General features: G+C 45.8%; 1 protein-coding gene across 7 annotated transcripts; it reads right to left on the reverse strand.

Annotated features, from left to right (window-relative positions):
- Nucleotides 1-66,815: 66,815 nt before the first annotated feature.
- Nucleotides 66,816-177,388, reverse strand: B4GALNT4 (beta-1,4-N-acetyl-galactosaminyltransferase 4). 7 transcript variants are annotated; one of them, XM_073554334.1, is made up of 22 exons: nt 176,981-177,388; nt 176,596-176,755; nt 174,849-175,091; nt 155,169-155,272; nt 154,991-155,083; nt 151,338-151,433; nt 151,165-151,255; nt 149,924-150,024; nt 144,863-144,930; nt 129,588-129,666; nt 128,688-128,754; nt 128,471-128,635; nt 127,547-127,656; nt 127,360-127,460; nt 127,099-127,175; nt 94,340-95,438; nt 93,923-94,212; nt 90,388-90,541; nt 85,903-85,975; nt 85,663-85,816; nt 80,085-80,211; nt 66,816-68,118 (listed from the first exon to the last, which is right to left on the reverse strand). In XM_073554334.1, the coding sequence occupies exons 3-22, from the start codon at nt 174,997-174,999 to the stop codon at nt 68,001-68,003; spliced, it is 3,318 nt and encodes a 1,105-aa protein (XP_073410435.1). In that variant the 5' UTR covers nt 175,000-175,091; nt 176,596-176,755; nt 176,981-177,388; the 3' UTR covers nt 66,816-68,000. The 7 variants fall into 7 exon arrangements, with proteins under 7 accessions (XP_073410435.1, XP_073410434.1, XP_073410437.1 ...); XM_073554333.1 differs by lacking the exon at nt 176,596-176,755; XM_073554336.1 differs by lacking the exon at nt 174,849-175,091 and having other exon boundaries at nt 176,981-177,387.
- Between the last annotated feature and the right edge of the window lie 110,970 nt (nt 177,389-288,358).

Consider the following 288,358-nt stretch of genomic DNA (forward strand, 5'->3'; position numbering starts at 1 on the left):
AGGGAAAGAAAAAGTGAAAATGAAAAAAAACAGAAAATCACCAAGAGGTGAAGGGATTAAGTTCAAGATAGAGAGTGTTAGGCATCAGGTTTCTGCGTCTGCTCTGCAGGAATCCAGAGCCTCACATTCTGCAGTCTCCTGCTGTCTATCTACTGCAGAGAAGATTACTTTGCAGCAGACCGCTCCAGAGACTAAGTACCTCTGTGCTCATACTGGGCATGCTCATGAGACAATCTCCATTTGGAGATCTGGAGTCATGTGCCCAGGTCCTGTTCCAGATCTCATTGGTTCATCTCGGAGATCTGGAAGGTCCCGCACGGCTATAAAAAGCGCGCTTGACCGTTCGGCCATGCGCTAGTATAGACTATACTTGCTATGTGTGAATGGTGACAGATGTATGATTCTGGTGACTGACTTATTAAGAAACCCCTTCCCTCTGATATTACGCATGTGGATAGGGAATTAGTGCAGCAGTCAGCGCCAGTCAATGGCAAGCCTTAGGCCACTGTGCACACCGCACCTCTGCGCTAGCGTCCGACATTGCACCTGCTTTGTAGCTGTGTCGTCCTGCGGCAGTGTCCTATGCTGCGCTGCAGTTGCAGCCCTTCTTGGCGCTCGCAGTAGCGACACCGCACGCACAGTAGGTCTAGACGGATGCAGCTCCTCTGTCTTAGGTCCTGCTCCTGTGACCTGATACCGTGTGTGCATTTTACCTGAGGCCTGTGATACTAACAGGCTCAGCGTTTTTGTATGTTTATGTTGCGGCGCCTCTGTGTGTGAACACAGCCCGCTTTGCGCACTTCGGGTGAAGTCTAACCCGTGCGCAATATACCGCCATATTGCTTGTCTGTCATTACCTAGCAGCGGTGTAACACCTCGGTGGACCCCGAGCGGCGAACGCACTTTATTATTTATTTTTATTTAGTGCGTTCCACTGTTCCTAACAGAAACTGCATCAATTGTATCTATGATTGCAATGCTTCTACACATTCCTGAGTAATTTTGTACAGAAGTCTGACACTGTCACCATTGGACTATTATTAATAGACTATTTTATACTGTGTTGTAGCTTTCTATCTACCAGACAACCAATTTCAATCCAGAACTGTGGAGGGTAAGACATATTAGACAGAGTAGAATTTTTCATGCCCTACTTCTGAATGTGGAGATAGTGTAGACTGTAGAGTATAACTCCAGCGTTGGTGTCACGCCACCTGTAACGCTGCTCTCACCTGGGGGCGAATTTGCACCTCTCGTACTTAGTTCCATGGCTGCATAATGTTGCTAGTGTGCATATGCGCTCTTCTCGGCTCTAGCTGCAGTCTTGTCCTCTCTATGGTCCTGCAGGACCTGACCTGGAAGTCCCTGTGTGCCTGCCCTATATCAGGCTACCTCTTCCTATGGGAGGTGCCTGATTATTGCTGTGCTTCCTGGCTTGGTCTGCTTGGTCCTTGCCTGGCTGTGCACTGTATTCGGGTCCTCTGCCTTGTGCTCTGTTCCTGAACTCTGTCTTGTGCCCTGTTCCCATACTCTGCCTTGCCATGCTTCCCATCACATGCTCCATGCGTACGCTCTGCTCAGTGTTCTATCATGCTTCATTGCACACGCTCTGCCTCTGCTCTGTGCTCTGTCATACTCCTTTGCACACACTCTGCTCTGTGCCCTGTCATGCTTCTTAGCACATCTTCTGCCTAACCGTGCACTCAGGCGTGCTCTCTGCGCATGCTCTAACTCTGTACTCAGGCATGCTCCTTTGCACGCGCCCTGCTTTACTCCGCACCCGGGTGTGCTTGTCTGTGCATGCCATACATGCTCTCGTGTACCCGCCTTGCACTATCCTGTATCTAGCGCACTCTCGTGTACACGCCTTATATTGTCCTGTACTTTCCGTGCCTCCGTACACTCGCCCTGTATTGTCCTATACCCTGCATGCCCCTGTGTCCACGCTTTACACACTCTTGTACTCTGCACATTCCCTGTTGCTAGACACACTCACTCGTGTCTCCTGTGAGCCGGCCACCTAATTCCAGCAGTCGCGGTACCTCACCCCCTTGGGCTTGCCCCTGACACTCCCTGTATAGGGGGTGGACCTCACTAGGTCAGCTCACCCTAGGTGGGTTGGTGCCACGACCCACAGGGTTCACTGCAGGTGTCGTTACAGCTGGGCTATATGGTTGCTTGTTACAGTTATTCAATGGAGCATGGGTGCCAAATGTAAGGTTTGTCCATTTACTACTGACATTTCTGTAGTGATCAGGCAGACCTAGCTAAGAATCAAAAGCTGAAAATGAATCTAAATCTTCATATGGTGCCTTTGATTTTAAACTTGGAAGCATAAAGGAAACGTGTGAATGTGGTTTTCTTAAAAAAAAATAAAATAACACAAATTGTTGTATAATTTCTCTCAGTATCTAAAATTATCACCAATTTTACCCTACATCCGTACTTAAATTATTACTAACTAGTTGTAAGGTCACAATGTCTAAAGGTGTTAATCCAGAAAAAAAGTAAACTAACACAGACAGACTGAAATAAATGTGCAGGAGCAGCTGCTGTAGGTGCAATGCAAAAGAGGCAACAAAATTCTGCCAGCGCAAGTACGCAAGTGGCCATATTTATTACACAGCTCCTAGAAACGTGAGGTTCTTAGCGCACATTTTGATCAAATTGTGTGAGCCCATCTGCCAACGACAAGGTGACCTCTTCAGATGGGACCCTACACTAACCGGTATTAATAAAGCCCCTATGTCTAAAGCTGTTGATCCAGAAGAAGGCAAAGAACCCTGGACACATTCAGCCAATTTGTGACTCAGGGAAAAAATTTCTTCTTGACCCCGGGAAAAGGCGATCAGTCCTAGAACCCTGGATCAAACCCTACTACTAATACTATGGTTATTATTATCCTTACACTTTTATTATTATTATTATTATTATTATTATTATTTCTATTTAAGTAATCTAAGTGGTCTAGTCTAATATTAAAATTAAAATCATTACTATATTTTTATTTAAATACCTATTTAATAACTACTATAATTATTTTATGCTTTTGGGCCTTTTTCTTCCTTATAAATATTTTTTTTGCTATTACTGTTAAAAGATTATTGTAACTTTTCTACTATAAATATTACTACTATACTATATACATGCTATTGATCCAGAAGAAGGCAAAAACCCTTGGACACTTTCAGCCAATCTCTGTCTGAAGGGAAAAATTCCTTCTTGACCCCGGGAAAGGGCGATCAGTCCTAGAACCCCGGATCAAGCCGCCTAATTCTAATAAAATGTGTATATATAGTGTTATATTAATAGAAGAGTTGTCAATACTAACTGACAACCTTGTTATGACAACTACTTCTCTCTGTCCTATTTATACTACTGTAACTAATTGTTTATATTGTTATTAATTATTATTAGTGCTTCGGCCCTACCAATAATAAGGTCCCTATGTTACTTACTGCTAGATCAAACCTGCTGTTATAACTAATAATATTAGTATTTTTGCATTTTTACTCCTACTATTTTGTACTATAATTACTACTTTTTATGTTACTACTATGATAGCTAATATTACGGTTTTGACTACTAATACTAATATACAGAAAAAACACAAAAATTGAGCTTGGTTTGAGTTGGTACACATGCAGCATATAAATGCATGTTCACATGGCCAAAAAGCATACAAAACCTACAAAAGACAAAATGAAAAAAACCCTGCTATATAGGTTACTAGTATTAGACAGTGTAGGACCGCCTCGACCACAGAGTCACCTTGTCGACGGTGGGACGGCTTTTATGCTATGCTTGATCAAATACAGTATTACTAAGAACTCTGTATGATTTAAATGCACTTTTGCATTTTACTTATTTAATTATAGCAGGGTTTTTTTCATTTTGTCTTTTGTAGGTTTAATACTAATATACTCCTGCTGTAATATTATTATGCCGCTCTTATTACTATTCTATTTTTATACTTGCCTCCAAGTATTTGCCTTATATAATGTTATCGGCTGAGAGGTCCCAGCAGGATTGTCCAGATGATGTTCTCCTTTCCTCTCAAATACTGGTTGATATAGTGGCACTGCGTGGTCCTGCTGCTTCTTCTGACCTCTGTCATGGCTTGTGTCGTGCTGCTTCTTCTGGCCTCTGCCCTGGCCTCTCTTCTGGCCTCTGTTGTGACCTTTGTCCTGCTGCTTCTTCTCGCCTCTCTTGTGGCCTCTCTTCTGGCATCGATCTTAATTTTGATGTTGACCTCTTTTTTTCTTCTTCCTTTCTTCTTCTTGGGGTCTCTCCTCTTCATCCAGGTCCATACACAGTTCTTTAGCCCGTATTGGCCTTGCTTCTTGTTCAGTGATCTGGGTCTTCATGGATGGTGCAGGCTGCTCTTCATATTCATGCCTTGGTGTATATTTCTTCTGGGCTTCTGGGCTGGTCGGCATGAGGCGCTAAGAAGACAGCAGATGAAGTTACTCATGTAATAAGACCTTCCTATCCATCCCTGTAAAACAGCGGTATAATTGTCTTCTCACTAACCTCCATCTTGTAGAGGGATGACGGCAGAAGCTTCGTGCAGAAGGCCAGCCTTCTGAGCGTCTCCTCCGGTGTGATATTAATTGAAGCGAAAATTACCAAAGATAAGGGTCAGCCATAACCGTACAAAGAGGATGTGACAGAGCGGCACTACTGATCGCCATATTGCTAACCATCCGGCTAAGTACTAGGAGCGGACATCTCAGTTAGAGTTGAGCGACTTTTGGTTTTTTAGGGTCGAGTTTCGTTTCGTGAAACCCGACTTTTCCAAAAGTCGGGTCGAGCAAGATCGTCCGATTATAAGGAAAAGTCGGGGTCGTCCCGAAACACGAAACCCAATGTAAGTCAATGGGGAATAAAAGTCGGCAGTGAGAGGACAGGAAACACACCTACAGTGCTCATTTAAATGCTAAAAGCATCAATTCTTCTTACTTAAGCTTGTCAACCTTAATTAACTTCATAATACAAGTTACGCACTGAAAAATGGGGGTTATTTGGCTAAAGTTGTGGGGGGGGTAGGGCTGGCTCCAGGTTTTCATGTGCCCTGGGCGAAAGAGCGCCCCTTTAACACATACGACAACTCATCATGCTCCGATACGGCAGAGAAATAGCGGTATAGTACAATGAAAAATACTTCACTTTTTACATCTCATGACGAGGCCCATCTATTTCTCCATACAGAATCACTGGTCCCATATAATGTTTGAAACAGTATATGATGAGCTCCACATAATGCTACAGTATATGTTGGTCCCCATGGATGAAGCTCCACTGTCTTATGGGCCCAAATAATGCTCCAAACATAATGGGCCCCATTTCTAATGCTCTAGTGTATAATGGGCCCTGTAAATGCTGCTCCAGTGTCTGATGTCCACCTTTGGAATGTTCCAGTGTATGGTTGGCCCCATCTATCATTCTCCAGAGTATAGTGCTCCCCAAAAATTGCTGTCCCAACATTGAAAACAATCAAATAAGTCTCCTCGCTAGGGAATCCCTGTACTAGTCTGGACTCCTCGTCGTCCCCATCTTCCATCTCACTGCACAGTATTTCAACCTTGCAAGTGCTGTGATCCTGAGCAAGCAGGGGGGGCCCACTCGTTGGCGACGGCACTGGCACAGGGCCCCTGATAGTACGGTGGTGTGTCTGATGGTGGGTCGGCCGAACCTGCACTTTCATCTACAGCTTCCTCTTTGTCACCGTGTAAGATGGAACTGTATATGGGAAGGGTAACCTGAGTTTCATCAGGGTCAGAATCAGGCCGTGTAACGTGCGAAGGGAATGTAGTGGTCTGGGTCAATGTACCAGCAGATTCATCGAGCAGTGGCTGGGCATCAGTGCACTTGTGTCGCCCCCAGGAGTACGGTCGCCACAGTGGCATTACCTTCCTCCTAGGGAGTGTGATGTCATGCTTGGGAGCAACGAAGGATCTCTCTAGCAGGTTAACTGATTGGGCGGCGTTATTCCCACGAGTCATGACCCTCCAAACAGCGTTCATGAAGGCAAAGTGTTTGTTTTACGTGGGCAGTATGGTTGCAAAGCTGAACCTTAAAGGAATGTCCAGAAGGGCACCACCAGGAGTGGAGCCTACAGTTAAATTCGACTCCACCTGGGAAACCTCAACCATGCCAGCTACAGAACAGATGCACACATTGCAAGCTTAATTCCGTTAACGAACGAGACTCCGTCATGCCCCGCGGTCCGAGTCCGGCTTACTAGAGGGACACGTGAGGCTCTGGCACATGAGATTGGCCAATAACTGGTGTGTCATGTCCTTACATGTCCGTGGCTGCATGTGCGCTACACTGAAAAGGCCAGCGTTTGTCGCTTACAGGTGCAGATAACCCGCTGAACAACGTTAGTGATGGGGATCACTGATTACAATTATTACCCGCGAACGATGATTTCCCAGTAAGTGCAGGTCAACCGCAGTTCCGGAATTAGGCCTAACCGTCATTCCTGAAAAAATGAAAAACTTACGTGTGCAAACCACAGGTGCTGTAGCTTGCTTAACAGCTCGCCAGCCGTTCTCACGCCCAGTATGGATTACACGTGATTGCACAAAGGTGAGAAAGGGTACCGTATCCCCGGATAACATGTATGGATAGCGTACACATTCAAAATATATGTCTATACATCAGGAGGCAGGCTCAGACGGTGTTAGGCCCAGTATGGCTTGAACGTGATTGCACAAAGGTGAGAAAGGGTACCGTATCCCCGGATAACATGTATGGATAGCGTACACATTCAAAATATATGTCTATACATCAGGAGGCAGGCTCAGACAGTGTTAGGCCCAGTATAGCTTGCACGTGATTGCACAAAGGTGAGAAAGGGTACCGTATCCCCGGATAACATGTATGGATAGCGTACACATTCAAAATATATGTCTATACATCAGGAGGCAGGCTCAGACGGTGTTAGGCCCAGTATGGCTTGCACGTGATTGCACAAAGGTGAGAAAGGGTACCGTATCCCCGGATAACATGTATGGATAGCGTACACATTCAAAATATATGTCTATACATCAGGAGGCAGGCTCAGACAGTGTTAGGCCCAGTATAGCTTGCACGTGATTGCACAAAGGTGAGAAAGGGTACCGTATCCCCAGATAACATGTATGGATAGCGTACACATTCAAAATATATGTCTACACATCAGGAGGCAGGCTCAGACGGTGTTAGGCCCAGTATGGCTTGCACGTGATTGCACAAAGGTGAGAAAGGGTACCGTATCCCCGGATAACATGTATGGATAGCGTACACATTCAAAATATATGTCTATACATCAGGAGGCAGGCTCAGACGGTGTCAGGCACAGTATGGATTTGACGGCCCAGACTACACAGCGGAGGAGCAGGGAGAGGTAAAGATTGCAAATGCTGGGGCCCTGCCCAAGCAAGGGGGGCCCACTCATGGGCGTCGGTACTGGCACTGGGCCCCTCATAGTACGGCGGTGTGTCTGACGGCGGGTGTGCACCACCACCGTCAGAGACACTTGATTGCACTATGAGGGACCCTGTGTCAGTGCCCGCGCCCAAGAGTCGGCCTACCCACCTGTCCAGGGCAACGGCACTCGCACGGTGTCGTGCGCTAGGTGGTGACCCCGGCCATGGGGGGGGAGGCAGCACAGTTAGGGAATTTTAGAAAGTGGCATATGTTGATGTTGGACATTCAGCTGATGCAAAAGGCGAAATAGGTCAAGTCCCAGGAAGAGGTGGACCAAAGCAAGCCATTTTTCTGTCACCCTATGTGTCATCAGGGGAAGGTGGGACAAAATTCTTGGAAACCCATGCATGGTTCATTTTAATGAAGGTTAGATCATCCACATTTTGGGTTGACAGATGGGTCCTTTTTTCTGTCAGGATTGATCCAGCTGCACTGAAGATTCTTTCCGATAGCACACTTGCAGCTGGGCAAGCGAGCTCCTGTAAGGCATATTGTGTCAATTCAGGCCAGGTGTCCAGTTTAGCGGCCCAATAGTCAAAGGGGAATGACCTGTGTGGGAGAACATCGATATGGGAGGAAAAGTAGTTTGTAACCATAGTTGACAACTGCTGTCTCCTGTCACTTTCCATCCATGCAGTATTACCAGTTGTGTGAGCGGTACTTGAAAAATCAGTCCACAACATTGTCATGACTTATGGATATGGGACGGACCCCCACTCCATGTTAAAACCACCATAACTACAGTAAACCTAGGCACTAGAATAAATACACAACACATTATTTTTGGTTGTCAAAATGGCCACAGCTTTATTTAAATCACAGGATTAACACAATCACAGTAGGAGTCAGGTGAAGTGCTAGTACATTGGGATTGACAAGTACTGTGATATCCCAGCTGTCTGACATACAGAACCAGGCCAGACAGCCATAAAGGGGCGGCACACACTGGCTTGCCATTCAAGCAGAGCCAGTAAACTTTCAGGGCACCAATGACCCCATTATCCTCACTCCTGTGCTTAACCACTGTGGCCGCCCCTGATTGACGTTACCATTACAACGTCCTTGAGGCTGGCCACCAAAGCCGAGCCTGTTCACCACCATGAGGTTTTACATCCTCTATTAGTTAAAATGAGTCCACCTTAACTTGCCTGCAACTTCCACCTGACTCCTAAACCGCAAAGCTGTGACGGGTTATAAATTCACATTTGACACCTTTTTTTTTTTTTTTCTTTTTGTTATTTTTTTTTTTTTTTTTAATAAATCACTTTAGTAAACTTATAAGCTAGAAGTCCCTGCAAAAGCATTATGGGGACTAGCTTGGCAAACCTCCGACTCACAAAGAGTCATCCTACAGCACTCAGGAGAGGAAAAACCCCCTGTGGAGGAAACCTCTAGGGAACCATGGCTGAAGGATGGCCCTTCCCTTGAGCTTAGAAGGTTAATGCTGTTAACTCTTTATAGCCATGATAAAATTGAGCCAGGAACAAGATATACATGGTAATTTCAAAAATACAATAAAGCATTCATCATACAAGCAATAATCAAAACGTTTTAGGACAATGACTGTAAACAGGACGGGTGGGCGGGTAATGCTTCCTCCTGTTCATCCTGTCCAAGAAAGAGGGAAGAGACACAGATTTCCTGCTCTATATAAGCCCCACCCTCCTCACAGTAACTCACCAGGCACAGACATACTGTGCTTCTTACTCTGAAAGCAACATCACTCTAGCTTAAAATCTACACTATACCAAAAAGCTGCAGGAGTAAAGGTCCACCCATCCCCAAGTCATGTCCTCCTCCGCCTATGGCTCCAGTGGTTTCTTGAAACCCCTGTCTCCAATGCCACTTCTGTTGTGTGCACCATGAACACCTCTGCCAAGCTGCCCCCGGCCCGTATGGCTCGTGTGAGAACCATCACCGCTGCTGTGTGCTGGGAATGCCTCAAGCAACCGATTTACCAGAGTTGCTTGTTTATTAGCCAATATTAGGTCAAGGTTCTCCTGTGGCATGATGTTTTGTAATTTGCCTTTATAGCGTGGATCCAGGATGCTGGCCAACCAGTAGTCGTCATCGTTCATCATTTTGGCAATGCGGGGGTCCCTTTTTAGGATCTGCAAGGCATAATCTGACATGTGGGCCAATGTTCCCGGTGTCAATGATGCACTGCGAGTGCTGGGTGGAGGAGCACTTTCTGGCAAATCCACATCCCTCCAGTCACGCACAAACCCTGTACCAGACCTTGCCACGCCAACATTTTCACTTGCCCCACGAGATGCATCCTCCTCCCCTAAGTATCAATACAAAAAGGGTGGGGGAACAAGAGGCGCAATAGTGCCCTATCACTAGTGACACTACGATGTGAGTGGTGTAATGCAGTTCCACTCACCTATTCCAGTTGTGTGACCCACAACTGGCTTGAAGACATAACACAGTATCAGCTGCTGCAGGACCTCCACCGACCACTCCAAAGTGGAAAAACTGCTAGAGAATATGGGAAGCAAGATGTGCCACAGTCCGCGCTGCTGAATCCACAAAATCACCTGGGATGCAAGATGTAGTAACAAAGTACTTCTTTATTCCTTCCTACGCGTTTCGGCGCCCTTCCTGGCACCTTCCTCAGGATAACCCTGAGGAAGGTGCCAGGAAGGGCGCCGAAACGCGTAGGAAGGAATAAAGTACTTTGTTACTACATCTTGCATCCCAGGTGATTTTGTGGATTCAGCAGCGCGGACTGTGGCACATCTTGCTTCCCATATTCTCCTCCCCTAAGTAGTCATCCCCATCATCATCCTCCTCCTCCTCTTCTTCCTCCACCTCGTCCAGGAGAGGTCCCTGAGCAGACAATGGCTGAATGTCATCAAGGATTCCCTCCTCCTCTTCCTCCTCATCAACATTGGCTGCAGACGCCTGCTCCTTAAGGTGCGTCAAAGTTTGCACGAGCAGACACATAAGTGGGATGCTCATGCTTAGGATGGCGTCGTCTGCGCTTACCAGCCGTGTGCATACCTCAAAACACTGAAGGACTTTACAGAGGTCTTTCAGCTTCGACCACTGCACACCTGTCAACTCCATGTCTGCTCTCAAAGTGCCTGGCCGTGTATCCTCCCACAAATGCATTATGGCCTGCCTCTGCTCGCACAGCTGCTCCACCATGTGCAGGGTGGAGTTCCACCTTGTTGCAATGTCGATAATGAGGCGGTGGTTGGGAAGGTGGAGCAATCGCTGCAGCTTCTGCATACGAACGGAGTGTACAGGCGACCGGCGGATGTGCGCGCATAGTCTTCGCACCTTCTGGAGCAGGGCTGTTAACTCCGGATAATTTTTGAGGAAGCACTGCACCACCAGGTTCAAGGTGTGAGCCAAGCAAGGTATGTGGCTGAGTTTTGAAAGGGCTATGGCTGCCACAAAATTACGGCCGTTATCAATAACTACCTTGCCTGCCTCAAGATGTACACTGCCCAGCCATGACTCAGTTTGTCGCTTCAAGTACTCGGCCAGCACCTCGGCGGTGTGTCTGTCGCCCAAACACATCATCTGCAACACAGCCTGCTGACGCTTTCCACTAGCTGCTCGATAGGGGGACACCTCGTGTGCAACAGTGGCAGCTGCAGATGGAGTGCTCGTACGACTGCGCTCTGTGGACGAGCTTTCGCTTCTGGAGGAGGAGGAGGGTGGAACGCCTACAGCCAACTGTTTCCTATACCGTGGGCTAGGCAGCACTGTCCCATCACCGCTGTCCCCTGTGGACCCTGCGTCCACCACATTAACCCAGTGCGCAGTGATGGACACGTAACGGCCCTGGCCATGCCGACTGGACCATGCATCAGTTGTGAGGTGCACCTTTCCACTCACTGACTGCTTGAGTGCATGGACAATGCGGTCTTTTACATGATGGTGGAGGGCTGGGATGGCTTTGCGAGAGAAGAAGTGGCGACTGGGTAGGTCATAGCGTGGTACTGCATAGGCCATGAGTTCGCGGAAAGCTGCACTTTCCACCAACCGATAGGGCATCATCTCAAACGAGATTAGTTTGGCAATGTGGGCGTTCAAACCCAGTGTATGCGGATGAGAGACTGAGTACTTTCTTGACCTACTCATAGTGTCTGGGAGGGTGAGCTGGACTTGAGAGCTGCATATGGTGGAAGTAGCGGTGGACAGGGCGGACTGAGAGAGGGTTGATGATGGTGATGGAGTTGGTGTTCTTTCTGATGGCCTAGATTCAGTATTTCGTTAATATAACAGTGGGATTCCCTGACTGCTGTGGCCTTGCAATGACACCTCAACATTTGCTGCTGTGCTAACCGGTGGGCTTACAGTGGGGGAAACAATGTAGCGTTGCTGACTACCTTCTTTGTGATCAGTTGCACATGCGGCACTTGAGGTTTGGTGTTGTGTCCACGCTTGCAAGTGCATGCTGGTTAAATGTCTAAGCATGCAACTGTTATTCAAATTTTTCAGATTTTTCCCTCGGCTAAAGGTCTTTGCACACTTCTTACAGATAACCTTGGCCTGATCATGAGGATTTTGTTCAAAAAAGTGCCACACTGCACTCTTCCTACTTTGGCAGACATTTTGCGGCCTAGCACGCTGTGATCTTTTGACCCTCTGGACAAGCTGTCCAGCAACTCTTTTGATTTTTGGAACCTGTCTTTGGAGTGCTCCGGGCCTGCCAGATAACAGCTGTTGCGATGTCGATGTCTGCTGTGGATGCTCCTCATCTGAGCTATTGGAAGCAGCACCCTCTTCCCCCAATGGATGCCAATCTGGGTCAACAACTGGGTCATCCATCACCTCCTCTTCAATGTCATGTGCACCTTCCTCTGTGTCACCGTGTATGGTGGTATAGTGTGCGGGAAGGGGCACCTGAGTCTCATCAGGGTCAGAATCTGGCTCTGTACACTGCGAGGACAATGTAGTGCTCTGAGTGAATGTACCAGCAGAATCATCTATCAGCGGCTGTGCATCAGTGCACTCCATGTCAGATTCATCTTGGCCTGGGTAATTCACCATTTCACTTGATAATCCAGGCATGGTATGTGAAAACAGCTCCATGGAGTAATCAGTAGTATGGCCTGCGTCATCCTTCAATCTTGGTTGGGGTGAAGGACACAAGGAAAGGTGTGGTTCATGAACATGAGCCTCCAATGACGACTCAGTGCTTTTATTTTTTACAACTTCAGAAGAGGAGGCGATAGAGCTGGAGGCTGAGTCAGCAATGTAAGACAAAACTTTTTCCTGAAGCTCTGGCTTTAAAAGCGGTTTGCCAACTCCTAGAAAACTAAGCCTTCGAGGCCTTGTGGAGCCAGACGATGACGCAGGCTCAACACCTCCTGCATTCGGTCCTATTTTGCTTTTGCCACTACCATCAGATCCACCACCAACACCATCATTACCAGCTGCCAACCCCCGCCCAATTCCACGGCCTCTTCCACCAGCCTTCCTCATTTTTGGTAGAAATGTAGACAAAATCCAACTAACTATATAGTAATGTAAAACAAGGTACAAGGTGTCTATAGGACAGGGGAGATTTTGAATTTCTGCAGACACTTGTGGACACTGGACACTTTTGGATTGTGTGAGGCCCACTGAATATCAGAGCGCTATGTCACTGGCTCGATGGCACAGGTGTGAAAAAAGTGACTACAGGATAAGGGAGATTTTGAATTTCTGCACACACTAGTGGACACTGGACACTTTTGGATTGTGTGAGGCCCACTGAATATCAGAGCGCTATGTCACAGGCTCGATGGCACAGGTGTGAAAAAAGTCACTACAGGATAAGGAAGATTTTGAATTTCTGCACACACTAGTGGACACTGGACACTTTTGGATTGTGTGAGGCCCACTGAATATCAGAGCGCTATGTCACTGGCTCGATGGCACAGGTGTGAAAAAAGTCACTACAGGATAAGGAAGATTTTGAATTTCTGCACACACTAGTGGACACTGGACACTTTTGGATTGTGTGAGGCCCACTGAATATCAGAGCGCTATGTCACAGGCTCGATGGCACAGGTGTGAAAAAAGTGACTACAGGATAAGGGAGATTTTGAATTTCTGCACACACTAGTGGACACTGGACACTTTTGGATTGTGTGAGGCCCACTGAATATCAGAGCGCTATGTCACAGGCTCGATGGCACAGGTGTGAAAAAAGTGACTACAGGATAAGGGAGATTTTGAATTTCTGCACACACTAGTGGACACTGGACACTTTTGGATTGTGTGAGGCCCACTGAATATCAGAGCGCTATGTCACAGGCTCGATGGCACAGGTGTGAAAAAAGTGACTACAGGATAAGGGAGATTTTGAATTTCTGCACACACTAGTGGACCCTGGACACTTTTGGATTGTGTGAGCCCCACTGAATATCAGAGCGCTATGTCACAGGCTCGATGGCACAGGTGTGAAAAAAGTGACTACAGGATAAGGGAGATTTTGAATTTCTGCACACACTAGTGGACACTGGACACTTTTGGATTGTGTGAGGCCCACTGAATATCAGAGCGCTATGTCACAGGCTCGATGGCACAGGTGTGAAAAAAGTGACTACAGGATAAGGGAGATTTTGAATTTCTGCACACACTAGTGGACACTGGACACTTTTGGATTGTGTGAGGCCCACTGAATATCAGAGCGCTATGTCACAGGCTCGATGGCACAGGTGTGAAAAAAGTGACTACAGGATAAGGGAGATTTTGAATTTCTGCACACACTAGTGGACACTGGACACTTTTGGATTGTGTGAGGCCCACTGAATATCAGAGCGCTATGTCACAGGCTCGATGGCACAGGTGTGAAAAAAGTCACTACAGGATAAGGGAGATTTTGAATTTCTGCACACACTAGTGGACACTGGACACTTTTGGATTGTGTGAGGCCCACTGAATATCAGAGCTCTATGTCACAGGCTCGATGGCACAGGTGTGAAAAAAGTGACTACAGGATAAGGGAGATTTTGAATTTCTGCACACACTAGTGGACACTGGACACTTTTGGATTGTGTGAGGCCCACTGAATATCAGAGCGCTATGTCACAGGCTCGATGGCACAGGTGTGAAAAAAGTCACTACAGGATAAGGGAGATTTTGAATTTCTGCACACACTAGTGGACACTGGACACTTTTGGATTGTGTGAGGCCCACTGAATATCAGAGCGCTATGTCACAGGCTCGATGGCACAGGTGTGAAAAAAGTGACTACAGGATAAGGGAGATTTTGAATTTCTGCACACACTAGTGGACACTGGACACTTTTGGATTGTGTGAGGCCCACTGAATATCAGAGCGCTATGTCACAGGCTCGATGGCACAGGTGTGAAAAAAGTGACTACAGGATAAGGGAGATTTTGAATTTCTGCACACACTAGTGGACACTGGACACTTTTGGATTGTGTGAGGACCACTGAATATCAGAGCGCTATGTCACAGGCTCGATGGCACAGGTGTGAAAAAAGTGACTACAGGATAAGGGAGATTTTGAATTTCTGCACACACTAGTGGACACTGGACACTTTTGGATTGTGTGAGCCCCACTGAATATCAGAGCGCTATGTCACAGGCTCGATGGCACAGGTGTGAAAAAAGTGACTACAGGATAAGGGAGATTTTGAATTTCTGCACACACTAGTGGACACTGGACACTTTTGGATTGTGTGAGGCCCACTGAATATCAGAGCGCTATGTCACAGGCTCGATGGCACAGGTGTGAAAAAAGTCACTACAGGATAAGGGAGATTTTGAATTTCTGCACACACTAGTGGACACTGGACACTTTTGGATTGTGTGAGGCCCACTGAATATCAGAGCGCTATGTCACAGGCTCGATGGCACAGGTGTGAAAAAAGTGACTACAGGATAAGGGAGATTTTGAATTTCTGCACACACTAGTGGACACTGGACACTTTTGGATTGTGTGAGGCCCACTGAATATCAGAGCGCTATGTCACAGGCTCGATGGCACAGGTGTGAAAAAAGTGACTACAGGATAAGGGAGATTTTGAATTTCTGCACACACTAGTGGACACTGGACACTTTTGGATTGTGTGAGGCCCACTGAATATCAGAGCGCTATGTCACAGGCAGAAATTGGCTAGTGTATCACAAACTACAAGGTGTATGTAGAATTGGGCAGAATAGGAATCTCCCTAGAGTGTAGGTCTGTAAGAACGGAACAAGTCCTCCACTTATCCTTCCACAGTGACACACAGATAGCTTAACTGTGGCTGTGATAACAGCCGTTACACGGTACTGTGTGAGGAGCGTACACCGCTGTATGGTGTGAAAAAATGCACGCTCAGTACCTCAGCAGGACAAAAAAAAAATTGGGATTGCTTTTAAAAAAGCAGTTTGCAGAGCAGTGGGTAAACAGCAATGCAGCTGTCAGGAAGCCTTAGAAGGCAGCCTAACAACCAACACCGCTGATCCACCACAATATAGCCTCCCCTTGCACTGCACACACAGTGACTGGTGTGTTGTACAGGCAAAATCGCTAGCAGCAGAAGCAGTTGTTTTTTCTTCTTCCCTGCCTAACGCTCTCCCTACAGAATCAGCAACCTCTCCCTATGCTAAGATCGGCAGAATTAAGATGGCGGTCGGCGTGCACGCCCTTTTATAACCCCTGTGACGCCCACCAAAGCAAGCCAATCACTTGCATGCCCTTCTGAAAGATGGTGGTGACCCCTGCCTATGTCATCATGTTGCCCACAGTGTCCGTGGATCCTGATTGGCTGAAAAAGAGCGCAAAACAAACTTTTGAAACGCGACTTTGGCGCGTAAGTCGCCGACCTCGTGGCCGACCTTATCCTAGGGTCGGGTTTCGTTTCATGAAACCCGACTTTGCCAAAAGTCGGCGACTTTTGAAATTTTTCGACCCGTTTCGCTCAACTCTAGTCTCAGTGAGAAGAAGCTAGAAAAATGAGTTTTGTGTATGGAAGATGCAGTCATTCTGTAGCCTTCATGGCCAGTGACAGGATTCCCCTTTCTACCTAGGAAGCTCAAATTCTGCTCAGACTGGCGCTGTCAACCTCTGTTGGGGAGCAGTTTAGCTTTATGGTATTTTTTACAGCAAATATCTGCAGTTCTCTATTTACCCCCAAAATTACTGGACACCTGACACATCCCAAAGATAAAGAAACATGGATCCATTGGGAGCCGTCTGACCACAGGACAGAGAATGGTCATCTAACAGTGTGAGGAATCTCACCTGATCCAACGCAGGCTGAAGGTCCAGTCCACATGGCCTCCGCTGTGATTTTCACTCATGTTGAAATCTATCAAAATCCTATAAAATAGCAGAACAGTCAGAATAGGTTTTGAGCAAGCACTTGGGCAGATGCCATTGCCCGGGGTGTCCTGTTACTGGAAACGTTGGGAAATACTGTCTGTGTGTTTAGGAGGCATTGTCGGGGCAAAGGCAACATTGGGCAATGTGCAGGATATGACGTTATATATCCAATATCTGCCCTCCCCCATTATTATGTGCTGTATATGGAGCACTTTATTTCATGGAGGAATATTCGGAATAATAGACTTCGGGCCGTTCTCCGCTCTGCAGGCGCCGTTCCCTATGGAGGAGGACGGAGCTGATGTTAAATATTGGACCCATCCAGATGGAAGATGTGACACGTGGGGACAGCGGAGTATCAGCCACCGGCTCCTCATCATGTACATGTCTCTATGTGAAGTATTGGGGTAAATAAGAACAATTAGTAACAGAACATCTCGGATTATTCTGTATGAATATGTGATGAGATAAATCAGCCGTCACTTATATTATATTACAGGTTTATACCTGAAATGTCACTGTGGCCGCAGGTGTCCGTCTTCACTCTCCGCTGAGATAGAACAGACTGAGAATAACTGACGTTTGTGTTTTTTTTCAAATTCAAATCCAGCAATCCTATTGGTTGTTTAATGTCATGGTGAAAGAAGTCACTGATAATTTAAAGGGACATGACGGTATTATTGCACTATAGTGAATTTTACTATATGTACCTCCCCTTTGTTACCATTTAAGTACATAGAGATGTGTTGTAATTCCCTGCACAGATGATAGGAGTATCACTATGCCGGTAAAAGATATGAAGGACCATCTGTTCTAAGGATTGGTGCGGATCCCAGGTATTGGGTTCTAGCAATATATCACAATTTGCCAAAAACCCTGTAATTGATTCTACTTCATTGTATTTTGTGTGGTCATGATATCTCATTATCTAGTTGGATTGCTCAAGGGAGTTTTTATTGTGTAATTTACATTAAGAATACTAGTGTCGTCACCTAGGAGAGGCATGTTCAATAAATATTAGGTATCGTGTCCCAGCAAAAAAAAAAATGTCCACCTATCTCACCTCTTAAAGAGGCTGCTGTATTCTCTTGTTTGCACTTGCATTATTCTGTTCAGAGGTACTGAACAGTTTTTTGTTTTTCTTTTGTAGTATACTATCAGAGGTGGCGATGGCCTCCATCATTACTCACAACATCCGGACCCTTCCCAACCTGTTGCACTAATTCCGACCCTTCCTGGTACCGTCTGTCAGAGCTGGAAGTAACAGCCCTGCTGTCATGCTCTCTTCCTTTGCAACTGCAGGTGTGCCTCCCTAATCGTTGCAGATGTTCGCAGCTTGACCATTGTCAGCAGTCTCTTGGGCCTAGGGCAGAAAGTGCTGAGTCTTGATGAGTGATGTCTGGTCTTTGGGCCTGGACTGGCGTGGGGCACAGATCCTGGCCTTGACCGGCGTAGCCTGAACTCTGGGTTTTCTTGGCCGTAGTCTGGACCCCGTCAAACGGTGGCCGGCGCATTAGCGATGTGGAATTCCCGCTCAGGCCTGCCTCATTGGCCTCGGTGCCACCTATGGGCTGCGTCTGCTTTGCCCTCCTTCCTGGCACCAAATCTCTCTGCTTTTGGAGCACAAGCATTTCATATTCAGGAACTCTGGGTTACCCGTCACCTGCTCAGGTCCAGCACCATAAGTTGCTCCCCCTGCAAACCTTACAGTGCAAATTAGATCCATCTCATTTTGCTTGACTAGCAGATGACAGTCTTTCTCCACTATTGTGATCTTCTGCAAGGACTCTTCAGGGATATCTCTGCTTCCCCTTACAGTTGCTTCCCAGAAGCTTCGGAGCTGGCGGACTTGCCATAGTTCTTTCAGCAGCTTCACTTCTTGCGTCTTTTCCTATGTGCTATGAAGTATAGAGAGCAGGCGGTTTGCTAGTGGAAGCCATCCAAAAATTGAGTGTTTCACACCTTTTCGGAACCTTGAAGCGGTTGGTCGTTGTGACATAAGACGGAACATGCGCACAGCAAAGTCATTTTGACAATACCATGCATTTTGTTAATTTCATGAACTGATCCACGACTGCAGACAGGTAGATTTGTTTTTTCTGAAACATACTGGTGTTTCAGAGAAAATATAGACAGAAGATCAGGCTGGTGACCAAAGCCAGAGATGGGACTAATCCGGCACTGCACCTGGCCAGTTTTTCCAGAAACAGTGCAGATAATTGAGAGGTCTCATAGGAACAGCAAAGGGAGATGTTGGCCGTGGGCAGCACTGGGACTAGCCTCATCACTCCTTATGGTCCTCGGCTGGCTCGCCTAAATATATTTTCTATGAGAGGCTGGAGCCAGCTCTGATGCATGCTGTCCACCATCTGGGCAACATGTCTCAAGTGACAGCTTCCCTTTAAGCTTTGATTTTATGTCCTTTAATGTCTATGTAAAAAACCCTCCCTTCCCCATAATTATATCAAATTAATGAACGTACAGGCCTCAGTCATCAGTGTTGTGTGAAGGCTGTATATATCTATAAACCACATTACTCCTGGAACACATTGACTCAGATAATGCAATATTCATCAGGAATATCAATAATTCAAGGGACTGAACATCAGGGTGAAGTTGTATTTTATATCAGAGGATATAGTGTCATTGTTCTCATGCCCACTGGCTTGGAGCAGGCCATGGAAAGATAAAATGTGCACTCAGCGGAGGGAAGCTTATGTCAAAATGTTTTATTTCATTCTATCTTTTACACTGTGTCCACGATGGTACAATCATATTTTTGCAGGCTGATTGCTTCTATAGCATGCAGGGCCGGCGTTAGGGGCAGGCAAACCAGGCAGCTGCCTAGGGTCCCGGCTCCCCCAGGGGCCCCCAGCTAGTGGCACATCACGCAGCCGCTATGGGGCCCATCAGGCAGGGGGGTCCGCCTACCGCAAGCGCCAATTCACCCCGCCGCCGCATTGAACTATACCGGCGTCATAAACGCCGGTACAGTTCAAAGCAATGATAGAGAGAGCGTCAGCTGACATTCCCTCTCCCATTATTCCCCTCTGCCACACAGCGGGTGTGCGATGATGTCATTGCGCATTCACTATGTACCAGGCAGTGCAGGCTGAGCCAGGAGCCGGGAGCAGCATGGGCACGAGGAGAGGTGAGGAGTGTTTTTTTTCTTTTTTAATGTAACAGTGAGTACTGGACTGTGGGGCCATGCTGGGGGGGAGGGGGGTGTTATATGCTATGTGGTGCTGTGCTATATACCATGTAGGCTGTACTATAAACCATGTGGGGATGTGCTATATACCATGTGGTGCTATGCTACATACCATGGGGCTGTGGCATATGCCATGTGGGGCTGTGCTATATACCATGAGCTGCTGTGTGCTGATTCATCTAAGGTTATGATTGTATGCTTATATAATTATGTTATGTTACCTTTGTTTGTATTCAATTTTGCATTTGGTCTGCTGCCACCTGCTGTCCTTTTCTGTATAGTAGACGGCAGCTAATTAATTCTAGTACATGCCTCCCACTTCCAGGTCAGGTGACTCCTTCCATTCCTGCCGGTGGCCATTACTAGTTTCTTTTTCACCCGGGAGAGACACGCTTACCTGGCTGTGGAAGGCATCAGTTTTTTTACCACACACAATTTGCTAAATTTGCCGAATCATCTTGCTGCACTCCTTGCTGCACACATCTTGCTGTACCACCTGGGTTGTTACACCTGCATTTCTGGAGAAGTACTGCATTACCAATCATACGCTGTATGTCCAGATTTCCAATAAACAAGTCTGGACTTCACAATATCTGGTGTGTATCATCTGTCCGGACGCATGAACAGCAAAACAGCAACAATGGTCCTGTCTGCTCTGCATCGAGGAAACAGAAGGCAGGAATCTCTCCCAGCCCACTCAACTACACCTCCATTCGCCTCATGTGGGGACAGAACACTGCTGTGCTATATACCATGTGGTGATGTGCTATATTCCATGTAAGGATGTGCTATTTACCATGTAGTGCTGTGCTATATACTATGTGGCTGTGTTATATACCATGGGGGGGTACATTATACATTATATTCTATGGGGGAGGCTGTGTTATATAATATGGGGGGGCTACATTATATTCTATGGGGAGGTGGGCTGTATTATATTCTATTCGGGGCTACATTATATTCTATAGTGGGTTGTATTATATTTATTAAATTCTATGGGGTGATTGCATCATACTCTATGAGGGGGCTACATTATACTAAATGAGGAAGCTACATTGTATTCTATGGGGAGGCTAGAATATATTGCATGGGGGCTCGATTATTCTTTATGAGGGGGCTACATTATATTCTATTGAGGCTGCATTATACTATATGAAGAAGGCTACATTGTATTCTGTGGAGGGGCTACATTATACTATATAAGGGGATGCATTTTCTTCTATGGGGGGCTGCATTATACTCTATGAGGGGGCTGCCATATATTCTATGGAGGGGCTACATTATACTCTGAGGGGGGCTGCATTATATTCTATGGGGGGGTTAAATTATATTGTATGGCGGGGATGCATTATACTCTGGGGTGGTTGTATTATACTCTGTGGGGTGGCTACATTATGCTCTATGGGGTGGCTGCATTATACTGTATCAAGGACTATGGGGAATACATTATACTATATGAAGAACTATGGGGTGCATTATACTATGGGAAATGAATTGTACTACATGGATGAGTGGCGGTGTATTATACTATATGGAGCACTATGAGGAGTGTATAATATTATATGGAGGACTGAGTACTGTATTATTCTATATGGAGGACTAAGTGTATTTTAATATATGGACGGCTATGAGGAGTGTATTATACTATCTGGAGGACTATGGGGAGTGAATTATACTATATGGAGGAGTATGGGGAGTGTATTATACTATATGGAGGACTATGGGGTACATTATATTATATGGAGGACTATGGGGTGTAAACTGTAGATGTGTTACTGATCACATGACACTGTAAGGTGATCTGTTAGTGATCCATTAGTGATTGTTCTGTCCCCATCATTCTTTCTCAGACGGTGGAAAGAGGCCGGGAAACAAGTGATGAACGACTTCAATATTGTCGATCACACTCATTTAGCGGCCTGAACTCAGCGCATGTAACTACAACCAAAATGCTTCTGTGTGATGTGCAATATGTCAGCATTTGGGGCCCCATTTTAAACTATGCCTAGGGCCCCACTTTGCCTAAAACTGTCCCTGTATACAGGACAGGAGGAGTGGTACTGTGCAGTGTAAATATACAGGACAGGAGGAGTGTTACTGTGCAGTGTATGTATATATATATATATATATATACTAGCTGAAGAGCCCAGCGCTGCCCGGGCATAGTAACTAACTGTGGTTAGTTATAGCAAATTATAATTATCCTCCATCCCATAGTCCCATGCCCATATACCCATCATACATATCCACGATCCCATAGGCCCGTGCCCATATACCCATCTTACATATCCTCCATCCCATAGTCCCATGCCCATATACCCATCATACATATTCCCCATCCCATAGTCGAGTGCCCATATACCCATCATACATACCTTCCATCCCATAGTCCAGTGCCCATATACCCATCACACATCCTCCATCCCATAGTCAACCATTATGACATCATAATGAGCGGCGGGACTTGCAACCTATGATGACATCAGCGTCGCCATGGCAATCATTATGACATCATAATGAGGGGCGGGGCTTGATACACACACTTTTTCCCCATTATGTAGATAGGGGCAAAATTGTTTGGTGAATTGGAACGCGCGAGGTTAAAATTTCGCCTCACAACATAGCCTAGGACACTCTCGGGGTCCAGACGTGTGACCAGCGTCGGACTGGAACACCTTGGGCCCACCAGAGAAAATCATTCTTGGGGCCCACTATGTAGCTGCATAGAGTTAAATACCAGACCACCAATTGTGCGGTAAAACACGCTAATATCCGGGTATAATATAAGGTTGTACATGTCTTAATTATGTAGCAGGAGTTGGGGTAGCCCCCTCATAGAATATAAAGCAGCCCCCTCATAGAATATAATGTAGACCCCTCATAGAATATAATGCAGCCATCTCATAGAATATAATACTGCCCCCCTCATAGGGTATAATGCACCCCCTCATAGGGTATAATGCACCCCCTCATAGGGTATAATACTGCCCCCCTCATAGGGTATAATACTGCCCCCCTCATAGGGTATAATACTGCCCCCCTAATAGGGAATAATGCACCCCCTCATAGGGTATAATACTGCCCCCCTCATAGGGTATAATACTGCCCCCCTCATAGGGAATAATGCACCCCCTCATAGGGTATAATACTGCCCCCCTCACAGGGTATAATACTGCCCCCCTCATAGGGAATAATGCACCCCGTCATAGGGTATAATGCTGCCTCCTCATAGGGTATAATGCTGCCTCCTCATAGGGTATAATGCTGCCTCCTCATAGGGTATAATGCTGCCCCCTCATAGGGTATAATACTGCCCCCCTCATAGGGAATAATGCACCCCTTCATAGGGTATAATGCTATATAGATATATAGATATAGAGTTAGATAGATATAGATAGAAAGATAGATGTAGAAATAGATAGATATAGAGATAGATAGTAGATAATGGATAGAAAGTAGATAATGGATAGATATAGATAGAAAGATTCATAGAGATAGATAGAGATAGATATAAAGATAGATATAGAAAGAAAGATAGATAGATAGATAGATAGATAGATAGATAGATATAGAGATAGATAGAAAATAGATAATGGATAGATAGATATAGAGATAGATAGCTATAGATAGAAAGATATAGAGATAGATAGATATATAGATAGAGATAGATAATAGAGATAGATAATAGATAGAGATATACAGATATAATAATAATAATAATAATAATAATAATAATATAGACATATATAGATAGATATAGAGATAAATATATATAGATAGATGGCTTTAAATAAAAATAGATATAGAGATATATATAGCGATAGATAGATATAGAGATAATAGATATAGAGATAGATAGATATAGAGACAGATAGATATAGAAAGATAGATATAGAGATAGATATAGAGATAATAGCTAGATATAGAGATATGTATAGAGATAGATAGATATAGAGTTAGAAAGATAGATAGATATAGAAAGAGATATAGAGATAGATAGAGATAGCTAGATAGATAGATGGATAGATAGATATAGATAATAGAGATAATAGATAGATATAATAGATAGATCTAGAGATAGATATAGAGATAGATGGATAGATCAATAGATAGATAGATAAAGAGAGAGATAGAGATAGATAGATAATGAGATATAGAGATAGATATAGAGATATAGTGTTAGATAGAAAGATAGATATAGAGATAGATATGGATATAGAGATAACAGATAGATATAGAGATAGATAGATAGATAGATAGATAGATAGATATAGAGATAGATAGATATAGAGATAATATATAGATAGATATAGAGATAATATATAGATAGCTATAGAGAGAGAGATATAGAGATAGATATAGAGATAGATAGGTAGATAGATATAGAGATAATAGATAGATATAGAGATAGATAGATATAGATATAAAGATAGATAGAGATAGAGAGAGCGGTAGATAGAGAGATAGATATAGAGAGAGATAGATACAGAGATCGATAAATAGAGAGATAGATATATATATATATATAGATAATAGATAGAGATAGATAGATAAAGATAGATAATAAATATAGAGATAACAGATAGATATAGAGATAGAGTAAGATAGAAAGATATAGAGAGAGGGAGATATAGATAATAGAGATAGCTAGATATAGACATAATAGATAGATATAGATATAGATAGATATAGAGATAGATAGAAAGATAGAGATAGAGATAGAGCGATAGATAGATAGAGATAGATAATAGATAGAGATAATTAGATAGAGAAAGATAGATATAGAGATAGAAAGATAGATATACAGAGAGATAGATATAGAGATAGAGATAAATAGATAGATATAGAAAGAGATATAGAGAGAAATAGATATAGATATAGAGATAATAGATATATATAGAGATAGATAGATATAGATATAGAGAGAGATAGATACAGAGAAAAGATATAGAGATAAATAGATAGAGAAAGATAGATAGATATATAGATATAGAGATAGAAAGATAGATATAGAGATAGAGCGATAGATAGATATACAGAGAGATAGATATAGAGATAGATAGAGATATATAGATAGATAGCTATAGAGAGAGATATAGAGATAGATATAGAGAGAAATAGATATAGAGATAGATAGAGATAGATATATAGATATAGATATAAAGATAGATATAGAGATAGATATAGAGATAGAGCGATAGATAGCGAGAGATATAGATATAGAGATAGATAGATACAGAGAAAAGATATAGAGATAGATAACGGATAGATAAATAGATAGATAGGTATAGAGATAGATAGATATAGATATTAGATAGAGATATATATAGATAAAGATAGATAGATATAGATGGTAGCTAGATAGATAATAAATATAGAGATAATAGATATAGAGATAGATAGAGTAAGATAGATATAGAGATAGATAGATAGATAGATGTAGAGTTAGAAAGATAGAGCGATAGATATAGATATAGAAATAGATAGATATAGATAATAGATAGAGATAGATATAGATAGATATAGATAATAGATAGAGATAGAAAGATAGATAGATATGAGAGATAGAGAGAGAGATATATATAGAGAGAGAGATATATAGAGATATAGAGATAGATAGAGAGAGAGACAGATAGAGAGAGCGAGAGAGATATAAAAAAAAAACAAAACACAATACTCACCTCTCCTCCTCGCTCCCACGCTGATCCCGGCTTCAGTGTCAGGAGCTGCCCCCTCTGCCAGACACACAGCGGGTGCGCGATGTAGTGACGTCATCGCGCACTGGCTGTGAGCCAGGAGCAGAGAGGACTGAGGGCGGCGCCGGCCCTGATGCAGAGCGGCTTACTGGGCTGGGGGCGGGGCCTCTGGGGGTGTGGAGACCTGAAATGATATTCACTGCTCCGCAGTGAATATTCATTTCTCTTTAGCAGCGGGGACAGGGGCTCCTGCCTCCTGACACCCGCTGCTGCTCCGCTGGCAGGGGCCCCCATAGCAGCTGCATGGTGTGCGACACACCACTGGCTGGGGGCCCCTGGAGCAGCGGGGGCCCTAGGCAACTGCTGGCCCTGTATGCCAGCAGGTGCCAGGGCCCACCGGAGAATCCACGGTTCTCTGGTGGGCCAGTCCGATGCTGCGTGTGACTGTGCCAAATTTTGCAGCTGCGACGGTGCGGATGCCAATTCCGAACATACACACATACATACATACACACACTTGAGCTTTATATATTAGATATACACACAGGACAGGAGGAGCGGTACTGTGCAATGTATATATACAGGAGTAGTAGTACTGTGCAGTGTATACATACAGTACAGGAGAAGTGGTACTGTGCAGTGTATATATATACAGGACAGGAGGAGCGGTACAGTGCAGTGTATATATACAGGATAGGAGAAGTGGCACTGGGTCGCCCTCCCAGGGTTGTGGGGTACTCGGTACCGGGCCGGTGTCAGCGGGATGTGTCACAGCAGCAGTGACCCGGTCCGTGGCCTGGGCGCCCAAGCAATGGGGGAATGTAATGGAGTTTTAAATGAATAGTTTGTGACACCACCTGTGGTGTTCGGCAAGGGTGGTGTTGAGCCGACGCTGCATGCAGAACCACTGGGACCGATGGTGTGGTGCAGCAAAGATGGTGTAGCTCCCCACAGGTGGAGCTGTAGTCCCAGGGCAGTGTAGGTGTGTGGTTAGAGGAGAAGCGCAGAATGATGTGGATGCTGGTACCCAGATGTAGCGGTGCTGAAGATGTTAGCGCACAAATGAATGGAGGACACCAGGGCTTGCAGTTTCAAAGCTTTACTCACAGTCTGTGGTACACACTGGTGCCTGCCTCCGTGCCATGTCCTCTGGGGCAGAGACTCAATCAACCTCCCAGGCAAGTCAGGGTTCTCCTCTCCAACACTCCGCCAACATGTATCCTTCTGAACGACTCCTCTATAGCGCCTTGTGGTGTGAAGCACCCCAGTACTTAGTTACCTGGGAATGACTCTGACTAGATGTTCCCTAGAGCACTCCTTGTACGGCAGACAGCTGTAGCCTACTTCGGGGACTCCCTTCTCCTAAGTCCCGGCTCTCTATACAATTGCTGTTGTGCCCCAATTCTGGGATGGGAGTAGTGCATTTACAGCCAACTACTCCACCGGTGTCTGCTGCAGAACCATAAGTGTCCATACAACCTCGGGGACCGGGCCCCGGCCTTGCGCTGAGAGCCTATAGGCAGGGTTCCTCTTCCAACCCACGTCTCCTCTCTGTTCTCTACTCCTTCGTTCCGTACTTGACTCTCCTTCTTATGGAAACTTTCTCTCCTTTCCCATGCCAGCTGGCTCAGGTCACTGAGGCAGCTGCAGCACTCCTTCCTCCATCCCTTCTTCCAGGGATCCTCACTCCTCCCGGAGTGTCCTACTACTCCGCCGACCTTCTATCTGACTCTAGACAGACTCCCGTCAGACTGACCTGTAATTCTAAACCTTCCCAATATTTTATAGGAATCTCGACTCCACTCACCTCCCAACACATCCAGTGTTCCAAGCAGGGAACGAGGTGCTCTGCTACTCTCTAAGCACTGAGCCACAATGTGGTTGTGCAGAACTACCCTGTTGTGTGGGGTGCGAGTGTTGGAGCATGGAAAGGAGTTCCCAACTTACCCAGACAGCGGGGCACCACACCTTAGGAGAAGGTGCAGTACCTCTTTGGCGACTGAGCCTCAGGGGCGCCACAGTACTGTGGACATATATATATATATATTCAAATTCAAAGAAGCTTTATTGGCAGGACTAAATACACATTAGTTTTGCCAAAGCAAGTGTACAAAAGGGAATAGGGATAGGGACTGTAGGGATGTTGCGTAGGGGCTGTAGGAAAGGTGGATGGGGGCAGATCCAGGATGGGGCTATAGAAGTCCATGGCATAGGGAAGGTGGATGGGGGGATGGGGCAGATCCAGAGTGGGGCTATAGAAGTCCATGGCATGGGGAAGGTGAATGGGGGGCATGGGGCAGATCCAGGATGGGGACTATAGAAGTCCATGGCATAGGGATATACAGTGGGGCAAAAAAGTATTTAGTCAGTCAGCAATAGTGCAAGTTCCACCACTTAAAAAGATGAGAGGCGTCTGTAATTTACATCATAGGTAGACCTCAACTATGGGAGACAAACTGAGAAAAAAAAATCCAGAAAATCACATTGTCTGTTTTTTTTTCATTTTATTTGCATATTATGGTGGAAAATAAGTATTTGGTCAGAAACAAAATTTCATCTCAATACTTTGTGATATATCCTTTGTTGGCAATGACAGAGGTCAAACGTTTTCTGTAAGTCTTCACAAGGTTGCCACACACTGTTGTTGGTATGTTGGCCCATTCCTCCATGCAGATCTCCTCTAGAGCAGTGATGTTTTTGGCTTTTCGCTTGGCAACACGGACTTTCAACTCCCTCCAAAGGTTTTCTATAGGGTTGAGATCTGGAGACTGGCTAGGCCACTCCAGGACCTTGAAATGCTTCTTACGAAGCCACTCCTTCATTGCCCTGGCGGTGTGCTTTGGATCATTGTCATGTTGAAAGACCCAGCCACGTTTCATCATCAATGCCCTTGCTGATGGAAGGAGGTTTGCACTCAAAATCTCACGATACATGGCCCCATTCATTCTTTCATGTACCCGGATCAGTCGTCCTGGCCCCTTTGCAGAGAAACAGCCCCAAAGCATGATGTTTCCACCACCATGCTTTACAGTAGGTATGGTGTTTGATGGATGCAACTCAGTATTCTTTTTCCTCCAAACACGACAAGTTGTGTTTCTACCAAACAGTTCCAGTTTGGTTTCATCAGACCATAGGACATTCTCCCGAAACTCCTCTGGATCATCCAAATGCTCTCTAGCAAACTTCAGACGGGCCCGGGAATTTACAGGCTTAAGCAGTGGGACACGTCTGGCACTGCAGGATCTGAGTCCATGGTGGCGTAGTGTGTTACTTATGGTAGGCCTTGTTACATTGGTCCCAGCTCTCTGCAGTTCATTCACTAGGTCCCCCCGCGTGGTTCTGGGATTTTTGCTCACCGTTCTTGTGATCATTCTGACCCCACGGGGTGGGATTTTGCGTGGAGCACCAGATCGAGGGAGATTATCAGTGGTCTTGTATGTCTTCCATTTTCTAATTATTGCTCCCACAGTTGATTTCTTCACTCCAAGCTGGTTGGCTATTGCAGATTCAGTCTTCCCAGCCTGGTGCAGGGCTACAATTTTGTTTCTGGTGTCCTTTGACAGCTCTTTGGTCTTCAACATAGTGGAGTTTGGAGTCAGACTGTTTGAGGGTGTGCACAGGTGTCTTTTTATACTGATAACAAGTTTAAACAGGTGCCATTACTACAGGTAATGAGTGGAGGAAAGAGGAGACTCTTAAAGAAGAAGTTACAGGTCTGTGAGAGCCATAAATCTTGATTGCTTGTTTCTGACCAAATACTTATTTTCCACCATAATATGCAAATAAAATGAAAAAAAAAACAGACAATGTGATTTTCTGGATTTTTTTTTCTCAGTTTGTCTCCCATAGTTGAGGTCTACCTATGATGTAAATTACAGACGCCTCTCATCTTTTTAAGTGGTGGAACTTGCACTATTGCTGACTGACTAAATACTTTTTTGCCCCACTGTATGTTTTCTCTTCCTCCTTCATGGTGATGAAATCCAGGAAGAGATGTGAGAGTCTCCTGAAGTGAGTGTCCCTCACTGCTGAGTATTTGGGGCAGTGTAGCAGGAAGTGGGTCTCATCCTCCAGGGCCTCCTGGTCACAGTGTTGGCACAGTCTTTCCTCCCTGGGCTTGTAGCTCTGCCTGTGTCGGCCGGATTTGATGGCCAGACTGTGGGCACTGAGTCTATACTGGCTCAGGATCTTGCGGTCTCTGGGGTCCGGGAGTTTCTCCGTGTATGGGGCCAGTCTGTAGTCTCTCTGTAGACTCCGGTACATGGTCAGTTTCTGTGAGCTGATGATGTCGTTCTTCCAGTCACTTACGTACCTCTCCTGGCCTTCGTCTACCATCTTCCTGATTCCGGCTTTTGTAAGATTGCTGTGATTGGTGTTCTGGTCAGGTTGGGTTTGGGTGGGCTGTTCCGAGGATCCTGGTTTTTCTGTTTCACCTACATGTGTCAGGGCTTTATGGTGATGGGAGCTTGGATTGCTCCTACGTAGGTGAGCCCGGAATGACAGTGCCCTCTTTAGAACCATTAGGTGTAGAGGGAATCTGCCTAGCTCGGCCCGACAAGCACTGTTGGAGGTGCTCCGATGGACTTGGAGAAGGTGCTTGCAGAATTCCAGGTGGAATATTTCTGTTGGGCTGGAATCCCACCTTGACCAGTCTGGGTAGGTGTGAGGACCCCAGACTTCGCTGCCATACAGGAGGATTGGGGTGATGATAGAGTCGAAGATTTTTAACCAGACACTCACTGGTGGCTTCAGATGGTAGTTTCCTTCGGATGGCATAGAAGGTTTTGCATGCTTTGTCTTTCAGGGTCTCTATGGATATATATATATATATATATATATATATATATACATACACACACATATGCAGGACAGGAGGAGTGGTACTGTGCAGTGTATATATACAGGACAGGAGGCGTGGTACTGTGCAGTGTATATATACAGGACAGGAGAAGAGGTACTGTGCAGTGTATATATACAGGACAGGAGGAGTGGTACTGTGTAGTGTATATACTGTATAAAGGACAGGAGAAGTGGCACTGTGCAGTGTATATATACAGGACAGGAGGAGTGGTACTGTGCAGCATATATCTACAGGACAGGAGGAGTGGTACTGTGCCGTGTATATATACAGGACAGGAGGAGTGGTACAGTGCAGTGTATATATATATATATACAGGACAGGAGAAGTGGTACCGTGCAGTGTATATATACAGCACAGGAGGAGTGGTACTGTGAAGTGTATATATACACAGGACAGGAGGAGCGGTACTGTGCAGTGTATATATACAGGACAGGAGAAGTAACATAGTAACATAGTGTGGTGTGGTAACCACTGTGTCCGCTAGGGGGCGCTGTGTGGATGTCCCAGGAGAAAGGATGAATGGCAGAATACTGAATGGCCGTTATGTATCTCAAAGTGGGTGGCTTTGAGATGGAGACTTATGTGTTGATCAGCAGTGATACTGCTTTAATGTGTCAGGGAGAAGTCTCCAGGTAACTAGGGAGATGGGCGGGCCAGTTACCTACAAACCCACCCAGGGGGTGTGTTTAAAGAACACTGTTGTGAAGAGTGCGAGTGGTTGAAGGACCTGTGATCAGGTCATAGTCATGTGACCCGGTGGGCGTGGCTACAGACCATATAAGGTAACCAGAGTAGGTCACATGAGGGAGAGCGCATGGATCTGATTGAGCCATGTGGAAGGTCCCGGCAGGCCTAGGTGGAAGAAGGTGTGCTACCTTCCTGAAGACCACGTGCTGAGGCTGCTGACCTGGGGAGGCCTATGTATATTGGCTGTATGTGAGGAGGGATAAGCCTCCTGTGTTTTGCTGAAGCTCCAGGACTGAGCCTGAATTAATGGACATTTATGCTTGCTTTCCCCTGACCTAAAGGCTATTCCTTGTGTTATGTGTGCTTTATGGGTTACGAAGCAATAAACCCTGTGAACTTTTAAAAGGAACATGCCTCCTGGTTGTCTCCCATCACACCTAAGCGAGTAGAATCCCTACAATTGGTGACAGACTGCGGGCAGCGGTTCCAAGAAGCACATGTTGCCGTACTGGCGGCTCTGAGCCAGGAGAGCAGATGGTCTGGAAAATCGTGAGTAATACTGACCAAGGTCAGAGAAAGTGACTGTGTTGATATTTGTGGGATACTTCTGAGGAGAAGAGGCGTCCAGGAACCTGCGCGGCCAGCAGGTAACGGTCGTGAAAACCGTGTTGTACTGATCGGGGTCAGTGAGAAAGAGACTGGTGATTGCTATAGGGTGCCTCTGTGGAGAAGAGGTATCCGAGGACCTGTGGGGCCAACACAGGTAACAGACAGGAGTTTGTGTTGTACTGACCGGGGTCAGTGACAAAGACTGTGTACCTAGAGGGTTCAGTGAGCAAGGTCCTGGAGGGTCAGTGTTGGGAAGTTCTGGGAGAAGAATCTGATCCCTGGAGCACGTGGTATGACCTTGGACTTGGTGAGGCATGAGTGTTGGGCAGTCTCAGGTGGAGACGGATGTCCTGAATAGCACCTGCTGAGCCCGTGGACCTGGTGAGGCCGGTGTGTTGGGAAACCCTGGGAAGAGGGTCAGCTCCCTGAATAGCACCCGGTGCGCCCTGTGTGTTGGATGGTCTCAGGCGGAGACGGTACGTCCTGAATAGCACACAGACAGGACACGTGAGTTTTTGTGGTGTTTTTTTTTTCTCAAGTCAGCCTGCGGTGGCTCAGTGGGAGTCAAGAAGGTGACAAGTGGCTTCCTGTAACTCGGCGGGGTTACGAAGGGGACAAGAGGCTTCCAGTAACTCGGCGGTGTTACGAAGGGGACAAGCGACTTCCTGTAACTCGGCGGGGTTACGAAGAGGACACCAGCTGCTGTGTGTGAACAGCAACCGGTGGTGCCGGTGATTTGTGACAGCAGGAGCTGTGGCAGAGCCAGAAGGAACTGGTGTGGTGTCGTGATTAAAGGGCCAGTACCAGCCCAAAAAGACATAAACTGTACTGTGTGAACTGTGGCATAAGAAGTTGTGCAGAACGGTCATGGGGAAATCCTGAAAGGCGGCGGTGGCCCAAATCAGGGTGGTAACCCAAAAAGGGGTGGAGTCCCAAAAGGGGGCGGTGACCCAAATTGGGGTGGTAGCCCAAAAGGGGGTGGAGTCCCAAAAGGGGCGGTGACCCAAATTGGGGTGGTAACCCAAAAAGGGATGGAGTCCCAGGAGGGGGCGGCGACCCACATTGGGGTGGTTCAGGAAATGGCAGCACTGGTTGCCTCAGTGGGTATGTCTGGGGAACCTCAGTGTGTGTGTATGAGTTTTGAGGAGTGCGGCATGTATTTTCCTAATTACTAGTGTTGAGCATTCCAATACTGCAAATATCGTGTATCGGCTGATATTCGCGGTATCGGAATTCCGATACTGAGTTCCGATACTTTTTGCATATCGAATACCGGAATCGGAAGCTCCCATAATGCTAGGAGCAAGTTTGATTTGATTCAGCCAATGAGAAATCCTAAGAAGTGTGGGCACATCCTGTTAGGCATGTAGGCATGTTAACTAATGGCATGGCCATTAGTTAGCATGACCACCCAGCTGCTCCTCCCCCAGACACACGCTGAACAGTGATCTATGGAAAGTGAAACTAGTGAGGGAGGAGGAAACGACCAGTTCTCATTTCAATGCAGAACCCCCCCCCCCCCGGACGTTTATCTTAGAAGCAAGAGATGATATCTTGGAAACCGTGCAGACTAGCCACAGAAGGTAAATTACATATTGTCAGCATTCTACAGCCTAGATATGCACTGAGATTATGTGAAAAGCCCTGATAACCTGTTCTGTTATGTATTTCCGCCAAGTTGGATCGCCTGCCAGGGCTGGTGGGGTACTCGGTACCGGGCCCGTTGGTTTCAATGGGAGATGTCACGGTAGCTGTGACCCGGTCCGTGGCCCTGGGCGTCCATTGTAAAAGGGAAATGTTGAACGTGTGGATGATGATTAAAGTTTATGAGTGAATGATTCGTGATGCCACCTGTGGTGTTTGGCAATGAAGATGTTAAGCCGACGCTGCAGACAGATCCTCTGGGACAGATGGTGTGGTGCAGCAATGATGTTGTGGCCCTCCACAGGTAGGGCTGTAGTCCCAGGGCAGTGTAGATGGAGAGGTAGTGAAGAGACGTAGATGGTGAAGTGCCAGGCACAGAGATGTAGCAGTGCTGAGTGTGTTGGCGCAGGAATAACTGGAGGACACCTAGGCATGTAGTTCCAAAGCTTTACTCACAGTCTGTTGTGCATACAGGTGCCCGCATCCATGCCGTGTCCTCCGGGTCAGGGGTTCAGTCAACCTCCAAGCTAGATGAAGCACTCCGTTCCAACACTCCGCCAACATGTGCCTTTTCTGAACGTCTCCCTCTATTGCTACACAACCCCTTTAACATAGTCAATATCTTTGTCAACGTCAGCGTCTTAAAAAAAAAATTAATTCCTGCTATTCCATTTGATTGGGCTAAACCTCTATGCCTTTAATGTCTCCTCCACCTCCCCCAATACATTCTACATTATTATTAGTTGTTTTCCTTCATGTAGAATTAACCTACAAGGAAAGAAAGGGTTTATTTTAATTCCGATATTTCTGTCCCATTGACTTGCATTGGTTTCGGTATCGGAATCGGCGATATCCGATACTTTTTGGGTATCGGTCCGATCCGATATTTCCCGATATCGGAAGGTATCGCTCAACACTACTGATAACGATGGGCCACAGGTGTGTACCGTGATGCTACTTTTTGGGTATCGGTCCGATCCGATATTTCCCGATATCGGAAGGTATCGCTCAACACTACTGATAACGATGGGCCACAGGTGTGTACCGTGATGCTACACCGGGAAGGAGTCCCTGGTAGGCTGGACTCAAAGAGTCAGGTGACTCTGACAGGAACTCCTCTCGTTTTATCTCTGACTGAGAAAAATGTCAGGGTTCGCTGCGACCATGGGGTCATTGTGAATTATACGGTGGTCAGAGTTATGATTGAGATGACAAAGAGGAAGTGTCAAGGTGGTAGTATGCCACCAAACTTAGTGCATACTTTGAGAGGGGCCGAGACTTTGTCGTGTTTGATGACGTATGGTCGGACGATGAAGACGTTTCGACTGTGGGGCCAGCGGACACTGAGACGGTGACGCCTCCTAAAGTGGACAGGTCAGAAGTAGATCCGACCGGAAGAAAAGGTACATCTGCCCAACTTACGGACCTGACGTCTCGTGACAAGACAGATGGTGGGCTGGGAGATGAGGTGACTGGAGTGGACACACGGTCAGAGGGTAACTGGAGGGTTGACTCGGATGATCGGCATGACTCAGACTCTAGGGGTGACTGGCTGTGAGAGAGAAAGGGAGCACAGACTAGATGACCTAGAGAAAGAAGTCTTCGAGCTCAAAGGTCACCTGGCATCGTGGCAAGGTCTGAATAAGTCCCTCAGAGAAGAGGTAGGAGTACTAACAGAAACTGTAAGAGGTCTTCTGCGGGAGAAGAAGGGGGACGAAGACTTACAGCGGCCAAGCCTGAATGAGGAACAGTGTGAAGACAAAAAGAAACTGAAAAGTATGGAAGCAGAGGTGATTCGATTGCAGACTGAGCTTGCTGCTGCAGAGTGTGCTAAAAGACAAGCACAGCAGGAAAGAGATGAACTGGCTGATGAGATTGCCAACAACAGTGGTAAAGATGCTCTGGCTTTGGAAGATAAGAGGCGGTTAGAGTCTCGCATTGTTCAGCTTGAAGAAGAAGTGGAGGAAGAACACGGCAACGTTGAATTAGCCAATGACAGGCTGAGAAAGGCCACACTTCAGGTTGACCAGATGAATGGTGATCTGAAGACAGAGCGTAGTAATGCTCAGAAGAATGAGAATGCCCGTCAGCAATTAGTTCGCCAGAATAAGGAGTTAGAAGCAAAGGACTGGAGGAACAGCTTGATGCGGAAATTAAAGTGCGACAATCTGCAAGCAAACAAGTACGTCGTACGGAGAAAAACTGAAGGTTGTACTGAGGCAAATGGATGATGAAAAGCGTAGTTCTGAGCAATACAAAGACCTGGCAGAGGGAAATGATGTGCGTCTGAAACAGCTGAAACGCCAGGTGGAAGAAGCAGAGAAAGAGGCTCAACGTGCCAATACGTTGCACCGTAGATTACAGTGTGAACTGGAGGTTGCTACGGAGACAGCAGATGCAAAGAACTGTGAGGTTAATGCACTGAAAAGCAAACTTAGATGTGGTGGGGTACCATTTCTTACAAGACGCTTAGATAGAGAAAGGATGGTGACTAACCAGTGTCTGACGACGCAGACAGACCATGACTGGAGGGTCAAAGCCAGTGACCGATATTCTGACCGCTGGAGGCGGGGGAGGTCTAACGTAGGAACGAGGCCGTATGACAGATGGAGACGTTCTCTCGACCTGTGGGGCAAGGTGTAGTGAGTGCCCGATCGCGAGACCCTGGCAGTGGCGTAGCGTGTGGGGGGCGGGGGGGCGGCCCGCCCCATGCAGCACATGTGTGGGGGCGGCGCAGCAGCAGCAATTCCACCCTGTGGGAGAAGCGCGGAGGCAGTGAGGCACAGTGCAGTGCAGCAGCGGGCAGGGAGCAATCACAGTAGCTCCGCTGCCTGCAAGCGGGAATAGCAGGAGCGGAGCTGCAAGGACCTGTCCTGCTTCCTGCCCGCCGCCCGCGCTTCCTGTTTTACACAGAGGAGCGCCGCTGAATGACGTCATTATTCAGCGGCGGCTGCTGTGTGAGCGAGGACGTGTGAGCGATGCTGCGGACAGGTGAGAGGAGAGAGGTGGTGTCTGTGTGTATGTATGTCCGTGTGTGTATGTATATGTATGTGTGTATGTCTTTGTGTGTATCTGTGTGTGTGTGTGTAGGTTAGCCTGGCCCTGGAGGAGATGGGGACATGAGAAGACCATGATGGGGAGAGAAGGCCATAATGCCTGGGGTGATGGGAGAAGGCCATGATGGGGGTGATGCAGAGAAGGCAATGATGGGAGTGATGGAGCAGGCAATGATGGGGATGATGGAGCAGACAATGATGGGAGTGATGGAGCAGGCAATGATGGGAGTGATGGGGAGAAGGCAGTGATGGGGTGATGGAGAAGGCAATGATGGGGAGAAGACAATGATGGGATGATGGAGCAAGCAATGATGGGAGTGATGGGGAGAAGGCAGTGATGGGGTAAAGGAGAAGGCAATGATGGGAGTGATGAAGTGATGGAGCAGGCAATGATGGGGGTGATGGAGCAGACAATGATGGGAGTGATGGGGTGATGGAGCAGGCAATGATGGGAGTCATGGGGAGAAGGCAGTGATGGGGTGATGGAGAAGGCAATGATGGGAGTGATGGGGAGAAGGCAGTGATGGGGTGAAGGAGAAGGCAATGATGGGAGTGATGGAGTGATGGAGCAGACAATGATGGGGGTGATGGAGCAGGCAATGATGGGAGTCATGGGGAGAAGGCAGTGATGGGGTAATGGAGCAGGCAATGATGGGAGTGATGGGGAGAAAGCAGTGATGGGGTGAAGGAGAAGGCAATGATGGGACTGATGGAGCAGGCAATGATGGGGGTGATGGAGCAGAAAGTGATGGGAGTGATGGGGTGATGGAGCAGGCAATGATGGGAGTGATGGGGTGATGGAGAAGGCAATGATGGGAGTGATGGGGAGAAGACAATGATGGGGTGATGGAGCAGGCAATGATGGGAGTGATGGGGAGAAGGCAGTGATGGGGTGAAGGAGAAGGCAATGATGGGAGTGATGGAGCAGGCAATGATGGGGGTGATGGAGCAGACAATGATGGGGTGATGGAGCAGGCAACGATGGGAGTGATGGGGAGAAGGCAGTGATGGGGTGAAGGAGAAGGCAATGATGGGGAGAAGGCAAGGGTGGGGGTGATGGGGAGAAGGCAATGATGGGGGTGATGGAGAGGGCAATGATGGGGTGGTGGGGGGAAAATAAATGATGGTGGGGGAGAATGCAGTGATGGTGGTGGTGGAAAGGGCAATAAATGGGGGTGGTGGAGGAGAAAGCAAAGAAAGTGGTGGGGGAGAAGAAAATGATGGAGGTGGTGAAGAGGGCAATGATGGGGTGGGGGAGAGGACAATAATGGGATGCGAGGGTAGGAGTACAATGAGGGGTGTGGGGGATTGGGATGGGAGGAAGGGGGACTTATAATGGCCTTAGGAACAGGGGGAGGTGGAGGAAGACATTATCGTTTATTATGTCTAACACAGTCCCTTAGTATGTAGTGTACTCACTATGTCTAACACAGTCCCTTAGTCTCTTCCCACAATCGCATACAAGATTTCTCTCGCGCATCTCCCCTACTCTGGAACTCTCTACCACAACATATCAGACTCTCACCTACCATCGAAACCTTCAAAAAGAGCCTGAAGACCCACCTCTTCCGACAAGCCTATAACCTGCAGTAACCACCGATCGACCAAACCGCTGCACGACCAGCTCTACCCTCGCCTACTGTATTATCACCCATCCCTTGAAGATTGTGAGCCCTCGCGGGCAGGGTCCTCTCTCCTCCTGTACCAGTTATGACTTGTATTGTTTAAGACTATTGTACTTGTTTTTATGTATACCCCCCTCACATGTAAAGCGCCATGGAATAAATGGCGCTATAACAATAAATAATAATAATAATAATAATAATAATAGTATATAGTGTACTCACTAATTCTGTATAACACCATCCTTAGTTACATAGTTTCCTCTTTTATTATGTATAACACCATCCCTTATTACGTACCATCATCTCTAGTTATATATGATGCCGTCCCTTATTATATAGCTTCCTCTGCTGTTATGTACAGTGCTGTCTCTTACATAGTGTATTCTTGTTAATTTTGTTATTTACAGCGCCCTCTTTTATAACATAGTCCCCTCTCTTTTTAGATATAAAATGACTGCTGATCGAGGAGCCGGTGACCAAACTACCAGTCCATCAGCTCCTCCATTAGAAAGGAAGATTTCTCATGCTCCATCAGCCTAACAAGACAGGACGGTATGTAATAAAAAACAGGGCTCTATATAATCCAATATGTAAGGTCTGTCACATTATTAAAAATTATTATTAAAAAAGCCATTAGGTCTTCATCCAGCATCATCAAGCTAATACATACATATATAGAGAGAACTGCAAGAAGATGAAAGTCTAGATAGAAATAATAACAGCACAGTTAGTAGCATACTAAAAACTAGATCTTTGAGTGTAGTGTGGGCTCTTCGGATGCTTCCGGATTATCAACAACCAAAGGGGCGGCAAATTTTTCGACCGCCCCGGGCGCCACAAACAGTAGCTACGCTACTGGACCCTGGTGTAATGTTGTGTGTTCAACCCCACAAGTTGGAACAGAGGGGGGAGGTATGTGGTGTAGTAACCACTGTGTCCGCTAGGGGGCGCTGTGTGGATGTCCCAGGAGAAAGGATGAATGGCAGAATTCTGAATGGCCCTTATGTATCTCAAAGTGGGTGGCTTTAAGATGGAGACTTATGTGTTGATCAGCAGTGATACTGCTGAGGTGCTGCTTTAATGTGTCAGGGAGAAGTCTCCAGGTAACTAGGGAGATGGGCGGGCCAGTTACCTACAAACCCACCCAGGGGGTGTGCTTGAAGACACTGTTGTGAAGAGTGTGAGTGGTTGAAGGACCTGTGATGAGGTCATAGTCATGTGACCCGGTGGGCGTGGCTACGGACCATATAAGGTAACCAGAGTAGGTCACATGAGGGAGAGCGCATGGATCTGATTGAGCCATGTGGAAGGTCCCGGCAGGCCTAGGTGGAAGGTGTGCTACCTTCCTGAAGACCACGTGCTGAGGCTGCTGACCCGGGGAGGCCTATGTATATTGGCTGTATGTGAGGAGGGATAAGCCTCCTGTGCTTTGATGAGGCTCCAGGACTGAGCTTGAAATAATGCACATTTATGCTGCTTTCGCCTGACCTAAAGGCTTTTCCTTGTGTTATGTGTGCTTTATGGGTTATGAAGCAATAAACCCCGTGAAATTTTAAAAGGAACGTGCCTCCTGGTTGTCTCCCGTCGCACCTAAGCGAGTAGAATCCCTACAATAGTAACATAGTTATTAAGGTTGAAGGAAGACTTTAAGTCCATCTAGTTCAACCCATATCCTGTCCTAACATGTGGATCCAGAGGAAGGCAAAAAAAAACCCATGTGGCAAACAGTAAGCTTCACATTGGGGAAAAATATTCCTTCCCAACTCCACATACGGCAATCAGACTAGCTCTCTGGATCAACGCAATATTAAGGAAACTAGTGTATATACCCTGTAATATTATACTTTTCAAGAAAGGCATCCAGTCCCTTCTTAAATTTTAGTAGGGAATCACTCATTACAACATCATATGGCAGAGAGTTCCACAGTCTCACTGCTCTTACAGTAAATAATCCGCGTCTGTGAGTATGCTTAAACCTTCTTTCCCCCAGACGTAGAGGATGCCCCCTTGTCCCCATCACAGGTCTAAGAGTAAAAAGATCATTAGAAAGGTCTTGGTATTGTCCCCGCATATATTTATACATTGTAATAAGATCACCCCTAAGCAGGGCCGGCGTCAGCACCCGGCGCACCCGGGCAAGTGCCGGGGCCCTGGCGAGATGGGAGGGCCCACTCACGCTGTCTGGGATACCCGCCGGCCGCCGCCACGCCCCCCATGTACTGACCCCATCCTGCGCCCTCCGCGAGGGACCCACGCAGTGACGCAGCCCCTTACAGCCAGCAATGATCATCGCTTCCTTCGGCTGTAATCTTGTGTGCGGTGCCAGCACAGGACCTGTGATGAGGTCACAGGAGGGGAGGAGTCGGGTCACATGATCAGGGTGGCTGCAGGACTCTGCTGTGCTGGTCGCTTTTCATTATGGTGCTGGTCTGGATGGATGAGGTAACGTTTATGTTGTGTGGGACAGTGGGGTCAGGGAGGGGTTTAACAAGGTGGATGTAGCAGAGCCGTGTGTGTACTTGTGTGGGGTCAGGGAGGGGTTTAACAAGGTGGATGTAGCAGAGCCGTGTGTATACTTGTGTGGGGTCAGGAGGGGTTTTACAAGGTGGATGTAGCAGAGCCGTGTGTGTACTTGTGTGGGGTCAGGAGGGGTTTTACAAGGTGGATGTAGCAGAGCCGTGTGTGTACTTGTGTGGGGTCAGGGAGGGGTTTAACAAGGTGGATGTAGCAGAGCCGTGTGTGTACTTGTGTGGGGTCAGGGAGGGGTTTTACAAGGTGGATGTAGCAGAGCCGTGTGTGTACTTGTGTGGGGTCAGGAGGGGTTTACAAGGTGGATGTAGCAGAGCCGTGTGTGTACTTGTGTGGGGTCAGGAGGGGTTTACAAGGTGTATGTAGCAGAGCCGTGTGTGTACTTGTGTGGGGTCAGGAGGGGTTTTACAAGGTGGATGTAGCAGAGCCGTGTGTGTACTTGTGTGGGGTCAGGGGGGGGTTTTACAAGGTGGATGTAGCAGAGCCGTGTGTGTACTTGTGTGGGGTCAGGAGGGGTTTACAAGGTGGATGTAGCAGAGCCGTGTGTGTACTTGTGTGGGGTCAGGAGGGGTTTACAAGGTGTATGTAGCAGAGACGTGTGTGTACTTGTGTGGGGTCAGGGAGGGGTTTAACAAGGTGGATGTAGCAGAGCCGTGTGTGTACTTGTGTGGGGTCAGGAGGGGGTTTTACAAGGTGGATGTAGCAGAGCCGTGTGTGTACTTGTGTGGGGTCAGGAGGGGTTTAACAAGGTGGATGTAGCAGAGCCGTGTGTGTACTTGTGTGGGGTCAGGGAGGGGTTTAACAAGGTGGATGTAAGCCGTGTGTGTTCTTGGGTGGGGTCAGGAGGGGTTTACAAGTTGTATGGAGCAGAGCCGTGTGTGTACGAGGTGTACGGAGCTGAGCCGTGTGTGTACGAGGTGTATGGAGCTGAGCCGTGTGTGTACGAGATGTACGGAACGGAGCCCTGTGTGTACGGAGCTGAGCCGTGAGTTTATGGAGCGGAGCAGAGCCGGGGGTGTACGGAGTGAAGATGCGTGTGTACAAGGTGTACGGAGCGGAGCCGTGTGTGTACGAGGTGTATGGTGGGGAGCATTTATACCTCCCGAGTCCCAACTGTCCCGGATCCAGCGAGACAGTCCCGATTTTGAGAGAGAGACTGCCCCATCCGGGAGCTTACTTTTCCCGCGGACACAGGAGTACACAGCGGAGCCCCAAGGAGCAATTTAAAACTTGCACGTAACGTTCTACCGGAAGTGACGTGCTGGAAGCTGACCAGAAATTAGGTCATTTCAGTAGGAGATTGTGACGGAACCATGGAGGCACTTCAGGGAATGCTTCAGATCCATCACCGTGTCCTCCTCTGACAGCGAGATCGCCTTGGAATCGGGGATGTCGGCCATGTGAGCGGATCATGATATGTCCTGCACCAGGAGGCTCAGGTGGGCATTACAATGGGAGCTGGGCTGCTATAGTATCTTTATAGAATTTTTCTTTCTCTGTTTCTTTCTCTCTCTGTTCTTTCTCTCTAATCTTTTTTTCTCTCTCTCTGTTCTTTCGCTCTCTGTTCTCTTTCTTTCTTTCTGTCTCTGTTCTTTCTCTCTGTCTGTTCTCTCTTTCCTCTCTTTCTTTCTCTCTCTCTGTTCTTTCTTTCCCCTCTTCCTCTCTGTTCTTTCCCCTCCTTTTTATCTCTCTCCCTGTTCTTTTTTTCTGTCAACTCTTTTTCTCTCTCCGTTCTTTCTTTCCCCTTTTTTCTCTCCCTCTCTGTTCTTTATTCCCCTCTTTCTTTCTTTCTCTCTCTCTTTCTTTCTTTCTTTCCACTCTTTCTTTCTCTTTGTTCTTTTTCTTTCTTTCTTCTTTCTCTCTGTTCTTTCTTTCCCCTCTTTCTTTCTCTCTCTGTTCTTTTCTTTCTCTCTCTGTTCTTCCTTTCTTTCTCTCTGTTCTTTATTTTCTTTCTTTCTGTCTTTCTTTCTCTGTTCGTTCTTTCTTTCTTTCTCTCTCTGTATCTTTCTCTGTTCTTCCTTCCATTCTTTCTCTTTCTTTCTCTGTTCTTTCTTTCTCTCTCTTCTTTCTTTCATGCGTACACTACTAATCAGTAGCCTCCATCACATGAACGTGTTTTGCCACAGAGTGAGTGTCCGTGTGATCCACACAGAGAGAAGTCCGTTTTTGGCCGTCACCACGGATGTCACACGGCATGAGTCGTGGTATGTGTTAAGGGGGGGCCAACTGAGACTTTTTCGCCCGGGGCCCTCAAAAACCTGGAGCCGGCCCTGCCCCTAAGCCTTCGATTTTCCAAACTAAATAACCCCAAGTGTAATAACCTATCTTGGTATTGCAGACCCCCCAGTTCCCCAATAACCTTGGTCGCTCTTCTCTGCACCCGCTCCAGTTCAGCTATGTCTTTCTTATACACCGGAGACCAGAACTGTACACAGTATTCTAAGTGTGGTCGCACTAGTGACTTATATAGAGGTAAAATTATGTTCTCCTCCTGAGCATCTATGCCTCTTTTAATGCATCCCATTATTTTATTTGCCTTTGCAGCAGCTGACTGACACTGGCCACTAAATGTGAGTTTGTCGTCCACCCATACACCCAGGTCTTTTTCAGTGACAGTTTTGCCCAGTGTTTTACAATTAAGCACATAATTATACATCTTGTTCGTTCTACCCAAGTGCATGACCTTACATTAATCCCCATTAAAGGTCATTTGCCATTTATCAGCCCAAGCTTCTAGTTTACATAAATCCTCCTGTAATATAAAATTGTCCTCCTCTGTATTGATTACCCTGCAGAGATTAGTGTCATCTGCAAATATTGAAATTCTACTCTCTATGCCCCCTACAAGGTCATTAATAAATATGTTAAAAAGAAGCGGGCCCAAAACTGACCCCTGTGGTACCCCACTGCTAACCGTGACCCAGTCTGAGTGTGCTCCATTAATAACCACCCTTTGTTTCCTATCCCTGAGCTGTACAGGTACTGCGCAGTGTATATATTATTATTATTATTATTATTTATTGTTATAGCGCCATTTATTCCATGGCGCTTTACATGTGAGGGGGGTATACATAAAAACAAGTACAATAATCTTAAACAATACAAGTCATAACTGGTACAGGAGGAGAGAGGACCCTGCCCGCGAGGGCTCACAATCTTCAAGGGATGGGTGATAATACAGTAGGCGAGGGTAGAGCTGGTCGTGCAGCGGTTTGGTCGATCGGTGGTTACATATATACAGGAGGAGTGGTACTGTGCAGTGTATATATATATATATATATATATATAGACACACATACAGGACAGGAGGAGTGGTACTGTGGAGAGCATATATATATATATATATATATATATATATATATATATATATATATATATATACACATACACACACACAGGACAGGAGGAGTGGTACCGTGCAGTATATATACAGGATAGGAGGAGCGGTACTGCGCAGTGTATATATACAGGATAGGAGGAGCGGTACTGTGCAGTGTATATATACAGGATAGGAGGAGTTGTACTGTGTAGTATATATACAGGACAGGAGAAGTGGTACTGTGCAGTATATATACAGGATAGGAGGAGTGGTACTGTGCAGTGTATATATACAGGACAGGAGGAGTGGTGCCGTGCATTGTATATATACAGGACAGGAGGAGTGGTACCGTGCAGTGTATATATACAGGACAGGAGGAGTGGTGCTGTGTAGTATATACAGTTGTGGCCAAAAGTATTGACACCCCTGCAATTCTGTCAGATAATACGAAGTTTCTTCCTGACAATGATTGCAAACACAAATTCTTTGGTATTATTATCTTCATTTAATTTGTCTTAAATGAAAAAACACAAAAGAGAATGAAGCAAAAAGCAAAACATTGATCATTTCACACAAAACTCCAAAAATGGGCCGGACAAAAGTATTGGCACCCTCAGCCTAATACTTGGTCGCACAACCTTTAGCCAAAATAACTGCGACCAACCGCTTCCGGTAACCATCAATGAGTTTCTTACAATGTTCTCCTGGAATTTTAGACCATTCTTCTTTGGCAAACTACTCCAGGTCCCTGATATTTGAAGGGTGCCTTCTCCAAACTGCCATTTTTAGATCTCTCCACAGGTGTTCTATGGGATTCAGGTCTGGACTCTTTGCTGGCCACCTTAGAAGTCTCCAGTGCTTTCTCTCAAACCATTTTCTAGTGCTTTTTGAAGTGTATTTTTGGTCATTGTCAGGGTCATCAGGGAACCTCCGCCATGTTTGACTGTAGGGACCGTGTACTTTTCTTTGAATGCCTCTTTTTTCTCCTGTAAACTCTATGTTGATGCTTTTGCCCTAAAAGCTCTACTTTTGTCTCATATGACCAGAGAACATTCTTCCAAAATGTTTTAGGCTTTTTAAGGTAAGTTTTGGCAAACTCCAGCCTGGCTTTTTTATGTCTCGGGGTAAGAAGTGGGGTCTTCCTGGGTCTCCTACCATACTCATTCAGATGCCGACGGATAGTACGGATTGACACCGTTGTACCCTCGGACTGCAGGGCAGCTTAAACTTGTTTGGATGTTAGTGGAGGTTCTTTATCCAACATCCAACATCTGCACAATCTTGCGTTGAAATCTCTTGTCAATTTTTCTTTTCCGGCCACATCTAGAGAGGTTAGCCACAGTGCCATGGGCTTTACACTTCTTGATGACACTGCGCACGGTAGACACAGGAACATTCAGGTCTTTGGAGATGGACTTGTAGCCTTGAGATTGCTCATGCTTACTCACAATTTGGTTTCTCAAGTCCTCAGACAGTTCTTTGGTCTTCTTTCTTTTCTCCATGCTCAATGTGGTACACACAAGGACACAGGACAGAGGTTGAGTCAACTGTAATCCATGTCAACTGGCTGCAAGTGTGATTTAGTTATTGCCAACACCTGTTAGGTGCCACAGGTAAGTTACAGGTGCTGTTAATTAAACAAATTAGAGAAGCATCACATGATTTTTCGAACAGTGCCAATACTTTTGTCCACCCTCTTTGTTATGTTTGGTGTGGAATTATATCCAATTTGGCTTTAGGACAATTCTTTTTGTGTGTTTTCATTTAAGACAAATTAAATGAAGATAATAATACCAAAGAATTTGTGTTTGCAATCATTTTCAGGAAGAAACTGAGTATTATCTGACAGAATTGCAGGGGTGTCAATACTTTTGGCCATGACTGTATACAGGACAGGAGGAGTGATGCCGTGCAGTGTATATATACAGGACAGGAGGAGTGGTACCGTGCAGTGTATATATACAGGACAGGAGTGGTACCGTGCAGTGTATATATACAGGACAGGAGGAGCGGTACCGTGCAGTGTATATATACAGGACAGGAGGAGTGGTACCGTGCAGTGTATATATACAGGACAGGAGGAGTGGTACTGTGCAGTGTATATATACAGGACAGGAGGTGTGGTACTGTGCAGTGTGTATATACAGGACAGGAGGAGTGGTACTGTACAGTGTATATATACAGGACAGGAGGAGTGGTGCCGTGCAGTGTATATATACAGGAGGAGTGGTACTGTGCAGTGTATATATACAGGACAGGAGGAGTGGTACTGTGCAGTGTATATATACAGGACAGGAGGAGTGGTGCCGTGCAGTGTATATATACAGGAGGAGTGGTACTGTGCAGTGTATATATACAGGACAGGAGGAGTGGTACTGTGCAGTGTATATATACAGGACAGGAGGAGTGGTACTGTGCAGTGTATATATACAGGACAGGAGGAGTGGTACTGTGTAGTGTATATATATAGGACAGGAGGAGTGGTACTGTGCAGTGTATATATACAGGACAGGAGGAGTGGTACTGTGCAGTGTATATATACAGGACAGGAGTAGTGGTACTGTGCAGTGTATATATACAGGACAGGAGGAGTGGTGCAGTGCAGTGTATACATACAGGAGGAGTGGTACTGTGCAGTGTATATATACAGGACAGGAGGAGTGGTATTGTGCAGTGTATATATACAGGACAGGAGGAGTGGTACTGTGCAGTGTATACTGTATATACAGGACAGGAGGAGTGGTGCCGTGCAGTGTATATACAGGAGGAGTGGTACCGTGCAATGTATATATACAGGACAGGAGGAGTGGTACTGTGCAGTGTGTATATACAGGACAGGAGGAGTGGTACTGTGCAATGTATATATACAGGACAGGAGGAGTGGTGCCGTGCAGTGTATATACAGGAGGAGTGGTACCGTGCAATGTATATATACAGGACAGGAGGAGTGGTACCGTGCAGTGTATATATACAGGAGGAGTGGTACTGTGTAGTGTATATATACAGGACAGGAGGAGTGGTACTGTGCAGTGTATATATACAGGATAGGAGGAGTGGTACTGTGCAGTGTATATATACAGGACAGGAGGAGTGGTACTGTGCAGTGTATACATACTGGAGAAGTGGTACTGTGCAGTGTATATATACGGGACAGGAGGAGTGGTGCCATGCAGTGTGTATATACAGGAGGAGTGGTACTGTGCAGTGTATATATACAGGACAGGAGGAGTGGTGCTGTGCAGTGTATATATACAGGACAGGAGGAGCGGTACTGTGCAGTGTATATATACAGGACAGGAGGAGTGGTACTGTGCAGTGTATATATACAGGACAGGAGGAGTGGTGCCGTGCAGTGTATATATACAGGACAGGAGGAGTGGTACTGTGCAGTGTATATATACAGGACAGGAGTGGTACTGTGTAGTGTATATATACAGGACAGGAGGAGTGGTACTGTGTAGTGTATATATATAGGACAGGAGGAGTGGTACTGTGCAGTGTATATATACAGGACAGGAGTGGTACTGTGCAGTGTGTATATACAGGACAGGAGGAGTGGTACTGTGCAGTGTATATATACAGGATAGGAGGAGTGGTACTGTGCAGTGTATATATACAGGACAGGAGGAGTGGTACTGTGCAGTGTATATATACAGGACAGGAGGAGTGGTACCGTGCAGTGTATATATACAGGAGGAGTGGTACTGTGAAGTGTATATATACAGGACAGGAGGAGTGGTACCGTGCAGTGTATATATACAGGATAGGAGGAGTGGTACTGTGCAGTGTATATATACAGGACAGGAGGAGTGGTACTGTGCAGTGTATATATACAGGACAGGAGGAGTGGTACCGTGCAGTGTATATATACAGGAGTAGTGGTACTGTGCAGTGTATATATACAGGACAGGAGTGGTACTGTGCAGTGAATATATACAGGACAGGAGGAGTGGTGCAGTGCAGTGTATACATACAGGAGGAGTGGTACTGTGCAGTGTATATATACAGGACAGGAGGAGTGGTACTGTGCAGTGTATATATACAGGACAGGAGGAGTGGTGCCGTGCAGTGTATATACAGGAGGAGTGGTACCGTGCAATCTATATATACAGGACAGGAGGAGTGGTACCGTGCAGTGTATATATACAGGAGGAGTGGTACTGTGCAATGTATATATACAGGACAGGAGGAGTGGTGCCGTGCAGTGTATATACAGGAGGAGTGGTACCGTGCAATGTATATATACAGGACAGGAGGAGTGGTACCGTGCAGTGTATATATACAGGACAGGAGGAGTGGTACTGTGCAGTGTATACATACTGGAGAAGTGGTACTGGGCAGTGTATATATACGGGACAGGAGGAGTGGTGCCATGCAGTGTATATATACAGGAGGAGTGGTACTGTGCAGTGTATATATACAGGACAGGAGGAGTGGTACTGTGCAGTGTATATATACAGGACAGGAGGAGCGGTACTGTGCAGTGTATATATACAGGACAGGAGGAGCGGTACTGTGCAGTGTATATATACAGGACAGGAGAAGTGGTACCGTGCAGTGTATATATACAGGAGGAGTGGTACTGTGCAGTGTGTATATACAGGACAGGAGGAGTGGTACCGTGCAGTGTATATATACAGGACAGGAGGAGTGGTACTGTGTAGTGTATACATACTGGAGAAGTGGTACTGTGCAGTGTATATATACGGGACAGGAGGAGTGGTATTGTGCAGTGTATATATACAGGACAGGAGGAGTGGTACTGTGCAGTGTATATATACAGGACAGGAGGATTGGTGCCGTGTAGTGTATATACAGGAGGAGTGGTACTGTGTAGTGTATATATACAGGACAGGAGGAGTGGTACAGTGCAGTGTATATATACAGGACAGGAGGAGTGGTACAGTGCAGTGTATATATACAGGACAGGAGGAGTGGTACTGTGCAGTGTATATATACAGGATAGGAGGAGTGGTACTGTGCAGTGTATACATACTGGAGAAGTGGTACTGTGCAGTGTATATATACGGGACAGGAGGAGTGGTACCATGCAGTGTATATATACAGGACAGGAGGAGTGGTACCGTGCAGTGTATATATACAGGACAGGAGGAGTGGTACTGTGCAGTGTATATATACAGGATAGGAGGAGTGGTACTGTGCAGTGTATATATATACAGGACTGGAGGAGTGGTACAGTGCAGTGGATATATACAGGACAGGAGGAGTGGTACCGTGCAGTGTATATATACAGGACAGGAGGAGTGGTACTGTGCAGTGTATATATACAGGACAGGAGGAGTGGTACTGTGCAGTGTATATATACAGGACAGGAGGAGTGGTACTGTGCAGTGTATATATACAGGACAGGAGGAGTGGTGCCGTGTAGTGTATATACAGGAGGAGTGGTACCGTGCAATGTATATATACAGGACAGGAGGAGTGGTACCGTGCAGTGTATATATACAGGAGGAGTGGTACTGTGTAGTGTATATATACAGGACAGGAGGAGTGGTACAGTGCAGTGTATATATACAGGACAGGAGGAGTGGTACTGTGCAGTGTATATATACAGGATAGGAGGAGTGGTACTGTGCAGTGTATACATACTGGAGAAGTGGTACTGTGCAGCGTATATATACGGGACAGGAGGAGTGGTACCATGCAGTGTATATATACAGGACAGGAGGAGTGGTACTGTGCAGTGTATATATACAGGACAGGAGGAGTGGTACCGTGCAGTGTATATATACAGGACAGGAGGAGTGGTACTGTGCAGTGTATATATACAGGATAGGAGGAGTGGTACTGTGCAGTGTATATACACAGGACAGGAGGAGTGGTACTGTGCAGTGTATATATACAGGACAGGAGGAGTGGTACTGTGCAGTGTATATATACAGGATAGGAGTGGTACTGTGCAGTGTATATACACAGGACAGGAGGAGTGGTACTGTGCAGTGGATATATACAGGACAGGAGGAGTGGTACCGTGCAGTGTATATATACAGGACAGGAGGAGTGGTACCGTGCAGTGTATATATACAGGACAGGAGGAGTGGTACTGTGCAGTGTATATATACAGGATAGGAGGAGTGGTACTGTGCAGTGTATACATACTGGAGAAGTGGTACTGTGCAGCGTATATATACGGGACAGGAGGAGTGGTACTGTGCAGTGTATATATACAGGACAGGAGGAGTGGTACTGTGCAGTGTATATATACAGGACAGGAGGAGTGGTACCGTGCAGTGTATATATACAGGACAGGAGGAGTGGTACTGTGCAGTGTATATATACAGGATAGGAGGAGTGGTACTGTGCAGTGTATATACACAGGACAGGAGGAGTGGTACTGTGCAGTGTATATATACAGGACAGGAGGAGTGGTACTGTGCAGTGTATATATACAGGACAGGAGGAGTGGTACTGTGCAGTGTATATATACAGGACAGGATAGGAGTGGTACTGTGCAGTGTATATACACAGGACAGGAGGAGTGGTACTGTGCAGTGGATATATACAGGACAGGAGGAGTGGTACCGTGCAGTGTATATATACAGGACAGGAGGAGTGGTACTGTGCAGTGTATATATACAGGACAGGAGGAGTGGTACTGTGCAGTGTATATATACAGGACAGGAGGAGTGGTACTGTGCAGTGTATACATACAGGACAGGAGGAGTGGTACCGTGCAGTGTATATATACAAGACAGGAGGAGTGGTACCGTGCAGTGTATATATACAGGACAGGAGGAGAGGTACTGTGCAGTGTATATATACAGGACAGGAGGAGTGGTACTGTGCAGTGTATATATACGGGACAGGAGGAGTGGTACTGTGCAGTGTCTACATACAGGAGAAGTGGCACTGTGCAGTGTATATATACAGGAGGAGTGGTACAGTGCAGTGTATATATACAGGATAGGAGGAGTGGTACTGTGCAGTGTATATATACAGGAGAAGTGGTACTCTGCAGTGTATATATAGGACAGGAGGAGTGGTACTGTGCAGTGTATATATACAGGAGAAGTGGTACTCTGCAGTGTATATATAGGACAGGAGGAGTGGTACTGTGCAGTGTATACATACAGGAGAAGTGGCACTGTGCAGTGTATATATACAGGATAGGAGGAGTGGTACTGTGCAGTGTATACATACAGGAGAAGTGGTACTCTGCAGTGTATATATAGGACAGGAGGAGTGGTACTGTGCAGTGTATACATACAGGAGAAGTGGCACTGTGCAGTATATACAGGATAGGAGGAGTGGTACTGTGTAGTATATATACAGGACAGGAGAAGTGGTACTGTGCAGTGTATATATATAGGACAGGAGGAGTGGTACTGTGCAGTGTATATATACAGGACAGGAGTAGTGGTACCGTGCAGTGTATATATACAGGACAGGAGGAGTGGTGCCGTGCAGTGTATATATACAGGACAGGAGGAGTGGTACTGTGCAGTGTATATATACAGGACAGGAGGAGTGGTACTGTGCAGTGTATATATACAGGAGGAGTGGTACTGTGCAGTGTATATATACAGGACAGGAGGAGTGGTACTGTGCAGTGTATACATACAGGAGGAGTGGTACTGTGCAGTGTATATTCAGTCATATGTAAAAGTTTGGGCACCCCTATTAATGTTAACCTTTTTTCTTTATAACAATTTTGGTTTTTGCAACAGCTATTTCAGTTTCATATATCTAATAACTGATGGACTCAGTTATATTTCTGGATTCAAATGAGGTTTATTGTACTAACAGAAAATGTGCAATCTGCATTTCAAAAAAATTTGACCGTGCAAAAGTATGGGCACCCTTATCATTTTCTTGATTTGAACACGCCTAACTACTTTTTACTGACTTCCTGAAGCACTAAATTGGTTTTGTAACCTCATTGAGCTTTGAACTTCATAGCCAGGTGTATCAAATCATGAGAAAAGGTATTTAAAGTGGCCACTTGCAAGTAGTTCTCCTATTTGATTCTCCTATGAAGAGTGGCATCATGGGCTCCTCAAAACAACTCTCAAATGATCTGAAAACTAAGATTATTCAACAAAGCTTTTCAGGGGAAGGATACAAAAAGTTGTGTCAGAGATTTAACCAGTCAGTTTCCACTGTGAGGAACATAGTTAGGAAATGGAAGAACACAGGTACAGTTCTTGTTAAGCCCAGAAGTGGCAGGCCAAGAAAAATATCAGAAAGGCAGAGAAGAAGAATGGTGAGAACAGTCAAGGACAATCCACAGACCACCTCCAAAGACCTGCAGCATCATCTTGCTGCAGATGGTGTCACTGTGCATCGGTCAACAATACAGCGCATGCATAACGCCTTTTTGTATGACCAAACAACTCAATCTTTGTTTCATCAGTCCACAGGACCTTCTTCCAGGCTTGTCCAAATGTGCTTTTGCATACCTCAGGCGACTCTGTTTGTGGCGTGCTTGCAGAAATGGCTTCTTTCTCATCACTCTCCCATACAGCTTCTTCTTGTGCAAAGTGCGCTGTATTGTTGACCAATGCACAGTGACACCATCTGCAGCAAGATGATGCTGCAGGTCTTTGGAGGTGGTCTGTGGATTGTCCTTGACTGTTCTCACCATTCTTCTTCTCTGCCTTTCTGATATTTTTCTTGGCCTGCCACTTCTGGGCTTAACAAGAACTGTACCTGTGTTCTTCCATTTCCTTACTATGTTCCTCACAGTGGAAACTGACTGGTTAAATCTCTGAGCCAACTTTTTGTATCCTTCCCCTGAAAAGCTATGTTGAATAATCTTGGTTTTCAGATCATTTGAGAGTTGTTTTGAGGAGCCCATGATGCCACTCTTCATAGGAGAATCAAATAGGAGAACTACTTGCAAGTGGCCACCTTAAATACCTTTTGTCATGATTTGATACACCTGGCTATGAAGTTCAAAGCTCAATGAGGTTACAAAACCAATTTAGTGCTTCAGGAAGTCAGTAAAAAGTAGTTAGGAGTGTTCAAATCAAGAAAATGATAAGGGTGCCCATAATTTTGCACCGGTCAAATTTTGTTTAAATGCAGATTGCACATTTTCTGTTAGTACAATAAACCTCATTTGAATCCAGAAATATAACTGAGTCCATCAGTTATTAGATATATGAAACTGAAATACCTGTTGCAAAAACCAAAATTGTTATAAAGAAAAAAGGTTAACATTAATAGGGGTGCCCAAACTTTAGCATATGACTGTATACAGGACAGGAGGAGTGGTACTGTGCAGTGAAAGGCTTTAAAAAAGTGACAAAGAATTCATAATGTCTTACACATCTGTCTGAAAACAGATTCTCATGATGTTTCCTCCTAATTTTGGTCTGAATGCAAACTAGCAAACTCATCGATATTTATATTCTTCCTGGCTTCAATAGGGTTAAGTACACTACAGGTATCGTATATGGACAAAAGTATTGAGATCACGTCTTATTAAATTCAGGTTTTTCTTCTAATCTGTCCCCTCGCTGTGCCATCTGCCTTTACTAACTTTTGTGACAAAATGCCTCATTGGAAAGATCTCACCGATACCAGAGTAATCCTGTACTACGACAATCGGTGTAAGCAGTCAGTTCATGTCGCTTCCATGAGCATCTGTGAGAGGTATTATTGAAAAGTGTAAGAGTTTAGGAATCACAGGAACTCAGTAGTGGAGACCACACAGAGTGCATTGCCGACTCCACAACTACCGAGCCCTCCTCTGGTATTAACATCAGCACAAAAACTTCCCAGGATCTTCATGACATGGGTTGCAATGACTGAGCAGCGGCATTCAAGCATTACATCACCAAGCACAATGCCAAGTATTGGATGGAGTGGTGTAAAGCCAGCACCACTGGACTCTGTAGCAGTGGAAACGTGTTCTGAGCACTCTATTCTATCTGGCGTCTCATTGAGTCTGGGTTTGGCAAATGCCCGGAGAACGTTCCCTGCCTACTGTATTCTGCCACTAGAGGAATGATAATGCTATAGGGATTTATGTGCAAGGATTGGCCTAGACACCTCCAGTGAAGGGAAATCTTAATGGTACAGCATACAAGTCATTTTGAAAAATTGTTTTCTTCCAATTATGCTGGCACAGTTTGGGGAAGGTCCTTTTCTGCTTTTCATGACTGTGTCCAGAGCACAAAGGGAGGTCCACAAAAAAACATGGTTGAGGAGTTTGATGTGGAAGAACATGGCCGGCCGCACAGTGCCCAGTCCTCATCCCCATCCCACATCTTTTGGATAACTAGAATGGAGATTACAACCCAGGCCCTCTCCTCCATCATCAGAGTCTGATGATGCTCTTTTGGATGAATGTACAAAAATTCCCAGATACAACCAAAATCTTGCAGTAAGTCTTTCGAAAAGGGTGGAAGAGGTTATTTCTGCAAAAGGTGAACCTATTCCATATTAATGTCTATGTATTTAGAATCTGTGATAATTAAAGCTATTGTAGGTAAAGCTTTTGGTCGCAGGGATACTACAACAAAGAGGGGCCAGAAGACCAGTGTGTTATTTTTCACGCACTCTTGCACAGGTTAGAAGTACTTCACCATGGTAATAAACAGTGCAGGTTTTTTCTTTAACCCCTTCATGACCCAGCCTATTTTGACCTTAATGACCTGGCCATTTTTTGCAATTCTGACCAGTGGCCTAGCGATTCTGAGATTGTTTTTTCGTGACATATTGGGCTTAATGTTAGTGGTAAATTTAGTTCGATAGTTTTTTCGTTTATTTGTGAAAAACATGGAAATTTAGTGAAAATTTTGAAAATTTCACAATTTTCAAAATTTGAATTTTTATTCTGTTAAACCAGAGAGTTATTTGACACAAAATAGTTAATAAATGACATTTCCCACATGTCTACTTTACATCAGCACAATTTTGGAAGCAAATTTTTTTTTTTGTTAGGAAGTTATAAGGGTTAAAATTTGACCAGCGATTTCTCACTTTTACAACAAAATTTACAAAATCATTTTTTTTTAGGGACCACCTCACATTTTAAGTCATTTTGAGGGGTCTATATGGCAGAAAATACCCAAAAGTGACACAATTATAAAAACTGCACCCCTCAAGCTACTCAAAACCACATTCAAGTTTATTAACCCTTCAGGTGCCTCACAGGAACTAAAGCAACATGGAAGAAAAAAATGGACATTTTAATTTTTCCAACAAAAATTTTGTTTTATCATCAATATTTTCATTTTCACATGGGCAACAGTATAAAATGGATCCTAAAATTTATTGAGGAATTTCTCCTGAGTACACCGATACCTCATATGTGGTCATAAACCACTGTTTGGGCGCACGGCAGGGCTCAGAAGGGAAGGAGCGCCATTTGACTGGAAAATTAGCTCCAATCCTCAGCGTACACCATGTCGCGTTTTGAGAGCCCCTGTGTGCCTAAACATTGGAGCACCCCCACAAATGACCCCATTTTGGAAACTAGACCCCCCAAGGAACTTATCTAGATGCATAGTGAGCACTCTGAACCCCCAGGTGCTTCACAAATTGAGCTGTAAATATGAAAAAGTACTTTTTTTTTTTTCACAAAAATTTTCTTTTAGCATCAATTTTTTCATTTTCTCATGGGCAACAGGATAAAATGGATCCTAAAATTTGTTGGGAAATTTCTCCTGAGTACACCGACACCTAATATGTAGTCATAAACCACTGTTTGGGCTCACAGGAGGGCTCAGAAGGGAAGGAGCGCCATTTGACTTTTTGAATGGAAAATATGCTGGAATATTTAGTGGTTGCCATGTCGCGTTTGGAGAGTCTCTGTGTACTGAAACATTGGAGTACCCCCACAAGTGACCCCATTTTGGAAACTAGACCCCCCCCCCCAAGGAACTTATCTAGATGCATTATGAGCACTCCGAACCCCCAGGTGCTTCTCAAATTGAGCCGTAAATATGAAAAAGTACTTTTTTTTCACAAAAATTTTCTTTTAGCCTCAATTTTTTCATTTTCACATGGGCAACGGGATATAATGGATCCTAAAGTTTGTTGGAAAATTTCTCCTGAGTACACCGATACCTCATATGTGGGGGGGAACCACTGTTTGGGCGCACGGCAGGGCTCAGAAGGGAAGGAGCGCTATTTGATTTTTTGAATGGAAAATTAGCTCCAATCGTTAGCGGACACCAAGTTGTTTATGGAAAGTATGTAGTGTATGTCAGGTTGGTGTGTGGTGTAGTATACACCACCCACACACACGACAACAACATGATGTACACTATATTACACCACACCAACCTGACGTACACTACGCCACACACACCAACCTGACACTACGTCAGGTTGGTGTGTGTGGTGTAGTGTACGTCAGGTTGGTGTGTGGTGTAGTGTCCGCCAGGTTGGTGTGTGTGTTGTAGTGTACAGCACACATACTCACCAACCTGACGTACACTAGGCCACACACACCAACCTGATGTACACTACACCACACACACCAACCTGACACACTACATCAGGTTGGTGTGTGTGGTGTAGTGTACGTCAGGTTGGCGTGTGGTGTAGTGTACGTCAGGTTGGTGTGTGTGGTGTAGTGTACGTCAGGTTGGCGTGTGGTGTAGTGTACGTCAGGTTGGTGTGTGTGGTGTAGTGTACGTCAGGTTGGTGTGTGTGGTGTAGTGTATGTCAGGTTGGTGTGTGTGGTGTTGTGTATGTCAGCCTAGTGTGGGTGAGTTCTGTTGTGGAATGTCTGGATGTGTTTAGTCCATGGACGTGTGATGAATTCTGAAGTATTCAAACACAGTCTAGGTTTGTCAGGACACGTTTCACATTGGAAACGAGTCGCTTTTCTTGTCCCCCTTTTATAGCACACCCGGCACCTTTTTCTTGTTATCCCCTCACTGGGAAAATGTTGCCCTGGTACCATACGGGAAACTTGAGTTCCAGGGGTGCTGGGGCACGCTCCGTCCTCCTCTCCAAAAATCATGGCCTTTATCACCATCTCCTGGATCTCAAGGAAGGAGTGATCTTGGCCTGCACATCGTGATACCACACATGCATTATACAGTGCCATTTGTACGAGGTGCACAGCCAGTCTTTTGTACCACACCTTCGCCTTCCGCATGGCACTATGGGGCTGGAGGACTTGATCAGAAAGATCAACTCCCCCCATGTGATGGTTGTACGCCAGGACACAGTACGGTTTGCAGACCGCTGCTGGGGTACCTCGAACGGTGGTGGCCGTGGTGCCGGGACCATGGATTGTGGTCAAGACAAAGACGTCTCTTTTGTCTTTGAACTTGACCACAAGCATGTTGCCACTACATTGGGCTCAGCTCTCACCCTTTCGGAGAGGCTGCTCAATTAGCGGCAAAGGGAGACCCCTCTGGTTTCTGCGCACGGTACCGCAAGCGATGGTAGCTCTGGCATAGAGGGATTGAAATAGTGTGATGCTTGTATAAAAGTTATCAACGTACAGATGGTAACCTTTATCAAGCATTGGGTGGACTAAATCCCACACTATTTTCCCACTCCCCCCCCAAAGCAAGTGGACATTCTGGGGGCTGGATCCTACTGCCCTTTCCTTGGTAAACTCTAAAGCTGAGAGTGTACCCTGAGGAACTCTCACACAGCTTGTAGAGTTTTATCCCGTACCTCGCCCTTTTGCTGGGCAGGTACTGACGGAGCTGAAGCCTCCCTTTGAAGTGGATGAGGGATTCATCCACACAAATTTCACTTTCAGGAATGTACACTTCAGCAAACTTGTTGCTGAAGTGTTCGATGAGCGGCCGAATTTTGAACAGTCTATCAAAATTCGGGTCATCGCAGGGAAGGCTTTCAGTGTTGTCCCTGAAATGGAGAAATTTATGAATCGCCTCAAAACGTTTACGAAACATAACCATGCCAAATACTGGAGTTTGATATAAAATATCGGTACTCCAGTATTGGCGAATTTCTGGTTTCTTCACAATCCCCATGTGAAGGACCAGTCCCCAATATTTAATCATTTCTACAGAGTCCACGGGACTCCAAGTAGAGAATGAAGAAATTGGGTGTTCGGCCAAAAATTGCTGGGCATACAAGCTTGTTTGCTCCACCATGAGACTGACGATTGACTCAGAGAAAAAGACTTTGAAAAAGTATATTTCCCTGAAGTTGGCAGTCTCAAACTGGATTCCTGATTGGGGAACGAAATCAGGAATCCGTGGAGCAAAATTTTCAGGGACGGGGGTCCAGGAGGGAGCACTAGTGCTAGGTTGGGCGTGACTAGCACTAGGTTGAGGGAAACTCACACTTGACTGTGGGACTTCCTCCAAGGTACCCGACTCTTCCTCTAAGGCCTCCGACTCTTCCTCCCTGGGCTCTGGATGACTTCTCCTGCGACATCTTGGTGGAGGCAAGTCTATGTGATGGGATCCTCCTCACTATCAGTTTTGGAGGCAATAATTTCATATGCCTCCTCAACTGAGTAGACCCTTTGTGACTGGGATGACTGGGATGAGAGGGACATTGTGTGTGTGTGGTGTGTGCGTGTGTAAAAAAGCTTTATTATAGTGTGCGTGGGCGTCTGTATGTGCGAGTGTTTGGTGAAAAACTTTCTACTGCAGGACGGGGCTGTCAGGTGCGGGTTGTCAGGCGTGGGCTGTCAGGCGCTGGCGAGGGCAGTCAGGAGCGGGCGAGGGCAGTCAGGCGCGGGCGGGGGCTGTCAGGCGTGGGCGGGGGCTGTCAGACGCGAGCAGGGCAGGAAGTGGCTGAGGAGATGCAGCAGCAGATGGAGCCGGCAGTAGCAGCAGGTGATCAGGGGGTGATTGGGGTGATCACCAGGGGAGGATGGGGCTATCAGTCGCGGGGGGGCAGAAGGGGAGTAGAGGACCAGCTACAGATGAAGCCGGCAGCAGCAGGTGATCAGGGGGTGATCAGGGGGGCACGGAGTGATTGGGGTGATCACTGGGGGGGTGATCACCAGGGGAGGATGGGGCTATGAGTTGCGGGGGCGGGCAGAAGTGGAGCCGAGGACCAGATACAGAAGGAGCCGGCAGAAGCAGGTAATCAGGGGGTGATCAGAGGGGCACAGGGTGATTGGGGTGATCACTTGGGGGGTGATCACCAGGGGAGGATGGGGCTATCAGTCGCGGGGGGGGGGGGCAGAAGGGGAGCCGAGGACCAGCTACAGTTGGAGCCGGCAGCAGCAGGTGATCAGGGGGGCACGGGGTGATTGGGGTGATCACTGGCGGGTTGAGCACCAGGGGAGGATGGAGCTGTCAGGCGCTGGGGGGGCAGGAGGGGAACAGAAGAAGAGCTGTTTATGGAGCCAACAGCAGCAGTAGGTGATCAGGGGTGATCAGGGAGTGATCAGGGGGGCACGGGGTGATTGGGGTGATCACTGGGGGGGTGATCACCAGAGGATGGGGCTGTCAGGTGCGGGGGGGCAGGAGGGTAGCAGAGGACCAGCTGTAGATGAAGCCGGCAGCGGTGATCAGGGGGTGATTGGAGTGATCACCAGGGGAGGATGGGGCTGTCAGGTGCGGTTGGGGGCAGGAGGAGAGCAGAGGACCAGCAGAAAATGTAGATGGCAGCAGCAGGTGATTGGGGGGGCAGGGGGTGATTAGGGGATGATCACAAGGGGAGGAGAGAAAATGGAGCTGTCAGGCGCAGGGGGGGCAGGAGGGAGGGGAGCAAATGGAGCCTGCAGGAGGTGAGCAAATGCAGCAGGTGATTAGGGGGGGCAGGGGGTGATCACCCGTTCAGGTGGTGATCAGGGGGAGGGAGCAGAGGTCAGGGGGAGTGGAGGACAGGAGGGGGGAGTACCTGTCCTCAGCACACAGCAGCGGTGGTGCTAGCAGCGGCGGCGGTGGCAGTAGCGGCAGCAATCGCGGGCTCTGTGGGGCAGGTCAGCGGTCAGGCACCTCGCTCCTCGGCTTCCACAGATGGGATGAAGCTGAGGAGCGAGGCAGACATTGTTTTTCTCCGCCCTTCCACATCTGATTGGAGGGCTGGCATCACATGGACGCTAGCTCCAATCAGATCTGAGGGGGGTGACAAAAAGGTCACCAGGAGTGATCGTAGACCCGGGGGGGGGCTAAGCCACCCCCCGGGGGTCAAGTATAGGTCCCCCTGTACCTGCGTACCGGGTTACCTTTCATTCACCCCGGTCACCCGGCCCGCAGGAGGGCGATCATTCTGTGACACAGGGTATGCGTCACAGGTCGGATTGGCACCGACTTTCATGACGCATACGCTGTGTCACAGGTCAGGAAGGGGTTAACAGTGCAAGGGTAAAACTGTTCAGTTGAAGCTCCTGGAGCTTTCCTACTTCGATTGTCTCAACTGTTCAGTGTTGGCCATTCCCTTCTGCTATATAAACTCGCCTATGGCACTTAGGACTTGCCAGTGTTAGTTCTTACCGCCTGGTCTGGAGGTGTAGTTCGTGGATGGAGTTGTTTTGGAGATTGTTGCTTGCCGTTTTGTCTGTGTGCATTCTCACCCTCTATTTGGTTTCTTCTTCCTTTAACTCCCGTGTCCCACACTGTTGTTTGGCGTGTGTATTTTGTATGGTTGGTATTTTTATTTATCCCTGTCTGTCTTCCCTTATTTGTCTGGTTATTGTGTTACTATACACTTCAGCTTCCCACTACCATGTGTGGGTGAGGGGACAGATCATGGAAAATATATAAGAAATGACGTGGAAGTGCAATAAGGACTACGCTTGCTTCTGGTACAGTAAAGGGTTCTTTATTCAGCCAACGCGTTTCCTGAGCCTGCTGGCTCACTTCATCAGGGCAGGGGAAAATATATAAGGACATAGCAAAGGCACAAGAGCCCAGCATCTTCACCATCAGAAATAATCAGGGGGACGGAGATAGACCAGGCCACCCCTAGTTCCAGGGACCTGTAAGAGCTCAAAGTTCCAACACCTTTGTGACATTAACACTCGTCTGTACCGTTTTGATCTGGTGGCTGCTCTGGCAGGGCAACTGCAGCAACTCAGCCTGGAGATGGCAGACTTACGCACCGTTGCATTGCAGCACCCAAACACCTCAGGTTTAGTGTTTGCGGTTCTTGAGTAACCCTTTGTGGTGCCCAAGATCGCTCTACCAGTTATGTTTTCAAAGAGGCCCGCAAACTCTATTTTAAATTACATCTTCACTTCTCAGGTTCTGAGGAGCAACGGGTGAGGATCAAAATTTCTCTCCTCCAGTGTGACCCCCACCGCGTCTCTCTAGTCGAATCTACCCTACGTCAGCTTCGGCAGGGAGACCGGCCAGTGAAGGAATATTGTTCTGGAATTCTGTAGGTGGTCCACAGATACTAAGTGAAATGACCCGGCGCTCGGTAGCCTGTTTTATCAGGGGCTTTCTGTGAGGGTAAAGAATACTTTTGCTCTCTATGAGACCCGGGTTCCCTAGAAGCGGTCATGTCTCTTGCAATTTGTGTGGTTGGTAGTTTTCACCTGAGACACTTCAATTTTTGGGTGCCCCGGGGTAAAGGGAACCCAGCCTGGTATGCATTGCCCCTTCATCCCCATCCTGGTATGCATGGCCCCTTCATCCCCCATCCTGGTATGCATGGCCCCTTCATGAAGCAGCCTCAGGTTCCGCATGTTTAAGAACCGTGGTCTAGATCAATACCCGCAATCACCATTGACTGCATCCTTGAGCCAGGGTATTTTACTCAGGTCATTTGAGAGACACATCTGCAGGTAAGAGCCATGCACTTGGAATTAATCGATTGCTATGTGCGAGAGGGCTTGCCCTCTCCTGTGGTCCTTGGACTACCTTCGCTTACGCTGCACAATCCCATTGTGGACTGGCAGACGTGTGAAGTGGTAAGGTTGTATGTAAAAATATAGGTGACAAGAGAGACTCAATTAGTCCAATTACCCCTTCTGAGCCCTCTCTTTTGCAGTCCCTGGAGGGCCTAGAATGTCTTCCACTCACACTTGACACCCTATTATAGCTTCTTCCTACCCAATATAAGCATTATCACCAATCCAATAATATCCCACTTAAAATATGGGACACCTTAAAATATTCCTCTGCCCTCATCTCTCCTTTTCTTCATTTAGCATCTTAATGGGGAAACATTGACTTCCTCCCAGGTATGGAATCCCTTCCCGCATTTCGTACATGGATTGTAGCAGGCATCACTATACTTCATCATTTATTTACTGTAATGTAGACAGAATTATCCCCTTTTCTATTCTTCAGGATAAATTTCACATCCCCTTTAAAAAAAAAAGAAATATTCCGATACATGCAGCTCAAAAATTTCATCACCACTTGCAGAAGAACCCAACTCCTCCATACACCATTTGAACCAAGATACTACTCAAACTCCCATCCAGCTGCACCATCTAACTCCTCTACACCCCACCACTCAGACGCTACCTCACCTAAGCCTCCAGCTGGGAATCCAATATTGGAACCACCTCGCCTGACGCAGACTTGTCTGAAATTTGGACTTCAACTACATGTGGCCTATTTAATACCCTAATGTTGGAAACAAACTACAATGTAATGAGGTGATGGTACTTGACCCCAGCCAGAGTAGCAATAGCTCTCCCTAACTACTCCGCTCAATGTTTCAGAGGTTGCCGTTCTGAGGGTGATATGCATCACATTTGGTGAATTTGACACAAAGCAGTAAACTCTGGATTAGAATACAATTTATCATTTTTTCAGTCACTGGCCATAACTTAAAGTAACTTAAAGAAAAATTCCTGGAAGGTTTTGTTAAAATAAATGCATTCCCAACAGCTGAACACTCCCATGCTCTTATTTCCTTCATTTTCCTTGCCACTAAACAGACTATTGCTTCCATCTGGAGAAAACCAGGTCTAGATCTCATGGAAGTGAAAAAATGATCTCCTGGTATATGATCAACAAGAAACTCTGCTATATTATTCGACAAAGTAGATAAATTTGATAAAATCTGGTCACCCTGGCCAGAATGCAGCAGTCACACACCCTTCAATATACTACCCCGACGCTTGCAAGCAGCTATAGCATCTAATTCTCCACAATCAACCTTCCCCCTTAGCAAAACATCTCTACCTATTGGGCACAGACCCACTCTACCTCAACTCCATCTTTTTGTGTCTCCTCAACATAAAAAGATCCTGTAGGTGTAATATATATGTCATAACACTCTCGTCCATGTAGTGTATGTCTATGTACATGTTAAGCAATAGATCCACATTTTCTTGGAGCCACTTGATGTTAGGTCCTCCTCACCAGGTCAGTGACAATGGCTCCTGGGTATGGGACACATTCTCCAAATTGGCATTGTTGTGATCTTAGACTCTGATGCCTATGAACAGGAGCCAATTATCAATAGGCTGTACAGAAGACAGAAGTGGCAGTTTCCTAATGAATGATGGAAGAACAATAAGAATGCAGAATGGAAAGGTGTCCGCCTATGGGAAGGGGTTGTAGGTGGAACCACGTTGCCTCCCAATCTTTGCAGTCTAAAGGCCGCATCACACATAAAGATGCACCAGCGATCCTGACGATACGACCTTGCCAGGGTCGCTGGTGCATCGCTACATGATCGCTGGTGAGCTGCCAAACAGGCAGCTTCACCAGCGATCAGCACCAGCGAGGACGCTGGTATCTAAGGTAAATATCGGGTTACTAAGTGACGCACGTCACTTAGTTACCCGATGTGTACCTTAGAAACCTGCGTGCTAGCGCCGGGAGCTGCAAGCACCCAGGTTTCTAAGGTACACATCGGGTAACTAAGTGACGCGCGCCGCTTAGTAACCTGATATTTACCTTAGAGACCAGCTCCCAGCACCTGCTTAGAGCGCTGGGAGCCTCGCTGATCGTTGGCTCCCGCTGCCACACGCAGCGATGCGTGCTGGCCAGCAGGAGACCAGCAATCAAAAAATGGCCCAAGCCGATCGAGCACGATCAGCGATACCCGGCGGGGGGGCCGGTCGCTGATCCCCATCACACACAGCGATCTCGCTAGCGAGATCGCTGTGTGTGACGCGGCCTTTAGTCAGCGGCTGATGAAGGAAGAGACGCCTTCTGAGATAATCTGTAGCGGTTTTGCCTTGGACACCTGAGGGCGGAGGAGATATGTGGAAAAGCAAGAAAACTAACCAAAAAAACACAACATCAAAGGAAAGATTATGGTTCACCAGGTTTATGATTGCCACATCCAAATGGGAGACACATTTTCACTTTTTTTTTTTTTTAAACAGTTCCACCTTCTGCTACTCAAAATGTTGGTTACCACAACACTAAAAAAAATTACACTCTTTTGTCTCAACCATTTGCTTGAATGTGACCCTGTGAATGGCTCTCCCATGATATCACTGAACTAGGCTAAAGCTACGTGCACAGTCAGTATTTGGTCAGTATTTGACCTCAGTATTTCTAAGACAAAACCAGGAATGGGTGATAAATACAGAAGTGGTGACGGGTTTATATTATACTTTCCCTCTGATTGTTCCTCATCTGGTTTTGGGTTATAAATACGGATGTAAAATACAGATCAAATAATGAACGTGGCCTAAAAGTCAGAAAAGGAAATGTCATCAGCACCTGAGACTTAATCCGTTGACCAAAACAGGACCGCAATGTTTTATAAAGTGTCTTTCCTTACCCAAACTCAACAGCCACGAAGCCATATTTAAGGTTGAAGTGTTCAGGTCAGTAAACTAGCAGCCGGTCCAGACACCGCGGTCCATACTAGTACCGGAAATGTCGGCTACGAGAAAATGGCCTTTGATGAAGCGCTTAGTAGCAGTATGATTGAGCAGGGATTTCCTATGACTTGACTGCAGGGCACTGATTTCCATGGCACCAGGGAGCCTGACAACATTGCAACTGAGCGTTTACCTGACGGTGTCACACGGACAGACAATAATGGTTAGGAACATTAAGCTACTTTTCTTTTATCGCTGGAGTGGTGCTTTTAATCAAAGTTTCCTGCCGCTAGTCTTATACTTATCTGCTGTCACCTTCATCTTCTATTGCTGCCGCTCCTATCGGCCTCTAGCAGATTGTAACCTACCGGATCTCTCCAGTGTTTCTTGGGTGAGCCAGAAGTCACAACTCGTTCTGGCTATCATAGACTTACATAGAGTGCTTATGACCATTACTTTTAATTTCCAGTCAGACATTGCAGTCACAAGTTGGCACCGTAAGACCAGAGTGGTGCTGAAAAAAGACGATGACAGCAGTGGGTAAGTGTAAGGCTATGATCAGGGACCTCAAGTTAGAAGCATCACTACAGTGCTGAAAAATAAAACAAAGACGCTGGAGTGGTGCTTTAAGTCCTCCAGTTAGACAACAAAAATGAAATTAAAGCAAACCTATCAGCAGGATTCTAACTACAAACTCTATCAGGTTGGTGTTGTTATACTAATTAAAGTGATACCTTGGGTGAAGAAATCCGACTTGTTGTTGTTGTGTAATCAGTGTTAGAAGTTTTCAGTTAGGCTGTGTGCCCACGTAGCGATTTTTAAGCGTTTTTGCAGCGATTTTCGGCGCGAAAACGCAGAGAAAACGTTTAAAAATCGTGTACAGAACGCCCCCCCATGCATTCCTATGGCATTCCGCACATGCTGTGCTAATGCTGCGCTTTTTTCCGCGGCGGAATCGCATTGCGGAAAAAATCGCAGCATGCTCATTCTTTTGTGCGGAATCGCAAAGAATTGCCGCGATTTTTTTTAGCATTTTAACATTCTTTTACTATTGATGCCGCATAGGCGGCCTCAATAGTAAAAACCTGGTCACACTTGTCAAACACTATGTTTGACGAGTCTGACCAACCTGTCAATCACTTTTCAAGCGATGCTTCAAATTGCTTTGAAAGTGCTTGAATATCGCACACGAAAATCGCGGCAAAATCGCGATGATAATCGCGGTAAAATCGTGCGGAAAAAACCGCGCGATTTCTGGGAAGGAGTCTGGTTTTTGGTGTGCGTTTTAACACGCACCGTGGGCACATAGCCTTAATGAGATGCCCGTGCTTTGGGGTGGGACTGTAGGCAGAGTCTTATCTTCCTGCTCTAGGCCAGAGAAACCAAGGAAAGACCTACCCACAGGTCGCCCCAAAGCACAAACAGTCTGTCTCTCTCTCTCTATGACAAGGAACATGTTTGTGCTTTGGGGTGGCCTGCCTTAGAGCAGGAAGATAAGACTCTGCCTAGAGTCCCGCCCCAGAGCACGGGCATCTCATTAGCTGCAACCTTCTAACACTGATTACACAAGAACCACAAGACAGATTTCTTCACCCCAGGTATCATTTTATTCAGTTTAACACTGACAACCTGACAGTGTAGTTTACTTAGGAAAATCCTGCTGACAAGTTCGCTTAAAGTTCATTTAAATTTATAATAGCCCTCCTCAGTTATAAAAAACTGAATCAAATGCAACAACACAATTTATTTTATTTTTGCTACTCCTGAGTATTCCTTTTTTGTTTTTATTTCTCCATATGGTTCCAGAGAATTAAAAAAAAAAAAAAAAAATCCCACGGAATTCTCAGGGAAGCAATAGGATTAAAATAGAAGCAAAACTTTCCACCTCTTTAAACCACATTGCACATGGAGTGAATTTTTTAAAAATGTAACAATGTAATATACAGTACATTCAACTGCAGCTAAAGGTGTGTACACCAATTTGGACATCAAAACAGTGTCTCAACCAAAACTGGAAATACAGTCACCAGAATCTCTCCGAAGTACAGCCTACGGGCCTCGTAATTTGAGCACAGAAGGTTTTTTTCTTTCTTTTTTTAAATTAAAACAAAAAACAAACAAAACTACCATTTCTGCGTTTTCACCGTCCCGTCTTCTTTAAACTCGCTGCCAGCTGACGTGAATAAAATCAACAGGAGACCACAATAAAAGCCAAAATGAAAATGGTTTTATTTTAGTTTTAAAAAGAAAAAAAAAAATATTAAAACTTCTAAAAACCTCTTGCTACATTTTTCTTTTAATTTCACAGAAATCATTGTAAATGCTGAGCATGGCCGGATATCTGCAGAAGATGACAACAGCAGGTTTACTGGTACTTTGTGCCTAGAGCATTTTTTTTTTTTTACCTAGCGGATATTCTATTACCACTAGGACCCCTGCGCCAGGCATTGCTTTTTAAGGAACTACTGGGCAGATTTCCAAATTCTGGTGAAACATTATAGAATACATGAATATGCCTTTCAGATTTTGCATTGAGCCTCGTAATAAATAATGCTAAGTGCAATCCGAGAGCTGCGTTAAACTCTGACCGGAGATACTGAATCATCAGCCAAATTCATCATTCCTAGAGGTCAAAATGACATATCTTCTTTACAGGAAATATATATATCTTTGTACCGTGGTAGCCAGTAGATAGAAGAATATTCTTATATCTTCTGTAAGAACTAAAGGCTTAAAGGAAGGACGAGATTCTAAAATAACAATGTAGCACCAAAGACATACAATGGCTCGTAAAATTGGACTTTTAAAAGGTATAGCGAATATTTTTCACTTTGTGTGCATTGAAATCCAAATTTTCTAAATCATGTTGTGGTCGATGGTCCCTTGAAAACAACTCGAGCGCAATCTAGTGGTCAGTTGGGGAAGTGCAGCAAGTATTCCTGCCACTGACATTTAATTCAAGTACACTTGGCGGTGCACTAACCAAACCGTTTTTCTGTTCGTACCTGTGTTTGATGCAACAAGAATCCTACAGGAACACTAACTTTTGGCAGCAGATCACAGACTGCTTTTTTTTTCCTATGAATCAGTTACTTTGCCCAAGAGAAAACCATGTTCCTACAAGTGGCTCAGCTCGCGCACCCAAGATTACACTGCTGCAGCGGAGGTCTAATCAGATCCATTATTTTCCGAAATCTTCTGCAGAGTATCGCAGCCTCCTCAGAACACAACCAGAGTAGCCTGCAGGGGGTGAAAGGTGCAAGGACGTACTCTGCAGGATACTCTGGCAGTACCATGTGTATGGGACAGAAGTGCCAACCTCTCTGTGCCAACCAAGGGAGGGAGGTGTCCATGGCTGACTATGCTCAGACAGTCCGGCTCAGCGCCACTTCAGTCCTTGGTAGCATTTTCTTGGCTTTGAGTGTTCCACATGCCCCTCTTGGAGTGATAGTAGTGGAAGAAGTTCCTCAGGCGAAGCCTCTCGACCTCCAATCCATTCTGCAGCACCCTGGAAGAATTTCTAGATATGTAGTTAATCGTTACAAAAAAGGTCAGAATAATCACAGGACCTAATAATCTTACTATCAGAACCCACATGATCATTTTCAATCTTCAAGTGAATCAAGTACTCAATTTCCCAGCAGCTCCCCCACTGGTGAAAGTAAGCATTACAGAAGTCCTGAAATGCCTGAGGAAAGAGACATGGTGAATCAGAAGAACTACAATAGTTTCTAATTGGAAGTATTTGCTAATATTACTACACCTACTAGATATTGGAGATGAGAATACCCCTTTAATCAAATAAAAACGTCATAAAAAGCAAAAAAGAGACTGGAAAGAAGAAAAAAAAAAAGCTCCCACAGCATCACTGCTCCTTAAAAATGTAAATCTGCCAATGCCTCCTACTGAATTCACAATTTAATACATTGTAATAAGCAGTGCTTTTCACGAGTGATAAAATAAATCAATTGCAAAGTTTCTCCCATTCATGACAGTGTTAATCATGGACAGCACAAGGATATACACCGAGGCCATCCGTGTGTGAGCCAAAATTTTCACAGCCCCATTGACTTGTATGGATAATTTTGATCCTTGGCTCATATGAAAATCAGACCTATCGCCGTGATTTTCTGCAGATTGCTTGGTTTGGAAAAACACAGACATGTGAACAGCTCCACAGAATAGAACGGTACCTGTTCCATCCATGAAACCACAGAACATGTACATGACTCGTGAATGTCTGGATGAGGCCTAAGAAGGCATCCATGTCATTGTCATTTACATGTAATGGATGGACTGCGCGGCAATGTGGGCTACAACAACAGACTTAAGGAAATAGCTTCATATCAAATATCCATAGGTTCTCGTTTATTACATCCTATTTTATACATCAAGAATTTAAAATACACTTGAACAAAACTAGTTTCCTATGTTAATAATTGCAATGTATCCATAAAAATTGATGCTATATGGTTGATATGCTCGGGATCCTTTTTATTTGTGCACCAGGCTTGTATAGGTGAATATCATCCAAAATAAGTAATTGAATAGTGGTTAGACAGCAGGTGGCGCACGTGGTTTATGGAGCGACTGTGCCACGGGGCCGGGCTTGCCTAGCTGCCATATGTGAACGGACCTACGGGCCGGCACATGTCTTCTACTGCAACAATGTAATATATAGTTTCCCTGAATCTTCCAGAGAAGTTTGGCTAAAAGAGGTCCTAAGCTGTCAAAATAAGCATGCGTCCACTCACGGCCTTGTAATGTTTTCATTTCCTGTTCTGTCCAGGTCTCACCGTATCCCAGAATTCCAAGCGGAGGAAGTTCGCTGACCGCCATATTGGGACACCCAAGTGATGGGTGACTCCATATGGAAACTGCTGCTGGTACCAACCTATTGCGCGTTACCACCAGCGGAACACCATCACACCACACACACACTATAAGCACCACACTCACGCAGCCTCTTGCGCGGTACCACCAGCGTAACACCATCGCACTGCGGCTGCGCAAATTCCGTGCAGACGCAGTGAATCATTCGGCTGATCCCGGCAGCAGATGCGCAACATGTCTATAGGCAGAGGAAGCCGGTCACATTAAAGGGGTTTTCCCACGAACGAAAGTACATTTTAAAAATTGTCTGTGTCTGACTGTGTACAGAGCATACCACATCTCCTGGGCAGGGGAGGAAGCAAAAGACAATACTGACATTACAGCAGGGGATCACAGAGGATTCATTCTGTGAGGTAAAATATTTCCCTGACTGTTTTTAAACAATATTTTACCTCACAAAACGTATCCTCTGCGATCTCCTGCTGTAATGTCAGTATTGTCTTTTGCTTCCTCTCCTGTCCAGGAGCTGTGGTATGTTCTGTACATGGTCAGACACAGCAGTGAGGGACAGAGCACAGGGGGAGACAGCTCAAACGGGACAGCACATGAGGGGAGAACACAGCACAGGAGAGGGACAGCAGACAAGGGGGATGGCACAAGGGGTAGACAGGTCAAAGAAGAGAGCACAGACGGGAGAAGTCAGCACATGGGAAAAGAGAGAGTGGATAGATGGGTGAGCGCACATGGGGGGAGAGATACTCAACACTGCAAAGCCTGCCCCCATCGTGACATTACTGCCCTGCATCGGGCCTCCATCTAGTAAGAAATAAAATGTATAATGAGTAAAATATCCACTCACGGTCTTGTTCCTAGTGAAATTAGAGGGGCTGCTGGGGATTAAACTGAGAGGTAACCAATATTGTGCGTCTGGCACAAGTATAGGAATCTGACATGGATAGATCTTTTTTCATCATTTGTATAGAAGTATAGCCAAATGCAGAAGCAAACCAAGGCATGGAAGTTGTTCACATGAAAGGAATGACAGAGGTGTAAGGACACATTGTGCTTAACAGGAATTACTTGTGACAAGGAAGCCTAGGCAGCCAAAATAAGCTTTTATATGTGCCCAAAATAAATATTGCATTGTGCAGACATTGGGCCCAGACTCCTCATCACCAACCAAGAATAAAAATGCAATGCTCCAGGACAGCCAGGAATACCAGATGATGTCAAGGATATTGGAAGAAGGGATCAGAGCTACCATGCACAATGGAGAAGATCTCAGACTCCCTGGCCATGGTTGTAGTAGACATTAGCATTATATCCATAGAATAGGTGTCAAGTTCTAGACCGGTGGTGGTCCAATTGCTAGGGTCCCTAATTGGGCATTTATCCCCATTAGAATGGAGCAGCAGTGCAAATGCTTGACCACCTTTCAATTCATTACCTATGGGGCTACCGGAGCACTGTACTTCTAGAGGCTGTCCCGTAGGGAATAAGAGGAGTGGCGGTCCCCATACTTGGTCCATTCTGATGGGGATAAAAGTGTCCCGTTCTGGTGATCGGTGAGGGTTGGACCCCCACTGATTTGTAAGTTATCTTCTGTGGATATGGACAGGTCATAACTTCTACTTGCTGGATTACCAGTATAAAGAGGACCTGGCCTAAAACTACTGGCGTAAAAACAGGATTTTTGGGTTGCTTACCGTAAAATCTGTTTCTCGAGCCTTCATTGGGGGACACAGAAACCATGGGTGTACGCTGCTGCCACTAGGAGGCTGACACTATGTATAGAAAAAGGTTAGCTCCTCCTCCGCAGTATACATCCCACCGACCGACACTAATTTCTTCAGTTAGTGAGAAAGCAGTAGGAGAAGTAACAAAACATAATGAAGACAGAACAGACAACTCAACTGTAATCAACATATAACATAAGAACAGGCGTTGCAGAATATGGGAGGGTGCTGTGTCCCCCAATGAAGGCTCCGAGAAACAGATTTTACGGTAAGCAACCCAAAAATCCTGTTTTCTCTATCGCTTCATTGGGGGACACAGAATCCACGGGACGTCCCAAAGCAGTCCCTGGGGAGGAAAAAGCAAACTTCCATTAGGTCTGAGGAATCACCACTGCCGCATGCAGGATCCTTCTGCCTAGGCTGGCGTCCGCCGAAGCGTAGATGTGGACGTTGTAAAATTTGGCAAACGTGTGGATCGAAGACCAGGTTGCCGCTTTGCAGAGCTGCTGTGCAGAAGCTCTGTGGTGCACCGCCCAGGAGGCACCCACTGCCCGGGTAGAGTGAGCTCTAATTCCAGGAGGGGGCACTCGATGCTTGGCCCAGTAGGCCTCCAAAATTGCCGATGTGATCCAGCGAGCAATGGTAGCCTTAGAGGCCGGCTGACTTTTCCGCGCACCATCTGGAATGACGAAAAGAGAGTCTGTCTTCCGCAAGGGAGACGTCCTAGCCAGGTAAACCTTCATCGCCCTGACCAGGTCTAGCTTGTTCAAGGAGCGCTCCAGAGGGTGGATTGGACCCGGACAAAAGGACGGGAGAACAATGTCCTCATTTAGGTGGAAAGTGGACACCACTTTAAGAAGGAAGGAACGCAGAGGCCGCAGGACCACCTTGTCCTGATGGAGCACTAAGAAAAGGGTGCAACAAGAAAGGGCTGCCAATTCCGACACGCGCCGGATGGAGGTGATGGCCACCAGAAAGACTACTTTCGAAGAGAGAAGGGACAGGGAGACTCCCCTGAGAGGTTCAAAGGGAGACCGTTGAAGAGCCTCCAGAACCAGATTGAGGTCCCATGGATCCACGGGAGCGTGGTACGGAGGTGCGATATGAGCCACTCCCTGAAGAAAGGTTTTGACCTGCGGACGGGAGGCCAGCGTCTTCTGAAAAAGAATGGAAAGCGCCGAAACTTGACCCTTCAAAGAGCTGAGGGCAAGGCCCATATCTAGGCCTGCCTGGAGGAACGCCAAGATAAAAGGGAGAGAAAAGAACATAGGCGAAACGTCATTGTTCTCGCACCAAGTGAAATAGGCCTTCCACGTACGATAATAAATTCTGGAAGACGATGGTTTTCTAGCCCGAATCATGGTGTGAATAACCCGATCTGAAAAACCTGACCGCTTCAAAACCGCGGTTTCAACAGCCACGCCGCTAAATTGAGCGGCAGAGAATTGGGGTGGCAGATTGGACCTTGAGACAGCAGATCTGCTCTGTCTGGAAGCTTCCAGGGGCGTCCGCGAGAAGGCTGATGATGTCCGCGAACCAAGCTCTTCTGGGCCAATCCAGAGCGATGAGGATGACTGGTACCTCTTCCGCCTTGACCTTCTTCAACAGCTTGGGGAGAAGAGGAAGGGGGGGGAACAGATAGGGGACCTTGAACTGCGACCAGGGAATGGTCAGAGCATCAGCGCCCACTGCGAGAGGTTCTCGGGCCCTGAATACGAACTGTGGGACCTTCCTGTTCAGTCGAGACGCCAGTAGGTCCACGTCCGGAGTCCCTCAACGATGGCAAAACTGATAAAAGACGTCCGGATGCAAGGACCACTCTCGCACCGCGAGACCCTCGCGGCTGAGAAAATCGGCGGCCCAGTTGTCCACGCCAGGAATGTGCACTGCGGATATTGCTGTGCCAGATACCTCTGCCCAGTGGAGAATTCTGGAGACTTCTGCTAGAGCCGAGGAGCTCCGTGTCCCCCCTTGGTGGTTGACATATTCCACCGCTGTGGCATTGTCTGTCTGAATCCGGACCAGCAGACCCCTGAGAAGCCTTTCCCAGAGAATGAGAGACAGATAAATCGCCCGTGTCTCGAGGACATTGATCGGTAGCGTTGTCTCTTGAGACGACCACCGACCCTTAACCGTCTGATTGCGAAACACAGCTCCCCAGCCGAGAAGGCTGGTGTCCGTTGTCACAATCTGCCAGTGAATCGGAAGGAATGACCAGCCCAGGGAAATGAGAGGTGACGTCAGCCACCAATTGAGGGACTGTTTGACCCAGGACGAGAGGCAAATTGGATGATCCAGGGAGAGAACGGACCTGTTCCAATGAGACAGAATGGCCTGTTGAAGCGGTCTCGTGTGAAATTGAGCAAAGAGGATCGCTTCTGTCGTCGCCACCATCTTTCCCAAGACTTTCATGGCTGACCGGAAAGATGGAAGCTTCGGGCTCTGCAGCGATCGAACATCTCGTCGCAGCGAGATCAACTTCTCTTCCGGGAGAAAGACCCTCGATCAACGGGTGTCGAAAAATAAGCCTAGAAATACAAGGCGTTGAGTCGGAACGAGGCAGGACTTCTTGTTTACGAGCCACCCGAAACTGGACAGGGAGTCGAGAATGATGGTAAGGCTTTGGAGAGTCTGGTGAAAAGACGGAGCCTTGATTAGAGTGTCGTCAAGGTACGGGAAGAGTACGAGACCTTTGATCCTCAACAGGGCCGTCAACGCAGCCATGATCTTTGCAAACACTCTGGGCGCGGTGGCGAGACCGAATGGCAGAGCGACAAACTGGTAGTGGTCCTGATGAATAGCGAAGCGCAGGAATTTCTGATGCCCGGGAAAGATGGGGACATGCAGATAGGCATCTTGAATGTCTATTGAGCACATGAATTCCTGCGCCTCCATGGAAGCGATTACTGAGTGAAGGGACTCCATTCTGAAATGTCGCAAGCGGACCCTCTTGGTCAGAAGTTTGAGGTCCAGAATGGGTCGAACCGCGCTGCCTTTTTTCGGCACTACAAACAGGTTTGAGTAAAACCCTGTGAAACGCTCTGTTTCGGGAACGGGCACAATCACGCCGCAACTGAGAAGGGAGTCGATGGATGCAAAGAAGCCCGGAACTAAGGCGGGGTCTTTTGGAGGACGGGATTCAAAGGAGCGATCCCGGGGCCGAGAAACGAACTCTATGTTGTATCCTGAGGATACAACTTCCCTGACCCAAGTGTCTTCCACCGAGGCAAGCCAGACGTCTCTGAAGAAAAGGAGTCGGCCGCCCAGTTGGAAAGGTGCCTCGGGACTTTGTAGATAGTCATGCCGAGGTGGACCTTCCAGTCCTGGACCTGGAGGATTTGCCCTGGGAGGAGTGAGATCGCCAGGCTGGAGTGGGTCTAAAGGAGACCTTCTTCCTATCCTGGCGTGCTTGCGGCCTTTGTTGGTTGGAAAAAGGATCCGCCGCCGCAACGCGGCGGAAAGACCGAAAGGGCCAAAACTGATGCCTTGGAGGAGGTCTACGAGGCTTGGACCGAGGGAGAAGAGAGCTTGTGCCCCCAGTGGCGTCCTTGATAATCTGGTCCAGTTGGGATCCGAAGAGACGCGCACTCTGAAAGGGCAGGTTGGTAAGGGACTTTTTTGAAGACAAATCCGCCTGCCAAGCCTTGAGCCAAATTGTACGCCGGATTGCAACCAAGTTGCTGGACGCTTGAGTAGAGCAAGAGGCGGCATCTAAGGAGGCGGAGACCAAATTTTCCCCTGCATGGGAGATCTGGTTGGCTAGCTCGGCCAGTCGCTCTGGTTGGGCTCCATCAAGAATGCCTTGGCGGAGATCCTCCGCCCAAGTAGCTATGGCCTTTGCAACCCAAGTGGAGGCAAAGGCTGGGCTGAGCACCGTCGCTTCGAATGATGACTTTGCTAAGGATTCTATGATCCTGTTGTTAGAATCCTTCAAAGCTGCCACACCTGAAATCGGAAGGACTGTGCTGTTAGATAGTCTGGACACAGGAGCGTCTACAGAGGGAGAAGCCGACCAGTTGTCGGTGAGCTCTTGAGAGAATGGATACAGCACGCCGAGGCGCTTCTCTCTTTGAAAGCGCCTGGTCGGATTTACCCTTTCCCTGGTGAGGAGCTTGGCAAACTCAGAATGAGGAGCGAAAACTCTGGAAGGTGTTTCTGCCCATCTGAACGAAACCTCCTGATCTGAGGGTTTCGCAGGGCAGTCTGAGATCTCGAAAGGATGGTTAATCGCTGCAATGAGGTTCTGTACCGTAACCTTCATGTCCGCGGTATGGTCCGAATCCAGCTCTAAAATCTCCTCGGATGGTGCGTCCGAGAATGATTCGCCTGACTCAGGTGAGGAGGTGCGGGAAGGAGACTGCTGGGAAGGACTATGTGGTGAGATGGAGCGAGGGGAGGATTCCGGCCGGAGATCCTGCCTGGGTCTTTTGCGGTTCATGCTGGCTGGTTCAGATGGAACCTCTTGTGACCTGCTGGGTCCTGCAGAGGTGTCCAGGGGCAACTAATCAAGAACGGCCACTAGGGACTGAGACACCTTAGTGAGATCCGCCTCTGATTGAGATAGGGAAGAAGCCCAGTCAGGAATGGGAGATTCGCTCTCACGTGGAGCAATAGGGGGCTCCTGGGCGGCGGGCTGAATGGAGTTGCTGCAGTCGATGCAGAGGGGAGTGGACTGACCTGAGGGAAGTTTGCGTTTGCAAGAAGAGCATGCAAAGAACTTGACTAAGGCTGGAGTCACACATAGCGACTCACCAGCGATCCTGACGATATCAATGTGTCAGGATCACTGGTAAGTTGCTATGTGATCGCTGGTGAGCTGTCAAACTGACAGTTTCACCAGCGATCAGCACAGTGACGCCGAGCGCGGTGTCGCTGTGCACGTAACCAGCTCGCTGATGCAGGAAGCTGGTAACTAACGTACACATCGGGTATCCAAGGGACGTGCGTCCCTAGATATCCGATGTGTACGTTAGTTACCAGCTCCCTGCATCAGCGCGCTGGTTACTAACGTACACATCGGGTATCTAAGGGACGCACGTCCCTTGGATACCCGATGTGTACATTAGTTACAAGCAGATCGCTGGTCTCCCGCCTGTTACATTCAGCGATGCTTGTTGGCCAGCGTGAGACCAGCGACCAAAAAAAGTCCTGGCCTTTCCTGTAGCGATCAGCGATACCGGCCGGGGGCGCCGGCCGCTGATCGCTGTCACACACAGTGATCTCGCTGGTGAGATCGCTGTTGTGTCATAAAACTTGTGACTCAGCAGCGAGCTCGCCAGCGAGATCGCTATGTGTGACGGGGCCTTAAGGTGCAAGTGGAAGCCGGAGGACGAGCACGATCAGGCTTAGCGTTAGACATAGTGAGGGAAGTCACTGAAGCAGTGCCGGAAGGTTGGGGGACAGGAGGCAGAGGAGGGTGTCAGTCTGCAGTTGCAGAGCTACTCACGGTCCGGTGTCCTGTGGATGCTTCCAGCGAGCGCTGCTGCACAGCTCGTCCGTATGCAGTGGCCACAGAAGAGGCGACGGAGTCTGGCTGACAGGCTGGGGAAAATGGCGGCCGCCTGAGGGGAGCCCGGTAGGAAAAAGCATGCGCTTCCTTGAGGCGACAGGGAGGAGGGTGGGACTAACTGCAGCCAGGATGGCACCGCCCGCTGCTGATAGGCAGGCTAGGGGGCTGAGCGCCGCCTCTGGATCACCAACGCGGAGGGAGAGGGCGGGCGTAGAACAAGCGGGAGAGAAGCTCGCCTAAGGGAAAAGGAGGGGGCGTGGCTGCAACGCCGGACAAGGCCCCAATTGAAGCCGGGGCCTGGATTAGATGCGGCGGGGAGAGCGGGGCGCCGCGGAGGCGACGCTGCACAGCCGCGCGATCGCTCCGCTATGGATCTATGCCCGCCGCCCGGCTGCTGAGCTGAACCAGGATCTGTGCCCGCCGCCCGGCTGCTGGTGCTGAAATAAGATAAGTGCACCCGGGGGGGGGGGGGGGGGGGGGTTGGGGGGCAGAGCCGTGATACCTGGGGAAATGCCACTCAGGGCGCCCGCTCCACAAGGTACCCGAGCCTGCAGCATGGCTGCCCAAATTAAAAGAGCTAGGTGCAGCCGGGGAGTCATGGGAGGGAGGGCAGGAAGAGGAAGGGCTTGGCACTCCGGGGTCCCATACTTACCCTCTGTTAGCCTGGGTGGTCTGGAACCGGAACTCCGGGAGTGGACCCTCTGGACCGTGGTACCGAGGGGCCCTGGGCGAGCTGCCAGGTGGGACCGACCCCTATACAGGGACCGTTAGGAGCAGGCCCAGGGGTTCGAGTACCACGGTAGCCAGTACCGAGAGGGGCTGCTCAGGATGGACCGGAGTAGGACTGTGGGCCTGAAGTATAGAATGACAGAGCTAGAAACAGGAGGCAGGATTGGAGTGAGACAGTAGACAGGAACGAGGAGGGATGACAGGAGTAGGAACACAGGAGAAAGGATTGGAGGAGGACGGAAGGACAGAAGCTGGAAGGAACTGGAACACCGGAGGCAGGACTGGAGTAGGACGGCAGGACTGGAGTAGGACGGCAGGACTGGAGCAGGATGGAACAGGGACACTGGAGGCAGGACTGGAGCAGGATGGAACAGGAACCCCGGAGGCAGGACTGGAGCAGGATGAAACAGGAATACCGGAGGCAGGACTGGAGTTGGATGGCAGGAACACCGGAGACAGGACTGCGGAAGAGAGCAAGGAACCCGGGTAGAAGGACTCAGAGGCTGCTGCGGAGAGCAGGCGAGAACGGAACTGCAGGAGCCGAGAGCACACGATGCAGCGAGGCCAGTGTGCTAGGAAACACAACAATCAGGCACCTCCCTCAGGGAGAAGAGGCCTGATATGCTCCTGTCTGGTCTGCCATTGGTTAGGGAGGTGCTTCCGGGTCAGGGCATAGCCGGAGCACAAGAAGCCGGAGGGAGGCGCGGCCGCTGGTGCATGCGCATAGCATGCAGGGATGGCATCGGCCGCGAGCCCGTCACAGGTGAGCGCCGCGACCGTCGGAAGGAGAGGCTGCGGTGAGGGAGCGGAGGCCAGGTGAGTATGACGGAGCAGTGTAACACCCTTTACCTGAGGCTCTTCTCATGATCCTGTTTTTTTCCATAGAAGGATGTACGTGTCTCTTCCAGACCGACAGGCTCTGGTGGGCGAGTGGGAGGGAGACGGGGGCGAGGACCAGCTGGATCGCCTGACACGCATCCGTGCTCAGGGCTCTTGGTCCTGCCGTGGAGAGCTATGAGGATACGGGGTGGCAGTACACGCCCTACTCACAGTCTCTTTGTGGAACTACAGATGTGACTATTCACTCTGTATCCCTCCGGAACCTGAAAAGAAAACGACGCACACTGAGGTAGATATGGGTCTAATGAAAGACCCGTGTCCACCTCCTACTGACACTAAGCTAAACTGAAGAAATTATTGCCGGTCGGTGGGGTGTATACTGCGGAGGAGGAGCTAACCTTCTTGTATACATAGTGTCAGCCTCCTAGTGGCAGCAGCATACACCCATGGTTTCTGCATCCCCCAATGAAGCGATAGAGAAATACAACTTATTTTTTAACAGAGATCATGGCCTTATGCCAGAAACTTTCCCCAGTCACACAGCGTCAATTTCAGTAGGACGCCTATCAAATAAAGTGTTTTAATGGCTTGTAATCCGACCATACACGAGAGAACTGTTGCCCAAACTTTCGGCTTGCATGAGCATTTATGCATTTCCAAAGTGGAGAAAGCAGTTTGACCCCTCTGGCAGCAACTTATTTCCCATGAAAACAAAAGGATCGGCCGCAGAAATTCCAACAACCCGATCCTTCTTTCACTCGACATCATCAGAACAGTCCCCCAATTTCAAAACCTAGTCACCGGGCTCGGCCTTTAGGCTCCCTATTCATAGTCTGTGCCCCAGGGCAAAAGAATGGTATGGGATTACTAAAACTTGGCATCAGGATCCTATCCCCATCACTGGCAGTTAAAAGTGGTTGTCTTCCTTTGGGAACTTTTTATGTTTTATTCAGATACATGTATTTGGGGATAAAAATAATTTTTTAAAATTCGGTTTCATTACAAATTTTGCACTATTCTGGTTTCACCAGCTTGTTGTTTCCCTGCACAATGAACTTTACCGTGGTCTGTGGGCGGCTGAGAAGAGCTCGGGAAAAGACAGATGTAAAAGTTACAAGCTCTCCCATTGGACTGTTCGAAAGCATTCATATTGCAACACAGAGGCTATGGAAAGCAAATTGTGCAAACTTTTCAAAGGGAAGCTATCATGTAGTTTTTCGCTATTAAACGGGCCCCAGTGTGTTGTCAGTGATGCAATGTGCATCACAAACAGGCTGTTTTCCAGAAAAAAACGGTGCAGTATTCATTCCAAAAATCAGTTTATATAGTTATATTCTACCTTGCCTTTCAGTCATAAGGGTGGGCTTCCGTTGGTTTCAGTCACAGTCTTGTTATTTTATCCATGCCCTTTCATTGATCTGCAGGTACTGGCCTGATGTCACAGGAATCTTTGCTGTAATCCCACGCAGTGATGAGCAGCTCCACGGGCATGCGCACTGAATCTGGGTGTACGTTCCCAGCTTCATTTACTGTGTGTGCATGCTCCAGAGCAGCGGCAGTATCTGAGCGGTGCAGAAAGTCAATGCGGCTGGGAGACAGCGCTCGTAACCATATCCGCACCACACACGATTGTGACGACATGAAGCTAGCGACTCACAGCACATTCAGTAAATGAAGCTGGGGACGTACACCCAGATTCAGTGCGCATGTGTTTCCACGTGCAGTCACAATGTAATAACAATCATGAGTAGATGAATTTGGGGTGTAGAGTTTTCGGGAGATTTTAAAATGAGGACTTTCACACAGAATAAACTGAATGACCATTACCTGTCCAGCAGCTCCCAGTCCTCTCCGCCCCAGCGATCCTTAAATTCCTCGGTATTCATTCCACCGATGCGATCAAAATCCGACTTGTAAATGCCAAATAGCCCAAAGCCATTAACTTCCCAATAGCCTAGATGGGGAAAGCAGAATGGTTTCAAAAACTGGAACATTATAAACAGCTGGATGCAGAACAGGAGAAAGGTCGTCAGAGATGTTCATCTATTATTTAGCCCCAGGAAATATGGCCGTCCATGACCGCGCTACTGGTACTGCCGCTCAGGCCTGTTCGATGTATGTGATAAGCTGCAGTACGAGATTATCCAGACAATTTGGCAGCTCTATTAGTTTAGCTATCTGGTGGGGATCCTGAGGACTCAGCACACCACAACAATGATATGTTGATGTTTATCTAGGGATGAGCGAACCTGAACAGTGAAGTTCGGGGTTCCTACCAGACACCTAGTGTCCAGTGCTGATCTCCGAACATAGAGAATACAGAGAGAAGAGGGAGACAGAAAGAAAGAAGAGAGAGATTTTGTGGGGTTACCATGCTACCTTTGGCAGCCCTCTAGCCCTTACTATGGCCATCTTACAGAATCAAAGCTGAGGTCCCCACTGACTTCAGGTTTAAGTGCGGGTAGAGTTCTGGTACCCGAACTGAACTTTAGGCTGTGTGCACACGTTGCGGATCCGCAGCGGGTTTTCCACGCAGAATTGCTGCAGATCCGCAAGTGTGAGACTAAACAATGTTATTCAATGAGAAAAAAAAATTGCTGTGCACATGCTGAGGAAAATTCCGCACAGAATCCGCAGCGGTTTATTTTCCGCAGCATGCCAATTTTTTGTGCGGATTCCGCAGCGTTTTTAGACCCATTTCATTATAGAAATCCACAGGGGTAAAAACACATGCCAATCCGCACAAAATCTGCATAAAAAATGCACGGATTTTGACCTGCGGATTCTGCCAACAGATGAAGAATCCACTCAGGAAATTCTTGAGCCCAATCTGCAAGGTGTGCACATACCCTTAGTATAAAATTTGGTCGAACCCGACCATCCACGGGTCCGATCATCCCTAATCACCAGTCCTGACCTCTGTAAATGAAAACCACAAGAGAAAAGAAAAGCTGAGCTTTTCCTTGAAACTATTCATTATGGCTTTTTCCAAAATCTCTTATAAATTATTTCAGTTCTCTAATCGAGACCTTCCCCAAATGCGTTCTGAGCAGATACAATGTCATCAATCACAATGAATATCCAGTGGTTCAGTTCTGACTGAAAGATGGCGGGCGGTCCATGATACTGGATCGTCTTATTTGCAACGTATTTATTAATTGGGTTGAGGGGAGCAAATAACAGAAATAATGTAAAACACAATTCTTACCTAATAATTTTGCCACCACTCCTCAACAGTCTGAGGAAGACCCCGAATACCCCGTGACTGCTGCAGCTAATCAAAAGACAGCCATGGAGCGCCGAGTGGTCAGGAAAATAATGTCTCATTGTTATAGGATATTGCCCCCAAGGCCCAATTTCTGAGTAAGTCGGAAACCGTGAAAGGAACCAGCTCACCGGTAAACACTAGCAGGTTCTCGGAGCTCCGTGCGGACCAACGTAGGTAATATGGAAAAAGAAATTTCGCTACAGCTGCATAAAATCTTCTTTTATTGGAAATACATAAAATGACAAATCGTTCAGCTCTCCATATAGCCACAACCAGACCAAGATGAAACAAAAGGCTACGCGTTTCGACCTACATGGTCTTTATCAAAGCCATACCCAGTCTCTGGTCCGACTCAGCTATACACTGTGTTCCAAATTGTAATGCAAAAAATATTTCCTCATATTTTCTCTAAATTACCTATATGAATTGCAGTCATTGTTATTTTCCAGTCATCTCATATTCTAGCATAATTGCAATGTTTTTGAACAAACTGCCTATGAAAACAGTATATTTTTTAAAATAATAAACACTCAAAATGCATGTTCCAAATTATTATTTGTCAGTTTTTGGATGGTTTGTGCTTCAATTGTTTTGCATGTGGACAGAATACCCTCCCAGATCTGTTGCTTAGATGTGAACTGCCTCCCGCCATCATAGACACTCCTTGTGATGATGCTCCAGAGGTTCTCAATGGGGTTGAGGTCAGGGGAAGATGGTGGCCACACCATAAGTTTGTCCTCTTTTATGCCCATAGCAGCCAGAGATGCAGTTGTGTTATTTGCAGCATGAGACGGTGCATTATCATGCATGAAAATGATCTGGCTGTGGAAAGCACGGTTCTTCCTATTGAACCATGGCAGGAAATGCTGTTTTAGAAACTCCACATAGATTATGGAGGTCATCTTTACCCCTTCAGGGATCCTAAAGGGGCCAACAATCTCTCTCCCCATGATTCCAGCCCAAAACATTACTCCACCTCCTCCTTGTTGGCGCCTTAGCCGTGTTTTCATGGGGTGTCCATCAACCAGCCATCCTCCACTCCATCCATCTGGACCATCGAGCGTTGCACGGCACTCATCGGTGAACAAAACAGTTTGGAAGTCAGTCTTCATGTATCGTTTGGCCCACTGGAGCCGTTTCTGCTTGTGTGCAGTGGATAGAGGTGGTCGACAGGATGGCTTACGCACAGCGGCAAACCTCTGAAGGACCCTGTATCTTGTTGTTCGGGGGACGTTGGAGGCACCAGCAGCTTCAAAAACTTGTCTGCTGCTATGACAAGGCATTTTTGCAGCTGCTCTTTTAACCTGACGCAATTGCCTGTTGGAAAGAGTCCTCAATTTTTCCTTATCAGCACGCACACGTGTGTGCTGGGAATCAGCTACATACTTCTTGATTGTGCGATGATCACGATGAAGTGTCTTGGCAATGTTGATTGTAGTCATGCCTTGACCTAAATACTCCACAATTTGTTGCTCCTCAGCAGCCGACACATCCTTTTTCTTTCCCATTTTGGCAAAAAATGTAGGCTACTTAATAATGTGGAACAGCCTTCTTAAGTAGTCTTGCCTTTATTTGGACACACCTGCCAAACTAATTTGCACAGGTATCTACAATTGCTTTCAGTGATATAAAGAGCCCTGACACACATCACCATCAATGAGTTTAAATGACAAACAAAAAAATTCTAACCTTATCACTCCTAAACTCTTTTTGCATAATAATTTGGAACACAGTGTATATAAGAGACTGGCCAATGAAAAACATGCAACTGATCACATGATACCTAATTAAGGTCGTGCGCATGAATAATATCACATATAACAATACATTAAAACCATTAATAGTAGTGCAACATTGGATCGTGTCTTTTATTCAGACCAATTGGGTGTCTCGTGTTCAAATGATATATCCAAAATGCCTCTTGGGTGAGGAGTCGCTGTCTCATATCTCCCCCCCGAGATGACATGCTGACCCGTTCAGTGCCATTGTCAAAGAAGGTCTCAGTCTGGGAATACTAACATCCAGTCAGGCTGAATTCTTAGAAGTAAAAAATCCCGTTCTCCCAATTATCTACGGAGTGCCTAAAATACACAAATCTGATGGTATCCCTCCAATGTGTCCGATAGTTTCGGGCATTGGGTCTACCAATGAACATCTATGCCAATGGGTAGATTCGCTTCTTCAACCCTTGGTTCAACGCACTCCGGGATATATTAAGGATTCAAAACAAATTTTGGGATTTTTTTCCAAAAAAAATCTGGTCTTCCAACAATACATGGCTCACATGTGATGTAATTTCATTGTACACCTGTATTTTTCATGACGTGGCTATTAGGGCACTGCGGTTTCATCTCCAGAAATTCAGCAATTTTTCTCATAAATTGCATGATTATATCATACAGGTGGTTGCATTTCTAATGACACACAATTTTTTTGTGTTTGATGGTCAATTTTTTTTGCAATTAAAGGGTGTGGCAATGGGTGCTAAATTTTCACCTTCCCTTGCCAACCTTGTAATGTGTTTTTGGGAGTCGCAATTCATATATTCAGTCTCCAATCCGTTCCTCGAGTGGTTAATCTGGTATGGCAGATATATCGATGACACCCTAATTATTTGAGGCGGACATATGTCTGCCATACCGGATTTTGTCAAATATCTTAATTCCAATCAATACAATATCCAATTTAACTATAAATGATTCGAAAAAAATTTTCTTTTTGGACTTGGATTTGATGGGTATTGATGGTAATATCATTCAAACAAAAACGCATCATAGTGGGAACACTATCCTACATGCAACTAGCAGTCATGACAGACAAACAATTAAATCCATCCTAGTTGGTGAATATACTCGCATTAAACGAGATTGTAGCTCAAATGATGCCTTAAAGAATGAATTTGAATATGTCACCAACAAATTGAAAAATAGAAGGTATCCAAATTGGACACTTAAAAGAGCTCAGCAAATAGTACACACCAAAAATCGGGAGGAATTAATCATGCCATTTACAAGGGAAAGAAAGAATCAAGATATAGCAAATAAACCCTATATCTGTTTCCAATACAGTCCGCAATTTTCGGGCATCAAAAAAATCATATATAAATATTTACCCATTTTATAGGAAGATGAGAAATTGGCACATATTTTAACATTTGGTGTAAATGTAGTGTCCCGCAGAGCCCCCTCCTTGGGTAACAAATTATCACCCAGCATGTTTTCATCCAGTAGAAATACCAAAGATAATTGGCTAAAAAATAAGGGCTTTTATAAATGCGGTGCTACCTGTTGTAAAATGTGCAAGCATGCACAGATATCCAAGGAATATTATAACAGTGACAATACTCTTAAATTTAAAATTAATAACTACATTAATTGTAACTCGAAAATTATAGTGTACAAAATCAACTGTGACGCTTGCAATTTGTCCTATGTCGGGTGCACAACCAGACAACTAAAAATAAGAATATATGATGTCACAAACACTAATAATTTTGGAAGAAATATATCAGCAGCGTCAAATCATTTTATAGAATGTCACGCCAGAAGTACGTCCATTTTAAAATACAAGGGATAGAACGGGTCAGCATGTCATCTCGGGGGGGAGATATGAGACGACGACTCCTCACCCCAGAGGCATTTTGGATATATCATTTGAACACGAGAGACCCAATTGGTCTGAATAAAAGACACGATCTAATGTTGCACTACTATTAATGGTTTTAATAATGTATTGTTATATGTGATATTATTCATGAGCAGGACCTTAATTAGGTATCATGTGATCAGTTGCATGTTTTTCATTGGCCAGTCTCTTATATATAGCTGAGTCGGACCAGAGACTGGGTATGGCTTTGATAAAGACCATGTAGGTCGAAACGCGTAGCTTTTTGTTTCATCTTGGTCTGGTTGTGGCTATATGGAGAGCTGAACTATTTGTCATTTTATGTATTTCCAATAAAAGAAGATTTTATGCAGCTGGAGCGAAATTTCTTTTTCCATAAGTCGGAAACCCCCTTTAAGGCTAATTTATAAGACAAAAGGGAGCCTGCCAATATGAAAATATATGTGGACACAAAAACTAAACATCAAAAGATTGTGAGTAGTGGACAGTGTCCGGTCCTGTTCTCCGTCTTACCTCGGGGCTGCCGCGGCGAGCTTCCACAGCTCAGTCTCATTACAATAGGGGCAAAAGCCAAGCGTCCCTCCACACAATGCTTCCTCACACTGTCCAGTACTGAAAGAGGGAAGTGTATGTGCAGGTCACACAGGAACACAATGCTATGATTGTCCTGCAGAAACACACCGGTGAGCTGATGAATAGCGCCATCTGCATACAAAAAATCATAAAGAGCTCCGAGCTGTAATCATTTCTAACCTGTATGGTATCGACTCCCGCCTGTAGTCCCGCTGACCGCTCAAAATTTCCGCTTCTCTTCAGATACTGATAACTAAGAAAAAATGAAATGACAGCAGATTACATATCCTACTGACATATTACTTTCCATCTATCATCTATATCTGTGGATAAGATTGTTTTTTAGTTAGAAAACTGGCTTGAAATCACAGAGAATTACAGTATATGAAAGCTGATGTTAAAAACACATTGCATACGGAGGATAGGCGAGAAAAGAACGGATGACAGTCGCCTGATACTCGCCAATTTTTCAGCCGCCTTATATATGCAGATGTGAGCGTACCCTTAGGAGCAATTCACTGAGGTCACCATAAAACATGAGTCTTACAAGTGATTTCTGGGCACAAAAACCGTGTACAAACTTTTTAAGTTTTGGCCCTCAAACCACTGGTTTGAGGGCCAAACGGACACTCCCAGCTTTCTGCCTATGCACAGTGTACACAGTAAGCTGCCAATCGGTAGTGTGGGCGGGGTTATACAGAGCTCAGAATTCAGAGAACTACTAGGTCTACAGCAGAGAAAACGGATTTCGTCAAAACGTCAGCAAGCAGATCAGTAAGTGATCCATTGTTGGAATCGGGGTCTCTACCTCTTCATTATGCTGCTTTCAGATGGGGGAGCAAAAAGATTTTGACAGATTCACCTTTAGGCCCGACACGCAAAATGCCAGACTTGATGATTTTGGGCCTAAGGGCAATGGTGATCAACATTATTTCAACTAACTTTATTCATAGAAAACGACTCATCTTAAAAACAAGAGATACATGTATGGAAAGTGGTGCGCAAGCAAATTGGTGATCAGATATTAGCCTCCACATTATTAAAAATGCATAAAACCAAGTGAAACTAATTTGATTGCTATTGATTGCAAAACTTCTTAAAAATGATTTCTACAGCAGCTGCTAAGCTTTGCCAAGTATACTTTTAGCACTTTCAAGCAGTGCTACGGTTAACTCATTAATGGCCAGGCCATATGGATATGATTTATATAAAAATAAAACTTAAAAAAACTGCCTTCTCACCCCCACTAGGGTGGTCTTTATTGTCCTTTCTCATTCTCGGGTCCTTTACCAGAGGCCTGGGAGTTTGAGGGTTCTGCGCAGCCTTGCGCTTTTCTGGACAGAGAGCTCAGATGTTGCTCCTGGGATCCGTTGTAGCCATTCTTCCAACTTAGGGGTCACTGCTCCAAGTGCTCCTATCACCACTGGAATCACTGTTGCCTTCACCTTCCACAGTTCTCCTTCGAGTCCCTGGTATTTCTCCAGCTTCTCATATTCCTTCTTTCAGATGTCATTTGGCACTGCCACATCTATTATCATTGCCGTCTTCTGATCCTTATCTACTATCACAATGTTTGGTTGGTTAGCCAACACCTGCTTATCCGTCTTGAAGTCCCACAGGATTTTAGCCCTAAAACTGTAGGAGAGATCAGCGTACATAGGGTCTTATCCGAGAAACGGTTAGTTTAGCACTCAGATTAAACTCACCTGTTCAATTTGTTAAAGACGCATATAATATAGAAATCCAGCCGCAGCGAATACACGTGTCAGCAAGCGACCTTCAGACTTCAGAGGGAGTTAGTGGACAAATTCTGCGCTGCCGACAGATTGGAGACGCATATTCCGGTATGGTACAGTAAGGTGGTGGTTTATTTCAACAGGTTTCGAAGTATATAACTTGCCTGTGGTTTTTCCTGAAGAAGTTATATACTTTGAAACGCATTGAAATAAACCACCACCTTACTGTACCATACTGGAATATGCGTCTCCATTCTGTCGGCAGCGCGGATTTTGTCTACTAACTCCCTCTACAGTCTTAGCCCTTTCATTCTCCACCACTTTCTCTGGGGTATCCCACTTGGACTTAGGGGACTTAGCCCCTATGCTGTGCAGACGTTCCTGTATACAATTCCCGTTACTTGGTTGTGGCGTTCAGTATACGCTGTTCCTGCTTGCATTTTGCATCCTGCCATTATGTGTTGGACTGTTTCTGAGGTTTCTTTGCATAGTCTGCACCTTGGGTCTTGTCTTGTGTGGTAGATTCCTGCTTCTATGGATCTGGTACTTAGTGTTTGCTCTTGTGCCGCTATGATTAGTGCCTCTGTGTTGTCTCGGAGTCCAGTTTTCTCCAGCCATTGGTAGGATTTTTTCATGTCAGCCACCTCCATTATCTGTCAATGGTACAACCCATGCAGCGGCTTGTCTTGCCATGGTGCTTAATGTTCCTATTCTTCCTTCCAAATCTCTTGTTGTTGCCCCAGCGTCTCCTATGACATGTATATGCTCTAAGCTCCAGTGTCTCCTATGTGATGTATATGCACTAGTCACAGTGTCTGCGTTATGCTCCTGAATTCGAACCCTTGAGCCTGTTATTTGTGTTCGGCTTCCCTGTCCGCTGAGACACAGCAGACATACCTTTTTCCAGGTGTTTAGGTTCTGCTATTCTGGCTGCATTTTGCTTAGAAAAACACAGGTGTTTTCATTTGTTTGCTCTATCACCTTTAGGGTGCAGCTTTATTTTCTGCCCCCTGCTGACATTTCCTACTGGTGATATTCTCATTTGGATGTTCAGCCATACTGCTGTAGTTTAAAACCAGTCAGTGTATTTCCAGCTAGGGTTTCTCTCTTTGAGGTTTCTGTTCTTTGCTTTGTAACTGGCTTCTGTTTCTTTTTAGGAAGTAGGTGGTATATTTTCTAACAATAGGTACTTTATGAGTTATCTTGTGGTTTACTCACTCTGGGTTTTTTCCTTTATCAGCACAGTTTCCCTTTTGTAAGTAATTCACACTCTGCTCTGCCCTCCAATTCTAAAGGAGAAACGTGATGCGCTCCACGGCCTTTTAGGCAGCATAGGTCCGAGTTGTCATCCTCTACTCTGTGGTTAGAGTGATCTGTACTCACGTAGGAACCACTAGGGACGGCAGGGTCAGGATCTCTAGTCTGTACAGGAATCGGCAGTGTCAGCTGCAGTAGTTAGATTTACCTATTATGCCGAGTGATCTGCTACACTAGCATAACAGTCTGCTATGTGATATTTATGCTCCAGCCCCAGTGTACCCTATGTGAAGTATATACAACAGTCCCAGTTCTCAATGTGAAATGAATTTCCCACTGTGAGGAGACATGCAGTGTAATATACACCTGTGTTCGGAACAACTTATTGCTGCAAGTTCTTTGCAAAACTTATCGCCAAGAGTCGACTCCAGACCGACGCAAATCTGTTAAATTGGTTACGAGTAGCAATATCACCTATACAATCTAACATCACAGTCGCACCAAAGAAAAGCCGCTCCAACGGTTACATTAGGGGTCAGCTAATTAACTGCGTAACCGAATTTAGCAAGGTCACTTTCAAGTTGATGATTTTGTACGGTCCGCGAATGATAGTATAAATATCAAAATGGCCCTTGCAGAAGAAAAAGCTTCTATGCTCCTACTTTAGACCCAATGGCTTTTGATGAGGATGTTTCGACTGCTGAGACCCCCAGCGATTCCAAAGTTGGGGCTTCAGAACCTCACGCATGGGACTTTAATGCCCCATATCGCTGATGGTCTGACCCCCCCTGCGAACAGCGAGGTATTCCCAATCCAATGGATTGGGGACAACTTTTTTAAATTCATTTTTGGAACAACCCTTTATGGGCAATAAGAATATTGTAATGATCATAACCTTACAATTCCCGTCAGCACATGTACTACATCTCTACTCCACTTTGCGGGCTCATCTGTGGACAGTAACTGCACAAATGCGCATATCCGTGGATAACTCAAAAAAGACCACAAAGCAGAACCATCAAGAACGTCATTAATTCTAGATGCCTGACATACAGTATACTACACAATACAAGCACGGGTGTACGAAGGAATGAGAGTCAATGCATATGGAAATGGAAAAACAGTCACATTCTTAAGGCCCTGTTATACGCAAAGATATTGTGAACAATATCATTGCAACCTCACCAGTTTGGTGACGTTGCAACGATGTCGAAACGACATCGTTGTGTGTGACACGTAGCAATGATCAGTTGGCTGATCGTTAATCGTTGCCTAATGGTCTGGGCCATAAATCTATCGTGGTCTCCCGCTGGGCAGCACACATCGCTGCGTGTGACAGCGAGATACCAACAATCAGCGAGCTCCCCGCGCCATACAGCAGACGCTGGGAGCTGGTATCCAGGGTAAACAGCGGGCAACTAAGCGCCACGCCGCATTTAGTTACCCGCTGTTTACATTGGATACCAGCTTGCTCGCTGGTCCTGATCGCTGGTGAGTCTGCCTATGTGACAGCTCACCAGCGATCAGCTAACTATGTCCCAGCGATCCCATCCATGTCGGATCGTTGGTGGGATCACTGGGATATTGAAGCGTGTAACGGGGCCTTTACTCTCAGAACTGGGGGTGCACTTTAATAATTCACAACATTGTCTATAAGTTGCATAGTAAATACCTTGGCAGTTTAGCACGACGCAAAGCTTGTTCTACATCCATGTCCTCGCTGTCGTAATCCACTAGAATGAGATTGAACTGGTCATCACGAGTCCGGAAATACACAAACTCCAGATCGTTGATCAGCTGTTGGACCCAACGGGCCTGGTTCTTAACTGCAAGATAGGAAAGCAGGACACAAAGAGGAAGAAATGGGGTCATAAATAGATAGTGAGGTGAACAAAGTGATGGACTTCACAACTACATTGTCAGACCAATTTGTATTTAGTGAATTCACCTGGATCTTAAGGGGGCTTTACACATTGCGATATCGCTAGCAATATCGCTAAAGCATCACCGATTTTGTGACGCAGAGCGATATTGCTAGTGATATCGCTATATGTGATACTTACCTCCGACCGGCTCCCCCGCTGTCTGTCGCTGATCGCGCGAGATCGTGGAAGTCCATTTCTCGTTGGGCGCTTCCTGCTGGAGTGGACGCGGGTGGAGGACGTCATCATCGCCGCGTTTGAAACGTAAGTAACGACCGCTGCTGCGTCGCTACATCGCTGGTGAGATCTGCCTGTGTGACAGCTCACTAGCGACCATTTAGAGATGCACCAGCGATCCTGACTGGGTCGTATCGTGGTCGGGATCACTGGTGCATCGCTAAATGTAAAGGGGCCCTTAGGCTGTGTGCACACGCTGCGGATCTTGCTGCGGTTCCGCAGCGGTTTTGGCCGCTGCGGACTCGCAGCAGTTTCTGCTGCCGTGTACAGTACCATGATTCCCTATGGGAATCAAAAACCGCAGTGCAGACGGTGCGGAATTTTCCGCGGTTTTCAATCCGCAGAAAGAATTGACATGTCAATTCTTTCTGCGGATTCTCCTGCGGTTTGCCATCTCCTCCATTGAGGAGATGAAAAACCGCAGGGCAAAACTGCAGAGCAATCCGCAGGTAAAACCGCAGGTATTTTGACCTGCGGTTTCACCTGCGGATTTTACAAAATCCGCGCGGATGAATCCGCACATATTCCGCAGCGTGTGCACACAGCCTTAGAGTCTGTTCAGACACAGGAGATGAAGTACGGGTTGAACCACAACAAGAAAAAAAACGCACATGCAGGATTAATCCTTGCATACACATAAGACTAACGTTGGCCTATCTCGCCTATGCTTTTGGTGACAGTGTAATATGTATGGGGGCCCGTAACAGATGATGTTGGGGGGAGATAAGGATCCAGGATGACCAGTTTTGAACTGTCAATCCTTTTTATTCTTGGAGAGATAAGCTGCCCCCCAAGGAGTTTGGCAGCGGCTCTCTCATAGAAAACACAGGATCATTTGGCAGAGCGACCATTCCTGTGTATGGGAGAGACGGACGAACAATCAGGTGAATCATGGTTCAGTCAACAGCCATCTAATGTGTATTTGCATAGCAGTATTTGATAAGGAGTGTATCATTTTCTCTTCCCATTATCTAATCAGGGTCTAATTGCTCTGTGGTGATAAGATGTATAGTAAAACCCATAATGAGGCAGAATGTATTTTTTGGATATATGCCAAGACCCAAAAACTCTTCCTCTCCCGGCACCTGGCAATCACATGATCACTGAGTCTGGAGAATGAAGCGCTGTCAGAAGTTTCTACACTGTATACACAGCACTTGTTTAGCTCCATGTATACATCAATCATAAAGGCAGAGATGGTTTATCATCATCTCTGCCTTCTCTATGGGGAGTCTATCTGCATCTAACAACTAGCTCCCGCAGCTCCATGATCTTATGCAACTGCGCACTCTGCAATGACATTTTAAAACATCACTGCAGAGTAAACTGTGGACCGCCCAAATGTTTAAAGTCTATTGGTGGTCCATAAGCAATTAAGTTGGGCATACATAATACATACCTGTCAACAGCTCCCAACCAGCCTATAAACATGCACGCTCGACCAAGCTTACTTGATTTTCTGTTAATAGGAGAAAGAAATAAGCTGCTTGCAGACATCTGCAAGAGCGCTCATCTCTCAGAGGAACAAGGAATCAGGCAAATTCAAATCCAGCAGGTCTGATCCTTTTTTCCCCAGTAACTGGCAAATATGCCCAAATGTATATGCATCTATAGGGTCCGCCTGCATAAGGCATAATTTTCATTTTTTATACTGCACATTTCTGGTCATTGGAGGGCGTTAGAGATGTCATCAGGTTTCCCGTTATTAGGCAGCTGCCAGCATTAAATAAGCCACTTTTAAATAGGATCCTAACGATCCGTTCATCCATGCATACCACTAAAAAAATGATCCTTAATCACTGCTCACCTGCAAGGTAATTGGAGCTGTGTGTTCCAATGGATGTGTACAGATCAACCTCGGAGCCTGCCGTGAGCTCACTAACCCTGGGCTCATTAATAAAAGGCAGAGGGGCTCGGATTAGCGAGATTACGTCAGGTGTCGAGGTTGGTCCATACACGCCCATCAGACTATATGCTGCCGAGTACCAAGCAGGAGAGTAGTAAGTGAAGATCATTTTTAGGGGTATGATGTAATGCTTCACAGCTTTCAGAGAGAGAGAGCGAGAAAGAAAGAAAGAAAGAAAGAAAGAAAGAAAGAAAGAAAGAAAGAAAGAAAGACAGACTGGAAAACGCTGCTGCGGATCTGCAAAAAGAATGGACATGCTGCGGAAAAACAAAAAAAAAACGCTGCAAATCTGTGCTGATTTTTCCGCAACAAGTGCACAGCAATTCTTAATTTACCATAGGCTAACACTGACTGTGCACTACACTGCGGATGCAAATCCGCAAGTCAAAAACTGCTGCGGATCCGCATCAAAATCTGCAACGTGCGCACATAGCCTTAGTCGTTTTGATATTGCTGTGCACAATGTTCATTTTTCTTGACTTTTTTTAGGTTCTGGGTGGAATCAGCCTCAAAATGATGTTGTGTGCTAACCCCTGCTCCCTAAGTCGGAGAGACGTTTATTAAAAGTTCAGTCAATGTGAGACATTATTGTCAACTATAAAAAAAAAAAATCCCTTTTAGGCAATTCAGAAAAATGTTTATTGTAAAAACAGATTATGCACATGGAAACTCCTAGCAAATAAACGTGGGATTTTCCATTTGGAAAGCTGCACCATCCTGCTGTAAAATAGATGATGCGAGACACATTGCTACAACAAAGGATACAGCAAACTCTGCGCGCTGCCTCCCTACTGACCCATTTTATTATCCAAAAGAGACCCACTGCTTAGAAACACAGAAAATAAACAGCAGAAAATGAGATATCTGGCTGTGATCTGAAGTCCCGGCATTCTCCACAATGCTTCCACACATTCAGGCAGCTCCGCTGACTGACTTCATTACCGCACAAAGCAATATTATGCCAAAAAATGATGCAACAACTGAACCAATGTGGTTGTAGCTACTTCTGCAAAATGCAACATGACTTTTTTTTTTATCAGCTTATGATAATTTGTAAAATATACATAAAAAGATAAGTTTGCCAAAAAAAATTGCACAAAAGAAGCATGCCGATAATGCATTCAAGGGCAATGAGAACTCACCAGGTACAACGAAGTGCACCGTGGCGCGAGGATTCCAGCTAAGACTGACAGGTCGGCACAAGATTGGTTTAGTATAAATGGAAGGACTGGGGGAAACTTCAGGTGGTTCTGCAGGAGGACTCTCATCACTGTCACCGCCGGCACCACGGTGCACCAAAAGATACACGTACTCGGCCAGTCTCACTTTTTTACGTCCTCGTTCTTCCAGCTCTAGTTCCATGAGGTATCGGTTGCCCCTCGCAGAGTCGCGGCGCTTCTCCACATTGATTATACGGAGTAGAGTGTAAATGCTAGAAAACAATTGGAAAATCAACATTTTAGAAAAAAAAAATAGGTACATGGGTGAAAGTTAGAAGAGAGCATACAAACAATATATACATGTTTTTGTACATTGGAAGCGATTAACAATTGTCTCACCCTCCATTCTTCTCATTCAGTTTTTCCATGTACTGAGCCACCAAATCCACAGTTTCCGCTTCAGAAAGCTGCAGGTTGCCGCTCACATTGCAGCGAAGATCATTCCAGTCTGACCTTAACATTTCAAAGTCTACGTTTCCTACGCTAAATGTACGTTGCCAGTTAATGGCATCCTCTGGCCAGGTTTGCCGAGGCTCTGCATCCTCATAGCTGTAGTCCTGTAATTCTTCTGCTGGGGCTTCTGAAGATAAGCTGAGCGAGGGAGGGTCACCAGGAAGACTAGGTGAGGTAGGGAGGGATATTCCAGGGACTTCAGTTTGACCGTCCCAACTGAAAAGTCCAAGTTCTGAGGTATCAGGTGGAGTCCAGGGTTTAGATAGTTTTGCCCCATGTGACAGTTTTGGAGGTGTAGGGAGATGACGGTGCTCATGAACTCGAGAGGTTCTCCGTGGTTTAGGTTTCGGTAACAACATCCCAGGGAAGACTGGACCTCGAGACTTTTTAACGCCAGAGAGAAGTCGTGTTACATAGACTTTATCCGATTCTTGTTTATTTGAGTTCTGTTTTACATTCTCTACTTTTGTGGTGACCTCCGTTTTGCTTTCATCACTAGGTCTTACTTCTACATTGTCCTGCTTTTCGGTCTCTTTTTCTAATTTCCCATGTTTATTTCTCATCATGGAGTTCTCACCCTGCCTCCAAGTTTCTAACCCTCCTCTGACTCTTGATTTACTGTCTGAATTCTTTCCCTTTGTCCTATGAGCAATATGATTTCGTTCTCTAGTTCTTAAAGATTTCCCACCAGTGGGTTCCTCACCAATTCCTTGTCCACCAAGCAATGGCATTAAGCGTTTCCTACTTCCTCTGCGAGCAGAAGGTGGGCTTTCCCTAGGTGCCCATAAGAGGGATCTGAGAGAAGACCTCGTGCTATAATTTATTACAGGCATAGATTCCAATGAATCATTATAGTGGATGTTGGTCTGCTGAGGAACCACTGGGGCAGGTGACATGGCAGCAGTCATCATCTCTTCTGGAATATTTTTCTTCAATGTGCCAGGAAGCAGCGAGTCATCCTCATCTTCATCGTCATCCATGAAATCTAAGCGGAAAAGAATAGTTATAAAATTATGCAAGATTTAATGAGTGTCGATTGACATAAAAAAACATGAAAAAATATTAGTAATTGGTTTAAGATAGGTAAAACCTTCTCAAGACACAGATTTACACCAATTTTCTTCACGAGTTTTCCCCTATGCATGTTCTATCAGCAATTTTCAGTTGTCTCTGGGCTAGTGGGTGGATGGAGATTAGCTGCTATGATGTTCCTTCAGCATCCAGGATTCCTGTCTCTATGGAGCACAAGCTCATGAGCAGCAGCAGAATTGAGGACCTTATACAGCAGTACTGAACAGTACAACGGTGAATCCAGCTGTGGGGTAAGATAAAATACTAGAAAGAAGTAGCACCATCTGTGTGTCTCTGCTTCTCTCCCTCACGCCTCTCTCCACAGACTTCTTCAGCAAGATGGATTTTAGCAGTTTTTCAGAGTTAAGGGGGTTTTCTCAAAATCTGTCTTCGCTAGCGCACTGGCTTCCTGTGTACCAGGCGGTGATGCACTACTAAAGATTGACCGTTTGAGCTAGAAGGATAGCTGAGCTGCTGGCCCAAACGGAACGTATTTTCAATTCTATCTCTGTAGCATCGGAAGGATGTAGGGACACTCAACTCGGTTGGATCCAATGACCTAGCCAGCTTCAACGCAGTGTTCGCAAGCTCTATAGTAAAGTGCTTGCCAGCAGTGTACTCACTGCCTAGGACACAGGCCACCACTGAGACGGCAGAGGTGGATGCTAACCTAGGAAACAAACCGTACACTACAGTTCCTCTGTTCTTTAGAACAGAAAATATTTTTAATAATCAAATGCAAGCAATTTGCAATTTTAACCATTTATCATGCTGAAACAATCACGTTAATGAGGAATTCAGCAGGTCGGCAGGCAGGAGTGCCAGAGGGAGAATTAGAAAGAAGCGGATTTCACTTATAAAATATAATTCATTTAAAATATTTGAAAACATTTAGCATGCCTGATCTAAGGGTCATTTTACACAGCCAGATAATGAGCCCATAAAGAGCAATGATAGCTAACACATCATTGCTAAACAGTGCTTGTTATACTTTGATTTACATGCAGCAATTCTCTATATTTGCAGACTATAGGGGGAGAAAAGACCATTAGTTAGGATCAGTCATCCTTGTACTATGAAGTGATGTGCTGCTGTCTATCATTACTCTTAAGTCCAGCAAAAAAGATATGCGATGTGCTGTCAGTCTGACAGCAGTTTTTGCAACTCTTATTTCTCTTTCGTCTCATTGGGGGACACAGGAACCGTGGGTGTGTGCTGCTGTCACTAGGAGGTTGACACTATGCATGAAAAAAGTTAACTCCGCCTCCACAGAATTCACCCCTCCGACCGGGTGTAGGACAATCAGCGTTATGGCCCTGGGCTCCAGCAGGAGCCCAGCATGGCAGACGCCAGATTCCGGCTCCTGGCAGGCCCCGCCCCCCGGCTTCCTCTTCCTGTACCAGCGCCATCTTGGTGCTCCAGGAGGCCAGAGCAGGGACCCGCCCATCACTTCCGGGCAGGGATTTCATAAGGCTTCTAGGCAGCGGCAGGGCTGTTCACCTCGCTCTCTCTCATCAGCCTTCGGGCGGCAGCTGCGGTGGGGACACAGGTCGTGGGTATGTGAGTACAGCACTACAGGTTGCTCCCTCGCTCCACTCTCTGCCCCCGACGGTCGGCACCAGGTAAAACCTGTCAGTATGCCCAAGGGAGAGCAGTCCCGCGCTCCTCCTCATCCGCATCAGTGACCTTGGTCAAATATTTTGTATGTACCAAATGCAAAGTCAGGCTTCCTTCAGGTCAGTCCTCGCAACTCTGCTCAGATTGCAGCAGACCTACAGTGTCACCTAAGCTAGAGAGCAGGTGCAGCCCCCCCCGCTTTGCCTGTCATAGCTCCCACATTACCCCTGGAGCAGGAGGAAGCTACCTTGCCTACCGCCCAGGGGCCATCCATCGCCATGGGAGACGGCGACTGTCCGGGATGGGCCTCTTCCTTATCTAAGTCCGTGGCCGACCTTACCAAGGTATCACAGACCTTGGTAACGGTGCTTGACAGATTGCCACTTCAGACTCCAGTGGACACAGGAGCACCAAAGGAGCATCCTTTTGGGCGCTCTAGAGGCCGTAAAAGGTTTAGACAGGACCAGCAACCCAGGTCTCCTTCTCACTCCATCTCACTGCCGGAATTCCTCTGGCCGTCTACCTCCTTCCGGTCCTCATCCCCGGAATCAGGCGAGGCATTATCAGAGACACACTCAGAGGAGGGTTCTGAGTACGGGCCAGAACAGTCCCAGGTCAAGGATATGGTTCAGGGCCTCATTGCCGCAGTCAATGAGACTTTTTACATTGTGGACACCACATCAAAACCTAATGATCAGGTTTTTTCATTTAAGCGTCATAAGTCCCCCTCTAGGGTCTTCGCCAGGGTGTTGGCCAGGGAAAGGGAAAACCCAACCATGCAGTTTCAGAGAGGGAATCGTTTTGGGATTCTATATCCCTTCCCTCCAGATCTCACCGCCAACTGGACCGCCTCCCCTTCGGTGGACCCACCAGTATCCAGACTCGCTACTAATACAGTCCTCCCACTCGCCAGTGTGGCAGCCCTAAAAGATCCCAATGATATGAGGATAGAATCCCTGGCAAAATCCGCCTTTGAGGCAGCAGCTGCTACATTGTGTCCAGCCTTCGCCTCAGCCTGGGTAGCCAAGTCTGTTACAGAATGGGCCAAACAGCTTAGACAGGGCATATTGGCCGGGGCACCACCAGCGGAACTGACGGAGTTCGCAGATCAAATCTCTCATGCCGGGAGGTATATGGTATCAGCAGCCCTGGATGCTGCGTCTTGCACAGCTCAAGCTTCCAGTAACATGGTAGCCGTCCGGCGGACGGTCTGGCTAAAGGCTTGGCAGGCTGATTTGTCCTCAAAGAAATCACTGACCAATCTGCCGTTTCAGGGCACCCGGCTCTTTGGGTCAATGTTAGATCAAATCATTAAGGATGCAATGGGGGGTACAAGCTCCCTTCTCCCTCAGGCCAAACCTCGTCGATATGTTTTCAAACGTAGGGCTCAACCCTTTCGCCGTACCCCAGCGACAGGCACTTATGCTCAGGGCCCGCAGAGGTCGCAAGCACCGAGAGATAGGAGGAAGGTATCATTTCGGGCTACCCCGTCATGGCATTCCCGCAGTTCCAACAGCAGAGCTACCAGGTCAGGGCCAGGCAGAGCCACTTCAGCCTGACGCCAGCAGGGAGTCCAACTCCCTTCCCAGTACCTCTCCCAGACTAGGAGGACGCCTTCTCCTCTTCAGAGATGTCTGGCAGAATTCAGTAGAGGATATCTGGGTAAAGGAGGCAGTATCAACAGGATGCAAGATAGACTTCAATGCGCTTCCGCAAGATCGCTTCTTTCTATCGCATCCACCAAAAGAAGCTGCTATGGCTCTAGGTTTTTTTTGCGGCAATCGACTCTCTTCTCAACACAGGAGTAATCGTCCCCATTCCCGAGCAGGAACGTTTTACCGGCTTTTACTCAAACCTGTTTGTGATACCAAAAAAGGATGGCTCAGTTCGTACCATAATAGACCTCAAAAGGCTAAACAGATGGGTCCGCTTACGCCATTTCAGGATGGAATCGATTTGGTCGGTAATTACGTCTATGGAGGATCAGGAATTCCTATGTTCCATAGATATCCGGGACGCCTACCTACACGTCCCCATTTTTCAGGGACATCAGAGGTTTCTGCGTTTTGCTGTCCAAAAGCAGCATTTCCAGTTTGTGGCCCTGCCCTTTGGGCTGGCAACAGCCCCCAGAGTTTTTACAAAGATTATGGCAGCGATGGTAGCTATATTAACGGTCAGAGGAATAATATTGGTACCATATCTCGACGATATCCTCGTCAAGGCGCCCTCCTTTGCTCAGGCTCAGGCAAATCTAGAGGTAGTTTTAAAACACGCTGTCCCGGTTTGGTTGGATCATAAACAGGGAGAAATCCCACCTAACGCCAACACAACGCCTAGAATTCTTAGGAATGGTAATCGACACTCGCTGCTCAAGGGTCTTTCTCCCAGAAAGAAAGTGGATTACCCTCCAGCAGGGAATTCGCTCTCTGTTGAAATTCTGGCTTCTATCCTTTCGCGCTGCCATGAGAGTCCTGGGAAGAATGGTGGCAGCTTCAGAGGCAATACCTTTTGCCCTGTTCCGTTCCAGGATACTGCAGAGGAGCATCCTCCTTCAGTGGGACAGGTCCATCTCTTCTCTGGATCGCCCCTTCCTCCCTTCCATTTAGACCAGGGAGTCCCTCAAGTGGTGGCTGACTTCCCCCTTGTTCATCTGGGATGGCCTTTTCCCCCTGTCCACTGGCAGGTAGTAACTAAAGATGCCAGTCTCCTGGGTTGGGATGCGGTATTCCGCCACCTGACTGTCCAGGGACGATAGTCGAGGCAAGAATCCTCACTATCAATCAACATTCTAGAACTGAGGGCGGTCTTTCTAGCACTTCTACATTGGGAGAGATACCTCAAACATCAGCCAGTCCGGATTCAAATGGACAACGCCACAGTGGTGGCATGCATCAATCACCAAGGGGGAACCAGAAGTCCCCGGGCACTGGCTGAGGTATCCAGAATCTTCAACTGGGCAGAAACCGCAATTCCGGCAATTTCGGCAGTTTACATTCCCGGCACAGACAACACGGCCGCCGACTTCCTCAGTCGGGAGGGGCTCGCGGCAGGGGAATGGTCCTTACACCAGGAAGTGTTCTGTCAAATATGCCAGCTATGGGGGACTCCAGATGTGGACCTCCTCGCATCGCGACAGAACAGAAGGGTCCAACAGTTTGTCTCAAGATACCGCGATCCTCTAGCAATAGGGGTCGACGCGCTGGTCATTCCCTGGACACAGTGCAGACTCCCTTACCTGTTCCCTCCCCTTCCTCTCCTGCCCAGACTGCTAAAGAAGATCAAGGCGGAAGGGGTGCCGGTCATATTGATCACCCCGTTCTGGCCCAGGAGGGCCTGGTTCGCAGAAATTATCAATCTTCTCACAGGCACCCCCTGGAGACTCCCCGACAGACCAGATCTCCTGGCTCAAGGGCCGTTTTACCACCCAAATTCAAGGTTGCTCAATTTGACGGCATGGCCGTTGAAACCACAATGCTGAGAGCAGCGGGTTTTTCGGACCGAGTCATTAATACAATGATCCAGGCTAGGAAGCCTTCCTCTTCCAGGGTCTATTATCGAGCCTGGAAGGCATATTTTGGCTGGTGTGAGACTTATCACGTCACACCTATGTCCTGTTCCCCGCCATCTGTCCTAGCTTTTCTCCAGGCAGGGTTAGATGGCAGTCTGGCCCTAAGTTCCTTGAAAGGCAAGGTATCTGCTCTCTCTATTCTTTTTCAAAAAAATTTGGCCTCCCGCTTAAAGGTTAAGACCTTTCTGCAAGGAGTGGCACATGCGGCCCCTCCTTACAGATCCCCTGTGGCTCCATGGGATCTTAACTTGGTCTTGGAAGCCTTGACAGGTTCACCCTTTGAACCCCTACAGGAAGCTCCCATGTCTTTGTTGTCCTGGATGGTGGTATTTCTCGTAGCCATCACCTCTATTAGGCGGGTTTCAGAATTAGGCTGGTTTCACACTTGCGTTTTTTTGCGCTGTATTTTAGCGCTAAAAAACGCATGCGTTTTTTTCCCCTATATTTTGCATGGGATGCGCTTATGTGCGCATACACATGCGTTTGTATGCGTTTTTTCCGCGCATGCGTTTTTTGTGGTGTGCGCTCGGGCGCACAAAATGCATCCTGTTGCATTTTTTGGGCGTCTGACTTGCCTCAAAAAACCGCATGCGCGCGCAATGCGTTTTTTTACAGCAAGACACCCATTATAAGTCTATGGGTGCGCATATGTGCGCATTGCCATGCTCATGTATGCGTTTTTTTGCGCATGCGTTTTTTTGTTGACCATTAGTTAGACAATGGAATTTAGGGGTTTGGGTTAGAGTTAGGGTTAGTTAAGGGGGGTTAGGGTTTGGGTTAGTATGGTTTGGTTAAGGGTTAGTATGGTTTGGTTAGGGTTAGTATGGTTTGGTTAAGGGTTAGGGTTAGTATGGTTTGGTTAAGGGTTAGGGTCAGGGTATGGTTTGGTTAAGGGTTAGGGTTAGGAAAGTCATGGTTTGGGTTAGTGTGAGGGGCCAACTAATGTTGGAAAAAACGCAAACGCGGTAAAAACGCACTAAAGACGCATACAAACGCATAAAAACGCTGCGTTTTTTTCATGCATGCTCATAAAAATGCTTGAAAAAAACGCAGCATTTGTATGCGTTTTTTCCATGCGTTTTTTTGCGGGAAAACCACGCTGCAAAAAAAAGCAAGTGTGAAAGTAGCCTTAGCGGCATTGTCCTGTCGCCCTCCATTCCTAATTATGCACCAGGACAAGGTTGTTTTGCGGCCTCCTCCTAACTTTCTTCCCAAGGTGGTATCGGTCTTCCACCTGAACGAGGATATAATCCTTCCGTCATTTTGTCCCGCTCCAACCCATCCTCTGGAGCGTTCTTTGAATAAGCTAGATCTGGTCAGGGCGATAAGGATCTATCCGGCCAGGACCGCTCCCTTCAGGAAAGTGGACTCGCCCTTTGTTATCCCCAATGGGGTGAGAAGAGGCCTGCCGGCCTCTAATGCAACAATTGCCCGCTGGATCAGAATGGCAATTCTGGAAGCCTACCGGGTAAAGGACAGGGTGTCCCCTGCTGGGGTCAAAGTACATTCAACCCGGGCGGTGGGCGCCTCCTGGGCGGTACACTACAGGGCATCAGCCATGCAGTTGTGCAAGGCTGCCACATGGTCGTCCGTGCATACCTTTTCGAGGTTCTATAAGGTCCATACCTATGCTTCAGCGGACGCCAGCCTAGGCAGAAGAATCTTGCAGGCGGCAGTGGTGAGTTCTCCGACCTGAAGGAAGTTTGTCTTTTCCCACCCCAGGGACTGCTTTTGGACATCCCACGGTTCCTGTGTCCTCCAATGAGACGAAAGAAAAAAACAGGATTTTGGTTGCTTACCGTAAAATCTGTTTGTCAGACTCTTCATTGGGGGACACAGCGCCCTCCCATGATTTTATTACGTGTAATGAATATATGATGACTTACATGATAATGTCTCCTACTGCTTTTTCACTTACTGACTGTCCTACAGCCGGTCAGAGGGGTGTATACTGCGGAGGCGGAGTTAACATTTTTTTCATGCATAGTGTCAACCTCCTAGTGGCAGCAGCACACACCCACGGTTCCTGTGTCCCCCAATGAAGACTCTGAGAAACAGATTTTACGGTTAGCAACCAAAATCCTGTTATACCTTTCACCTCAACAACTCTATACTGACTTGTGACCACATCAAAGTTTAGCTTAACTTTGATGTGGTCATAAGTTAGACCAGAGGACCTCTCTGAGGATTCTCCTTTATAGGGCACAAAGCTCTATTTCTCTTCTACACAGCTCCAATTCCTCTATGTATACAGTCATGGCAGAAAGTGTTAGCAATTTTGGTTCTCAAGTCCTCAGACAGTTCTCTTCTCCTCTTTCTGTTTTCTGATTAAGCCAACATCTGCCCTTTTTATCTGGTTTCAGGTGTGATTATCATATTGCCCACACCTGTTACTTGCCACAGGTGAGTTTGAATGAGCATCACATGCTTGAAACAAAGTTGTTTATACACAATTTTGGAAACGTGTCCATTTTTGAGGTTTTGAGTGAAATTATATCCAATTAGCTTTCTCTCTGTTTTTTTTGTGTTGTTCCAATACACACAAAAGGAAATTAACGCGTATAATTACAATAATCTTGTAATCGAGCAAGCAAGTCATTTCAGACGAAACAGACTCAAAAATGTAACCACACGTCATGAAAAATACTAACAAATTTCAAATACAATTGTGTTCTGAAAAATTAAAAACACACAATATGTTGTAAATTATTCCCGATCTGCACCCTATCTAATTTGGAAAGTATGTTAAACCGTGAAAGATCTGCATTGCAAAAACGATTTTTCGCCATCTGGAATAAAAACGAAAAAATAAATAAATAGTGGCCTACATTAAGGCTGTGTGCCCACGTTGCGTTATTTAAGCGTTTCCGCAGCGCTTTTAGACGCGCGTTTCTGCCGCGGAAACGCTTAAGAAAAGCATCCAATGTAATCATAACTGAATCCTCACATGTTGTGCTAATGATGCGTTTTTTTCCGCAGCGGAAAAGCTTAGCAGAAAAAAATGCAGCATGTTCATTAATTTTGCGGAAACGTGTGTGTTTCCGCATACATACAATTGTATTGCAAAAACGCATAGGAAAACGCATGCTAAAACGCTTAACAAAAGGGCTTCATAAAACGCATGCGTTTTCCCGGGAAGAGGGTGTGCGTTTCCGCTCAGGAATATTCTGCGTCAGAAACGCCACGTGGGCACATAGCCTTAATCAAAAAGTTTATGCCAATTTTCAAAATTGTTGTAAGCAATGTCCATAAAAGACGCAGTTTTTGCAAAAACTGTAAATTGCGCAAAATGATTCATTTTTGCATCATGCTCACTAACCGTTGAAAAAAAAAATTGAACGTGGACAGGCGGCATGGCTAACTTTTCTTTAGTTTTATAAAGTGGTGTGGCAGGAACTGGTGAAAATTTGGGCACAAATCCTCTGAAGGTGTAAAGTCCATTTTCTAACTTTAAAAACGTGACAAAATCTACTCCTTATTAACTTTGGCGCAATTTACTCCAAAGGTCTTTTTTTTCTCCATCTAGATAAATCTGCCCCATTATGTCTAACAGTGGTGGTGAACCGATGCATTAGTGGGGCCCTTTTACCTGCATCAGAGGGCCACACTTCAACGATAGCAAACATATCTACGTGCGTACAGCTGTTCTTCTAGTCAATGTTTTCTCCAGTTTTTTCTTTGGCCAAAAAACAAGTCTGATTCCAACGGAGGGGAAAAAGAAAACTACTGCAAAAGCAATCTTCTGTGATCTGTTCTTGTCTTAAGCTAAACATATACCGAGTTAACACAAACTGTAGATGCAGAGCTATAAACAAGCCCGTATATAGACACACAATCTTCGAGGTCGGAAAGAGGACATGTGGCCACCAGAAACGGACAGAGCTTTTTGGGTACAGAAGCAGGTACATCAAAATCTCCATCATCCTGATGTACCAGATCATCAGAAGGGTGACCTGGAAGAAGTTTGTTTAGTAAATGTACACAGGGTCGGACTGGGGTGTGTAAGGCCCACCAAGGGAATGAATTTTAGAGGCCCACCTACAGTAATGTACAACTCAACATTTAGGCTTTGAGACCGCAGAATTACACCATGGGTTCTTTTGCCGTATATCCCACGCCAAATCTGCATCATTTCAGCATCCTAATTCTACTAAAAGCTGCACCGTTGTTCATATGCTGCAGATCTTTCCGCACTACGGTTCATTTAATCCTTTAGGGCCGCAGGCCTGTTTTCACCTTAATGCCCAAGCCATTTTTTTGCAAATCTGACCTGCGTTACTTTGAAGTTAAAAAGTGACCCCATTTTGGAATCTACACCCCCAAGGATTGACGTAGGGGGTATAGTGATCACTTTGTCCCAACAAGCGTTCCATGGTAGATGCTACACAGCCCAGCCAATCGAAGCGTTCGGATCTGCAGGGGGGGGCTAAAATTCGCCCGGACCAGCCAGGCAGCGTTGCTGCCTGCCGGTCTTAGCGGCAAAAGCCTCCCGGTACCCGTGCGATTAGCTGCGGGGACCGACGGAACCCCTCGCCGTACATTAGTGGACATTTTAATTTAGAGACTTGGAGAAAAGATGTCTGAACACAAGGATGTCAGCGCCATCACTGCACATACAAGAACCAAACAGAAGAATCCAGAAGAGGGATCATTAATGGCAATGGCAGGCCTGGCATAGCATACAGTACACCACATATCCCTACATACAGTATTATGGGCACCGCATAGTCCTTCATACAGAATTATGGGCACCGCATAGTCCTCCATACAGAATTATGGGGCACCACGTATCTCTCCAAACAAAATTATGGGCACCACATAGTCCTCCATACAGAATTATGGGACACCATGTAGTCCTCCATACAGAATTATGGGCACCACATAGGCCTCCATACAGAATTATGGGACACCACGTATCTCTCCATACAAAATTATGGGCACCACATAGTCCTCCATACAGATTTATGAGACACCATGTAGTCCTCCATACAGAATTATGGGAACCACATAGGCCTCCATACAGAAATATGGACACCACATAGTCCTCCATACAGTATTATGGGCACCACATAGTCCTCCATACAGAATTATGGGCACCACAAAGTCCTCCATACAGAATTATGGGCACCACATAGTCCTCCATACAGTATTATGGGCACCGCATAGTCCTTCATACAGTATTATGGGCACCGCATAGTCCTCCATACAGTATTACGGGCACTGCATAGTCCTCCATACAGTATTACGGGCACCGCATAGTCTTCCATACAGTATTATAGGCACCACATAGGCCTCCATACAGAATTATAACATTTCATTACTGATCCTGAGCTACCTGCTGTATTACTTTCCAGAGCTGTAGTTCACATCCGTCTCTCCCTTGTGGGATGATAGAATGTACAGCTGCAGGAGCAGCGCTCCGCGTGACATAGGAGTATTACAGCTCCAGGCTGTGTAACCTGTGCATTCACCCTCCCACCCCCTGTAATTACTCAGCGCTCCCTCCTGTGCTCCTCCGGTTGGTGCACAGCTTGTAGGAATGATTGTATAATCCTGGGACCTTATAAGATGAGAATTTCACAACCCGACTAGTGCTCAGAAAACGCCCAGCGGAGATTCAGGCAGCGAAACATTCATGCAGGATTATCCAGCCAACCAGACATGGATTTGCAGTCAGTTCACCAGCCTCATCAGGTCCGCTAATGCAGGCAGATTGGAATGTGAATTCTGCTGATAGATTTCCTTGAAGTTTTACTGACACTGACGGCCATTTCTTGTGTACAGAGCAAAACATATTGTGGCCTGTACAAAACTCAGGTGCATGCAGAGCGTAGCGGCACAGAGAAGAGAGCGTTGGCACAGGCAGAGGAAGAGAAGAGCGGCGGCACAGGCAGAGGAAGGGTATGTGCACATGTTGCAGATTTGGCTGCGAATCTGCAGCAGTTTTCCATGCGGTGTACAGTACCATGTTATCCCATGGAAAACCAAATCCGCTGTGCACATGCTGCGGAAAATTCTACGCAGATTTGCTGCGGTTTATTTTCTGCAGCATGTCACTTCTTTGTACGGAATCCGCAGCGTTTTTACACCCATTCCATTATAGGAATACGCAGGTGTAAAAACGCAGGCGAAATCCGCACAAAATCTGCACTAAATCTGCAGGTAAAGCACAGGTCATTTTACCTGCGGATTCAGCCAAATCCGCAGCGCAATCCACAACGTGTGCACATACCCAAAGAGAAGAGAGCGGCGGCAGGGAAAGGGCAGAGCGCAGCTGAGGGGACAGGGCAGAGCGCAGTGACAGGGCAGAGCGCAGCTGAGGGGACAGGGCAGAGCGCAGTGACAGGGCAGAGCGCAGCTGAGGGGACAGGGCAGAGCGCAGTGACAGGGCAGATCGCAGCTGAGGGGACAGGGCAGATCGCAGCTGAGGGGACAGGGCAGAGCGCAGTGACAGGGCAGAGCGCAGCTGAGGGGACAGGGCAGAGCGCAGCTGAGGGGACAGGGCAGAGCGCAGCTGAGGGGACAGGGCAGATCGCAGCTGAGGGGACAGGGCAGATCGCAGCGACAGGGCAGAGCGCGGGGACAGGGCAGAGCGCGGGGACAGGGCAGAGCGCGGGGACAGGGCAGAGCGCGGGGACAGGGCAGAGCGCGGGGACAGGGCAGAGCGCAGCTGAGGGTACAGGGCAGAGCGCGGGGACAGGGCAGAGCGCAGCTGAGGGTACAGGGCAGAGCGCGGGGACAGGGCAGAGCGCAGCTGAGGGGACAGGGCAGAGCGCGGGGACAGGGCAGAGCGCGGGGACAGGGCAGAGCGCGGGGACAGGGCAGAGCGCGGGGACAGGGCAGAGCGCGGGGACAGGGCAGAGCGCGGGGACAGGGCAGAGCGCAGCTGAGGGTACAGGGCAGAGCGCAGCTGAGGGTACAGGGCAGAGCGCAGCTGAGGGTACAGGGCAGAGCGCAGGGACAGGGCAGAGTGCAGGGAAAGGGCAGAGCGCAGGGAAAGGGCAGAGCAGAGCGCAGCTGAGGGGACAGGGCAGAGCGCAGGGACAGGGCAGAGTGCAGCTGAGGGGACAGGGAAGAGCGCAGCTGAGGGGACAGGGCATTGCGCGGGGACAGGGCAGAGCGCGGGGACAGGGCAGAGCGCGGGGACAGGGCAGAGCGCAGCTGAGGGTACAGGGCAGAGCGCAGGGACAGGGCAGAGCGCAGGGAAAGGGCAGAGCGCAGGGAAAGGGCAGAGCGCAGGGAAAGGACAGGGCAGAGCACAGGAACAGGACAGGGCAGAGCACAGGGACAGGACTAGGTGACGCCATATTATGTAGGATATGTAAATTGAAACAGGCGGGGATTAGTTATAAAAGGAGGGTGAAGCTAGGGTAAGAGGGCATGGATCCATATTGAATATTTGCCCATGGCAGCATAAATTGTGCACAGCTTTCTCAGCTTTAGGTATTCTGAAAATGCGTATGTCTAATAAATGAGATGTGATGTGACAATAGGCGCTTATGTGGTGTACATGAGTTTGTTATTCTGCAGCGTGTAAGTTGCAGGCACTGACAGAAAAGATTGGCGGTGCTCTCGTCTGTCCAGACCTTCCATATATCTGTACTGTTTTTGGAACAGACAAATGGGGTACCGTAAGTGATCATCAGTCATGCAAATGGAAACAGAGGGGACAGAGGCACTCACCACCTCTTCTAGCAGGTCTCTTGCAGCCCCAGGCCGGTGCTTATTCCATCTTCAATCTCACCGCTGTTCTACTTCCTGCTTTCAGCGTCCACGTGGTTCAGCTGAGTCGCTCATTACATATGCGCATATGTAATCAGCCGCTCATTACTTATGCGCATAGGTAACGAGCGGCCGCTGAATACAGGAAGATAGAACATCGCTGAGATTGAAGATGGAATAAGCACAAGGGGCTGCAAGAGACATGCTAGGAGAGGAGACTGTGATTCACAGGTGGGCCGCGAGCGGGCTTGTTCAGTGACATTCATGGTCGGGCGGGGCCCACCGAGGGATCCAACGGTACCTCGGTGGGCCAGTCCGACCCTGCATGTACATATACAGTGGGGGAAAAAAGTATTTAGTCAGTCAGCAATAGTGCAAGTTCCACCACTTAAAAAGATGAGAGGCGTCTGTAATTTACATCATAGGTAGACCTCAACTATGGGAGACAAACTGAGAAAAAAAAATCCAGAAAATCACATTGTCTGTTTTTGTTTCATTTTATTTGCATATTATGGTGGAAAATAAGTATTTGGTCAGAAACAAAATTTCATCTCAATACTTTGTGATATATCCTTTGTAGGCAATGACAGAGGTCAAACGTTTTCTGTAAGTCTTCACAAGGTTGCCACACACTGTTGTTGGTATGTTGGCCCAGTCCTCCATGCAGATCTCCTCTAGAGCAGTGATGTTTTTGGCTTTTCGCTTGGCAACACGGACTTTCAACTCCCTCCAAAGGTTTTCTATAGGGTTGAGATCTGGAGACTGGCTAGGCCACTCTAGGACCTTGAAATGCTTCTTACGAAGCCACTCCTTCGTTGCCCTGGCGGTGTGCTTTGGATCATTGTCATGTTGAAAGACCCAGCCACGTTTCATCATCAATGCCCTTGCTGATGGAAGGAGGTTTGCACTCAAAATCTCACGATACATGGCCCCATTCATTCTTTCATGTACCCGGATCAGTCGTCCTGGCCCCTTTGCAGAGAAACAGCCCCAAAGCATGATGTTTCCACCACCATGCTTTACAGTAGGTATGGTGTTTGATGGATGCAACTCAGTATTCTTTTTCCTCCAAACACGACAAGTTGTGTTTCTACCAAACAGTTCCAGTTTGGTTTCATCAGACCATAGGACATTCTCCCAAAACTCCTCTGGATCATCCAAATGCTCTCTAGCAAACTTCAGACGGGCCCGGACATGTACAGGCTTAAGCAGTGGGACACGTCTGGCACTGCAGGATCTGAGTCCATGGTGGCGTAGTGTGTTACTTATGGTAGGCCTTGTTACATTGGTCCCAGCTCTCTGCAGTTCATTCACTAGGTCCCCCCGCGTGGTTCTGGGATTTTTGCTCACCGTTCTTGTGATCATTCTGACCCCACGGGGTGGGATTTTGCGTGGAGCACCAGATCGAGGGAGATTATCAGTGGTCTTGTATGTCTTCCATTTTCTAATTATTGCTCCCACAGTTGATTTCTTCACTCCAAGCTGGTTGTCTATTGCAGATTCAGTCTTCCCAGCCTGGTGCAGGGCTACAATTTTGTTTCTGGTGTCCTTTGACAGCTCTTTGGTCTTCACCATAGTGGAGTTTGGAGTCAGACTGTTTGAGGGTGTGCACAGGTGTCTTTTTATACTGATAACAAGTTTAAACAGGTGCCATTACTACAGGTAATGAGTGGAGGAAAGAGGAGACTCTTAAAGAAGAAGTTACAGGTCTGTATGAGCCAGAAATCTTGATTGCTTGTTTCTGACCAAATACTTATTTTCCACCATAATATGCAAATAAAATGAAACAAAAACAGACAATGTGATTTTCTGGATTTTTTTTTCTCAGTTTGTCTCCCATAGTTGAGGTCTACCTATGATGTAAATTACAGACGCCTGTCATCTTTTTAAGTGGTGGAACTTGCACTATTGCTGACTGACTAAATACTTTTTTTCCCCACTGTAAGTCCAATATGTGCAGTGTGTACAGGAGAAAAAGGGCTGAAGAGCAAGACAACCCAGAAACTGGTCGAAAAGATCACGGTCCTATAAATGTTCCGTCTCATGTCACTTAACTGTATAGTGTGAAAGCCGCCGATGATGATGAAGGCGTCAAACAATTGTTGGCATTTTTCTGAAGTGGTTTTACCTTGGAAAACTCGGTGGCTGTGCCAGCATCAAAATGATGCCGTATGCACCTACGCTTAAAGGAATTCTCTGCGTTATATATCCGATCCTACTTGGAGAGATTTCATAAAAATTAACATTTTTGGTACTCACCATCAAACCTGTTTCTTTGTAGTCTTCATTGGGGGACACAGAAAACCAAGGGATAGTCTGCTGCCACCTGGGAGGTTGACACTTACATTCTACATGAAAATTAGATTCTCGCCAGCAGACTAATACGTCGCCTGCTAGCCTCAGGATCCAACAGTTTAGTAAGAATGCAGAAAGAGAAGCAAAAAAAAAAAAAAAAAATAGAAGATTTTGGAAAAATAATTAAATTACACCCAGAGAGAGGAAAACAACGTAAATGGATGTCCTCCCAACTAAGGGTAGGTGCTGTGCACCCCAATGAAGACTACTGAGAAACAGACTTTACGGTGAGTACCAAAAATCTTAATTTCTTGTCCACTCCATTGGGAGACACAGTGAACCATGGGATAACCTAAGGCTGTCCCTGAGGGTGGGAGAATAAATAATATGCTGTTACTACCAAATTATCCACTCTTGTTCAAGTCGAAGTCTGATCAGTCGCCTACAAAATCTTCCTGCCAAGACTTGCATCCAAAGCCAAAGTGTGGACCCTGTGAAACTTGCAGAACGTATGTACCGATGACCAAGTAGTTGCTTTAGAGTTGCAAGACCAACGGTGGCGAACCACCCAAGAAGCCCCCAACACCCATGTAGAGTGCACTTTAACCATAAAAGGAGGCGCCCTGGCCTACACATTATAGCCCTGAATGATGGCCGCTCTAATCCAGTAAGCAATAGTTGCCTTAGAGGTGGCCAGGCCCCTGCAAGGGACATCTGGGCAGGCAAACAAGGAATCAGACCTTCTAAATGGGGCAGTGGCTGATAACACCGTACAGCTCTGACATGTATAGCATGAAAAGGAGCAGGGTAAAAGGAATGCAAGACAATGTCCCCGTTAAGATGAAAAGCCAAAACCATCTTGGGGAAGAAGGATGGAACAGGTCTACATACTACCTTATGCTGGTGCAGAATAAGGTAAGGAGCTCGACAAGAAAGAGCGGCAAGTCCGATACTCTCCTAAGAGAGGTATTCAATATAAAGAAAGCTACCTTATAACCAAAATGAAGGACAGAAATCTCTTTGAGGGGCTCAAAATGTGGAGACTAAAGAGCCTCCAAGACTAGATTAAGGTCCCAGAGATCAAGAGGGGCAGATAGGGTGGTCTAGCACGCTACCACCTGAAGAAAGGTCTTGACCTGAGGTCTAGAGGCCACAACTCTCTGAAATAAAACAGCCAAGGCGAACACCTATCCCTGGAGAGAACTAAGTGCCACACCTGACTCTAACCCAGACAGAAAGAAGAGAAGAGAAGTACCAGCAGAGAAAAGGACAATGTAGAAATTCTAGAAGACTCGCACCAGCAAAAGTAGGTCTTTCAAGAGCAATGACAGATACACAGAGAGTAGGGCTTTTGTGCCCCGATCATGGTTTGGATGATTGATTCTAACAAACCCACTGCCCTCAGAAAGGAGACTTTAACAGCCATGCCATTAAATTAAAATGGAAATTCTGGTTGAAAAACGGACTGAGACAAAAGACCTGGACGGTGAGGAAGAGTCCAAGGGACATCGGCCAAAAAATTGATTACGTCTGCGTATCAAGCAATCAGAGGCCAGTCTAGGGCAATGAAGATAACTGGAATCCCCTTTGCCTCGATTTTCTTGAGAAGTCTGGGCAGCAGCAGTAAGGAGGAAATAGGTAAGGAAGGGAGAATTGGGACCAGGGAATTGCCAATAAGTTGGCTGCCTGAGGATCCTGAGACGAATCTTGGTACCTTGTTGTCTGGATGCCAACTGATTTACATCTGATGTGACCCATCGACAAAAAATCTGCTCGAACACCTCTGGGTGAAGAGCCCATTGTCCTGCTTCTACCTGCTGGCGGCTCAAGAAGTCTGCCGCTCAGTTGTCCACTTCGCATATATGAACCATCAAGATTAGAGAAACCTTGTCCTCTGACTATTGCACCATCACCACCACCTCGGACATGGAGGCTAGACTGTGTGTGTGTGTCGCTCCTTAACAGTTGATACTGGACACTGACGTGGCATTGTCTGAATGGATCCCGATGTGTAATCCTAGAACCAAGTGTTGACAATGTAGAAGAGCCAGACGGACGATTCTGAGCTCCAGTACATTGATTGGAAGGAGTGTCTCCTAACTGTTCCAGGATCCCAAAACACAACAAGTGGCAGAAGATTGCCTTCCCCGCCTGCCAATGGATGGGGTGGAAGACGTGACCCAGGATAAATAGGGGCAACGTCAACCACCACCTGAAAGACTAGCAACAGCAAAGTGTAAAGAGGACTGGACGTGTTAGAGATTGTATTGACCTGTCCCAACAGTGTGTTCTGTAGGTTCTTGAATTAAATTTGCCTCGAACATTCCCAACAGCTTCCTCAAGACTCTCGTCCAAAACAGGAGAGAATGTCTCCAGCTGCTTCAGAATTTGAACAGATGATTGCTACGCTAGCCTCTTCTCCACTGGAAGGAAGATTGACGCTAGAACTGTGTTGAACATCATCCCTAGAAAACACAGTTGTGTGTTGAAATTATCGCTCGCTTACCCTGTTGACAATCCATCCGAATTGTTCCAGGGAATCTAGAACAATCTGCAAACTCTCCAAATTCTGGGAAAAGGAAGGAGTCTTGACTGGAATTTTGTTCAAATAGGGGATTACCACCACCCCGTAGGGGAGTAAAGCCATAACTGGCGCTAGAACCTTTGTAATCACACTAGGTGCGGTTGCCAACCCAAAAGGAAAAGCCAAGAACTGAACATGATCCTGGTTGATGGAAAAGCGAAGAAATCGCTGATGAGCAGGAAGCACAGATATATAAAGATAGGCGTTCTATGTCTATCGAGGACAGAAACTCCCCGGCCCATCAGAATGCCTGACTGGAGCAACTCAATCCTGAAATGATGCAGCTGCACCCATTTGCTCAGCGCAGGAATGCTATGGTTTGATTGAAACTGGCTCTTATACTTGGGGGACGAGATCAGATTAAACAATCTCGCGGAAGATCGACAAACTATCCTGTAGCCAGAAGAGACAACCTCTCTGACCCATAAATCGCTGGCTTCCCCCAGCCATGTCTCCCTGAAGAGGAAGAATCCCAGAGCACGGGCGGCCCGTCTGATGTTAACTCCTCTACTGCCTCTGGAACCGGAGGGCTCACCACCCTAACCGCGGGAACGCTCAGTGGAGGCACATTTAAAAGGATGATCTCCTCAACGTCTGGGAGACTTTGGGTCTGCCCTGAAGGCTGGAATCCACCAGTGCTAGAAAATGAGAAAGAGCACAGAACTTCAAACCCCAAATCAAAGAGCACCTTTCTAGCTGTCCCCACCAACCCATACTACCAAAGAGACAGGGAGCGAAGGAGGGGAAAAAGAGTGAGGAAGGGGTGGAGGAGTCACACAGAGTTGCAACAGGGCTATGCTCACTTGTCCTAAGTCCAGTCTTCTGCTCCATGCAACACGTGCACTACATGGGTTGGGCAGGGCTGGTTGGCCTATGGCCCACCGACCTAGTACCTAACGCCCAAGACAGGTCCGAGGCCAACTTTGCCGCCAACACACTACACAAAGTTGACGCAAAACCAGAGAACAGGAGCTTTGTGAGGTAAAGCCAAAAATACTTCCCCTCGATAAAGCTACCTGAGAGTAGCGAAAACACGCATCGGGGTGTCCAGGGCAGGCGCTGCTGTGCCATCGATGTGAGTATTCACTGGTTCTCTTCTCCTCCCTCTTCCATGATTGAGTTGGTCATTACGGTTTTGTGTGACCATGGGTGTGATACGTGGTATAAAGTAAGGCCATATGGTTGGCCGAGTTCCATTTTACCGTGATGGGACTCTTTATTTGCAAGGAATGAGGTGTAGCCCTTCTCACCATGGGAGGATTACTATTTGGGGAGAGATTTTTTGGCTTTACCTTACAGTTTGGCGCTATATATTGCGGATTTTTGGTGTCGATTTTTATGCATTGTCTATTTTTGTAATGCCGTTTTATCTTTGTATACATCAATAAAGACTGTGTATGTTTTTATTGAAAACTGTTGTTCTCTGGTTTTCCATCATTCTTGAGTGGAGTGGTTAAGTGCACCTACAGGGTGTGTGTACACCCGATGCAACAGGGGCGTAACTAGAACTGATTGGGCCCCATAGCAAACTTTTAAATGGGGCCCCCTTAAAGACACACACCCTCAAAACCACACCCCCTTCAAGACACACCCCTTTACTGTTAATGCATACTAGAGTCACATTAAGTAACAGAATTAGAAATAATGTAACACAATTATTCCTAATCCTGTAACTCAGTCAATACAATCAAATTAGTTAAGCATTGATAATTTTATATTTTAAGTTGCTGACCAAGCACCACATGGTATATAGCCCAGCCACACATGGTATACAGCACCCAGCACAACATGATATATATAGCGCCCAGCAACACCTGGTATATAGCACCCAGCACCACCTGGTATATAGCACCCAGCACCACATGGTATATAGCACCCAGCACCACCTGGTATATATAGCGCCCAGCACCACATGGTATATATAGCGCCCAGCACCACATGGTATATATAGCGCCCAGCACCACATGGTATATATAGCGCCCAGCACCACATGGTATATATAGCGCCCAGCACCACATGGTATATATAGCGCCCAGCACCACATGGTATATATAGCGCCCAGCACCACATGGTATATATAGCGCCCAGCACCACATGGTATATATAGCGCCCAGCACCACATGGTATATATAGCGCCCAGCACCACATGGTATATATAGCGCCCAGCACCACATGGTATATATAGCGCCCAGCACCACATGGTATATATAGCGCCCAGCACCACATGGTATATATAGCGCCCAGCACCACATGGTATATATAGCGCCCAGCACCACATGGTATATACAGCGCCCAGCACAACATGATATATATAGCGCCCAGCACCACATGGTATATATAGCGCCCAGCACCACCTGGTATATATAGCGCCCAGCACCACATGGTATATATAGCGCCCAGCACCACATGGTATATATAGCGCCCAGCACCACATGGTATATATAGCGCCCAGCACCACATGGTATATATAGCGCCCAGCACCACATGGTATATATAGCGCCCAGCACCACATGGCATATATAGCGCCCAGCACCACATGGTATATATAGCGCCCAGCACCACATGGTATATATAGCGCCCAGCACCACATGGTATATATAGCGCCCAGCACCACATGGTATATATAGCGCCCAGCACCACATGGTATATATAGCGCCCAGCACCACATGGTATATATAGCGCCCAGCACCACATGGTATATATAGCGCCCAGCACCACATGGTATATATAGCGCCCAGCACCACATGGTATATATAGCGCCCAGCACCACATGGTATATAGCACCCAGCACCACATGGTATATAGCGCCCAGCACCACATGGTGTATATTTACCCGGTAGCAGCCTTTCTCCGTTATACTCAGTCACCTCTCTCTCTGTCTCTTGCAGCCCCTGGCCGGTGCTTGTTCCATCTTCTCATCTCAGCAGTGTTCTTCCTGCTTTCAGCGTCCACGTGGTGCCGCTCATTACATATGCGCATAGGTAATGAGCGGACTCTGAAAGCAGGAAGAACACCGGAGATCTGAAGATGGAATAAGCACCGGCTGGTGGCTGCAAGTGCAAGAGACATGCATTGCTAGGGGAGGAGTTGTAGTTAATTTCACTACCCGGGTAGCGCCGATTGGAGACGGGGCCCCGGGCCCCTATATGGGCCGGGCCCCAAAGCAACCGCTTCGGCTGCTACCCCGATAGTTACGCCACTGCGGTGCAACTAATTAGGAGTCTGGTTTTTGAGATATACAAAGTTGAAGCAGCCTGAAGCTAGCAGGCGAGGTATAGTCTGCAGGGGAGGAGACAACTTTCATTTAGGATACCGTTACACTTTGCGATGCACCAGCGATCCCGACAACGATATGGATCGCTGGTGCATCGCTAAGAGGTCGCTAGTGAGCTGCCACACAGGCAGATCTCACCAGCGACATAGCAGGGGTCGGGGGTCGCTACTTACCTGTCAGACGAGGCGATCCTAACGTCCTCCCGCCCGCGTCCACGCGTCGCTCATCGGCGCCACAGGAAGCGCAGCAGGATGTGGCTGACGAGGAATGGTCCAGGGAGTTCTCGCGCGACCAACGATGAGCTGAGCAGCGGGGGAGCGGGTCGGAGGTAAGTATCACATGCAGCGATATCGCTGCAACGTCACAAAATCGGTGACTTTACAGTGATATCGCAGTGTGTAACGGGGGCTTTAGAATGTAATAATACTGTCAGCCTCCAGGTGGCAGCAGACTATCCCATGGGTCTCTGCGTGCCCCAATGAAGACTACCAAGAAATAAACTTCTTATATTCTGGGACCCCCATGATCATTTATCTGCAGGAAAACCAAGCATTAAGTGCTCAATTTCCTTGCAGCGCCACCAAAGGAGACATTGAGCAGAGATATGTGAGTAACGAAGGGTAGGACTGGTTCTCTAGAGAGCAAGAGATGTTCTTGGTAACCATTCTCTACTCTGGCAAGAGAAAGATTCTCGGCAGGAGACCCACAGCCTATGTTAGCCCTATATAATCTCAATAGGGTACATGTTAATGGCTTGACCTACTTCAGAAAACTTATTTTAAGTCCTTCTTTCATCAGACGGGTGCACTTTAAAGAGGACCTCTCTCGTGCGATTAATATGTAATTTTACCTGGTGTAAAAGCCGCCGTTTTCCTGGATCAGGTGTTTCTCCCATGATTTTCCATTCCTGAGATATAGAGCCCTCTTCCATGTCTGCAAATTTAGTCTTATTACCAGAGCTCCCAGAGCTGCAGCTACTGTTCTGCTTTTACCTAATGTATTATACTCCTGTTACAGCCAGAGCTGCAGTCACTGTTCTGCTCTTACCTAATGTATTGTACTCCAGTTACACCCAGATCTGCAGTCACTGTTCTGCTGTTATCTAATGTATTGTACTCCAGTTACTCCCAGAGCTGCAGTTACTGTTTTGCTTTTACCTAATGTATTATACTCCTGTTACAGCCAGAGCTGCAGTCACTGTTCTGCTCTTACCTAATGTATTGTACTCCAGTTACACCCAGATCTGCAGTCACTGTTCTGCTGTTATCTAATGTATTGTACTCCAGTTACTCCCAGAGCTGCAGTCACAAGTCAGATCTTACCAAATGTATTGTACTCAAGTTACACCCAGAGCTGCAGTCACCGTTCTGCTCTTACCTAATGTACTATACTCCTGTTACAGCCAGAGCTGCAGTCATTGTTCAGATCTTACCTAATGTATTGTACTCCAGTTACACCGAGAGCTGCAGTCACTTTTCTGCTGTTACCTAATGTACTCCTGTTACACCCAGAGCTGCAGTCACTGTTCTGCTGTTACCTAATGTAGTGTACTCCAGTTACACCCAGATCTGCAGTCACTGTTACCTAATGTATTGTACTCCAGTTACACCCAGATCTGCAGTCACTGTTCTGTTACCTAATGTATTGTACTCCAGTTACACCCAGATCTGCAGTCACTGTTCTGCTGTTACCTAATGTATTGTACTCCAGTTACACCCAGATCTGCAGTCACTGATCTGCTGTTACCTAATGTATTGTACTCCAGTTACACCCAGAGCTGCTGTCACTGCTCTGCTGTTATCTAATGTATTGTACTCCAGTTACTCCCAGAGTTGCAGTCACCGTTCTGCTCTTACCTAATGTACTATACTCCTGTTACAGCCAGAGCTGCAGTCACTGTTCAGATCTTACCTAATGTATTGTACTCCAGTTACACCGAGAGCTGCAGTCACTGTTCTGCTGTTACCTAATGTACTCTGTTATGAATGAGTCACCGAAGGAGGAAAATAGCTTAGTTACTCACCGATAACGGTGTTTCTTGGAACCCATGACAGCACCACGGAGAGAGAGGGGATCCGCCCTTCAGGGACAGGAACCTACAGAAAAAGGGCGGTACCTCTCCTCCGCCTTCAGTTGGTTACAGAGCATCAGAGGGTCTCCAGGTTAGTTAGACAACAGAAATACATACACAATATTATAATCCTGCTTACTTATCAAAGCACCGTGCCTAAACGGACACACTCTACTAACAATAAAACGTGCTCACCATACTTGTGAAGGGGAGGGGAATAAGCGGGTGCTGTCATGGGTTCCGAGAAACACCGTTATCGGTGAGTAACTAAGCTATACTCTCTCACCCATGACAGCACCACGGAGAGAATTTCAGAGATTGGTAGCTTAGGGAGGGACCACCGCCTGAAGGACCCTTCTCCCGAAGGTCAGGTCAGATGTAGAGGCTAGATCTAATCTATAGTGCCTAAAAAAGGTCGAAAGTGATGACCAGGTGGCCGCCTTACAGATTTGTTCTATTGATACCTCAGATCTTTCAGCCCATGAGGTCGCCATTGCCCTTGTGGAATGAGCTCTCAGCCCTTCTGGGATGGTATTCCCGCTGGATGAATATGCCAGGGCAATCGCATCCCTTATCCACCTTGCCAGGGTACTCTTGAATGCTTTGAGCCCCTTCCGAGGACCCTGGAAACATACAAAGAGAGAGCCTTCCTTCCTATACTTTTTGGTGGCCTCTAAGTACTGTACTAGGCACCTTTTAACATCTAAAGTGTGGAACTTTTCTTCCCCCTTATTTTTTGGATTTGGGCAGAAGGAAGGAAGGACTACCTCCTGGGACCTGTGAAAATGTGATGACACTTTAGGTAAATAGGCTGGGTCAGGTTTTAAGATGACTCTATCCTCTAGAATTTTTGTGAAAGGAGGCCCCGCTGACAAGGCTTGAATATCGCTCACTCTTCGGGCTGATGTTAGTGCCACCAGAAGCACCGTTTTAAGAGATAGGATTTTTAGGGGTGCCGAGTGAATTGGTTCAAACGGAGGGCCTGTCAGTGTTGAAAGTACAAGATTCAGGTCCCATGATGGTAATCTTTGACTGGCTATTGACCTCGATCTGGTTGCGGCTTTAATAAACCGTACTACCCAGGGGTCACCTGCCACATCATGGTTATAGAGGGCGCCTAATGCCGCTATTTGTACTTTTAGTGTGTTGACCGCCAGACCCTGTTCTAGGCCCTCTTGTAGAAATTCTAGGATCTTATCAATCTGAACCCCGTCCTGAACCTTTGCCCTAGAGGTGGATAGAAATTTTTTCCATATTCTGCCATAAGCTCTCATTGTAACCGGTTTCCTACTCTTTTGTAGTGTAGTTATCAGGTTTTCTGAAAAACCCCTGTCCCTCATCAGTGCCCTTTCAAATTCCATGCTGTTAAATGGAGGTTCGGTGCCTGAGGATGTAGCACTGGGCCCTGCGATAGCAGGTCCGGGAGATCCGGTAGGACCCATGGGTCGGTTACTGAGAGCATTCTTAGCCAGGAAAACCAGATTCTTTTGGGCTAGAAGGGGGCTATCAGTATCATTCTTGCCCTGTCCTGCCTGACTTTCTTTAGGACTGCTGGAATGAGCATGATTGGGGGAAAGGCATATGTTAGATTCTGTGTCCATGGGAGCATAAATGCGTCCAGAGTTAGAGGATTCCCCCTGGGATCTAGGGGGCAGAAGGCGTCTACTTTTTTGTTTTTGAAGTCGGCGAACAGATCCACGTCTGGGGTCCCCCACATTTTTACAATCTGCCGAAAAATGGACTGCTTTAGTACCCATTCCCCCTGTCGTAATTGGGTGCGGCTCAGAAAGTCTGCCCTTTGATTCTCTGTACCGCGGATGTGTAGGGCTGTCAGAGATAACAGGTTTGCCTCCGCTAGTTTGAGGATTTTGGCGGATGTGTCCATTAGGGCTCGGGACCTGGTTCTCCCCTGGTGATTTATATAGGCCACTGTGACCCGATTGTCCGAAAGGATACGGACATGGTGGTTCTGGAGTAGGGGTAGGAAGTGTGTTAGGGCATAGCCTACTGCTAGAAGCTCCTTTTGATTTGAGGAGGCTCTTAGTTCTTGATTTCCCCATATGCTCTGAGTCACCTCATTGTTCATGTGCGCTCCCCATCCTGTGGGACTGGCATCTGTTGTCACTATGTGTGTTATCTTTGGTGCCCAGGGGATCCCTTTGGACAGGTTCTCCTGGTTTCCCCACCAAGCTAGGGAATGAATAGTGCTTGAATTTAGGGTAATGCGACCCTCTAGGTGTCCCCCTACTACTGCCTGGTTGGCCAATACGTCCCACTGGAGATTTCTTGTGTGTAACTGAGCCCATTGAACTGCTGGTAGGCAGGCAGATAGTGAACCCAACAGTGACATGGCCTTCCTTAGTGTCATGGAGGGATTTTGGATTGCTCTTGCTGTAATTTGAGCGATCTTCTCCTTTTTGTGGTTTGGGAGGCGACACTCCTGAATGCTTGAGTCTAGTGTTAGGCCCAAGAATTCTTGTACCCTGCTGGGCTCCAATCTTGATTTTTTTAGATTTAGAAGCCAGCCCAGGTCTTGTAGAGTGTTCATCACCCTGTCTCTCTGTTCCCTGCATTTTTGAGCCGAGCTGCCCGCTATTAGGAAATTGTCTAGATACGGGATTATTATTATATCTTGTTCCCTTATATGAGCCATCATTTCCGCTACTATTTTGGTGAATACTCGCGGGGCTATCGATATTCCGAACAGCAGGGCTCTGTACTGAAATTCTTTCACCTTGCCTTTTATTGAGACGGCTAACCTCAGATACTTCCTGGAGTCTTTGTGGATAGGGACGTGATAATAAGCGTCGCTGAGGTCCAACACCGTCATGTAGCAGTTTGGGAACAGGACTTTGGTGGTAGATTTGATCGACTCCATTTTGAAGCTCTGGTTCTTGACATATTTGTTTAGCTTCCTCAGATTTATAATTGTACGAAAGGTGCCGTCTGGTTTGGTCACTAGAAAAAGAGGGGAGTAGAACCCTCTGCCCATATCCTGCAGGGGGACCTCCTGGAGGACTCCTTTTTTTACTAGGCCTAGAACCTCGCTTTCTAGCGCTTCCTGTTCTCGCATGCTGGATCTCAGCGGCGTTGTTACATATTTTTGAGGCGGGAGAGAGAAAAAGTTTATCCTTAGGCCTTCCTGGATTAGGTTTATTATCCATGGGTTTGTTGAAATTCTCCTCCAGGCTGGAAGGAAAAAGGATAACCTTCCCCCCACCCTTGGCGTACTGTCACTTGGAGGGCTTTTTGTCCCGGGGAGAGTTATTAAAGAAGACGACTCTATCTCTTCTTTTATCATCCCACTTTTGTTCCCTTGGTGGTCTTCTCTGAAAAAACCTCCTATTCCGAAAGGGTCTTTTAAATGCCGCTGGCCCTAAATTTGGGAATCCTTTTTTCTTGTCCCCTGCTTTCTGGAGGATGTCATCTAACGCAGTGGTCCCCAACCTTTTTTGCACCAGGGACCGGTTTCAAGCAAGACCATTCTTCCATGGCCCGGCAGGGCAGGGATGGAGGTGTGGCAGGGGCGGGGCTTTGGTCATAAGGGGCGGGGCTATGGACACGGTTGTAGTGTAGCAGTGCATACTTATAATTAAATAACATTTATAATGTGACTCAACTCACCATAGGTTTTGAATAAGTGCTCCATCACCCCCTTCTCCCCATCATTGCCTTCACCCCATCACTCCCTTCTCCCCATCATTGCCTTCACCCCATCACTCCCTTCTCCCCATCATTGCCTTCACCCCATCACTGCTGTCTCCCCATCATTGCCTTCACCCCATCACTGCTGTCTCCCCATCATTGCCTTCACCCCATCACTGCTGTCTCCCCATCATTGCCTTCACCCCATTACTCCCTTCTCCCCATCATTGCCTTCACCCCATCACTGCTGTCTCCCCATCATTGCCTTCACCCCATCACTCCCTTCTCCCCATCATTGCCTTCACCCCATCACTGCTGTCTCCCCATCATTGCCTTCACCCCATCACTGCTGTCTCCCCATCATTGCCTTCACCCCATCACTCCCTTCTCCCCATCATTGCCTTCACCCCATCACTGCTGTCTCCCCATCATTGCCTTCACCCCATCACTCCCCTCTCCCCATCACTGCTGTCTCCCCATCATTGCCTTCACCCCATCACTCCCTTCTCCCCATCATTGCCTTCACCCCATCACTCCCTTCTCCCCATCACTGCTGTCTCCCCATCATTGCCTTCACCCCATCATTGCCTTCACCCCATCACTCCCTTCTCCCCATCATTGCCTTCACCCCATCACTGCTGTCTCCCCATCATTGCCTTCACCCCATCACTCCCTTCTCCCCATCATTGCCTTCACCCCATCACTCCCTTCTCCCCATCATTGCCTTCACCCCATCACTCTCCTCTCCCCATCATTGCCTTCACCCCATCACTCCCTTCTCCCCATCATTGCCTTCACCCCATCACTCCCCTCTCCCCATCATTGCCTTCACCCCATCACTGCCGTCTCTCCATCACTCCCCTCATGGCCTTCTCCTCATGTCCCCATCTCCTCCAGGGCCAGGCTACACAAACACAGACCAACACACACACACACACACACACACACACACATTATACATACACACACACACCACCTCTCTCCTCTCACCTGCCCGCCGCCCGCGCTTCCTCGCTCTGACACAGCAGCGGCGCGCTCCTCTCTGTGTCAGTCAGACAGGAAGCGCGGGCAGGAAGCTGGACGGGTCCTTGCAGCTCCGCTCCTGCTATTCCCTCTTGCAGGCAGCGGAGCTTCTTGGATCGCTCCCTGGCCGCCGCTAAGAACTGCTGCGCGCCGCCCCAGCCCCCACTACGCCACTGACCGCCCCTGGCTCCCCTTGTGTCCGCGCACCGGCAAGGGCACTGCAGCGGCCTGGTGCTGGGCCGCGGACCGGCGGTTGGGGACCCCTGATCTAACGTTTCCCCAAAAAGGAATTTTCCTTCACAGGGGATGGAGCATAATTTCATTTTGGTCTGAAGGTCCCCTGGCCAACTTTTAAGCCATAGTGTACTTCGGGCCGCGTTTGAAAGTGCTGCTGTTTTGGACGATAGTCTGACTGAATCGGCCGATGAGTCTGCTAGGAATGCAGCCGCTCCCCTTATTACTGGGATAGAATCTAAAATTTTATCTCTAGGTGTCCCTTCCCTCAGCTGTTTCTCAAGTTGGTCCACCCATACCATTAGGGCTCTTGAGGTACATGTCGCCGCTATCGCTGGCCTGAGGTTACCGCCTGCAGACTCCCAAGCCCCCTTTAGAAAGGTATCCGCCTTCTTATCTAGGGGGTCCCTGAGGGTGCCCATGTCCTCAAAGGGAAGGGCGAATTTCTTTGAGGCTTTAGCAACTGCTACATCGAGTTTCGGGGCTCTATCCCAAGACGTGGATGCCTCCTCCTCAAAGGGATATTTCCTTTTAAGGGAAGGGACCGTAGTATTTTTCCTATCTGGCTTATCCCATTCCCTTTTGATTAGACCCTTGACGATTTCGTTTAGCGGAAATACTCTCCGTTTTTTCTGGCCTAGCCCCCCGAACATTATGTCCTGGACTGTAGACCTTACAGCTTTCACCAGTTTGTCTACCTCTTCTAGGGGAATACAATGGCGTCCTCCTGTTTCTTCGTCTGAGGATGAGGAGCCGGATTCTGAGGATTTAGACGAGATTTCTCCCGATGTGGAAGAGTCTGACTGGGAGGTTTCTACCGTGTCTTTTTTCCTCGTTTTATCCTTATGTTTAAGGGATTCGAGGGCACTCTGGACCTCTGATTTAATTGCGGCCCTTAGGTCAGATGCGAAATCCGGAGTCTCCTGACAAACAATTTCTTTTGTACAGGACTCGCATAGTTTTTTCTCCCATGATACCGGTAGGGGTTTAGAGCAAGTGGGACATTCCCTGTTCTTCTTTTTAGCCTTCCTCTTTCCCTAATAAGGGAGAGGGATTGCATTACAAGGGTGACATTCACGAAGATCACTTACCCCAAAAAAAGGCGCGCGGCTGCAGGTAGCGGTTCGGGAGACGGAGTCAGGTCCTGTATAGGCTGATCTCCTGGTGGCGTTTTGCTCCTCGCTGCTGACGTGCTACGCCGCGTGGAGTGACTGCTGGAACGGCACTCTGTGTTTCGTTCCTTTTGTCGGTGGTGGTGTTGGTGGTGCTGCTGCTGCTGTTTCAGCTGCTGCCTCTGCTCCTGTTGCTGGTCGCTATCCTCCATTATTAGGATCGCTTCCAGCCAGGAGTTTCTGCGCCTCACCTTTTTTAAACTTGGCGCCGCGTGACGTCACCGCTCCCCCTGCACGCGCTGGTCGGGAAGCGCGCTCCTGCGCATGCGCCCGGTTCCGGGACCCGGAAGTCGTTGGTCTACTTCCGGGGTAGCGGCCATCTTGGTACTCTCCGTACCATGGCGCTGCCCACGCTCCACCGGGTCCCGCTGAGCCCCAATCTCCTTTCCGGAGCGGCGACTCCGGCGTCTCTTCCCCCCCGCTCACTCGGCAGCCCGCATCGGCCCCGGCGGTGGCGGCTTCGGGCACCGCACCTGCCGCGACAGGGGCCTCCCCGCTGCCGATAGCCGGACAGGCCGGCCCCGGACTCCTGGATGCACAGGTACCATCCTGTGGGTCCCTCCGTCAGGGACAGGAACCCAACTGAAGGCGGAGAAGAGGTACCGCCCTTTTTCTGTAGGTTCCTGTCCCTGAAGGGCGGATCCCCTCTCTCTCCGTGGTGCTGTCATGGGTGAGAGAGAAAACAAAAATACAAGCTATGTCCAGAAAACCGGAGAGGTTGGTAGCTATCGAATTGCAGACCCCTTATCCTATCCACAACAACTAACAGTAGCCGTGGGGGGTTACTACGATGCCCTAGACCCCTCGATCACAGCCGGAGAACTAAATAGGCCTAAAGAAAGAAAGGGGAAATCTAAACTGCCCCAGAGCAGACCCAAAAGCAATAGGCAGCCCCCAACATATAATGACGGTGAAGCAAGATGAAAACACTAACACAGATAGAAAGATAGGTTGAGCAAACGATGGGGCCCAAGCTAACTAAAAAGGACAGGATAGAAAAGCTGCTGTCTGCAATCCGCAAAAAACCCTACCAAAAATGTCCCAACCGTCTGATAGGAAAAACAGGCCCTGATGTCGCTAGGACTTCAAAATGACTATATCAGCACTCAGGTAAATTCTGAAGACAGAGCAAAGAGACAAACTGATCAGAGACAAAAATGGAACTCAGCACACCCCCGACTGAGGATGGCTGAACTCCAAAAAACAAGGTAAACAAAAACAAAACTAATAAGTTCAATAGCAGAGCAAAAACTTATCTTTGGGAAGTAGGAATCAGACTGGTCTCCAAGAATCCAGCAGAGAAATCACCAGCGACTCAGAAGGGCGTCGGCTGCCTTATATCCAGTCAGAATTTACTGTTACCCAGTCATCATCTACCAGATTAGGTGTTTGGTAATCAGCCTCACTACCTTCCTTCACCAGAAGAGGGAGTTCATCAGACATCGAAGGTGAAGGGGAAAATGAACTCACAACAGTACTCCTGTTACACCCAGATCTGCAGTCACAGTTCTGCTGTTACCTAATGTAGTGTACTCCAGTTACACCCAGATCTGCAGTCACTGTTCTGCTGTTACCTAATGTATTATACACCAGTTACTCCCAGAGCTGCAGTCACCGCTGTGCTCTTACCTAATGTACTATACTCCTGTTACAAGCCAGAGCTGCAGTCACTGTTCAGATCTTACCTAATGTATTGTACTCCAGTTACACCGAGAGCTGCAGTCACTTTTCTGCTGTTACCTAATGTATTGTACTCCAGTTACACCCAGATCTGCAGTCACTGATCTGCTGTTACCTAATGTATTGTACTCCAGTTACACCCAGATCTGCAGTCACTGATCTGCTGTTACCTAATGTATTGCACTCCAGTTACACCCAGATCTGCAGTCACTGATCTGCTGTTACCTAATGTATTGTACTCCAGTTACACCCAGAGCTGCTGTCACTGTTCTGCTGTTATCTAATGTATTGTACTCCAGTTACACCGAGAGCTGCAGTCACTGTTCTGCTGTTACCTAATGTATTGTAGTCCAGAATATGTACAGGACTGTGCCTGTGTAATGAGCGACGCAGCAGTGATGCCTTTAACGGCTGTAATGTGCCTGTACTATAAGCGATGCGGCTGTGTTGCCACGACGACTAAGCAACTGTTGCTGATTGGTTGCGGCCTAACTGCCGAGACCAATCAGCAAGGCGGGATTTCCATTACAGACAGACAGACAGAATTAGACAATTATATAGTAGATAACCTTAGTGTCAAAATCTGACGCTGTTCAGCTATAAATGACTTTCACCAGTGGCACGAAAGAGACCAAGACACATGAGTCATCCATTTCCCTTACTAGAACAGTAAGACTGTCTGTACGTACGCTGGCGATTGAAGAAGAGGAACGGCATTTGGGGGGAATCGTCGTCATCCATCTTCATGTACTTATAGAATCCGAACCTGACGGGAGAAAACACAACAGCGTGAAAGGGTGGGCAGTTTGCCTGACAAAAGTCAGCGTGAATTTTAAGGAAGCGCGACTGTGGCTTTGAGACAGCAATCATTTCAAGGAAAAAGCAGGAGAGAATGCATGTACGACATCACAGCCAAGAGATGGGCCTGGTACATGCCACGGAGGACTCACTTCTCCAAGTACACTGGGGATTCCCGGTAGAAGCATTTGTTTTCTGTTTCCATATGGGTAAGACGTGTAAAATCATTAGGGTAGACGAAGGTCAGGTAGACCTAAAAAAAAAAGGCACGGAAGTAATGAAATGTGACGAGAGGTGGAGGAGCGCGCGTCGAGGTATATACATCCAGTATCCACTTACAAACTGCAGGCCTTGGTAACGGGCAATCGGAAAGTCCTTCACCACATAAGTAGGATTGTATGCACAGGGAACCAGCACATTCTCCACTTTGGATTGTTCAATCATAGGGGCTGTAGAGAGATGACAAGGGTTATGTCAGACACCGAAGTCTGCTACACTCTTAAGGTTGTGCGCACAACAGCTGAGTGAGAGCGCTCAGGAAACTGCTTCAAAAAGCGCGCAAAAGAACGAACATATGCATTTTTAACGAAAAACCATGTACTGTTCACATGTTCAGACTGAGCATCTTGACAGCTTCAGGTTTCTAAAAAAGCCAAGCGGATTAAAAAAAAAGTGACTTTTCCATTCTGCAAGTGCTTTCTGCTCTGAGTGTTACAATAAAAGTCAATGGGAAGACCCTATACATTTTTTGGAGCATTCAGTCATTTTATCTATTTTTTTAAGCAAAAACAAAGCTACTGGACTCTTCATGAAGTAAAAAAAAAAAATGCATGGAAAACCGCAGTAGACTGAAATATCCTATAAAATGCTGAAAAAAAACAACACTAGCAGTGAAAAAGGTAAAGCGCTCAAGAATTAAATAAAAAACAAACGAATAACAAAAAAAAAAAAATTAGCATTTTCTTAAGGGTCCCTCCTCTTAAAATGCTTGGCAGCTTTGTCCACCTGAACAAAAATGTTGCATGAATATGCGATATAACAAAATCTTTTCAGGAAACACTTTTTTTCAAATCTGCCATACAGTTCCAAAGATACAGGCCTCATTTAGTGCTAGTTTTCATGGTCTTTACAAAGGAGGCGTGGCTCAAAGGATCCTCTGGGGCGTGTCTTTAGGCTGCTCTGCATTATTACTGTGAAACACGCCCCAATCCACCATTACCTAACTACATTTCTCACTAGACTGGCATATCATGCAATACTTACTCTTATAAAAGGTGTCTCGAGGATCTTGTCTCAAGATATCAACCGTGGGTTCCTCTCTGGTTAAGCGATGGTCGATCACACTGGACATTGTTTGTGGGATGTGGGAGATCTCATTCATTTTATAGGAGGTCTCATCTGGAAGAGAAGAGTATGTGGAGGAACATCCTAAACCGATGATCAACTGTGTGACAGCAGATCGTACGCGCCATTGTCTTACCTGTATATAAAGACAAATACTGAGAATCCACGATTTCAAACTTCATCCCTGGGAGAGAAAGGCGCCACTAAAATACAGATACAGAACAGAGTAAGACTCCTGGTGGCGTTTCCTGTGTCTCTCCATTCCTGAGATATGACCCCTTTCCACTTCTATATAAATCTAGTTTTATTAGCCAAGTGGGCATGGTCTTAAAATAATACCTCAGGGGAAGAGTTTGAGAACCATACCCACTTGGCTAAAAAGACTAAGTAATGTGCAAGGAAAAAGAGACCATAACTCAGGAACGGAGAGGGGCAGGAACAAAATAAAACACCCGATTCAGGAGCACAGCGGCATTTAAATTAGGTTAAAAAAAACTCATATCTATGGTGAGTGACAGGTCCTCAAAGTGGTAGCAACAAGAAGCTATCACCTATCTGACCACTAAGACTCCCACCGATTGCCTGAAAGTTTGACCGGAGCACTAGTGTACATACTTGACGGCTTCTCCATTCATACAGGACACAAAATTAATAAGTTATCACCCGTCCTGTGGATTGACACTAACTCCGTAATGCCAGAATATCCCTTTAAATGTCTTTCCATCCATACCTTTTTTTAATCTCATGGCTTGCTCTAAGTAATAAGATTACTAATCCTCACCCTCCGCAGCTCTCGGTCTTCGTTAACTGGCTGCAGCAGTGGCATAATGACCACAATTCACATTAACGCTGCAGCCAACCAACAAGGGCGAGTATAGTGGATTTAATTATTTTTTTTTACCTACAGAAAACCAATGTTTAAATACTTTATTCCTGGAAAAAAAACTTTAGTTGTAGAACCAGAAGCTGCCTAATTATACTGAAGCCTCAAATATGGAGGGGAACGCAAAACCTTGGGGTAGAGAATGACACTCACAGCCACTTCCACATGGTCAGAGCCTCGATCGTCCTGTTTGTGAAGAAGTTCAAAGTAATATCTCCGAGAAGTCATCAATCTAGTAAAAGAAAGCATCCACGAGAGAGTGAGAGTAGATAATGTTACTACAGGAAGAGTAAATAATTAATACCGTCATAAAGCATGCAGAATATTTAATAAGCTGGCAATTCTTGGAGCGAAGATCAGCGGCAGCCCAGAGCTCTGCTGCTTGGCTACGATGGAGGGCGGCAGCCTAGAGCTCTGCCCCTTGGGTACGATGGAGGGCGGCAGCCTAGAGCTCTGCCCCTTGGGTACGATGGAGGGCTGCAGCACAGAGCTCTGCCGCTTGACTACGATGGAGGGCGGCAGCACAGAGCTCTGCCGCTTGGCTACGATGGAGAGCGGCAGCCAAGAGCTCTGCCGCTTGGCTACGATGGAGAGCGGCAGCCAAGAGCTCTGCCGCTTGGCTACGATGGAGAGCGGCAGCCAAGAGCTCTGCCGCTTGGCTACGATGGAGAGCGGCAGCCAAGAGCTCTGCCGTTTGGCTACGATGGAGCGCAGCAGTCCAGGCCATTTCCCTCACAGAGCATTGCCTACACTGGATACAGAAGGCTCAGCTGAGGACAGAACTAGCTACGGTATATACCAGTGTGCAGCTGGCGAAAACTAACAATGTCCTTAGTCACAGTCAGAAAACAAACATCTTGAAAAATGTGAGGAATTAAAGGGGTTTTCCACTTTTAAAGAAGTGAACTCAATACGATTCCAGTAATGTGAAAGACAAACAGTACTCACCCTCCGGGTCCTTGCAACAGCAGTGAAGTCACGTTAACATTGCACAGTGATAGGATGCAACGTTGATGTGCACAGTTGACATGATATCACCTTCGCAGTCAAAACACAAAGGCCTGAGATGGAGGGCGAATACTATTTGGCTTTGTTATTTTACATTAGAGAAATAATTTAGGATCCACTTTTCTGTAAGTGGAGAACCCTTTTGAGTATATTAGTAAGTTGCATCATAGAAATGATTAACCACAGGAAGTGATAAGAGGGAGGTTGTGGGTGTATGAAGCAGGCTCAGCTCCTGAGCCCGCTCTATTCAGGGCAGGTGCTGGCTGTAAAATACAGCTGACACCTGCCTCTGACAATAGAGATAAGAGATACAGAAGCTCCAATCATTATGACAGGATGCCAAGGGGGTTGATATGGCAGTCGAGGGCTTGTGAAAATACCCCAAACCCCACGACGCTGCAATTTTGGTGCTGCTATGAAGCCCAACCACAGGCTGGACATCACAGATCATTATTTGCTCTATATTATAGTATAAAGTAGAAGTGAGTTCAAGCCCTCTAGGGAGAACAAAATGAAAAGTAAAACAAAAAAATAAAAAATGACAAAGATATTAAAAACAATATAAACAATAACCCTTAAAAGAAAAACTCCCGTAACACCAGAAATAAGTTCATGAACTAGAAGTTACCTACACCAACTTACCAGACATTCAAGTAACTCATTTATGACGTGAGAACTTTGTTTTTTTTAACCCTCTCAAGCATCTTTTTTGTTCCCACGGGCACAGACATCTCTGAGCGCACACGTACATATCCAGGATGTATTGGTAATGGCAAGTCAGATAAATCTATATTATGATGTAATTACCGAAACACATAAAAATGTGGAAGAATGGAGGGAGTGAAGTCAATAAATTCTCGTTATTATAAAACTTACTGAGCTGTCGAGATGTGAATTAACCCTTTAACCTCTTCAGGAAAGTAGCGAAAGTCGTTCTCTTATAAAACCGATCCACCGCCACCATAAACACCCATCTGACGGTGGAATGGAGTGGGAGACATGAGGGTGGGATTGGAATTTACGTGAGACAACGATAGTTATTCGCAGATATTCCTACATAGAGCGCTTCTGGAACTTCGTATGAAACTGTACCTAAAACGGTTGGGAGACTGCCAGTGCATGGCCAATGCCACTGGGGACACAAGGACCCATGTAACTGCACGCTCACAGGTGGGCAACCTCCACTGGTAGTGAATATTTATTCCAAAAACCTTAGCACACACCAACTATCCCTGTTACGAAAAAGAAACCAATGGAGCCATAGGCGGAGGAGGACATGACTTGGGGAGGGGTGGACCTTTACTCCTGCAGCTTTTTTGGTATAGTGGTGTAGATTTTAAGCACGAGGGATGTTGCTTTCAGAGTAAGAAGCCCAGTATGTCTGTGCCTGGGGGTTACTGTAAGGAGGGTGAGGCTTATATAGAGCAGGAAATCTGTGTCTCTCCCTCTTTCTTACACAGGATGAACAGGAGGAAGCATGTCTGCAGTTTCAGGGAGTATAATACTGGGGTTATCACCTCACATTACAGTTGATAGGAGCACATTCACCTCAGACATCATGTACTAGTGTAGTATCAGCACCTACATTATGTATGGGACCAAGATTACCTCAGAAATTCATGTAGCTGCCATGTCCCTCATGTGCATGCTACATTTTCCTCACAGACTGTGAGACAACTGTGTGACCTCCCTGCAGACATGTTTGATATACTACTCTGCATTCACCTCAGACATTGTGTAGTGTGTACAGTATCAGCTCCTACATCATATCTGGGATCAAGATTACCTCAGAAATTCATGTAGCCGCCATGTCCCTCATGTGCATGCTACATTTTCCTCACAGACTGTGAGACAACTGTGTGACCTCCCTGCAGACATGTTTGATATGCTACTCTGCATTCACCTCAGACATTGTGCAGTGTGTACAGTATCAGTTCCTACATCATATCTGGGATCAAGATTACCTCAGAAATTCATGTAGCTGCCATGTTCCCTCACTTATTGCAGAGGCAGCTTTTGTGTGACCACCCTGCAGACATTTCTGATATACCACATTACTGCTGTATTATACAGAGTCTTCATGAGTTCTGGGTTTATGTATGATCGGACAGAGCAGGGACACATACAGTGTCTGCCATTACTATGGTGGAGCTGGGCAGTCACATGTAGACACTGGTGAGAGGAGCAGTCGGGGGATGGTATATGTATGATGATGAGAGGCTGCACTTCATGCTAGTGCACTGTATACTGACCCTGCTGTGTGCGGATTATCCCCTCTTCCCAGTTATGGAGTCTGATGATCTGTATGTGACCTCATCTCTGTTACATTCTGTGAGGCTGGGTGTGCAGATCCAGTGTAACCAGGTTACTCACTATATGTGGTGTATATGTATAAAGCCTCTATTCCTGTGCTGTATACTTAACCTGTACCACAGGTCTGTACACATGCTATCACTCCTCACTCTGCTATATACGGATCATGCTGGGTATAGACATCCTGTTTCTCCAGGTTATTTTCCTGGCTGTACATATAATCTGGACATGACTTCCAGCTTAGTGCTTGATTTCTGTAGCTATTGCTGCCTTTAGTCCTCTTATGTTGCATGCTGTCCTGCCAGATATATCCATCCTGTTTCTGTATATTGTCTCCCTCGTATGTTGCATGATCAGAGTATACCCACCGGGAGCTTATTTTATATTACCTAAGATGGTGGATAGCACAGGCCTGAATGGATTATGTTTTATCATGTGTAAAATAAATAGTCGGGGAGTAACTCGGCACATTTGAGTGGGCACTAATAACTCAGCACATGGCGGGCAGTGAGTGGGCACTAATAACTCAGCACATGGCGGGCAGTGAGTGGGCACTCCTAGTGTGATGCTGCACATTGCTCTGGAAAACACATCATGGGCCCAGTTTTCAGCCCTGTCGCTCGTCTATTGTAATTGTATGTAGTAGAGTGACTGGGATACAGAACTTGCAGTTTTCTGCTCACACACCTATGGCTGCAGGCAGCTTATTATTATATTAGACCTATATATTATATTTCTTACCATTTATGCGCAGCTGGTGATTAGAGTCTGTCTGTAACTGCTGTAGAGGAGTAGGCGGCTTCTCATTTATTGTTACAGCATATAACACAGCATTGCCCATCTCTATTTCTGGACCTTACGATGGGATATTTTCCATTATTAACCTGTTGTATACCTTGGTTGTAAACCTGCATGGTTTTCACCCTCACTTATCCCACATCTTGAGCGGTTGGAGGGGTCCTTGAAGTTGGTTAAATATGGTCTTGGGGATCCATTGGGATATGGTTTCCTCCTTTTGGAATTCAATATGATTCTGGATCTGGTGAAAGGTGGAGGGGAGTCCCGGCAAGGGTTTGTAGGATCCCCAGGAAATTCAAGTGAACATCGGAACCCTTGTGGTTATGGTGCTCCCGAGCTGGTGGGGTAACGGCTGGGAGTAATTGTTGGTACATTTTATGTTCACATTATTTATGCTTTGATGTTTTATTGTATGTTTGTTTTAATAAAGGCATGAATATTAAAAAAAAAAAAAAAAAAAAAAAAAGAGATCGGTGTATACCCACCAAGTGCTCATTTTATATTACTTAAGATGGCGGATAGCACAGGCTTGAGTGGATTACCTGGAGCCTGGTGGTTGCAGGGGTTCTTGAAGTTGGTTAGAAATTGGCCTGGGGGATCCATTGGGATATGGATTCCTCTTTTTGGAAGTTAATATGGTTTTGGACCTGGCGTAAGGTGGAGAGAAGATTCGGCAAGGGTTTGTCGGATCCCCAGGAAATTCAAGTGAACATTGGAACCCTTGTGGCTATGGCGCTCCCGAGCTAGTGGGGTAACGACTGGGAGTAATTGTTGGTACATTTTATGTTTGGTAATCACCAGATTTGGGAGCTTCAAGGACTCCCCCCAGCGTGTTAATGTTATTTATGCTTTGATGCTTATTTTATGTTTATTTTAATAAGAACATGAATTAAAAATTAAACAAAAAACAAACCAAAAAAAAAACAGTTATTTACTTTCCTTTTAGTGGGTCCTTGAAGTTATTTATAAATTGGTCAGTAGGGGTAACCATACCAAGTATGGACCTCTGGTTTGGGGGGGTGTTCATCACAGTATGACCCCCCTGGGTTTGGAAGGGTAACCATTTCAGGTATGGCACTCTGGTTTTGAAGGGTAATCATCTCAGGTATGGCCCCCTGGTGTGGAGGGGGTAACCATCTCGGGTATGGCCCCTGGTATGGAGGGGTGACCATCACGGTATGGCCCCCTGGTCTCCAGAAGCATTTATATTTTATAGGAACCTGTTAGGGTTCCTATAAAAGGCAGTAAGCCTACTCCCGATGCCCTTGAGCCAGTGGTAGCGGCTAAGGGTAAAGTAATCAAGTGCATTAACACGAAGGGCAATATGCCTATTCCCTAATGCCTTTGACCTAGTTGGAGAGGTCAACAGTAAATGTTATCAAGTGCATGAAAAACAATTAACAATGGCGTGGCAGGGTTATTAATAATGCCTTTGAAGACTTTTTCTGCTTTAGGTTTATTTAAATTACTACTTCCAGATATTCTGAACGTTATTTTATGGTCGGTTATAATGTTGATGTTATATTGGGTATAGTTTTTAATTATTCCCTATTTATAATATCTTTCTATTGATATGTACATCACTTTTCGGGTAGTCATAGTAAGTGGGTTTAAGAAATTTTACTGCACAGCTACTGTAAATAATGGTGATTTCTAGAACTAAAATCTGTGAATTATTAAGCCCCCGTTGCACAATGCGATATCGCTAGCAATATCGCTGTAAAGTCACCGATTTTGTGACGTTGTAGCGATATTGCTAGCGATATCGCTGCATGTGATACTTACCTCCGACCGGCTCCCCCGCTGGTTATCGCTGATCGCGCGTGAAGCTGCTGGATCATTTCTCGTCGGTCACTTCCTGCGGCGCTTCCTGCTGTGACAATGAGCGACGCGTGGACGCGGGCGGGAGGACGCAGGATCGCCGCGTCTGACTGGTAAGTAGCGATCCCCGTCCCCAGCGATGTCGCTAGTGTGATCTGCCTGTTTGGCAGCTCACTAGCGACCACCTAGCGATGCACCAGCGATCCTGACCGCGTCATATCGCTGGTCGGGATCGCTGGTGAGTCGCTAGGTGTAACGGTACCTTTAGAGCTGGCTACAATACATGCGGTATAATAGTTTTTTGAGGCATGACAGATGTCATTAGACAGGTATTCAGATTGTAGCTACGACCTTATGGTTTACTTTCCACATTCCCCATTATGGGATCCTCATTGCAGGATGTTTAGCGACTGTTATTTTGCTGTAGTTACCGTATTATCGATCATAACTTGGTAGCCTGGCATTGATAAAATTAATCTGTCGGAGCTCTGGAATTTTTTTTTTTTTTTTTACTTGTATGCACAGTCTTTCCATAGCACATAGAAATGGTTGATGGGGGTCGAGTTTATTTAAGTTGTCAAATGGCCTCTCTGGTGGCGGTTTAGGAGTCAGGTGTAAGTTGCAGACAAGTTAAGGTGGACTCATTTTAACTAATAGAGGATGTAAAACCTCATGGTGGTGAACAGGCTCAGCTTTGGTGGCCAGCCTCAAGGACGTTGTAATGGTAACGTCAATCAGGGGCGGGCACAGTGGTTAAGCACAGGAGTGAGGATAATAGGGTCATTGGTGCCCTGAAAGTTTACGGGCTCTGCTTGAATGGCAAGCCAGTGCGTGCCGCCCCTTTATGGCTGTCTGTCCTGGTTCTGTATGTCAGACAGCTGGGGATATCACAGTACTTGTGAATCCCAATGTACTAGAACTTCACCTGACTCCTACTGTGATTGTTTTAATCCTGTGATTTAAATAAAGCTGTGGTCATTTTGACATCAAAATAATGTGCTGTGTATTTATTCTAGTGCCTAGGTTTACTGTAGTTATGGTGGTTTTAAGATGGAGTGGGGGTCCGTCCCATATCCATAAGTCAGGACTATTATTTTGTCCTTCCTACAAATACAATCTCTTTGATCTTTGCATGGACCTTCAGAGGTTCTACCGCAACTTACGACTTAGTACACACTTTTCCAACCGAGAAATAATGGCAAGACCCACTCTAGCCCAAGATGCCTCCCTACTAGACTTCAAACAACCCAACTTACGCTCGCCCAGCCCTTACATGTCTCCTAAAAGATAATCTGCCGGTAGAAACCTTTATCTCATTGGTGGAGAAGAACATTTCCACCATAAGTAGAGAGATCAATCAGGCCCTACTAAACTACACATCCAATCTATTGTTAGAGGAAAGAGCAGCTGTAGACGAACTGGCCAATGACAAAACATTGATAATCAAACCGACGGATAAAGGAGGTGCCGTAGTTATGGACCGATTTGATTACCTCATGGAAATAAATTCACAACTCAGTGATTCACAAGCATATAGAATAGTCCCTCCTAACCCGGCACCCTCAATCGCAGCAAAGATCAAGACAGTAGTGGATCACCATATACAACAGGGTACTGTTGACAAAAAAATGAAAGAATACCTCATCAAGACAGACCCCATTACACCTATGTTCTAGGTCCTCCCAAAAATCCATAAAAGATTAAACACACCTCCAGGCCGACCCGTAGTCTCCTCCACAGAATCTATCCTATCTCCGTTGGTCATAGTACTAGAACAGATCATAACACCCCTAGTCAAAAAGACAAAATATTTTTTGTTGTATACCAAAGATTTCTTACACCTCAATAAGTATCTGGGCCCTCTACCCCCCTCCTCCATTCTTGTCACATGGGATGTCAATCAGCTATACACCTCAATTACTCACAAAAGAGGCCTTGAGGCTACGTACAGATTACTCATGGAAGCTAATGTAGACATCAAAATTAGAGATTTGTGTTCCAACCTTCTAGAATTAGTTTTGAAAGAAAAAAAAAAAAAAAACACCTTTTTCCTATTCCAAGATACATACCATGGGATCGAATATAGCACCCCCTTATGCAGCTGCCTATATATCATCATTTGAAGAAGATCATGTATACACACATCCCCTTTTTTATTTACAACACTCAACTGTTTGGAGAAGATATATTGATGACATATTTTGCATTTGGGATGGCCCACTGGAAACTTTACATGAGTTATATACCCATATTAACAGCATCAGGCCTGAACTCAAATTCACTCTACTGTACAGTATGGATAGAATTAGCTTCCTAGACACTCTAGTAAAGAGATCAGTGGAGAGGGTCCCTTTATCGTCCTTGCACACTAAAGAGACAGACCGCAATAGCATTCTGCACGTCTCCAGTTCCCACCCCCTATCCACTAAGAAGTCTATCTCCAAATCACAATTTGAAAGGATAGATAGGATAGTCTCAGAAGAAACCAAATGATACATGTATTTTAAACAAGTTTGGCTGTTTTTTTTTTTATTCAGATTTCCTTTAAAATAAATTAAAAAAAAGCCTGCAATTGTCACACTGGCCACTGGGGATTTTTCTTCGATTCATACTTCCTGTTCTTTCAGGAAAAGTTTTCAGCAGGCTCGTTATCCTCAGAGGCAGGATTCCAATGACTGATAACATCGTTATACTCAGCTGACTGCACAGGATCCACCAATCACAGGTGATATATTACAGCTGACCTTGCTCCCTCCCTTCACAATGGGCTTTGCATACACTCATTACAATTTAGATGCTTCAAAATAAAATAGAGGATCATAGTCTGTTCATTGTGGTTAATGTGCATGAGGATTTACAGAAACAACAGGAAGTTAGTCTAAAAATGCTCCAGTGGCCAATGTGGAAACTACAAAACTTCTATTATTTTTATTTTTCATACAGATCATATTCAGAAGAAAAAAAATTCAAAAACATTTAAAAAAAAAAAAATACATTTAAACAAAATTACCTGATTTAAAACAACAGGTCATTTACTGATTTCCATCTAAGGCCCTCACACACATTACAATTAAGTCTGAAGAACCTGCCAAGGATCAGCACACTGGAATTCTTTATTGTAAGCGAGATGACCCGCCCCAGAGGAGCCTGGAAGCCACTCTCAGGGATCACAGGGGTGCTCAGCCGAGCAGAGATTCATGTGTATGGAGGAGTCGAAGAAGAAGCACTCGGCTAAACAATCTTCCAGATGACAGCTACCGAATGTGCATAGGGACCTTAACACGATATTTACCCAAAAACTATAGGTATTTTCAGATTATATCAATTTCTCCATATTCATGCACCAAATGATATGCTTACTGCCAGATAAAAACCCTCAGGAGGGAAATATAGATTAGTCAGGTCTGTTGTGACCCTCATGTTATCCCCAAGACATCACATAGGCAGATGAATCAGTCATCCATTTCACTTTATAACTAGTCTTTGCAAATAACAATATTTTGTCTTCAAGGACAACCCAGCAGCCACCTTGGTAAGCCGGTTTTGGGTAGTGCTCCCATTTCCAATAAAATTCTGGGACATTTTTTCTTAGAACTCTGCATAGTGTTGTCCCTCTGTTTTCCTTCCAGGAAATGACTATATAAATAGACAATTGGGCGTTACCATTTCCTTGTCAATGGGATGTGACTTTACACCATCAACTCTGATTGGACTGTGCAGAAACATACTTCATCGGATACAGAAACGTTAACACCAAGATGGCAATTTAGTTATATATTTCCAAGAGGAGTAAGAAAGGAACGACACAAAGCAGAGTACAAACAAAAGATGCAGCAGAACTGTTATTTCATGTGGGATACAAGCAGGTATTGAAACTGAATTTCTTTTCAACCCTGATAACTGCAGCAAGCAAGAAATTTACTCTTAAAGGGGTTGTGCACTACTGAATGACCCCTACTTAATTGCTTAAAGGGGGTGTCCACTACTAGGAAAACCTCTTCTCATCCTAAATGTTTGCCGGCGGAAGTAAGAGCTGTGGTTGGTGCTCACTCCGTCTTGATTACTTTTACGCCCGAAGGCGGGACCGCGACATCAGCCCAAAGGGCGGCGAACCCAGGCCAAAGGGCGGTGATCACGACGTCAGCCCAAAGGCCGGGACCGTGACGGCAGCCCAAAGGCCGGGACCGTGATGGCAGCCAAAGGCCGGGACCGTGATGGCAGCGCTGATTAGCCGCAGGGCTCGCATGACATAACCTCACATGAGCTCCGGGAGGGAGAGTGTCAACATCGCTGGAACGATGCTGGCACAGGAGGTGAGCATAGGAGTTGGGGCCATCATCAGAAATGAGAACGGTTGTCCTACTAGTAGTAGTGGACAACCCCTTTAAGTGTCCCACAAAAAATAAAGAAATAAATACTTATTTTCATGGCCAGCACCGTAATTTCCGGCAGTTAAGTGACACTGTTTGTGGAAGTTGACTGGCTCCAGAAGTCACAGGACAAAAAATTATCATGTGACCTACAGGAACCAATCTGGCGCCGATTCGGGAGGCAAGTACCGTATGTGATTTTTTTTATTTTATGAGGGGCGCATAAAGAAGTTATTCCTTTTCAGAACCTTTTCCCTATATGCACAGCACGTTGTAAAAAAAAAAAAGTAATATCTGTTCTCTATTTACTCTTCCTGCGTCTGGTGCGGAGTCTCCACCACTGCTACCGGTCTCTGTTGTTTGGCTGCAGAGGTGAAGTCGCATCAGTTATCTCTGATGATCTAGACGGCATGATCTGCTGGGCTCACTGATAGACTCAAGTGATGTCGATGTGTGGTCACCTCTGCAGCCAAACAACCGACACCAGGGCAGTGGTGGAGACTCAGCAGGAAAAAAAATTTTTGGAAAGGACACAACTCATTTATGTAACCAAGAAGGGCTTGACCAGAGGAGGACATCCTTCCTTACATCTCATGTCAGAGCCTTCAAAACGATCCGTAAGGTCTGAAGCCATTCACTGCACAATCTTCACTCTTCTGTGCGTCTCAGTCTGGTCGTGACGTTACCAAGTTTTACAATGGAATTTGCAATATAAGGACTTCAATAAAAGCCTAAACCGCAGCACAGCCCATAAAAAAAAAGCTAAAAATAAGTCTTGCGGCTCTGTAGAAGATCACAAGCATGGACGCAAACATATGTGGGTAATCAGAGCATACATCCGCCTGCAAGAGCACCGGAAAATCTATTTGACATGTGTCAGCCTCTGACGCCATCGGTATGACTCACGGAATAAGAGGATTATCTGATTGAAAGTAATACCTGGAGAAGGACAATGGACACAGACGCGGGAATATTAAGAAGTGCACAGAGCGGAGGGTACAGAGACACTTACTAACCATGGATATACCACTGCGGACAAAGCAATGAGCAGCTTAGAAGATCTACTGTACAAGAAAGAGGTGCGGAAGAAGAGATGGATGCAATCAAAGGAGCCATCACCAAGAAGGATATTCAAGGTGCCGACTTTGGATAATTACAGAAACTGGATACAAACAGTTTTCGACATGGTGCAGCCGATAACACACTGGAGCAAAATGACCTCCTAATATTTAGTTGTGACATAGAAAAGGAGGCAGCAAGCGTTAGCCGAGAAGCAAGAAAGACATTCACACTGGATGCAGAACTTGTGCAGTACAATGACCTTTTCCACCAAGACACAAAATCTCCAAAGTCCTCCAAGGAGGAAGACGCTGACAGCTCTGACAGAGAAATAAGTGATTTAGCACAGAGAGGAGAATCGTGGGAGCAAATGACATATGACAGCGATGCAAGGGGAGATTACGTCAGAACCAGCAGGACAAGAAACTTCAGTGATTTATCCGCACGGAGAGCCGCAGCTACAGATCTGGAGGCTTCGAGCCTCAGCTTGGAAAACAGAGATTCCTTCACACTGGGTGCAGAGGTGATCCAGCCCCAGGTAGATGGAGAATACCTGTTGTCATGCAATACTGCATCTCCTGACATATATGATACAGATAGGGAAAATTCTGGACCTGTGCCCTGGGTCTCTGCGATAATCAACAACGCACAGATGCTGAGTGATATGGGTCCAGCATCTATAGTGGTTCCTGCAGCAGGTGCTGCCTGGCTTGTGTCCTCAGTGCCAGCCAAATGCCTGGAAATGGGGGCAGTGGTTGTGGCCTCATTAGCACTTCGCACAGTCGGCCTTAATGTAATCTCCATGGTGTTTCCTGGCACAATAAACATAAACAGAATAGAGATGGCGCCAACAGAACCCACTGATTGGGAGGCACGGAGCATGGACTCGATTTGTCCTGCGACGATGTCTGCAGAATATGTGAATGTTGATTCCGTAACCCCGGATGGGATAAGACAACGCTGGCATCCATTAGAGGATCGTCTCTATGCCCTAGGGAAAGCCCTGACAGCACTAGACAAGAAACTTGAAGGCTTCTCTCCACATATTTGGGAGGCAGACACGCTGCTCGATGAAGCGGAATTATCATTCAGCCAGCATGCTCAGTGCATCGCTGACATCGTGGAGGAAAACAATAGCCGAGCTCAGCGCCTCCTGCTGCTCGGAGAACGGCTAGGAAAGGAGGTACATCAACAACAGAGCCTGAGGAAAAGAAGCGAAGATGACTAAACACCAGCAGCTGCTCCACATAGGACTGCCTCCATCAGACTCTGCATACCGATATTGTGACCAGGGGCAGTGGTGGAACCAAGAGTAGGAATTAATGATGGTGATTTATATTAATAGGTTCTGACCTGTCATAACTGGCAGGGGATCTACTCTTTAATTAAAACAATGGGATCAAATACCTTACAAGGGATTGTCCACTACTCAGACAACCCCTTCCTAAATGTTTGTACTCACCTCCCGTGTTATGTTCTCTCTGGGCTTGCGTGACGTTGCTATGCCAAGGGAGCACTGCAGCCAATCAGTGGCCAATTAGTTGCCGCTGATGGGCTGCAGCAACCACGTGGCATAACAATGTCACACAAACGCTGAGAGAAACGGACATCACAGGAGCGGGAGGCAAGAAAAAGGTGTTTGCAAGCTACTCTGGAGGGGCTACAGAATTTCAAAAGTTGTTTTCCAAGTAGTGAACAACCCCTTTACCATGTCCCTTTCTGGTTACATTTTGGTTACTGTTGTTTAGGATATACCTGTGTAGCTATAATAAACTCCCTATGTCCTCAATGATGCATTATTTGGTTGTGCACATATGGAGGTAAACTTTAAACCAATTTGTCTAATCATAGTTTTTATGGGTATTTTGCATGAATGTTGTGGTACAGCAAAGGGTGTTTTACTGGATGGGAGATACATTTCTCCCAGCAAGTTAATGTTTGGCCGGGATTTTCCCAAAAGACAAGGACCTGCGATGATGTCAGGGTCACGTGATCAGCCCATGTGATGTCTACCTCACCTGTGGGAGGGGTTATGGGCTATGTAATGGAGGTTGGTATGTGGCACATGGTGAGTGTGTGTGGAAGATACAGGAACTTGGCTGGACTTAGCCTGAATTTGTTTGCAGGATTACCCATGCTGCAGAGCTATAGCAGCAAGACTCCAAACAACCCTGGGAATGGCACCTGGCAGATGCCGCTGACCTGGCAGTCGCTTAGATAAGCCCGTCCCATGCAAGGGTGAGTCTGGGACCAGTGGTTCTCCAAGCTGGAGTATATTTATGTTTTTTGCTACTTTCTGTTAACCTGCTGTTTACCAAAGTGACATTAAACCACTGAAGTTGGACTTTAAGCCTGTGTGTTGCCTCGTTACTGCAGCCCTGCCATTACCTACCAGAGCAAATCCCTACAACGTATACAGAACGGCATAAAGATAACCAGAAAACCATGACATCTGAACCAAGAGCTCATTCAGCACCACTCCAACAATAACTCTTAATTTCCCCTACTTCCAAATGCTATGTATCGACAGAAAATGACTTATTGTTTAAAAAAAATCAGTTTTTGTGTTATGTGTACTTTTTTCTTTAAATTTGTCAATTTTTAATATCACAGTCTATTACAAAACAAAAATTTGTAATCTTGCATATTTTTTTTAAGGCACAAATTTCCTGTCCTTTCAGGAAGAATTTCCTGGAGTTTTCCTTATCCACAGAGGAAGGATTACAATGACAGATGACTCAGGATCCACAAATCACAATAGGGGATGTCACAGCTGCTCCTGCTTCCCCTTCTTTCACAATAACATGTGCACACACACTTCACACACTTCAATACAACAGAAAAGTTCAGCTATGTACAGGTGTTGTTTCCTGAAACAAAAGGAAGCACGAGTCTAAAAAAGCCCAGTGGGCCTGTCTTGAAATTGCAAGATATCAATTTTTTTCAATTTTAATAATTGTAATATGGAGAAAAAAATTGCACACAAAAAAACTGATTTAAACAATAGGTAATTTTCTGATGACTTATTCCCTTTAAGATTATGACTAGTTAGCTGCCTTGCAGCCACATATGTATCAAAACACTTTGTCACTCTTTTGTTTGTAGGCGGGACCTGTAGACAGGTGGGACTAGTTTGCCGAGTCTTCCTTTCTTGTCAGTATAATAACACTTTAAAAACTGAGCTACAGACTCCAACAGAAACCGCTAACAACCACATGACTCCCCGGTATACAGACACCAGGCGGACAGCCCACAAAACCGTGGAACGACAACTAGTACATGAAGCTGTAAAGGATAGATGTTTAGGGTTAATGATATCTAAAGACACATTTAAAAGACACAAGACCTGATTCATCATGGCAATTTACCTCACAATTAGTAACTTTTTGATTAGTGCAAAATTCATCAAACGATTTGCACCTTTTTTGTTTTTCAAATTGTCTGTTGTTGTTGTTCAGTTAGCTTTCTGATTTCTTGCTCAAATAGTTTTTTTCAATTTTAATATTTAAAAATAAAAATAATAAAACTCCTCAGCTTTCTGATTACATCAATGTGGCTTTCCAAAATCTTCTGGACCGATTCATCAAATGGAATTTTAATTTGCTAAATTTGGAGGAAATGTACTCCTCAATTTTATGCTCCCTATTTACTTGCAAAATTTGTGCCATTTTGCAAAACCTGCAACTTTTTGAACTAAAAGGTGGCAAAACAAGTCAAAGAAAAACATTTTGATATTTGATTCATGAAGCACTTGCACCATTTTGAAGAATTTTGCACAAAAAAACAGCATCGGAAGCCACAAAACACAAATGACGAACGGTCTCATTATCTTAACCTGACAACCACCATCCAAATGTCAGTTTATCAGCTGTGAAAATGTCTGGCAAACAACGGCATGACCAGGAGAGTGTTGGCGATTCGTCGGAGGAAGGTAAAATGTTACTGCATCCATTAAATGCAAGGAAACAAAGGCAAATACCCAACACCATTGTCATCCATCGTTATAAGGCTGCGCCATCTACCTACAACAATGTAACTGGATGTAAGATTGTGCCGTACCTGAAAGGTTTCGAAACCTGAGAGCTAAATTTTGTAAATTCACCCGGAGCCGTCCATTCAGATCCAACCTAAGGTAAGGCAATAAAGATTTGTGTTAGGATTAGGCAAAATATTGGCACAAAGTGGTGGAAAGTTAGATGAAAGGGTCAAACCTGTTGAGCAGAGGCCCTAAATTTATCATGATGAATATTAGACCTGTTTGGACCAAGTTTCCGTTGCCGTCTGTATTTTAGATGACATTAGAAAATTTGTAATCGCACCCCATGTGCACCTCATGGAGATGAGCCGGTGGCTCACGTGCCGGGTACGGAGGGGTTGGTTGCCCGAGCGAGTACTCAAGTAAGCAGGGCCGGCTGTGAAGGCAAAGCTTTGTAAAATGTACTTCTTAATTAACACTTCTCCAAACTAAAGCAATGGCAAAAAGCACAACGAGACACTGGTGAGAAATCCCATCACATAAGAAATTCATGGCTTACTCTAGAAAATTCAATCAGATCAACTCTCGGGATAAATCCTGCCACGTCCAGTACCAATTACAGCGGCATGCACAATTTATTACAAGGACTGATTACTCCGGTGTTAAACAAGCTCCAGGAATTATCCAGTTTTAATGAAAAATGCATCCAGGAGGTCCCCAACTATTAAATGGGCAGCGCACACACAACAAGTAAATAACGGGTTCTGGTATTTTTACCAAAATACAACATGTTTGTTTCAATGACAATCCCATTAATCCTTTGGTCAGGTAAGAAAATACAACTGGTGGAACTACAGGTACCAGGAAAACACTCCAAGCTCCAGGGCTAAAATTTTGTATTTGGTGTCTAAAACTTACGCGTTTTGGGTGTCGGGGGTACCTCTTCTTCACCTGACCAACAAGTATATCATATCACATACTTGACATGGTATTTCAAAGAAGGGCTGCATCTACCCAACGTGCATGTTTTAGGCAAACATGGCGCCGATGTATTTTTCTGCTACATGTAGTTCAACAAGCTTCCATTGTCATTTCCTTATATGACCATACTCCCCGATTAGCATTTGGACTCCGAGTTGGCAGTTTCTGGGTGCATCAGCTGCTATAGCGTCCTTTCAATCAAACACGGTTACAGATGGTGTGACTGTCGCAACGGCAAAAAAGTGAGAACCTCTATTTTTCAATACCTGATCTAAGTGTCACGACAAGTGCCAAGATTATCCACATGTGGTGCTCTGCCTTTATTCTCTACTAGCTGAAGAGCCCGGCGTTGCCTGGGCAGAGTAACCAACTGTGGTTAGTTATAACAAATTATAATGATTATATTGCACATAAAAACGTGCATCTAATCCTATCTTGTGTGATACTGACTGCTGAGCCATGTATCTAATCCTATTCTGTGTGATACTGTCTGCTGAGCTGTGTATCTAATCCTATCCTGTGTGATACTGCCTGCTGAGCCGTGTATCTAATCCTATTCTGTGTGATACTGTCTGCAGAGCCGTGTATCTAATCCTATACTGTGTGATACTGTCTGCTGAGCTGTGTATCTAATCCTATCCTGTGTGATACTGTCTGCAGAGCCGTGTATCTAATCCTATCCTGTGTGATACTGACTGCTGAGCTGTGTATCTAATCCTATCCTGTGTGATACTGTCTGCTGAGCCCTGTATCTAATCCTATCCTGTGTGATACTGTCTGCTGAGCCCTGTATCTAATCCTATCCTGTGTGATACTGTCTGCTGAACCGTGTATCTGTTCCTATCCTGTGTGATACTGTCTGCAGAGCCGTGTATCTAATCCTATCCTGTGTGATACTGTCTGCAGAGCTGTGTATCTAATCCTATCCTGTGTGATCCTGCCTGCTGAGCTGTGTATCTAATCCTATCCTGTGTGATACTGATTGCTGAGCTGTGTCTAACCCTATCCTGTGTGATACTGCCTGCTGAGCCATGTGTCTAATCCTATCCTGTGTGATACTGTCTGCAGAGCTGTGTATCTAATCCTATCCTGTGTGATACTGACTGCTGAGCCATGTGTCTAACCCTATCCTGTGTGATACTGACTGCTGAGCCATGTGTCTAATCCTATCCTGTGTGATACCGACTGCTGAGCCGTGTATCTAATCCTATCCTGTGTGATACGGACTGGTAAGCTGTGTATCTAATCCTCTCCTGTGTGATACTGGGCTCCCCCTGCAGTCTGTCAGAGGGTGGTCTGTGCCGGCACAGTAATAAATTGTGTTATTTCCAGCTTTACAGAAGGACGATAACACCGTAGAAATGATAAGAATAATAGGCCTCAGTTGCCACAACTGTCTACAAGGAAAACTGTTGCTGATAGCAACCAATCACAGCTCATTTTTCATCTTTTAAACAGCTCTGGGACAGCGTGGCGACTTTTGTGTTTTGACTTTTATGTGGCGAGGTTGGTGTATGTGTGGTGTGGTGTAGTGACCACTGTGTCCGCTAGGGGGTGCTGTGTGGATGTCCGAGGAGAGAGGATGAATGGCAGAGTCATGAATGACCATTATGTATCTCAAGGTGGGTGGCCTTGAGATGGAGACTGATGTGTGTATTGATCAGCAGGGATATTGCTGAGGTGTTTCAATGTGTCAGGGAGAAGTCTCCAGGTAACTAGGGAGACGGGCAGTCCCAGTTACCTACAAACCCACCCAAGGGGTGTGTTTAAGGATGCTATTGCAAAGAGTGTGTGAATGGGTCAAGGACCTGTGATGAGGTCATAGCCATGTGACCCGGTGGGCATGGCTACGGACCATATATGGTGGCCAGGGTAGGTCACATGTGGTGAATGCTGGGACCCGGTTAGTCCAATGTGGAAGGTCCCGCTGAGATGGGGCTTCCTGGCTAACAGCCTGTGAAGTGGCTGTGAGTAATGGCGACGTGTGCCTGTTAGTTCCCTGGAGGGAATGAACGTGTGCAGCATGGTGAAGCAGCATGAGAAAACCCTGACAGGGTGAGATAACTTGGGGCTAGGAAGCCTGTGCATTGAACAGTGCATAACTTATATGACTACAGGATAACAGAGGGAAACTCTGTAATGGATGCTATGTTGATAATATGCTGTTTTCTGTTGCTGTGATGGTTTATGATGCTGAATAAACCGCATGGACTGTTATGATTTTATGGAAAACCTGTGCCGGATCTGATTTTATGACTGCTGAGCGAGTATCCCCTACTTGAATGACAGCGCTACCTCACAGAGATGAAATGTGTGCTGAGGGGGGTATATGTGTTGAAGCACGTGGTAGTGTGTGGCGCATTTTGTGTGTGTGTTCATATCCCCGTGTGTGGTGAGTGTCCCATGTGAGGCCCCCACCTTAGCAACTGTACAGTATATACTCTTTAGCGCCATCGCTCTCATTCTTTATGTCCCCCTTGTTCACATCTGGCAGCTGTCAATTTGCCTCCAACACTTTTCCTTTCACTTTTTCCCCATTATGTAGATAGGAGCCAAATTGTTTGGTGAATTGGAACGGGCAGAGTTTTTGCCTCACAACATAGCCTATGACGCTCTTGGGGTCCAGACATGTGACTGTGCAAAATTTTGTGGCTGTAGCTACGACGGTGCAGATGCCAATACATACATACACTTTTTCCCCATTATGTAGATAGGGGCAAAATTGTTTGGTGAATTGGAACGCGCGGGGTTTTTGCCTCACAACATAGCCTATGACGCTCTCGAGGTCCAGACGTGTGACTGTGCAAAATTTTGTGGCTGTAGCTGCGACGATGCGGATGCCAATTCCGGACATACAAACACACACACACATACACACCCACATTGAGCTTTATATATTAGATTTCCACATATTAACCATTTGGCCAAGTGCTGTACATTTAAGGCAGAAATGCACCATCACAATATGGAGCAGGCTCAGAAACAGAGCCCGCTGTATAAAGCGCAGGTGCCCCACGCTGTATAAAGCGCAGGTGCCCGCTGTGTTATGCACATGGCACCCAAAATTAACTGCTGCGACTGGAGTCAAGTCTGACTGCAGCAGTTTAATCACTTAGATGTCAGCTGCATTTAATAGGAAAGGAACAGAGGGGAGGGAGGACAGTTGCCTCTACTGTGACAGCAGTGTGCTAATGGGATGCAATGGTTGCTGGGAGCCTAGCCAAGGCCCCCCATTACAAACATCTTTCTTCTTCTGTGAAACCTAGCCATGCTGGCCTTCATTGGACTGAATTTTACTACATACTGCAATACTGAGGGACTGCGGTATATAGTACAAGCAATCACATGATCATTCTTGTCCCCTATGAGGCCTTGAAAAAAAAAATAATAATATAGGTTTCTAAAAATATATGAAGAACAAAAATTGGTATAGCCATTATCATACTGACCTGGAGAATTATGTCATTAACTTTACAAGCACTGAAAAAATAAAATCCAACAATCATGGCAGAATCTGATGGGAGTTTTTTTTCCTCCCACTACACTTGTAATTTTTTTTTATTGTTTATTAGTACGCTTTATGATAAAGTCAATGGTCTCCTTCAAAACTCTAACTACTAGTCCCACAAAAAAAGATTAAAAAGAAAATGTTTAATTAGCCATGTCGATGTAAAAATATTTTAAAAAGGTTACGGCTCTTAGAAGTGGAGTAGGAAAAAACGAAAGCCCAAAAAAAAAAAAAAAAAAAAAAAAAAAGGCTACTCTGGCAGGAAGAAGGAAATATTCAGTGTAAAAGTATATACTGTATTGTGATAGGCTCTGCGGGGGTGGTGCTTGAGGAATGAACAACCCCTATGTTAAGCACCGCCCCTAAGGTACTGCATTTGGCATTTAACAGTGGGGGAGGATTGTCAATACTTGGGCACAGTGTGGGGTAAATACACCACAGTGTATCCATATTTATCTTTAGTTTTGTTGCAATTACCATTCACTACAAAAGTTTACCTACAAGCAGTGAAGCAACAATAAAGAGAAAATTGGAAAATCAGACATAAAGAAGCAGTAATTCTATCCAGCCACATTAATGTAGATATGCAAGAATGGATTATTCGTTATCGGGCACCTACAACGTGTGTTTCATAATGTAAAACCTTAGCCCTTACCTTTCCCACATAAGCAATCAATTGGGCACTGGACGGGCTTTCTTCTACACCCAGCCAAAATTCAGAGTTATCTTCTGAGGCTACAGCAAACTGAAAGTCCCCTGCAGACGAAGAAGAAGCCACTGAGACAAGAACTACTGATGTGCAGAAAATGGGACACGACAGGCCACCGCCGGGATTATATAAATAGGGTTAGAAGCGAGGAGAACATCCAACAACTAAGAAAAGCCTCAGTTCAGGTCCAATCTCCGAGTGCTGCAGAGGAGGCCATGAGTATACGCGCTTTCTGCAGAATCAATTAGACTGTCCATAGAGGGGTCATTAGAGATGGCTTTACATATCCACACTCCATCGCCCTTCATGTCAAACCGAAACGGCCAACGGCTCCTGGAGGAGCAACATTTACACAAACAATGACGCCCCGGTAGTAAACCTAATAAAAAATACATTCACATGCTCTACACTTCCCAGGCTGTGGATATTAACGGAGATTACAATATTGATCCACACAACACCTACAAGGAAAATTCTGCTCATCGAGAGGGAAGAAGAACTGGAAGTGGTGTGAAAACTAGAGGATATATCTGGAGGCACGTCAGGACTTAAAGGGTTATTCCCAGCCTCATAGATGGATACTGTCGGATAGGGCTTGCAAGTATAAGCAATTTTGCAATTGATTGTTAAAATCTCAAGAACGGCTGAAAATTTTAACACTTTTTTCCTTGCTACCTTGGAGACCGGCCACCACTGCTAGACAGCAGAACATGAGTAGAGCTTACAAGCGCTTTTCTATTGAGTTTATTAGTACCATTCTCAAGTAGGCCTCGATTGCTAAATCTCGTCAAGCTTCAGGACAGATCTTAAAAGCTATACCGCAGCGGTGGTCGGTCTCCTAGGCAACGATCTGTAAAAATAATAATCTTTATTTTTATATAGCGCTAACATATTCGAGAATATCTCGAGAACGGCTGAAAATTTCAGTAAGCAGTAAATTGCAATAGTGCTTGTTTTTTCAAGCACTTCCCAATTAAGAAGATTAACTCTTTAAGGAAATTCCCCCCACCCCCAAAAACAAAAAAAAGAGAACATTACAGTGGTGTCTATAATACTGCTCCTTTGGAAGGGGCTTTTTGCAAACTATAGGTAAGTTAAGTTCAAGGCTTGTACATCAATCCGCAGTGTGAAAGAAGAGGCGATAAGAGAAAGACGGTTAAACGAAATATTCCATATTTCACACCCACCATCCTTGTAAGGGTGAATGTACCCGAATATCCTTAATCCATAATTCTTCCACTTGGGTGATACAGCTAGTTTAGTGACGATGGTGCGAGTCTATGGAGGAGAAAGAAACACCAAGTGATAGGGGAAGAAGAGGCTAAGAAAAGAAGTGGGAAAGTGAAAAGACAATACTTACATGAGGATACAGGGGGAAATGTAGGTTTGCCTTGAGTTGCAGCACAGATCCTCCACACCAGTCCTCAAATACATGGAGGTTCACTTTGCCCTTGTACTTTAGAAGAAGGAGAAGGAGAAGTATGACATTACGGATGACCATTCTCTATTATGAACCACTGCTACAGCAAATTTTGTCACTGCAGGGATTAATTTTCAACAGTATCAATAAAAGCTCACAATTTTAACTACAAATGACCTACAGGGGGTTCTCTCACCAGAAACCGCCCCTTTTCAAAGTGCAGGTGTCAGCTGATTTTCGGGGGTCTCACTCCAAGCAAACAGTTGACTATGCCAATTAATATGTTTTTTTTTTTCTACTTGGTATAAATCCTAAATCTGACATTGCTTAATTTTTGTTCATGTGCCTCTCGGGTCCTGAGATCTGGCCGTTCCTTCTTATATATATAAAACTAATCTTTTTAGCAAAGTGGGCAGCATGGTCATCATGAGTACAAAATACTTTTCGGATTTTGGCGCGCACGGCGCACCGTCAAAAGTGCGCAGCGCAGGTCAAAGCGCAACTAGCGCACGGCCTGCGCACGATCTGCTCACCCTATGCTAAAGATAGGGTGCGCCGATCGCAGGCGCCGCTGTGCGCTAGGAGGCGGAGCTACAAGCAAGGGGCGGGCACGCCGTGCAGAGAGCCGGCTCGGGGGCGGAGCTACCCCCGGCCGTGCGTGCGCTTAAAAAGCGCTAATGTGAAACCAGCCTAAGGGGGGGGGGGGCATATCCAATCAATGGAACAATCTGTTCCAGATTCATGACAACAGTGCATTTACATCAGGTAACATAATTGCATATTTGTGGCATGTGACACATCCTTTTAAAAAGAGTACCTGTCTCTTGCTCAAACAATTGTGCTAAATACCTTTTATAATTCCTTGAGCGTCTCCGATTCTGAGTGTATCTTCCATTTTGCGCTATGTCGTTCAATTGCAGAGATATTCACATTTATCGCTTTTGGAGCACGATATGTGAAGTCTCTGCTCGCAGTCCAATTTGACGTTTCTTTAGAATCTTTTCTGGGGGTGTGCGCTCAACTCCCTCTCCCTCCCACAAGTTGACAATCAATGTCTGAGATTGCCTGATCAGCTGTCAAGCTGTGATTGGCAGCATCTGGGAGAAAGCGGTGAAAGCGTGCGCTGCCAGCGAAGACACAAAAAAGGCCCAGTTGCACTACATGCAGAGATTTCACATGCTCCTCTCCAAAAGCAACACATGTGAATATCTCTGCAATGGAGCAACGCAGCGCAAAACGGAAAACAGCAACACAATCAAGGGAGCTCAGGGATTTTTACTAAAGTATTTAACGTTTTTTATTTAAGCAAGTGACAGATCCTCTTTAAATCTGCCATTATATAACCCATTTTCAGAGCGGCTTTGCATTCTGGCTCACAAAGGAGAGTCCCAAACTGTAATTTTTTTTACTTAAGTTTCTTCTGTGATTTTTCCAAAAGAGGCAATTTAAGTTACATCACAGATTTCGATAATTACAGTCCACCTAGTTTGCTTGCTTTGTTACATACGACGACTGAACGATGTGGCGGGCCGCTGTCTCTGGGTCAGATCGGCTTGGTTCTTTTCAGTGACAGCAAGGTCAGGCCATTGTAATCAGTGCCCAGAAATGGATGTGCAGAGTCAAGAGCAAAAAAAGCAGCATGGTACTTTTCTAGTGCCAACACCCCTTTGTGAGGAACATATATTTACTGGTAATTTAGGTGGAAATGTGCTTTGATGTATAGTCATCATTACCTCCCTGGCTGCTCTAAGATTTCCTACAGTCTTCCTAAGGAAGAATCTAGGTCACAGAGACCGCCGCAGCTTCGATTTACTGCACCGATCACATCAGCCCTGCGTTGCAGAATCACTCGTAACTAGTGTTGAGCATTCCAATACCGCAAATATCGGGTATCGGCCGATATTCGCGGAATCGGAATTCCGATACTGAGTACCGATACTTTTTGCATATCGAATACCGGAATCGGAAGTTCCCATAATGCTATCAGCCAGTTTGATTTGATTCAGCCAATGAGGAATCCTCAGAAGTGTGGGCACATCCTGTTAGGCATGTTAACTAATGGCATGGCTGTGATTGGCTGATGAAATTATGTCATGATGCACTATAAAAGCCGCCGCCATTAAGGGTTCACTCTGCTGTGAATTCAGTTAGGGACAGGCTGCTGTTCATGACTCTGAGGAACAGTTAGAGATAACGATTTGCTAAATAATATTGTGCTTTACCCAGGCTACATTATCAATCACTGTAGCTTTCTTTTTGCCTTGCAGCAGTGTTCATAGCTGTCTGCAAGGTCTGTGTGAGTGCAGCTCACGCTGTAGTGTGTCCTGCAGCTACGTCAGGTTGTAGGCCGCTCAGTGTGCGTCACTGCCTCATACATATTTTTGTTTTATTGCTGCTCATTTTTCATTAATTCTCCTATTAGTGTGCATCCATCCGTATCCAAATACATTGGTTGCAAACACTACAGGAGTAGAGAGCGGAGCCTTTCTGCAGCCTTTCAGTGCTAGTGCCCAGTTCTCTGCACTGTTCACAGCTGTCTGTGAGGTCTCTGTGTGTGAGTGCAGCTCACGTTGTAGTGTGTTCTGCAGCCACCTCTGTCTGTAGTCCGCTCAGCGTGCGTCACTGCCTCATACATAGTCCTTTTTTTGTTTTATTGCAGCTCATTTTTCCTGATTTTTTTCTCCTATTAGTGTGCTTCCATACGAATCCATCTACATTGGTTGGTTGCAAACACTACATAGGAATAGATAGGGGAGCCTTTTTTCTGGCTTGTGCCCTGCAGCCGCAGCCAGATTAGAATTAGCCTATTTTTTGGAGCCTCATCTATTGCATTGTATGGGGGTGAGTCCGTTCCTCCTCGTGGTGCCCCTGGAAAATGCCTGCTGCTGCAGGCCAAACTGAACGCGGACAAATCGTGTTGTAAATCTTTTGTGACAGGCAGAACGGAAGGTGTAATCTTCAAACTTTTATAGATAACTACAGGAATGATTGTCACAAATGAAAATATGATGAAGAAGAAGAATAGGAAGAAGATGAATAAGTAGAATATGAAGAATAATAGTTGAATAAGAAGAATATGAAGAATGTAAAAAAAAAAGAATAGGAAGAAGGTGAAGAAGATGAATAAGGCGAAGAAGAAGTTGATGAAAAAGATGCTGCTGCTGAGGATCATGAAGGAGAAAGTGTGGGAGAAGTAAAAAAGAAGGTGAAGAGCATGGAAGTAGTGAAACATACAGATCTGACAAAATATGAAAAAGCTTAACATAGTCAATATCTTTGTAACTCCAAATGTCTTAAAAAAAAATTACTTCCTGCTACTCCATTTGATTGGGCTAAACCTCTATGCCTTTAATGTCTCCTCCACCTCCCCCAATACATTCTACATTATTCTTAGTTGTTTTTATTCATGTAGAATTAACCTACAAGGAAAGAAAGGTTTTTTTTTAATTCCGATATTTCTGTCCCATTGACTTGCATTGGCTTCCGGTATCGGAATCGGCGATATCCGATACTTTTTGGGTATCGGTCCGATGCAATATTTCACGATATCGGATGGTATCGCTCAACACTACTTGTAACACCAAAACACTTACCTTCTCATCCCAGGGCACAGGGGTGTCCGTGAGGTTCACCTGTTCTTGGCTTGGATGCATTTGCTGGCTTCTCTTCCATCCAAGGGCATCCATCTGTAGTAAAGAGCAAGGTGTTAGAACGTCTTCAACACTCAACGGCTGACATTCCCATTCGGGAGAGCAACCTCGTATTGCTTACCGTAGGAAGTTCCTCGCTAGAGTCTCCAGCTTGCGAGTGAGGAGGAGAGGCCTGCACCTTCCCCATTTTTCGGACAGCATCAGTTCCTTCAGGCTTTTCTACATCTGGTCATAAAATGGAAAATTACAGTAAGACAAAACTAAATACAACTAAGGGAATGTTCATACAGCATATCTGGACATGGATCGAAAAAAAAAATAAAATGAAAAAAAAATAAAATGAAAAAAATGTTGGTGCCTTTGATTTTTTTTTTCTCCCCATAGAGAATAGAAAACAACATTACTTTGTGCACTCCGTTTCCCCATTGAAATCAATAGGGGCCTTATTCAAAGATAATTTGAAGCTTTTTTTATGTCCTGCTCCAAAATTCACATCAGTAGGAACATACAATGGCCGTTCTGTTTCGCCTGGGCACGCTCAAAGTAATGCATCAATACATTGCTGACCTCAGGGTGCAGAACGTTACACCGAGGCGGTATAATCATTAATGTACTATTTAAAGAGATCCTGTGGGTGGACGGTCACTTTGCACATTTTATTAAGGGCAAAAAAAGTTCTAGCCAACCCTGTTATTTGTATACTTTAAGGGGTTGTCCGGCCTTACGGTACAAGTATGCAGTTATTCTATGTGACTGCAGACTTGTGAATCCTCATAGCACGCACAATTCTCTGGAATCGAAGGGTGCATGACCACAAGTATGTGATTTGCCTACATGCGGCCACATGCCTACTAGACTACAACTGTGTGTGGCCTCGCTCAATATAAGTTTATTGACAGAGTCCGGACATGTCTTGTCGTAATGTGGCTGGAAGTATGAAAATCATGTATCTAAGATCATATGATCCTCATAATGCGTGCGCTGCGCGGATTCTCAAATGTCTAGTCACATAGAGTGACTGCATACATGTACAAGGCCGGACAACTCCTTTAAGTAATACAGCACTGGCTGCTAAACATCGCTAATGTGATCCCAGCGTCACATAACGATTCCCAATAAATACTCATGATTTTTTGGCGCTTTGCAGAATTTTCGATCATGTCTTGAGATCAGGCCATAGAACAGCGCCTCATGTACATGAAATCAATCAAATTTATTATCGCCAAGTACATATTACATATATACAAGGAATTCTTTGTGGCAAAGAGGCAACATAATATATAACAACAGATACAACAAGTAATATCTAACAAGACAGATACAGTATATAGTCTACACATGACGATTTAATTGTTGAACAGAGAGTGGATAGAAGCTGTTCATATGGCGGTTGGTGCTGCATTTGGGGACTCTGAAGTGACGTCCTGAAGGGAGTAGTTGGAATGAGGAGTGTCCCGGGTGAGAGGGATCGGATGAAATTTTCAATGCGTGGGATCGAATACTCTTATCATAAAGATCCTGGATTTTAGGCAGGGGGGAACCTATAATTCTCTCTGCTGTTCTGAAAGTCCTTTGTAAGCGGAGTTTGTCATGCACAGTGGCTCCCCCATACCAGACTATCAGAGAGGAACAAATCACAGATCTGATGACAGCATTAAAGAATAAGATCAGCAGATTCTTAGACAAACCATATCTTTTCAGCTGACGCAGGAAGAACATCCTCTGTTGTGCTTTTCTTATAACAGCATCCACGTTTTTCCCCCATTTAAGATCATGAGAGATGATAACACCAAGGAATTTGGTCTCTGTGACCCCAAGAACCACTTCGTCATGGATGTAGATTGGAAGTATCTCATGTTGATCTTTACTAAAATCCACAACCATCTCAGCAGTTTTTTTTAGTGTTGAGTACAAGATTATTGGCTTTACACCAGTCACATATTCTTTCCACCTCACTCCGATACAAGTCTTCAGCATTTCCCCTGATGAGACCAATCAGTGTCATATCATCGGCAAATTTCAAGATTTTTACTGAGTCTGCTGAAGAGATGCAATCATTCGTATAGAGAGAAAACAGTAATGGGGACAAAACACACCCCTGAGGTGCCCCGATGTTTGTGACCAAGGTGTCCGAAGTGAATGGTCCAACTTTTACACTCTGTATCCTGGCTGTCAGGAAGTTATAAATCCACAAGCATAAGTTGAGAGGGACTCCAAGAGCTACCATTTTCTTATGAAGTAAATTCGGATCAATGGTATTGAACGCTGAGCTAAAGTCCATGAAAAGAATCCGGACATATGAGTGCAGTTCATCTGTATGATCCAAAATGTACTTCAGTGCCAGATTGACAGTGTCGTTTGCCGAACGATTCTCCTTATAGGCAAACTGAAGCGGGTCCCATAGCTTCTGCGTGAATTTTATCAGGTGGGACATCATAATTCTTTCGAAGACTTTCATAGCTACAGATGTGAGTGCGAAATTAATGGGGTCTTGTGAATTCTCTCTCTGGCTTCCCTCTGGTGATTACTGAAGGTAGTGGAGCTAGTCAGATTGACAGAGGGGTTGTGAGTTCTCTTTCTGGGCGCCCTCCGGTGGTTACTGGAGGTAGTGGAGCTGATCTGATTGACAGAGGCTTGCCACCTGATAATGATGAGGACGATTGGAGATCTGGGGTTTCTGATTGGGATTTAAGACAGCTGACTCCCTCTATCCTTGCTGGTGATTTTCTTCCAGTGCCTTCTGAGGTCTGATGTCTCCTGCTCTGTCCCTGCATGGTTCAGTTAAGTGGTTAATTTGCTAAACTGTTTGCATTTGATCTGGTTTTGTCTATCTCTGCTTTGTGCGGGTCAGCTAGCTCCGGCTGGGGCTGTTCTGAATCACCGCCCTTATGTTACTGCTTGTGCCATTTTGTTTTGTCCCCTGTTATATTGGTCTCTTTTTGCTTTGCTTTCAAAATATACCAGAGTGCTGATATAGTGGGGGTGAAGTCGTGCGCCTTCAGTGTTTTTGTGCATCAGACGTGTTGGACTTTTTGCAGGGTTTTTTGCGTGATTGCAGTCAGTGTCTTTCCTTTCCTGTCTAGTCAGTGTGGGCCCCATCATTTGCTCAGTCTATTTTTCTGCCTGCGTTTGTGTTTTCATCTTGTCTCACCGACAATATATGTTTGGGGGCTATCTATTCCTTTGGGGTCTGCTCCGGGGCAGTTTAAATTTCCCCTTTCTTGCTTTAGGCTTAGTTAGCTCTTCGGCTGTGCCGAGGCGTCTAGGATCATCGTAGGTACGCTCCACGGCTAATGCTAGTTGTGTGGATAGGATCAGGGGTCTGCAATCCGCTTATTTACCAACCTCCCTGGTTTTCTGTGGCTTAGCCTGGGCCTGCTATCCTCCTCGGTGACCCATTCATAACAGGGTCTGATTCCACCAATTTGGCCGGCACTGGCAAACCTTATGAGAGCATGGCGGGGCTCCCAACTCTCCCCCGACAGATGACACGGAAGGAAAAAAAGAATCAAACACAATGAATTACAAGATCATTATGTACCAACCTTTTGTTTCGGCAGGAGACAAGCCAACATCACTCTTCCCATGCTCGGCAAGTGTACGGAGGGGATGGGAGCAAAGGCTGCCGGAAGACCACTGTCTAAGTGCTAGGCAGCTTTAGATATGCCCTATTACTACAGTTTATGTCACAGCAGAGCTTGGGGTTTAAAGAACTGTATAGGACATAATGTTTGGTCTTGTGTTTCTAAAATTATGGCTGCGTGCAGTGAATTGTGACCCAAAAAAACCATCAAAAACACAAATTATCATTCCGATTTGTCATTTATATGGCGCCAAAGCATTCTGCAGCATTGCACATAGATTGTCATTACTCACATTGGACCCTCGCCCCCCAAGGGACATACTAAATTCCAAATAGGCCTTTAGTATTAGTGTGACTTTGGGTGTGTGGGAGGAAACCCATGCAAATACCAGGAAAAAAAACGTAATGGAGATTCGGAAGACGCGATCGATGTGCGTTATCTTGAGTGAATCGACCAATTAGCAGTCACTGATTATTATGTCATGTGAACCCTGCAGCCAATGTCACGGTAGCCTCAACATCACTGGCAATCAATGGTGGGGGTGTGGTTATCCAATGCTCATGAGTATGGTGGACTACATGGCAGCTGGTTTGCTAGTCATCAAGTGATAAAATGAGAGTGATTTTATGAAAACTACATCAAGAAGTCCAGTCAGTGACACATCGCTGGAATCAGGGTCTCTGCCCTTACTTCATATACCTCTCAGATTAGATGGCAACAATCTTGTGACAGATTTACTTAAAAAAAATGTTTCTTTCAACAACTAGAAAATCTCTTAAAAAAGGGGTCACATTTTGGGGGAAAATAAACAGGAATGGGTTGCATATGGCGCCTGCACTGCCCTTCTATTGTGCATTTACAGGGAACAAGGAGATCAATGCTCACAGCCAACATAACTTATCATGGTCAAAGCCAGACAGGTATGTGCAATGATTAGGTGCATAAAGCCGGAAGGGAGATTTATCTGCAGATCATAGAACAAATCTAGAGGTCTTTATTGAGATTTGATGAAAGTGTGAAATACAGGATTAATGCGAATCTGTCAGCAGAAAGTGACCATTTATACCAAGCATTGGTGCACCCTTGGTGTGGCCAAGCAGTTCAGTGCACCTGCCCACATTCTTGATTTCCATTTATCTACACTTTTCTGACTGTTAAACTAGTGCTGTCAATGAAGGAAGAAATTGGGATAGAGATAAATGGAAAACAAGTAGGTAAGAAGGTAAACTAAGCTGTTGACTACACCAACAGAGCACGTGCTTGGTTTGAACAGTCAATTTTATGCTCACAGACTCCCTTTAAAGCATAACTGACATTTAAAAAAAAAAAAAAAAAAAAACACCTTAAGACGTGAAGTTTTGACCAGGGTGGTAGAGTCGGTAAGCCAAACCTCTGACTCCTCGATTTCCATGACACCAACTCCACAGCCCTAGTTTTGACCATTGAAGGTCTGGGCGCTCAGGTCCACACAAAAGGGGAAATAAAGGAGCAGCAGAACAGAGTATTTATGGCTCATGAAAATTTTGTGACAAGCCCAGATGAGCACTTTTGCATCCTTCCTTTTAGCGACCCATGGAGGACCTTGCAGGGTACGTTCACACGTACAAATTTTCTACCCGGGATTTTGTAGAAAAGAGTTTTCAAAATCTGCAATAAAATACGAACGGCTGCAGACGGTATAGCAAAATCCATAAGACAACATTCAGATTTAGGTCACTTCCTTCCGTGCCCTTTTAAATTGTCATCAACTCGACAGCAACTGTAACACAATGGCTACCACAAATCCAGAGACTCTGCCACATATGTATAATTATATTATATATATTACACACACACTGCTCAAAAAAATAAAGGGAACAAGATACCACATAGTAGATATCACTGAATGAAATATCGCAGCTGCAAATCTTTATTAATTACATAGTGGCATGCATTGAGAACAAGAAAACATAAAAGTGATCAATGTAAATCAAAGTGAATATCCCATGGAGGTCTGGATTTGGAAGGATACTCAAAATCAAAGTGGAAAATCAAATTACAGGCTGATCCAACTTCAATGGAAATACCTCAAGACAAGGAAAAGATGCTCAGTAGTGTGTAGTGACCTCACTACAACACCTGGGCATGCTCCTGATGAGTCGGCGGATGTTGTCAGGAGGGATCTCCTCCCAGACCTGGACTAAAGCATCCACCAACACCTGGACAGTCTGTGGTGAAACGTGACGTTGGTGGATGGGGCGAGACATGATGTCCCAGATGTGCTCAATTGGATTCAGGTATGGGGAACAGGCGGGCCAGTCCATAGCTTCAATGCCTTCATCTTGCAGGAACTGCTGACACTCCAGCCACATGAGATCTGGCGTTGTCCTCATCTCGGTACCTAATGGCAGTCAGGCTACCTCTGGCAAGCACATGGAGGGCTGTGCGGCCCTCCAAAGAAATGCCACCTTACCCCATTACTGACCCACTGCCAAACCGGTCATGCTGAAGGATGTTGCAGGCAGCGGATCGCTCTCCATGACGTCTTCAGACTCTGTCACGTCTGTCACATGTGCTCAGTGTGAACCTGCTTTTATCTGTGAAGAGCACAGGGCGCCAGTGGCGAATTTGCCAATTCTGGTGTCCTGTGACAAATGCCAAGCATCCTGCACAGTGTTGGGCTGTGAGCACAACTCCCATCTGTGGATGTCGGGCCCTCAGAGCATCCTCATGGAGTCGGCTTCTAACCGTTTGCGCAGACACATGCACATTTGTGGCCTGCTGGAGGTAATTTTGCAGGGCTCTGACAGTGCTCCTCCTGTTACTCCTTGCACAAAGGCCCTCCTACAGCCCCCTCTACGTCTCCTGGTGTACTGGCCTGTCTCCTGGTAGCGCTTCCAGCCTCTGGACACTACGCTGACAAACACAGGAAACCTTCTTGTCACAGCTCGCATTGATGTGCCATCCTGGATGAGTTGCACTACCCGAGCCACTTGTGTGGGTTGTAGAGTCCGTCTAATGCTACCACGAGTGTGAAAGCACAACCAACATTCAAAAGTGACCAAAACATCAGCCACAAAACATTGGTACTGAGGTGTGGTCTGTGGTCCCCACCTGCAGAACCAATCCTTTATTGAGTGTGTCTTGATAATTGCCAATAATTTCCATCTGTTGTCTACTCCATTAGCACAACAGCATGTGAAATTGATTGCCAATCAGTGTTGCTTCCTAAGTGAACAGTTTGATTTCACAGAAGTTTGATTTACTTGGAGTTATATTCTGTTGTTCAAGTGTTCCCTTTACTTTTTTGAGCAGTGTATAATTTCCTGGATTTACTAGCGAACTGCAAACAACATGTCATTTCTATGGCCAATTTAAGACAGTAATGTTTTCCAGAGTTTTTCCAACACATGACTAGGTAACAAAACCCGAGACCGAAGCACTCAACCATGCGGCAGAAATCCCGCTCTGCCCGGATTGTACATATTACAGGGTAGACTGCAACTCTGAGCTCAGGATTACTACATTGAAGCTTACGTCAGACGAGCCACTATGGGGAACACTTTGAAAAGTCGTCTGGAATGCTCTACTACAGGACAGGTACCCGCATGGCTTCTCCAACCAAATCCCTTTGATTGACAGGTCCCTCACTATGTACAAACATGGGGAGAGATCTGTCAGTCTACAGGACTGGGGAGGAGAGAATTCACCTTGGACTAGTCAGCAGAGATAGTCTGCAGCCGACATTTCAAAGCATGTTGACTATGCCTGACTTATGTTGCCCATGGTTCGGGAAGCCTGAATCTGATGACATGTTCTCGGTAAATGCATGTACTTGGGTTAAAAATAATACAATTAGGTTTCACTATAAATTTTGCACCGCTTGGCTTTTACAGGCTTTCTTTCTTTCTCTGCACATTCAACTTTGATGTGGTCTGCGGTCAAAAATCAGCTGAGAGGAAAAGTAAAAAGATAAAAGAGTGACAAAGTTTCCAGCAAGGTGATCAGAACAAACTCACTGACGGACTCACAGTTACAGAGAACCTGTCACTTCATTCATGATGCCCAAAGCTCGAGAAGCAAGGATCACAGCTTCGTAGTTTCATAGAAAACATACTGTGAAGATCGCAACGGGGACCATAACTGGAGACGAGACTCGTCCGGCACTGCCCTTGGCCGGCTCTTTCCAGCGCCGCTTCAGGTGATTGACGGGTTTCTCCCTACCAACATGCGTGGGAGACACCCACCAGACACCTGAAGCAGCACTGGGACGACCTGGCCGGGAGCGATCTCCAGCCACAGTCCCCGGATGCATCTTCAATATATATTTTTTCTGAAATGCCGGAGCGTTTCATAGAATACTATACCTTTCCGCAATTGAGCAGCTAGGCTGTGATTCATGACGCCCGCGGTTTTGGCAGCATGAGTCCGGTGACAGGTTCCCTTTAAGTTATTTTGTATCCAGCAATAGACAATGCGACAGACTACAGAAAGCAAACGCTGCAACATTTTTTAACAGGAATCAATAGCGCAAAAAAAAAAAAAAAATTTACATTTTGACCCCCAAATACATCCATCTAAATAAAAAAAAAAATGTACTTGAGGGGTTTATCAGGTTTTAGGAAACACCTGTCTCCTGTTTTTTTTTTTTGTTTTAAACACTGTGCTTTACTCATTCTCCCTAGGTCCAGCGCTGAATCTCTGCTGCTGCTCCCAGTCTTTTATTGTTATACAGCACTACATCAAGATAACAACGCTGCAGCCAATCTGTGAGTTCAACAGCTTTGAGCGGCCCGTGCCGTCAACTTTGGCAGAGCTCACTCATTTGCTGCAGTGTTATCAACAAGACATCAGCACGCCTGCAGCAAAAAAAAAAAAAATTAAAACTCCAGGAGCAGCGGCAAACATTCAGCACTGGACCTGGGAAGGGTGAGAAAGGAAGATTTTTTTTTTTTTTTTTTGATAAAGAAACTGCAGCTGGGGCACAGAGGTTTTCCAACACTGGAAATACCTAATAATAATAATATTCTAAGATACCACAATGTTCAGAAATTTTATACTGCGATACAACTCTTAAAGGGGTTATCCACTACTTGGACAAACCCTTCTAAATCTCTATGTCTAATAACACTTATACACACCTCCAATGCCAGTGCTGTTAATAATAATAATAATAATAATAATAATAATCTTTATTTATATAGCGCCAACATATTCCGTAGCGCTTTACAGTTTAACAGTTCCAAAACACAAGTCATAAGTTACAACGTTAACAATACAATAATTAAAGCAAAATAAGACGAAATAAGACCGCCCTGTTGGTGAGAGCTTACAATCTACAATGCGGTGGGGGAGATACAAAGTACAGGGGTGTATTTACAATGATGGTCCAGCCATCTTGAGGGAGTGAGGGATGGATGGAGATAGTGAATGGGCTACAGATGCACACTTACACATAGAATGACTGTGATTAGTGAACGTGACAAGCCGCTTTGAACAAATGTGTTTTGAGGGAGCGCCTGAAACTATGCAAATTGTGGATAGTCCTAATTTCTTGGGGTAGAGCATTCCAGAGGGTTGGCTCAGCGTGGGAGAAGTCTTGGAGTAGGGAGTGGGAGGTACGGATTAGTGCAGAGGTTAGTCGAAAGTCGCTTGCAGAGTGCAGCGGTCGGTTAGGCCGATAGACAGAAATGGAGGAGATGTAGGGGGCGCCGCACCGTGGAGAGCTTTGTGGGTGAGAACAAGTACTTTGAATTGGATCTTGTAATGAAAGGGCAGCCAATGTAAGGATTGGCGAAGAGCGGACGTGTCCAAGTACCTATTAGCCAGATGGACGATCCTGGCCGCTGCATTAAGTATGGACTGGAGAGGGGATCGAGTAACGGGGAGGCCAATTAATAGAGCATTGCAGTAATCCAGGCGGGAGTGGATCAATGCTACAGTCATGGTTTTTGTTGTTTCCATGGTGAGAAACGGGCAGATTCTAGAGATGGTCTTTAGGTGTAAGCGGCAAGAGATTGTATATGGGATGTGAAGGAGAGATTGGTGTCAAACATAACACCCAGACAGCGCGCCTGCTGTTAGGGTGTTATTGTGGTGCCACCCATGGAGAGGGAAATGTCAGATTTAGGGAGGTTAGTAGATGGCGGGAGCAGAAGAAGTTCAGTTTTGGAGAGGTTGAGTTTCAGATAGAGAGCGGACATGATGTTGGAGAGTGCGGACAGACAGTCACTGGCGTTCTTTAGTACAGCGGAGGTAAGGTCAGTGAATGACGTATATAGTTGTGTGTCATCAGCATAAAGATAGAAACAAAATAGGAGAGAGGAGAGGGCACTCATGGTGTGATACCCGGTGGTCAAATAGAGTAGGTTAGGAACAAAGTACACTAACCTGCCATGGTTATGCTGCCGGCATAACCTCGTTTGTTTGCAGAGCCTGCAGTGCTTATCGTGCACCATTCGTCATCCTGGCTTCCAGGTTCTAAGGTTAGCCGGTCACAAGGGGCGTCACATGATGCTGATGTCACCACAGGTCCTCCGTCTTTCAGGTCTTGCAGGATGGTTGGAAGCCTGCTGGGTCCGTGCTGCACCAAGCCGCTCAGGTGAACTGATGAAGGCGGATTCACCGCTGAAAAGCTTTGTGAGGACATAATGACCAAGTAAAGAAGTTTCTTTTCCATCCAAAACAAGTGTCTGTCTTGGTCTGAGCACCCTAATCAGCCGTACTTTTCTTTCATTGTTTCAGCATACAGATGGTACTGAAAGCCAAATCTGCTGATAGTCTGTCCAATTGGGGCCGTGTAGAGAGAGAAGAGAAGGGGGCCAAGGACTGAGCTCTGAGGTACCCCGACAGCGAGAGGAAGAGGAGATGACATGGAGCCAGAGAACAAAACACTGAAGGAGCGGTCAGAAAGATAGGAAGAGAACCAGGAGAGAGCAGTGTCCTTAATGCTTAGCGACTGGAGCCTAGAGAGTAGAGGAGATGACGTGGAGCCAGAGAACAAAACACTGAAGGAGTGGTCAGAAAGATAGGAAGAGAACCAGGAGAGAGCAGTGTCCTTAATGCTTAGCGACTGGAGCCTAGAGAGTAGAGGAGATGACGTGGAGCCAGAGAACAAAACACTGAAGGAGCGGTCAGAAAGATAGGAAGAGAACCAGGAGAGAGCAGTGTCCTTAATGCTTAGCGACTGGAGCCTAGAGAGTAGAGGAGATGACGTGGAGCCAGAGAACAATACACTGAAGGAGTGGTCAGAAAGATAGGAAGAGAACCAGGAGAGAGCAGTGTCCTTAATGCTTAGCGACAGGAGCCTAGAGAGTAGAAGATGGTGGTCAACAGTGTCGAAAGCTGCAGATAGGTGTCACCGTTACGTTTTGCTTTCAGAAGCTCATTGGTCACTTTGATGAGTGCAGTTTCAGTTGAATGTAGGGGACGAAAGCCGGACTGTGAAGGGTCTAGGAGGGAGTGAGTGGAGAGGTAATGGGTAAGGCGGGAAGTAAACTAGGCGCTCCAAAAGTTTAGAGATGAAGGGGAGATTGGAGACTGGTCTGTAGTTGTTTGTGCAGGATAGGTTGAGAGAGGCTTTCTTTAGTAATGGCATAACAATGGCGTGTTTGAAGGATGATGGGAAAATGTCCGAGGAGAGGGAGAGATTAAAGATTGCAGTTAGGCGAGTTGTGACGACTGGAGGAGATGTGAGGGAATGGGGTCGGTAGTGCATGTGGTCGGACAAGAGGAAGAGAGGAGTCTGGAGACTTCTTCTGTGATGGGATCAAATGTGGAAAGTGAGCCAGGGAAGATGCAGGAATGGATGGGAGTATCAGCACTTAGTGGTTGGGAGCAGATTTCCTGACGGATATTATCTATTTTTCTGTAAAGTGGGAGGCCAGGTCATCAGCACATATGTCTGCGATAGGGGCTTGTGCTTTTGGCCTGAGGAGGGAGTGAAAAGTGTCAAAAAGTTTCTTGGGGTTGTTGGCTAGTGAGGAGACCAGGGTGGTGAAGTAGGTCTGTTTGGCGAGGTGAAGGGCAGCGTTAAAAGTTCTTAACATAAATTTGAAGTTGATGAAGTCTTCTGGTGTGTGGGTTTTTCTCCATAGGCGTTGAGCACTCCTAGAGCATCGCTGGAGAAGTTGAGTTTGCGATGTGAGCCAGGGCTGTTTTACTCTGTGCTTGGAGGTTCTGAGGGTGAGTTGAGCTACTTGGTCAAGGTTGCGTCTAAGAGTGTTGTTGTAGTGATGAACAGCCAGATCAGGACAGGAAAAAGAGGAGATTGGGGACAGTGATGAGTGTAGGGAGTCTGAAAGTGTCTGAGGGTTAATGGCTTGTAGATATCTGACTGTGTGGTAGGTAGTAGTGAGCTGGGGTGGGCGTGGATTTGTGAGCGTGAAGGAGAGAATGTTGTGGTCAGAGAGTGGAAGCGGTGAGTTATTTAGGTGGGAGATTGAACAGAACCGGACAAGACCAGATCAAGGGTGTTACCGTCCCTGTGTGTCTCAGATGTTGAAAGCTTTGAGAGGCCTAGAGAGGTGGTTAGTGATAGAAGCTGGGATGCAGATGTGGAAGTAGGGATGTTAATGGGGATGTTGAAGTCTCCCAGGATAAGAGTTGGTAGTTCTGAGGACATGAAGTGCGGCAGCCAGGCTAAAAAGTGGTCAAGGAAGTCGGTGGCTGAGCCTGGGGGCCGGTATATGACCGCTACTCTGAGGGTGAGGTGGACGAAAGAGCCTGATGGTGTGGACCTCAAAAGAAGGGAATGAGAGTGATGGAACTGGGGGGATAACCTGGAAAGTGGATTGTGGGGACAGGATTATGCCGACTCCGCCACCATGTCTGTTTGTGGGTCTCGGTGAATGAGAGAATTGTAAGCCACCATAAGAAATGGCAGCAGGAGACACAGTGTCAGAATCCTTAATCCAGGTTTCAGTGAGGGCAAACAGATTAAGAGAGTTGTTCAGAAAGTAGTTGTGCAGGAAAGGAAGCTTGTTACATACAGAAAGTGGATTCCAGAGGGCAGAATTAAAAGATGGAGATGAGGGAGCGCAAGTAATATTAATAAGATTATTATGGTTTCGATATGAGGTAGGGTAGGGGTTGAGGTTGGGGGATGGTAGACCAGGGTTGGGGGAGATGTCACCTGAAATCAATAGGAGTAGGAAGATAAAGAGCAAATAGTTGTTGGAATTATAAGTAGTTTTCTTCTGCGATGTATTTGGGCAAGATGGGCTGAGGTTTTTCAGGAAGGTGAGGAGTGTATGAGAGCTGTACATGGGAGAGGGAGGTATAGAGGGGCTGATGTGTATGAGTTGTGATGGAGGAGGGATGGGGCGGTGAATGTGGATGGCAAGGGAGCACAGAATAGAAATAAAGCACATGGTTAAAGGGGAAAGCAAAGTGTGGGTTACCTCATTCCTGCCCTGTAACTGCCATGGATAACTGCCGTTTTGCTTGATGCTTAGCTTCTGTGATGCTTTGCTTATGGGATGCTTGCGTGCTGCACCCCACACTCCAGCAGTGTAGGCACTGGCTCTCCCAGGGATGACGTGACATTGTTATGTCATGCAAGCCCTACAGCCAATCAGAGCTGGCCTCACTCTCTTACTAATTTATTAAACATATAAAGGAAATGAGAGAGCAGCCGCAGATCCCACTCTCTCCGGAAGTCAACTGTGTCTGTGGTACAGGAGAGTGATTGGCTGCAGTGATCACATGACATAACAGTGTAATGCGATGTCAAGGAGAGACAGTGCCGACACCGCTGGAACAGCATCAACACTGCTGGAACAAGACTGGCACTGGTGGTGAGTATAAGATTTATTTTACTGCGGTTGGACACACAAGGATTCAGAAGCAGCTGTCTAAATAGTGGATAACCCCTTAAAATAAGATTATCTGCAACTTTAAGCATTAGTCCACACGCAGTGATCTTAATCCTTAATCATTGGATGTACTCAATGCTCTGTAGCTAGCATGGTCAGATGAGGAAATTAAAGCTCCAATCTGCAGCTACTGTGAAACGACTGGTCACATGCAGCGACAATACACGTCATGCACAGTGGGAGAACGAATGCAAGATACTAGGAGGTTTTATAAATAGATTCCAAGCTTCACTTTAGGACCCACTACACCAAAGTACATAAAATATATCAATATAACAATACTCATAAGGCACAAATTAGGTGTCCAGGTTGGGGACATTAGTACAGAGACCCCTCTATATAATATTAAAGGACCATATATAGTCACAAGGTGGAGTACTCCTTAAATAAGGACCATAAAAAAAGAAAAAAACAAGCGGAGTAGACACAACCCACCAATACAATTAAAAGATGTTTTTAATATACTATTACCATTAAATACATACTGGTCTAAGGAGGAAATAGTTGGGGGAACATTAAAATCCAAGTATCATATGCAGCACCCAGTGAAACACCTTACAAGCAGTGCTGTGGAGTCAGAGTCCTAATATATTCAGTAAATTGGGTTCAGTAGCTCAGGACAGGATGTGGTTTAAAAATTTTTCTTAAGAATTTGGGAAAATATGAAATGTCCTAAAAATGTCTGTTCTGTTCCTGATCTAAGGATCTCGGTTGTTAGTTGACATGAATCTGTGCTGCATTTTATGTACATGATCAGTAGTGACCAGTGCTGTAGAGTCATAGATGAGATGAATCTGTGCTGCACTTTATGCACATGCTCAGTAGTGACCAGGGCTGTGGAGTCGTAGATGAGATGAATCTGTGCTGCACTTTATGTACATGCTCAGTAGTGACCAGTGCTATGCAGTCGTAGATGAGATGAATCTGTGCTGCACTTTATGTACATGCTCAGTAGTGACCAGTGCTGTGGGGTCATAGATGAGATGAATCTGTAATGCACTTTAGGTACATGCTCAGTAGTGACCAGTGCTGTGGAGTCGTAGATTAGATGAATCTGTGCTGCACTTTATGGACATGCTCAGTAGTGACCAGTGCTGTGGAGTCATAGCTGAGATGAATCTGTAATGCACTTTATGGACATGCTCAGTAGTGACCAGTGCTGTGGAGTCGTAGATGAGATGAATCTGTGCTGCACTTTATGCACATGCTCAGTAGTAACCAGTGCTGTGGGGTCGTAGATGAGATGAATCTGTGCTGCACTTTATGCACATGATCAGTAGTAACCAGTGCTGTGGGGTCGTAGATGAGATGAATCTGTGCTGCACTTTATGCACATGATCAGTAGTGGCCAGTGCTGTGGGGTCGTAGATGAGATGAATCTGTGCTGCACTTTATGCACATGCTCAGTAGTGACCAGTGCCGTGGAGTCGTAGATGAGATGAATCTGTGCTGCACTTTATGCACATGTTCAGTAGTGACCAGTGCTGTGGAGTCGTAGATGAGATGAATCTGTGCTGCACTTTATATACATGCTCAGTAGTGACCAGTGCTGTGGAGTCATAGATGAGATGAATCTGTGCTGCACTTATGTACATGCTCAGTAGTGACCAGTGCTGTGGAGTCGTAGATGAGATGAATCTGTGCTGCACTTTATGTACATGCTCAGTAGTGACGAGTGCTGTGGAGTAGTAGAGGAGATGAATCTGTGTTGCACTTTATGCACATGCTCAGTAGTGACCAGTGCTGTGGAGTAGTAGAGGAGATGAATCTGTGCTGCACTTTATGTACATGCTCAGTAGTGACCAGTGCTGTGGGGTCATAGATGAGATGAATCTGTGTTGCACTTTATGTACATGCTCAGTAGTGACCAGTGCTGTGGAGTCATAGAGGAGATGAATCTGTGCTGCACTTTATGCACATGCTCAGTAGTGACCAGTGCTGTGGAGTCATAGATGAGATGAATCTGTGCTACACTTTATGTACATGCTCAGTAGTGACCAGTGCTGTGGAGTCATAGAGGAGATGAATCTGTGCTGCACTTTATGCACATGCTCAGTAGTGACCAGTGCTGTGGAGTCATAGATGAGATGAATCTGTGCTGCACTTTATGTACATGCTCAGTAGTGACCAGTGCTGTGGAGTCATAGATGAGATGAATCTGTGCTGCACTTTATGCACATGCTCTGTAGTGACCAGTGCTGTGGAGTCATAGATGAGATGAATCTGTGCTGCACTTTATGCACATGCTCTGTAGTGACCAGTGCTGTGGAGTCATAGATGAGATGAATCTGTGCTGCACTTTATGTACATGCTCAGTAGTGACCAGTGCTGTTGGGCTTATCGACTCCACAGCCCTGCTTACAAGACAGTTCATATAAAGAAACATTTTAATATGACAGCCAAAGCAACCGGGACCTAATTTTAAATAAGCAGTTTAATGTAAAAAAAAAATCATTATTGATAGTGAAGGAGGATACGATGAGCCCACCACGATGCATGTTTCACATATTACCTTTCTCAAGGGGAGGTGCCCATTCTTTTTTACATTAAACTGCATATTTCACCTTAGGTCATGGTCCCTTGGCTGCCCTGATGGAACATTTCTTCATATGTACTGTCAGCCCCCTGACGAAGGAGCCTCGCTCCGAAACGCACGTCGGGGAGACGCGCCGCCAGCCTGCTTGACCGCACTGGTGCCCACACAGATAACTTTGAGGATATCTCTCCTCTCCTGTTCTCCTTCCCCCTACTTCACCTGGCATGTCCGGTGTTAGCTCACTGTACTCTCACTTGCGGGGGATATGTTCTTGTTACATCTAACTGTATACTCCCACTTGTCATTGCTTGGTGATACCATGGCTAAGGGATATTATGCCAGCTATGTCTGAGATTGGTGATAATTATATTACCTTTCCATCCTTTAACCCTGTGCAGTATAAATAACACACTTTGTTGCCCTACTCAGTGGCCCTATTGAACTACAACAGGCACATAGAAAGGGTCGGTTCCATGGTTATAACTGGTGCAATCTGTTTTAATCTTTGAGAGCCTACACTACGGTTACCTTATTTCAACTAGTATATATATATATATATATATATATATATATATATATATATATATATATATATATATATATATATATGTGGAGATTTTTACAAACTAGATTAAGGCGGCACTTGTTATTTATCTCTATAATTACTGTGCATTTGCAATTATTTATATTGATACCTTTGTGCTAGTTTTGTCGGGTTAGGCGCGTCTTTCAGCACTCTTGCACTTTATTTCCCCTGCACATGCTCCCCCATTTTCCCTGCTCTGTCCATGTTTTTCAATAAAGTGATTTTTGCTAATAATTTGGATCTAGATGTCGTATTTGTGTGGTTGCTCCACACCTTCTCTCTCTATTGCATAAACGATGGATCCCCAGTTGTCAATTTTGTAAATCAGCATGTACTTACGGTTAATTTTAGGATGCTGTTAGATACCTCTGCTGTAATACGATATGTACTGTCTTGTAAGGTGCTTCGCTGGTGGGTGTTGCATATGATCCTTGGATTTTGATACTGTCCCAACTATTTCCTCCTCCTGAGACCAGCGTGCACATAATATTTTTCAATAAACTAATCCTTTCATGTTACTGGTGTTTTGGGACTACTCCGTCTGTTTTATTCTTTTGTGAAAAAAAAAAAAAAAAGTCTAGTTTAGCTCTTGAGAAAGGAGAGAGTTAATGAAGCACCCTAAACACATAGGCGGTCTCTTCCTGGCGCTCCGAGAGACTGCGAGCGTGCCCAGACTAAATAGAGACTGCTCTGAATGGAAGCCTTTCATGGTAAACTGCTCTAGTCTCAGTCTGGAAACCTAAACCAGGAACCGTGAAACCAATCACTTGTAAAGGAGGAGCAGCTAGTCGGTGACGATCGCCCAGCGCCGAGTATATCAATGGCTGAATACTACCGGCTTCGGGAGGACTACAGAGAACGTCCAAGCACAACCAGACAGATGGACCTGCATTTCTTTCCTTCTCCCTAAAGGAAAACATGTCACCACTCACTGAGTAAAACCAAAACCCCTCGAAGTGTAAACTGTCCTGAGAGTAACCCACAACCTTCCAGCAGAGCTGCGAGAAAGCAACGCCGACTGTGCTACTCCTCTACACCGCCTCATACATGTTAAAAAAAAAAAATCTCCATCCTGGTGCTGGATCACATTTTCATCAGACTTTGGTTCATTATTTCCATTTTTATCACAAGTCATTTTCTGCTTTTCCGCTGAAAAAAAGAAACTTCAAAGATTCTCCCATCCATTAGGCTCTGTTCACACGCAGCACTTTTGCAGAGTTTTCTCTTTTTTGCTGCCAAAACCTGTTCTCTTGGCAATAAATACGTTGCATTCAAAACACATTCTTGCACAATTTTTGGGGTACATTTTTTGCTTTCTCTACAGTATATGTTTTAATAAATTAAGTTTTGTTCACCCAAAATGCGACATTTGTTGATATTTTCTCAGTCAGGGGGGAAAAAAAAAACAAGCATGTGCACCAGATTTCTGAAATATCTGAGCTTTTGCTGGTACACCAAAAACAAGCTTTTAATTCGCATAAAAACCGCTGCGCGTGAATATAGCCTTAGAATATAAAGTACGACCAGAACACAGGTTGCACATGGATGCTCCAGGGGTCATTTTGACTTGGATCAAAAGTGGAAATATTTCCGCAAAGAAAAAAAAAAACCCAACATTGACATGTGAACAGCTCCATAGTTTATACAGCAAATGCCAATGATGTGTTCTACGAGTGACCAAAAAAAGAAAATAAAAGGATCGAAAACGGATGTCCCTTAAAGAGGACCCATCACCAGGAGAAAAGCGACCAGTTTTTGCTCCCACTTTATGTATTCCTGCTGCTCCTCTGAGTATTAGCTTTTGATGCGTTTTTCAATTCATTAGTTTGGGTGACATCTGCAGCAAAAAAGCTGAAGGAATTGAGATGCGGCAGATTTCAATCCGCAGTCATGGAGGAAGCTGACAATTAGCAAACATTTACTTTTAACCATTTCAATTCAGTTGCATTTGTCCGCATGGCCACTAACTTGTACTGCAGCAATCCCATAACCGGACGTGCCTTTTAGGACTGATCATCCTGAGCCTCCTAGTTTGTGAACTAGGAACGTTAAACTCATGGAGTAGGAAGAATATAAAGAGATGTACGGGCATGTGTGGGGATTGTGATGGCTGACTTAGGTTACGTGCACACGTTGAGTAACATTTCTGACATCTCTTGGCAGGAAAGACGCAGCTGCAAAAACAGGCGTTTTGGGCACATTTTTGCCTGATTTGAGTGAATGGTGAAAAACACGGGGGTAAAAAAAAAAATAAAAAAAAAATAACCACAAAGGACTGACATGACGCACATTATTTTCTGCACCAAGTCAAAAATACTCAATGTGTGCATGACACGACAAAAGCGCACCAAATCTGCAACGTGCGCACACCACCTTAGCATCTTACTTGTGCAGAAAACCAAGATACCTTAGAAATGGAATATTTGGAGGGCACACAGGGATTTTTTTTTTTTTTTAGCATAATCTACTGCAGGACAAAATAGAAGACATACAGAAGCTTCTGCACACAGAGCAGAGTAATTGTGCTTATCTCTGTATGAAGAGCACGGTGTCCAGGTCAGGGGGATCAGATCTCCTGTGACTAATCACTTTCATATAAAACCACATCGCCGCCTGCTACAATCCAGTCATCCGTGCACCGTGCTGCAGGTCTTTCCTGGGCACGCACATCCCTCTGTTAGTGAGGGGATCCCACAGCTTCACCTCCTCCCCTGCCAGCTGGAAGAACCATGGTTGATTCACAGGAACAGCAAAGGGAGGGGAACGACGGGTCTTCGCCAAGTGAATACGGAGTTATAACAAGCCACTGAGATCCCTAATTACAGGGCTCCTCCCATCAACAAAGACCGAGGCCAAAAGTAGCCAAAATCCCAATCTCTCACTTTTTCCAAGTGACGATCCTCTCAAGATACAGCACAGATCTCCGCATAGCTGCCATATATACTGGTTTTATTTAAAGATAAAAAAGCATTCATACTACACATGTTGAGGAGCTGATGTAGTATCACGGAGTGCTGGATGAGGTTTACACATGAAAATCTGATGCAGTGCACATTCGGCTCAGCTACATTTGAGTGCATGTTTCTCGAGTATCTGCTCTTCTGTTGCAAAAGGAATATCTGAGTATTACGAGTGTTAAAATCTGGTTTGCTAAAAAAAACAATACCATGACAATGAGTATGGGAACACAATGTAGGAAAGATGTCAGGGTATCGGTGACACAGGCGCAATAATAAATTACCTTTGCTGTAGACAAATGGCAGCCGAAGAGTTTTGCCCTGCCGCGCGAGGCTGATATGTAGGTAGGTGACCCAGACGGCTGAGGTGAGCAGCACCAATAAGAGCAGCAGCTTAAATTGCCTGCGGATCTTCTTCACTGGCAACCAAGGCATCCTGCCGGCACCATCACCAGGCGCAGCGGTGGGGCCGCGGGCTGGCCTCCCTCACACACTTTCAGAGCACATCAAAGCCAAAGGGGGGATAACTGCCGGTGTTAGCAGAGAAATGCAGTCAGGTGGCAACATGGTTTTCGAGTTTAAGAAGAATGAATCACTTAACTGTAAATATTGATCTTACACTGAAAACATAAAAGAAACAAAGTAATAATGCACCCAACATAAAACAACAATAGGTGGACTGGATATGGCACCTCTCTTCTGTGGGTGGCACTCGTTCCGTCAAGAGCTCGAGTCCATGGCCAGGCTATTGCCACAGGATGAGGCTAACGTTACTGGTCAGAAATGGGTTAAAAATATTAATTGATCTAGTAGACTGAATTCTAAAGACAATAAAGGTCTGTCTTTGGGCAGACAAGGCATGGGAAAACTGTGAAAATCTCGGTGGGTCCCAGAACGGGACACTTTAAGTGCCAATCTTCGGATCAATATATTACACACAGGATTCTGTTCACTGAGGGGTTTTTTTGCAGGACTTTTTGGAGCAGAAACTCTCCAAGGGTATGTGCACAAGGAGTCTTCTCAGATCCACCTAGAAAGTAAAGCAAAAGCTTCCAAAAAATAGGAACATGACGCGCAGCAATGTCAAAACGACAGTGCTGTGCATATTTTCCATCTTAAGCCACTTCTTTTCGGAAACAGAAGACACGACACACTCATTCTCGGTTGGCTTACACTCGGAAGTTTAGTGAGAAAAATGCCTCAAGGATGACGGCAAAGCAGCCTCATGAAAACGACCGCCGGCTCTTTCCGGAAGGGGTTTCACCTGGAAAGTCTTAGGAGGTTGCACTGGAATCTAAACTTTGCCATGCGCACGTACCCAAAGTCTCTGTGCACACAAAGTCTATCTGAAGAATTTCCGGAGCAGAAATTGAACGGAAACTCCAAGTTTTTGGAGAATTCTTGCATTTTTGAGGACGATTTGGAGTTTCTACTAACTAGTATCTGCTTCAAAACCTCCTTAAAAAAAAAAAACCTCAGTGTGCACATAGCCAAACGGTGAGTCATTTTGGAGCAGAAACTGAGTGGAAACTCCGCATCTCGACTCCAAAAACTCACCGCAAAAAAGACTTTGTGTGCACACACCCCAACGCTCCAATCAAAACTAGTTTGTTTACTTTTTTCTTAAACGTCTCCTGTTTTTTTCTTTTTGGAAACTTTCTGTACCAAAAACATAAGGAAAAAAAAAAAAAAAAGACACCCTTACACAAGGAGAAAGTGATCCATTATTGAGTGGTCATATTCGGGTCATACCTGTGCTTTCTGGGCCCTCTGTATATAAATACGGAGGCCAATGCAGAGTGGTGACCCCCCCGGCAGCCATCAACCATGACACATACCCTAGCTGTCCCTCTCAGCTACGCCATGGCTAATACAATATCATTGGATCTGTCGGAGAAATCCAGGAACCAGGCTTTGGTAACCAGTACTATAGAAAAATGACAACGTTTCAGCCATCGCCCATAAGGCTAGTAAGCTATGCAGGTCTCGATACAGGCCCTAATGCTGATTTTTCCGTACTCATAAACTTACCGAAGAAGGATGTCTGGCGCCGGGGTTCTGCGTTGCTACAACCTTGTGGAGGGCTGAACCGGACTCATCTATGATCTGTCACTAGTCCCAGTTTATTGGCCGGGTAGGAGTTGGGGTCACACGGGGTGGATGTCAGTCCTGGCTACCCAGGGATTGAAGGCTGAGCAGGGAAATCACTGTATCAATCTTCTGACACATCCTTCCATCTATGGCTACATAGTAAACAGAAGGCAGATGCAGCCAGCCATCATCCTGAGAGGTGACACTCTCCAGACACACAGTGAGGGCAGCTCTCTCCTTCCTAGGACACAGACAGGTCCCCACACATGATCCCCACTCACCCTGCAGCTGTCACTCAATCCCCCGGCCCAGTGTCCCCTCTCACCGAGCTCTCCTGGGGACGGTCACTCACTGTCCGGGTGTCCTTCACGCCCCTCCTCGCGCTCTTCACATGATTACCATCTCATTCCACAGGTGCCTCAATGCCGGGGAGTCTCTTTTTTGTGTCCCTACCAGCGACTGTCTATTTTCCTTTGCATCCTCCCTTCACTCATAGGTAGCGGTCTCTTTATTCCCGTCAATCAACTCTTCTCGCTTCACTCCTCTCAAGCAGGTTTTCCTTTCCCAGCCTCAGCCCGGAGCCGTCTCTTTCTTCTTCAGACGCTGTCTCTCTCTCTGTCTCTCCCTGTTTCTCTCTCCTCTACAGAGCATCAACGCTGCAGAGCAACCAACCCTGAAACGGGACCACTCTGAACACTGGCATGCGCCATCCAATCAAACGCCTTCGCTTTAGAAGCCGACCAATCCAACGCCTAGACTAACGGGACCACAGAGAAGTAGGTTGCACCCGGCGTCCATCTCCACGCCAACGCGCGCACACCTTGCGGGCTAAACCATTCTGTATCCGGGGGTGTCCTGGGAGATATTGCTTTTTTACATATGTCGATAGCATATAATTTCCTACAAAGCGTTTTCGTTTCTAATTAAAAACATGATTTCTATTTAAATAACATAGGTTATAGTTAATGCAGGGGGTTAATTGAGCTGGAGTCTAAGAGACACGACAAAACATCCCCCTATGAGATAGGATGGTAGGTTCCGAGTTGATGAGAGGAGCCTTTGTGGTTTGCAGTGATGCTAAGAGCTGATCCAGGATGCAGCATTGTGTACTTTGGACATAAAAGCATCATTTATAGGGAATGTGGATGGAGAATGAGGGACTGGCTGCTGGGTTACATAATATCAATGAAGATATGTGTGATTGGAGAGTAGCAATAGTAAAACATTCATATATAAATATATATATTGAGTGGAATTGGAATTTACAGAAGTCAGGACTGCAAGGTGTCATGTCAGCCCCACCTTTGATGATTGCAATCTCACCCTGTAAGGGAACAACCCTCTTTTTTTCAGCAAATCTGGCACCGGTAAACCGTTTTAGCTTTTATTTTATTCCAGCTGCTTATAAATCTGCTATACAGTTCAAGAGCTACGGGCCTTTTTTATTTAGTGACAAATTTTTATGGACTTTTCCAAGAGGGCGTGGCTTCTAGGGTAATAATGCAGCCTAAAGACACGCCCAAGGGGATCCTGTGAGCCACGCCCCCTTTAGTAAAGACCATAAAAATATATCTGGAACAATATGGCGGATTAAAAAAATGGAAAATCACATACTGAGGAGAGCAGCAGGAACAAAATAAGAGCAAAATCTGCCGATGTTTGACCTGATACTTGCAGTGGATGAATCCCAGCCGTCAGGGCCGGCTCCAAGTTTTTGAGGGCCCCGGCCGAAAGAGTCTCAGTGGGCCCCCCCTTTAACACATACCACGATTCATGCCATGTGACATCCGTGGTGCTGGACAAAAACGGACTTGTCTCCGTGTGGATCACACGGACACGCATGTGATCCACACGGACACTCGTTTTGTGGCAAAACACGTTCATGTGAAGGAGGCTATTGATTAGTAGTGTACTCATGAAAGAAAGAAGAGAGAAATAAAGAATAGAGAGAGGACAGAAAGAAAGGGGAAATAAAGAACAGAGAAAGAAAGAACAGAGAGAAAGAAACAGAGAGCGAAAGAAAGAATAGAGAGAAAGAAAGAAAGGGGAAGTAAAGAACAGAGAGAAAGAAAGGAAGATCAGAGAGAGAAAGAAACAGAGAAAGAAAAGAACAGAGAGAAAGAGAAAGAAAGAGGGTAAAGAAAGAACAAAGAGAGAAAGAAAGAGGGTAAAGAAAGAAAGAACAAAGCGAGAAAGAAAGAGGGGAAAGAAAGAACAGAGAGAAAGAAAAAAGAAAGAAAGAAAAAGAACAGAGAGAAAGAAAGAGTGGACAGAAAAAAAGAAGAGAGAGAAAGAATGAAAGAAAGAAAGAAGGGAGAGAGAAAGAAAGAGGGGAAAGAAAGAACAGAGAGAAAAAGAGTGGACAGAAAACAAGAACAGGGAGAGAGAGAAAAAGAAGGAGGGAAAGAAAGAAAGAACAGAGAGGTAGAGGGGAAAGAAAAGAGAGAAAGAAAGAGGGGAAAGAAAGAGAAAGAAAGAACAGAGAGAGAGAAAGAGAGCGGAAAGACAACAGACAGAGAGAGAGAGAAAGAACAGAGACAGAAAGAAAGAAAGAAAGAAAGAAAGAAAGAGGGGAAAGAAAGAGAACAGAGAGAGAAAGAAAGAACAGAGAGAGAAAAAATAGATTAGAGAGAAAGAACAGAGAGAGAGAGAAAGAAACAAAAAAATAAATATTCTATAAAGATACCAAAGCAGCCCGGCTTCCATTGTAGTGCCCACCTGAGCCTCCTGGTGCAGGACAGATCATGATCCGCTCACATGGCCGACATCCCCGATTCCAAGGCGATCCCGCTGTCCGCTCTGTCAGAGGAGGACACGGTGATGGATATGAAGCATTCCCTGAAGTGCCTCCATGGTTCCGTCACAATATCCTCCCAAAATTACCTCATTTCTGGTCAGATTCCAGCACGTCACTTCAGGTAGAACGTTACGTGCGAGTTTTAAAGTGCTCCTTGGGGTTCTGCTGTGTACTCCTATGTCCGCGGAAAAAGTAAGCTCCCGGCTGGGGCAGTCTCTCTCTCAAAATCGGGACTGTCTTGCTGGACCCGGGAAGGTTGGGACTCGGGAGGTATAAATGCTCCCCACCATACACCTCGTACACGCACGGCTCCGCTTTGTATGCCTTGTACACACACGTCTCCGCTCCGTACACCTTGCGCACCCCCGGCTCTGCTCCGCTCCATAAACACACGGCTCAGCTCCGTACACACAGGGCTCCGCTCCGTACACCTCGTACACACACGGTTCCGCTCTGTACACCACGTACACATGCGGCTCCGCACACCTCATACACACATGGCTCCGCACCGTACACCTCGTACACACGGCTCCGCTCCGTACACCTCGTACACATGCGGCTCCGCACACCTCATACACACATGGCTCCGCACCGCACACCTCGTACACACATGGCTCCGCTCCGTAAATTTCATACACACATGGCTCCGCACCGTACACCTCGTACACACGGCTCCGCTCCGTACACCTCGTACACATGCGGCTCCGCACCGCACACCTCGTACACACATGGCTCCGCTCCGTAAATTTCATACACACATGGTTCCACCTCGTACACACACGGCTTCGCTCCGTACACCTCGCACACACGTGGCGTGTCTCTACACGTGCAGGCCTCGCTCTGTGTCTGTCCCTGGCGAGTCTCCTACACGTGCAGGCCTCCGCTCTGTACCCTGTCTAGTCCCAAGGTTCTCCCTTGGCCCGGCTCTGGGCTTCTGCCTACGCTCCGCTGCTAGACTCTGCCCCTGTCCCTGACGTGTCTGTCTACACGTGCAGGCCTCCGTTCTGTGCTCTGTCCCTGGCATGCCCCTCGGTAAACGCAGGCCTCGCCTTGTACTTTGCCCCTGGTATGTCCTTTGCATGCGCAGGGTCCTGTCTACTACCGTACTCTACTACTCTATGCTTTGTCTCTGATACTTCGTGCGCTCTTGCACTTTTCGTACTAGGTTTTGCCGTGCTGTCTGCACGCATCTCTGTCCTGTATCTTTGCCTAGCCCTGCCTTGTGGCTCCATGCCTTCGTGCACGTGCCTGGTTGCCTGTGCCCGCCTGGTGTGCCTCAGCCGTGCCGCCTCTTGCCGTGCTCGCCTGCGTGCCTCAGCCGTGCCGCCTCTTGCCGTGCTCACCTGCGTGCCTCAGCCGTGCCCGTTGTCCAGTGCTATAGTGGTTTACGGCTGCGTGGCCACAGCGGTGCCGCCTCTAGTCGTGCCCGCCTGCTTATGCCATCGTCGGTACCACCTGCCGGTGCCCCCAGCTGTGGTCTCCGTGCTCCCTTGCACGCACGCTGGTTCTCGCATTGTGCCTTTTCGTGCTACTCTTGCACAAAGCCTTTTGCCTCTTTTGCTCTGCTCTGAACCCTAGTTTGCCTGCCAGATTCCGTAACCTGCCGACCGCTGCCAGAGGTCCGGACCTAGATGACTGCGGCCTGATGTCCGGAGCTGATGTCCGTAGCCTGATTCCTGGACCCTGTCAGTCGATGCCAGCACCCCGGATTCCGATGCCATTGAACCCGTCCCTGGCATGCCCTCGCACACGTAGGCCTCCGTCCTTGTACCCGTCCCTGGCATGCGCAAGTCTCCGTTCTGTGAATCTGATCCTGGCGTGTCTTCTTGCACGCACCCTGTTTTATCTCCTAGTTTGTCTGCCGGATTCCTGAAGCCAGCTGACTACTGCCGGAGGTCTGGAGCCAGATGTCTACACTCTGATGCCTGGACCCTGTCAGCCCTTGCCATCCTTCCGGAGTCCGATTCCTCGCACCCTGCCTTGGACTTTGGCGTGCTCTGGCACGCACCTTGTTATATGGATTCTGTGTGTTCACGTTTAGCACCTGTTTTACCTTGAAGAGTTCCTCATGCCTTGGACCTCGGCGTGCCCTTGCACGCATCTTGCTTTGTGTTCTTTGTGTGTTCACCTTTGCACCTGTTGTACCCGGAAGTGTTCCTGAATGAAGTTTACTTGAACTAATGCCTTGTCTCGTCTTGTCTTGCTTGCTGAGCCGGCCGTCTGGTCCAGCTGCTGTGGTGGCTCACCCCCGTGGTCTTGCCCCTGACACTCCCTGTATAGGGGGTGGTTCCTCACTAGGTCAGCTTGCCCTAGGTGGGTGGGTGCCACGGCCCAGAGGGTCAACTCATTCAAAGAGAAACGACTCAGCGTAAGCTGACGCTCGTCACAGGAGGAGTCGTCACCGCATGCTATGCGCGCCACTACCTACCCACTGTTAGCTGTACTGGACGGGGCTGTGCGGTGCGGCCTGCGGCTGCGTGCCATCATCCTCATCACCCCAGTCACCGGTGGTGTGCTGCCAGAGTGTGTGCAGTACGGTGGAGCAGGACGATGCGGGGGCTGGGGGCTATCCAGGAGGCCTGTTCAACTGCCGCCGGGACTTCAGACGCTGCCTGTGTGTACCACGCCAGGTCAGAGCCCAAGGTGACATGACAGTTTTAGACCATGTGTGCGGCTGCTTGCCCCAAAATGTGCCCTGAAATGTCCCAAGTTTGCCCTGGGCCTGTTCTGCATGCCCCAAAATGTAACCTAGTATGCCCTCTCTGTGTGTCCCCACGTGCTGTGCCCTGAAATCAATGTCCCAAGCAAGTATGCCCTGGGCCTGTGCTGCGTGCCCCAAAATCATTTTGGGGCATGCAGCACAGGCCCAGGGCATACTTGGGACATTGATTTCAGGGCACAGCACATGGGGACACACAGAGGGCATAGGAGGTACATTTTGGGGCACGCAGCACAGGCCCAGGGCATACTTGGGACATTGATTTCAGGGCACAGCACATGGGGACACACAGAGGGCATACGAGGTACATTTTGGGTCACGCAGCACAGGCCCAGTGCTGCGTGACCCAAAATGTACCTAGTATGCCCTCTGTGTGTCCCCACATGCTGTGCTCTGAAATGTGCCCTGAAATGTACCACATATACTGTGTGCTGTGACCCATAATGTACCAAGTTACAAGTATACCCAATATGTACTGTTCACCAGAATGTGTCCTGTACCAGGAGTGCAGAAAGCCAGGTCAGAGCCCGACCGACCCCATGTGTGCCCTGAAATATACCAAGTATGCCCCCAATGTGTGTCCCGATGTGTGCTGCCTGTGCCCCATAATGTGCCCTGTACCAGGAGTGCACAACGCCAAGTCAGAGCCCGACGCCATGTGTGCCCTGAAATCAATGTCCCAAGTATGCTCTGGGCCTGTGCTGCATGCCCCAAAATGTACCTAGTATGCCCGCTGTGTGTCCCCACGTGCTGTGCTCTGAAATGTGCCCTGAAATGTACCAAGTATGCCCTATGTGTGCTGTGTCCATTAATGTGTCCTGTACCAGGACTGTACCAATGCCAGGTCAGAGCCCGCAATGTGTCCTGTGCCTCATTATTTCGGACGCCCGATTATGTGCCCTGTGCCTCCTCCTGTACAGTCTGAGTTTGCCTTATGTTTTGTCCTGGGCCTTGCATCTCATTACGTTTCTTGTTCAAAGATGGTCGTTTTCCAGCCTTCCTTACCTTGGCCATGTCCCTGAGTATGGCACACCTTGTGCTTTTTGATACTACAGTAACGTTGCAGCTCTGAAATATGGCAAAACTGGTGGCAAATGGCATCTTGGCAGCTTCACATTTGATTTTCCTCAATTCATGGGCAGTTATTTTGCGCCTTTTTTTATCAACACGCTTCTTGCCACCCTGTTGGCTATTTGCCATGAAACTCTTGATTGTTCGGTGATCAGTCACGCTTCAAAAGTTTGGCAATTTCAAGACTGCTGCATCCCTCTGCAAGACATCTCACAATTTTTGACTTTTCAGAGTCCGTCAAATCTTTCTTCTGACCCATTTTGCCAAAGGAAAGGAAGTTGCCTAATAATTAAGCACACCTTATATAGGGTGTTGATGTCAATAGATCGTACCCCTCCTCATTACAGAGATGCAAATCACCTGATTTACATAACTGGCAGTTGGCTTTCAAGCCTATACAGCTTGGAGTAGGACAACATGTGTAAAAAGGATGATGTGATCACAATACTCATTTGCCTAATAATTCTGCACACAGTGTAAACTTGTCTGGTCATTTGGCACTTTGTAGTTCTGATGTGATTTTATAATTAGTATACCTTAATAAATTATTATTACTCTGTGGATTATACTTGTGGTTGTGATATTTTCATGAACCATTCTTTTTGTGGTGTTCTAGTTATGGAAATATGACAATTTAACTCTGCAATTAAATTCATCATTGTTTGACATAGATGGGACTTGAGTAACACCAGTTTGCAGGAAGGGTACGGTGATTTTTACTTTTAATTACCGTTAGGATGCAGACAGACTGTCGTATGAATCAGAATGTAGTGCACAGCCTGGCTAGCTGGTCAGTCAAGTGACGCAGCTGCATAGAAATATATGCAGCTGTCACACTCGGATCAGGAGAGCCGCTGGCCAGGCTGTGCACTGTTCTGATCTCATTCCAATTTATTTTTTACTTGTACATGTTTGAGGAAAAAGTGTGTGGAAATGGGTGTGGCTTTAAAAATGGGTGTGGCTTAAAAATGGGCGTGACTTAAAATGGGTGTGGTTTTCTTACACACAAAGAACCTGTTGTTAAAAATTTGAATACCACCCCCTGCTCACGGCTGTTCGACAGCCGCTACATATCCAGGGATTCCGTGTTTGTTAGGCAATCTCTGTATATGTTGAGGCTGTCTAACAGCCATTTTCATTTCCAGAGTGCTAGGCAGCTGTTTAGAAGAAACCGTGGCTGCTGTTTTTTTGGCACAAGGTTAGAGGCAACTGGGTTTTCATAAAGCTGGGAAATTTGAATCACCTGGCCTTTCCTAATGATGACTGTGAACAAGTCATAACCCCAACAGGCTAATTAGGCCATGTGCACACGGTGTGGATTCTGCTGCGGATCCGTAGCGTTTCAGGCTCTGCGGGTCCGCAGCAGATTTTGCTGCGTTGTACAGTACCATTGTTTTCAATAGTAAACTGAAAAACGCTGTGTACATGCTGCGGATTTTTCCACGCGGATTTGCTGTGGGTTCAAATCCGCAGCATGTCAATTCTTTGTGCGGAATCCGCAGCGGTTTTACACCTTCTCCATTGTAGAGGTGTGAAACCGCAGGGCTAAACCGCAGGTCTTTTGACCTGAGAATTTAGCTGCGGATTTTTCCAAATCCGCGTGGAAAAATCTGCAGGACCTAAAACTACATGTGCACATAGCCTCAAGGTCTGAAACCTTAGTCAAAGTTATCTGAGCACACAAATCTCCAAGAGTGCCCAGACTTTTACATCAGCCCATTTTCCGTTTTCTAATTTTTAAAATGTAAAAAATTACAATATATATTTTTTTGGCCTACAACACCAAAGAAAATGAGTCATCTTTAACTTTAGATATTTAAGAGATCATTTCATCTTCAACTTCCTTAACTGTTCAAAATAACAGTAATTTTACCCAGTCAATAAGAATCGTGGTGGGGCTGGTCAGTTGATGCTCACGCAGAATGCATGACTGCTTGGGTAATAGAAAGGATTCAGTCAATTGGCCAATCAGGGTTATTGGAAGGTATATATATCCCCCATCCTGGTATACATCCCTTATCCTGGACCTGTTCCTGGTATATGTCCCCCGTTGTGCTGCTGTTGTTTAATGCATAAAAAAAAAATAAACCATTATACTCATGTCCCATCTGCTCCCCTGCGGCGTGGCGTCCTCTTCAGAAGACGGCACCTGACTTCAGCATGCAAGCAATGGGAGTGCATGACATCGCTCCCTTTCGCTCCCAGTCACCTGCACGCTGACGTAAGCTGCTGGCCTCTGATTGGCAAGCAGCATGTATTGCCGCGCACGGACCCAATGTTATTTGCTGGCGTCGGCAGGCCTATCGCCCTCCTAGTCCGGTCACGGTGATGACCTCTGAAACCGCGATAGTTACGCCCTTGTAACAAACAACAGCGGGAACAATTCCATTAAAAATAATAGAGTGTGGTTCGAGTGTCATCGTTTTTCTCGTATGTGGAGAAATTTTAAAAAAAAGTTTCTCCACCTTCTCCAGGCTGCAAAAATTGGACCGCACTCGGCTGTCACGGATCCATTGACTGATCCGACATAGATTTTGATCCGACTCTTGGATTAAAATGAGACATGTGAATGGCCCCATAGACTATCACTGGTACAAGTGCTATCCTTGAAAACCGTGCATAGCACACGTACGTGAAAATCAGACTGTCGCGGGTTTACCGCCACAGAGAGGAGCCAGAAGAACACATTGTCTCATTTCTCCTACTCTTGCACTGATTAGAAGCATTTCACCATCATATTAAACGGTGCAGTTTTCATTTAGCAGTGCAAGGGTTAATCTGCTCAGTTGAGAGCTCTTGGAAGCTTTCCTACATTAAGGATCTCAGCTGTTCACTGTTAGCCCCTCCCATCTGTTATATAATCTGGGCCCTGGCTAGCACTCATTGTCATAGCGAGATCATGCTGCATGGTTAATAGATGGTGGTTGGTGGTTGTTGTTGGAAAAGGCGTTTGGTGGATTTATCTGGGACTGTTGCTAGGTTTTGAGTGTGTGAAAATTCCCTTTCTTCCCCTACTTTGGTTAAACGTCATCCTCCACGCTCGATGCATTCCTCTGTTGTTTGTGTGTGTATATTTATATGTTTGGAATTTTCCTTTATCTCTGTTCATATTACCTTGTTAGTTTGGTTGGTGTACTACGGCACACTACTACTCCCCTCTTCCCTGGGTGGGGGAAGAGTACAGACTGAGGGCGGATTCAGGAGCTAAGGCAAGGTACATGGCCCCGGCATCTTCACCATCAGTAGTAATCCGGGGAACAGGGCGAGCTAGGGCACCCCAAGCGTTAGGGACGGAGAAGGAGCCCTTGGTCCCAGGAAACCCGACTAACAGAGTCATGACACAGACATATGAATGAGCCCTAGAAAGAAGAAACAGATATAAAAAAGAGAGCAAATGCTCTTAGGTAGTAGTTGTGTTGAGCTATGTACATTGTTCTTGTTTGATTGGTTTATTGCAAACTGCAGAAAGTTTGTAAATTGTGTTAATAAATCTAATTTCCAAAGGAGATGGAATAATTTTCATTGCACCTGTTCTTCACTACTCCACCTGAGAGTCAAAGGGCAAAATAAATTTTGCTCATCCCACGTATGAGAAGCAGCTGTGGCAAGAGAACCGCTGACACTGCACATTATAGTTTGTTCTCATCATCTTCAAGCCACATACCAAAACACCAGGTAATGGTTCTTCTATTATATACATATCAAAATGGTCCTTGCAGTAAGATGCCTAAATTTAGAAATTTGGGAAAATGGCCCAAATTCCACTACATTTTTTTTTAAGTTGCATAATATAACCATGGCCATATAACCAGCATATACAGTTGTGCTCAAAAGTTTACATACCCCATCAGAATTTTTGCTTTCTTGGCTTTTTTCAGAGAATATGAATGATATCACCAAATCTTTTTCTCCACTCATGGTTAGTGGTTGGGTGAAGCCATTTATTGTCAAACTACTGTGTTTTCTCTTTTAAAATCATAATGACAACCCAAAACATCCAAAGGACCCTGATCAAAAGTTCACATCCCCTGGTGATTTTGGCCTGATAACATGCACAGAAGGGCATTACATCCATGCAGGCCGCATATAACTGATGTTGCAGGTTTGTCAGGACCAGACGTTTCACAGTTCAATGAGGGAGGCCACCTTTCCAAAATAAATGGTAACTTGGTAAGGCCACGTTCACACATTCAATATTTTCCATCAGTATTTGCAAGCCAAAACCAAGAGTGGGTGATAAATGCAGAAGTGGTGACGTGTTTCTATTATACTTTTCCTCTGATTGTTCCACTCCTGGTTTTGGCTTAAAAATCCCTCTGTACAGCTTCAATACTTTTAGAAGTTCCCTATCCGTTTTGGCCCAGACAAAAGGGCTTCAGCCCACGTAGTAAGCGGCCACATCCTGGAGCTGCCCTGCATTCTGTACAGCTGAGACTACTGGCCCACAGGCCCTGGACGACTGGGCCTCTGATCTTAAGTTGAGTAGCCAACCGTCCTAACCGGCCCCACTGACAGTAATCAAAATATCCTCCTGGCTTACCCACGGTTGGCTCCTCCTATGTTAACTATTTACACCAAAGTATCCCTCTCTGGTGGACTAACTAAGAACTGCATAGTAATAGTAATCTACATATGAGAGCAATTTAGTATAAAATATTATTTACACAGTAAAACATGAATCAACAATTTACCGGGACAAGTGTGGGGAATAATACCGCCCTTGTAACCCCTTACAGGTACACAGTGTTATGGACGTTTCCTATACAGTATGAAGAATTATTTCACACAGCATTCTTCCTCTGTAGTGTACTCCAGGGCTCGTTAAGAACACTGTTTCTCCCTACTTTGTCATAATCCAGCTTTAATGCTATAGTCTTGATTGAGAAGTGTCCTTTCCCTGCTCAGTGGTTCCACCATCTTTTTCTAACACTACTGGCGCACTGGATGTACTGCTCGGGACCCTTCACTAGTCCCTGTCTCTCAGTCCTACTAAGGCCTGTTATCTTCTGGGCTACAAGCTCTAGGTCTCATGGCTAGGTGTCCTCTCCTAAGACCCATTGTCGGAAAGCCACACTGTCTCTTTTGTCACTTTGATTTTAGGATCGCACTATCCCTTCTCTCCTCTCATTCAAGGTCATTCTTTATGTAGCTCTGCCCACTATGCACTCCAAACCCTATCTCTCCAACTAACAGGAAACCATTCCCTTTTCTTAAAACTAACCCCTCCGAAGGTGGGCTAGTCCCAACATTAACACTAACTTACCCTATACTTTACAATACCTACTGTATCTCATAACAATATGCCTAACATTATCACATTCTACATTATACATTACCAACATTACCTATCACACTCTATACATTATAACATTATTCACATGACACAGTATTTACAAAAGACGCAAGACATTTACATTACAATACAACACATAATGTGATTGGTGTCTTCAGGGGTAAGAATATGACAGCACAGTCCACCACCCTTATACCTGGTTGTTGGACGCAGAGCGATGATCATCTTGTCTCTTCAGAATTCCCCATAGATCTTCAGTTAGGTTCAGATCAGGAGACACTTGGCCACTGAATCACTTTTACCCTGTTCTTCAGAAATGCAACAGATCTGTATCTTGGACCATTGTCATATTGGAAAAGTGCACATCTTCCAAGGGTATGGAGTGATGGCAGCGTTTTCTCTTTCAATATAGAGCAGTACATCTGTGATTCATGACACTATCAATGAAATGTAGCTCCCCAACACCAGCAGCTCATACAGCCCCACATAGCGACAATGCCACCACTGTTGTGAGTTCATTTTCCCCTTCACCATTGAGGTCTGATGAACTCCCTCTTCTGGTGAAGGAAGGTAGTGAGGCTGATTACCAAGCACCTGAGCAGGATGATGATGACTGGGTGACTGGAATTGCTGACTGGATATAAGGCAGCCGATGCCCTTCTGCCTTGCTGGTGATCTCTCTGAGGGATTCTAGGAGACCAGTCTGATTCCTGCTCCTCAAAAGCTAAGTTTTCTGCTCTGCTTTTTGCATTTGTGTTTTGGTTTTGTTTTGCCTTGTTTTTCTGGATATCTGCCATTCCCTGCTGGGGTTAGCTGAGATTCTTTTTGCTCTGTCTTCAGAAAATACCTGAGTACTGATATAGTCTTTTTGAAGCCTAGCGTCTTCAGGGCTTTTTTCCCTATCAGTCTGTTGGCTCTTGTTTTGATAGGATTTTGGCAGATTGTAGACAGCAGCTTTTCTATCCTTTCCTATTTAGTTAGCTTGGGCCCCATCATTTGCTCAGCCTATCTTTCTATCTGTGTGAGTGTTTTTTCATCTTGCTTCACCGTCATTATATGTTGGGGGCTGCCTATTGCTTTGGGGTCTGCTCTGGGGCAGTTTAGATTTCCCTTTCTGTCTTTAGGCTATTTAGTTCTCCGGCTGTGATCGAGGGGTCTAAGGCACCGTAGGAACCCCCCACGGCTACTGCTAGTTGTTGTTGATAGGTTCAGGGGTCTGCAATCTGATAGCTGCCAACTTCTCTGGTTTTCTGGACTTAGCTAGTATTTCTGTTTTTGCCTCCTACGGTGACTCATTCATAACACACCACCATGTTTCACTGTAGGTGCCATGCATTTTTTATAAATTCAAGAGCTTTCCTCCTGCTTCCCTCACTAATCCCAGTGCAGTTGTTTCAAGGGAGTGATGTCATTGCATTTTCTGACATGTTCCCCTCGCTAGGATGTCATTCAAGTCCAATCTGATGTACTCACACAGAGTCAATGGAGAAGATGAAGAAATTTTGTTCTCCAACTTCCCCGCACCTGTGCTGCGCTTCTCTCATGCGAGAAAATCAGATGATACTTGGCTCAAACTGTGACAGAATTTGATCCAAGTGCCTATAGTATAATCATCCCGATTCTCTCGCACGAGAGAATATTCGCTCGTGTTATCCTGGCCTAATAATGTAATTGGATATGACAGGTTCCCTTTAATTGCTCCCTTGATATTTTTTACTTGTGCATATATAAGGTGCTGCTTTATATGTACACAATTCTGTCTATAAACACTACAGCATATCCTGCAGAAAACTAAGCCTCATAACTAAACATAACAAAAATGTAAGGCTGTTAGCTTAGGGCCATAAAAACAAAAAAAAAATTCTCTTACCCTTGAGGGCAAACCTGGTCTTGTCCTGAAGGCGTAACACGTACACACGACAAGTTCTGTCCTGAAGAGAATGTGGAAGGAAGGTGTGCAGCAGATCTCATAGCAGAGACGCGGAAAACAAAGGTTATTTCCATGTCATGTGTTTAACCAACCGAAGAGTTATTCCAATCAACTAAATGGTGATTATAAAGGCTCATGCAGACGAACGTATCTTCGGTCCGAGTGCGATTGAACAAAACATTGGATCGCACTCAGACCAATGTTATTCTATGGAGCCTTGCACACTTCCAATCTTTTCCTCGGATGGAGTCTGTCTGATGAAAAAAATCACTGCATAAATTATATTTATCTGATTCGGATTGCACTTGGCCATGCAAGTCAATCAGTCCATGGAGAAAAAATTGGACTGCACTCGGATAACATCTGAGTGCAGTCTGATTTCCACAGACTGACAGTATGAAGAAGACAGATACTTTTTTTTTATTTTTTCTCCTCATCTGAGATAATTGGATCACACTCTCATCACACATTCATATTTCCCACATGTCTACTTTAAATTAGCATTTTTTTAACACTTTTTTTGTTAGAAAGTTAGAGGGTTTAAAAGTTTATCATCAATTTCTAAATTTTCCAACAAAATTTGCAACACCAATTTTTTTAGGGACCACATCACATTTGAAGTGACTTTCAGGGGACTATATAACAAAGAATACAAAAAAGTGACACCATTCCAAAAAACTGCACCCCTCAAAGTGCTCAAAACCACATTCAAAAAGTTTATTAACTCTTCAGGTGCTTCACGGGAATGAAGAAAAAATGAAGATGTTACTCTTTCCATGAAAAATGTTGATTTAGCCCCAAATTTTGCATTTTCACAAGGGTGACAGGAGAAAATATACTGTATAACTTTTGTTCAATTTCTCTTGAGTACGCCGATACCCCATACGGTATGTGGTAGAAAACTACTGTTTGGGGTCACAGCAGTGCTTGGAAGTGAAGGAGTGCCATTTGACTTTTGGAATGCAAAATTGGCTTGAGTAGATAGCGTTTGGAGGGCCCCTGATGTGTCTAAACAGTGGAATCCCTCCACAAGTGCCACCATTTAAGAAACTCCTCCCCTCAAGAAACTTATCTAAGGGCAGAGACAGACTGCGGTAAAACTCGTGCAATGATCTAATCGCACTGTACGGACTGGCCTGGCACCTCTCCTGACCTGAGCATGACAGCGTGATGTATTTCTATGCTGTCAAGCTTAGGTCAGGAGAGCAGAGAGCCAGTACGAGGTTTGCGGCAGTCTGTCTCTGCCCTAAAGATGTAATGAGCACCTTGAACTCACAGGTTCTTCCTTCTTTGAGCTGTGAAAATGAAAAAAATAAATACATTTTTACCTCAAAAATGTAAGTTTTGACCTGAATTTTTCATTCCAAAAAGGGGGTATTAGGATTTGGGAGTGTAAAATTCCCTAGATTTCTTTTGGGGGGTGAAGACACATAGCACTTTTCCAGAGCCTTTCTACTACCAGTAACATGGAAGACCACTATATTTCCATTATCGGATGACAGACCTGAGTGGGGACTTGCTTTTTTGGAGGATTGAGGTGAAGCTTTTATTGGGAACATTTTACATATCTTTTGGAATCACATTTATCTGGCCCTCTACACTGAGCACTTATATCGGGGTTTCTATCTAAGGGCTCACTCACACTTGTGTTGTAATTAGATAAGTGCAAGGATAGCACTCAGCCCAATGTTACTCTATAGGACAGCTCACATCTGAGATTATTTTCTCATGCTGATTCAGTATACGAAAACAATCACAGCATGCTGCGATTGCACCCACGATTCGGATCGCACACACCCATATAAGTCTATGGGTGCGTGAGAAACATCGCACTGCACTCTGATATCACCCGAGTGCAGTGCGAGTCCCACAGATGCTGGTAACAGAGGAGAACGAGAAATTAATTTCTCCATCTCCTGCTCAGCTGTGCTGCGATTCTCTGTTGCGAGAGGATCAGAGGACAAAGCTCTGATAGTCGCCTCATGCTCACAGCAGAGCAACAGCCGAGTGTCATTAACATATCGCATCCGATGCCCTTGTCCGACGGACACCACCAGAACATAAGCCAGGCTACAGTGTCTCCATCTGCCTCATTATAGGGTATCTTCTGCCCTGGGTTCCATCTGAATCACGTATTTCAGAGATTTACACAGAAAACCCAGTGTAAGCGCTCAGCATAGAGTGCAGGATAAATGTGCGCCGAACATTACTGCAGTCTTTGGGAGACTGAAAGAAAACAAATCAACAGCATGTGAAGAATTGGTTTTATTTATTTTTTACGCCAATCATCATGCGGTATAAGTGATTAGGCGACTTTATTCTTCGGGTTGGGGAAGTTACAGCGATAGCAGATTTATATCGGGTTTTGCTGTTTGGCTGCTGTCACACACTAAAAGACGCTTTTTTTTTGCAAAATAAAGTTTTTTCATCGCCACATTCTGAGAGCTATAACTTTTCTATATTTCTGGCAACAGAGTCAGGTGGGGGCTTGTTTTTTGTGGGAGGAGTTGACGTTTTTTATTGGTACTATTTTCACATAACATTTTTTAATCGCTTTTTTTGAGGGGGAAGCATAATGAACAAAAACCAGCAATTCAGGATTTTCTGTTGGCCGTTTACCATACAGTTGTGGCCAAAAGTATTGACACCCCTGAAATTCTGTCAGATAATACTCAGTTTCTTCCTGAAAATGATTGCAAACACAAATTCTTTGATATTATTATCTTCATTTAATTTGTCTTAAATGAAAAAACACAAAAAGAATTGTCCTAAAGCCAAATTGGATATAATTCCACACCAAACATAAAAAAGAGGGTGGACAAAAGTTTTGGCACTGTTCAAAAAATCATGTGATGCTTCTCTAATTTGTGTAATTAACAGCACCTGTAACTTACCTGTGGCACCTAACAGGTGTTGGCAATAACTAAATCACACTTGCAGCCAGTTGACATGGATTAAAGTTGACTCAACCTCTGTCCTGTGTCCTTGTGTGTACCACATTGAGCATGGAGAAAAGAAAGAAGACCAAAGAACTGTCTGAGGACTTGAGAAACCAAATTGTGAGGAAGCATGAGCAATCTCAAGGCTACAAGTCCATCTCCAAAGACCTGAATGTTCCTGTGTCTACCGTGCGCAGTGTCATCAAGAAGTTTAAAGCCCATGCCTCTGTGGCTAACCTCCCAAGATGTGGACGGAAAAGAAAAATTGACAAGAGATTTCAACGCAAGATTGTGCGGATGATGGATAAAGAACCTCGACTAACATCCAAACAAGTTCAAGCTGCCCTGCAGTCCGAGGGTACAACTGTGTCAACCCGTACTATCCATCGGCGTCTGAATGAAAAGGGACTGTATGGTAGGAGACTCAGGAAGACCCCACTTCTTACCCCGAGACATAAAAAAGCCAGGCTGGAGTTTGCCAAAACTTACCTGAAAAAGCCTAAAACGTTTTGGAAGAATGTTCTCTGGTCAGATGAGACCAAAGTAGAGCTTTTTGGGCAAAGGCATCAACATAGAGTTTACAGGAGAAAAAAAGAGGCATTCAAAGAAAAGAACACGGTCCCTACAGTCAAACATGGTGGAGGTTCCTTGATGTTTTGGGGTTGCTTTGCTGCCTCTGGCACTGGACTGCTTGACTGCTTGACCGTGCGCATGGCATTATGAAGTCTGAAGACTACCAACAAATTTTGCAGCATAATGTAGGGCCCAGTGTGAGAAAGCTGGGTCTCCCTCAGAGGTCATGGGTCTTCCAGCAGGACAATGACCCAAAACACACTTCAAAAAGCACTAGAAAATGGTTTGAGAAAAAGCACTGGAGACTTCTAAGGTGGCCAGCAATGAGTCCAGACCTGAATCCCATAGAACACCTGTGGAGAGATCTAAAAATGGCAGTTTGGAAAAGGCACCTGTCATGTCGGACACTGTTCACACCAGGGTGTCCGGCAGACAGCGGTAATACCCTGTTGGGTATTCTGTTCCAGTCGGGATAGGGTTAACCAGGTTGTCATGCTGGCTGAGGGCTGGGCCACGCCCTTGGTCTTTAAATAGTTCGTCCTGACTATGGGCGTCGCCGACTATAGCTTTAGCCTAGTGCTAGCAATACCGGTCAGCAGTGGTGGTGTTGGAGCGTCTGATATCTGGTGCAGTATATCCCTCAGTGGTTCTTTCTCCAATCTGTTATTTATATATTTGGTTGCCCTTGCACATTATTGTATTCCCTTGTGTATTAACTGTGTGGTGTTTCTTTTACCCCTGTCCATACGTATTTGTGGGGTCTGGTGTCTGGTCCCCTCACTGGGTGGAGGGTGGTGGGTTCAGCTTAGGGCTGGACAGGAGACAGGGACAGGGTGGAGGCTCAGGCAGGCACACCTTCAGTGTAAACCCTGGGTAGAGGGACAGACAGGGTTCCCCTAGTCTGAGGGACATCGCAGGGGTCCCGGGGTTTTTGCCTAAAGTAACCTAGGCATACCATGACATTATAGTCGGCCCAAATAATAAAGTGAAAAAAAAAAAAGATATAGATAGGGAATATAGGGGTTACTTACTATGGATCCTATACTTTCCCTAACCAAGCAGCTGGAGGCTCTATCCATACAGGTCACTGAACTCAGGGGGGCGGTCCAGCAACAAGGCCTGTCAGCTCCTGCAGTACCTGCTGAGGCTGCAGCCAGGGCAGCTGAGCCCAAGTTTCCCCTTCCTGAACGATTTGCTGGTGATCGTGGTAAGTTCACGGTGTTTCGTGAATCATGCAAATTGTATTTCCGTATGCGTCCACATTCCTCAGGTAATGAGGCTCAATGCGTGGGCTTGGTGATTTCTTTGCTGAGTGGTGATCCACAGGCTTGGGCCTTTTCACTCCCTTCAGACTCACAGGCATTTGAATCTGTAGATTTTTTTTTCTCTGCTCTGGGTTTGATCTATGACGATCCGGATAGATTAAACTTAGCAGAGTCTAAGATACGCTCACTGCTACAGGGTGATCGACCAGCTGAGGATTACTGCACAGAATTCCGGCGCTGGGCGATGGACACGCAGTGGAATGACCCTGCGCTTAGAAGTCAATTTTTGCATGGGGTTTCTGGAAGGGTTAAACAGACTCTCCTAATGTACGAGACTCCCGCCTCTCTGGAGGCTGCGATGGCACTTGTAGTACGCATAGACCGACGTCTCCGTCAGGGGGCGCTGGTTTCGTTGCCTCCGGGAGGTGGGGGAGTGGTCGGTGAGGTTGCCGCGGGTGAATCCGTGGAACCCATGCAGATCGCTGGTATAGCACAGTCACCGAGTAACAAGCCTAAACGTCCTTGGCACAGAAGGCAGGGGCTCTGTTTTTTTTGTGGCAAAGGAGGACATTTTATTAACACTTGCCCCCTGGTACCTAAGAAGGGCGCGCCGGCGGAAAACTGATAGGCTCAGAGGGTTTGGAGGAGTCTAGTCTGAGCCTTTGTGTTTCCTCCGTCATGGTTTCCCAGTGTATGCTCCCTGCTAGGGTGGTACTTGGGGGGCAAATGCTCTCTATTACAGTATTTATTGATAGTGGCTCAGCTGCCAATCTCATTGATGAGAGGTTCGCGCATACAGCGGGATTTCCGGTGGAGAAATTGCCGAACCCCATCCGGGTGGTTACCATCAATGCTTCCCCGTTGTCTCAAGGGGAGATCACAGAGTGTGTGTTGGATATACAACTCCACATCGGAGTATTACACTCAGAGCGGGTAACTTGTAAGGTGCTTAGTAACTTACCGGCTCAGATGGTTCTGGGCTTTCCATGGTTGTCAATGCATAATCCTGTTATTGATTGGAAGACCCAGGACATAATTCAGTGGAGCAGGGAGTGTCAGGAGAGGTGCCTGGCTACATGTATTTCCGCTTTGACCCCCAGTATCCCGGAGCCGTTGCTGGATTATGCGGATGTATTTTCTGAGAAGGGTTGTTCGGAACTACCACCGCATCGCCCCTATGACTGTGCTATTAGGTTGAAACCAGGGGCCAAGTTACCTAAAGCTAGAATGTTTAATATCTCAGGTCCCGAGAGGCTAGCTCTCAAGGAATACATTGCGGATAGCCTGAGCAAGGGTCATATTAGACCTTCCTCTTCTCCTCTGGCTGCTGGCTTCTTCTTTGTTAAAAAGAAGGATGGCGGTTTACGCCCGTGTCTGGATTTCAGAGAACTCAACCAGATTACGGTCCGTGATCCTTACCCTATGCCACTTATACCCGATTTATTCAACCAAGTGGTTGGTGCCAGGTGGTTCTCCAAACTGGACCTCAGGGGGGCGTACAATCTTATAAGAGTCCGTCAGGGGGATGAGTGGAAGACAGCGTTCAATACCCCTGAGGGTCACTTTGAGAGTTTGGTAATGCCGTTTGGGTTGACTATGGCACCGGCGGTCTTTCAACACTTCATTAATGATGTCTTCTCTCAGTTGTTGGGGAGGTTTGTTATAATTTATCTTGACGACATCCTCATTTTCTCTCGCGACCATGATACACATATAGAGCATGTTAGACAGGTTCTGCAGTTGCTCAGAGAGAACAGGCTCTATGTCAAGCTTGAAAAATGTGTGTTTTTCGTACAGGAGCTACCGTTCTTGGGTTATATAATCTCCGCCTCAGGTTTTAAGATGGACACCGCAAAGGTGCAGACGGTACTACATTGGGATCTGCCTGATAATCTTAAGGCGCTTCAGCGATTTCTTGGCTTCTCCAATTACTATAGGAAATTTATTAAGAACTTCTCTATGATTGCCAAACCACTGACTGACATGACTAAGAAGGGTACCGACTTTTCTGACTGGTCTGAGCCTGCGGTACAGGCGTTTGAATTCCTCAAGAATAGTTTTGCCTCAGCGCCCATTCTGGTGCAGCCCGATGTCTCCTTACCGTTTGTCGTGGAGGTGGATGCGTCGGAGGTTGGAGTGGGGGCTGTACTGTCTCAGGGCCCTTCTTGGGCCAAGTTGCATCCGTGTGCCTTCTTCTCCAAGAAGCTGTCGCCTGCGGAGCGTAATTATGATATTGGCAACAGGGAACTATTGGCCATCAAATTGGCATTTGAGGAGTGGCGACACTTCTTGGAGGGGGCTGTTCATCAGATTACTGTGATAACCGATCATAAGAATTTGCTTTATTTAGAATCTGCTAAGCGCCTGTCCTCCAGACAGGCTCGCTGGGCATTATTCTTCACCCGGTTCAACTTCATTGTTACCTATCGACCTGGGTCGAAGAATGTTAAGGCAGACGCTTTATCCAGGTGTTTTCCTGGGGGAGAGTTATGTGAAGAGCCGGTGCCTATTCTCCAAAAGGGTGTGGTGGTATCTGCCATCACGACAGAGATTGAGGCAGAGATTGCCGAGGCTCAGGAGGTGGTACCGCCGGGGTTACCTGCTAATAAATCTTTTGTGCCGCTACATCTACGCTCTAGAGTGTTGGGCGAACATCACGACACGGTACTGGCAGGTCATCCAGGGGTTAAGAGCACTCTGGAATTGGTATCGCGTCGTTTTTGGTGGCCTAAAATCCGGCAGGATGTGGCCTCATATGTGGCTGCCTGTACCACGTGCGCACGGGCCAAGACTCCTCGTTCCCGTCCCGCTGGTAGCTTGCAGCCTCTTGGGGTGCCCAGTAAGCCATGGACTGAGATTTCCATGGATTTTATTACTGACTTGCCCGCCTCGGCAGGGAACTCGGTCATTTTGGCAATTGTTGATAGGTTCTCCAAAATGTCACATTTCGTTGCTTTACCGTCTTTGCCCAATGCTAAGACTCTTGCTCAGATATTTATTCGCGAGGTGGTCAGACTTCATGGTGTCCCGTCTGACATTGTGTCTGATCGAGGTACGCAGTTTGTGGCAAAGTTTTGGAGAACTTTTTGTTCTCGCCTTGGAATCAAATTATCTCATTCATCGGCTTTCCACCCTCAGTCGAATGGACAGACTGAGCGGATGAACCAAAACCTGGAGCAATACTTGCGCTGCTTTATTTCCGACAATCAGGAAGAGTGGTCAGCGTTTCTTCCTCTGGCAGAATTCGCAATAAACAACCATTGCCAGGAATCGTCTGGGGAATCTCCTTTTTTTTGTGTGTATGGTCAACATCCTCAATTTTGCACCTTGCGTCAGGGGTGCTCAGTTGGCGTCCCTGAAGAGGACCAGTTGGGAGCTCAATTGTCGTCTGTTTGGAGGAGAGTCAAGCAGCGCTTGTTGAAGGTGGGTTCCAGGTACAAACGGGTGGCTGACTGCAGACGTGTGCCAGGTCCGGACCTGTGTGTGGGTGATTGGGTGTGGTTATCTACTAGGAACATTAAGCTCAAGATACCGTCACTTAAGTTGGGTCCCAGGTTCATTGGCCCATTTAGAATCTCCGCAGTGATCAACCCAGTGGCATTTCGTTTGGAGTTGCCGGCTGTGTATAAGATTCATAATGTATTTCACAAAGCATTGCTAAAGAAGGTCGTGGGTTTGGTGGATGGTTCCCCCGGGCCACCACCTCCCGTCTTGGTGGATGGCGCGTTGGAATTTGAGGTGTCCAAAGTGGTGGACTCTAGGGTTGTGCGTCGCACTCTACAGTACCTGGTCCACTGGCGTGGCTATGGTCCTGAGGAGAGGACATGGGTGCCGGCCTCTGACATTCATGCTGATCGACTGGTTACTATGTTCCATCGTCGCCATCCGGACAAGCCAGGTCCTCGACATGGTGAGGTTCCGGAGGTCCCTCGTAGAAGGCGGGGTACTGTCATGTCGGACACTGTTCACACCAGGGTGTCCGGCAGACAGCGGTAATACCCTGTTGGGTATACTGTTCCAGTCGGGATAGGGTTAACCAGGTTGTCATGCTGGCTGAGGGCTGGGCCACGCCCTTGGTCTTTAAATAGTTCGTCCTGACTATGGGCGTCGCCGACTATAGCTTTAGCCTAGTGCTAGCAATACCGGTCAGCAGTGGTGGTGTTGGAGCGTCTGATATCTGGTGCAGTATATCCCTCAGTGGTTCTTTCTCCAATCTGTTATATATATATTTGGTTGCCCTTGCACATTATTGTATTCCCTTGTGTATTAACTGTGTGGTGTTTCTTTTACCCCTGTCCATACGTATTTGTGGGGTCTGGTGTCTGGTCCCCTCACTGGGTGGAGGGTGGTGGGTTCAGCTTAGGGCTGGACAGGAGACAGGGACAGGGTGGAGGCTCAGGCAGGCACACCTTCAGTGTAAACCCTGGGTAGAGGGACAGACAGGGTTCCCCTAGTCTGAGGGACATCGCAGGGGTCCCGGGGTTTTTGCCTAAAGTAACCTAGGCATACCATGACAGCACCCTTCAAATATCAGGGACCTGGAGCAGTTTGCCAAAGAAGAATGGTCTAAAATTCCAGTAGAGCATTGTAAGAAACTCATTGATGGTTACCGGAAGAGGTTGGTCGCAGTTATTTTGGCTACAGGTTGTGCAACCAAGTATTAGGCTGAGGGTGCCAATACGTTTGTCTGGCCCATTTTTGGAGTTTTGTGTGAAATGATCAATGTTTTGCTTTTTGCTTCATTCTCTTTTGTGTTTTTTCATTTAAGACAAATTAAATGAAGATAATAATACAAAGAATTTGTGTTTGCAATCATTTTCAGGAAGAAACTGAGTATTATCTGACGGAATTGCAGGGATGTCAATACTTTTGGCCACAACTGTATGGTAAAAGTGATAAGACCGCTTTACTCTTCTGGTCAGTACGATTACAGTGGTTCCACATTTATTTCATTTTTTTGCTGGTTTTACACAATAAAAACAATTTTATAGAAAAAATAATTGTTTTTGCATTGCTGCATTCTGAGAGCCATAACTTTTTTATTTCTCCACTCACACAACTGTATAACAGCTTATTTTTTTCGGGGGGTGAAGTTAATGTTTTCAGCGATACCATTTTTGTTTACATTTGACTTTTTGATCACATTTTAATCCACTTTTTTGGCAGTACAATGATAAAGCATAGTTTTTTTGCCACTTTTTTTTAAAAAATGTTATGGCGTTCACTGAACGAGTTAAATAGTTTTACAATTTTATAGGCCGGGTCATACCGGACGTGGTGATACCAACTATGTGTATTTTTTTTTAAGTTTTTATGTTAGAAAATAATAATTTGTTGGTTTAATAGTTTTTATTTTATTTTGTTTTGCTTATTTATTTTTTAATATTTTTTAAACTTTTTCTTTTACTTTTTTTTTTTAATTAGCCCCTCTATGGGACTTTAACTTTTACTTTTCTGATGGCTAATATAATGCACCAGCACTGCAATAAATTACACCTGTCAGTGCCACACTGACAGAAGCCTCTTAGACCAAGATCTCAGCATGGCCTAACAGGCTTTCTGTAGTTCGGTGACCCAGGAGATGTCCTGTAGATCTCGGGTTGCCATGGTAAGGATTAGGGCCTCACAATGACATCTGAAGCGAGAGGGAGCACCCTCCTTCACCCAGTCTTTTAAATGTTGCGACCACTATCCTTCTCTGCATTTAGGAGTGTGTCAAAAATTCACTGGTAAAGTACTGTATGGGAGATATGCACCACTGAGGTTGTTAGCTTCAGTGATATGAACCTAGAGAAAATACTCTAGCAAAGAGTGTTAAGAGGGGTTATTTGTCCATTTTAAAGGCTATGATTTTTGTGAACAGCTGAAAAGTGAGTGGGAGCCTGTTCACCATATTTCCACCCCAGGGTGTGTTTAGGAGGTAAATAGTCATTTTTCTGAATCAACCAGTGTGAGTTGTGCCTGGAGGCAAGAGCTCCAGAGGTTTGCTTATACTAAAACTGAGCTGAACTCTGTTGTTGGTCCTGAGTAGACAGATACCTGCAACCACATGGACTGTGCTATATGTTAACTTTTGTTTTCCCGTTGTGCCAGAAAGGCCGTGTTTATTTTGATGAACTTTGTGCTGGTTTATGCAGTACTTTTTAATAAACTAGTAGAAGATTCAAACGAGAAATGTTCCTGTGTCTACCTCTGTGAGGAGCCGAGTGAGCCGATCCACCACAGGGGTTAAATGGCACTGCTCCTAGCAATGACAGCCGGATTTTGGCTAGAACTTAAGCCTTGTTGCCGGTGGCGATCTTGTGGGCATCACTCCTGTGCCCACATGATCGCCGTGACTTAAATTTATATAATTTTTCTGCAACCCCTTCCCGATCATGACGTAAACTAAGGAAAGGGTTAATAATGTCTTTTAGGCCGGAGTCACACTTGCGAGGAATATGGACGAGTGCTATGCGATAAAACATAAAAACGCTGTTAATCTGTGGGGCAGCCCCCATCACCGTTTTTTTTTTCTCGGACGTATTATACGTGCAAGTGAAATCACAGCATGCTGCGATTTGCTGTGTATATCATCCGAGGCTCGCCAATGAAAGTCTATGGGGGCGAGAAAAAAATCACACAGCACTCGCACCATGTGAGTGCTGTCCGATTTTTATGCACCGGTGTCCTTTGAAAAGCTGGCAATTCATGTGCGGCTACTGTAAAATCACACTGACAGCTTGGAAAACAATAGATATATACACACAGAATACATATATATATATATATACTACCTGAAGAGCCCGGCGCTGCCCGGGCATAGTAACTAACTGTGGTTAGTTATAGCAAATTATAATTATCCTCCATCCCATAGTCCCGTGCCCATATACCCTTCATACATATCCACGATCCTATAGGCCCGTGCCCATATACCCCTCATACATATCCTCCATCCCATAGTCCCATGCCCATATACCCATCATACATATTCTCCATCCCATAGTCCCATGCCCATATACCCATCATACATATTCGCCATCCCATAGTCGAGTGCCCATATACCCATCACACATCCTTCATCTCATAGCCCCATGCCCATATACATATCCGCCATCCCATAGTCCCGTGCCCATATACCCATCACACATCCTCCATCCCATAGGCCCATGCCCATATACCCATCATACATATCCTCCATCCCTTAGTCCCATGCCCATATACCCATCATACATATCCTCCATCCCATAGTCCCGTGCTCATATACCCATCATACATATTCGCCATCCCATAGTCGAGTGCCCATATACCCATCACACGTCCTTCATCTCATAGTCCCATGGCCATATACCCATCATACATATCCGCCATCCCATAGTCCCGTGCCCATATACCCATCATACATATCCTCCATCCCATAGTCCAGTGCCCATATACCCATCACACATCCTCCATCCCATAGTTCCGTGCCCATATACATATCCGCCATCCCATAGTCCAGTGCCCATATACCCATCACACATCCTCCATCCCATAGGCCCGTGCCCATATACCCATCATACACATCCTCCATCCCATAGTCCCATGCCCATATACCCATCATACATATCCTCCATCCCATAGTCCCATGCCCATATACCCATCATACATATTCGCCATCCCATAGTGGAGTGCCCATATACCCATCACACATCCTTCATCCCATAGGCCCGTGCCCACATACCCATTATACATATCCTCCATCCCATAGTCCCATGCCCATATACCCATCATACATATCCTCCATCCCATAGTCCCATGCTCATATACCCATCATACGTATCCTCCATCCCATAGTCCCATGCCCATATACCCATCATACATATCCTCCATCCCATAGTCCCGTGCCCATAAACCCATCACACATATCCGCCATCCCATAGTCCAGTGCCCATATACCCATCACACATCCTCCATCCCATAGTCAACCATTATGACATCATAATGAGGGGCGGGGATTGATACGCACACACTGTTTCCCCCTTATGCAAATAGGGGCATTTTGACATTATAATGAGGGGCGGGGCTTGACAGGCACACACTGTTTCCCCAGTATGTAGATAGAGGCAAAATTGTTTGGTAAATTGGAACGCACGGGGTTAAAATTTCGCCTCATAACATAGCTTAGGACGCTCTCGGGGTCCAGACGTGTGACTGTGCCAAATTTTGTGGCTGTAGCTGTGACGGTGCGGATGCCTATCCCGGACATACACACACACATACACACACACACACACACATACATACACACATACACACTTTGGAGCTTTACATATATATACAATATATTCTAGCTGAAGAGCCCGGCACTGCCCGGGCATAGGAACTAACTGCGATTAGTTATAACAAATTATAATGACTATATCTATAAACACTGCTCAAAAAAATAAAGGGAACACTTAAACACAATGCAACCCCTATAAAAGGAGTGGTACTGCAGGGGGTGACCACAAACCATTTCTCTGTTCTCATCCTTTTTGGCTGTAGTTTTGGTCACTTTTGCATTTTGTCATTGCTCTCATATCATTCAGTGATATCTAAGATGTGTTATTGTAGTGTTCCCTTTATTTTTTTGAGCAGTATATATATATATATATATATATATATATATATATATATATATCGCTAACTGAGTGTATAGACCCGCCCACTCCACATAGCCACATTCAATAAAATATTGCCACATCATCCCGTCAGCCAGAGCCACCGATCTACGAACTACTACCCCTAATATCCCACATCATCCCGTCAGCCAGAGCCACCGGACTACTACCCCTAATATGCCGCATCATCCCGTCAGCCAGGGGTCAGAACCAGAGCGCTGAGTGTAACGGTCCTAACTTCCATACCGGGTATCCCCTTAAGAGAGGCCTGGCATCAGAACCAGAGTGCTGAGTGGATTTACCCTGAATTCCATACCGGGGATCCCTTTAATAGAAGTCTGGGGTCAGAATCAGAGTGCTGAGGGATTTGCCCTAACTTTCATACCGGGGATCCCTTTAAGAGGGAAGATGTGCCTATGGGACTATGGGATGGAGGATGAGGATGTGTGATAGAATAGTTAGATATATACATGTCAGTGACAAATACAATTAGTATAGTGTGTGTGCAAAATTCTGGACATGGATTTAATTTAATAACTAAAAGATTATTTCACGGAAAAAAAATGGCGTGGGGTCCCCCTATAATTAATAGCCAGCAATGGCTATGCAGACATCTGAGGGCTGATGTTAATTGCCAAAGAAGGGACCATGGATAGTGGCCCCCCTGGCTAAAAACATCAGCTCTCAGCCACCTCAGAAAAGAAACACCTCTGAGATGTGCCAATTCTGGCACATAGCCTTGCTCTTCCCACTGCTCTGTAGCAGTGGCATATGGGGTAATAGTTGGGGGGTTGATGTCACCTTTCAGGTGACATCAAGCCCCAAGGTTAGTAATGGAGAGGCGTCAATAAGACGCCCCTATTACTAATCCCATAGTCAAATTGTAAAGAAAACACAGACACCCATTAAAAAATCCTTTATTTGAAATAAAGACACAGACTCCTGTATTATTCTTAATTAAACCATACTTACAAACACACCTAATCCATGCCAAGCCCTCGCTCTCCTGTACTAAATTTAAAATACAAAAGTATCAATATACCATACCTGTCTGTCGTTGTGTCCTACGCCGTAATCCATATCTGGGGGATATACATTTTTCAACCTGGACGGTGCTAAGATGCCACTGTCTCGGCTGAAAAACCACTGGTGAATGAGGAGATGTTGCCAGCGCAGCTCAGTGACTAGTGCTGATGTCACTGATGCTGCGCTCCCTCACAGCCTGACCAGTGCTGAACTCTGGAGCGTGGGAAAATGCCAGTTCATTTTCCTACGCTCCAGACTTCAGTGCCGGTCAAGCTGTGAGGGAGCGCAGCATCAGTGGCATGACCGCTATTCACTGAAGCTGTTCTCGCAGCTGGGCTGAACTGCTGTGACCTCAGGACCGTGAGAAAATGTCTGTGATGAGGTCACGGCAGTTCAGGCTGTGAGGGAGCACAGACTCAGTGCTATGAAATCGTATCATCACATTGCAAACGGATTACATACGGATCACCATACGGAGAAAACTCTCGGCCGAGAAAATCGGACCGATTTTTCATACGGCAAGTTTGACACCGGCCTTAGAAGATTATCTGTTGGGGCTTGTGCACATGTTGAGTCTTTGTACTGGGGTTTTTCAGTGCATTTTGATTAGTACATAAAACGCAGTATTTTACAGTACCAGCAAAATGAATGAGATTTCTGTATTTTCCTTTTTTATAGCATTTTTCAAACATCCAAATGAATGCATACAAAATTCAAACAAAACGACATAAAAAATGCACATTCTGTACATTGTGTTTTCCTGCCAAGAGACACATTGTTAGTGCCGAAAAATCTGCTGCAAATGCCCAGTGTGTGCACAAACCCTTATGGACCTGTCTGTGATCTTGTTCAAATCTAAGAGTTGTAAAATGACAACTTTCATGATGTTGTGACAGCAAACTGACAGTCTGTGTCTGTCAAGACGTGATGGGAGTTTCCACAGGTTGCTGAACCTTGGTATAGCTTTCAGGGCTTTTTCAAATTCCATGAGGCAGATTTACTAAGAAAAATGCTCACAAATAAGGGAGGAAAAAAATCGTCTGAGTTTTCTGTCTGAAAGTCTGAACAATTTTTTTATAAGCTCGATTGAACCCTAAAGGGTAACAAGAGGCTAAATATGTCTTCATTTCATTCTAGTAAAGAAAAATCCATATAAAGACAAACATGTAAGTGCGAGACACGGCAACTTCAATCCTACATGTTTAGAAGTATCATTATAAGTAACTAAGAATGTTAGAGTTCGAAACGCGTAGGTTTTATGCTGCCCTGTCTCGCGCTTACATGTCTGTCTGAATATGGATTTTTTTTCTCTGGAATGGAATAAAAATGTATACTGGAGTTTAAGGAAATGCTAAAGAGTAGTGGATTATACTTCCAACAGAAAAACTAGTCTTGTTGCCCGTAACAACCAATTAATGGTCAGCAATTAGTTTCTTAGACTGCTCTTGAAAAATAAAAGCTGTCCCTTTGCTGAGCTGCGATGCCATTTGTTTCAATAACTAAGGCCCATTATGAACCTTATTTAGGTTCTGAAGGTGCAGAATATATGGTGACCCCCTTTACCTGGAAGGTCCGTTACATGTACGGTACATGACATGGAAACACAAATGACTTACAAAGATTGACAAGTAAGAATGAGGTTGTCACTTCTGTCATAACCCCTCTACAATAAGGGTCTGTTCACATTGAGTTTAGCACTGCTTTCCTGACACAATTGGAGACACATCTAAATCTCAGTTTTCTGAGAATCAGATTGAACTCCTGGGCAGAACAAAGCTTTACCAAACTCGGTGTGAACAGTCTAGTCAATCTTTGTGCCATGGGCCTAAAAATTGGGACCCCCTCCCAACTGGGACTTCCCACCCGTGAAAAAAATCATCTTTGGTGGGGTAGGTGGGCTTACGGCAAGAAAGTGCAGCCACAATAAGGCATTCCTCTTAACTATTAAAGACAGGTAGAGAGACATATTTTGCAGATAGACAGACATAGTGATTGTGCCCTTACTGAAGCCTCTTAGTGCACTCACCCATTAAAATGGCCATTTCATACTCCCTAAAATGCCCCTCCCTCAACACAGTATAATACTCCTACACTGAATTGTGCTCCAAATATAGAGTGATGTCCCCATAGTACCCCAACACAGTATGTTGTCCCCTCAATGCCTTCAACGCAGTATGTTGCCTACACAATGCCCCAGCATAGCATGATGCCCCCCAGCTCCCACACACATTATCATGCCTCTATAGCAGTGGTCCCCAACCTTTATTAACTTGAGAGCCATATACAGCTATGAGAGATGGTCACGAGCCACATCCAGCGCCCCTTCCCCTACTTTAGTGTCACCTTGAGCTCCCCATTACCGGTATTAGGACAGCCAAAGCTTCTTCACCAAAAGCATCTTGTGTCCCCTTCCCTTACAAGGCAGTATACTTACATCCATGGGTTCCACCTTTACCCTCATTCTGTATTTTTTCATCAAGCACACTCAACACTCTATAGCAACCAACTTAATCACCTCTCTACCAGTATCATCCCATGTCAAGCTTACCATATATTTATCTCTTATTTGAGCTTCCAGATCTGCTCTTCTGTGCTGGTCTACTCATAAAAGTCACCATCTGGAGACCTTCACTTCATAGCTGTCAACTAGACTTGGCCTGATATATCAAGTTGACAGACAGCCATAAGACACACGTAATGGGCTGATGAGTCACATATGGCTGTCGATCCATAGGTTGGGGACCCCTGTTCTACAAAGAGCCTCCTCAGTATGATGCCTCTAGAGTTTTCCCATACACATTATGTAGCCCCCACATTGACCCACCCACAGTATGATGTCCTCAAGGTTATTCCACACAGTGTAATGCACCCACAGTTCATCATACATATTATGAGGCCCACACAATCCCCATCAAAGTATGATGCCCTTATAGTCCACTACACGCGTTATGAAGCCTCACAGTGACTTTCTACTGACTCACCTGGCCTTTTCCCCCCGAAGCAGGACTGGGGCTCAGTATGGACTGAGACTCCTTGCAGCAGGTGCAACCTGGTGATGTAATGGCACCTGCCATGCTGAGACTCAGACGCACAGGCTGAATGGTGCAGGAGGGAGATGACCGCTCCCTGTTACATCGATGTACTCTACTGCATCTGTATCTTGAGCATGCTGATGCCACTAAATTGTGGCGCCAGGTGTGTGGATCCCCCAACTCCTATCGCGATGAGTGATCTGCGGCAATTAGCAGTACACCACTGATTGTGCATAACTGTAGAATTATTCCATTGAACTCCGATGTTATTATTCTAATATTTACACTTCGTTATAATATAACTTTCCGCTATATTTTCTCCAGAATACCTATTATCTCCCGTAATTGCGAGTTATTTCTTTGAACCGCTGATGCCTGCCTAGCGGAAAAGAAATCTAACCAAGGCGTACACATATACAGTATGTCAGGAGCCAGGAATAAAACAATTGACAAGGGATATATTGTCACCAACTGCCAGAAAGCACAAATTATCTGCAAAGGGGGGGGAAAAAATGCAGCTACTGTACTTATACAAATGGAAAGTTGGCAACACCGGGGCATGTTTTAATTATGTGTGCTTTAAATTATTCAGGCGTTGACTAGAGTAATGTGATTAGCACTAGAGATAAAAGAAATACTGTACACTTGTGGGACTACTGCATTTCATCCGCAGAAATAATTGTGCTACTAAGTAGGACACTTCATTTCAAAACTTTCATTTTGATCTTGTACCTGTGTGTTGTTCTATTTCTGTACCTTTTCATACGTCGGCTGTATGTTTCATAGTAACGTTAGAGTAGAAATCCAGTTACTGTAGCACGAGGATGGGTGAAAGTTCATTTAAGTAAAGCTTTCCAAGAACCTGTGATCTATTACTTTAGTCAGGAGCTGTAACAGGAGAAGCTTCACTATTGCCCTTCTAGGACTTTCCACTCAGTCAGGTCCCATTTTAACAGGTCATTTGCTTTGGCTATCACAGCAAGAAGAGAAGTCTCATTTTTAGCCCAAGATTAGGTTTTAATGCTAGTGAATGGTGTTAGTGATACAGATTGGGGCTCATCTATCAATGTAATGGAAAAACTCACAAAAATAATCTCTGGGTTGTGCAAATATTGTCAATCTAGTTAATTATAAAACATAACTTTATTAACGATTAAATATCACTTTTTAATACAATAATAAAAAGTTAGTAGATTCCGACCTCCAATAACTAAACACAACATTTTAAAGCTGAAGGGATGTTCTCAAATTTAAAAGTTGTCGACAGGATAGGGTATAAGTAGATGATCACTTTGGCACCTACTGATCCATTGAGCCAGGGCTCTGAAGCGGTTGATCATTCATTCATATTATATGTTCGCAAGATCGTGTTCTCTCCCTCTTAGAAAATTGGTCCGATTATGCTAATCACGTTCTGATTAGTGTGAGATCAGTGTAGGATGTGATATTCTCGGAGGTGGAGAGAAAGAAAAAAGAAAAGGTTTTCTCACCTTCTCCTTTATGTCAGTCTGTGAAAATCGGCCCACACTCCTGTGTCATCGGAGTGCAGTCATATTTTTTTCACGGACATGAATGCTAACTTTGCGGCAAATTGTACATGGCGCTAATTTTTTCTTGTATCACTTGTTCCGAGGAAAAAAAATCATACATACACAGCCTCCTAGAATTACATGGGTACGAGTGCCATCCGAAACCATGGATAGCACTCGTCCGATTTATACGGTCTTGTGCACAAGACCTTAATGGGTGCACAGGAGTTTGTTGAGCGCAGTGCTCAGCTGATCTTCAGAACTCCTATTAGAATAAATTGAGAGGAGGTGCACACGATCAACCTCAGCAACATTTAGCCATGGCTCTTCAGAACACCGGATGTCAGGATCGGTGGAGGCCACAGTAGTTGGTCCCCGGCGATCGGAAAGATATTCCAAATCCCATGGATAGGGGACAGCTTATAAACTTAATAACAACCCTTTAAACTGACTTGATTGACTACACTTGTAGATCCCCGGCAAAACTGGGCAAAAATTAAAACGTCACAGCATTTCTGCTGTCATAGCCAAAGTGAATGAACTGACAACTGATTATATTCTAGATCCCAGAGATTGTTATTTTAAGTTTTTCTATGAATTACTGCTCTTGTCATTTATCTGTCACGCTGTGACGGTCTTCGGTAAGGAAGGAAGTGCCTCAAACTTTCCCTGGAACTGAGATTCTAACTATCCCTGTCCCTGGGGTACACTTAAGAGGCCCGAGACTCCAACCTAACTATGCTCCTGGTAATGTCCTAAGTTTTCACCTCCCCCTCTCCCAGGAGGCCTGGGAAAAATATGTTCGTGTATATACATGTAAGACAAACAGGGATAACAAAAAGCAGCTTACATACAAAAACACTCACCAAGGATAAAGAGGAATAAAGGGAAGGATAGGTACAAACCAAATGGAATAGGATAATGGAGAAAGCATATACCCTAAAACAGCAGACAACAATCTCCAGCAGCAACTATGAACTCCAACTCCAGCAGGACAGGAAGCAAAACTTTCACAGGCAGGGATGAGAAGGTCTGGCCAGGTTTTATAGAGTGAAAACGAGCAGGTGAGGAGCAGCTATGAGATGGAGCTGCATGTTTCTAACCAGCATACAAAGAGTTCTTAACCTCTTCAGCGCTAAAGGAAGTAAAGTCAATTTAATATGAGGAACAAAAGACACAGGCTAAATGAAAGACCTGTGATTCACAGTACGCAAAGATCGCCTAACCCCAGATCTCCCAGGACAACGTGACACACTCGTGGCATTATCAGGGCACCCTCACCCCCTATTATTTTGTTGCATTTGTGACATTCATTTATCAATGTGTCATACAATTAAACATTTTTGTAAGAGGGTCTTTAAAACTGTAAGTTAATTGTGCCTTACTTGTCAAACAGCTTTGAGACCGCCATAGACATTAAATTTGATCTGAAGAAAACCTGTTGTAGTCAGAAGACTATCCTCAGCCATCTGTCACTGGGAAATCAGTTAATTTTCTGCAAAATGATCGCGTTGTTTCTGCCAAGATCAGAGGCGTGAATTGCAAGGAATGTCAGGCGGATACTTTTCTTGTCCCCTTCACATGAACAATTTTCAAATGTACATTTTCGCTTGCATATCTTGTTTATGTCCAAGAAAGATTCCTTGCAGTCACATTGGAACATATTTTACTGCTGGAAAATATTCAATCCATCCGTTTTTGTATCATTGATTTTATTCGCTCAGAAAACCAGTGAAAGCTCTTCTTCAACATACTCATGTCATGTGAGAAAGCAAACATAGTCTTGGGAGGAGATGTGGCGCATATAATGAATTAAAGGGAAATCCGTCAACATGTTTTTGCCACCTAATCTTAAAGCAGCGTAATGTAGAGACGAAGACAATGTTTCCAGTGATCTATCACTTACTAGGCTGCTTGCTGCAGTTTTGATAAAATCATTGCAGGCGATAATCACTAGAGGACTAGTAAACCTGCTACCATGTAGTCCTTTATACTCATGAGCTCTGTACAACCACTCCCACTCCACTGACTGGCAACTTTATGCCTACGCACAGTGTACACAGAAAGCTGTCACTCAGTGGTGTCGGTGGGGTTATACAGAGCTCAGCATTCAGAGAACTGCTAGATCTGCATCCGGTTAAAATGAGGACTTTATCAAGACTGCAACAAGCTGTCGAGTAAGCGATACATTGCTGTTGTGACAGATTACCTTTAAATAAAATTGCAAGAGGAACTACAGGAGGTGACATCCTACAGAGATGGTGGCGTGGCCAGCAAGTTGGACTGTATATTCTAATAAGAATACTAGAAATAGATGGTGGACTAAGTAACATACAGTAGGAAAATAGAATAATTGTCTATTAGACTGCTATAAGTCTAAACTTTGGGGAAATTAACCCCGGACTGTGCACCAAGAAATATTGTATTGAAAAACACAATAATTTGATATTTTTAAAAATTTAAAAATATTTTCCAAGAACATTAACTTACCCTTAAAATTATAGACTGTTCATGTCTTTGTCAGTCGGCAAACATACAAAATCAGCAAGGGATCAAATACTTATTTCCCCCACTGTATAAATTGCACATGCTATACCAGCAGACTACTTGTCTATCAGCTGCTTTGTGACAGCGAATGTCTAATCAGTGCTAACCAAAAGTCAGAAATGACTCATAACTGATGGAATGTTTCATTTCAGCACTTCAAAGTGTGAGCAGGTTGCAAGGTGCAGTGACGGACAGAAGGCAGAGCAAGGGTTAATGGTCGATTTACTATACCTGGGAATACTCCACGCAGGGATAGGGTAACACGGGAGTGTAACGGATTATGCAAAGTGGGATACAACAGGAGTAGGAAATTTTTAAAGGAGAGTTCAGTAACGATAAACTTATCAGTCCGACGACATCCAGAATATGGAATTCTAGGTTCAAACGGTTGCGCCAAGGCAGTGGCGCGTGAGGGGTCCGACGTGGTCCTGAAGCAAATGGGGATCTGGTTCCTGGCGGCGGCGGTGAGTCCTCGGTGTCCTGAAGGGAGTCCTGGGTACAGAGGCTGCTGTGCAGGAACGTGAGTAGTCTCGGGCTCTGCCGAAGCTTAATGTTACTTGGCAGCTGTATATGGGTGAATCAGGATACAGTTCATAGCGGGTCACCCGGGTTCTCTGTCTCAGCACGCACGCGTCTAATCTCTGACTGGAGATTTTGTCACTCCCGGTCACGGTGCCAGCGGGCACTTAACAAGTCTTTGTCGACAGTCTCTGCGTGAGGATATTGGGCCCTTGTGGTGTGGGCCTGCTCTGTTTGAATGCTCAGAGAATGGAGCACCAAAACTGTCTGTCTGCGTGCCGCGTGTTCCCGTCAAGTCTCTCTGGTTTCCTGCACGCTGTGACTTTTTAAGCTTAACCGCGCCCCTGTCACTGATTCGAAAGGTCGGTCCGGGGCAAGCTTTCCCCTGTACAACATGGGTGACAGCCCCGACAGTTCTGGATCTGTCACGGAAAAGGTACGTCCGGTCTGGCCCTTTTTGTCCTGCTCCTTACAAAAGGATACATAATGGCACGCTTCCTAACCACTAAGGCCTGTTTCACACTTCAGTTTTTCACAATCAGTCAAGATCCGCCGATTTGCCAAAAAAACTGATCCGGCATTTTTATTGGCGAATCCGTTTTTTTCCCCATTGACTTTCATTATCGGCGGATTTTGACTGATGATCGTCCGTTGCGTCCGTATTTGTGCGGATCCGCCAAAATTTTGGTGTCCGCTGAGATCACTGAACGGACCATGCAACTTTTTTTGCTGTCCGGATCCGCATTTTCCCCTTCAACCCTGAATCAAGTCTCGCTGGTGGATGAAAATTCTCTCTCTCTCTCGCCTCCATTTCTCACCCGATCTCCAGCCCCATCTTCCACGTCTCGCGATCTTCTACGTCTCACATCGCGCGATCTTCCACGTCTCACATCGCGCGATCGCTGCTCACCCACATCCCGCGAGATGATCGCTCACCGCAGATGCCCGGTCTCTTCCGGATACCACTACATCTGCCGGTATTAATTTTTTCTTTTTTCCCAGGCGCGGTTCCTTTAAATTTTTAATATCGGCGGATCCGTACATCCGCCGATCCGCTGACCCCCGTTTCTGTCAGTCCGCCTGCGGATCCGTTTTCCGCTATTTTGGCGGATATAGACTGACAGAAAAAACTGAAGTGTGAAACAGGCCTAATTAGTTCAACAACTTATGTAGATGCTCTTGAAAAAAGTGCATTAAAAGGTTATTCCCATCCTCAGAGATGGATATTGTAAGATAGTGCTTGCAACAACAAGTGTTTTTACATTTTACTGCTTATAAAAATTTGCAGTCGTTCTTGAGATATTAAATGGGTTATCCCCTTTCAGGAAATCTTCATGCCTGGCTGCAGTTTGTTATTAAATAACATACCATCCTTTAGTCACCCTCCCCGGTCCAGTCCTGAGTTTCTGGCATTGCTCCTGGTGATGGCTTCTCACTGATGTCAACAGAATAGCAGCCAATCACAGAGCTAAGCGGCTCTTAGGGGGCTGGTCTGTCTACACAGGCAGAGCCGCTGAGCTCACTGATTGGCTGCCGCACGGTTTATGGTGATGCCAGTGCGTTGCCAATACCGGAGACCAAGTGCATTGCCAGAGACTCAGTGCTGGACCCCTGGGTGGTGTGAAGAGCAAGGTTTGTTTTTTTATAAGAAGAAACTGCAGCCTGGGACAAAGATTTCCTAAAAGAGAATAACACATTTTACACTTTTCTTTTGTTATAGATTTCTATTTGCAGGAAACTGTTGGAGAGAGAAAATACAGGAGCGCTACCTAAGCGCAATAAAAGATGTATAAAAATAGATATGTGGGTGATATATATGTTCTCACCTGGGAGCATAGTGCAGTAGGCAGAAGGCTAGATTGCATATAGCACGTGAATGGGATCCTCCACTGCGGTATGCTGCCGATCCATAATGCTGTGGTATGCTGGCGATCTGTGGAGCTGTGCTGGTCCTGGCGTGGCCACAGGTCCAAGTAGTGGTGTATGGATAAAAATTCTGGAGCCGCTTCCATTTGAAGGTTTAATCCCAGTCTGTGGTCCAACTGAATAACCAAACTGGTGGGAACACTTTGCTATTCCAAAAGGTTTGGTTTATTCACAATGGTTACAAGTAAAAAAAAAAAACAAACAAAAACATACATGTCCATTAAACAGGATTGCAAATAATGACAAGTGTCACAAAAAGTGTAAAAAGTGGGAACGTATAGCGTGGATACACAACCTGTTTCTGCTCACAAAGAGCATTCATCAGGTGTATAGAGAATTCTTATATATGTGTCTCCATTTTAATGTGGATGCGGTTTCTCCCTTGGAACTTCCCCTCTTTGCTGTATTTATCGAATCACTATAGACAAATAGATCAGTCCCAGTTATAGAGGGGATAAAAGGGAGAGGGCGAAGAGGCACCACCCACAATTTCCCTCAATTACATGACTTGGTTATCAGAGTGAAATTTCATTCAAAATCATTTGATTTGAAAATTCCTGCACTGTACCGATTTCAAAACTGTTTATATATTTTTGTGTATCTATTCTTTCATTTACCCTTCCTCTTGATTGTCAATTGAAACCCCAAGATAAAGATTTTTTTTTCATTTTGTTTGGGCTTTTTGTTTTTCTATATATAGAATATAGGGTATAGGGGATGGGTTAGCAAATACCTTTATTTCTATAAGTCGACACCACATGGGATTGTGATTGATTGCTTGGGGATGTTTGGATTGCCACACTCGTGTGTCACAACCCAGTGTTGAAGACGTGCGCCTACCTACCGCAGTATCTGGCTTGGATCCTGACTGCGCTCGCAAAGCTGGGCACACAGGAGGAGAGACCAGCGGCTGCAAGACATTTGGTTCGATCCTTGCCTGCGTTCAAGTGAGTATTGCTGTTCGATGAGAGAATTGTAGTTTGGTTTCTCCTCCAACCCGATGGCAATTGCTCAGTCAGGGTGGGGGAGGAATCAAAATGGATTATTGAAGGTTACACAGATTCCAATGTTTCGTCAAGTCTGTCTGGATATAGGGTCCCAAGTTTATGGATCCAGATGGACTCTTTGGCATTGAGAACAGATTTTTTGGTCCTTATGGAAAATGGTATTTGCTCTAGAGGAGCAATTGTGATAGCTTCAAATTTTTTATTGTGTGCCACCGTCAAGCTCTGCTGTAGATAGCCCTTTTTTGCATTGTGCCTGTGGCCATTCATGCGCCTCTGCAATGTCTGGGTCATACTACTTTTCTTTTGTTGACAGCGTGTCGCCTAAGAAACCGAACACCGCTGCTGTCTAGCTTGTAAGCATTATGCTGAAACTCTCTGGGATCAGGAGGCAAAAACACACTCCAGTGATGTTGGCCAACTTCAAAGCAGTGATTTCAAGCTCAATAGAAAAGAGCCTCTACGCACTGCATTTGTTCAGCTATCTACCAGCAGTGGTCTGTCTCCAAGACAACGAGCTGTAAACAAAAGTGTTAATATTTCAATAACGGCTGAACATTTTAACAATAAATTGCAAAATTGCTTGTATTCAACAATCCATCTATGAAGATGGCAAGGCAGAACTGTATGAGGCTTGATATTCTCTGTGAGATAACGCCTTATAGAGCACTCCTGTCATGATTCAGGACAGGGTTTCCTTCCCCATCCTGGTTCTTTTGGGGTTAACGTGTTTGGCCTCTCTTTGGTTTGGGGAGGGCTATTTAGACCTGCTTCTTGCCAGGCTCTGTGTCAGTGATACTTTCCGTTACCCGGCTTGAGCAGCTGACCCAGGTTTCTCTGTTTGAGACCGTTGTTCCTCTGTGTGTTTGTGAATCCATGTATGATTCGGCTTGAGCTTGAGCCTCGTTTTGCTTCTATCTCGTGATTTTGCTCTACTTGTTACTCTCTGGTTTGACCCTCGTCTTCGCCCTTGACTTTCCCTTTGTATTTTTCCCTGGTTACTACGTCCCCTTCTGGCTTCCGACCTTGGCTCGTCCCTAACTCTTCTCCTGCCTCGTCCTACGGCACTGACTCCGCCCTCCAGCTTCTGACCTCGGCTTTCCTAACTACATCCCTGGCACATCGTGTACAGCCAGCTCAATCCCGATCTCGTGGGTTGGCTCCGCCCCCGGTCACTGCCACAGCGGTCACGTGCCCCGTCAGGTCCTGCTCTGGGGTCCACTGCACGTAGCGGTTTCTGCACGCCGCTGTGCCAGACCATGATCCTTGGCAGCCCCCCCTTCGGTTCCACGCATCTAAAGACACACAGCCAGTGTGTCTTTACAACACTTCAGTAAGAAATTGTAGATACAATTGAACCAAATGGTCCAAAACAAAGTTTGTGTGGAGATGTAATATGTTCATGTGCATTTTAGGATACCAAGCGCTTTATTCATAAAACACACTTGTCTAAAATATTGGCGGGAAGAAAAAGAAAAGCAGTAACTGCAACTATCACGATCCACCAGGGAGTACTGCCACTAATGAAAGATAGGAAGGGCAACCTTGAAACTTCCCTGAGCTCCCTGATGTCCCTAGATGGGTTCTTTGACCCCATGGGGTGCACACATTCTTAACCCTGTCTTACCCCAAACATGGCCCTGGGTAGTGCGTGAGGCAGCAGGAATACTAGTCCTGCTCTATGATAAAGACACAAAGGGAAACAGACAAGGGTAAAAGAAACAGCAATCACTCAAGGTGCACCTAGACAACAGAAAGGTACTGTATAAAGGAAAAGGAAGGGTGAGGCAAACCAAAAGGGAGATAAAGAAAGGAAGACACCAAACAAACTTCCAAACAGCAATCTCCAGAGACGACTCGTAGACGACTTCTCTTTCCACGGCTAATGGCTCCATACTGATACCAATGTATAGCAAGCCATCACTAGCAAATAGCCAAGCTAAGAGATGAGTACTTATACCAGAGTGGAGTGTAGAAATCAGCTGGATGGAAAGCTTTAGGAGACAATCAGAATTGCTTAACCCGTGCAGCACCAGAACACGGGAAATCTTCACAGCTAATTGGAAGTAGATCCAACCAGTGTAGGCGTGCGTGTAGCCAACCGCTGCAAGCTACTGTCCCCTGAAATAGAGGAGACCACTCTCTGTCAGGGTACCCACGTGACAGCAACAGTAAAAAATCCAAAAACACTGTCTGCAAAAGGACTTACAATCTTTTCCATCCTTTCCTGCCTTGCACTGTTTTTATTATGCTAGTGCTCAGATGGAAAATCTTTTTTTATCATTTTTGCTTTCCTTTACTTTTTGTTACTAATTGCTGAAAATGTAATTATAATCATGGCTACAAAATTTCAGCATTTACCACATTTCCTTCTCAACACACAAGAGGAAGATATATTGTACAGTCATATCAAGTCATCTCTGTCAGCAGCTCAAACAGAAAGAAATGAGTGGGCGGATGTAACACAGAACACCAGTAAATGACCAAATGTTTAGAAGTCTATTAAATATTGCAAGTGTTTTCTGATAGACATGTATATAGAACAATGCACACAGTGCAATACAGACACCAGTACATGTTTCTATTACTACTCCATACAAGCTCCGCGTAGTATGGCGCTGGAATATGCCACCCATTGATTTTAGCAGGGCTCTACTGTGACCTCGAGATTAAACTAGTGCCTGCAGAGTTTTATGAAGGTTTTTCTGTTGTAGTGCATGTAAAACAATTGTGGCATGTCCTTTAGAATGCCGTATCATAGGGGCACTACTTGTACAGCCAATCCAAGCTGCTTGAGTTTCTAGTGTGAAGTATCCACAATCAGTGATGGTTTTGGGAGCCATGTCTTCTGCTGGTGTAGGTCCACTGTGTTTTATCAAGTCCAAAGTCAGCGCAGCCATCTACCAGGAAATTTTAGAGCACTTCATGCTTCCCTCTGCTGACAAGCTTTATGGAGATGGAAATGTCATTCTCCAGCAGGACTTGGCACCTGTCCACACTGCCAGAGTACCAATACCAGGTTTACAAACAACAGCATCACTGTTCTTGATTGGCCAGCAAACTCACCTGACCTTAACCTCATAGAGAATCTATGGGGTATTGTCAAGACGAAGATGAGAGACCCCAGACCCCAAAATGCAGACAAGCTGAAGGCTGTATTCAAAGCAACCTGGGCTTCCATAACATCTCAACAGTGCCACAGGCTGATCGCCTCCATGCCACACCGCATTGATGCAGTAATTGATGGAAAAGGAGCCCCGACCAAGTATTGAGTGCACTTACTGAACATACATTTCAGTAGGCCAACATTTCAGAATTTAAAATCATTTTTTCAAGCTGGTGTTATAAAGTATTCTAATTTACTGAGATAATGACTTTTGGGTTTTCATTGGCTGTAAGCCATAATCATCAATATTAGCAGAAATAAAGTCTTGAAAGAGATCACTAAATGACACTATATAATACTAGCTATGAACCCGTTCTACGCCCGGGTGGTGGGCATTTTTATTGGTATATGGTCTCCCATTCTGGTATATGCTGCACCCCTCATCCTTATCCTGGTATGTATGGTACCCTCACCCCCCAATCCTGGTACGCATGGTACTCCCTTATCCATATACTGGTAATCATGGTTCTCTCACCCCCCAATCCTGGTATGCATGGCACCCCCTCATCCCTATCGTGGTATGCATGATACCCTCACCCCCCAATTCTGGTATGCATGGTCCCCTCACCCACTTATCCTGGTATGCATGATCCCCTCACCCCCCTATCCTGGTATGCATGGTCCTCTCTCCCCCCAATCCTGGTATGCATGGTCCTCTCACCCCCCAATCCTGGTATGCATGGTCCCCACACCCCGTATCCTGGTATGCATGGTCCCCTCACCCCCCATCCTGCTATGCATGGTCCTATCACCCCCCCATTCTGGTATGCATGGTCCCCTCACCCCCCTATCCTACTATGCATGGTCCTATCACCCCCCTATCCTGGTATGCATGGTGCCCTCATCCCCCAATCCTGGTATGCATGGTCCCCTCACCCCCCTATCCTGGTATGCATGGTCCTCTCACCCCCCCCAATCCTGGTGTGCATGGTCCTCTCACCCTCCAATCCTGGTGTGCATGGTTCCCTCACCCCCGTATCCTGGTATGCATGGTCCTCTCACCCCCGTATCCTGGTATGCATGGTCCCCTCACCCCCCTATCCTGGTGTGCATGGTCCTCTCACCCCCCAATCCTGGTATGCATGGCCCTCTCACCCCCCTATCCTGGTATGCATGGTCCTCTCACCCCTTATCCTGGTATGCATGGTCCATTCACCCCCCTTTTGTGGTTTGCATGGTCCCCTCACCCCCCAATCCTGATATGCATGGTCCCCTCACCCCCCAATCCTGGTATGCATGGTCCCCTGACCCCCCTATCCTGGTGTGCATGGTCCTCTCACCCCCCAATCCTGGTATGCATGGCCCTCTCACCCCCCTATCCTGGTATGCATGGTCCTCTCACCCCCTATCCTGGTATGCATGGTCCACTCACCCCTCTTTTGTGGTTTGCATGGTCCCCTCACCCCCCAATCCTGATATGCATGGTCCCCTCACCCCCCAATCCTGGAATGCATGATCCCCTCACCCCCCTATCCTGGTATGCATGGTCCTCTAACCCCCCTATCCGGCTATGCATGGTCGTATCACCCCCCTATCCTGGTATGCTTGGAGCCCTAATCCCCCAATCCTGGTTTGCATGGTGCTCTCACCCCCCAATCCTGGTATGCATGGTCCTCTGACCCCCCCCAATCCTGCTATGCATGGTCCTCTCACCCTCCAATCCTGGTGTGCATGGTCCCCTCACCCCTGTATCCTGGTATGTATGGTCCTCTCACCCTCCGATCCTGGAATGCATGGTCCCCTCACCCCCCTATCCTGGTATGCATGGTCCTCTCACCCCCCTATCCTACTATGCATGGTCCTATCACCCCCCTATCCTGGTATGCATGGTGCCCTCATCCCCCAATCCTCATCCCCCAATCCTGGTATGCATGGTTCTCTCACCTCCCAGTCCTGGTATGCATGGTCACCTCACCCCCCTATCCAGGTATACATGGCCCTCTCACCCCCTTATCCTGGTATGCATGGTCCTCTCACCCCCCTTTCGTGGTATGCATGGTCCCCTCACCTCCCAATCCTGATATGAATGGTCTCCCTCACCCCTATTTAAATGCACACATTAAAAAAAATATATATATTTATTCTGACCTTTCTTCCCTGTGTCCAGCGCTGTCCTATTCTGGGCGTGTTGTGGTGCCGGACTCGGCGCCAGCGCAGTCCTTGCTTTCCTGCAGTGTGTCTTCAAGAAAATGGCGGCGGTAAGAGCGGACTGCGCAGGTGCCGATTCCAGCGCTACAACACGCCCACGCCAGACGTCACCTGAAGACGCAAGACCCCGCCGGCAACAGCAACAGCGGGGGGATGCGTCACTCTGTGGGGGATGCGTCACTTTGGGTCCAGACTGCGCAGGCGCGTCGCGCTTGCACAGTCTATAAAGGCTTCAGACAGAGTGACGCTCCCCCGGTTATATTATAGATATGAGTTTCACTTTTTGTATTGGAGAACTGAAACAAACCAACTTTTTGATGATATTCTAATTTTGTGAGATGCACCTGTACATAGCCATCAGCTTTTGTTTTGGCCCATAGATTTTTTTAAACCTGCCATCATGACAATGTAATGAATGTGTCACATGCATTTTCTAAAATGACCAATAATACCACATACAGGGAAAAATACCATCACACCATGACCAGACCACATATTACCACATACAAGGGACAAATGCCACCACACCATAACCAGATCACGTATTAACTCCATATACTGACTGAATAATATCACATACAAGGGACAAATACCGCCACACCAGGACCAGATCACATATTACCACCACATACTGACAGAATACTACAATACTGATCATTAATTAAAAAAAATTACTAATATTGCCATAAGTGTCATAATACACGGGAGCTCTGTTTATAGAGTCAGTGTACAGGTAATACAGTGAACACTGGTGACATTATACACAGGAGCTCTGTATATAGTGTCAGTGTACAGGTAATACTGTGATCATCAGTGACATTATACACAGGAGATCTGTATATAGTGTCAGTGTACAGGTAATACTGTGATCACCAGTGACACTATATACAGGAGCTCTGTATATAGTGTCAGTATACAGGTAGTACAGTGCTCACTGGTGATATTATACACAGTAGTTCTGTATATACTATATAGTGTATAGTGTAAGTGTATAAGTAACACACTGGCTCACCAGTGATGTCTCTAGTTGAAGATATTCATCTTCGCTTTGCTTCTTCATCCAGTGCAGAAAGCCATCACATCTTCCACCTAGGACTCGTCTGCAGGAAATAACACAGCTTTCTAGAGCACAATTTCCAATTTTTACCAACTAGTTCCCTACCCCAGATGAAGAAAAAAAAAGCGACAGTGTTGCCCTGCACAGTAAGAGGACCCCCACTGAACGCAGTATCCTCAAAAATAAAATATATCACAGCAGTAATAATATCCCTTAATTAGCCCCACAGTAATAATGCCCTACATCCTGGCACCTTCCTGTAATAATATCCCCCATTAAGGCCCCTATGTGTCTCATTCCTGGTCCCATGTGTCTCCATCCTGCCCCCATATGTTCTCCCATCCTGGCCCTATATGCCCTCCCATCCTAGCCCCGTATTTGTCCTCATATCCTAGCCCAATGTGTCCTTCCATCCTACCCACACATATGTCTCCATCCTTCCCCTCATATATCTCCATTCTGCACCACATATGTCTCCCTATATGTCTCCATCCTATCCCCATATGTCTACATACTGCCCCCATATGTCTCCATTCTGCCTCCCCATATGTCTCCATCCCGCCCCTCTATATGTCTCCATCCTACCTGCATATACAGTATGTCATCTCAATCTCATCCTGGCCCAATATGTCTCCATCCTGCCCCCATATGTCTCCATCCTGCACCCCCATATGTCTCCATTCTACCACCTTGATATGTATCCATCCTGCTCATATATGTCTCCATCCTGCCCCCCACATGTCTGCATACTGCCCCCATATGTTCATATCCTGGTACCATCTATCCTCCCATCCTGGCCCCATATATGTCTCCATCATGCCCCCCCAATATGTCTGTCCCGACTCCTCAATATCTCTCCATTCTACCACACTTATATGTCTCCATCTGGCCCCCTATATGTCTCCATCCTGCCCCTCATATGTCCTCCCATTCTGCCCTTCATGTGTCTTCATCCTGCCCTTCCTTATGTCTCCATCCTGCCCCCATGTGCCTCCATCCTGCCCTCCATATGTCTCCATCCTGCTCCTCCATATGTCTCCAACCTGCCCCCATATCTCCCCCATTCTGCACCCTGTATGTCCTCCCATCCTGCACCCCATATGCGTCCATCCTGCCTCACCATGTTTCCCCATATTGTAAATTTCAGTACAAAAAAAAAGTTTCTCTTTACCTGGCCGTGGTCCAGCGGCATCCTATTTCTCAACCATTTGAGGCATGGATGTGAGCACTGATGTCGGCCTCTGATTGGCTGGAGGCTCTTATTGGAGTGCAGGAAGTAGGTCCTACATGGCAATAGATTTCAACTGAACGTGCCTCCAAGGACTCACAAATAGTCAGTTACTGAGCGAATTGCCAAATACTGCCCCTTGGATTCCAGTGAGGGGTGGGGTCCCGACCAGGCCCCCTCCTCAATGGGCCCCATGCACCAGTGAGGGCAGTAATTCCCTGATGGCAGCCCTGCGGTATTATGTGGAAGAGTTAGTGGTAGGCTTTCACGGAATAAGCAAATCGGGAGTATTGCTACTCAAAACTTTGATACATTGAATATTCACATGGTATGCACTGTGAGGTTATTATTCCTGAACTGCAACATTGCTGTGAGTGCAATGTGTTAGGCGTCGGTTTCTGGGCGCTGCACAGCGGGAATCCCAAGCTTTGCCTTCCTCGGTCTCCCATTCCTCCTCAGCCACAGTGACTTGTCGATCACAGCGCTCTGCTCACACCAGCATTGTGGGTTTGGTTGCTGCTGCCACCTCTGGTCCAGCTATAGCAACGCATTCTGGCCAGCAGCAAATGACTCCAGGGACAAAGTCCTTCTGTCGCTCCACTGAGCATGCTCGTGGGATGATCTTCCATTGGAGATCGGGGGTCATATGCTCAGGTCCTTCTCATGCTTGGATTGGGCCATCAGGAAGGTCCCGGAAGGACGTGGCTATAAAAGGTTCGCATGGCTTCCCCGCCATGCGCTATGATAGACTCTGATGCTAGTGTGTGTGAGATGACGGATGTATGAGACTGGTGACTGACTCATTAAGATTCCCCCTCCTCTGATGCGTATGAGTTAGGGTTCAGGGATCAGAGAAGCATCATAGTTCTAGCACTGCTTAGCGCCGCAGTCTAGTCTCTCACCGTTCTCTAGCGCCTTGGGGCGCCGGCCCGTACAGGCCTTACGTACTGCGGCTACCGCAGTGCCTGCCAGAGCAGCGCCGCGCTCTGTCACGTGCGCTTACCAGCACAGTTGTTAGGCTGGTTGGTGGTCATCACCAGGGCAGACATTGCATTCGCTCTGCGCGGTGCTACAGATAGCAGTGACCTGTGACGTTAACAGGTCTCCTTTACACGCCGGCTGGGGTGGAGTAACAGAGTCCGCACCAGGTCAGTGGTTACCCGCCGGTGTCCGGCTTTCTCATACTTTATATCTCTCCTCATTGCTTAGCTGCATAGTGAACCCCGGGCTGCGAACGCACCTCAAATCCTATTACCATCTTTATTATTAGGGTGCGTTCCGCCAGCCCTTAACACAATGCTCGTATTGTGATGCCATTATGTGCATTGTGTCTGTACTATGGCATTACTGTGTACAATAAGCCAATGAATTTGGGTAATAAAAATAATCAATGTAGATTGGGATCTATTTTAAATTCTGCAAAAAAATTAGTTATGACAGATCATACCATTAATGGATAGTATAAAATCAGACATGAGAAAATCAGGAATCACAATGCTGTGCTACCTGCATATACTAGGACTGAGGTGGTGGGGCTGATCTACTGGATGTGCGTGTCCACTTGGACAGGACAAATTAACAAATTAGTTGGGAATTCTGGGAGAAAATAGAAAAACCAAAAATACACAAGGAGGTGCCATAACAGCCACGTAAATAACTGTAATAACTAGAAACTGTAGAATTGTATTAAATTGTTATAAAAATTATACCAATTCTATCACATTTATTACGTAAATTTCAATGGAACTGCCTCAAAGACTTTCGTATCAATCACTGTTATATCAAGACTTTTGCAGATATTTTGAAACGACTTAAAATATGAAGGTACCATAAAATGTGACCTCATACAAATATAGGTTACAAGTGCTTGGAGTCATAAAAGGTTCGTAGCAATGTTATAACCCATTAAACTGCCTGGATAAGTGATGTAAAGTGCTGGAAAGAGGCCTGTGGATCACGGAACGTAATAGCTCTTGATAGACGTCTGTAATCTAGCACTAAGGAATTACGTAACTGACTACAGTGCAAAACATAGAAGAGTTTTCTGGAACGCAATTGTTTATTACAGGGATGGGCAACCATCTGCAGTGATAACACATTCCCTCGTGCCATCGGCTTGCAGGCTAAGCATAAAAGACGCCTCGTAGCAGAAGTTGGCATGCTGAAACATACTCATCCCGTCTATGGCTGTAGATTATAATAATGCATTCTGTTGTTTTAGATTTTTGCGATTATGGATGAATTCCGAGCATAATAAACACATGAAAGTAATGATCTGTAATTCACACAGGGTCCTCCAGAAGGTGGGGTACATTGTCATAATGTGCTCAGATTTCAGCACAGCTAGACAAGTAATATCAGACAGATGAGGCTTACAGCCAAGCAGCCCTTCCTAAAACCATGTACAGGGTATGCGAAGCTGGAAGCAACTCAGTCTCATAAATGATGGGACCGTTATTAAGATAATTCATATATGATTATATCACATCACGTGTACACCACTAGGAATTAAAGAAGCACTCCTTCCATCAAATATTATGTCCTCTTAGTATACTGCATTCGTAATTTTATACAGTACTCTGTACTTACAATTGCTCCTTTTGCCTTTCTACCCAGATAACTCTTCTCGTTTCTCTGCTCTATGTAGAAACAGGAAGTCTCTTGTCCCTGCATGAATCATTACCATTTTTACTCCTGACCCAGCTGCTCCCTCATCCCCCTGCCAGAGACTTTTGCAGTGATTTATGACTCATGCATCGAAGACCTCATATTTCTACATAGGGATTTGGTAGGATTCAGCTAGTTAGTTTTTAATCACGTGATCTCATAGACCTAATGGGAAAACAGAAAAATTAACTGGGTAGAAAAGAAAAATAAGCAATTGTAAGTACATACGGATACAGTGGCTTGCAAAAATATTCACCCACTTGGCTTTTTACTGGTTTTGCTACACTACCACCTGTGTTTAAATATTTTTGTAATCCAATTTGTGTGTGATACATTAGCACTAAATAGTCTACGTTGGTGAAGTGAAAACAATACAGGCATAAATTACATTTATGGGATCAAATAACTAAAAATTGGCATGTGCATATGTGGCGCCCCCAGGAGTATGGTTGCCACAATGGCATTGCCTTCCTCCAGGGAGGGTGATGTCATGCTTGGAAGCAATGAAGGGTCTCTCTAACAGTTAATCATTTACATGCAACACGTTCCCACTCCAGGTCAGCAGAGGGAGCTCTGAACCAGGATTGGGGGAGGAGCGTGCTCTGAGGGCCAGGACGGGAAATAGTTAGTGTGAGGAGGGCAACGAGTGTAGACATGTGGAGAGAAGCTGGAGGTTGAGCTGAGGATAGAGAGCTCCCTCCCAGTGATGGCGCATGATCTGGAGCCTGGTCTCCACGGTTGTATGGATACTGAAGGTCCTGCAACAGAAACCAGAGGAATGGAAAGCTGTAAATGCTGTATTCCCAACTAAGACTCGGAGGCACAACAGCGACGGGTGAGCCAAGAGAGATAGAGGGCTACAGCTGTCTGCCATACGAGGTAGTTCTAAGAGAAGTTAAGAAGGAGGAACTCCGGTGTAACACAGTACTGGATGTACCTCAAGCCAGCGCTAGGAAGGAGTCTACACAACCCATCTGATAGAGAGATCCCTGAGTTGCTTCCAGGCTAGCCTGCTCCTGTGCCATCTGTAACCTGGACCCTGGACTGCGTTTGCCAAGTAAAGGTAAAGAAACTGCACCCTGTTGTGTCCTTGCCTCCTTCCTGCAACATCCTCAGCACTGCTACATCTCTGTGCCAAGCACTGCATCCTCTTCCTAAACATTCCACTACACTGCCCTGGGACTACAGCCCTACCTGTGGAGGGCTACAGCATCATTGCTGCACTACACCATCTGTCCCAGAGGATCTGCTTGCAGCATCGGCTTAACACCTCCCTTGCCGAACACCACAGGTGGCGTCACAAATCACTTATAAACTTTATTCCCAACTCAACCCCTTTTACATGGGCGCCCAGGGCAACGGACGAGGTCACCGCTGCTGTGACAATCCCCTTTGAGAGACCGGCCCAGTACCGAGTACCCCACAGCCCTGGGAGGGCGACCCACATATGCTTTCACCCCTTTTGCTATGAAGCTTCTAAACATTTCTGGTGCAAGCAATTTCCTTCATAAGTCACATGCTTAATGAAAGGGCATCCACCTGTGTGCAATCTAAGTGTCACATGTCAGTCGGCATATACACGTTACCTTTTCTGAAAGGCCACAGAGGCTGCAACACCATTAACCAAACACCATGAAGACCAAGGAGCTCTCCAAACAAGTCAGGGACAAGGTTGTTGAAAAGTACAAGAAAGGGTGCTGACAAAAGAGGGCCATCCACCAAAACTCTCAGCCCAGGCAAGGAGGGCATTAGTTAGACATACAGCACAGATACACAAAGTATCCCTGAAGGAGCTGCACAGTTCCCAAGTAGAGATGGGAGTATCTGTCCATATGACCACAATAAGCCATACACTCTGTAGAGGTGGCCTTTATAGAAGAGTGGGCAGAAAAAGTTTTACTTACACACAAAAATTGTAAGGCTCATTTTGTGTTAGCCAAAAGACAAGTCATAGACTCCCCAAATTGAATTTTTTGGCCACCAAGGTAAACGCTATGTCTGGTACCAAACCAACACAGCTCATCACCCCAATAACACAATTCACACAGTGAAACATGGTGGTGGCAGCATCATGCCAGGGGGATTTTTTGGCAGTAGGCAAAGGGGAAATGGTCAAAGTCGAGCAGAAGATGGATGGTGTGAAATACAGGGATATTCTCGAACAAAACCTGTTTCAGTCTGTCAGTGATTTGAGATTGGGGCGGAAGTTCACCTTTCAACAAATCAATGACCCAAAGCATACTGCTAAGGCAGCAATCGACTGCTTTAAGGGGAAACGTGTAAATGTTTTGGAGTGGCCAAGTCAAAGCCCAGACCTTGATCCAACTGAGAATCTGTGGTCAGACTTGATGATTGCTGTCTACCAGAGGAAACCAACTAACTTGAAGGAATTGGAGCAGTTTTGCATTGAGTAATAGGAAAAATTCCAGTAACAAAAAGTGGAAAGCTCAAAGAGACTTATCCAAAGCGAATTGCAGCTATAATTGCCGCAAATGACGCTCTACAAAGTACTGACTTTAGGGGGTTGAATATATGTATGTATAAGTTATAGTTATGCACACTGAAGTTTTCAGTTATTTTGTCCTATTTGTTGTTAGCTTCTCAATAAAAAGAAAACTAAATGTTCACAGTTATAGGCATGTTCTTTACATGAACTGATACAAACCCTCAAAAAACCCATTGAATTTCCAGGTTGTGAGTTAGCAAAACACGAAAAAAGAGGTGAATACTTTTGCAAGCCACTATATAAAATATGCTGACTGTTATTATTATTATTTATTGTTATAGCGCCATTTATTCCATGGCGCTTTACATGTAAGGAGGAGTATACATAAAAACAAGTACAATAATCTTAAACAATACAAGTCATAACTGGTACAGGAGGAGAGAGGACCCTGCCCGCGAGGGCTCACAATCTTCAAGGGATGGGTGATAATACAGTAGGTGAGGGTAGAGCTGGTCGTGCAGCGGTTTGGTCGATCGGTGGTTACTGCAGGTTGTAGGCTTGTCGGAAGAGGTGGGTCTTCAGGCTCTTTTTGAAGGTTTCGATGGTAGGTGAGAGTCTGATATGTTGTGGTAGAGAGTTCCAGAGTAGGGGTGATGTGCGAGAGAAATCTTGTATGCGATTGTGGGAAGAGGAGATAAGAGGGGAGTAGAGAAGGAGATCTTGTGAGGATCGGAGGTTGCGTGCGGGAAAGTACCGGGAGACGAGGTCACAGATGTATGGAGGAGACAGGTTGTGGATGGCTTTGTATGTCATGGTTAGGGTTTTGTAATGGAGTCTCTGGGCAATTGGGAGCCAGTGAAGGGAGTGACAGAGGGGAGAAGCTGGGGAATAGTGGGGGGACAGGTGGATTAGTCGGGCAGCAGAGTTTAGAATAGATTGGAGGGGTGCGAGAGTGTTTGAGGGGAGGCCACAGAGCATGAGGTTGCAGTAGTCAAGGCGAGAGATGATGAGGGCATGGACTAGGGTTTTTGCAGATTCTTGGGTGAGGAATGAACGAATTCTTGAAATATTTTTGAGTTGAAGTCGGCAGGAAGTGGAAAGGGCTTGGATATGTGGTTTGAAGGAGAGATCAGCGTCGAGGATTACTCCGAGGCAGCGAGCTTGTGGGACTGGGGAGAGTGGGCAGTCATTTACTGTAATTGATAGGTTCGTAGGGGGGGTCACGTGAGATGGGGGAAAGATGATGAATTCTGTTTTGTCCATGTTGAGTTTCAGAAATCTAGCGGAGAAGAAGGATGAAATATTGGACAGACATTGAGGGATTCTGTTTAGTAGGGAGGTGATATCTGGTCCAGAGATGTAGATCTGTGTGTCATCAGCGTAAAGATGATACTGAAAGCCATGAGATTCGATGAGCTGTCCCAGGCCAAAGGTCTAAATAGAGAACAGCAGGGGCCCAAGGACTGAACCTTGTGGGACTCCGACAGATAGGGGGCGAGGTGAGGAGGTGGTGTGTGAGTGGGAGACGCTGAATGTCCGGTCTGTTAGGTATGATGAGATCCAGGATAGGGCCAAGTCTGTGATGCCGAGGGATGAGAGGGTCTGTAATAATAGGGAATGGTCCACTGTGTCAAAGGCAGCCGACAGGTCCAGGAGGAGGAGGACAGAGTAGTGTCGCTTGCTCTTGGCGGTTAAGAGGTCATTGGTGACCTTAGTAAGGGCAGTTTCAGTGGAGTGGTGTGACCGGAAGCCAGATTGTAAGCGGTCGAAGAGGGAGCAAGAAGAGAGATGGGAGGACAGTTCAAGGTAGACGTGTTGTTCCAGTAGCTTGGAGGCATAGGGGAGAAGTGATATAGGGCGATAGCTAGATACAGAGGATGGGTCAAGAGAGGGCTTTTTGAGGATAGGTGTGATGGAGGCATGTTTAAAGCTTGAGGGGAAAACACCAGTTGTTAGTGATAGGTTGAAGAGATGGGTTAGGGTTGGGATGAAGACTGTGGTGAGGTTTGGTATGAAGTGGGATGGGATTGGGTCGAGTGCACAGGTGGTGAGATGTGATCTTGAGAGTAGAGTGGAGAGTCGATCTTCTGTAATGGTGGAGAATTTGGTTTTGAAGGTGGAGGGCTGGGAAGTCAGGAGGAAGGGCTCTGGGGGTTGTTGACCAAAACTGTCCCTGATGTTATCAATTTTCTGCTTGAAAAATGAGGCAAAGTCTTCAGCTGAGATGAGTGGGGAGGGAGGAGGTGCTGGGGGGCGGAGGAGAGAATTGAAGGTGTTGAATAACTGTTTAGGGTTGTGAGACAGGGAGGATATGAGAGATGAGAAGTAGGTTTGTTTAGCTGTGGCGAGTGTGGTCTTGAAAGTAGTGAGGGACTGTTTGAATGCGATGAAGTGCTCGTTGGAGTGGGATCTTTTCCATCTGCGCTCAGCAGCCCTGGAAGCTCACCTCAGCTCTTTGGTCAGGCTGGTGTGCCAGGGCTGTCTGTTGATTTTGTTGATTGATGCGAGTTTTGGTATGTGTAAGTGGGGCAGCGGATTCCAAAGCTACAGCTATTGTGGTGTTATATAGACCAGCAGCGTCATCTGCATTGTGTAAGGAACTTATATCTGTGAGAGGGAGGAGGGATTCAGAGAATGAGTGTAGGTCAAGGTGTTTAAGATTCCTGCGAGGGTGTGAAAGTTTGTGGGGTGGGGATTGGAGTGAAGAGGGAAGAGAATGTGAGCAGGTTGTGGTCAGAGAGAGGAAGAGGTGAGTTAGAGAGGTTAGATAGGGAGCAGAGGCGGGTGAAGATGAGGTCCAGTGTGTGGCCATCTTTATGGGTGGATGTAGAAGACCATTGAGTGAGGCCGAAGGAGGAAGTGAGAGATAGAAGTTTAGTGGCAGCTGAGAGGGAAGTGTCAATGGGGATGTTGAAGTCGCCCATGATGATAGTAGGGATGTCTGCGGAAAGGAAATGAAGTAACCAGGTGGTGAAGTGGTCAAAGAAGGTGGTGGCTGGCCCTGGGGGGCGGTAGATGACAGCCAGTAGGAGGTTGGAGGGGGAGTAGATGCGCACAGAGTGCACCTCAAAGGAAGGGAGGGTAACAGAGGGTGGCAGTGGGATTGGGGTGAAGGAGCAGGTATCTGACAGGAGAAAACCAACTCCTCCACCATGTTTGCTGCTGGGGCGGGGGGTGTGAGAAAGGTGGAAGCCGCCATACGAAAGTGCAGCAGGAGAGGCTGTGTCAGAAGGGGTGAGCCAGGTTTCGGTGATGGCGAGGAAGGAAAGTTTGGTAGTGACAAAAAGATCATGGATGTAGGAAAGCTTGTTGCAGACAGAGCGAGCGTTCCACAGAGCTCCTGTTAGTGGGACTGGGGAAGCGGGGGCTGGGTGAATGGGTATAAGGTTGGAGAGGTTACGGAAGGTTGTGATAGAGCGTGGATGGGAGGTAGAAATGACTGTTACATATTAATAGGATAAAAACTTTGATAGGAGTACTTCCTCAATAAAAATAAATAGAGAAAGGGGAAGTTGTAGAGAATAGCGATGTGATAAAATATAACTTTTATTATTATATTAAACTATATCTTAAATGTAAACCCACAATTCAGATGTATGAGAGTCTATTACTATTTAGAGCGCATACTGTATAGGTGGATGACTAATGTCCCTTTTGTTTATGTATAGCCATCTTAACGTAAATCCATTATTGTTCATGAATTGCAACCAAGGGGCATAGTTAGGTGTATTTGTAATAATGTATTAATATGTGATATTCTTATAGTATGTTGTAAATTACTGCGCATGGAAAGAATTGTATCTTAATTAAAATGAAGAAAGAATTGCAAAATAAGCAGAAGCAATAAGCATCCCGAGATATTGGGACCCCTGAAGAAGCCGTCTCCATTAGGCGAAACACATATCGAGCCTTACAGTAGTCTAGGCACCTGTGATATAAAAATATATTGAGGGATAGTGTGACGACTCCTGGAGTGGACCCTCTGGGTCGTGGCACCAACTCTCCCAGGGCGAACTGGCCTAGTGGAGACCACCCCCTATACAGGGAGTGTCGGGGCAAGCCCCAGGGGGTGAGGTACCATGACTGCTGGCACCAGGCGGTGTCTGCAGGAACGTGTAAAGCGTGGGCACGGCAGAGCACTGAGTCAGGCCACAGGTGTGCCAGGAGGTGTAACAGAGTACAGGAGCAGAGTGTGTGCCAGAGGGCACAACTGAGCATAAGACAGAGTACAGGATTGGAATGTGTGCCAGGAAGCACAACTGAGTAAGAGACAGAGTACAGGATCAGAGCATGTGCCAGGAGGCACAACTGAGTATAAGACAAGGCACAGGGTCCGAGTGTGTGCCAGGAGGCACAACTGAGTACAAGACAGAGCACAGGATCAGAGTATGTGCCAGGAGGCACAACTGAGTACAAGACAGAGCACAGGATCAGAGTGTGTGCCAGGAGGCACAACTGAGTACAAGACAGAGCACAAGATCAGAGTAAGTGCCAGGAGGCACAGCTGAGTGTAAGACAGAGCACAGGATCAGAGTATGTGCCAGGAGGCACAGCTGAGTGTAAGACAGACCACAGGATCAGAGTATGTGCCAGGAGGCACAACTGAGTATGAGACAGAGCACAGGATCAGAGTATGTGCCAGGAGGCACAGCTGAGAGTAAGACAGAGCACAGGATCAGAGTGTGTGCCAGGCAGCACAACTGAGTATGAGACAGAGTACAGGGTCAGAGCGTGTGCCAGGACGCACAACCGAGTACAAGGCAGAGTGCAGGTTCAGAGCATGTGCCAAGAGGCACAATAGAGTGCAAGGCAGAGGACCCGAATACAGCGCACAGCCAGGCAGGGACACGGCAGACCAAGCCAGGAAGTACAACAATAATCAGGCACCTCCCCTAGGAAGAGGTAGCCTGATATTGCACATGATCGCTAGGGCTTCCGGGTCAAGTCCTCCAGTACCATAGACAGGACGGACCAGTAGGCCGAACTGAGAGGAGCGCGCAAGCGCACACATAACATGGGGGAGACAGGAACCTAGGTACGAGAGGTGCGCGTGCGCACCCGGTGGGACCCCCGGAGCGGCCGCGGCTTCAGAAGAGATGACGTTGGGACCAAGGTCCCGCCCCCAGGTGAGCGCGGCGTGACAGATAGTGTCAGAGTTAGTAAAGGAGAAGTGCCCATATGCGGTAATACAATTAATTCCCTGCTGACCATCAGCTCTGTTCGTGGTGCAGAGACAGTGACATCAGAGTTTTCATTGTTATAAAAAGCCCCTGACAATCTCTAATACCATGTGGCTGCAAGGTAGTGACAGCTTTGAGCAGTGAACTGTACTCACAGCTGCATTACACAATACATCGACAGTCTGCATGCTTGTTGCTTCCCATTAGAACAAATACACAGGGAAAATTTTATGTACGGTAATCTATAAGACTATATCATTGATCACTCTAATAATCTTTACAGAATGCTTCAAACCTTACAGCAATTATATCCACAATATAATATATTTTTGCAAGAGCTTGTTACATTTTATCAGTTTGCAGTTCTTTTTCCTTTTTAGTAAAGAAACATGTCTTTCCATACCCAGTAATTTTCAACATAATGTTTTAATATAGAATGCTCAGCATAAATTCAGAATCATCATTTTTATGTGATACCATACTACAAAATACTTCCACAAATGTGGGCCAATGATTGCAAAGAGAATTTGTTATTTTGCAGACCCCAAAAATTATCCTAACAAATTAATTGAACATCATGTTGCAAAAATGAGTACACTCCAATGAAAGTCGTAAGATCAAAGCTGAAGTTTAAACTACAAAATTCTAATTAACATTAATTCAACCACCAGTAATTCTAATTATTCATTAAACAGGTGCCAGCAGACAGATTAATATAAAAGGACAATACTTATCAATCAAAACATCTTCCCATTTCATGCTGTCACTACATTTAATGGCACCACATAGAAGAGAAATGTCACAAGACCTGAAAAAGAAAACTATTTCTTTACACAGGAAATATGAAGGATACAAGAATATCAGCAAAGTTTTACTTATCAGCCAGAACAGTGAAGCAATAAAGATGCAAAGATTTACAAAGATGGAAGTGAAACCATTTCACAGAGATGTCCAGGCAAACACCTAAACGGAGCTATCTTCTGATGGAAGTCTTTCCTAAAGCCCAAGCACAAAAAATGCCACCTATAGTTTTCAATTGCCCATGCTGAAAAATATGGACTCTATACTATAATGAGACCAAATGTTTTTGGAACTGATGGCTTTAAAAGTTTATGGCAAGGCGAGGAGTACAAGGAAAATGCATGGTACCTACAGTGAAATATAGTGGCGGCAGCGTCCTTATGTGCAGCTGCATAAGTGATGCTCGTGTCGGGGATCTTCATTTCATTCATGGTATTATCAGTTCACTTATATACTGGTCTATATTGAAAGAGAAGATGTTGCCATCACTCCATAAGTGTGACGAGCGTCAGCTTACGCTGAGTCGTTTTTCTTGAATGAGTGGACCCTCTGGGCCATGGCACCCACCCACCTAGGGCGAACTGACCTAGTGAGGAACCACCCCCTATACAGGGAGTGTCAGGGGCAAGACCAAGGGGGTGAGCTACCACTGTTGTGAGTTCATTTTTCCCTTCACCATTGAGGTCTGATGAACTCCCTCCTCTGGTGAAGGAAGATAGTGAGGCTGATTACCAAACACCTGGGCAGCTAGATGATGACTGGGTGGCTGGAATTGAGGACTGGATATAAGGCTGCCGACGCCCTTCTTCCTGGCTGGTGATTTTCCTGCTGGATTCTTGGAGACCAGTCTGATTCCTGCATCTCAAAGCTAAGTTTTTCTGCGCTTCTTTGTACTCTTCAGTTTTGTTTTTGTTTTGCCTTGTTTTTTGGGAGTTCTGCCATCCCCGGCTGGGGGTGAGCTGAACTCCATTTTTGTCTCTGATCTGTTGATCTTTTGCTCTGTCTTCAGAATATACCTGAGTGCTGATATAGTCTTTTGAAGCCTAGCAACTTCAGGGCCTGTTTTTCCTATCAGTCGGTTGGCTCATTGTGATAGGGTTTTTGCAGATGGCAGACAGCAGCTTTCCTATCCTGTCCTATGTAGTTAGCTTGGGCCCCCATCATTTGCTCAACCTATCTTTCTATCTGTGTTAGTGTTTTCATCTTGCTTCACCGTCATTATATGTTGGGGGCTGCCTATTGCTTTGGGGTCTGCTCTGGGGCAGTTTAGTTTTTCCCCTTTCTGTCTTTAGGCTATGCAGTTCTCCGGCTGTGATCGAGGGGTCTAGGGCACCGTAGGAACCCCCCACGGCTACTGCTAGTTGTTGTGGATAGGTTCAGGGGTCTGCAATCCGATAGCTGCCAACCTCTCTGGTTTTTCTGGACTTAGCTGGTATTTTGTTTTTTCCTCCTTCGGTAACTCATCATAACAGAATCACCAGCCATACCGCAGATCCTAGGGTACTCAATAGCAGGAGAGAATTGTAAAAAAAAAAAAAAAAAAAGTAAAAAAAAAAAAAGTGTCAGAATTTATTTTTTTTTTTGTGTGCATATTTTTTCCTCTATATCTCTGAGGCCGTAGGGGGAATTTTTCTCTCAATGGAGATGAAGCAATTGTCTGATCGTGTGGAGCAGCTCGCTGCTGAAGTGCGGGGAATTTCCACCTATCTTGCTCATTCACATGCTGCTGAACCAAAGATTCCTACTCCTGATGTGTTTTTTGGGGATCGGTCTAAATTCTTGAATTTCAAGAATAATTGTAAATTATTTTTTGCCTTGAAGCCTAACTCGTCGGGGAACTCCGCGCAGCAGGTTAAAATTGTCATCTCTTTGCTGCACGGCGATCCCCAGGATTGGGCGTTTTCTTTGAAACCTGATGATCCTATTCTGAATAATGTGAACGCATTTTTTCAAGCCTTGGGGTTGTTGTATGATGAACCTAATGCTATTGGTCAGGCTGAAAAGACCTTGTTGGCATTAAGCCAGGGTCGGGATTCGGCAGAGTTGTACTGTCAAAAATTCCGAAAGTGGGCGGTCCTTACTACCTGGAATGATGGTGCCTTGGCAGCCCTCTTTCGGAGGGGTTTGTTAGAAACTGTAAAAGATACTATGGTGGGATTTCCTGTTCCCTCTGGTCTTGACGATTCTATGTCATTAGCCATTCAGGTGAATCGGCGTTTACGTGAACGCAAAACTACACGAGTGATGTTGCCACCTGTTGAACAAATGTCTGAACCTATGCAATGTGATAGAGTTTTGTCTAGGGCGCAACATCAGGAGTTCAGAAGGCGTAATAAGCTGTGTTTTTTTGTGGAGATGCCTCTCATATTATTTCTGTCTGCCCTAAACGAGAGAAACATTGTGCACACACGTTTTCTGTGGGTGGTGTTCAACCTAAGTTTCTTCTGGCAATTACTCTGATCTGCTCCATGTCCACATTTTCCGCCAAGGCTTTTGTGGATTCAGGAGTAGCTCTGAACCTGATGGACTTGGATTTTGCTAAACGTTGTGGATTTCCTATGACACCTCTGCGGACGCCTATCCCTTTGAGGGGTATTGATGCTACTCCTTTGGCGAAGAATAAACCTCAGTTTTGGACCCAGGTGGTAATGCGGGTCGCCCCAAACCATCAAGAAAATTGCAGATTTTTGGTGTTGCATAATTTGCATGATACCATTGTTCTGGGGTTTCCCTGGTTGCAAATCCATAATCCAGTTCTGGATTGGAAATCTTTGTCTGTGGTGAGTTGGGGTTGTCGGTGTGCCCTTAGTGATGCTCCTGTTTTCTCCACCTCTCCCTAGTCGCATGATGTTCCTGACTATTTGGCTGACTTTTATGATGTATTTAGTGAGAATGAGTCTGCGTCTTTGCCTCCTCATAGGAGTTATGACTGTGCAATTGAGTTGAACCCGGGGTGTAAATTCCCCAAGGGTCGGCTTTTCAATTTATCTGTACCCGAGCACGAGGCTAGGCGATCCTATATTAAGGAGGCATTGGAGAAGGGTCATATTAGACCATCCTCTTCACCCTTAGGTGCTGGGTTTTTTTTCGTGGCTAAAAAGGATGGTTCATTAAGGCCTTGTATTGACTATCGTGCCCTCAACAAAATTACTGTTAAATATCAGTATCCGTTACCCCTGATTTCTGATCTATTCTCCAGAGTTAACGGTGCTTGTTGGTTTACCAAGCTTGACCTCAGAGGGGCGTATAATCTTATTCGCATTAAGCATGGGGATGAATGGAAGACGGCGTTTAATACTCCGGAGGGACATTTTGAGTACCTGGTGATGCCATTTGGGCTCACTAATGCCCCTTCTGTCTTCCAGTGCTTCATGAACGATATATTCCGAGACTGTGTGGATAAATTTTTGATTATCTATCTGGATGATATTTTGATCTTCTCCAAGAATTGGGACTCTCATGTGGAACATGTTCGGACTGTGTTCCGGATTTTGAGGGAGAATTCCCTGTATGTCAAGGGATCGAAATGCCTTTTTGGGGTACAGAGGATTTCATTTTTGGGATTTATTTTGTCTCCGTCAACTATTGAAATGGACCCAGCCAAGGTACAGGCCAGTTATGATTGGGTTCAGCCCACTTCTTTGAAGGTCCTCCAGAAGTTTTTGGGTTTTGCTAATTTTTATCGGAAATTTATAGCTAATTTTTCTGGTATTGCCAAGCCATTGACGGATTTGACTAGGAAGGGTGCTGATGTGCTGAATTGGTCTCCGGAGGCTGTTTCTTCCTTTCAAGAGCTGAAGCGAAGATTCACTTCTGCTCCGGTTTTGCGGCAACCTGATGTCTCACTCCCGTTTCAGGTGGAGGTGGACGCTTCTGAGATTGGTGCAGGAGCGGTGTTGTCCCAAAAAGATCCTGTGACATCTAAAATGAATCCTTGTGCTTTCTTTTCCCGAAAGTTCTCCCCATCCGAACGTAACTATGATGTGGGGAATCGGGAACTGTTGGCCATGAAATGGGCATTTGAGGAGTGGAGACATTGGTTGGAGGGAGCCAAACACCAAGTCGTGGTCCTTACTGACCACAAGAATTTGATTTACCTGGAGTCGGCCAAGCGCTTGAATCCTAGACAGGCTAGGTGGGCCTTGTTTTTCACACGTTTTGATTTTGTGGTCTCTTTTCATCCGGGCACTAAGAATGTCAAGGCAGACGCCCTCTCTAGGAGTTTCCTTGCTGATTCTCCTGTTGTGACTAAGCCTGCTACCATCTTAGGCGAGGGGGTAGTTCTTTCTGCCATCTCGCCCGATTTGAGACGTGCTCTGGAAGAGTTTCAGGAGGACAAACCTGAGCATTGTCCCAGTGGAAAGTTGTATGTTCCTGACCAGTGGAGGAAGAGAGTGATGTCTGAAGTTCATTGCTCTGCATTGGCTGGTCATCCAGGTATTTTTGGTACTAGAGATCTGGTGAGTCGGTCTTTTTGGTGGCCCGCCTTGTCTCATGATGTCAGGAATTTTGTGCAGTCCTGTGGGACTTGTTCCCGGTCTAAACCTTGTTCTCGCTCTAGTGGCTTGTTGATGCCTTTGCCGGTGCCCAAGAGGCCATGGACCCATATTTCAATGGATTTTATCTCTGATATGCCTGTCTCTCAGAGAATGACTGTTATTTGGGTGATTTGTTATAGATTCTCTAAGATGGTCCATCTTGTACCACTCCCTAAGTTGCCATCTTCCGCTGAGTTGGTGCCCTTGTTTTTGCAACAGGTGGTTCGCTTGCACGGGATTCCTGAGAACATTGTATCTGACAGAGGAGTTCAGTTTGTGTCTAGATTTTGGAGGACTTTCTGTTCCAAGCTGGGAATTCAGTTGTCCTTCTCCTCTGCGTTTCACCCTCAGACCAATGGGCAGACGGAGAGAACAAACCAGACTTTGGAGTCGTATTTGAGATGTTTTATTTCTGCCGATCAGGATGATTGGGTTTCATTTTTGCCCTTGGCCGAATTTGCTTTAAATAATAGAGCTAGTTCTGCCACTTTGATGTCACCTTTTTTTTGTAACTTTGGTTTTCACCCTCGATTTTCTTCAGGGCAGGTGGAGCCTTCTGCCTGCCCAGGTGTTGACACTGTGGTGGAGAGAATGCACCAGATCTGGGACCAAGTAGTGGATAAGTTGTCTCTCTCCCAGGAAAAGGCCCAGCGGTTTTCCAACCGGCGTAGGACCGTTGGTCCCCAGTTTAAGGTGGGTGATATGGTTTGGTTGTCATCAAAAAATATCGCTATGAGTTTAAGTTTAAGCCTAGATTTATTGGACCTTACAAGATTTTGGAGATTATTAATCCGGTCTCTTTTCGGTTGGCTCTTCCTGTCACATTTAAAATTCATAATGTGTTTTATAAGTCCTTGTTGAAGAGGTTTGTTGAACCAGTAGTTCCTGTGGTGGCACCTCCTGACCCTATATTGGTTAAAGGTAACTTGGAATATGAGGTAGAGAAGATACTGGATTCCCGTCTGGCTAGACGGAGACTCCAGTATTTGGTTAAGTGGAAGGGTTATGGTCAGGAGTATAATTCCTGGGTCTCTGCCTCTGATATTCATGCCGAAAGATTGGTGCATGCCTTTCATCGGGCTCACCCGGATCGCCTTGGTGGCATGGATGAGGGTTCGGTGACCCCTCCTCAAGGGGGAGGTACTGTTGTGAGTTCATTTTTCCCTTCACCATTGAGGTCTGATGAACTCCCTCCTCTGGTGAAGGAAGGTAGTGAGGCTGATTACCAAACATCTGGGCAGCTAGATGATGACTGGGTGGCTGGAATTGAGGACTGGATATAAGGCTGCCGACGCCCTTCTTCCTGGCTGGTGATTTTCCTGCTGGATTCTTGGAGACCAGTCTGATTCCTGCATCTCAAAGCTAAGTTTTTCTGCTCTTCTTTGTACTCTTCAGTTTTGTTTTTGTTTTGCCTTGTTTTTTGGGAGTTCTGCCATCCCCTGCTGGGGGTGAGCTGAACTCCATTTTTGTCTCTGATCTGTTGATCTTTTGCTCTGTCTTCAGAATATACCTGAGTGCTGATATAGTCTTTTGAAGCCTAGCGACTTCAGGGCCTGTTTTTCCTATCAGTCAGTTGGCTCATTGTGATAGGGTTTTTGCGGATGGCAGACAGCAGCTTTCCTATCCTGTCCTATGTAGCTAGCTTGGGCCCCATCATTTGCTCAGTCTATCTTTCTATCTGTGTTAGTGTTTTCATCTTGCTTCACCGTCATTATATGTTGGGGGCTGCCTATTGCTTTGGGGTCTGCTCTGGGGCAGTTTAGTTTTTCCCCTTTCTGTCTTTAGGCTATGTAGTTCTCCGGCTGTGATCGAGGGATCTAGGGCACCATAGGAACCCCCCACGGCTACTGCTAGTTGTTGTGGATAGGTTCAGGGGTCTGCAATCCGATAGCTGCCAACCTCTCTGGTTTTTCTGGACTTAGCTGGTATTTTGTTTTTTCCTCCTTCGGTGACTCTTCATAACACACCACGGCAGCTGGACCAGACGGCCGGCTCAGGGAAACAAGGCGAGACAAGACGTTAGTTCAAAGTAACTTCATTAAGGAACACTTCAGGGTCAAACAGGTACCAAACATAAACACACTGGAAACACATAGCAAGGTGTGTGCAAGGGAAAGTCCAAGGCATGGTACGTGCAGATGGTAGACAGGGGCACGATGACATCGGACTCCGGACAGCGGGCAATGATCATCCGAGACATCAGACTCTGTAGCTCTGTAGGCGATCGGCAGGAACCGGACATCTAACAGTAAACCAGGGTTCCATGCAAGGAGACAAGACAAGGTTAGCGACATGATGTGTGTCAACGGACATGCCAGAGTCAGATTCCAGGACGAGGGCCTGCACGTGTAGGGGACATGCCAGGGACAGGTACGGTGGCCTGCGCGTGCAAAGAGACACACCAGGGAGAGGTACAAGGACGGAGGCCTGCACGTGCAGAGGACACGCCAGGGACAGGTACAGGGACGGTGGCCTGCGCATGCAAAGAGACACGCCAGGGACAGGTACAAGGACAGAGGCCTGCGCGTGCAAAGAGACACGCCAGGGACAGGTACAAGGACGGAGGCCTGCACGTGTAGAGGAGATGCCAGGGACAGGCTAGGGCCTGTGAGTGCAAGAGAGCACAAAAGCACAGTGCAGAGGCAGCGTGAAGTGCAAAGAAGCACTCCAGCGAGCCCGTCTGAGGCATAGCAGGCGACAGAGCACAGTCACTGACCAACGAGCACAGCTGCGGCACAGGCAGGCGGGCACAGCTAGGGCGGGCACGGCTGAGGCACGAACAGGAGGCTAGGAAGGCCAGGCGCATGCGAAGAACACACGAAGTATCAGAGAGAAGGCATAGAGTACGAGACAGAGTCCTGCGCATGCAGAGGACATGTCAGGGGCAAAGTACAAGGCGAGATCTGCGCGTGCCGAGAGGCACGCCAGGGACAGTACAAAACAGAGGCCTGCACGTGTAGAGAGACACGTCAGGGACAGGGTACAGAGCAGAATCAGAGCAAGGAAGAACTACAAGGCAAAGCAGAGCAGAGACAAAACATGGCACGAGGGACAAACACTAGACAAGGCACGAGACAAGAGACGGAGTATGAGCACGGAGCGTGTGCAGAGACGCACGACAGAGCAAAGTACAAGGGCACAGAATAGAGGGAGTGACCCAGCAGACCAAGCAGCCATGCAGGGAAGCAACACAATACTCAGGCCCTGAGCATAGGAAGGGGCAGTCTGATATAGGGCATAGCACCTCCACTTCCGGGTCAGGACCAGGGGAGAACTTCCAGTTCAGATCTTCCAGGATCACAGGGAGCAGTCACATGATCAGGATTCCAGACATGCAAGGATGATAGCAGAACAAGTGCTGAAACCTAGACAGGTCACATGATCAGAGTTCCAGACATGCAGAGATGAATGCAGAACCAGCCTCTGCTGGAACATAGGAAGGACACATGATCAGGGGTTCTAGACATGACGAGACAATCACAGAAGGCAGAGCAGAAACGCAGGCATCCCGCAGCTCAACAGTCATGAGGTGAGTGTGCACACTGCTCTAGGGAACATGTAGGATAGCAGACATGAGATGCGCATACACACCGCTCCCAGGGTCATGAGGCAAAACAGACAGACAGACATGGCGGAAATGTGGATGTCTACCAAGCTTATTGTCATGACAATGATCCAAAACACACATCTTAAGGCCAATGTTGCATTTTTGAAAAACAGAATGAAAGTGGCCAAGTATATCTCTTGATCTAAACCCAACTGAACACTTAAGGGGAATTCTGAAAAGACAAGCTGATCACTCTACATCCAGCATCCAGGCTCTAAAAGAGCTCATTCTTGAAGAATGGAAAAAGATGGATGCTGTAATATGTCACCAACTTGTTCATTCCATGCCTTGAAGATTTGGTGCTGTCTTTAAAAATTATGGAAGTCATATAAAATACTAGATGCAGCAGTTATTGCTGTGGGGTGTATTCATTTTTGCATCAACTAATTTGAGCAAAACTGAATATTTTGTAATTAAATTTATATTATTAACTTTCCTTTTATGTTATGGGGTAAAAAAGTTCCATTAAACTCAGGCTTGTCAAAACATATATGCCCATAGTGTCTTTTAGACCCTGGTGTACATGCTGAGGTATTGAAGCAGAAGCGTCTTCAGAAAATTGCTTGCTGCTTTTCTTGAAATAACTTTTTTGGCATTTTTTTGGTCTTCTTATGGTGGCTTTGCTGCCAGCGTCTTTTTAATTAACCGTACACATCGCTATTCTCTACAACTTTCCATTTCCCCATTTGTATTGACTCTCATAAATGATATGGAGAACAAATGGCAGAAAATGTTGGTATTAATTTATGTGGATGCTCAAGACTTACATCTTTGTGTTATTTCTATGGCACATTCTAAAACAGGGGTGGGGAACCTCCGGCCCATGGGCCGCATGCGGCCTGCAGTGACTTTTCATGCGGCCAGGGGGCAGGTCCCTGGAGTCCCCAATGCCCGGGCAGCAGCCGTATCCTATCGGCTGTGGGCGCTTTAACCCCCAAGTGCAGGGCACGCAGCGTTCACTACACAATGCTGCCTGCCCTGCACATGAATGGTGACGTCGCTGTGTGGGCGGGGTTAGCGCCGGGGTGGGCGGGGTTAGCGCCCAATGCTCTCCAGTCCTCCTGTCCCGGAAGAGGATAATGCTGCGCTCAGTCCACAGCGATCTCTGTGCGTGCCGGCAGCTCTAAGCCTCCCCAGGGATCTTTGATCCGGCAGTGTGCTTTCCTATCTGTGCCCCTCAGCTTGGTACTCCCTGTGATCTATGTGCCCCCCAGCTATGCAGCTATATGTCCTCCATGATCTGTGCCCTCCAGGTGTATGGCCCCTGTGATCTGTGCCCTCCAGGTGTATGCCCCCTGTGATCTGTGCCCTCCAGGTGTATGCCCCCTGTGATCTGTGCCCTCCAGGTGTATGCCCCCTGTGATCTGTGCCCTCCAGGTGTATGCCCCCTGTGATCTGTGCCCGCCAGGTGTATGCCTCCTGTGATCTGTGCCCTCCAGGTGTATGCCCCCTGTGATCTGTGCCCGCCAGGTGTATGCCTCCTGTGATCTGTGCCCTCCAGCTATATGCCCCCTGTGATCTGTGCCCTACAGCTATAAGCCCCTGTGATCTGTGCCCTCCAGCTATTTGCCCTCCTGTGATCTATGTGCCCCCCTGTGATCTGTGACCTCCAGCTGTGTATGCCTCCCTGTGATCTGTGCCCCCCTGTGATTTTTTTCCCCCATGATCTGTGCCCCCTAGCTATATGTTCCCCTGTGACCTCTGTGCCCCCCAGCTATGCGCACCCCTGTGATATCTGTGGCTCCCAACTTTGTGCCCCCTGTGATCTATGTGCCCCCCTGTTATCCTTGTGCCTCCCTGCTATATTCATCCTGTGATATCTGTGCTCCCATGTGATCTTTGTGCCCCCTGTGCCTGTTATCTGTCCCCTCCAGCTTTGTGCCCCTCCATGATCTCTGTGCCCCCCTGTGATCTCTGTGGCCCATCCCTGTGATATTCGTGTCACCCTGGTGATCTATGTGCCTCCCCGGTGATGCCTGTCCCCCCAGTGCTGCATATCTCCCCCCTACGGCTGTATGTGCCCCCAAGTGATGTGTATATTCCCCAGTGCTGCATTAACCCCAAAAGTGCTGTATATCCACCCAAGTACTATATATATCCCCCACCTGTGATATATATAGCCCCCAGTGCTGTATATAGCCCCCAATGATGTATGTGACCCCACTAGTGATGTATATTCCCCCCAGGGACATATATACCCCAGTGCTGTCGGTGCTTCCTAGTGATGTATATAGTCCTTCAGTGATGTCTATTCCCCCCAGCCTCCCCGGTGATGAATATGTCCCAGCATCTCCTGTAAGGTCTATGCCCCCCAGCCCCTCCTGTAATTTATATGACCCCAGAGTCTACTGTGATGCATATAAAGCAGTCTCAATGTTTCCTACGTAATGTCTGTACAGCAGTCTCAATGTTTCCTATGTTATGTATGTAGCAATCCCAGCGTCTCCCATGTGATGTATATACAGCAGTCCCAGCGTCTCCTGTGTGATGTATATACAGCAGTCCCAGCATCTCCTGTGTGATGTATACACAGCAGTCCCAGCATCTCCTGTGTGAAGTATATACAGCAGTCCCAGCGTCTCCTATGTGGTGTATATAATGCTGTCTCAGCGTCTTCTGCTATGAATGGTTCACCGAGGAGAAAAAAGCAAAACAAGCTAAGTCACAGAAAACCAGAGAGGTTGGTAACTATGCAGATTGCAGATCCCTGATCCTACCACACAACTAGCAGCAGCCGTGGAGCGTACCTACGATGTTCCTAGACGCTTCGTCACAGCCGGAGGACTAAATAAGCCTGAAGCATGAAAAGGGGAAAACTAACTGCCCTAGAGCAGACCCCAAAGGAATAGAAAGCCCCCACATGTATTGACGGTGAAACAAGATGAAGGCACAAACACAGGCAGGAAAATGGGCTGAGCAAACAATGGGGCCCAAACTAACTAGAGAGGAAAGGAAAGGAAAGACACTGTCTGCAACCTGCAAAAAACCCTACAAAAATAATGTCCAACACTTCTGATAGCAAAATTAACCCTGAAGTCACTAGACTTCTCCCACTATATCAGCACTCTGAAATATTCTGAGACAGAGCAAAAAGAGACCAAACTAGTAAGGGACAAAAAGCAAATTGGCAAAATACTGATAAATAAGAGTGGAAATTCAGCACAGCCCCCAGCTGGGGCTGGCTGACCACACCAAAAAACTGAATAGACCAACAAAATCAAGTGTGAACATTAGCAGAAAAACTTAGCTTTAGATGACTGGAACAGAGCTGAAAACCAAGAGCTGACAAGCCAGAAGGAATCACCAGCAACTGAATAGGGCGTCAGCTGTCTTAAATCCAATCTGAGACTCCTGAGGTCCAATTGTCATCCTCATTCTCAGGTGGCAGATCTCCACCGATCAAATCAGCCTCACTACCTCCTGTCACCACCAGAGGGAGTCCAGAAGGAGAACTCACAACTGGTGAACCAGAGAATGAACTCATAACAGTACCCCCCTTGAGAAGGGGTCACCGAACCCTCATCCACGCCACCAGGCCGATCAGGATGGGCCCGGTGAAAGGCACGAACCAATCTATTGGCATGAATATCGGAGGCAGAGACCAAAGAATTATCCTCCTGACCATAACCCTTCCATTTGACCAAATACTGGAGTCTCCGTCTAACCAAACGAGAATCCAATATTTTCTCTACCTCATATTCCACATTGCCTTCAACCAACACAGGGTCAGGAGGTGCTGCCATGGGAACCACTGGCTCAACAAACCTCTTCAACAGAGATTTGTGAAATACGTTATGGATCTTGAACGTAACTGGAAGAGCCAATTGAAACGAAACAGGATTAAGAATTTCCAAAATCTTATAAGGTCCAATAAATCTTGGCTTAAATTTAGGAGATGCAACCTTCATAGGAATATTCTTAGACGACAACCAAACCGTATCACCAACTTTAAACCGGGGACCAATGGTCCTATGCCGGTTGGAAAATCGCTGGGCCTTTTCCTGAGAGAGTGACAACTTATCCACCACTTGGTCCCATATCTGCTGCATTCTCTTAACCACAGTGTCCACACCTGGACAGGACGAAGATTCCACTTGCCCTGAAGAGAATCGAGGATGAAACCCAAAATTACAGAAAAAGGGTGACATCAAAGTGGCAGAACTAGCTCTATTGTTCAGTGCGAATTCGGCCAAGGGCAAAAATGAGACCCAATCATCCTGATCAGCAGATATAAAACATCTCAAATAAGACTCCAAGGTCTGGTTTGTTCTCTCAGTCTGTCCATTGGTCTGGGCATGAAACGTGGAGGAGAAGGATAACTGAATTCCCAGATTGGAACAAAAGGCTTTCCAGAATCTGGAAACAAACTGGACTCCTCTGTCGGACACAATGTTCACAGGAATCCCATGTAACCGAACCACCTGTTGTAAAAACAAGGGCACCAACCCAGCGGAAGGTGGCAACTTTGGGAGTGGTACAAGATGGACCATCTTCGAAAATCTATCACAAATCACCGAGATAACAGTCATTCTCTGGGAGACAGGAAGATCAGAAATAAAATCATTTGAGATATGGGTCCATGGCCTCTTGGGCACCGGCAAGGGCATCAGCAACCCACTAGAACGAAACAGGGTTTAGACCGAGAACAAGTCCCACAGGACTGTACAAACTTCCTGACGTCACGAGATAAGGCAGGCCACCAAAAGAACCGACTCACCAAATCTCTGGTACCAAAAATACCTGGATGACCCGCCAATGCGGAGCAATGAATTTCAGACATCACTCTCTTTCTCCACTGGTCAGGAACATACAATTTTCCCATAGGCAACGCTCAGGTTTATCCTCCTGAAATTCCTCCAGGGCGAGTCTCATATCGGTAGAAATGGCAGAAAGAACTCCCCCCTCACCTAGGATGGTAGTAGGCTCGGTCACACTAAGAGAATCGGCAAAGAAACTCCTAGAAAGGGCGTCTGCCTTAACATTCTTAGTGCCCGGAAGAAAAGAGACCACAAAATTAAAACGCGTGAAAAACAAGGCCCATCTAGCCTGTCTAGGATTCAAGCGTTTGGCCGACTCCAGATAAATCAAATTCTTGTGATCGGTGAGGACCACAACTTGATGTCTAGCTCCCTCCAACCAATGTCTCCACTCCTCAAATGCCCATTTCATGGCCAACAATTCCCGATTCCCCACATCATAGTTGCGTTCAGATGGGGAGAACTTTCGAGAAAAGAAGGCACAGGGATTCATCTTAGAAGTCACAGGGTCTTTTTGGGACAAAACAGCTCCTGCACCAATCTCAGAAGCATCTACCTCCACCTGAAATAGAAGTGAGACATCAGGTTGCCGTAAAACTGGAGCTGAAGTAAATCTCTGCTTAAGCTCCTGAAATGCTGAGCTAGCCTCAGGAGACCAATTCAGCACATCAGCGCCCTTCTTGGTCAGATCAGTCAGTGGTTTGACAATACCAGAAAAATTACCTTTAAATTTACGATAGAAATTAGCAAAACCCAAAAACTTCTGGAGGGCCTTCAAAGAAGTAGGCTGAACCCAATCATAAATGGCCTGTACCTTGGCCAGGTCCATTTCAATAGTCGATGGAGATAAAATAAATCCCAAAAATGAAAGAAATCCTCTGTACACCAAAGAGGCTTTTCGATCCCTTACAAACAGGGAATTCTCCCTCAAAATCCGGAACACAGTCCGGACGTGTTCCACATGAGAATCCCAATCACTAGAAAAGATCAAAATATCATCCAGATAGATGATCAAAAACTTATCCACAAAGTCACGGAAAATATCATTCATAAAGGACTGCAAGACAGAAGGGGCATTAGTGAGCCCAAAAGGCATCACCAGGTACTCAAAATGTCCCTCCTGAGTATTAAATGCCGTCTTCCATTCATCCCCGTGCTTGATGCGAATAAGATTATACGCCCCCTGAGGTCAAGCTTAGTAAACCAGCAGGCACTCTTAACTCTGGAGAATAAATCAGACATCAGAGGTAACGGGTACTGATATTTAACCGTCATCTTGTTAAGGGAACGATAATCAATACATGGTCTTAATGAACCATCTTTCTTGGCCACAAAAAAAAAAAATAGCACCTAAAGGTGATGAGGATGGTCTAATATGACCCTTCTCCAACGACTCCTTAATATAGGATCGCATAGCATCATGTTCGGGTACTGATGATAAGTTGAAAAACCGACCTTTGGGAAATTTACACCCAGGCATCAACTCAATTGCACAGTCATAACTCCTATGAGGAGGCAAAGACGCAGACTTGCTGTCACTAAATACATCAGAAAAATCGGCTAGATAATCAGGAATATCATGAGACTGAGGAGAAGTGGAGAAAACAGGAGCGTCCCTAAGAACACACTGACAACCCCAACTCACCACAGACCCAGATTTCCAATCCAAAACTGGATTATGAGTTTGCAACCAAGGAAAACCCAGAAGAATGGTATCATGCAAATTATGCAGCACCAAAAATTTACAGTTTTCTTGGTGGTATGGGGCAACTCGCATTGTCACCAGTGTCCAAAACTGAGGTTTATTCTCCGCCAAAGGAGTAGCATCAATACCCCTCAAAGGAATAGGCCGTCCACAGAAGTGTCATGGAAAAACCACAACGTTTAGCAAAGTCCAAATCCATCAGATTCAACGCTGCTCCTGAATCCACAAAAGCCTTAGTGGAAAACGTGGATAAGGAGCAGATCAGAGTAATTGCCAAAAGAAACTTAGGTTGTACACTGCCCACAGCAAATGTGTGTGCAAAACGTTTCTCTCGTTTTGGGCAGACAGAAATAATATGAGAGGTGTCTCCACAGAAAAAACACAGCTTATTACACCTTCTAAACTCCTGACGTTGCGCCCTAGACAAAACCCCATCACATTGCATAGGTTCAGACGTTTGTTCAAAAGGTGGCAGCGCCTCCCGTGTAGTTTTACGTTCACGTAAACGCCGATCAACTTGAATGGCTAATGACATAGAATCATCCAGACCAGAGGGAACAATAAATCCCACCATAACATCTTTTACGGTCTCTGATAAACCCTTCCGAAAGAGAGCTGCCAATGCACTATCTTTCCATGTAGTAAGGACCGCCCACTTTTGGAATTTTTGACAGTATAACTGCAGAATCCTGACCCTGGTTTAATGCCAACAGGGTTCTCTCAGCTTGATCAAAAGCATTAGGTTCATCATACAAAAACCCCAAGGCTTGAAAAAATGCATCCACATTAGTCAGAATAGGATTTTCAGGTGTGAGAGAAAGAGCCCAATCCTGGGGATCGCCACGCAGCAAGGAGATGACAATTTTAACCTGCTGCACAGAGCTCCCCGATGAGTTAGGCTTCAAAGCCAGAAATAATTTACAATTATTCTTAAAATTCAGAAATTTAGACCGATCCCCAGAAAACATATCAGGAGTAGGGATCTTAGGTTCAGCAGCATGTGACTGAATGAGGTAGGTGGAAATTCCCTGCACTTCAGCAGCCAGCTGCTCCACACAATCAGACAATTGCTTAATCTCCATTAGGAAAAAGAAAAAAAAATCCTCCTACGGCCCCAGAGAAAAAAAAGAGGAAAAAATATATAAAAAAAAAAAAATTCTGACACTTTTTTTAACAACTTTTTCCTGCTTTTGAGTACCCTAGAATCTGCGGTATGGCCGGTGATTCTGTTATGAATGGGTCACCGAGGAGAAAAAAGCAAAACATGCTAAGTCACAGAAAACCAGAGAGGTTGGTAACTATGCAGATTGCAGATCCCTGATCTTACCACACAACTAGCAGAAGCCGTGGAGCGTACCTACGATGTTCCTAGACGCTTCGTCACAGCCGGAGGACTAAATAAGCCTAAAGCATGAAAAGGGGAAAATTAACTGCCCCAGAGCAGACCCCAAAGGAATAGATAGCCCCTACACATGTATTGACGGTGAAACAAGATGAAGGCACAAACACAGGCAGGAAAATAGGCTGAGCAAATGATGGGGCCCAAACTAGCTAGAGAGGAAAGGAAAGGAAAGACACTGTCTGCAACCTGCAAAAAACCCTACAAAAATAATGTCCAACACTTCTGATAGCAAAATTAACCCTGAAGTCACTAGACTTCTCCCACTATATCAGCACTCTGAAATATTCTGAGACAGAGCAAAAAGAGACCAAACTAGTAAGGGACAAAAAGCAAATTGGTAAAATACTGATAAATAAGAGTGGAAATTCAGCACAGCCCCCAGCTGGGGCTGGCTGACCACACCAAAAAACTGAATAGACCAACAAAATCAAGTGTGAACATTAGCAGAAAAACTTAGCTTTAGATGACTGGAACAGAGCTGAAAACCAAGAGCTGACAAGTCAGAAGGAATCACCAGCAACTGAATAGGGCGTCGGCTGTCTTAAATCCAATCTGAGACTCCTGAGGTCCAATCGTCATCCTCATTCTCAGGTGGCAGATCTCCACCGATCAAATCAGCCTCACTACCTCCTGTCACCACCAGAGGGAGTCTGGAAGGAGAACTCACAACTGGTGAACCAGAGAATGAACTCATAACAGTCTCCTATGTGATGTATATATAGTAGTCCCAGTGTCTCCTATGTGATGTATATGATTTACAAAACTTATGACAAAAAGTTGACTGCTCTCCTGGCCGACACAAACCTGGAAAAGCAGCTGTGAGGAGCAACATGATCAGTATCACCTAACATCACAGCTGCACCAAAGAGAAGCAGCTCCAGCCGTCACATTAAGGGTGAGTTACCGTAATTGTTTGACTAAATATACCAAAATAATTTTCAAGGTGTGGCCCCCCAATGATGTTAGAAATTTCCAAATGGCCCCCGACTAGATAAAGGTTCCCCACCCCTGTTCTAAAAGAACCTTACTTTTTAGCCAAATGAGTGAATAGGTTCATACAAAGGTGCATTCGTATTGATCAATGCAGTTCAGGAGTTGTAACATTTAAAGGGAATCTGTCAGTAGGGTCAAACCTCCTAAGTTGTGTATATGGGCATGTAGGTCATAGGAATCTGAATAAAATGATATCTTGATATCTATGATCTGATATTTTATTCCAGAGAAATCTTTTTTGTTAGATGTAAATATCACGCACAGTGTGGGAAGACTAAGAGCAGCACAATGGGAAAAGGGGAAGGAAGCCCAAAGGAGACCCCTAGGTAGATCTAATAGCACCCTGCCTCCCCTACCATCCCTATATTGGTTCCACACCAATCGCCGAGCAAGAACCTAAGCCCTGTATATCCCTAGAGCTAGGCCCTGAATAGGGAAGAGAGGTGGGGGAATGAGCACTGGTCAGTCCCCACGGTACACTAAAGAGAAGGGAGACAAACCAGAGGGAAGCAACTTATCTTGAGCAGACTCAGAGAGGTAACATCAAACATCCTCCAACAGCACCAGAGAGGAAGTAAGCCGACTGCTATTGCTCTACACCTTCACAAGGGAAAATGTGAATATCACTGCTGACTCCCTGAAGCAAACTGGGAGTCTATAAACACCCAGGTCCAGGTGTCTCAATTAGAGCTCGAGGGAGGATGCCACAGGGTACAAAAGTCAGAAGGATTAAGAAGGCGCCTGCAATGCCAACACAGAGACTTTCTGCAGCCAGATGGAGAGTGACTGTATTACTGTAGCATCTGGCAAACCTGTGACAGTAAAGGAGCTGTTAAGATCTATGGATCGGACACCGATCTTCCCAGGAATCTGCCTCCAGAGATTATTTTAAATGAAAGGAGGCATTATGAGTGTGTAGACTAGGACAGAAAACTAACAGTCATTACATGTCTTACACTGGTAACACACCTTTCATATACAGTAAAATAGGGTTTGGAGGCAGATTCTCAAGAGGATCTCTGTCTAGCCCATAGATCTTAACAGCTCATTTACATATGAAGAAAAATGCGGATTTCTCTGAAATAAGACATTGGATTACAGATATTGAGGTACCATTTAATTCAGCTTTCTATGATCTACATGCCCATATAGACAACTTAAAGAGGTTGAACCTACTGAGAGATCCCTTTCCCTTTCAAAGGAACATGGCACTAGGTTTTCCCTATATAAACTAAATCTACCACTTTCATCTTCTTAAACAGCCCTCTACCAACCTGTTCATAATTGCCAAGCTCCCTTGCATATCTAAGAAAATTCTTTTTATAATTCTCCCTTGCCATATTCTAATCTGCATGTTTTTTTCCAATAGTTGTTGCTGATCTGTGCTTGGCATCACTTGTATCCCCGCAATCGCCGTCCCTCCTGTGTTGATTTATGTGGCTGATGTTATCCACAGAGTGTTTCGCCTGCGCAGCTTTTGATCCCTACTGTGCTGGTGTGAAAGTTGAACAGTAAGTAGATGACATAGGGGATGTCAACCATGTCCATCAAGGCAGAAGAGCTGGTGCTAGTGGGGACAGAGGAAGTGCTGAGCACAAACCACCAAACCCATCGGACTAGAAAATGACAATTAGCGCAAGGCGCTAGACAATTATAACGGCATTTTCTGTGATATTCAAAGGAGCTTGACTCTTAAACTTGAGTCACATGTTCGTATGAAAAAAAATCACTCCAATTTTCAGCCCTGAGAGTTGTCAGAGTGAATTCTGCCGTAGTCCAGGGATTCCGCCATAGTCCACCAAATCCGCTGTATTCCGCAAATGATTACCTGGAAGACATAACAAGAGAGAAATACATAAATAATACACTCTCCCTCATTCACCAATTTATTTAAAAAAAGTTGCCCAGCAGATCCGACGCATTCTAGCATTCTTTGAATCCAGTGTCAGCGACTGTGAATTGCAGGAACGATACAGCTATTTACAAGCATCGGATGCTGATGTCACCGCTAATCAAAGAAAGCCAGCACAGGAAAAAGCCAACTCTATGCTATTGTTATGGCGCATAATTTTTTTCCTCTGCATGACGCTTTCTGATTGTTCAATCATAGAATCATACAATCATAGAATGGTAGAGTTGGAAGGGACCTCCTGGGCCATCTGGTCCAACCCCCTGCTCAAAGCAGGATTCGCTAAATCATCCCAGACAGATGTCTGTCCAGCCTCCGCTTGAAGACTTCTATTGAAGGAGAACTCACCACCTCTCGTGGCACCCTGTTCCACTCATTGATCACTCTAACTGTCAAAAAGTTTTTTCTAATATCTAACCTGTGTTGGTGCGCCGCTAGGCAAGGTGGGCTTCCCGGAGTGGACCCTCTGGACCATGGGACCGAGGGGCCCCGGACGAGCAACCAGGTGGAACCGACCCCTATACAGGGATCGTTTGCAGCAGGTCCAGGGGTTCGAATGCCACGGCAGCCGGATCCAAGAGGGGTGGCTCGGAATGGACTGCAGGGACTAACACAGGTAAGCAGGACTGGAGTAGGATTGCCGGAACAGACACGAGCAGGCAGGGCTGGAGCAGGGCTGCAGGTACAGACACAGATTGTCAGGACCGGAGTAGGACTGCAGGTACAGACACGGGTAGGCAGGACTGGAGCAGGACTGCAGGTACGGACACGGATAGGCAGGACCGGAGCAGGACTGCAAGTACGGACACAAGTTGGCACGACCGGAGTAGGACTGCTGGTACAGACACGGGTAGGCAGGACTGGAGCAGGACTGCAGGTACGGACACAGATAGGCAGGACCGGAGCAGGACTGCAAGGAAGCACAAGGCAATATGAGAGCGGAAGCCGAACACAAGGCAACCCACGGGGCCTAGAATGCTGAAGAAACATCAACGATCAGGCGCCTCCGTTATGGGAGGGCGGCCTGATATACCAGCAGATATGCCCCCACTGGTCCCGCGGTGCTACCGGGTCAGGGCACCGCCGGAGTATAAGATCAGTGAGGGAGAGCCGACCACGGCCTATGGCGCATGCGCAGGGCCCGCAATGACGTCACAGGCCGCGGGCCGGTCAGAGGAGTACACCGCCGCCGAAGCAAGGGGGAGCGAGGCCGCGGCGCTGGGTAAGTATGACAGCGCACGACGGGGGGCATGGTGAGGCGCGCGGCAGGAGGCATGGCGACGGGGACTGTGACACTGTGTCTCCTCCCATTCAGTTTCATCCCATTACTTCTAGTCTTTCCTTGTGCAAATGAGAATAAAGATGATCCTTCTACAATGTGACAGCCCTTGAGATATTTGTAGACAGCTATTAAGCCTCCTCTCAGTCTTCTCTTCTGCAAGCTAAACATTCCCAAATCCTGCAACCTTTCCTCATAAGACAGGGTTTGCAGACCAGTCACCATTCTGGTCGTTCTTTCTGACCTTGCTCCAGTTTGTTGATGTTTTTTTAAAATGTGGCACCCAAAACTGGACACAGTATTCTAGATGAGGTCTGATCAAAGAGGAGTAGAGGGCAATAATGACTTCACGTGATTTAGACTGTATGCTTCTGTTTATACATCCTAGAATTGCATTTGCATTTTTTGCTGCTGCATCACACTGTTGACTCATATTCAATCTGTGATCAATTAGTAAGTCTTTTTCACATGTGCTGTTGCTTAGCCCTATTCCTCCCATTTTGTATATGCTTTTTTCATTTTTATTGCCAAGATGTAGTACTTTCAAGATCATGCAGGGAAAGAAGAACAAAACTAAAGATGAGGATGGGTACCATAAATAATTAGTAAATAGCAATAGGGGTTCTGCTAACAATGTAGCAACCACATATAGTTACAAGAAGAAAGCAGAACCACATTGATAAAGTCTGCGCACACCCGAAGACTCAAAGATACAACATTTGTTGTAGAAATATAATAGTTCACATCCACCTTAAAAAACTTAAAACACCAAAGGAACTCTCCCATTATGCAATAATTAGAAGATCCATAGCAGCCTACCAATGTAATGATGAATTGAATTCGATTGAATCACCAAAAATGATATAAACATAACAAAATACAAGATGGTGCAGAAAACATAAAAATATGAAAATACAAAAAAATTCTCAGGGTTTCAAAAAAAGAAAGATAACATCACAGATAAATAAGTTACGGACAGGGGACACCAAGGAGCTGGGGGGCAAGGGTGACCCAACAGGAGAAAGCCAGTTCTAAGCTATTGTGGGGGCGTGTTTATTTTTCATCTGAATGATGCCTCTTGCTTATTATTGGTCAAAATCATGCAAGAGAAGAAGTACACACCCCCAGAGAAGAATCTCTGGTAATGCCTCGTTGGGCTCATCATGAATTATTTATGATCTCAGGAAGCACACTGTAGCGCCATAACATGCAAATATGAAAAATGAAAAATGAATTGCATTACTGCATTAGAAGTATGAAAAATTGAGAAAGTTTAGCGCATAAAATGGCCAAGTTATGTGTACCTGGAAGCCATGGTAAGGCATTTCTCGTTTTCCAGGTCCCTGTCTATGCCAATCCTCACTAAGACTAAAGTCTCCATCTGAATGGGAACCTATGAAAAATCCTCTGTTTAGACTGAAGTCTATATCTCTGTGGAGGGGAAGTGGCCCTAGTTTGATTAAAACCGCCTGCAGCTAACAGGTGGAGTGCTCAGTCAGAAGGTAAATGAATACAAATTTCAAAAACTGACCATCACATCCAAGCATAAGCATAGTGTGAACAGGTGCTTAACCTAGAGTCACCAACTCATATACATTCAAGCAAAAAAGGAAGCACACTGTAGCGCCATAACATGCAATTAAGAAAAATGAAAAACGAATTGCATTACTGCATTAGAAGTATGAAAAATTGAGAAAGTTTAGCGCATAAAATGGCCAAGTTATGTGTACCTGGAAGCCACGGTAAGGCATTTCTCATTTTCCAGGACCCTGTCTATGCCAATCCTCACTAAGACTAAAGTCTCCATCTGAATGGGAACCTATGAAAAATCCCATTTTATGCGCTAAACTTTCTCAATTTTTCATACTTCTAATACAGTAATGCAATTCATTATTCATTTTTCATATTTGCATGTTATGGCGCTACAGTGTGCTTCCTTTTTTGCTTGAATGTATATGAGTTGGTGACTCTAGGTTAAGCACCTGTTCACACTACGCTTGGATGTGATGGTCCGTTTTTGAAATTTTTTTTATGATCTAAACTTTACAAGCTAATATCTCCACAACAGAGAAACGAAATTAAAAAAACTAAAAACTACATTTTATTCAGCTCTGTGCTCTCTATTCCAAGATGTGGCCAGTTTAACATGCTCAAACTGGAGAAAGATCCTCGTTAAGTGTGGAAAGAAGGGTGAGAAGCGTCCCTTAATGATCATTGGATTTCTTTTACTAAATCCGCTGAAGGAAATGCTTCAGCAAGTGTTCAATTTCCCTGTAATGTCACCACAGGGACAGTGAAGCAATGCATTGGATCAATTGAACATCAATAGACTTTCTATGTAATGGACTGACTTGCTGGGTACTCTAAAATGAGAGACACTTTTTATACCAACTTTCCACTCTGGATATCTCTCCTGTCCATTACTACTGCATTAACAAATGGTATGAAAATGCGTTTACTAATCCAGACAAGCCATTTACATAGAAAATTAGGAAGGGGAAAGGGAAATTTGTGCTCACCAAAATAGTCCTGTAAGCCTGTCGTGCCTAGGGATCAAATGGCTGACCACCATGTGTTGCAAACATGAAAAGAGAAGGAAGATCCGGCACTGGAGACTTAATAAAATCCACGATGAGTTTTATTCATATAATTTCATGATAAAACCATATAGGGGAAAACAGACCCCCACGCCTGACGCGTTTCGAACCTTACACCAGGTTCTTCCTCAGAGACATGAGTCTCTGAGGAAGAACCTGGTGTAAGGTTCGAAACGCGTCAGGCGTGGGGGTCTGTTTTCCCCTATATGGTTTTATCATGAAATTATGTGAATAAAACTCATCGTGGATTTTATTAAGTCTCCAGTGCCGGATCTTCCTTCTCTTTTCAAGCCATTTACATAAACAGTATTCACTTCTGAAGGTTCCATTATTTGTAGTCATTTCTTACTTCCACTTAATGAAAGTCCATTTCTATTTTGCCATTTATATTATAGTGAATTTGCCTTTTACACTATTATGAATTGTTCGCTTCTGTCTCAAGTTCTGCTTGTATCATTCAGACAAGCTTAAGTGTAGTTCAGTGACATTTTTGAACTTGCAAAACAACACTGGTGCTTCATGCCTGACTATGATTCTATTTGCCTACCATGGTGTTTTAAAGGTAATCTGTCAGTAGGATCAACCCTCGTAAGCCATCTATATGGGCATGCAAGTGAATAACACGATACCTTGATATTTGCGATCTGATGTCTTATTCACAAGAAATTCACTTTTTTAATATGTAAATGAGCTCTTAAGATCTATGGGCCGGGCATAGATCTCCCCAAGAATCTTACATGTCTCACATTGGTAACGCCCCTTTCATTTAAAATAACCCGTGGAGGCAAATTCTCTGAGAGATCTATGTCCGCCCATAGATCTTAACAGTTCATTTACACATTAAGAAAATTGTGAATTTCTCTGGAATAAAACATCGGTTCACAGATATCAAGGTATCATTTAATTCAGTTTCCTATGACCTAAATGCTTATATAGATGGCTTAGGAGAGTGGATCCTACAGATAGATTCCCTTTAAGCAAAGTTGTTCTCCATTCCATGATAATAGCCATTTCAGAGTTTTGTGGATATAAGCTTCATTTACATCCACAGCTTTCCCTATGAGCATTAACTCAGATTCCTGAAATGCAACAATGGAGTTTAGATCTCCAAACAGCTGCTTTCACACCTCCTATTTAGAATCTGCTCACTGGTACTCTTCCAACTTTACATGAGCTACTCAAATAAAGCTACCAGTGTTGCATTAAATATTTATCAGCACGCCAGCTACCTCTTTATATCAGGGGACCATGACAAGGTAGAGATTTCAGCACAGGATATGTGTAAATTTATATAATAGTTGCTGAAAAAAGTTTTAGAATCTTATTTGCATTCCTATGAAAAAAAAATAAATTTTCAGGGCCGGTGTTATGTAAAGTCAGATAATTGCTGATGGAACCTTATCTATAATATTTACGGAGGCTTCTCTCCATTTTTAGGCTGCGTTCACTCGTCACTTTTTTTTGCGTTTTCGCGGCGGTTTTTAACGCGCGTTTTTGCCGCAAAAACGCAAAAAAAGCATCCCTGGGATTCTGCAATGCTGTGCTAATGCTGCGGATTTCCCGCGGCGAATCGCATCGCGGAAAAATATGCAGCATGCTCATTAATTTTGCGGAATCGCGGGGATTCCGCCCACATAGGAATGCATTGTTCTGCTTACTTTCTGCATGTGGCTGTGCCCACCATGCGAAAAGTAAGCAGAACTTTTGCGGATGGTACCCAGGGGGTGGAGGAGAGGAGACTGTCCTCCAGGCTGTGGGTACCATATCCCTGTAAAAAATAGAATAAAAAAAATCGGGTTATATTCACCTTCCGGCATCCCGCGCAGCCTTCCCAGGCCTCAGCGATGCTCCCGTTCCCAGTAATGCCTTGCGAGACCTTTGATGACGTTGCGGTCTTGCAATACTGTAGCAGTCCCTATTCCTCGCCAGACCGCTACAGTATCGCAAGACCGCGACGTCATCACAGGTCTCGCAAGGCATTACTGGGAACGGGAGTATCGCTGAGGCCCAGGAAGGCTGCGCGGGATGCCGGAAGGTGAATATAACCCGATTTTTTTTTTTTTTTTTTTTTTTTTTTTATTATTATTTTTAACATTAGATCTTTTTACTACTGATGCTGCATAGGCAGCCTCAATAGTAAAAAGTTGGTCACACTAGTCAAACACTACTGTATGTTTGACGAGTGTGACCAACCTGTCAATCAGTTCTCCAAGCGATGCTACAGATCGCTTGGAAAACGCTAGCATTCTGCGAGCTAATTACGCTTGCAAATCGCTAGTTTTTCCACGGGAAAATCGCAGGAATTTAAAATGCGATTTTCCCATGGAATGGAATTCCAGAATTCCCGCGGAAGCTACCGCAGGAATTCCGCAACGGTGCACTTAGCCTTAGAAGAAAGGAAACTGCACAATTTCTCGGCCGACACTCAAATGACACATCCTAGGCGCCTCTTGTGATTATTAGGCCTATGTCCCACCAAAAAAGACATGACGTCGCCGTGCCTTGTAATGTCAAGAGCCACACACAATTCCGGCATTCTAGTGCCAGTCAAGGAAGTTCTCATTGCCCTGGTCCTGCTGCCATGGAGTACAGTAGTGACATGGACACCGGATCAGGGTCCTTCAAATCTTTTTGCTCAGCTCTAATGTCTTTATAGTGGCTGGAGTTCTATCCACTATAAGGATATGTTATGACATTAATAGGCATAAAATGTTGAAACTAAAACCAACCTAGTGTTAAAAGATGGAGTTTTATTTGTGGTTATAGCAAGATGTGGCATTTGGTGCAGATTTTCTGAATGGATTTGCGTGTGAATAATCTACCTCGTAAAAGTATTAAAAAATTGCTGTCATTTTTGCACAAATGGTGAGGATTTTAATATTTGTTGTCGATTGCACCCTCCGGCTTTAAATTTCCAAGTTGAGAATTTGTTGTAGAAAATTCTGCTACTGAAAATAGGTGGCAATCATCTAAAAGGGTGTGTTTCAGATGAATGGGACAGTTCAACAAGATCAGCAGCAAATCCACAAAGTGCGAACATTCCCTAAAATATGTGAAGTCTGGGGCAATTCTGCAGTAAAATTCACACGTAACCTGTACATATTTTTTGCAGGATTTGCTGCAAATAAGCTGCAGATACAAAAAAAACTGTAGAAAATAGGCACTGTATGAATATGTCCTATCCTACTTTAAGTGTGATCAAAGTAGGGCAGAATACTCTTTTGCTTTGCATACTGCCCACACCACTTTTCCTTATCACTTGTTGCATCGCTAAAGGCCACCATACCTCATAATAGCTGTTCGGCTGACAACCATCTCTCTCGACCCTCACCCTTATGCAGGCTGAGCCAAGCACTCCTTTAATCTTTAAGAGAGCTGATGACAAACCCTAGTGATGGAGTGGAGGCTTATCTCACAGAGAACAAAACAACTCTCCCTGACAGATCTTCTAGGGCAGTGTTTCCCTAACTACAGTCCTCGCGGACCCCAACATGTCATGTTTTCAGGATTTCCTTAGTATTTCACAGGTGATGGAAGTATCATAAAGGCATCAGGAATTCTCTCACATGTGTAACACTATGGAAATCCTGAAAACATGACCTGTTGGGGTCCGCGAGGACTGGAGTTTGGGAACCACTGATCTAGGGCATTGTTCCTCAGCTCCAGTCCTCAAGAGCTACCAACAGATCAAGTTTTCAGGATTTCTTTAGTATTCTACAGGTGATGAAATTCTCACCTGGACAATACCAAGGACATCATGAAAACGTTAAAACATGGTCTATTGGTGACTCGAGCACTGGAATTGGGAAACTGTTATGAATGAGTCACTGGAGGAGGAGAAAACAAAAATACAAGCTAAGTCCAGAAAACCGGAGAGGTTGGTAGCTATCGGATTGCAGACCCCTGATCCTATACACCACAACTAACAGTAGCCGTGGGGGGTTCCTACGGTGCCCTAGACCCCTCGTCACAGCCGGAGAACTACATAAGCCTAAAGAAGGAAAGGGGAAATATAAACTGCCCCAGAGCAGACCCCAAAGCAATAGACAGCCCCCAACATGTATTGTCGGTGAAAAACAGATGAAAACACAAACACAGACAGAAAGACTGGCTAAGCAAACGATGGGGCCCAACTAACTAGATAGGACAGGACAGAAAAGATGCTGGCTGCAATCCGCAAAAAACCCTGCCAAAAATGTCCCAACCGTCTGATAGGGGAAAAGGCCCTGAAGTCGCTAGACTTCAAAATCACTATATCAGCACTCAGGTATATTCTGAAAACAGAGCAAAGAGATCAACTGATCAGAGACAAAAATGGAATTCAGCCAGTCCCAACCAGGACTGGCTGAATACAAACACTAAGGAAACCATACAAAATCTCATGGAATAATAGCAAGGCAAAAAACTTAGCTTTTAGTAGACAGGAACTAAGCTGGATGCAAGAGCTCAGAGCAGAAAGGATCACCAGGAGCCCTGCAGGGCGTCGGCTGCCTTATATCCACTCAGAAATTCCAGATGTCCAATCACACTCCGCCTGTTCAGATGACAGGTTCTTCCCATCCCAATCAATTTCACTACCTCTCTTCACCAGCAGAGGGAGTTCATCAGACATCAAAGGTGAAGGGGAGAATGAACTCACAACAGGAAACACTGGTCTAAGGCAAGAGAAGGCTATGCCATGTCCAATTTTGGATTGACGACCATTCTCTGGCCCTAGGTGATCCGTCGGGGAAAGTCGACATGCCCCCATATACATTAGACTGTTGATCAGTCCTGATGATATCGGCAGCTTTGGTTGACGTTTATCTCATGTGAATGGGGGTCTTAATTTAGGAAGGCAATTTACTACCCTCCTCAGATGGCCAGTAGGATCTTATCGCCAGTAAATACACCTGTAATGTGTGGGTTATAAATGTTGGACTTGTTCCAGGATGACCTAATTATTAAAACCTATAGGAAATAGGCTTATAAAGAATTTAGAAATATAGTAGACATCTGGAGAATTAGCACAGTGTTAGTCATACATATTATTTGGTAACCAGGAAAAGATGAAAGAAAACCACATCCTGTGAGCATAACCTGGCATTAGTTTACTGGGGCAAAGACAGTACAAAACAGTAAGGTGTTTATGTTCCAATTATTTGATCCAATATCACCAAGTGTAAGTTACATGACTAGGGTATTGTATCGCTCTGAACTGAAAACCTAAAACTGGCTCAATTCCTCCCTCACCCTTTTTACACCCAGAATAAAGACAGGAGACAAATTCAAGACAATGGAATAAGTATACAACAGCAGCCTCTTTATTAAGAAACATTTTAAACAAAATATTATAAAATACCTAAAACCAAGTGAAGGTCTTGGATGACTTTAACTTGTGGCACCTAAGAAGCAATGTCCAGTCGCTTCACACCAAGTTGGGGCTGATAAAATGTCAAGGTACCACAATAGCTACTTCCACCAAATATCATGGTTCCGCTTCCAGCCGGACCCATCCAATTCCATCCATGACCAGATCCCCCACCACCAATGGCAATGTGTATTCTACCCTTATCAATTATAGCCATCCAAGGCATCCTCACCACCTCACCACCACCTCAATTAAACAGAAGCCCTTGTGCTTGTGAGCTGTGCCTCACGTTAACTGTTTTTTCAACTGCCTTCCGTATACTCAGATTCCAGATATCCATACTGACCTCACTCAAATGGCCCCATCCGATAGTAAATAACCTCCCTCGTGAACTTCTGGGTCCTAGTGTTTAACCAAGATGGGAAATTACCTTATTACTTCCCCGTAGCCCTGGTCAAACCACCGATTTTGTATTCCACCATTTTATTCTAGATGCCATCCCAAACCATACCAGTAGGATACCAGGAAAAAGAACCATAATAGCACCATATGAAACTTAAAAAGACATTCCTTACACGAGAAATGTCACCCGAGTCCCTGACTGGAGTAAGATATATGGCAAGCTACACATGGAGGTGCACGCCACTCATCAGACACTTCAGATTTATTAAAAGGCAAGCATCTCTTAATGAATCGGGAGCGTCTGACTCCAACATACCCCTTCATGTCTGGTCTTGAATAGAGAGGCCATTATATTTTCAAAGCACTCATCATGACATATATACTGTAATGTTCTTCATGTGTGTTTAAAACCATATGAAATGCATCAGACTGTTTCACAAGCCTCAAGTTGCCTTTTGGTGCACTGTATAAAACAATTCCCAATATATTAGACATAAGACGTGTTCCCAATTTCACACATAGAATTAATGCAGGTAAGAAATTTATTAACTTTGCAGATGTATTGCATTACTTTTTCCTCAGTGCCATGATTCATACATTGCATTCACATGAACAATTCTCCAGTCTTGAGAACAGAAGCCTTTCAGAAGCAATCCTTTCTGCCTCAAAGTCTGTACAGTCAGTAATGTTAGGCCAACATTAAGGCTGTGTTCACACATACCAGGTAATTTAAAATTCTTTGTTCTGCTGCTTTTTATCTCAATATTTTCTGCAGGTGTCGGCACCGAAATATGCAATAACTATCTCCTCTGGTTATTTAGTTTTTTTGGCTGATTTTTTTATGCATTTTTCTATTTTTTTATGCTTTTTTTGGTACAGATTTGAAGCTGTGTTATTTCGTGTTTTTCTTTTAGTAGAAAAGAGCTAGAGTTCTGCATTTTAAAATGCAACTGTATTTTTTACTTATGTTTTAAATTGTTTTTTTTTAGCTCTACACAGATGTTTTTTGAGAAAAAGCACGCCAAAATGCCCAGTTTAACAGTGTATATAGACGCACAGAGGGTCGGAGTTTTCATCAAATCGGATCCATTTTGCTTGGACAGTTAAACAGAGCATATTTTCTGTATAAAAGAAAAAGCCAGCAGCAGACAAAAAGGGTTAAAGGGTCTGTCTAAAGAGTAAAAGTTTTTGCATAAAGCTTAGAATGGGTTAAAAAAAATAAAAGCACCAGTTTTCACCTATTTCAATTCTATTAGGTCCCCTGCCGGTCTCTACTTTCTAATGTTCTACCACAGAAACATAGGATTCCTGCAACCAATCACTGGCAAAACAATGACCACCCAAGGCAAGCAATTGGCTGCAGCGGTCACATGTTCCTGTGTCAGGATTTCCTCAGGAGACGGTAGAGATTGATGTGTGACTTTGCAATGGGAGTGGTGCTGTAGCGTTCAGGTGAGGATTGTTTTCTTAATGTTTTTAATCCATTTTGAGCATTTTGCTAAAAGTAACTTACCTGCAAGCCGACCTCTTTAAATTTAATATACACGGCTAGTTTTAGGGCTAGTACAAGATAAGCTGCCAATATATGTACTAAAGCACCCACATTTATATGTACATAATGTCTCTTAAAAATTTTTTATAATTCCTGAAATAGCCCCAAAATGTGATAGGACCGAGCAGCCCGTGATCTGCATGTGCGCTTGGCTAAGCTGAACCCTATGGGCGCTGATGTGGTTGATCCTCTTGTCCTCCAGTGGACCAGCTCATCTCTGCACAGCTTTACATAAGGGCAATGTTTTAGCATCCAATTTCAAATTCAGTGATACCCAACTACTGGAGCTCACATGGGGTAAAAAGTAGCCACAAGTGATGGGAACAAAAAGGATCAAGGCTACCTCTGTGTGTATGTGGCCTACTGGACAACTAGTAAGAATCTATGCAGCCTAATGAACAAAGAGAAGGTGTACCCATGGACTTCCCTGGTCCGGGTGGCCTTGGCATGTGCCAAGGTTCGCCTCTATGTAATTTAATAATTGTGTGCACAGTGCGAAGATTACTTCAGAAAAACCAAATGTTCCTGTTTTCATATCTTAATCTTAGTATAGAAAAACCACAGCACAAACCACATATTGTTCATTAAAGGGAACCCGTCACATCATTTTTAGCAACTAAACTGGCCCCAGTGTGTTGTTAGTAGCACATTGTTTTCAATCCAAACCGCACTGTAATAATCTCCAAAAATCACTGTATACTTATATAATACCTTCTCATTCAGTCATAGGGTTGGCGCTTCATTTTATTTCAGTCATGGGCTCATCATACTGTCCTCACCAAGGAGATGTCTATGGGTGCGCAAGTATAACACTGATACATTTTTAACAAGTTTTTTGAGGCTTTTATAGCAACAAAATGTACCCAAGAAGATGTAATACCCTATGGGTGATCAATATAATACCGATAAATTTTAAAGGGAACCTGTCCCCTCTTTTTGCCACTATAAGATGCGGCCACTGGCTTTTGGGGCTTATCTACAGCATTCTGTAATGCTGTAGATAAACCTCTGGTCTGACCTGAAAGAGAAGAAATACAAGTTTTATTAGGCTCACCCCGGGGCGGTCCGGTCTAATGGGTGTCGCAGGTCCCGGGTCTGGCTCCTCCCATTTTTATGCGATGTCATCATCCTGCTTGCTTCATGCTGCGCTCCAGCGCAGGCGTACTGATCTGCCCTGTTGAGGGCAAAGCAAAGTACTGCAGTGCGCAAGGGCTGGGAAAGGTCAGAGAGGCCCAGCGCCTGCGCACTGCAGTGCTTTGCTCCATCCTCAACAGGGCAGATCAGTACGCCTGCGCTGGAGCGCAGCATGAAGCAAGCAGGATGACAACATCGCATGAAGATGGGAGTCGCCGGACCCTGGGCCTGCAACACCCATCGGACCAGACCACCTCCGGGTGAGTCTAATAAAACTTGTTTTTCTTCTCTTTCAGGTCAGACCGTGGGCTTATCAACAGCATTATAGAATGCTGTAGATAAGCCCCCAAAAGGCAGTGGCTGCATCTTATAGTGGTAAAACGAGGTGACAGGTTCCCTTTAAACAAGTTTTTTGAGGGTTATATACTAAGAAAATGTACTCCAGACCATGGAATAGTCTACGTGTGATCATAATAACAAAAACATTTTGAACAAGTTTTTTGAGGGTGACATACAGTGCCTTGCGAAAGTATTCGGTCCCCTGGAACTTTTCAACCTTTCCCACATATCATGCTTCAAACTTAAAGATACCAAATGTAAATTTTTGGTGAATAATCAACAACAAGTGGAACAGAATTGTGAAGTTGAACGAAATTTAATGGTTATTTTAAATTTTTGTGGAAATTCAAAAAACTGAAAAGTGGGGCGTGCAATATTATTCGGCCCCTTTAACTTAATACTTTGTTGCGCCACCTTTTGCTGCGATTACAGTTGCAAGTCGCTTGGGGTATGTCTCTATCAGTTTTGTACTTCGAGAGACTGAAAATCTTGCCCATTCTTCCTTGGCAAACAGCTCGAGCTCAGTGAGGTTTGATGGAGATCGTTTGTGAACAGCAGTTTTCAGCTCTTTCCACAGATTCTCGATTGGATTCAGGTCTGGACTTTGACTTGGCCATTCTAACACCTGGATACGTTTATTTGTGAAACATTCCATTGTAGATTTTGCTTTATGCTTGTGATCATTGTCTTGTTGGAAGACAAATTTCTGTCCCTGTCTCAGGTCTTTTGCAGACTCCAACAGGTTTTCTTCACGAATGATCCTGTATTTGGCTCCAGACAGCTTCCCATCAATTTTAACCATCTTCACTGTCCCTGCTGAAGAAAAGCAGGCCCAAACCATTATGCTGCCACCATCATGTTTGACAGTGGGGATGGTGTGTTCAGGGTGATGAGCTGTGTTGCCTTTACACCAAACATATCATTTGGCATTGTTGCCTAAAAGTTCGATTTTGCTTTCATCTGACAGGAGCACCTTCTTCCACATGTTTGGTTTGTCTCTCAGGTGGCTTGTTGCAGACTTTAAATGACACTTTTTATGGATATCTTTGAGAAATGGCTTTCTTCTTGCCACTCTTCCATAAAGTAACTACAATGTCCCAAACCCTAATCAAAAGGGCACTTCGCTCAATTATATAACACAAATACCATAAATGTAGCATGGAACAAAGAAGAGATCCCGATAATGTTAAAAGATCATTTTATTCAAAAATTCTAAAATGACAAAAGCATAATGCCATTTAGGGGACGCCGTAAACGCTCAAAAAATCATCATGAGGAGGAAATGTAAATGAACAGGACTAAAACATGTGTGAACCAATCACATAACAATACATGTCAATTATCATATCAAATAATACAATCCTGATTCCATACTGTCAAAGACCATATGTTATGTCCAAACAAGATGAATATAGTCAAAAATGTCCCTCCCCAAAAGTGTAAGGGAAACCACTCTGTGAGCTAATGGCATATGTGCTGCAAAACCGTGTATAATAACACAGACACTATGTGAAGGCAAAACATCCTAATCATGAAAATGCCAGTATGCACAGAGCAAGAGAGAAATGTATAATTACCTCTATAAGAGAGTGTGGTCCAGCGTTCCCTCACCCCGACGCGCGTTTCGCCGCCTGCTTCTTCCATAAAGGCCAGATTTGTGCAGTGTACGACTGATTGTTGTCCTATGGACAGACTGTCCCACCTCCACTGTAGATCTCTGCAGTTCATCCAGAGTGATCATGGGCCTCTTGGCTGCATCTCTGATCAGTCTTCTCCTTGTTTGAGATGAAAGTTTAGAGGGAAGGCCAGGTCTTGATAGATTTGCAGTGGTATGATACTCCTTCCATTTCAATATAATCGCTTGGCACAGTGCTCCTTGCTATGTATAAAGTTTTGGAAACCATATTGTATCCAAATCCAGCTTTAAACTTCTCCACAACAGTATCACGGACCTGCCTATTGTGTTCCTTGGTCTTCTCTCTGTGCGTCAAACAGAACCCTGAGACTATCACAGAGCAGGTGCATTTATATGGAGACTTGATTACACACAGGTGGATTACCTTATATACTCGAATATAAGCCGAGAATTTCAGCCCATTTTTTTGGGCTGAAAGTCCCCCTCTCGGCTTATATTCGAGTCATATACACCGGGGGGTCGGAGAGGGAGGGGGGCGGGGGTGTCAGGTCATACTTACCCGTCCTGACGCTGTCTCTTGAGCCCCCAGCTTCTCCGCGCTCTCTCTTCCTGCCTTCAGCGGTCACGTGGTACCGCTCATTAAAACTCATGAATATGCGCATATTCATGAGTTTTAATGAGCATTATCACGTGACCCCTGAACTCAGGAAGAGAGAGCGCGGAGAAGCTGGGGGCTCAAGAGACAGCGTCAGGACGGGTAAGTATAGCGATACTCACCTGTCCTGCGTCCATGGCTGCTTGCTGCTGTCTGTCATCGGTCAGTGACTTCAGACAACAGAGGGCGCGGTGACGTGATTAGTGCGCGCCGCGCCCCCTGCAGTCTGAACGTCACTGACCGATGACGTGGCAGCTAGCGGTGAGCAGCCATGGACGCAGAACAGGTGAGTATCTGACACCCAGCGACGGAGAGGTATGTAATTTTTTTTATTTTTACATGCAGCAGCAGCGGCAGCACATGGGGGAATAATCTAAGGAGCTTCTTATGGGGTCAGCATAAGGGGGAATAATCTAAGGAGCTTCTTATGGGGTCAGCATATGGGGGAATAATCTAAGGAGCTTCTTATGGGGTGAGCATAAGGGGGAATAATCTAAGGAGCTTCTTATGGGGTCAGCATATGGGGGAATAATCTAAGGAGCTTCTTATGGGGTTAGCACATGGGGGAATTATCTATGGAGCTTCTTCTGGGGACACCATATGGGGGAATAATCTATGGAGCATACCCCACCCTAGGCTTATACTCGAGTCAATAATTTTCCCCAGTTTTTTGTGGCAAAATTAGGGGGGTCGGCTTATACTCGGGTCGGCTTATACTCGGGTCGGCTTATACTCGAGTATATTTACATTTGGTATCTTTATGTTTAAAGCATGATATATGGTAAAAGGTTGAAAAGTTCCAGGGGGCCGAATACTTTCACAAGGCACTGTACTAATGAAATGTAAGCAAGAACACGTAACACTATATGGCTGAGAAATATAACTCAGCAACATTTTTAAACTTTTTTTTGAGTGTTATATAAATTATATGGTTAAAAAATGTGAAGAAACAAGCAAAGTTTTGGAACTCTTTTTTTCTAATGTTATATGCCACCAAAATGTCACAGAAAGCAGGTAATACTTTATGAATGACTAATCTAATCCTGAAATATTTTTATATGCATTTTGAAGGTTTTACATACCATCGTAATACAACAATAACTGTGTTAAACTGTATGGATAAGTCATTGAATCAATAAAAAAATTGAATAAAAATATACAGTCGTAAAGGCCTTTCAGAAAGTGCAAAGCCAGATAGAAATTATGAGGAGGATCAATCATTAATTCCTAAAAGGCAAAAAATGGTGGGCCTCATTAAAATATTGAATATTACAAACATTTTATGTACTGCTGTCATCTGGTGGTATGGAAAACTATGGGCTAATCCAGGCTTTGTTAATTTTTATGAGTGAGTGAGACTGCATTCTCTGTTGACTGGTGAAGGAACCTGTCTGCTATCTAAAAACCCGCTCAGACAAGACACTAGTGGCAGGGCAGCATAACACCTCCAAGGCATAGCGGGACAGGTCATGCTAGGTGTCCAGGTTTCAGACCCAGTAGTAGAAAGTCACAGCGGAATAAAGGAATATGCTGGTTTGGTCGGCCAGGAATTGCTTGACCATATTTAAAAACATTTCCCTCCTTGTCAAAAATGCTGGTCATCAGGCCCTGGGCTTGCGTCATGAAATTGTCCCATGCCTTTGACAGTGTAACCCTGCCTCTGCTGCTTGTCCCACTGCTGTGTCTCCTCCTTGGTTGAGCAAGGAAGCTTGCCCTCTGCCACTAGTGTTGTCTGATGGGAATTTTTTCAACATATTTTCCACAATAGCCTTTTGGTATAGCACCATTTTAGAAGACCTCTCCACATTAGGAAAAAGATATGCAAAGTTCTCCTTGTAGTGTGGGTCTAGCAATGTGGATAACCAGTACACTTTTTTAGTCAAGATGAATGTAAGGCGAATGTCATGGGAAAGGCAGCACTACATAAAGTCAGCCATATGTGCCAAGCTCCATGCAACCAACACTTCCCTGTCTCCACCATGATGACAACTCTCCATCTCCTTTTCCCTCTCTTCCTCCTCATTCCCATCCTCAGCCCATCTACATAGGAGAGACTAGACGAAGGTTGCGTGGCCACTAGCCTCTGTTGCGCTAGCCACCAGCTATGGTTCCTCCTCCTCATGGTTACCCAATTTGTGCTGAGCAGATGAGATGAGGCTGGGCTGGTTACAATCTATCTGTATTATGTCTTCTTCCATCCCCACATGGTCCACATGCAAAGCTTCATGTTTAATTGTGAGCATTCACTGTTTAAGTAGGCACAGAAGCGGGATAGTTGTGCTGACTATGGCATCATCGTCATTCACCATCTTCCTCAAAGTCTTGGGGAAGCAAGCAAATGACAGACATCCATGCACACTTTTCAGTTATTATGTGCGGAGGCTGACCAGAATACCGATGGGTGTATTGGAACTGGTACTCAACCACTGGCCTCTTCTGCTCACAATGCCTTTCCAGCATGTGCAGTGTGGAGTTTCAGCCTGTGGTGATGTTGCACATCAGATGGTCAGCTGGCACTGCCGCAGAACTGCTAGAACGGCGGCAGCTGTAGCTGACTTGCAGAAATGAGATCTGATGGGGAGTACCTTGACCAAAATCTCTGGAAAGTCTGGGTATGTTTCATAAACTGCTGAATTACCAGGTTGATCACACATGACCATGCCTGGTTTGAAGTTCAGCAGCAAAAATCACAGATCTGTCTAGTCTGTTATTCCTTTAAGTAACTCTGCTGCAGTGTTCATTTTGTCTAGTAGACAAATTAACTTCAGCAGAGCCTGTTGCCACTTTGCTGGAGCAGTGCTGCAGAGCTTCGAAGCTTCTGGGTGATGTGGACAATATGCTCTGATATACCAAATCGAAAATGGAGACTGAGGAGGAACAGAAAGAGGTACAGAAACTGCTGTAGGAGTTGGAGGTAGCCCTGATAATAGGGCCAGTGTCACGCCGCCTGTCACGCTACGCTCACCTGGGGGTGGGACCTCAGTCCCGACGTCATCTCTTCCGTAGCCGCGGCCGCTCCGGGGGTCCCGCCGCTTGTGCACGCGCCCCTCTCGTACTTAGGTTCATCTTTGCATCATGTTCTGTAGGCGCACGCGCACTCCTATCAGCTCTGTCTCCAGGTCCGTCCTCTCTATGGTATTGGAGGACTTGACCCGGAAGCCCTAGTGATCATGTGCTATATCTGGCTACCTCTTCCTATGGGAGGTGCCTGATTATTGTTGTGCTTCCTGGCTTGGTCTGCCGTGTCCCTGCCGGGCTGTGCGCTGTATTCGGGTCCTCTGCCTTGTACTCTGCTGTGCCTCTTGTGGCGCCCCTGAGGCTCAGTCGCCACAGAGGTACTGCACCTCCTCCTGAGGTGTGGCATCCCACCATCCAGGTAAGGTGGAGACTCCTGACCACGCTCCAACACCTGCCCCCCACACCACAAAGAAGTGTAGCAAAGCAACCTCGGCGGCTCCCTGCTTGGAGTATAGCAAAGCACCCATTGGTGGCTCCCTGCTTGGAACACGAAACGTACTGGGAGGTGGGTGGAGTTAGATGACATTACAAAGAGCGGGAAGAGTTTAGGATTAGTCAGTCAGTCAGTTGGTTAGAGAGTTGGAGAGAAGAAGATCCCCGGAGAGAGGGATAGATGGATGGAAGTGCTGCAGCAGATTCCAGTAACCTGGGTCTGCTGGCACGGGAAAGGAAGAGAGAGCAATGTAGACTGGAAGCCTGACTCTCCATAGAGAGGAAGATCAGTGCGGAACGTGAGGAGTAAAAGAGAACAGAGGACATGTGTTAGAAGAGAACCCTTCCCGATCCCCGAGGTTGTATGGATACTAATGGTCCTGCAGCAGACACCGGAGGAATAGAAGTAGTGACCACTTTATTTCCACACAAGACTTGGGGGCACAACAGCAACATAATAGTGAGCCGGGACTTAGTAGCAAGGAGTCCCTGAAGCAGGCTACAGCTGTCTGCCGTACAAGTAGAGTTCATAAGAACATCGGACAGCAGGAACTCCAGTGTAACTCAGTACTAGGAGTACTTCACCTAAAGGCGCTATAAGAGGAGACGTTCAGAAAGGTACATGTTGGCGGAATGTTGGAAAGGAGTATTCCAACTGGCCTGGAGGTTGACTGAGTCCCTGACCCGGAGGACACGGCACGGAGGCAGGCACCTGTTTGTACAACAGACTGAGTAAAGCTTTGGAACTACATGCCCTGGTGTCCTCCACTTATTCCTGCGCCAACCTGCCCAGCACAGCTACATCCCTTGCATCTGACACTGCACCATCTACGTGTCACTTCATTTACTCTGCCCTGGGACTACAGCCCTGCCTGTGGAGGGCTATACCATCACTGCTGCACCACACCATCTGTCCCAGATGATCTGTCTGCAGTGTCGGCTTATATCTTCATTGCCGAACACCACAGGTGGCGTCACAAATCACTTGTAAACTTTCATCACCACAAGCACACTGAAACAACTCCTTTTACCATGGGCGCCCAGGGCCACGGGCCGGGTCACAGCTGCCGTGACATCTCCTAGTGAAGCTCATCGGGCCCGGTACCGAGTACCCCACAGCCCTGGGAGGGCGACCCACTCTGAACCTGCACTCTGCCTTGTACTCTGTTGTGCCTCTTGGCACACGCTCTGAACCTGCACTCTGCCTTGTACTCTGTTGTGCCTCCTGGCACATGCTCTGAACCTGCACTCTGCCTAGTACTCTGTTGTGCCTCCTGGCACACGCTCTGATCTTGTGCTCTGTCTCATGCTCAGTTGTGCCTCCTGGCACACACTCTGTTCCTGTACTCTGTTGCACCTCCTGGCACTCCTGCTGCCTAACTCAGTACTCTGACGTGCTCCTTTGCACGCGTCTTGCTTTGCTCACACCCGGACGTATTAGTCGCTGCACGCCATAGGTGCTCTCATGTGCCCGTCTGGTACTACTCTATATCTAGCGCACTCCCGCGCCCACGCTTTCCACGTTCCTGCCGATACACTCACCCTGTGCCGTCCTGTACTCCACGTGTCCCTGTGTCCACGCTTTACACGTTCCTGCAGACACACTCACTTGTGTCTCCTGCGATCCGGCCACTTGGTGCCAGCAGTCGTGATACCTTACCCCTTGGGCTTGCCCCTGACACTCCCTGTATAGGGGGTGGTCATCACTAGGTCAGCTCGCCCCGGGAGGGTTGGTGCCATGACCCAGAGGGTCCTCTCCAGGAGTCCTCACAGTCAGCAATCCTTGGCGTCGGGAGCACATGTGCCGTGCCAGGGTTTGACTTGGCACCAGCCTCCACAATGTTCACCCAGTGTGCCTTCAGGGAAATGCAGCATTCCTGCCCACAAGCACTTGTCCACGTGTCGGTCATTAAGTGGACAGTGCGTTGGTAAGGGCATGGGTGATATTCTTGGATACATGCTGGTGCAAGGCAGGGACATGACACTGGAAGAAAAAGTGGTAGCTTGGGACCAAGTACCGAGGGACGGCTGCCGCAATGAATTTGCGTAAATCCTTCTTTTCTACCAGACTAGATGACAACATTTCTATGGCAAGTAGCCTGGAAATGTGCCTGTTTAATATTTGTGCCTGTGGGTGGGTGGCTGGGAACTTTCTTTTTTAGTCCAAGGCCTGGGGTAGGCAGAGCTGAACGCTGGGCTGGGACAAGGATGTTTGAAGTACCTGATGATGGTAAGTCAGAATGTGCATGGATAGGTGTAGGGCATGAGGCATCTGCGCCAGTGTTTTGGACAGGGGATTGGGAAGCACCTAGCACAGGGGAAGAGGCAGTGGTGTCACCCGATGGCACCAATCGTGGACTCAGGCATTCGGCCCAGCGAGTCGGGTGCTTAGATGACGTGCCTGATCATGCTGGAGGTGGTAGATTCTTAGTGGTCAGGCCCCTGCTGATCTTTACATGGCACAGGTTGCAAATGGCCATTTTATTTGTCTCAGAACGCTCTTTAAAAAGTCCCAGACTGGGGAATCCCTAACTTTTTGGCAGAGCAATTTAGGAGTGTTGATGCTCTGCGGAACAGTTGCCCACCTTCTCACTCTGGTCATCCCACTGCCTCTTCCTGTCTGTTTCAGTGCTGCTGATCTCTCCCCCTCAGCGCTGCTGGCCTCGTTCTGCATATCAACTTCCCAGGTTTGATCGGTGACTTCGTCATTCACAACCTCCTTCCACTACCACACCCTGGTCCTTCTGACTTCATGACTTAAAAAGACTTTGCTGCAACTGTGTCTCATCATCATCTTCCTCCTTATCCCAAATTTTCCACTCACCACCATCATGTTCTTGTGGTTGGGACTGCTCTAAGGTTTGTGCATCACTAACCAGCATGTCCTCCTGTCCCTCTTGGAGCATGCGGGTTGAAAGGCCACAATCAAGAAATTATGTTGTAAAGAGCTCCTCAGAGTGTCCTAGTGTGGGATCACTATTCTCCTGGGACTCAACATGGTGGGAGTAAGGAGGATCAGAATGAGGAGTAAGTCATCCAGACTTTAGGCTGATGAGACTGGACTGTGTGCAAGAACAAAACCGTTGGCACAACCCTGGTAACCGGAGGTGGTGCACAAGTAGGATCCCAATCCGTGAACTTCAATTTATATAAACTTGGCACACACCAAAAAGATTCTGATGCAGAAAGGTGGTTTTAATGAATAGCAGTACATACATACAGACGTTTCGGTCTAGGACCTTCATCAATGTACAATAAGTTGTACTGTGACCCTTGGATTCGCGGTGGATACTGCGTCCACTTGTTATATAGAACCACGTGGGACGGCCGCAGGTGCCTCCTTGCAGTATTGGTGTCTCCCTTAAAGCCCAGTCACTAAGAGCTCACAGTACAATTTATTGTACATTGATGAAGGTCCTAGACCGAAACATCTGTATGTATGTACTGCTATTCATTAAAACCACCTTTCTGCATCAGAATCTTTTTGGTGTGTGCCAAGTTTATATAAATTGGACTGTGTGGAAGACTGAGTGGTGCTGCCAAGCCTGCTGGAAGTGTGGCGCCCCTGAGGCTTCAGTCGCCACAGAGGTACTGCACCTTCTCCTAAGGTGTAGTGCCCCACCATCCAGATAAGGTGGGAACTCCTGACCACACTCCACACCTGCATTCCACACACAGGATAGTTCAGTGGGGCCACCTAACAGCTTCAGGCTGGGGGTTAGCAGAGCACCCCTCGTGGAACCCTGCTTCGTAACACGAGATGTGCTGGGAGGTGGGTGGAGTGAGATGATATAAAAGAGTGGGAAGAGTGAGAGTTGTTGGTTAGTTGGTTAGAGGAGAGAGAAGAGAGAAGATGGGTGTCTGAAGGAGGTGCTGCAGCAGGTCCCAGTGATCTGCGCTGCTGGCACGAGAAAGACAGAGAAAGAGACTGATAAGATTGATAACCTAACCTTCCATAAGAGAGATAGAACAGATCGGAACGAAGGAGAATAGAAGGACGGTGGGAAGCTGGTTGAAGAAAGATAGAGAACCCTTCCAGTCCAGAGAGCGCAAAGGCCGGGGCCCGGTCCCCGAGGTTGATTGGATCTTTATGTCCGGCAACAGACACCGGAGGAGTAGTGTGCCACTAACGCCTTGCTCCCATCATAGACTTGGGACACAACAGCAACTGAATAGAGAGCCGGGACGCAGTGAGGAGTCCCCGAAGCAGGCTACAACTGTCCGTCATACAAGTAGAGACTAGAAACACCTAGAGAGGCATTCCAGGGTAACTAAGTACTGGAGTGCTTCACACCTAAAGGCGCATTGGAGGAGTCATTCAGTGAAGGTACATGTTGGCGGAGTGTGGAAGGGAGAATCCTATCCTGCCTGGAGGTTGGCTGGAGCCCTGACCTGGAGAACACAGTACGGAGGCAGGCAGTTGTGTGAACTGCAAACAGTGAGTAAAGCCTTGGAACCGCACACCCTGGTGTCCTCCAGTTATTCCAGCACCGCTACACCTGAGTAAAAACATCTATACCATTCTGCGCCTCTCCTCATCCATTGCACCTACACTACCCTGGGACTACAGCTCCACCTGTGGGGAGCTACACCATCTTTGCTGCACCACACCATCAGTCCCAGCAATTCTGCATGCAGCGTTGGCTCAACATCTTACTTGCCAAACACCACGGGTGGCGTCACGAACTATCCAAATAAACTATTACACCATTAACATCACAGCCATTGATATTGGGCGCCCAGGGCCACGGACCGGGTCACCGCTACTGTGACAAATTCCCACCTTGACACCGGCCCGGTACCGAGTACCCCGCTGCCCTGGGTGTGTGAGGGCGACCCAGAAGTACTATCTGCTATCCAACCGGCCACCTGTTCACACTGCTCTGGTTTCAGAAGTGGTGTACCATGCCTCCCTGCAAAATTCGACATGAACCTATGTGTCGTCGATGGGAGTGATTCCTGTACTCCAGCAACAGTTGTTGTCACACCTGCCCCATGTCCTCGGCATCTGCATACGCCATTATCAGTACTTCCACTTCCCTGTCCCTTACAGCATGCCTTACACATTTTGCAATTGTTAGGTCTCTTGAAACCAAGATTATTTTTAATAAAACAAAATGGTCACTTACATCAAACTGTTGTTTTTTTGTGAGTTTACTCCAATGTAATGTAACAGAAAGAACACAAAAGTGTATGGATGACAATCAAATTCAATCCAGAAAAATGTTTCAATGCTTTTTCTCTCTTTTAGACATCACAGAAATGTTCACAGACCATGTAACACTGTATGTCTGAGAAATGGAAGCCTACAAAAATTTTAAAAGCTTTTGCTCACTTTTAGAGATCACAGAAATATTCACAGACCAAGTAATACTATGTCTGAGAAATGGACACCTAAAAAATTATCAAAAGCTTTTTAGCAGTTTTAGAGATCACAGAAATTTACTCTGCATTACGAAATAGTGTATGGCTGAGAAATGTAGCCCAGCAAAATGTTTCAACAATTTGTGAGAGTGTTATATAACAAAAAAGGACCTCAAAGCATGTAAGGACCTCTGATCCATTATGCTGTGCACACAGATCTAGACAAGCACTCTCTCCTTCCAATAAGAAGTGTCAAAAAGTTGTGCAAGCCAAGCCAGGTGGCACCTATGCTTTTATAATCTCTGATGGTGTAAGACGGCCAGCCAATCACAGTAATGCCACAATCAATATGGCTATGGCATTACAGTGACTCACAGGCAATCCCTGCATGCTTATTGGCTGCGTAACAGGTGCCAAAGATGCGGGCGAGGATTCAAGTTTTACATCAAGCTTCGCCCATTACTCACCAACTAATGAGCACATCCGATCATCAAAATACTTAAGTGCAGTGGGTGGGCCCTGCATTTATAGCTCTCCTGTCTCTTTCCCTATTATCTGCCCACTGCTTGCCTCCTGTCTCTGACTGACAGGTCACTCATGTTTCAGTAAATTTTAACAGTTGATTTCTCTTGAACAGCAAAACAGATTTCTACAAAAAAGATTTACTCAGCATGAAAAAACATTTACATAATGTGATGCCTCTTCATTTCTCACAAACAAGTCATGAGTCGGATAGTCAAGGAGTCCGAGGTTAAAAGCAAGGAGGGTACATCATACATCATAAACAGAAGGAAGAGACAAAGGCGTTGTAACTAGTGTTGAGCATTCCGATACCGCAAGTATCGGGTATCGGCCGATACTTGCTGTATCGGAATTCCGATACCGACTTCCGATATTTTTTCAATATCGGAATTCGGCATCGGAATCGGAAGTTCAGTTGATTGACGGCCTGACGTCATCATGATGCGCGGTGTGTGCGCATCATGATGCGCCGTCATTTCGGGCCTTCCGGGGGTCTCTGCCGGCCTGCCGGGGGGCTGTGCCGGCCTGCCGGGGGGCTGTGTGGACTGCCCGGGGTCTGTACCGGCCTGCCGGGGGGCTGTGCCGGCCTGCCGGTGGTCTGTGCACCCTGTGGGGGTCTGTACCGGCCTGCCGGGGGGCTGTGCCGGCCTGCCGGGGGGCTGTGCTGATGTCCGGGGGTCTGTGCAAGCATCGTCCGATGGGACTACAAGTCCCATCGGGCGATGCCTGCTACCATGACAGTGATTGACACATTAGCCAATGATGGGACAGTAGTAGTCCCATCATCCGGCTAATGTGTTAAATGTTAAAAAAAAAAAAAAAAAAAAAAAAAAAAAAATAATACTACATACATACTACATGCATGCTACATACATACTACATGCTACATACATACTACATATATACTACATACATACTACATATATACTACATACATACTACATACATACTGCATGCTACATACATACTACATACATACTACATGCATGCTACATACATACTACATATATACTACATGCATGCTACATACATGCTACATACATACTACATACATACTACATGCTACATACATACTACATGCATGCTACATACATACTACATGCTACATACATACTACATATATACTACATACATACTACATATATACTACATACATACTACATACATACTGCATGCTACATACATACTACATACATACTACATGCATGCTACATACATACTACATATATACTACATGCATGCTACATACATGCTACATACATACTACATACATACTACATGCTACATACATACTACATGCATGCTACATACATACTACATGCTACATACATACTACATATATACTACATACATACTACATATATACTACATACATACTACATACATACTGCATGCTACATACATACTACATACATACTACATGCATGCTACATACATACTACATATATACTACATGCATGCTACATACATGCTACATACATACTACATACATACTACATGCATGCTACATACATACTACATGCTACATACATACCACATATATACTACATACATACAATACATTCATACAATACATACATAGACATACAGTACATATAACATAGAGTAACATACTTACCAATACTTGTCACATTGTTCCCCGAAGCCATTGTCTTTTCCGGGATAAATATTAACATAACAAACCACAAAAATACTCACCCACGATCCGAAGCAGTCCACGAGTGTGTCCCACGACGATCTTGGGTAGAGAACTGCAGCATCAGATGATGCTGCCGTTCTCTACGGGCTGCAGGAATCCAATGACGGAAGGTAGGTATCCTTCCGCACTGTATTCCTCCGCCACTTAAAAAAAAAAAGTCCCTAGTCTCACTTTATGCCATTGCTGTGTGGGAAATTCCCACACAGCAATGGCATAAAGTGAGACTAGGGACTTTTTTTTTTTAAGTGGCGGAGGAATACAGTGCGGAAGGATACCTACCTTCCGTCATTGGATTCCTGCAGCCCGTAGAGAACGGCAGCATCATCTGATGCTGCAGTTCTCTACCCAAGATCATCGTGGGACACACTCGTGGACTGCTTCGGATCGTGGGTGAGTATTTTTGTGGTTTGTTATGTTAATATTTATCCCGGAAAAGACAATGGCTTCGGGGAACAATGTGACAAGTATTGGTAAGTATGTTACTCTATGTTATATGTACTGTATGTCTATGTATGTATTGTATGAATGTATTGTATGTATGTAGTATATATGTGGTATGTATGTAGCATGTAGTATGTATGTAGCATGCATGTAGCATGCATGTAGTATGTAGCATGCATGTAGTATGTATGTAGCATGCATGTAGTATATATGTAGTATGTATGTAGCATGTAGTATGTAGCATGCATGTAGTATATATGTAGTATGTATGTAGCATGTAGTATGTATGTAGCATGCATGTAGTATATATGTAGTATGTATGTAGCATGTAGTATGTATGTAGCATGCATGTAGTATGTATGTAGTATGTATGTAGCATGCATGTAGCATGCAGTATGTATGTAGCATGCATGTAGTATATATGTAGTATGTATGTAGCATGTAGTATGTATGTAGCATGCATGTAGTATGTATGTAGCATGCATGTAGTATGTATGTAGTATGTATGTAGCATGCATGTAGCATGCAGTATGTATGTAGCATGCATGTAGTATATATGTAGTATGTAGTATGTATGTAGCATGCATGTAGTATATATGTGTTATGCATGTAGCATGCATGTAGTATGTATGTAGTATATATGTGGTATGTATGTAGCATGCAGTATGTATGTAGCATGCATGTAGTATATATGTAGTATGTATGTTGCATGTAGTATTTATGTAGTATGAATGTAGCATGTATGTAGTATGTAGTATGAATGTAGCATGTATGTAGTATGCATGTTGTATGTATGTAGCATGTAATTTTTTTTTTTTTTTTTTTTTTTACATTCAACACATTAGCCGGATGATGGGACTACTACTGTCCCATCATTGGCTAATGTGTCAATCACTGTCATGGTAGCAGGCATCGCCCGATGGGACTTGTAGTCCCATCGGACGATGCCTGCACAGACCCCCGGAGCCTGCACAGACCACCGGCAGGCCGGCACAGCCCCCCGGCAGGCCGGCACAGCCCCCCGGAGCCTGCACAGCCCCCCGGCAGGCCGGCACAGCCCCCCGGCAGGCCGGCACAGCCCCCCGGCAGGCCGGCACAGCCCCCCGGAGCCTGCACAGACCACCGGCAGGCCGGCACAGACCACCGGAGCCTGCACAGACCCCCTGGCAGGCCGGCACAGCCCCCCGAAAGGCCCGTACAGACCCCAGAGAGGCTGTACAAGGGCAGGAAAGGGTTTTTCTTATTCCGATACCGGAAGTCCCATAGACTTGAATGGGACTTCCGGTATCGGAATCGGCGATACCGATACTTTTTTTAAAGATCGGCCGATACCATCCGATACGATACTTTGAAGTATCGGACGGTATCGCTCAACTCTAGTTGTAACGTAATGGTCTGAGGTAAAAATACCCGGAGAATAGCAGATCAGAGTAAAGGGGTTAAACAGATGGAAGGTCAGGACGAAGTCCAAGGTCAGGCATTGAAAGATCAACAAACAGAACACTAGGCACAGAGAGACAAACCACATAAAAGCTGAATGTACATCTGGCAGAGGTCTGGGACTATCAGCCAAGTAAAGTAGTCTGGCAATTACCTGGGACAATGAACACCTGGAGACAGCCAACAACTCCCAGTCTCAGATTGGACTTCAAGCTGTCGATCAAAACACCAGCAGCTCAGCACACCTCTGGACCAAAATGAATGACTGAGCTATCAAGTCAAAGTACTGACAGCTTCAGCATGCCACTGTACCAGATTGGATGGTTGAGTCATCAGTAAATGTATCCTAGATACACTATGGGGTGGAATCATGACACATACATGACATTAGTTTGAGGTATAAAATCCTAATGACATGTTCTTCTTAAGGCCACTGTAGGGTTTCTACACACTCGATTTATGTGGAGACATGAGGGTCAGTGGGCGCTCTCATCACTGGCCCGGCTGTCTTTAGAAAGAACACATGGACCAGCGTTCATCCCACTGAACACCCACACTTCTTTCTCATGGGCAGAATACTACTCAGATAGCACAAGGTGAGGGTTAAACACTGTGGCAATAATTTATTGAACCACCAACAGAAAATAACATATACAGTAGATCAGTCCCAGCAAATGCACAAGATGGTGCAAAAGACAGAGTCTCACCCTTCCGCTGGCTCACCGGGATTAGAGCAGCTTCGACTTTGGGGCTTCCAGGTTCTACTCCACAAGCCAATAGCACCCCTGCTTTTGGCAGACACTCACAGAGAGGACTTAGTGGCAAGTTTAGGAAGCTGACCGAGTGCGGTGAGGAATGTGGCCAGGTAGCCATACCAGGGGCCATGGACCCTTAAGCTGGCTTCCTGTAGAGTGTCAAATCTGTATTCCTACAGTTGGAACCATGGTGCCTTGGCTACTATCATGGAAAGTATCAAATCTGTGTTCCTCTGGTTAAAGCCATGGTTCCCTGGCTGCTGTTCTGTAGAGTCCCTCTGCAGAAGGATAGAAGTCCCTTTTTATACCTACATCTGTCCTTTAGGCCATCATCTGCAGGTCAGGGGAAAGGTAGGATGAGGTCAACACTCACTGTTCGTGTATTCAATCAAACTGCATAGATTATCCTTCAATGTTTGCAGGTCAACAAGCTGCATGGATTGATACAATAGGTAATCAAAATATTAGCAAACAACGATTGTTCAATGACCTTGCATCCCTGTCCTCCAAAGATAGCAGCATAGTAATCTACAACAAACATCAATTCAAGAGTCAACATTTAGGCTCATGTGAACAATGGCCTATGTCTCTTGACCTAATGGAAAATACTTCTGACATAATTAAGAATAAATGCTGTGTTGTCACAGTTACATTTTTAAGTAGGCACGGGAATTGGTTTCAGTAAAATGTCCAGGCTGGTTTATTAGAACTCCCTAAACCGGTCAGGATAACAAAACAAAAATAGCCTTTTCTGGTAAAAAGTGAAAACATACAGTAAATAGTCCATACAGTAGTACATGTTTGCCTGTGCAGGTTAGTGTCCAGCTTTTTAGTCCTTACCAAAGACAAACAACTCTGGAGCTCTGGAGAGAAGAGTGTAGGAGCTTCCACGGGATCCAGAATGAAACCACATAGGTTTGAGCCAAATCAGCAGAGCAGGTGGGTGCACACAAAGGCTGGAAAGCACAGCATTGCATAGGAGCAAAAATTCATACTTCAGTTTACAGACAGGATGTCGCTGGCAACTCTTTACTATGGTCATCCTCCTCTCATGCCAAACACACTATTAAATCGATCCCCTATGGAGAATTGAAAAGAATCAACAGGTTGTGTTCCAATCGTGATTCTTTTATGAGGGAGAGTAAAATTGCTTGTCAGCGTCTTTTGGATACAGGGTATAACCAACATGATGTTAATTCTGCCTTTATCAAAGTTTTGAATGAACCTCGTTTTGGATCTTCTGTTAATAAATTGTCTTTGCCCAACAGGCATCCTCCGTTAGTTTTTTCAACTCCTTACAGCCCTCAATTTAATAGCATTAAAAACATTGTTAAAAAATATTTACCTATTGTCAACCAGGACGAAAAATTGCGTAAAATTGTATCTGTCGGCTGTAATTTTGTTGCAAGGAGAGGATACAGTTTGGGCAATGCGTTGTCACCAAGTCTTCTAAAACGCCAGTCTTCTTCTGAAATGTGGTTATCGGCAAAGGGTTTTTTTTAAGTGCGCTAATAATCGATGCAATGTTTGCGCTTTCGTCATTGATAGAAATAAATCTGTTAATTCTTTTTCAGGTTTTTCTTCTACCATTACTTCTTTTTTGAATTGTGATACAAAATATGTGATACATTGCATCTGCTATGTGCCATGTCAGATGCAATACATTGGATGTACTACAAGAAAAATCAAGAAACGTATTGCTGAGCACATTACCAACATTCATAATAAAAATGCGTCTTATTCTGGCGCATCAAAGCATTTTGCCAATGTGCACCACGGAGATCTCACTAATTTTTCTTTTTATGCTTTTGAAAACATCCGCCATTCTCTACGGGGTGGAAATAAACAGAAAATGTTAACTACAAGAGAGGCATATTGGATCCTGAAATTGGACACACGTTTTCCAAGAGGAATGAACTCAAGAAACGATTTGTTTTACATCTATTGAAGCTGTTTCTTTAAGTGTTGTGTTTCTCACATGTTTATGCATATCCTAGTAATTGTTAAGTGGTTGTGATTGGTTGCTTGTCTCTATTTAATGTGACCATTGTGTTATCTGTGTATCCTATGACTAAGGGAGCGTTGTTTGCATCGGAAATGCGTCAGGTTTTGCATGGTTTTTAATTATGGCTTGAGTGCCGAGTAAAGTTTTTTTAACTTCATTTTGGTGTGCCACATTCTCCTTTTAACTCTGGAGCTCTGTTTACCTCCACTCACAGACCCTGAATGAGACAAATGGTCTCCATTTTATCTACCACACAAAGCCCCAGAATGGTGATATGTGAGCAGCCTCTCCAGTGTCAGACTGAAGAACATTGGGCCCACCAGAGAATTTGATTCTGAGGGACCACCTTTCTCCCCCACTGAAGAGCCCCCTAGCAACTGCAAAGTTTACACTATGAACTCTCCTGAAGGAGAAGCCAGGGCCCACCGGAGGATTCTCTGGTTCTCTGGTGGGCCAGTCCAACCCTGAGCCTGTCCCACCCATCTCTATGACTGCTGTAAACCTGCCCTGACATGCCCTATTAACTCTATCTGCACTGAACATGCTGGATCCTGCTTTTCTGGGCCTACATCACCGAGACTACCAACCTCGATGATACATATCTCCCCTAGAGGACATGTCCAGCACCCATCCTACAACATACTTACACGTTCAGTATTCTATATCAGCATTTGTAAGCCACAACCAAAAGTGGTTAAAATGCAGAAGATGTGCACGTGTTTCTATTAGACAACGTTCCTACAATGAGCTTTTGGTGCTTTTTTATGTTGCAGATTTTCTCTACCCATTAAGTAAAATTAATTACCACAATCTCATAGAAAGAAGTAAAGCAAAAAACGCCAAAAATTGATATAAATACACACAACCTCAGATCATGACCAAGGAAAAGGACGATATATTGCCAGAAAATTGTTTTTTGTAAAATACCTTTATTAGCAACATGTATGAAAAAATAATAACTTTCCAAGCAATGGAACACAAAAATAGGAGCATTCAAAAATCCAGGACTAAATATAAATCATAGATATTAATGAAAAATATATATATATATATAACATCAAAAATATGTATGCACAAAAAATGGAAAATAGGAGGCAACTGTAATTTATAATACACAATGTGACGATTATGATATTAATATCACAATAACTTCTTGCAAAGTACACTGTATGATAAATCATAACCGGTAAATAACAATGGATATAAATATATAGCCATATCTAAATGAAAAGGAACAAGAATGAAATGTTCCTATGCTGCATTATTACACATGACTGAATCATGTGTGCAAAAAAACGCCATTGTAAGAAATGTGCAAAAAAAGCAATCCAGATAAATCTGCAATATTCACAGAGTGGCATGTGCAAAAAACGCCATGTGTGCAAAAAGCGCCACTTACAAAGTGACATGTGCAAGAAGTCTCTGGAGATGTGCTCCCACCCCGACAGCGCCATTTCGCTACCCCACTTCTTTCATGAGGATATCAATACATGGTTACACCCGGTGTCTTATTTTTATACGCCACCCGGAACTGATTAAAGGACGGGTCAGTATTGGAGTCTGAGGCCGGAGTCACACTGGCGAGGAATACGGGTGCGTGAGAGGCGCAAAAAGCACGCATTAGACACGGACCAATGATTCTCTATGGGGTCACTCGCACCAGGCGTATATTTCTCCTCCGTATCCTCCGCTCCGTGCCACTCGCAGCATGCTGCGATTGTCAGCGTACTACGCCCGTACTACGCCAATGCAAGTCTATGGGTGCGCAAAAAATACGGATTACACACGGAACACAAGTGTGACCTGCGAGCAATACGCAGGTCTTTTGGCTGGTGAACAGGAAATGGGCCAATCCATCATCAGGAAGCGTAGACATGCAAATGAGCTCAAAAAGCGCTCCAGACATCCAGGAAGTACGCCTCCACGGAGTACAGCAGCAGCATGGCGTCCACTTACATAAATGTGGAGATGCTAATTGTGCTGGTGCAGGAGCGTCCAGAAATATGGGACCCACGCAACGCAAACTATGCGAACCGCACAAGAAAGGAGGCGTCATGGAGGCGCATCTGTCGCCAGATGTACCATGACTTCGGTGACAGACCACGTGATGAGCAGCAGAAAATTCGTAAGTGCAACCATAAAAATATAATTAACGTTAGAGCGCGCTATAAAATGACTCTAAAATCAGACCCCCCCCTTCCTGGGCATGTAATTTTAGCCTCATGAGGCCGTTACATTAGGATGTGACACGTGGCTTCACACAGCCATAATTAGGGGTTTAGGCCACAAGCTCCTCATCCTCCTAGCCACTAAAATTAGTTTCAGGGGAGCTAATGAGACCCTGGGTATCGGCCCAATTACATATGCCACCATGGGTAGAACGCACACCCCATAAGGCCCCATGCCTAGACTACTGTTTGAAAATGTGACCTCTCAAATATGTGATTTTGACAATCTTTCCTGTCACATTGCAGTGGAAGATGTGATGAAACGGTGGAGAAGCATCCGGGGCCAGTACCGCCGGGAACGCCAGCAGCGGTCCAGGAGTGGGGATGCTGGCCATGTCAAGCGGAAATATATATATTATGACCGGCTGAACTTCCTAGCCCCAATTCTGGCTCTGAGACCGTAAGTACATACCTCACACCACATGACACAAATACATTACACAAATACTTTACAGGGACAAAAATATTGATGTATTTTTGCCTCTGTTCTATTTCATAACAGAACTCAATCCAACCTTACGGATCGAGGAACGGCCTCAGAGGCAGAGCCCATTATTGATCCTGTAGGGGATGAGGTGGCTGGCCCATCTTCTCCCCCTACAAGAAGGATGTCTGAAGAGGAGGCATCACAAGACCACCCAATGGGTGCCCGACACAACACACCACCAGGACGGTCTGCAGCTGCAACCTCACCCATCCTGGAAGAGATGGGCAACTTGAGCAGCAGCCCAACTGCCCAGATCAGGCCCTCCCCACAGGCTGCTCTTGCATCACGGCGAATAAGAAGAAGGCGCCAGGTCGCCATTCAAGAGAGCCGGACCCATGTGGATACTGGGGTGCTGAATTACTTGTCCAGAGTCACTACAGATGATGGTGAGGAGGCCTATGCACGTAGCCTCACCCTTTATCTCCATGCCCATACCCGTGAGGTCAGGCTCCGTATTAGGGGGTGTATTCAGATCCTGATTGATGCAAGCACCCCCCCCAATACCCCATATGAGGTGTTTGAATTTCTGGAGAGGTGGCAGCTCTCACCAAGAAATTTAATGCGCATGAGACCATCCACACAGATGCTTGCTCAAGCAGGGTCTGAACAGCCCCTAATACGTGGGCCAACACCTCAACCCCTTCCTCCCCCTACCCATCCTTCTATTCCGCAGCCCCAAATGTCTTCATCAAGCCAACCCCACCAATATGGCCACTTGTACCCACCCAGTGTTGGAGGCTGGTCCCAACCTGGTTGGGGACGATCTGGCTATCTTGGTGGGTATGAGCCACGGGCCTACCCGAGCCAACAAGAAGCCCCTCACCATCATCATTATTACTCTGGGCAGTATCACCAACAGGCCCAGGAGGCTGGACAACAACAGCATCATGGGCAACAGTATGGCCCCACACAGGGCGATGTTGTCCACAATGTCCAGCAGCACCCACAGGCTGTTCCTCCCCGTTCCCCTTCCCCTACATATGAGGATTTATGACTCAAAAATTTGGAGATGTCCAGTGACATGTAACTGGTGCTTCTAATCTAGACAAAAAAACAGGTGTTCTCCTTCACCAACATTTAGAACATAATTTAACACTCACATTTTAAAAAAATGTTTTCCAAACATATGAAACAATCCATCTTAACAGGCAACGCTACCTCACGCCTTTCACACAGATATTACATGTGTGTATAAAAGAGAATATTTAAATGCGCTATACTGTTACCTGAAAGGATGAAAATACACTAATCACTTGCTAATGCATAGGAAAGGCGTGCTTGCCTTTAGTTAAGTAGTCAACTTTGTTATTAGCATTCTCTAGTAAACCAATTTGAGGCGACCAGCATTCACAATATCACGCTCTCTCAATGTCTTAACAAGTGATTTTTGTATTTTCATCCTTTCCAGTATAGCATGCTTAAATATTGTCTGTTCTACAGGCAGGTAATATCTGTGTGAAAGATGTGAGGTAGCCTTGCCTGTCATGGTGGAATCTTTCTATGATTGGAAAACATTATGAGGAAATGTGAGTGTTATCTTATTGACTTTATTTTGGTGATGTAGCTCACCCTTTGTTGCCTAATCAAGGTTAATGTAGGCATGCAGCAATGTTGTTATTGCATAATGTTTGGTGCATTTTTTTTCCATAATGTTAATGTTACACCAAGTTAAAGAAGGCCCAAAAGGTCTTTTTGGCCATTGCCAAATTTGTGTTCTGGCAAAATTATGTTTGCCTTTAAGCAAAACAAACAAAAAAAAGGCAAAACTAAAAATTTGTCTACTCTACTTAACGTCTCTGTGTGATTTCTCACTATCCATCACAACATACTAACAGACACCAACCAATGCAAAGAAACACTAATAGAATCATAAAAAGGCTTGAGTAATATATATTTAGACACACTTTGAAAAAAAGAAATTATAACATAGACACAGCATTCTCTTGCCAAGACGTTGCCCCCTCAGGTGAGAT

Source organism: Dendrobates tinctorius, unplaced genomic scaffold (genome assembly GCF_039654945.1).
Source record: "Dendrobates tinctorius isolate UK_male_01 unplaced genomic scaffold, ASM3965494v1 ptg000211l, whole genome shotgun sequence".
NCBI classification, from domain to species: Eukaryota; Metazoa; Chordata; class Amphibia; order Anura; family Dendrobatidae; genus Dendrobates; species Dendrobates tinctorius.

What these genes read in the sequence shown, in the direction of transcription:
- B4GALNT4 (XM_073554333.1), bottom strand. Translation starts at nt 174,999, where the DNA reads ATGCCTTGGTTGCCAGTGAAGAAGATCCGCAGGCAATTTAAGCTGCTG. An exon ending in GCCATTTGTCTACAGCAAAG is followed by an intron (nt 155,273 to 174,848) that starts GTAATTTATTAT and finishes TTTTATGACCAG; the next exon opens with ATGTAGAAAAGCCTGAAGGA. An exon ending in GGTGCACTTCGTTGTACCTG is followed by an intron (nt 90,542 to 93,922) that starts GTGAGTTCTCAT and finishes CCTATCTTGCAG; the next exon opens with TTAAGAACCAGGCCCGTTGG.